The sequence below is a fragment of the Anser cygnoides genome, chromosome 3 (genome assembly GCF_040182565.1).
Source record: "Anser cygnoides isolate HZ-2024a breed goose chromosome 3, Taihu_goose_T2T_genome, whole genome shotgun sequence".
NCBI lineage: Eukaryota > Metazoa > Chordata > Aves > Anseriformes > Anatidae > Anser > Anser cygnoides.
Genome location: NC_089875.1, coordinates 109,433,218 through 109,721,575, shown reverse-complemented (window position 1 = coordinate 109,721,575; position 288,358 = coordinate 109,433,218). Strand labels below are relative to the sequence as shown.

General features: G+C 37.2%; 2 protein-coding genes and 1 long non-coding RNA gene across 7 annotated transcripts; 1 reads left to right on the top strand and 2 right to left on the bottom strand.

Annotated features, from left to right (window-relative positions):
• Positions 1-63,270: 63,270 nt before the first annotated feature.
• Positions 63,271-82,758, bottom strand: DDX1 (DEAD-box helicase 1). 2 transcript variants are annotated; one of them, XM_013172653.3, is made up of 26 exons: positions 82,655-82,758; positions 81,343-81,394; positions 80,294-80,357; positions 79,615-79,644; positions 79,269-79,365; positions 78,404-78,451; positions 78,173-78,256; positions 77,160-77,243; positions 76,641-76,717; positions 75,282-75,354; positions 75,095-75,171; positions 74,178-74,292; positions 73,583-73,721; positions 72,697-72,757; positions 71,498-71,596; positions 70,722-70,811; positions 69,995-70,183; positions 67,532-67,583; positions 66,979-67,125; positions 66,231-66,322; positions 65,569-65,641; positions 65,145-65,217; positions 64,992-65,034; positions 64,671-64,766; positions 63,893-64,013; positions 63,271-63,602 (listed from the first exon to the last, which is right to left on the bottom strand). In XM_013172653.3, the coding sequence occupies exons 1-26, from the start codon at positions 82,668-82,670 to the stop codon at positions 63,472-63,474; spliced, it is 2,223 nt and encodes a 740-aa protein (XP_013028107.1). In that variant the 5' UTR covers positions 82,671-82,758; the 3' UTR covers positions 63,271-63,471. The 2 variants fall into 2 exon arrangements, with proteins under 2 accessions (XP_013028107.1, XP_066851052.1); XM_066994951.1 differs by lacking the exon at positions 82,655-82,758 and adding an exon at positions 82,440-82,636 and having other exon boundaries at positions 81,343-81,395.
• A 2,300-nt stretch (positions 82,759-85,058) lies between these two features.
• Positions 85,059-273,405, top strand: NBAS (NBAS subunit of NRZ tethering complex). 4 transcript variants are annotated; one of them, XM_048071263.2, is made up of 52 exons: positions 85,060-85,247; positions 89,686-89,740; positions 90,356-90,392; positions 91,913-91,990; positions 93,493-93,540; positions 94,666-94,709; positions 95,374-95,507; positions 96,298-96,431; positions 96,547-96,645; positions 108,201-108,339; positions 109,410-109,475; positions 112,809-112,937; positions 114,333-114,396; positions 115,884-116,077; positions 117,187-117,444; positions 118,206-118,331; positions 119,658-119,809; positions 120,600-120,734; positions 121,004-121,082; positions 121,998-122,102; positions 122,348-122,484; positions 135,264-135,347; positions 135,834-135,987; positions 138,017-138,202; positions 139,131-139,304; positions 140,261-140,394; positions 141,105-141,167; positions 141,693-141,815; positions 143,275-143,377; positions 145,707-145,930; positions 148,553-148,665; positions 148,999-149,112; positions 157,070-157,183; positions 158,773-158,930; positions 161,217-161,315; positions 168,953-169,120; positions 169,643-169,756; positions 170,010-170,133; positions 175,086-175,162; positions 175,701-175,838; positions 192,521-192,750; positions 195,715-195,825; positions 199,227-199,477; positions 200,485-200,819; positions 206,544-206,762; positions 207,014-207,216; positions 216,365-216,454; positions 219,515-219,710; positions 240,273-240,412; positions 248,895-249,039; positions 255,485-255,613; positions 269,406-273,405. In XM_048071263.2, the coding sequence occupies exons 1-52, from the start codon at positions 85,089-85,091 to the stop codon at positions 269,679-269,681; spliced, it is 7,161 nt and encodes a 2,386-aa protein (XP_047927220.2). In that variant the 5' UTR covers positions 85,060-85,088; the 3' UTR covers positions 269,682-273,405. The 4 variants fall into 4 exon arrangements, with proteins under 4 accessions (XP_047927221.2, XP_047927220.2, XP_066851051.1 ...); XM_013172651.3 differs by lacking the exon at positions 85,060-85,247 and adding an exon at positions 86,943-87,842; XM_066994950.1 differs by lacking the exon at positions 168,953-169,120.
• Positions 213,079-219,095, bottom strand: LOC125183625 (uncharacterized). Its single transcript, XR_007165946.2, has 4 exons — positions 218,298-219,095; positions 216,850-216,980; positions 214,948-215,087; positions 213,079-213,218 (listed from the first exon to the last, which is right to left on the bottom strand). It is a non-coding gene; the product is annotated as an uncharacterized lncRNA (long non-coding RNA).
• Positions 273,406-288,358: the final 14,953 nt, after the last annotated feature.

Genomic DNA, 288,358 nt, shown 5'->3' with positions numbered 1-288,358 from the left:
GAAAAAAAAAAAGGAAAAGAAAATTTATTCCAGAACAGCTTTGCTGGCAAACTGAATTTGCTTGAATACAAATCTTCGTTAAAGTAGAGATCTAATTTTTGAAAGACAGACTTAAATACATCTTGGAGAAAAAGACAATTCCACCACCTCTAATAAATAACAGTAGCACATGGCAGAAAGAATTTAGTCTATCATTATTTAGTTTCTACATTCATAGATTATACAAAATGTTTTGTAACATGTAAAATCATAACTTCTGTGGTCCAAGAAGGCTACACAAAAATGTCTTTAGCAAGTACAAGCATAACCAAGGAGGGTCCTAATGTGACATCCTTTATAGATTTTTGATACTTCATTATGGAAAATGAAATATAAGGTGTATCTACATATGGCATTGAATTTTGGACTTATGAAACAAGAAAAACCCTTGAGAATGTGCTAACTGCATAATAAATAGGGGAAAAAAAAAAAAAAGCAAATCTCTCAATATAGTGTAATTCTTCTACTCTATAGAAGAAACAGGGCATATGTAGTTGCACACCACAGTCTTTTTCTGCCTTCTAATTTAAACAGAGACTGCATTTTTTATTGGAGTTGAAAAAATTTTAGTGTTTCTGGTGTTTCCTGAGTAAGCTCTTGTGGAGCAATAAACACTAAAGAAGCCCAGAGGTCATTATATCTCTGATCATGTCTAAGTTTTCCATGCTTATTCTGATGTAGCTATCAAGATAAAATTTCAAGATAAATTATTTAATTTCCTTCCTTAAATCTGTTTTCCATGCAAGATACAGTAGCTGCTTTGATTTTCTTTTTTTTCCCAGAGAGTTTTCACTTCAACAGACCAGCCAGACATCTCAGGTTAAGATATCTCAACATAATCATTGATACTACAGGGTCTGCAGGAAGTGAAATGAATACTGTGAAGGTTTCAGGTCAAATATTAATCTGCCTGACAGTAGTATGTCTGGAAAGTTTCATCTTCAGCATTCCAGTGATACCTAGATCCTTCCCACCTGCAGGAACAGCACCTATTCCCAAGTTCAAAGATAATTTAAAATGTAATATTTGCATTTCAAAAATGACAAGCAAGAAATTTTATTTGATTCTGTAACATAGTATATTTAGTATTGAGCAAGGACTAGAATGTGTTTTATTTTTGTTTTAACTGTTTCCTTGTTTGGTTTTCCAGTTTCAAAGAAAAGTCAGGTCTTTGACTCAAATTTCTAAAGTCAGTAAAAGATATTATCTCTATGTAGATAACATATAGATATATATATAGATATATATAGAATAGATAACACTCATTTACTCTATGTACATTGCAGTTTTCTATGCTGGTGTAAAAGAATGCAACAGTAATTAAGTAATTACACTGTTCCAAAAAACACTTCATGTTTTATAGAACAAACAACAAAATAAACAAACAAACAACAACAGGCAGAAAGAAGGATAATAATACTGTGTTGCATACAATATGCACTGTGTCAATAAAGTAAAATATTTCTGCCATGAAAAGCTTCCCATACAAAGAATGCAGCGTGTAACAAGTTTACCCACTTCACTTCTGGAAAATTCAAGGTAAGCTGAATACAAAGTAAAAAACTTTAAAATAAAATAAAAATAAAAATAAAATAAAATAAATAAAATAAATAAAATAAAATAAAATAAAATAAAATAAATAAAATAAAAAAAATAAAATAAAATAAAATAAAATAAAATAAAATAAAATAAAATAAAATAAAATAAAATAAAATAAAATAAAATATAAAATAAAAAATGGTATTCACCACTTCTGTGCAAAAGATTGGGTATGATCAACTCACAGGGCTGAGAAGTGGAGAAGATTGTCTTAGAAAATGTAATTCTAGAACAAATGGAACATTGGGGAATAAAATATCAGCTATTTCAAAACTGTCTGAAAACCGTATCAGCTACCATCTTGTTCCTATGAACATAATACAGCATATTTTATAAGATTCTCATGCCCTGCACTCACAGGTGTATGAGCAGCCCCATGGATATCTCTTTCAGTTTGTTTTCTTTATTTTCTTGTCCTCTTATAAAAATATACCTCCAAAATATCAAACAGGTTAAGTTCTAAAAGCTATGAAATCAATATTAAAGAAGGTCTTACCTTAATTTTATATATTTACAAAGATCAATTTACAAGTATTTATTATTGAATTCTTTCTACAAGCTTTGAAAAACCTCAGCTTTTATTGTATAAAAATCCTTAATTGTTCTTTATAATTCCCAAACTTTCTCTCATTTACCTCTAACTACCCAGTAAAACTTAATGAAAAATTATTTGGTAAACATCACATAATGTGTTGTTATTGACAGAAGAGCTAATCATTCATCTACTATACCCATCTTCTGTTAATGTAAACCTGTCAATTTCAACAGTTACAAAATTTAATTAAGAGTGAGGGTCTATCTTCATCTCTTTCGTTGTCATTGATTTGGAGATATCAACTAATCCTCTCTTGTTGTACATAATTACACATATAAACCTATATATTATTAGTATGTGAGTTGAGTATAAAGGGAGAGTTATGTGTAAGGGTGGTCTGTTCTGCCCATAAAACAAGGATGGAATCAACTGTGGACATAATTTTGTAATTATTCCCTGGTTGACAGTAGGCTCAATATGAGTCAGCAGTGTGCCCTAGCAGCCAAAACAGAAAACTACATTTTGAGGTACATTAAATCAGTGCTTCAACACCCAGTCAAAAGAGGGGATTACAATGCTACATTTAGTACTCTTGTTGAGTATTTTGTGCAGTTCTGGGCTCCACAATATAAAAAGGATGTTAAGATCCTTGAATGCATACAGAAGACGGCAACTAAGCTGGTAAGAGGGCTGGAAGGCATGTCCTATGTGGAGAGGTTGAGGACACTTGGGTTGTCTGGTTGGGTTGGTGTAATTTAGGATACAATTCAGAAGAGCAGAAGAACAATGCAGGAAAACTCATCCTATTTAGATGACTGAGAGATCCTAAATATCCTGTAAGTCACCACTACTAACTTTAAACAAATGGAGATACCTACACCTTAGCTAGTCATTCTCTCTTTATAGCCAATGGAGGGATGTAAGGGTATAAGTCATCTGGTCTATTTTAAAGTTAGTTTACACAGAGATTAAACATCGTAAGTGTGTCAGTTTCTCTCAGTGACTATAAAGGGAGTAAATCTGATCAGCCGAAACATACATGTTTACATCCTAGCTAATTAAATTAGCTGATAATCTCAAACCAGAGATCTCAAACAGCAACTACTAAGGGCACCTGAACATGTCTGTAAACAAAACATTTGGGATGATATTGGTGATGTATGCATGTATCCTTCCTCAACACATTTAAAAGATGTAGATAGCATACAGCTTTGTACTTAAGACCCAAAATGAATCCAGTTTTCAGGGTATGTTTAAGATGAGGAAACAAACCTTTTGTATGGCACGGTATGTGAAATTATCATGGAATAGTATGGACATTATTGGAAGAACTGAAGATGAACAAAACTAGAACGGCTGAAAGACACAGAAATATTGCTTATAATAACTTCTGGGATGGAATGAGCTTTGTGACAAATTTTCTCAAAGTTCCACTCTGTGGCTAATTTTATTTATTCTATATAAAAGAGTTTGTGCACATGGCTAATAAACTAACTGGGCCTACCTATGAAAAACACAGATATTTGTGCTAGGTGGTTCTTCAAAACACAGCGAGAGGTCAATTTGTGTTGCACAGGTCATCTCGGTTATCTGAGGCACCTCCATCACTGACATCACATTGGTTACTTTGATTACCTCATACATCTGAGTAAGGGCCATTACTTAAGGCCTATCACTCATGACTGTCACTTCTGTCAGTAACCACAGTAGTCCCAGAGAAGAACAAGAGATGGGTTGTAATTTTAACATCAAAAGCTAGGATCTAAAATAAATTCCTCTATAAAGTAAGGTTTCATCTACTTGAAATAACAAAAGGCAAAAAAGACCTGAATATCCTTATTCAATCAAGTAATGTCACATGACTATAAGCAGGCAAAAATAATCCTAGTGTGCTTCAGGCAAAGTGATAGAAATAGAGAAGTGTTGATGCCATTATATAAGGTGCTAGAAAATTCTCCCCTGTAATACTGGATCCAGTTCAAAAATTGTGAATTTAAACTAGAATGAACTTGGAAAATAACCTTTATGCATATCTGCAAAACAAATGTGGAGATAATATGTATGAAAAATCACAAATATCTGTAAGCACATATGGTGAAAACCATCAGGGAGAAATAAGAGCTATTAAGCTAAAAGATACTGTTGGCACAGTAATAAAAATGTGTAAAATGGTCACAAATACTTTTAAAATGGAAATTAGAAGATTTCTAATCACAGGAAGAATGAGTTCTGGAACAGCCTTCAAACAGAAACAGGAGATGAGAAATTTTAACCTGTTCTATAATGAGCCTTGCAACATTTATAAACAGGTTTTAGTTGCTTATAACAACAGGGAACATGGCATTATGACCCACTAATTTTCCAACCTTATATCCAAACAACACAGGAGGTATTGGCAAAAGAATCATGGAGTCATAAAGTATCTGAGTTGGAAGGGACCTGCAAGGATCATCGAGTCCAACTCCTTGGTCCCTAAAGGACCACCAAAAAATCAAGAAATTCTACTTGTTCTTGTAGGTGGGGAGTTTTTAGAAAACTTTCATTATTATGAACACTGTCAACATTTACTTGCATTATATTAAATGCATGTATTCATTGGCCACTGTTATTCTGAAAAGCTGTTAATATACTTCAGTGTTATTTTTCACTGTAACAGAAAAAGTGCAGTTTTTTCATTCATAGTTACAATTTTACCAGGCTTGGATGTTGGATGCAGTCTATTCATATAAAGATTTCATCATAATGTAAAAGAGAAGGGAGATTTACATTTTTTTTTTTTTTGGCTTTTCCATACCTCTATTTACTGGAACATAGTTTTATTCACAGAATCACAGAAAGGCTGAAGTTCAAAGGGACCTCTGAAGATCATCTAGTTCAGTGCCCCTGCTGAGCAGGATCACCTAGAGCACATTGCGTAGGATGGCATCCAGGCAGGTTTTGAATATTTCCAGAAGAAGACTCCACAACCTCTCTGGGCAACCTGTTCCAGTGCTCTGTCACCCTCACAGTAAAGAAATGCCCTCTCATATTCAGGTGAAACCTCCTGTGCTTCAGTTTGTGCCCGTTGCCTCTTGTTCTGTCGCTGGGTACAACTGAAAAGAGATCAGCCCAATCCTCTTGGCAACCTCCCCTCAGATATTTATACACTTTGATAAGGTTTCCCCTCAGTCTTCTCTTTTCCAGGCTAAACAAACCCAGCTCTCTCAGCCTGTCACAGAATCACAGAATGAATCACCTAGGTTGGAAGAGACCTCCAAGATCATCTAGTCCAACCTCTGTCCTAACACTAACAAGCCCTACACTAAACCATATCACTAAGCTCTACATCTAAATGTCTTTTAAAGACCTCCAGGGATGGTGACTCAGTCATTTCCCTGGGCAGCCTATTCCAATGCCTAACAACCCTTTCCTAGTACAACACGTGTTCCAGTCCTCTCATCGTCTTTGTAGCCCTCCTCTGGACTCGCTCCAGTACTTCCATGTCCCTCTTGTACTGGGGAGCCCAGAACTGGACACAATACTCCATGTCTGGCCTCACCAGGGCTGAGTAGAGGGGCAGGATCACCTCCCTCGACCTGCTGGCAACACTCTTCCAAATGCAGCCCAGGATACCGTTGGCCTTCTTGGCCACAAGGCCACAATGCTGACTTGTGGCTAGCCTGCTGCCCACCAAGACTCCCACGTCCCTCTCTGCAGAGCTGCTCTCCAGCAGATCAGCCCCCAGCCTGTACTGGTGCCTGGGGTTATTCCTCCCTAGGTGCAGGACCCAGCACTTGCCTTTGTTGAACTTCATGAGGTTCCTCTCTGCCCAACCCTCCAGCCTGTCCAGGTCCCTCTGAAAGGCAGCACAGCCCTCTGGGGTACCAGCCATTCCTCACAGCTTTGTGTCATCAGCAAACTTGCTGAGGTTACACTCTGTTCCATTGTCTAGGTCACTGATGAATAAGTTGAACAACACTGGACCCAGTAAAATGTTCCACCTTTGTTCCTGAGAAAAATAGTCCTTAACCTCAATAAAGTTGAATAGACCATTCTGTAAATATAAAACATCTGCAGTATGTCATGTAATTGATTCTATGTGTCTTGTTTAAGATAATTTTTGTCAACATAATTTTGCTTATTTATGTTTAATGGGGATTAGAGTTACATTTTATAAAATGAATAAACTCAGGAAACTAAAGTCAGTTATTTATTACTGTAGAAACAATTTTAAGACAATCTTTTAACAAACAAAGTCACATCAATAAAATATAAGTAAAGGTTCTTATATTGCTACTGTCACATAGTATGTTTTCTAGGTCTGGTTATAGGTGTTAAGAGTAATGGTATTGAAGTGTTATTAATAATTTCAATAACAACTTTGATCATAATAAAAGCAGTAAAAATGTATGTATTATCGTGGTCTCAGTTGTATCACTGCTTCCTACATTGATTTTCTCTCTCTTATTTTCAGTTATCCTTTGTTTTTCCAAGTTCAGACAGGTAGTTTGAGGTCACAGAAACCAAAAGGTGAACCAGATAAAATCAGTGTAAGGAATTTTATTCATGTTCATCTAATTGAGGACAAGGTCCTAAAAAATAACAAACATGCATTAGTGGTGATCTAGGAGACTAGGGTAGCAGCATAGCTGGAGATGGTGGATGGCACTGGTGAACTGAAATTAAGATTTCAGTAAGGAGTGGTGCTTACTGCTGTGTTTGAGAAGGAAAATAGTACAAGCAGCATCTGCTTTCTCAGATAAGTCCTATCATCTTCTCTCTGAATGAATAAAGTGTATTGAAGATTTTAAAGCTGTGGAACAGGCAAAGAAATATTAGGTCACTTGGCCCAAATCCCAGACTAGGTCAACTACTGCATCTAGAATTGAACCCTGAATTCCCAATTCTCAAAGGACTATGCCAGCTGCTGGGAAATATAATTTCTTCACACGAACTTTAAAAGAATATAAGCAAGAAAAAAGAAGACTACGCTTCTAAATTTTGGAAAGAAATGTTTCACTTTGTCATGCAAACCCAAAGAAATGTGTTCTGCATTTTTTTTATATATCAGTTCTAATTCTAGTTCTTATGCATTAAATGTTGTAATACTTTACTGCTGTTTGATTTTAAATGAAGCAAATTTTAACCACTATTGGAAAAGAGTAAGTACATTTTTCATTATGGAACACCAAATTACTTTGTACCAATGTGCTGAAGTGTACATAAGAGTTGGAAGCCATCATTAACAGTGTATACAGATGTGGACTATTCAAACAGATATGTCCATAAAGAAGGTTGCCATATATTAGCCATCCAGCTGATCATCAGTGCCCCTTTCTCAAATGTTATTACCTCCACTTTAACATGCTAGCAGAAATGCTCATTTGAGCACTTTCAATCTTCTAAAGTAAGGGGACATGGGGGTGAGCTGAAATATTTTGGCAAATCCAGCTCATTGGGACTTAAGCAGAATAGGCAGGATTCACATATGAACAGCAACTGCATCTGGAGCAGAGAGAAATAACATGGTTTTCATCTCCAAGGCATACAGCTAAGCAATGCAGTCTCATAGACTTTGATTCTTCACTAAATTTGGATGACCAGTTTAGAAATTATAGATAAGAGGCCTGGAGAAGATCTTAAGACACCATCTCTTCCCCTTTTATTCCCACAGAAAAAGTCTGATATTTCAATGTCAATCCTGACAGGTTCTTGTCTAACTTCTATTTCAATAGCTTCCAGTGAAGGAAACTCATCTTGCCCAGGCAATGCATTCCATTGCTTCACTGATCTTTCACTTAGAAGTTTTTTCCTGTCCTCTGATGTAATCTTCCTTGTGCTAATTAGAAATCCTTGTTCTAATCACAATGCATTATTCAGCTGGTCTACATCCCTCTTGAACTGTACGCAAAATCAGACACTAGTACTCCAGCTGACACCTTACTAATGCCAAATACAGCAAATATTTCAGCTGAATTAGAGATAATGCTCCTATTTACTTTTTTTTTCAGAAATGCATAACATTCTTGATTTATGTCCAGCTTGTGAGCCACAGTAACTCCCAGATCTTTTTTGTTTAGCCAGACATTTTTCAATTTGTACTTGCATAGAAGAATTTTGTATGTGTCCTTGTGGAATTGCATCTTTTCTCTCTAGCTTTTGCAAGGCCCTCATCAGCTTGATCTAATGTTAAAGTTAGCCCTACAATGAGCCAGAGATTGGACAGGTGAATTCCTCAAACCTTTTTCAATTTAAATCATTCTATGTTTCTGAGAAAATGTTGAATTTGAATTCTTTTCTCTAGTGTACTTAAAAGTTCCTCAGACTGTGTCATTTGCAACATTAATTAGTTTACTCTATACTTTCGTTCTGGTTATTACAAAAGTCTTTGCATGGCTTCTAATTCATCACAGACCCCTGAGTCCCGTTCTTCTAGATAAACGATGAACCACTGATAAAACACACATCAAGCAAGGTAACTCCCATGTAATAGGACTTGCAGTACCCCACCCATTCATCACAAGTTAGACAAAACTGTAATGAGTCTGAAACCTTCCCAATGACACTGTATGTTCAGCACTGGCTTCATCTTCAGGATATGTGTGAGCTTTCCCCAGACTTTTACACTTGAATGGAAGGTCTGACCAAAACACTGCCTGAGTCCTACTCTTTCACCCTCAGTCCCAGAGGTAGATAATGACTTCCCATCTTTTTGGCATTATTCCTGACACAGCTGTTGGTTCCTACATAGATGAGCAGCATGAAGTAGTAGCCACTGGGTCATATGAGTCTCAGCAACATACCGCCTTGGATTTAGAGTGCTGGCAAGGCATATATCTCGAGACATCAAGTCCAGTAGCTTCATGGAACACTTCAACTCTCTCAAGAATCAGCTATTAATTAATTCCATCTTCTTTGGAGTTTTACACTGCATTTCATGACCTGTTGCTTTTTCACCACTGGGATTATTCTTGACTCACTCTCAGAGCAAACTCTGGTATCAGATTGCAACAAGATATTTCATGGAGGTAGACACTTTGCCTTAAATAGAGACCATCAGACTCTAAAGAGTATTTAATCATTTTTCGGCTGCTGACGCCACTGTGGTTTTCTCTCTCCGATCACCTTGTGCTTAGCAATCTCTACACACATACCAAAGTCGTGGCATTTTCTCATCCAGCTGTTCCTTGCAGCACTTCTATTTGTCTCTTAAAGATTCCATAATCTAGATTCTACCATGCCAGGTGGCTTCTCTTTTCTGACTGTTTGTGGCAGACAGCTGCAGACCAAAGTTCCTGAAAATCCAGCTGAAGAACACCATGGAGATTTTTAAAGATCAGCCTGAATACAGTTGATACTAATCAGAAAATGAAGAAAGCAACCAGCTGTAGTCAGCTTCCAGAATTCCTTTCTTTTGTTCCTTTCCATTCCCCCTTTCTTCCTTATTTCTTCTAATGAGATCTGACACTCAGCGATTGCATTATATCCGTACAGACTGGCATAACGCACCTCAGGGTCTCTAAATCTCATTACAGAAAAAATGAATGGAGCCGTGAAGCTTTAAACAGTGGTCTGTGTTTTCATGACTCAGCTACTGTGGATACATCCAATCTCTCCACTTGCTAGGTTTCATGTCAAATGATGGCCTTGGTCCTTGAAGTGGATCAGTTCTTCACTCTATGTAACACAACAACAGCTGTACTGCTGATGAATTCTAGGAGGAAGGAAGTGATTTCTGAGAATAGACATCCCTTGTTTGACTGAGAGATGAGGAGCTTAGGAAATGTCACAAAACTTCACTTCTTAACAGCTTTTACTTGACACTCATAAGTCATAAAAATTCCTCATTCATAATTTTTCCCTCAACCAAAAGTCCATTTCTGCAGTTTGAACACAGTCTCTTAAAACTTCAGTAATTATTTCACTGTTGATATTTGTTTAAATGGCGTAGTAATGGAAAGCAACTCAGCTGTATGAATGCATGGATATACAATTAATTATTTAGACCAGCACAAAGACAGCAATAAAGAACATAATGGGAAGACAAAGCATGAAGAGGGAAAAGATTAAAAGCTTTGTTACTGTGACTAAGTCCAGTCCAAATCTCTCAGGGACAAAATGTGAGAAGAGATAATGACCATTCATTGTGCCAATGTGGCCCTGTAGCCATTGCTGAAGTGATGTCCTAGGTGTGTGTGGTACTGGACTAAAAGAAGACATATCTGAGACATCACTCACAGAATGAAAATAGCAGAAATAATCACCTACTTGTACATGTAGTTTCTTCTTTAGAGAGACCAATATCTGTTCAGGCAGCATCTGACACTCAGAAAATACTGTCAATTTCTGTTTTTGCCATCAAAAAAAGCCAAAACACCTTTAAAAGATCTCTAAAATACTGAAAAGGAAAAGCTACTTCCATCTTCACAGCACTCATTAGCTATCTTAATCTGGAGAAGGACGTGTGATGGTACAGTTAGTACTATCTTCTCTCCATCGGCTGAAGTGGCTTTACATATGATATGAGACTGTCTTCATTAAGGTTTACTTAAGAAATCAAATGCAGGAAGCAGAATTCAAAGATTCCGACCTTCAAAATTTGAAGAACTTCGAACATTGTGGAGTGATATAAGGGGACTGCTATTCCCTCACAGTATAATTCGTGACGTTTGAGAAAAATAGTCCTAGGAAGATTTGCAAAAGCCACACTAAAACTTGATGATATTCAACTATGTGTGCAAGGAGAAGAACAATGTGTTTACTTGCTGTGGGTTGAAGGGGGTGGGGATGGAGGTAAAACGGCTGGCATTAGAAGGTCTTTAATTCTTGTTTTTTTCTCCCTCTTTTCCTAAATCCCAGGATCAGCCAAACCTGTGTGTGCTTTTATCTAAGCTGAGTGACCACATTGTAAACCTAACCTCGTCAACATGCTGTAAATGGTTTGAATTAATTAATTTCCTCTGGAAATCTGTTGTATCCTGTATCCTGCTTTAACCCCCTATGAAGAAGGCCCAATGTGGAAGTATCAGTTAGCACCATAAGCACAGCTCAGTGACAACTCACTTTGTTGTTAATGAAAAATGGTTACTGTTCCATGCGGAAGCCTATTGATGTTAATATGTCCAATGCTCTTGTGGGCTAACATCTGGTCTGTGTTAGATGTTAATTCTAATTCTCAGTCAATATTTTTGGACACTGCTACTGTTGGCAATTTATTGATATTACCTGTGTGTTCTGCAAAGCTTTGTTTTGATGTATGTAAAGTACATTTATTTTGTAATAATTCATTAATTCTACTTATTTCATCATGTTGGTAAGGCTTGTAAAGATCCACATCATTAATATCTACTTTCTTGTTTAAGCCCTGTTTGATTCTCTTAAATGTTCCCATTTGAAACACACCACCACTATTAGACCTGTGTTTGGTGCTCAAATCTTCCAAGATGTGGTAACAGGAGTACATAAAGAGAAGACTTCCTCAACATCCCCAGAAAAAAAATAAAATAAAAAAAAATGTTAAACTAAGTCTTGGTGGTCCAAATCACAGATATAAAGGGAGTAGAGCAAAAAGAAATATCCACACTTTTGAAGGTTCAGTGCTTGCTTACAAAGCCTTTATTTGGAAGGCAGTTCCACTAATGCCTCGTTCTTGCTGATTTTTCTGCCCTTTGCTGCTAGAATTTGAGTATAAAATGATTATTTCTTATTTATTAGATAGTAAGGAAGGAGTTGAAATTTACCAGATTTTTGTAAATAAAACTGTATTGGAATCCATGCAAGTGATGCTAAAAATGATAAAATGTTAGTAAGAATATTTTGATATTTCAAGCAATAGTAAACATAATTGATAAAACAAATTAACGGAACAGTTTAAGTAAAAAAAGGCCAGACTGAAGAGCCTGATAGAGGAAATGGCTAATCCGATAGAGAGAACAATCATGGAAGACAAAAAACAAGTTAGGAACAGTTAGTCTGGAATAATTTTCTATCTGGACAACTGGAATTGACTGGACAAAGAAAAAGAGACAGAAAATGAAAAGATTAAGACTGGGGATAGCTCATGAACTTGGACGAGAGAAGACAGAGAAAGGGAGCAGGAGTCAAGGGAGACAGAAAATTGAGGATGAACAAGGAGTTAAAAGAGGAGTTTGATAAGGGGCAAGTTAAGAGATTGGGAGTGGAGGAAGTGGTGTATTCTTGGCTTAAGTCCCAGATGGGGCTGGGAACCAGGTGAGAGAAAACTTGGATGAGTTGAGGTTAAGTGGAGCATTTGTGAGTAGAAAGTGAGAATGGATGTATGCTTACCCCGTGGGAATGGCTGGACCAAAAGGATTCAGAAGAAACACAATAGGGAGAAGAAAATCATACTGACTGATCAGATATGAAGATGGGACTGGTACTAGGAACCTGGTACCACTAGAAGTGGGTGAATGTGGGGGAAAACAAATAGACTTGCTTTAGTAAAAAGTCTTATTTATTTATTTATTGTGCATTACTTCGCATCTTTAGCATTTTTATGTGGGATTGATGGCAGCGAGAGGCACACTGTAATTCATTAGAATGGGTGCTGTGGTTTGCAACATATTGTTAAGCATTGAGATTTTAAACATCCTTTTTTATAAAGAATCCATGGTTGCTATGGAGGCAGTTTCAAAAGTCCTTTGTTAGAATATGTGTTTTCTGCTATTAATAATAATAATAAAAAGAAAAAAGTCACACAGTTTTGGCTCAAAGATGATAACCCAGAGGAAAAAAAATCACTGAAGGGGTGGAGAATTAGAAAGTCAGGGAAAAGCACATTGCCCATAGGGAAAAAACAGTCTGTAACGAAGGAAAGAAGAGACAGGTAGGAAAAAAGAGTCCACATTTTTCAAATAGTTTCCACTTTTTCCTGGTTATCTATTTACAGAATCAGAACAAACTGCATAGGGAGGGGAAGGACATTACTGTTCAAAAGCTCTTGCAGTTAGGAAATTAGATCTATGCAAACTAAACACAAACTGAATGCTTCAGTATAATCAATCTGTCTGTTTTAACAGGCATCTTTCTTATACTGCTCAGAAGGGTGTCTGAGCAACTCTCAAGGAAAGAGAAAAGGGCATTTCATCCCAAAGTGTTACTCTTTTCTAATCCCCAGCAGCAAGAGATTGATTTTAGCATCAGCCTTCAGTTTGGGAATTTGTGGCTTAAGGGAAAGGAGAGAGCAAGGTGTAGGATTTTTTTTTTCCAATTATTATTATCATTTTCCATGATTGAGTTACACACTCCTGTGAGTTCCAAGTCATGGCATGACCAGTGAAATATCTTGTCTCAACCATTTCATGCTGGATAAACTGCATTGCTTCTGGGGTATGCCGTTATCACGGAAGGCCCTGCATAGTCAGGGTGAGCTGGAAAGCCCATGGCTGAAGACCAAGTCTGCAAGCTTTGTACTGGAACATGTAGAGAGTCTAGGCACACTCTTAAAGCCTGGCAAGGCTGATTTGAACCCATCATGCTCCTGTTAGTGCTACAGCCCTGTTGTGTGTGAGCATCTGAGGCTCGGGAGAGGCACATACTGCTGTGAATGGGGCCCATGTGGGTGGACTGGGGCTGGAGAGCATATGTGAAAAGCAGATGTGGTGTGTGTTCCTGAGCAGAGCAGAGTGTGACAGCAGGGGCTTGGGAAAGAAGTCTCTGTAAAGACTGTGTTAAGATATTTTAATAAAGAAGTTACCTAGTGTAAATAAATCCATATGTTTTGTAATCCATAGTCCCATTCTGCTTCAGCATCTGGCAATGTGGGAATTTAGCAGTGATAGAATTAATGGTATAACTTCCTATTATATTTAATGGGGGGTGGAAAACAATTAATGACTTATGTTAAATGACAGTTTCTAGAATAGTCTTCATTAAGGAAGGCTCACAATTAAAGGAGATTATGTTTGTTAAAGGCCAGAAAGAATTACACTAACCAACTAGAGCAACTTGGAAGAGAGATCCATATGCACAAGCATTTTGTCTTTGTGTATTTGTTATTACTAGGGAGGTTTAAAACTTGTCACAGAAGTGATTCTGGGGGAGGGAAAACATATTTTGAGAAAATCTTGTTTTCTGTGTGAAAAGCATCCATTTTACCTAAGCTTTATTTACCTTTTGCCAATCTTTTCCTACCCTCTTAATTTCCTCTCCCAGAACCAAGAAGTGACATTATCATAAAAAGTAAGGGTCTTCTGGAAGGACATGGAATATATGAGTATATATACTTATTAGAAAAAAAAATATGATAAAAACTGTTTCTAATTTGCTTGCTTTAGCAGTGAACTTTCTCAGGAAAAAATAACTAACTATATCTTCAGTCTTTATGGATGTACTGGGTCAAGTAGCTTGTATACAGATTTCCTGTTTGCCCGTAGTTCTTACCCCATAAAATACTCACTGAACTTTCATTTCATGAAAACAAGGCACAGTTTCTAGGTGAACATTGTCAAGCTAATGTTTCATTTTTAAAAGCATATCATTCTTTAAAACACAAGCTGAAAGTGCCACTACAGAGAAAATGGGAAATTACCCCTTTTAATCATTAGGAACCTGATCACGAATATTCAAATATACTGGTTTTCCCCTGACATTTTTCTTGCTTTAGGATTGTGTTCACCACATTGTTTCTGAAACACTATTTTCCTAAGGTTGACTATATCTTTGACTGTATAGGATATACTTTAAATATCACTAAAAATGTTTTGAAATCATGCAAGTTCATAACAACAGTGATAGCTGTAATAATACTTTAGGACACTCAAGGAATCCTGTGTTCCTTTCTCAAAAGGGATCATACACTGCTGAAGGGATTTAAATAATGTTATCCAGAAAGCTGTCTGTCATTTACATAGCTGTCTGAATGTCCTGGCTGATTAAATTGTTCTGCAATTTTCAGTCAGTTTGTTCCCAATTTCACACATCTGCCACTTTACTAGAGGGAAAAATCCACAAATTTAATAAAAAATAAAGAAAGAAATGAAATGTGGACATTCATAGTTTGTTGATCATCACTACAATAGCTGCATATATTCTGGAGAATTGTAGTCACCAAAGAAGTACAAAGTTGCACAGCTATTTCCTATGCCTGTTTTTGTCCCTCCAGGAAAAGGAGTGTTAGGACTTTCCTCTCCCAACTGGATGGTTAGCAGAAGGGTGGGGTTAAGGAAATGATAAAAGGGAGTGAAATGTTACCTTATTTTTATAGTTTTGCTGCCAGTAGCTAGCCCTAGGGGAGACAGGCATATTGGTAGTTAGAGCTTTGGTCATGTAAGAGATCCCTGGATTTAAAAAGTGTTTTTGCCTCACTCAGTGAGGTACCCCAGAGGCTTCAGTGGATGCAAAACAAATGTGCTACATGCTGCTACAAATCTTTACATTCATGCTAGATTGAAATTCCCCAGCCAAAAAAATGCAGCCCAACGAGATTTCTACCGACAGATTTCTGTTCTGCCGTGCACGATGAGGGCTGTAGGGCTGGGGCTTCCCCTGTGCCCCTGCTGGAAGGCTCACTGCAGCTCTTCCACGCTCGCTGTTGGCTGGCGTGTACCAGAGTGCCCAGGGCACCCAGGCCCAGCTGCCAGATGGACCCATGTGGTGTAGGCTCTTTAATGGCTGCTGCCCCGTTGGGAGATTAGTGTGTCAGAATACCATCATATGCCTCCCTGCCCTCGACAAATCCTCTTCGTTCCCCTGACACATTTATGCAAACCCTTTTCCCAAACAACCCATAGGGCAGCAGAGCAACTGCCTTTAGATTGACTCCCCTTATGAAACCTAGCTAGTTAATATTTTGCTGCATGCACAGGAGCTGGAAAAGAGATTGGCTGGCTGTCATTTATACACTCCCATTTCCATGTTTCTGGCTCTGAATTTTGCTTCAAAGACATTGATAAGGGACGTGAAGACAGATTCACCTTCTTCCAAGATGCAGATTGGCCAGGGCTGGGCAGATTTTTCAGGTGTCCCTGGGGTGTTACATTCTCCAGTGGTTCAGTCATATAGAGAAATGTATGTAGCTTGCTTCCACACTTAATGCTCAGAGATTACCAGGTTTGAGTGCATATTTGTTTCCCTGGGTCATACGAGCAAGGACTTGTGGTTGTACTTTACCTCTCTGCAGTATGGGTCACTATGTTCTATCCAGAATCATCTACAAGGTTTAATGAGTTCCAGCACTTTCCCAGGCAGTGGCAGTCTCCACTCAATCTCCACTTTCTATTCCACTTCATCATTGCAGCTTTGCTCTCTTACCACAGATCTTCACCATCTGCTGTAAGGTGCTGGAGAATGGTTTGCAGACGTACCCTGAGCAAGGTCTTCCTAACTAAGCCATCTCATGCATGGTTTCCTATAGCTGTTAATGTCAGGACTTGTTGACATAGACAGTTCCTTCCAGTCCCAGTGCAATGAAATTAGAAGAAAAGGCCCAAACTTGAAATATTAATGATGAAATTTACATGTTGTGGTGCAGTAGCAGAATTATGTTATATATAGAAGAGAAAAAAAAAAACCAACAACTTAAACTTGTTAGCTTTTAAGATGTTATATATAAAAGCAAAAAAAAAAAAAAAACAAACACTTTAAGATACGCACACACACCACCCACCCCACAGCCAGGATTCATCTCACCTGTGTTCTCAATCACCCCAAAGTCATGATTATCTCATTCACCACTGGTGAGAAATGAAGCAAAAAGTGGCCATGTGGTACTTGCATCCATATCTCTGTGCATGTTAGCTCTGCCACATTTTAATGAAGAGCATTTCCCTCCTTCCAAGAAGCTAACAAATGTAACACAGTTATGTCTACCCCTGCTAGGCAGAACTAAGCCATCCTCCTCAAACACAATTGCTGGAGAAATACTAAAATGTCTATTTCTTTTTATCTGAACAGAACTAAGAAGAACTGGTTCTTTATCTCACTGGGGTGGGAAAAAGGAGACATCAACTTTGCTCTTTCTGTTCTTCTAGTGTTACTGCACAAATATATTTTCCTATAACATTTTTACTGTTATGCCCTAGGGAGAAGTGCTAGCAGAATCCAAATATTTAGATGTTTATTATCCCTTGCACGTGTATTTTCCATTAGCATCAATGGAATTTAAACATGTACATAGGGAAAGGAAAACAAACAGTTAATGACCTAACTGAGAGAAGGGGAAACACAGGGCCCCCAGACAACAAGCTAGCTGTAGAGGGGAGGAAAATTATTTTCCTGAATTAATTATACATAACAGCAATGGAAAAGACCTGATGGACTTGGATCATCTCTCTCTGCCCTCTGCAGGACAGAGGTATTGTATCTATGTTTGTCTCAGGCTCCGTGCATTAGTTACCCTTTGAGATCTTCAGTGACAGTGAACCAAATGCCTTCAGAGCCTTATCACTGGCAGCTAATTACCATGACTGTCAAGAAATGTTTTCCTGATGTGCAACTTTGCCAGAAGGAGAACTGCTTCCTCTGCTCAGAAAATGCATGGGCAGTTACTTGTGCACTTAACTGTGGCAGAGGGAAGGCAAGCAGTAAATGATGCTCCAAGAAGGAAAAAGATTTCCTAGCAGGTCAGACTACTTTAGAGTGGTCACAGTGAGGAACATTAGAGCATTACAAAAGCCACAACTTTGCTTTAATTTTTGTGCCTGTGAAAAAAGATAAAAAAATAAGTCAGTCTCGTAACAAAAGAATGTGTATTGTAAAGTGTGTTTTCTCCAAAAGTCACAAATAAATAAAGAATTACCATGGCTGAGTACTGAGTCAAAGTTTGTCAATCCCCTGTTTTGATGAAGGCAGTGGAACAGCCATGTGTGACTTACCAAAATTTCAGAGAGGTGTTTTGGCAATTTCCATAGGCAGAACGTTAGATGAAAGAACAACACAGCAGTATTTTTTCCTCCCAAACTGGTCCTTCTTACATTTCACGTGGTGATTCCTGATGTCTCATTTTAACCAGTGACAGAAGCAGACACTTTGGATTTGCCAGAGCATAGCAACTGCTGGTGCCCATCAGGGTAGCCAAGCAGCTAATGGGCATCAGCATACAGCTGTGGGAAACTGAATGCTCTGATGAAGACTATAATGCGTCAAATGACTATTGAAGACACTGCTTAGCACAGAATAACATCTGAAAATATTTATGCTCATCTATTCATTGTGAACACCTTTCAGAGGAATAAACTATTCTGCCTAGTGACAGACATTTCTACAAAAACGGAGCAGAAAGAGTTGGATATATCACTACATCCTTTGCTGAGAAAACACATCTCTTCTAGACACATTTCTTTCCTTGCTTGGGAAGTGGATAGTCAGGAACATATTCTGAGATGTGGTAAAATCCGAGATAAGTTTTCCATATTGTAAATTTAGCTAAGCTCATAATACTCTGAAATTTACTGCAGTGCCTAACCAAAGTTTTCTCTCTTTTGTTTCATTAAACAAACACTAAAAACATTAGTGAAACTTAAATGAAATGGATAACTGACTCACTTCTGAAATAGTCACTGACCTGTATACACAGAGGAATAAGAGACCTTAGGTGTCAGGTTAGGAATAGAGCAATACATTTGACTCTAAAATCAGGACAGATGAAGCCAGAGGAGAGCGTTGGTGCATTAATACTATTAAGCATATTCATGATGTGATGGTGACACTTTTATTAATGGGTGAAAAGTAATGCTTTATTTTGGAAATATAATTTTCCCTGATATTTTAACAGCTATGTCTTTGGGATTATCATAATCTTTTATTCACTTTTAAAATTCATTATTGTTTTTCCACAATGGAACCTACTGAGGTTTCCATATTATATTTCTAAATTGTTCTTGGAGGAATGAAGCAGATGTACTCATTCAGAACAAATGAGAACAGATAATTAAAAATAAATACTTCAGTAATTGCAAGGTAGTTCAATTAAAGTAACAAATAGAACCAATTGTGATTGATCCATTCAAAGCCATAGTTGTTACAAATTGGATTTGAATTTTGTTTAGTCAGGGACAGGCATATGATCTCAAGGTTGCAAGTGCCAGACAAAGAATCTGAATGGTAAATTACCTGCACTCAACCTTCTCTTATTTTCAAGGGAGACTTAATCCTAACCAATTTTGCACCAATAATTTCACTAGGATTTTAACATTTTTCTGGGATTTGGGATTTATATTTCCTGCGGATAATTTTATTGCCTATCAGTCAGACTCTGTGCATAAGTATGTGCAATGAAGCGAGGAAAAATCTTACAGAGATGGAAGCGCAAGGCAAAGTTAAAAAAACAAACAAACAAACAAAAAAAAAAAACAGTCCCTGTTTGTTTTGTACTTACAAGTACAGTTACAAGGAAGACTGATGGATATAGACAGACTGCTGTCAGAATTAAAAAGCTAGGAGTATTACAGAATTTTTGTTCACAGATGATTTCATGTACTTCTTTCCACAGCTAAAGGGTAATTCAAATAAAACAAACTTAGAATGATACAAGTTAGGCATTGCACCATCCAATTTGTTGAAATAAGGACACAGGATTAGATTCCTTTCCCTCTTTATGTGTGACTGAGAAGGGTCACACACCTCAGAAGGACAATGAGAAATCCTACATGCCAGTAGCCAGAAGCTACTTAGAAATCCCACTTTCTGAAACTCCAGCCCATTTCAAGCTCTAGGCCACCTCCAAGAGATCCCTCTATATATCTGAAACCAGAGACAAGGATTGTCTCTGGAGAAATACCAGGTACCATCCAAAGTAACTGATCACAGCCCTTTAACACATGATGAGGTGTTGCTACTGAGGTTTTCTGTAACAAAAAAAGTGATTATAGTATTCAGACAAGGGGAAGTGCAAGAGCCAGATTCTGTTCTTCTCAGTCTGAAAAGTTCTAAATTTATAGCTTCCACCTCAGTAGGCAGTTTCCTCCTGGAAAGAAACAGTTATTCTAACACTTCGCTGGTTAGAATTGACATTGGGCAACTGGTGAAGTTAGGTCATTGCCTAGAAAAGAAGATAAGTTTAGCAGGACTTTTTCCCTTTGCAAGGAAAAAAAATCTGGAACATACATATTTAAATGCATATTTAGCATGAATGACTTGATTCAACAACATTACTATGACATAATGTCAGAAAAAAATGTAATGAAGAAATCCCAGTTGTGAGGTATTAATTTCTCTCCTGCAGGAATATTCATTGTCGTCTGTATATTAACACTAAATAACCTCACTATATATTAATGCAGGAAGATAAAGTTCAGTGTGTTTTCCTGCTTCCACATTTTAATGAGACCATTACTACAAAGCCTTCCAAAAATTATTACTGAAAATCAATTGCCCATAACTGAACTAAGAGAGTGCATATATAAAAGTATTTTGGGAAGCGTAATCTTTTGTGAGTTGTAACATTTACACTTGTCCAGTCAATAACTGTTGATTTTATTCTGTATCTTTACTCTCTAGTCTTTCTTTTTAAAGTCTATTTCTTCTTTCATTGTAAGGGAACCATGAGATACAGTGATCAAACACAATCTTCAGAAGCAGTTTTTGCAGGATGATTTGTCAGACACAGTGAAAGGAATATTTCATTCTATTAAGTGAAAGGAATCTTCTTTGATACTTGAGAGCAATTCATTGACAAGAAGAGGTTTTTACAAAGTTCTCATACCCTATCTTGAATATTATTCATTTTAGTGATGCTAAATACCAGAATATAAACTAAACTGTATTTTCAGCTGAATCTGAAGGAGTAATAATTTGTTTATGAATTAAGCACCTTGTTAGATGTCTTTCAAAACAGAAACACAAAGGAAGCAACAGCTAATAGCAGAATGTAGAAAAAATGTCAAACAGACTGCTGGACCTCTCTGCCTCCACCCTCCCAGCAGGCTTCAAAGTCCACCTGAATGACTTAAAATATACCATTATCTTGTCTTTGCTACTTACAGCACGATAACTCATATTTTGTATCATCTGCTTTTCAGATTTTTCCCCCTAATGGAGTTGTTTTGTATAGTCATCTTATCAGAATGAAGAAAAATTTAATTTAATTTTATATTCCTTTTCTTCTAACAGTAGAGCTGATATTGCCAATTTATTTTAAATCAGAGAAATTAAAAATGCAGAAGTTCAGAAGATGCCAGGAGATCACCTAGTCCATCTCACTTTCTAGGAAGCATAAGAATATGTACACAACATGAATGAAAATTATTGAAAAATTTTGCTGCTTATCCCAAAATATTCCTCATAGCACAAGTCAACTTTATGGGCATGTTACTTCTATTAATTTCTTAGTGTCAGGAATTGAATTAGCCATCTGTTCCTTTCTCTGGGGTCACTGCCGTCTTTGGCAAGATTTCAAAACTCTTGCCAAGGTTTTTCCTATTTCTTCTCTTACCACTTCCTCTTCAGAGTTGAGGATGTAATTCATGTGGTCCTGGAGGAGCTCTGTCCAGTTAAAACAACTGTAACTGCTTTTCAGTATTTTGCTACATCTGCCTTCAGGAAATTTCCTGTAGTCCTATTTAGAATATGAAAACTCCTGAAGCAAGTCGACCTGCTGTTGACAGTTGTCATCCTCCATCTTGCCCTCCGATCCTTTGTTTTCACACATTTCACCCTATTTTAAGCAGGTTTTCAGCAAAGGTCTCTTCCTAGCATTCATCCTTATTTGTCTCCCTCTTTCATCTGTCTTTGTCTACCATAAAAGTGTTTCAGGTGTTAGTGGGAATACATCTTTTTGTTGTTGTTGTTGACAGCTTCTTTTGTCCCTTTTTGCTGAGGCGTCACAATAACACAACATGAAGATGGGGGGTGGCAGTAGAGTTGCTCAGCTTGCTGAGCACTGTATGATTTCCTTGTGCTGTTAAGACAATTATCTAATTTCTTACTCATACAGAAAACAGGAAAACAAATATTTTCAAAAATATAAATGTGTATCTGTATACCTAAATCCTGTTTCTTCTTTTTCTTTTTCCCACAGTATCTTTAGTTTCTGCTTTTAACATTAGATTGAGCTAGACAGAACTGTTTCGAATCATTTTCGTTTTTATGTAAAAGGTAATCTGTAGCCTTTTTACGTTACAAAATCAGGCAAATGTATAGCTAAAGCAAACTTCTATGATATATGAAATTAATGCTACTGCTCTATATTAGGAGACATTTTAAAGATCATTAGGTACTCAGACCTGTGTTACTGTTTCCATTTCTCATTCACAGCTACAGTGTAGAAATTCCTGATGAATCAATGCATAAGTACAGCATAATTTCCTCTTTTCTATCTCTTTCTTTTTTTCAAGCATTCTTCACATACAAGAATCTTATCAAAACACAGTGGAACATGAAACTCCAAAAGCCTTGAGTCACCAGGAATTCTGACTCACCTGAGAATCCAGTTCAGTATGAAGAAGTTCATCAGTCACTGAAATGCTGCCACCACCTGCAGCACCCTGTGCTGCAGCTATTTAAAATTATGTGTTATTACAGGGCAGGGTGGGAAGAACAACATTTTTACCAACTGCACTTAGAGGGATTTTAAAGAGCTAGGACATATTTACTCCATCTGAAACTTTATAAGGTTATTACAGACAAAATGCTTGGGGCTAATTAATGACAGGATCTCAGGGTTTTCTTCTTGTTGTTTTCATCAACAGCTGTCCATTAGCCCTATATAAATTCTTTTTTTCATCAAAAACTTACACTAAGTTACTTACACTAAGTGAAAATTCAAAAGATCTATCCCCCTCGGATGCTTTCTGCATATCTACACAAGCCTTGACACCTTTATGTTCAAATTCTTCCTATATGATATATAATGATCCCTGTTTTACTAAGGGAGAAGAGAAATCCAGAGATGCCCAAGTCACACAGAGAGTCAGTCAAAATCTAAAAGTTTAGCTAAAGTTTCTGAGATTTTGCAAGGTTCGTAATCTTACTTATCATAACATCTTTTGTAGCTACAGATACAAAAGCACAAAGCAGCTATCAGCAGATACTTCTTTCTGTGCAGGTAGAAAGTGAGTTTTTGATTAATAAGTTAAACCAATGAAGCACTTCATGGAAGGTGTTATTCTAGTTCACTCACCCTGCCCCAGAAATCTCAGGTTTTAATCCAGTAGGCTGTATAGCTCAAGTTTTCTGGCTATGAAGTTTGTGTGAGCCTACATTTGCTAATACTGGATCTGAGCGCTTACAAATTCAGCTCAAATGATGCATCATCACAGAATGATGAATTATCGAGAAAATATGATATAATGGTTATATTGGTTTTGTCTTGGGTATATAAAAACAGTTTATACTTGATGTGACTGAAGTAAGAGGCTTATGTAGGTTATGGGTGATGTGTGATGCTCCCACCTCCTCAAAAAATAAAAATAAAAATAAAAATCCCTGGCAGTCTGCTTTTTGGAACTCATAGCACATTTGGAGTGGTTTGGGGCACTTTCTTTCTTGGTTTCAAGGCTTTCTGACAGTGTACTCAAAATTGACATTTTGGCTGCAGAAATGGGGATGAGGTATTTTGAAGGGAAGGAGCAGGACAAGGCCAAAAATCTGGGAAGATTCCAGGCAAGTTAAGCTTTCCACTCCCACTGCTTCACTCTCGTTGCTGCAAAAACACGATCCTTTGCTCAGTGACAGCACAGAAAGAGCAGAAGGCTGTGCAGATAGGAGGCAGAGACTGCTTATTCAAGCAGTGCACTACATGTCCTCATCTGCCATCTCAGGCAGTCTGCCACTGTAGGCTACTGTTTATTTTGCCTGTGACTAAATAAGCACTGTTGGTTGGGTTCAAATTATTATTCTTTTCCAGTGGAAGGGCTTTGTGAAGATTACCAACCCTCTCACAAAGCTGCAGGTTTCACCACTGAATGTTTCCTGTAAGTACTTCCAAATCACTAATAAACATTTAAAGATCTGTAGCATTACATGAATATCTGTCTGGATGCAGAGGATTCAGACTAACAGCTATGTGACTGAGAATTGCTGAATCTGAAGTAGAGGAAGGGCTTCCTCTATTAAAGAATGTTAAAATCTTAGGAAAAAATCTTAGGAAATATTAGAAAGTGCCTATGCAGCCTGATGGTATTAGACTTCTATTGTCTTTTCTACACTAATACCCTGGTTTGGATGGTAAGTTAATTGTTACTGCTCTAGTTCAGGAAAACTGCCACTTCAGGATGAAAAAAAAATGTATTTGCAGCTCCTCTCTGAACACAGTGATGTTCCACAGCATGCTAATACATGTACAAGAATTACACTGATGCTATAAGCCCTGTTGCCAGGATACTTTTGCAAGACATTTTTCTTTGACTGTCAGTTGAAAATGGTGTGAAATAGCTGTTATTTGAAGTATTTCAAACTCCTGTTCACCCATAATGCTTTAAGTAGCACAATAGTTAGAAAGCATGAAGTGGAACATCAAAATCTATATGAACAATGCTTACTATTAATATTATACTTACAGGATGATTTCGAATCCCTCAGTGAGCTGACAGAGAAGTATGACCCCCCGAAGTACAATCCCTTTCAAAATTCCCATGCACTAATTCTGTCTTCCACCACCTGCTTTATAGGACTGCACTTTCATATAAAATGAAGTTTGGGTTTTGTAGACTGCAGAAAAGAGAGAAGACTCAGCGACAAGACCCATTATGTAAGGCAGGAGTAGATCTTTCAAACTAGCTTTCGCAGAAAATCCATTTTTGAATAGAATTTCAAAATTTCTCAAACATGCTCTGCACTAAGCCCTCCAGTGAGCTGCCTGGAGTGAGTGTTCAAGATCTCAGAACATGATCTTATCATCATGAATCTCAGACGAATTCTCAGAGAATCAGAATCTCTGATATTAGAAGCTAAAACACTGACAGATATGACACCTCTATCACACACAGCGCAGCGTGCTCTGTGCAAGGAAGTTCTGTGGGGAATGGGAGGAAATCATCCTCGTACTGAACATGGCTCTCCGGTGAATTGTAAAGCGATACGCAAATCCTGGGGTAACCTGGCTGACAACAGTAATGAAGTCTGAGATCAGACAATGACAAAACCCAAGGGGATATAATTCCTCTGGCTAATTTATCTACACCATGTAAGAGATCAATCCTTTTTGTATCAGTCCTAGTTACAGTCTCTTAGCTGTACTCATACTGTCTGTAACTGCAAGGACCTGAAGATCTCAGATTATGATGGGAGAAACTGTGGGTTAGGGAGAGCATTTGGCTTTGTGTAGCAGCTCAAACTGCTTTCCATAGCTCTTATACATACAAATGTGCCATGTGAGCTGTTACTGTCATTACCTGTAAAATCACCTATGAGCAGACAGTCTGGCTAACTGAAAAGGTGCATGGATTCCTTCACATCCTCTTTGGTGGCCCCAAAAGTAAAGAGATATAAAATCACTGCACCTTTACCTTTTACCTGATAATTAAATTCCAATTCTGCTGGCAGGAGCCAAGAGACGAGAATTCAGTCTGCTGACATAGTGTAAAAGTGGATTAGAAAACACTGTGTAAATAAGTTATCTTTGTGTATAATAGAAAATCTACGGAGCTTGTGCACGCAAGACAACTGTGTGAGCATTAATCCACAGAATTATGACAAAAGAAAAAAGGTAAAGCAAAAGGTAAACATGGGATTAAATAGATTTTTTGTATGTATTTATAATAGGATACAGAGTATAAGGACATGAATTATTGAGATAATCCTGATACTACAGACATTGCAATGATACAGTTTTTAATGTGCATTCTCATCCAGGCTGTCGTCCCTAAAGGCTTTAAGGTTTGATGGATTTTTAGTAGCTATCAGCAGTTTATTCTTAAAGTTGTAAAATACACAATGAGAGGCAGATCCTGCCTGCCTTTGTGCTCTGGTCCAATTCTGAGCACACAGACTGAACCTATTTTCCTTTGAGACTTGTTGATTTTCGGCCAGCAGTGAGTGACCCTTACTCATGCCAAAAGCTAAAGATTGCCCAGACAGGAGGAGGAAAAATCCAGTAAGATTATGTAAAGTATCCCTGTATTACTGGAAAAATGATTCCATCCTTCCTTTCTGGCCAGGCATGGCTCTTTTCAGTGCAAGCAACTGGTAAAATTGCCAAAGACGTTGAGCAAAAATTGTTTGTAAAAAAAAATAGACCATTCCTGTTCCCTGAATACAACAGGAGCAAATAACACTATTCAATTTCCTTATTCAAAAATCCATACTTGCTTTCTTGATAGTCATACTCCCTTCTACCTGCTTTTCCCAAAGGAAAATAAATAAATAAATAAATAAGTAAGTAAGTAAGTAAATAAATAAATAAATAATAATAATAATAAACTCTTTCACTCTTGGATTCCTTATAGTTCCAGATGCACTGTTCTTTTCTCCTTTGGCTTTCCACATTTTCTTGTGATGTGTGACTCCAGTCGCATCCTTCTGTCACATACAGTTGTGCACGGCTCTACCAGTGTGTATTCAGGCCAGTGAACTCAGCCATCCAATCAGCCCTCCTGTCCTTTCTTAGTTTGATCTGAATCACAGCTTCCTTTACAGTCCAACGCATATTTACTTGTTCCATGATTTGTTCCCACCTAATGTGCTAAGCACACCCATTAACTCCAAAGATGTCTGTGATTGCCTGTAGATCATGAACACACTTTCAGGATGCTGTCAAAATATTTCAGCATCAGATTGTCATTGCAGGTAGGATGGCTGGTATTTTAAAGTCATATTTCTACCTTTCTTTGTCTGTGCCCATTGTACAAGGATTCTTTCTTTCAAATTTGGCATCTGCAGTGTGCTTCCAATGCTGTTTAAGGTTGTGATCAAGGGCACAACATCCAACTTGTGGCCAGTCACCAGTGGTGTGTCCCAGAGGTAGATACCAGGGCCGGTGCTGTTTAACATGATCATTAATGGCCTGGAGCATCAAATAGAGTTTGCAAATGATACAGAACTGGGACAAGTGGCTGATACACCATATTTATCTCAGCAGGGTGGAAAAATATGCAAAAAGGAATATCATGAGATTCAGCAAAGGGAAGTGCAGAGTAGTGCACCAAGGGAGGAAAACCCACAAGCACCAGGCTGCAGGCTGACTGGACAGAAGGCAGATTTAAAGAAAAGGACCTTGGGGTGCACAACAAGATGACCATGAGACTGCAGTGTGTCCTTGCAACAAAGAAAGCCAAAAGGATCTTGGACTGCATGAGGAAAAGCATTGCCAGCACGTTGAGGGAGGTGAAACACATCGAGAGTGCTTGGTCCAGTTCTGGGCTTCCCAGTGCAAGACAGACATGGACATACTGGAGCAAGTACGAGAACGGGCCACAAAGATGATTAAGAGACTGAAACATCTGTTGTCTGCTCCCAGCCAGTGTTGGGAGCACTGGTATTCTTCAGCCTGGAGAAGAGAAGGCCTTGGGGTATATCTTGTTGCTGTGTCTGAATATGTTGTGGGAGGAGTAAGAGGACACAGCCAAAGTCTTCTCAGAGGTGCCCAGTGACAGGACAAGCAGCAAGGGGCCCAAACTGCATTATTCATGCTTAAACATTACAAAAAATATTTTTAGCGTGGGGATGATAAGAAACAGGTACAGATTGTTCAGAGAGGTTGTGATGCCTTGATTCTTTGACATATTCAGAAAGCAAAGAGATATGGCCCTTAGCAAACTGCTCTATTGACTCTGCTCTGAGCAGGCAGCTTGGACTAGACTATCTCCAGAGGTTCCTTCTAACTTCAAATTTTCTCAGTCTCTTCCTACACTATCAGCTTATGCTGCATATCACAGACCAACTATTTTCCATTTTTTTACTTTAACATTCACTATCACAGTTGCCACTCAGTGCACTATGGTGGTACTCCGCAGTACAGTGCAAAGGTGAGTCATTCTGTTCAGGATTATATTTACAAAGTGATTCACTACAGTTCTAAAATCTCACCAGACACCAACGTCACATATAAAGTTGTGGCACTTTTAATGTTTTGTTTTAATAAAATCATGGAAGAAGAAATTTTTAAGTAAGAAATTTCCAAATACATGAAAATAGCTTTGGTGAACCACAATGGTATCTAAGTTCTGTCTCACTTTTATCCATCTTTTCAGCTTGAGATTCCTTACACAGAAATAGCATCCTGAAAATAAAAATAATAATAAAAAAAAATTATTAATCATTCATTAGTCTCCAGAGTTACCATCCATGCAGCAGTAACACACTTTCCAGGCAAATTATTTACTATGTCACTGTTCATCACTGAAACGACTTGAATAAGTTCAGAGAGCTATAACAAACTGTGGAGATATGGCCACTCCTACAAACACAAGTAAGTCAAAATTTGGGAAGATCTAAGTTTTGTTAAAGTGTGCTTAATCCATAAATTCATGAGCCTGATTCGTTGGATGATAATATCCACATCTTACTCACATCGGCTATTAGAAAGTAACTAATTTTTTTTTCACTCTCAAAAATAGCAATTTGTTGATCACTGTATGACCTTCTTTGCATGCACATACAAGCACTTTTACCTGCATGTCCATAGCTAAAATAAACTGTATAGTGGCACTTCAATGCATGTTTCTGTTCCCTTATGTAGGGGTAAGAACAGCATACATTTCTGTCTTTTTTCCTTGCAAAACAAAACCACCAATTTCTAATTGCAAAGATGTGACTTGAAAAGCAAAATCAACAATTCTACTTTTTGACTGAAGTTCACTGAAAATCACAGTATTCTGGGAAATCTCAGAATTCCTCATTCAGTAATAAAACATCTCTATTTTTAATATATCATAAATTGAAGGACATTAAGTGATGCCTCAGAAAGATAGTATGATTACAAGAAAATATCTGATGTCGTCTCCATAAAAATATTAACAAAACAAATTGTGTTTGACTTAAAATCTAACTGATACCAGTGTATTTAATTAATGAGTGAGTTAATTAGCAAATGGTGCAGAGAATGTTACAGAGATTTTATGTCCCTTTGAGGTCAATCAGAGGAGATAAAACAATTCTGCCTGTGTAAGCATACTGTATGCAACATAGGCAGAGCTCATATGGGTTCTTAACCAAGTTCCAGTCAAAATCACATTTTGTGCACATACAGGTAATTTTTCAGGAAATGACAGTGTTGTGTTCTCTGCTTTATTTATATACATTTCTGTTTTATAAGGGTTTCTGCTACTAATAACACCAAATTGTTTGCTTTCTACATATTTGTTTTCCATGATTATCTAAACTGTCCAGGTGTTTATAATAACTGTAGGAATTTCTGTCCTAGGTGAAGACAAATTGGTCAGGGAAATTGTTCATTTTATATTTTTTAAGTCTTATCCTGCCTGACTCTCAGGTTTCTCAGTTTTTACCTTTACTTCTGCAGCCCTCCCTTCAACCTGTACGTGCTTCTCTCATGACTCATCTTCATCCCTTCAGCCTGTACGTGCTTCTCTCATGACTCATCTTCATAACTTTCAATGTACATTTACTGTAATTATCCATTGAACAGAGAACTTCAATTTTAAATCACAAATTATCACATAGCAGGTTTTTTTAAATATATATATTTTAAGATGCTGTGTATTTTTCTTTCAGAAAGTAAAAAACAAACACAAAAAAACACAACTTTTTTTTCAAAAATTTATCCTTTTTCTTAACTGTGATTTTTTTCTTTCTTTTTGCCTTTGCAACGGAAACAAAAAGTTTGATTAACAGGGAATAAAATTCTGACCATGTGGCTTTCATTATTTTTTTAAAATTAAAACATTTCATAAATATTTAGAAAACTTGAAATAATATTTATTTTTAAATTAAGAAATTAAAATTATTTCGATGCATTTATTGAAAAAAAATCTTTACATATCTCAACCAATTCTAGTCAGTCCCCTGTATGGTGACCTGATCAAAATTGCTCATAACTACTTGCAAGATTTTAAAGAGAAAATTAAAATTACATTTGGAAAATGAAATTTACTCCTTTAGAAGGCTATTCTGGAGAGAGAGAACTGGACTGACAAACTCTCTAAGCAATGACAGTGAGTTGTTAATATACAAATATAAGAAGAAAAAAAAAAGAGAGAGAGAAAGCTACAAATGTCCTTTTGTAATCCTTTGTTTTTCATTTCAATTTGATTCAACTCTGTTATTTCACGCATGCCACCTGGTAATTTGCAAAATTGAGCATCAGTTCTCCACCCACCGTGTCAGAAGCTGGCATGTGGAAAATACTTTCCTTCCTAATTTTTAAGAGCAAGAAATAGAAGCTTCCATTTTAACTAATTTTGTTACTTATTTATTTATTTTAAAGAGTTAATTTGGTCATTACTTAAAGGAGACAATTTGCAGTCAGTTTTAGTAATCCCATCAGTCATCATGTCCCATTAACTTGAAAATTCATTAGGTATTCTCAGAGAAGACCCTGATTAAATGTTCTGGACATCCTCACTGTTTCCCAGATATTTTGATTGTTTTTGTACACTTTGAGTGATATTTTCAGAAGCTATGACATGGCCGCAATTTTGCTTCTCTTAAGACTTCACCTACTCAAGCTATCACTTCAGATTTTTGTGTTCAGTCCTAAAGAAAATGGTAAATTGACTGTTATGGCACAATGGGTGCAGAAAACTTGACAGAAAATAAAAGGAACTTCAATTTGCACCTCCAACAGACTCTGAATTTTCTCATGAAGACTTTCCAAGCATTTCATACTGAAGTCAAGAGAATACTTTTTGTCTGTACTTTTGGGATGCATGTGGGCAAACTTACAGTTGGCCCCTTGATATTCATTTTCCCCATTCTGTCAGTCATTTCACCCCTGCATACATGTTTTGTGAATAACCTTACATGTCTAGTTTCAAAAATATCTGACAATCTTTTAATTCACAAAATTCTCAAATGCTGGAAAATGAAAACAATTGGATATAAGCTCTGGTATGCTTTGAGTATGCAATCAAGGAAACAACAAATAAAAATTAAATCAATCAGCTCCATAAATCTCAAGAAAAATAATATTTCTATAAATAGCCTTCATGGAAAATATGTGACTCAGCTTCAATATCATGCTAATTTTATTCAGGAAAAGATTAATGTCAGATAAGTGCCCCTAAAATCATCTTCAGAATATTACTTATACATTTTATTTTATAAATTAAATATAAATAAATTTCTATGGAGAACACATCTGGCTATAACATGAAATTTGAACAAATTCCAGTAGCACTGCTACCAAAATAATTCACTCTAGTGATGGGAGGAAATGGTTTATAATCAAAGAGGGAACTGCAAGTAAAAATTCTTCAGATCCTCCTTCTGATACTGATATTTTGTGTCATCTTCTGGAAAGTCACTGAACTAGTTTTGTTAATGATAAAGCAGAGATTCTGATACTTGCTTCACAGGGGAGTTGTGAGGATGCTTATGAAGTTCTTTGTATCTGCAGGAAGAAAGTCACTGCATAAGTACAAAGTATCAACAACTTATTATCATTTCTATTATAAATAACTGATCTATTTGCTCATTTCCATAACACAGATAATTCCTCATTCTTCTTTTATGGAATATAATCTAATCGCTCTGTTAAACAACAGTAAAATTTAAATCTTACATATATTTTTAAGTGTATCAATATGGAAAAGGAAAAAAAAATGAGAAAAGAGAGAGGGAGAGAAGTAGACTGCCCCCACCATCAAAGTATATCCTTTGCACATTCCTGGCACTACATCAAGGTTAAGTTAAAAGCAGCACTTGAAGGCAGTTGCATGTGGTAGATTGTACAACAAGGCTCATTAGCCAATGGTGAGTCTTATGTAAAGGCCTTTAATGTGGTACAATGGCATTTTTCAGCCTCTTTTAAAAGGGAAAAAGTTAATAATGTGAAAGTTTTATTACTTTTCTCCTTTTAAAGAAGTGCATTTTTGTAGTGAAACATTGTGGCTAGTTAGAGCAAAAGCTCAGGGAATTTCCTTCACTCTGGGAATGACTGTAATTATACAAGGGGAAAGGACCACAGCAGTAAACTGGCAGCATACCAAGGTCTTAACCCCTGAGACAGGAGGTGGAGAAATAGGTGTTAGCAGTCTTACACAAGTCCTTAAAGCATAAACATATGGTAAATCCATTACCTAAACTACAAAGAATGGAACCTTGCTAATAAACCTATTTACTAGGTTAAATAAATACTGAAAGTGTTTAAAAAAGGCTAGCTGTGTGACTTTTAAAAATCAAACATTTTTCACTTGTCAGGATTTGTTGTTTGGAATCTGTGAAACACAATGGCCCTTCCAACCCCATGAACACACACAGTCATGTCCAACCCCCTCACCCTCAGCTCAGTGCTCACCACTACCAGATGAAACCTACAGCATTTATATGTGAATTCCTTGTGCCAGTGTCTGCACTGACACACTTCTCCATCAACCAACTTAACTGTTGGCACTCACGATGACAAATAAAGTGTAGGTGGGATTCAAGCACCTTTTCGCCTTGATGTCCAGTCCTGTGCTGTATGGCATGTTTGTTTTTATCCAGCGTAAATAAAGACTAATTTCAGAAGCAATAATATCCAGTAGGAAAAAAATACAAATCTTCAAGTGTCCTCAGAAGTGACCTACTGCCAGTAGCAGTAGTAGCAGTTCCATTGAACATCTTTGAATCACCCTTTTACAAAAACACTATAAGACAGACCGTAGAGGACACTGAAGCTATGGAGAGCTGTTTTACAGAAGTAATACTAAACTGGCAATTGCTTTGCCAAATAATTGCCCTTCTGCACAATGTGGAAATGGGATATCCAGCAAGACATTTTAAAACTTCTTGTGATGTTTTTGTGGATTTGTAGCAAGGAGGTGGAACTGATCTAAAGCCAGCTGAAGTCACTGGACTGATTCCCTGTCCTTTGAAATTTGGTTATGCTGATAGATACTTATGACGGCAGCATTGTGGTCATTCTTGCTGGGCTGCCCACACTCTTTCCTGCAGAATTCACATGAATATGCCCTTTCAGTTACCAGTCTGTGAGAAATACTCTTTTCTTGCTGTCTGTCACAAGCACGACATGTGATCCAATTTGTGCTGCATCAGGTTCAAAGGAAACATTATTCAGGAAAGAAAAGAAAAAAAAATGTCTTGTGTTTGTGGAAATTAAGTGATATTTGGTGATTATCTTGACCGAAATCCATCTAAATAAGTGCATAACCAAACACAAGCCACTTGGGAGATGTATTACGTTTGCCCATACTCCCCACCAAACCGCCCTCTGTAAATACACAGTCAAACATTAACGATGAACCCTGTCTGCCTCAGGTTCATCAATAAAGATTCCTGTGCCTATGTGGAATGCCACTGACACCTAGCATAGAGACCTTGTGGTAGCAGAGCAGAGAGTATCAGATTTAAAAGCACTGAATCACTATAATTTAAAATCATGTTATTGTGGAAGATAGGTAACAAGCAGCAATTTAAAGAAAGTGCTTCAAATTATGTAATTATGATGGTTTCATTTAGGAAAAAAAAAAAAAAAGGTCAGTATAAACCTGCAGATGTAAATGTTAATTATGTGATTTTAAAGAGTGGCAATATATAAATATTTGCCTTTTGGTAATTTTACATTATGAGTAGCCTATTGTTTAACAAATGCTGAGGGAAAATTATCTGGTTTTGCAATAAAAATATATCAAAGCAGAAAACAATCTATGTAGATTACAAGGGTCACTCTTTGAAATAGTGCCATTATTTGTGAAGAACTCTTATCCAGTTGCTTATGTGACTTGCTGTATTAAGTGACAGCATCAATATTGAACCGCACTCAAAAAGAGACAGATAGAGAAAGCAAACAGCTGTTTTAACTAATGCCATTCCAGAACCATTTAACTATTTCCTTTACTCTCAAAATGCATACATATGAGTACACCAGGAGCAACGCACAGCCCAGGTGGTGTTGGATAAGAGATTTATTTAGGATTTAAACTGATTTCAACACTGCAGAACAGAACAACACATTTAGAAAAAAACTTTGGATATGTTTGGAGAAGGTGACCCAGAGAGCTCTTTTTTGTTTGATTTTCCTTCACCACTGCCCCCCACCCCCCTTTTTTTTGCAAAATTTGCCACCTCTTTAGGTGCCACAAGCAGACTTTTGATACAGACAAAAAGCTGGAACTGTATACAGATAACCCAGAGCTGTGAAGGCTGACGACCAAGTTATAAAGATGCAGATGGTATCGAAACATCTCAAAAGAACAGTATTCTGCATATTTTTCATATGACATAATAGTTGCCAGTATAATGTTGTGGATTTGGATGATAACTGGCTGGGAGGGCAGCACAGTCTTTACTGTTTTCAGATGATCCTGAGCATTCATATAGCATCTCAGGATGTTGACAGAGAGGAAAAGGCCCACAGCCCCTTCTCCTTACCACCTCTCCCTCCAAATGTACATGGGGTGATAGCAGTCATTTGCTCAGCAGTCATTTGAAGCTGTCACTTCAGCTAGGCACAAAAGGGTGGGAACCCACTGGCCAAACATGGACATTTACACCTGAGCCAGTCAGATAATAAAAAATCTTAGGATTCACCTAAAGGTTAGAAAGCCATGAAACGCTTGCTCAAATGTAAGTGCTAACAAAGTGCTAACAGCCCAGGAAAGTCCTGCTGGGACAGACAGCAGAGAAAAAAAGGAAAAAGAAAGAAGAAGAAAGGAAAAAAAGAAAAGAAAAAAGAAAAAAAAAAAAAAAAGAAAAAGAAAAAAGAAAAAAAGAAAAAAGAAAAAAAAAAAAAGAAAAAGAAAAAGAAAAAGAAAAAGAAAAAGAAAAAGAAAAAGAAAAAGAAAAAGAAAAAGAAAAAGAAAAAGAAAAAGAAAAAGAAAAAGAAAAAGAAAAAGAAAAAGAAAAAGAAAAAGAAAAAGAAAAAGAAAAAGAAAAAGAAAAAGAAAAAGAAAAAGAAAAAGAAAAAGAAAAAGAAAAAGAAAAAGAAAAAGAAAAAGAAAAAGAAAAAGAAAAAGAAAAAGAAAAAGAAAAAGAAAAAGAAAGAAAAAAAAAGAAAAAAAAGAAAAAGAAAAAAAAGAAAAAGAAAAAGAAAAAAAGAAACATATTCTCGTGCATTTAACTCTATGGTTGCTTGGTGGTAGATTATTAAAACCATACCTCACCATGGTTGTACCTCTGCCGTGTACCATTACGACCATGGTTGCACCCCTACAAACTAGATAGCCCATACAGAAGTGCAGTTAAGGCTTTGTTATTATGCACAGTAAGTCAGGTGCACACTAAAAGAGATCTCTTGCAGGCACAAAGTGTAAACCATGGGAACTGCAGTTTAGGGGAGTGAACCACAAAATCCACATTTGGCCACTCAACCAGATAAGAACTTGCAAGTTCCTTAGCTGTTTACATTAAACATGCATAGGATAAAAACAAATACCGAGGGAATTAATAGAACCTCAAAACTGTCCATCAACAGAGTAACCTAATCGCTTGCAGACCTAAGCTGCCTCTTACATCCATCTCAGATGCTCAGCAGCTCTACTTCTTCTGTCCGTGCCTAATATATATAAGAAAAAAAAAAACTGCCGTTTTTTCTAAGATGTATCATCTAAGTCAAGGCTCCAAGTAGCCATCTAAACCCAAGATGAAACACCAAACTTCACAGGCATCTCTCTTTTCCACATCTCTTGGATGTCTCACATTGTCAAAAATTCCACTGCCAGCAGAACAACTATTTCACAGGACTCTGGTCAGCTGGGTGTGTTGAGCATTGAAACCTATTTCCTCCCATTCACTGTACTTTGAATTATGATGTCTAAGTTGGGTTGTTGAAAGCAAACTAGGCAATAACAATACGCTTAGTGCCTTTATGAACAGGACTTTGGCGAACCTGAGTGGGTTGAGCAAATTCCTTTTCTTTTTCTTAATTGTAGATTTTATGCACAGCACTTCTGATGCACTGAGCTACTTAGATGTCCAAATGAAGAGATGAAGAGATGAAACCACCTACTCCTGGTGTCTCAACAACAGGGTGGCTGGAGGCAAACATCACATACAACAGTCTAAATGATTTTAAGGTTAACCTTAAAATATACACTGCAGTAGGTATTCATTTATTTTCTTTTCAGATTGTTTTCACAAGCACTTTCTAATTGGGTACGAGAGCCTTTTATTTTTTCTTTCTAGTTTCTATACGGAAAAACCTAAATTCTCATATCTTTGAATACCATGCTTGACAAATCACTAGTGATGTCAGTCATTACTGCATGCAATTTTCTGCGGAAAAGAGTATTTTTTTGTAGAATAAATACTTAAAAATAGATTTTTTTTTTAACAATTCACATTTTTTTTCAGAAGGAATTATGATTTTTATAAATTCAAATATAGTTGTTTGTATGTTCTGAACAGTATATTCTCCTTTCCTCAAGGCACCTGTGCTGCTACAGGCAATTATTTGCAGCGATACACAGGAGGTGCTAGTGAAGCAGAAATGTTACTTTATTGTGAACTCAAGCAAAATAACACAAATAGAAGATCAAATTTTATGTTAGGTATTTCTAGTAGCTTACATTAGGTTTGCTTTTGTTTTCTACAGTTTTATAATTATAAAATCTGATTACAAAGAAAATTTATACTTGATTTTCTTCTTCGTTTAACTCTATTAAAAACAGTGAAGTTAATGCAGCCAATGTATTTATCTGGGCATTTTTGTTATTTTGATACAGATGCCTTCAGTGGAAAAGAATACATACAAATCATAAAGTCAACTGATTGTAGAGCAACCCTACTAACACACATTTTATGTATGAAAAAAAGAACAACAATAACAAAGTCCGGGTACCTGCATTCCTTGCAAATATAAAGCTCTTGATATTTTCCCTAGGTCTTTCAGATGTGTGAAGAATGTAGGATCAGATCTTTAATATCATAATCGTACCTGTGAATGCCATTTTAAAACAAGGAAACATGGTTCATTAGTTACAGAACAGTTAGATGCATAGTCAGTCTAACAACATAAAATTTTTCTAGTGGAGATGCTGTTTTTAAATGGACAAACTTTTCTGCTCAATTACATTGTTACATAAAATGGCAAAGCAGATTTAGCCATTACGTTTTCAAAACAAACAGGTCCATATTCAACACCTCAATCTGTTTGTGTGCTTGATTAAGTATGTCATAAATAGCTTCCCCTCATCTTTCTTACAGATCTTTTTGATTCAGAGACAGTGTCTGGTTCACAGTATGTTCTACTGGAATGAAATAGAGATGTAAAATTCAACTAAAGATTCTGTAACATAGAAACATCAGAGGATTTTAGGTCAGTAGTTTGGTTTTTAGGTTCATCATTCCATTTTCTTACTCAGTGTACTAGATTGCTTAGCAATTCAGATAGAATTGCGTCTTAAGATTGATTTTGATTTTCTCTTATTTTATAACCTTTCTGGTTATCTCACTGAAAACCAAATTATGCTCCTAGGAAGAAATGAGCAGGTGCTGCAGCAAAAATAAGCCTCAAGATTTTAATTGGTGTGAAAGAGATAGTAATAGTATATAGTACTCAAAATAATTTTTCTGACAACATGAAGAAAATCCATTGCATTTTTGTTACCTTTCTGCTAATGGCCATCAATTAAAACAGCAGCAATCGATCTTCCAGAGATATCGCTGACTCTCAGACAAGAAGTTTTGTGTTGCAACTTTACCTGTTTCAGCTCTCCAGTGATGGAAGAATCCACGCAGGATCCAAACTGCTCCCAAAGGCCTAAAGTACCAGATGTGGAAGCCAATATTTTTGTGCCTCTAGCCTGAATTCATAACTGGATGTCTGAAGAATCAATTTTCAGAGGTGCTGAACAGCCCTTGTTCCTACTGATATTAGCCTATTCAAGAAAGTTTTGTTGGATTCAATCAAAAATAAGGTTCTTGCTCACTTTCCCCAGGTGCAATTCAGGAGAGTGTCCACCTTCCACTGAAGGCTTGAACAAGGAAAGAATTCTCCCTGCCAAATAACCCTGATTCCCCTTGACTTTTAGCATGAATGCTTCTCTTCCTGTTTCAGTCTGCTAAAACTGAGTTCAACAACAGAATGTAATAAGATTAAGACTGTATAATAAATAATATGCTGCAGTTTTATGACACAACACATTATTGCAAATACCATTTCCACCAAGACATGAAATTTGATATTGGGAATGAATGTACAGTAAGTTCTTTGTGCAAATTAAGACCTGTGTGCATTCCTTATAAAATGCCAGAAATTAAAATGAAAAAGCAACATGTATAGCAGCTTGATTATGATTTTTTTTCTATCAAGTGGAATTAAAAGAAGTTGAGTATAATTGGCAAAGAAAATATAACCAGCTTCAGAAGACTGTGTAATCCAATTGCTAATAGATAACTTGGGGTTGTTTTCTTGGCATTCCATACAAATATATAAACTGCTTCCAATGTAGTCTAAGGGTAAAAAAGGAAAGGAATGTGTATTACAGCAATAAGAGAAAACTACAAATTACTTCACAAAAGGGCAAACCTCAGACCTGCTCTGTTATTACTGAAGCTAAATTTCCACTCTAGAAAGAGATGATGTGATTATGATTTGCTGTTATGTGGAATAAAAAATATATTCAGCTACATGAGGAAAAGCACTATTTAAATGTAACGAATCAAGTGAACTTTGAAGGGAATGTGGTCTTCAGGAAAGCATCGATGTTAATCCAGTGGAAGGTGTTTTTTGTTTGTTTGTTTGTTTTGTTGAAAATGTGTTGTACTGCAAAATTCATGTGTCTAAGTCCTTTTCCTGTAAATGCTCCAAAGAAATTTTTCTGCCCTTGTAGTAAGCAGCACTAAATTCACCGATAAGAGAAATCTACACCTACAAAAGAGTGTGAGGGAGGGAATCTGGGATGTCTGATGAACAGAAGGTGGGTGGACACAGCCCATGTGCAGTGTCCCGTTGCCACTGTCAGAGGCATTGTATGAGGCTCTATGAGCCATTAGTCTGAACAGTAAGGGATTTCTAATATTCCTATGGAATCTTTCAGTTGTGATTGGTACATAGCACATGGCTTAACATAGTTAGGGACCATGCCAAAGAGTAATGTGTAACGTATAATATGCTATCTATGTTACAAAGAAAATTTGTTATTTCATGTTTTATATGGAGCAAACTATGCCTACAAAAAGATGCAGACTATGCATGAACAAAGATTTACACAGATTCACAGATTTCTCTAGGTTGGAAGAGACCTCAAGATCATCGAGTCCAACCTCCGACCTAACACTAAGTACTCCACTAAACCATATCCCTAAGCTCTACATCTAAACGTCTTTTAAAGACCTCCAGGGATGGTGACTCCACCACCTCCCTGGGCAGCCCGTTCCAATGCTTAATAACCCTTTCGGTAAAGAAGTACTTCCTAACATCCAACCTAAACCTCCCCTGTCGCAACTTTAGCCCATTCCCCCTCGTCCTGTCACTAGGCACGTGGGAGAATAGACCAACCCCCACCTCTCTACAGCCTCCTTTCAGGTAACTGTAGAGAGCGATGAGGTCGCCCCTGAGCCTCCTCTTCTCCAGGCTGAACAAGCCCAGCTCCCTCAGCCGCTCCTCGTAAGACTTGTTCTCCAGACCCCTCACCAGCTTGGTCGCCCTTCTCTGGACTCGCTCGAGCACGTCCATGTCCTTCCTGTAGCGAGGGGCCCAAAACTGAACACAGTACTCGAGGTGCGGCCTCACCAGAGCCGAGTACAGGGGCACAATCACTTCCCTCGACCTGCTGGCCACACTGCTTCTTATACAGGCCAGGATGCCGTTGGCCTTCTTGGCCACCTGAGCACACTGCTGGCTCATATTCAGCCGACTATCCACCAATACTCCCAGGTCCTTCTCGGCCAGGCAGCTTTCCAGCCACTCATCTCCCAGCCTGTAGCTCTGCTTGGGGTTGTTGCAGCCCAGGTGCAGGACCCGGCACTTGGCCTTGTTGAACTTCATGCAGTTGACCTCAGCCCATCGCTCCAGCCTATCCAGATCCTCCTGCAGAGCCTTCCTGCCCTCGAGCAGATCGACACACGTACTTAGCTTGGTGTCATCTGCAAACTTACTGAGGGTGCACTGGACGCCCTCATCCAGATCATCAATAAAGATATTAAAGAGGACCGGCCCCAGTACCGAGCCCTGGGGGACTCCACTAGTGACCGGCCTCCAACCAGATTTGACTCCATTCACCACAACTCTCTGGGCCCGGCCATCCAGCCAGTTTCTAACCCAGCGAAGCGTACGCCAGTCCAAGCCCCGAGCAGCCAGTTTCTTGAGGAGAATGTTGTGGGGAACGGTGTCAAAAGCCTTACTGAGGTCAAGGTAGACCACGTCCACAGCCTTTCCCTCATCCACCAAGCGCGTCACTTGGTCATAGAAGGAGATCAGGTTCGTCAAGCAGGACCTGCCTTTCATAAACCCATGCTGACTGGGCCTGATCGCCTGCTTGCCCTGCAAGTGCCGCGTGATGACCCTCAAGATAATCTGCTCCATGAGCTTCCCCGGCACTGAGGTCAAACTGACAGGCCTATAGTTTCCCGGGTCTGCCCTCCGGCCCTTCTTATAGATGGGCGTCACATTGGCTAGCCGCCAGTCAACCGGGACCTCCCCCGATAGCCAGGACTGCCGATAAATGATGGAAAGCGGCTCGGCCAGCTCCTCTGCCAGTTCTCGCAGTACCCTCGGGTGGATCCCATCCGGCCCCATCGACTTGCGCACATCCAAGCTCCGTAGCAGGTCGCCAACCATTTCCTCATGGATAGCGAAGGCCACATCCTGCTCCCCATCCCCTTCCACCAGCTCAGGGCACTGGGTGTCCGGAGAACAACCGGTATTGCCGCTAAAGACTGAGGCAAAGGCGGCATTAAGCACCTCAGCCTTTTCCTCATCCTTAGTAACTAGGTTTCCCCTCGCATCCAGTAGAGGATGGAGATTCTCCCTAGTCCTCCGTTTCGCGTTGATGTATTTGTAAAAGGATTTTTTGTTGTCTTTAACGGCAGTAGCCAGATTGAGCTCCAGATGAGCTTTGGCCTTTCTAATTTTCTCCCTGCACAGCCTCGCTACATCCTTGTAGTCCTCCTCAGTGGCCCGCCCTTTTTTCCAAAGATTATAAACCCTCTTTTTTCTGCTAAGCTCCAGCCGCAACTCTCTGTTGAGCCAGGCCGGTCTTCTTCCACGCCGGCTCATCTTTGGGCACGTGGGGACGGACCGCTCCTGTGCCATCACGATTTCCTTCTTGAGGAGCGCCGAGCCTTCCTGGACTCCTCTGCCCTTCAGAACCGCCTCCCAAGGGACTCGGCCAACCAGCGTCCTGAGCAGCTCAAAGTCAGCCCTCCGGAAGTCCAAGACAGCAGTTTTACTGGTCCCCTTCCTGGCCTCGCCAAGAATAGAGAACTCTACCATTTCGTGGTCACTCTGCCCCAGACAGCTTCCGACCACCACATCTCCCACCAGTCCTTCTCTGTTTGTGAAGAGAAGGTCTAGCGGGGCACCACCCCTGGTAGGTTCACTGACCAGCTGCGTCAGGAAGCTATCTCCCACGCTCTCCAGAAACCTCCTAGACTGCTTTCTCTGTGCCGTGTTGTGTTTCCAGGATATGTCCGGGAAGTTGAAGTCCCCCACGAGGACAAGCGCCGACGATTTTGCAACTTCTGTCAGTTGCCTATAAAACTCCTCATCCGTCTCCGCATCCTGGTTCGGCGGTCTATAGCAGACCCCCACCAGGATGCTAGCCTTGCCGGCCTTCCCACGGATCCTAACCCACAGGGACTCGACCTTATCATTCCCAGCCTGGAGTTCCACAACATCGAAAGATTCTCTAATGTAGAGAGCCACGCCACCACCCCTTTTGTGCTGCCTGTCCCTCCTGAAGAGCCGATAGCCAGGCATTGCAGCACTCCAGTCGTGGGAGCGGTCCCACCACGTCTCCGTGATGGCAACCAAGTCGTAGCCTGCCTGCTGCACAATGGCTTCCAGCTCCTCCTGTTTGTTACCCATGCTGCGTGCATTAGTGTAGATGCACTTCAGCTGGGCCATCGCCTTCTTCCCCGGCCTAGCCATTGTTTCCCCCGGCACAGCTCCAACAGGCCTTGTTTGAGCCCCGTCCCCCTTCTTACCTAGTTTAAAGCTCTCTCTATGAGCCCCGCCAGCTCCTGGCCTAGGATCCGTTTTCCCCTTGGAGATAGAGACCCGTCTGGAGCCATCAGGCCGGGTGCCGAGTAAAGCTCCCCATGGTGAAAAAACCCAAAATTTCTATGCTGGCACCAGCCTCTGAGCCACCTATTAACCACATGAGCTTTCCGCGTCCTCTCCGTGCCTCTCCCTTCCCCCGTAGGGATAGACGAAAACACCACCTGCACTCCCGCTCCCTCCACCAATCGTCCCAGCCCCCTATAGTCCTGTTTGATGGCCCTGAGGCTTCTCTTTTCAACATCATCGCTGCCAGCCTGGACTATCAAAAGCGGGTAATAGTCAGAGGGGCGAACCAGGTTGGGAAGCTTCCTGGTAACGTCTCTGACCCTGGCCCCAGGGAGGCAGCAGACTTCCCTATGTGTGGGGTCAGGCCGACAAATAGGGCCCTCCGTTCCCCTGAGGAGGGAGCCGCCCACAACAATCACCCTTCTTTCTTTCTTGGTGGAGGCAGTCCTGAGGCGTGGAGTCAACTTCCTCACCTCAGGCATCCTCCTGGGTAGGCTTCCTACCTCATCCTCACCCACGGGTCTCTCGAGCCCCAGGGCCTCAAACCTATTGTTCAAGGGCACCTGGGAAGGCGGTGCCGGCAGGGGAGGGCATCTCCTGCGAGGTCGAGCAGGGACCTGTCTCCATTCCTCCTCAACTCGCAGGTCCCCTCCCTCTGCCCGATGGCAACAGGGCAGGGGGTCCACCCCCCTTTGGGGCGTCTCACCCTGGTCCCTCTCCCTCCGCTCCTGCAGGGAGTTGCTCCACCAGTCTATCTCCCGCAAATACAAATACAGCAAAGATGCTGTATTTGAGACTTTGAGATGTGGAAGATTACTCTGCTGGACTACCACTTATTTAAATGAGAGAGACATTTTCACTGTTTCACTCAGTTGACAATCCCCTATCAGAATCAGAAGTCCACGATTTCCAAAAATCCCAAGAATCTGGGAAAGAGGTGACCAGTCTGGAGAGATCGGGGAAAAAAAAAAAAAAAAAAAGTAAAAAAAAAAAAGTTGACTTTCTGGAATGTTCATCAAAAGTTTTATTTACCATTTAGATTTAGTTGTGCTTTCTTGCAGCAGTGTTCATCATTGCTATCCAGTCAGTTACATCAAACACAAACAAAAGATAGAAGTCTTTTATTTGTCACATAAAACCCTGGACTGCCCTAATCCACATGATCTGTTTTAGCCCTACATACAGAAATAACAAAGGAAGGTAGAACCTTTCGCACCAGTCCCAGTTCTTTAGTTAAACCCTGAAAACTCTGTAACAGGCTCATAATTAACTCATAGTGCTCATATATTATCTGAAACTTAAGCTACATCTTCTGGAAAGGACTGAGTTTTCCTCTCAGCCAATACCAATTAACATAATTGAAAAACTTTCTCCTAAGGAATAATTCAGTGCCATGAGATGACTATTTCAGTGATCTAGACGAGATTAGTTCCTTGATGGAGCTTGAGCAGACTGAACAGAAATCTTAAGTGCTCCTAAACCCTCTGAAATGAGACCTCACCATATCTGTTTTCAAAACAACTAACTCCACAGTTCCTGAGGTCCCAGCAACTTTTTTCAAATTAATGTAGCATCTGGCTCTGAAGAATCCTACACTTGTCTGCCAAAAAACAGCAGCAGATATATTCTTGTTTCCACCTTCCCTTTTTTTGGCATGGTCATCGAGAAGAGAGCAACATTCAAGTTCCGCCTCTGACAAATAGCCTTCTGCTGACCTGGGTCACGGGTGAGCAGCAGGGATCTCTCTTACAAGCTCAGTACCACATTTCAACATCTTCATGTATTTTGTCCTAATGGCAGTGCAGAAATAAATGAAGTCCCACTGCAATGGATGCAATGAAATACTGAGAAAGCACTGAGGCATGGATTTCAGGGGCAGTGGTGCTCATGTTCTTTGCTAACAGTGTTTGAGAAAACGCAGAACACTGGGACAGAAGCAGTTTATATCTACGGGTTATATAGATTCCTTTGTCATCTGTCTATAGCTTATCTTAATTTTCTCATTGCAGATATCTCAACACCTGAAATTAATTAATTGATAGCAGCAACTGATATTTTCCTTACTTTTTTATTCTGTTTGATCTGGTCACAGGTTAAAAATGGACAAAAGAAGGACATTTTTTAAAAAAAGTATTATGTGCAAAGGGAAAGATGGTCTTTATTTTTTTTCACGTGACATGCATTCCCACTACTAGATTTAGATCAGAGAGGATAGAAAATATATCTACATCCTTCACCTTCATATATATTGGAGCCATATACACCCAGTCATAACCATACCTATAAACAAAGTACATTTTGTAATTGTACAACTATTCTTTTTATATTTATAGATTCCAAGAAATATATTGGAATTATATATTTCTATATGCATAATACTTATATATTTCCAAATGCTTTCCTGTTAAGGTAAGTATGCTATTGCACTGGAAAACCAGTAGGATGTTTGGGTATTTCTAAATGAGTGTAAAAATTAAGCAGTAACAGAGGTTAATTTCTGAGCATTTACACTCAGCTAAGCCAACATAATGAAATGTTCCTATTCTGGTATCTAGACAAACCATGAATAATATGTTTTAACTAGTCCTCATCAGCTTTAGCCAGTGCTAAAAATTTAACCAGATTTTTTTTTCCACAGTAAATAGCTGTCAGATAATTTTCTGTGATGCCACATTTTAGTTGTATTTATAAATTATTTAGATAATTACAATTGTAAATGGAATACTTGACTGATTCTGTAATTAGGGAGTCTGAATTTGAAATAATTTATTAGGTCTTAATTTATGTGCTGTGAAATCTGTTAGATCATTTGCTAGTCAGTATGTTGTCTAGAATAAAGGCATTTCTACAAAGGGATTTTAGGGTGAGGGTCACTAGCATAATCAGAAACATACTCAGTCTGGCCTCCAGCTAAAGATTATATGCTTTTAAGTGTATTTCTGTTTTGCAAAATGGCCTTTTGAAGACTTAGCTGTTTCAACAAAATTCTTTTTTCATATATAAAAAGAGAAAGAGCAATTATTTTACACTGTTGTTTGACTTCCCAGCACCACCACCCTTTCCTCTAGATATAGATGACCCGGCTGGTGGAGTGCACTCTTCACTGACTTGTCTGAACCTCTGGAATAAAATCTTCAAAGTTAGGAGCAAAAGTTGGCATTAGGACTAAGCAGGGATTTGATTAAAGATTTGAATTTACCCACACAATAAATTGAGCCAAACAAATTCTTGTCTCAGGCACAAAGGCACACTTATGTTTTCCACAATGTAGAGAAGGAAATGACATTGGTTGGCTTTCAATTGTAATTTATCATATTCATCCACTTATTCATACACTTATTAAAACACAGAGGATTTGTCAGTATGTCCATTATAAAATCAAGACTGGGGCTCTTTGTTGCTAAGCTCAGCTGTTACAAATGATATTTGAGTGAAGTCTCAAAGCTTGTCAGCTAGTACAGGCTGCTCTGAAATTGAAACCTTATACTTCGAATGTACTTAGAAATTTGCACATGGGTAGCTTCAGGGAAAGGGTGGGACTGATGAATATACTGCTTTCGGCAAGTTTTATTTGAACATATATATCTATATGTCAATATGTATGTATATGCCTTTTGTAGACATATGTAGACACCAGTATGTAGATGTCAATATTTCAGTTAATCACATGCCCTACATAGTCAAGGAAGAAAAGAGGCATGATTCATTTTAACCCAAAGACATAAGATATCTAAAGTGATAAACGATGTCATAGCCACTCATCAGAGTACCTTTAAGAAGGGAATTAAAACTGACCAAGTTGTACTCATCTAAAGTGAAATGAGATGAATTTCAGCCAGTATGGTAGACTGGAATGACCTGAATCTTAATGCTCTGAAGGTATTTCTTTTATCCTAATAATTATGTGTTTAGGATTTTTTTCCATTGTTAATGACATTTATTTTAATAGTCAAGGAATTTAATCTCCACCAATCTTTCCTACACATATTCTGTCTCTATACAAAGATGGAATTTACCACATTTGGATGATCTTGAAGTGTGCATATTGACCTTAATTGTCTTCACTGGGAATAATAAGCATAAAATACCAAAGAAGGGTATGTGTATGAGCCTTTCACTCTGCTACTCTTTTTTTTCAAAATACTTTTACAAAATAAGCTCTCCACATACTTACATTCCTGATCCACTCAACCTTGCTTTACTTTATAACGTGCACTCATGTAAACTCCTAATGGAGACCAGCTAAGAAACAAATATATATAATACCAGTGTACTCATAAGTAAAAGTGATAAAAGTGATTGTTTTTTGTCAGGAGTCTCTTCCTTTAGCATGAAGAAAGCCAAAAATATTTGGAATATGAGGAAAAACAAACCAGAAAAACTATGAATTATTGGCAGTAGTTTACAGAAATGTCCTTTTAGATCTTGTGATTCACAGATGAATTTTATTCCATGATTTTACAGGTAATTCCTTAAATAATCATGACTTTTGCCATTATGCCTCTTTTAATATTACCTTCTTTAAGAAATCTAAGCAAACCTATCTGCACAACACCACAAGCTGAAGCAACAGGAATTCCCTTGGTGCCAACAAAATGCTTATAGGAAGACAAAAATCATGATTATTTCTTTTACATGCTTGCTGTTTTCTGCCCTGCTCCTATATTACCTGGATTCCCAGGAGTTTTCTAACACTCAGCCAATAATCCTCACTGAGGAGGAGGAGGAGGGAGTGTTACATGTCTGTGAGAACCTTTGCAGTTTGTTGCCAGTGAGTGAATTGGAACAATTTAGCTTTGAGGAAGTGATTTATACACACACATCCATCACATATAACCTGCTCTGCTCTGTTAACTCTCTGTTTGATCTCTGGAGGGTTGAGTAGATTAGGGAGGGTCTTCACACGGAGGTTTCATTAACAGCCAATTGGTTAACCTGGCATGACTCCTGTTTGTGCATTTGGATACTTTAAATAAGGAAGAAAAAGAAGAAGAAGAAAAGTTAATTGGCATCATTATTTCCCAGCTCAGGAAACACCAATCACGCTGTAAGAGAGAATTTGTTTCCTATTTCCTTGATTTTTTTTTTCTCAGTCCAGTGTAGAAAACAGAATTCAGGGTTATAATTTAAGCCATTCAAAAATGCTGATCACAACACGTGAATTCTGGTAGTGTGAAGTACATCAGTAATCAAAGAGCACATTAAGCATCCAACAATAAGCCATGAAAATTTGGCTATTATGATCCGGTTAACTGAGATATGGAATTCATGCCAAATGGCTGCATTTTTTAAATATACCAGAAGATTAATGACTCTCTGCTTACTATCACCTAATTGTTTGGAAGGTGAGGAGGGAATCTGATCAAGTCAAATGGTTTGATAGTATTATAAAACAAAGTTAAAGAACAAAGATGAAGTCATAGAATTATATGGCTATTACTGTTATCAGTGGGAAATTTTGAGATACTAGCAGTGTATGGTTTTGGAACAAAATAACCAGAGTTCCAGTGGTGACTCCCTGTGCATGTGCAGAGTCTATGTGGTTTACAGAACGAGGATATGTTATTAATGAAAGGGTTAAATTTAGTACTTCATGAAATCCTTGGAAAGCAAAAGGCTGGTTTCAAACCAGTGACGTGCTAACCATAGTTTTACAGTTTATAAACTTACAGAAGCATGTGAAAATTGCTAGTTTCTCATTGGACTTAAAAACTTGGAAAGAAATAAATAAGTATCAGTTGCTTTGAGGAAGTATGCAGAAAAAAATGACAGAGGAACAGTGTGGGCTTATTAGCTCTAACTACAACAAGGTGGAAAAAATTGCTAATGTTTATTAATATTGTATTTCAATAATAAAACAAAAAGATCTGATGCCACCTTCTATACAAGCTGTCACAAACTTTTAATTTTAAAATATTTATTGGTTATTAAGGAATACCAATAGTCCACTGTATATCAGACTCTATCTATCCCATACTTTCTCACCCTCTACCTCCCAGATATACAGAAAAACAGATGTGCTCCGCAACATGCCCTGACATTTAACCGATAACAGACTATTTAGTACAAAGATTTGTAAATTTACTCTCTTTCATATTAAGGTTACAATTCAAGCTTCACTGGCATTTGCAAATGTGGTGATAACGCACAAGAGAGAGACTATTTGAGAGAAGACTAGATTTAGGGCTTCGTGGATAAAAGGCAGCAACCCTTACTGTATACAGAATTTTATTGGTGGTCAGATGCCTTTCCTGCTGAATTGTTTCCTGTGTTTCCTTTACCTTTCATTACCTTTCTTTTTTAAGCCTTTGCAAGAAACATACAACAGCCCTATCAGCTCAGTTCTGTTTTTTTCATGAGCTTCCCCAAATGAGCAGTCTGTTTTCCACAATGGCACAGATACGAGTACTGTCACTGCTTTGTATGATCAAACTAGCAAACCCTTGTAGTTCAAAATAAAGCAGAAATATTGGTATCTATCAGAATGCTTTTGTTATTAACAATCACATCCCTGAATGTGTGTTTATTATGTGTGTTATACAGATATGCTATATATCTCTATATCCTCTTTACGATATCTTGCATTATACTCTATTTTCTATGGTGATGAATTATATTACCTAATATCAACAGCAACAGCTAGAATGCCCCTCCAGCATTATCACTGCTAACACTTTGCTACTGTTCCTCTGATTTTTATTTGTCTTACATTGTCTGTTATCTACAGATAAATTACCTGTAATTATCTACATTACTGTGATCAAATCAAAACTCTCCATACATGGGGTTGACTCTGTTCGGGACCTGTACACCACCTAGGACAACAGGATTTATACATTAGTAGGACACAGAATGGCAGGATGCAAGTTCATTTTCAGTTGAAGTCATTTTATTCCTGTGTTAGAAGACAAGGAAGAAAAACTTTGTGATCTGTTATTTCTACATTTAATTTATACATCCTTTAAAAATTAGTGTGAGATTGAAAGTTGTGTAAACATGGAAAGTTTAATATCTTAAAAATGATTTTTATAGTTTTGTAAAGGAAGTGGATTTTCTCTTATAAGGTCTTTCCCTGATAACATTAATTTCTCTGTGGTTTATAATGCACTTTTACTTTACGAAAAGCACTGCATAAGCAGTGTTTGGGTTTTTGTTTGTTTGTTTCTTGTATTGGAATTGAGCTTTCCACGTTGACTTAGGTGAACAGAAAGTAAGTATTGCGGTCTTTGGAGGTTTTACTGCCAGAATAAGAAATGTCTCCTTTGTCATCTCCTGGCCATAGCAAGATTTGGATCTAGCCCCTTATGGAAGGGGAATTATGGAATAATGGGGATTAATTTCATTATGAAGTTACAGATGCTAGATACCAAATATCATGTATTTTTGGTGAAATCTGAACCTCTTGTGACTTTATTTCAACCCAACTTTTTATAGTGTTTTTTACAGGGATTACTACTGGAAGTTGAGCAATAGGATGCACTGGCTTCTTAGGTTCATCTTTAACTGAATGGGACTCCACAGTTGCAACAAAAGGAGACTCGGGAAAAGACTGAAAAAAAGAGCTGTTAATCCAGCTGCGTAGATGTAGCCGACAGAGAAAGTCACTGCCAGGGAGTGATAAAAGGTGCAAGTAATATCTTGTTTGAAGCTAGGTGCATTCAACCTGTGCTTTCACTTTGGAAAATAAATTTTAAAAAATAAATCAGAGTTTGTTCTGTATGAAAGATGGCATAAGGTTTTCTTTTCATTGTTTTTTAAACTGACACCCACCTTCACCCAGAGCTTGCTCACACTGTGTTGAAACGTGGATTGATGCCGTGATGGAAACAATCAAGTGGAGCAGCTCATGCAGCCGATTTCAAAGGCATTCCTTTTCCAGGCCATCAGCCTCTGAAGCAGCGCAGGAAGCGTTTCCTGATTTTACCACTACTGAGCAGCAGCTTGATGGTGTTTATGCATTGCTGGACCCCACCGGCGAGGAGGCCCGCCGCCCTGGAACACCAGAAGCGATGTTAAGAGGAATTGGTACAACTGACAATGGAGCTTGTTCACAGCACCCAGGCTGCGACTCCATCAAACATCCTCTCTATCATGTTTATTGCTCATTACTCAGTTTTAAAGAGGTCTTTTTTTATCCCTGAGAATTTAACTGCAAGACTGGCTTTTCTGATATTTTTCTTGCTCAGCAAAAACAACATCAGGTTCAACTGACATCAGTGGGTCCAAGAGTTCACTGGTTATGTTTGTGTTAAAACTGGGTTACAAGGCTTACAAAATGCTATACCACAGACTGACAAACATGTTTGTCCTCCTTGTTACACAGACAAAAAAAACAGCTATTGTGTCACTTTGTGTTGCATTTTTAGCTCTATTAGGAGTGCCTTATCTTATACTTTGCCTGTTATCTGAAGCTGAACCCATACAGAGACATTCTTGTTTGTGGCTTCCAGGTGAGATTATAGCACCATAAATATGCTTACCTCAAAACTTCATCCTCCTCCGCTCTTCTCCTCTGACACTGCAGCTTAGTGCTAAGCCAGGGATGTTACAACCTTTTCCATGGCAGATGGGTGTCAAACACAGGAATGGGATTTTTCTTCTTGATCCTGAGAGGAAATGAGACCAGGAATCAGAAAAATGTTATAAGAATATAAGAATATATATATATATATATTACAGCATGAAAAACAACCTGTCAAAGCTGTGTGGTGTGAAAAGACCAATCAACAGACTGGCTTATGAAGTCATTTTTACAGGCAAAATACTGTAAATATTTAGAGGTCATTTTAGCCTGATATAAATAAACGTCAACTAAAGGTTGACAGCTAAAGGAAAGACTCATTTCTGAAACAACCTTATAGACACTTGGGCCAAAGAACATGCTATTGAGTGGGTGTATCACATCCCCTATCATGCACCAGCCTCCAGGAAAATCGAGCAATACAATGGATTGTTAAAGACTACACTGAAGGCAATGGGTTTTGGGATATTCAAACATTGGGATACGCATTTAGCAAAGGCCACCTGGTTAGTCATCACTAGGGGATCTGCCAATTTTTCCCAATCAAAACTCTTATGTACTGTAGAAGGGGATAAAATACCTGTAGTACACATAAAGAACCTGCTGGGGAAGACAGTTTTATAGACAAAGGCAAACCCCCCCATGGGACTGCTTTTGCTCAAGGACCTGGGTACACTCAGTGGGTAATGTGGAGGAACGGGGAAATCTGATGTGTACCTCAAGGGGATTTGATGTTGGGTGAGAATAGCCCATGATTTGAACTGTACGTTAATCGCTACAGAATGCTGTATGTCATCACTGCCATGGTTACTATATGCCATAGCAATGGTTTTAAAATAAGAATCACCCAGATTAATGAAAAATGAACTTTGACAGAAACCAAGACAGATACTTTTCAATAGTAATTCAAGAAGATACTAAAAGGTAGCTACTAAAATTAGACAGTTTAAAAACAGGTGTGTTCAAATAACTTACATTCAAAGGTTTCAAAGACAACTTGCAAAGGGAGTCTTTGATACATTAATGTTTATGTTCAATATTTTCCCTGCAACACAAGGGACATTGTAGAGAGCTGAAAGACAGCTAATGTTGTGCCAATATTTTAAAAGGGCAAATACGATGACCTGGGTAATTATAGGCCTGTCACACTGACATTGATCCTAAGCAAAATAGCTAGCTGATACAGGACTTGATTAATAAATTAAGGAAGTTTAGTATAATTAATGCCAATCAACATGGGTTTGTGTCAAGCTAAACTGGTATCTTTTATGATGAAATTATAAGTTTAGTTAAAAAGGGAACAATAGAAAATTCATATATTTAGACCTCTTAATGGCATTAATTTGGTGCTCTGATTTAGTTATGTATTCATTAGCTAAGAAATAATGGTGATATAAATACAGCATTGTAGACATCAATAAAACTATCCTATGAGTCTCCAGACTTAATTGCAAATAGACAGGAATCATCCAGAATGTGGGGTGTTTTTTTATTTGTTGTTGTTAGTTGTTGTTGTTGTTGTTGTTTTTTCTCTGAATCCCACCAGTAATTTGTATCACTAATCTAAAATGTATGTACTAAGTATATACCCATACTCATATATGTATATGAATCCATCAGCATTAGTAACTAATAAGAGAACTACAAAGTGGTACAAGCCACTTCATAACCTAACTATAAACAAGCACTTCAATCTTAAATATGGCCACATGTGTACTAGTACCTTGAAGAATAATCTCCTGTTCTAGGATACAACCTCAAACAGTATTTGGAATAAAAAAAAAAAAAAAAAAGAGAGAGAGAGAAGGAAAGAGAAGTATCAGTGAATTAACAGCTGAGCTCAATTTTCCATTATGATTCTCTGCTCCAAAGGGCAAATACAGTCATACCTTGCAATCAGTTCAGAAGTGCACCTGGAAGCAAGGAAATTCAAGAAAATAAAAGTATGTATTATGCATATGAATTTGAATATTGGCTTCTCTGATGTGCATATGATCCCCCCTGCTCCTCTCCCTCTTCCCCCCAAATGTATATAATAAAATAACCGTACAATATTATGTAAAAATATGTAATTTTGCCTCATTACATAAATATACTTGTATCTGGTAGGTAGCTTCCTGCAAACCTCAAAATACAAGTTTTAAATCTAGATTTCCATTTTGCTCTTAAAAAAAAAAATAATCATAAATGGAACTTACATTTTGTTCTTCCTAGGCCAGTGTGAGATTAGGCAAAGCAGACTAATCAGTAGTGCTCAGAGGATGTCTTGAAAATTTGAAGAATATAACAGACCAAAATTTCCAACCTGAGCTTTAAATTTCTTTGTGTTTACATTTTAGTCAGACACTTAACTTTATTTAAATACATTTTTGATTGCATCTATAAAATATTTAAGTTTTAATATATACAGTACCATTATCCTACGCTGTTAGAAGCATAAAAGCATATGGAAGTAATAGCTCTCTTGACATACAGGAGGACATATGTACAAATTGAATTTTTTGGTATTCTATGAACTCACATTTCATGGACAGTCCAAATTTACAGATAGGGAAAATCCCTCATCCAGTTTCAACTTCATATGAGCTTAACATAGGAACATGAGGTATGTGTGGTCCTAGTATCACCTTTTCAAATTAGATTTCAAGATTGAGATCATTGGAAAGTATTACCTGCAGGATTTATATATATATATATATATATATAATGTTAGCATTTAATTTTTGCAGTTGAGAGGTTGAGAGTCTGGTCTTTTCTGTGCTGGCTCAGAAAGTTGCAGTGCATGCTACAGAACTAAGCATTTAAGATAGCTGTTTAGCAAAACAGAAAGCTTCAGACAGAAACAGAAAACAGAAAAGTTCAAGAATGAAGATTTTTGGTCAACAGCATATTATGTTCTAGACTTCTGTGAGTTAAACCTTCCATTAAAAACTGCACTGCTAAAGATATATATGTATAAAATTGATTGGCATAACTATCTCTAAAAAGTCCCCTATATTTGTAGAGACACGAACAATACAATCCAATAGGATTACACCGCCCTTTTAGGGTACCTCCCATGGTCCTAATATATTAGCAAGAGTAGGATTTTATGCTGCTACAATTCCTTAACTATGGAATAATTTAGCTCAAATAAAATGACAGCAATTTAATGTTGAGGCCAATTAAATTGTTTACTTCCGAAGGCAACATTTGAAATTTACCATTTTGAAAATAGTTGCAAATATGTATGGCTATAATTAAAAGTTTAATCCTATACAACAGCAGAAAGTGGTGCCTAAAGAAGAGTGCTGGCTATAATTCTTCATGAGGGTCCCTCTCCCAGAAATGCTGTAATGTCATTCCCAGCTAACATATGGTAGCAGTCAAGCATGTAATCTATCTGGGAGTCTCACTGGCAATACAAACACGCTACATCCTCCCACTCTTCTTTAAGGACATATCAGTGGGCACTTAGTTAATAAAAATCAGCATTCCTTCAGTTCCACCCCAGCTGTCGAGGAGAATTTTTATTTGGCATGAAGCATGATCGGTCCGGTTCGGTCCAATGCAGGCTGATCCCTCCCTAGTTTCTAAGCTATCAGTGTGGATAAGAAATAAAGCACCTCTGCTTGCCCTGGCCTCAGCTGTTGCTTTTGAACCACAGACCAAAGGAAAGTGTGGAAAATTGTCAGTAAGTGAGAGAGATAATATTTCCTAGACTGCTAACACCATCAAGAGCAGAAGTCAAAGCCATCAGGTTCTGAATGCAGTTGCCTGCAGCTTCTTGTTTTGATTTCTGCTTCAGCACTTGAATAGCAATAAGCTTCAGTCCATGGCTAGAACATCTTATTAATCAAAATTGGTCTGGAAAATTTTATTTTGAGTTTGAAAACATTATTTTCCTTTGTTCTTACGCATGTATTTCTTTCATGACACCTGCATACATATTCTAATTAAGCCATGGTCCAAGAAGAAAGGAACAGAAAACAAATTTTTACCAGCACCATTGTCATTGATTAAAAAAGCAAGTTTTAAGGTCTCTAAAATAGACATACACACTTCAGAACACAAGATCTTTTGGAGAAGAAAATAAATAAGTAAAGGAACAGATCAACCTTGCAACTTTTTTTTTTTTTTTCCTAGATCCTTAGATCCTTGCACAAAGTACTGGCTGTGCGAATCTGACCTGTGCTGTAAGACAGAAAACAAAGCACAGTCCTCAGGTTAGTCCTTCACTGTTGGCAGATCCGTCCTTAGCACAAGGAGGAATACAGTGTGCCTTTCAAACACAGTGCAACCTCCGTTGGCTGAGACTGCACACACAACCAGCCCCCTTGCCCTGCAATTTCGGTATTCACATAAGTCCTCGATAGCGTACACATGTAGTGCTATCACCCATAATTGACTGCAGGACTTCAATCATGTTGGTAAATTTAGGAGTAATTACACATCCTTGCTACCATTAAGGAATTACCTCTCAGGGCACAAAATCTGTTTATACTCACTCCCAGCAAATTCTAGGCTAGGAAAGTTTGTTCTTCTACACAGGTAAACTGTAAAACCACTAATTCTTTAAGTTAAGGACTCCATTAAAAAGTGATTACATTCGGCATCTTGAACCACTACTTGGTTTCTCAAAACAAAACAAAGCAAACAAACGAAACTAAAAGAACAAAAACAAAACAAAACAAAACAAAAAACGACATCGTATCTAAAGGACAGTTTGTTTGGCACAGACAGAAATACATCTCTCTCCTGCCTAAAACAAGAATAATTTCCACTGGCATTTCTGGTCTATTCCTGTGGTGTATAGAGTGATTGCTGAAATCTGTCTGGGATCACCTTAAATTCATGGCTTCTTTCCTTAAATTCACTACTTGTGTATCTTAGCCTGCCTGCTTATTCATTTAAAAAGAATGCTTTTGAGCATAAGAGCACGTATAATTCCCTCCTTGGAGAGGCCGTGAGGATCATTAGCCATTCCAGACAGGTATGAGAAGGCATCAGTTTGCTTTGGGAAAGCACTTGCACACCTCAACGACAACACAAGGATTTTGCAAGGAAGTGACAGACTCTGCCATGTGGTTCCGATTTTTCTGCCCATGTCAAGTCCAGAACGGCTTTCAGCAGCCTGCTGCTGCTCCTGATTTCACTCCCTTATTAGATCTCACATTTCCACACTGCCTCAGAGGAGCACTGCCCTACTGTACCTCCGCTGCGTTAATCCACAGTTTCTCCTTCCTTGCACACTAAAGCCAATTTGTGATATTGGTTCCCTAAAATGACTCATGGATTATACATTTTGCTATAAAAATTTTGCATTAAAAATACCTTTTAAAGTCTGTCTGGCAAACTTAACATGAGTGCTTGCTGCTGATAGAACAAGAAGCATTCCTCTATAAAGCGGAGATAAGCAAGGAGCACTTGTAACACTGGAAATTGTTTCTCATATCAGCAGCACCTTTGGAAATTAACTCACTCTTAAAAAACTTTCTCTGCATCAATTGCTGGGAGTGCTGCAGCTGCTCTCTTAGGAAACATAGCCACCTTTGCAAGACCTAGTTTCAGTATGAAGGTTAATTGGTTTAACGCAGGAAATAACCTTGTGGACTTTGGGATTTCTTCTTCAAATAAACGAGTGAGACTTGAGTTTGGTAAATATTCTCTGAGAAGGTGTGGCTGGTGGAGGCAACGCTCTGCACACCAGAGCATCTCTATCACAGCAGAGTACACACCAAAGCTTCTACCTGAGCTGGCAACTTGTTAAGTATCTTATTAAATATTAACAACTATTTGGAGCCCGACTGGCTCCATTTATTGGGAGGGAGGTGGAATTATTCCCTGGGACATTTATTACTATTTTGTTCACTACAAACCTAACGTGAATCAGAATATATCTGAAGTTGGGATTTCTGAATGAGCTACAGCCTGACACCTCACTGAGATACAGATGCTTCAGTGAGAGGATTTTATAATGGCACATCAAGCCACAGCACTTTAATTTGCTCTAGATGATAGCAGTATGCAAATCAGTAAAGAGAATTTTTATTTGGTGCACACCAATTTGCATAGTCAAGAATATCACACACGTTTAAGATTTTAAGACACCAACCAGAAAACACAAAAGCAGAGCTTCTCTGCCTCTCCTCATCACTCCCTACTCCCCCAAAGACAGTGCCTGACACAGCCCTGAAGGTCTCGTAACCTTGAATCCATTGCTTCGGTGGGCATTGAGGACTTCAGTCATGTCACTTACAGAGACACTCTTGTTTAGAAGATGATTTTCAAACTGGTAATTTAAACCTCAGTCAAGATTTTTTATTGGAGAGGCAGGTGACCTATTCACTGTAAGCACCAGTGACAGGACCCGCAGGAATGGTGTTAAGCTGAGGCAGGGGAAGTTTAGGCTGGACATCAGGAAGAGGTTCTTCACCGAGAGGGTGGTCGCACACTGGAACAGGCTCCCCAGGGACGTAGTCACTGCACCAACCCTGTCTGAATTTAAAAAACAATTGGACTGTACACTTAGTCACATAGTCTAAACTTTGGGTAGACCTGTGCGGTGCCAAGAGTTGGACTAGATGATCCTTATTGGTCCCTTCCAACTCGGGATGATCTATGATATATATATATATATATTTATAATATATATGTATATATGTGTGTATACATATATATATATATTGATTTTAGGAAACTTTCATTTCTTCCCCATCCTATCCCAGTACTTTTACTCCCTTGGCCTGCTTGATTTTCAATAGCTGCAAACTGAAGGGAGCCATGAAGTCATGCCAGAGATAGGGAGGTGAAAGTTAACTCAGCAGCAGAGTAACAGGATAGGCAGCTGAATACACACACGGCTGACAAGTAGCAGTTACTTTATTGGATCTCTTTTCAGAAAAGAAAAAGAAGACTTTTAAGGGGGTATTATATGGGCTTGATGAAAACATTTCATACACAAACTCATATTTCTGATTGTTTCAGTAGCCTGTGCAGTGTTTATTTAGACAGTTTCCAAGGGATTTCCTGCTTTACTAAAGAGACCGCATCCTGAACATAGGATTTACATAACTCATTTAAGTCAAGTAAAACATGGGGAAGAAGCTTCTAATAGAACAGGCATTACATTGAAAAAGATAAGTTTAATGGGGAATAGATTAACAACAACCTTTTCCCACTTTTAGCTATAAAGACTGTTTTTAAGTCACTAGGAAAAGTTGTTTGTACATACATAACAGAAGAGTTAAAGCTTAGTTAGAGATCACTGAAAATTGAGTGTACTTTCCACGTACTGAGAAATAATGCGTTTTATAACCATTGACTAAATGAAGACACTAGCGTAGAAGAGCTGTAAAACTCTTAATCACAATTTGTGATACTGATAGAAAACTTACAAAACCTTTACTAAACTTGATCTTAAAATGTCACCTTTTCATTGTTTTAGGACATTACAAATACTACCAGAGATCTCTGCTTCCACATTCTTTCTGTAAATCTTGGTTCCTACTTCCAAACACTGCATAAACTTATAAGAGAATGAAGAGCCATCTGAGTGTTTTTCCAAAAAGGTTAAAACTCAATATGAATACATTAGTATTCCATTTGGCACAGGTCTGCTTGAAGCACAGCTGTATGCTACTATTATATGGCAAAATTTTTGCTCCCTATTTTGAAACACTTAAAAATAGAGTTGTTTAGAAAAATTAAATTTCATAGCCAAAAGTTCACAAAAACAATATTACAATAGAACTAAATTACTTAAAATCTACATAACAGACATAAATCACCATAATGCTGATAACACGCTAGATACAAATACCAACAAAACAATTTTGATTTTTTTTTCCTTCAAATTGTTTTTTGTAACCCATACAATACATTGAACTAACACAATTACTGCTTTGATTAAAATGATGCTGGTTCCCAAATTCGTCTGACCAATACCTTCCAAATCATTCCTTTTAACCTTCATATATTGCAAAAAGCATCAGCAGAGGAAAGTTGATACTTGAAGATTCTGCAATACTTCAGTACATTTCACTCCGTTAGAGGATAACAAATGAAGTGTTACTGCAATAGTAAGACAGTTTATGAAGTTTTATGAAGTATGCATAGTATGGTATTTCTGCATATGTTAGAATTTTTCAATTAAACTGTTAAATAGATAGGTTTAGGCAACTGGAACTATCCTAAGGTTGTGATGCTGTTTACTTGAATCACCTGTACAGCACAAGCAAGTACAACACAGCACCTATAGGAGGGAAATTCGTAGCAATGTATCCTGAGCTATCTACAATGTCTTCAACTTAGCATTAACTAGAATCAACTGAATTCCAACAATCTGATAGCCATTTGCCCTTTCAATTTTTCTGCCAAATCTTAGACCAACCAAGTTTTCAGGACAAGAAATATTCTGCTACATACCTTAACAGTCTGGTAAGCAACTGTGCTCAACAGACAAAAGGTACATTCATGAAGAATATGCTGAGTTTTCCAGTACCAACAATCATTATGAAAAACTGTGTAGTAGTTTCATGATATTCAGTGCATTAGTCTTTAATATATCACTGCTGCAAAGAAGTTATGCAAATTCTTGCCAACCTCCGCTGACATGTAGCAGATTACTGCATCCTTTTACTTCATTTTCTCCATCTGTGGATCTCAACACATTTGCAAGAAACCAGGAAATATGGATAAAGAGCATGAAAAGTTGTAAAGTTAAAAATTATTTTAATAAAAACTGATTAAGAGCTCTCCCATCATTCACTAAATGGATTGGTAGCAGCTTTGCTTCCAAGCAAGTTGTCAAAGAAGTTTGACTGTTAAGAGAAGCTCTTATAAAAGCCATAGGTTTTCTTCTCCACACCCCTTGAATATCTTCATTTTGTCCACTAGCAAGTGCTGGTGTTAATAGTAGTTACAAAAAGTTTATTTAAATGTCCCTAGCTTTTACACTTTTCCCTATCTACAAACAGAAGGGTATGCACTCCTCAATGAAGAGTTCACCCTTTGAACTCACCACCCCATTTTCCCCCTTTCTTATATTTATCTAATCTACTTGAGATGCAGTTGTTTTGCTAACTGGCTTAAGTAGGAGCCCAGCTTATTGCATTATACAGATATTCACATATGGAAGTGACCACAGGCCAATTACCTCTTCAAATAGACTAGGCACATTTATTTGTATGTGTGATTCCATAAACATGAGACCACTGGAGTATAAGTTTGTATTGCCAGAAGCAATTTTGCCTGCTTTCACAGTAGCAAAATAGAACCATACTTAAAGTGTAAGAGACCAGTGAACTCCTGCCTTTGGAGTATACTAAAAGGGGGCCCCAGCTCAGCAATTTGGACGCTGAGTGGCAAACACCATCTGTATCCTTTTCCCTTCCATAAAAGGAACCTTTATAGGAGTGTAAAGGAAAACAAAGAAAGATTACTACCAGTAGTTATAAATACTCAGATAGTTAATCATCCTATAAGAATGTGAACTCTCAAGACATTGTGCTGAAGCAAATCAGTCAAAAATACAAAGCTATTGAACAAGGGTGCTCCAATAAGTAAATAATAAACTAAAAAAGACAAAGAAAAAACTCACACTATCCCAATTTTCAGATGTTATTAAAATATACCTCAGGGAAAAACAAACCCCCACAAACAAAAAGATAGACCTTAAAAAGAATAGCTTCTTATTTTTCTTAGACTAATATTTAATTTCACATATTTCCCCCTTTTGGTCAGAAATGCCAGAGCACAGCAAGCATACCTACATGGGATTATTTTAGAGCTCCAGAGCCAGTAAATTGTGACAAATACTTCCATGGAGCACTTATGAAAGCCTATCTTTCCATGCTGTTTTCAGTTAGACAGCCCTAGAAATCAACACTGAGAAGAAAAATAAACATAGCTCTAGCATGTACAGTAGCAAGAATTAGTGTTGTATCCAGACAAGGAATGAGCTATTTAAACCAGAAGTTAGTGGATTAACCATGCTAGCAGCTTAAAATGCATGTTTATTCAAGCTGAAACAAGAAGTCAGTCAGTGAAGCAAGAGCCCTTCATTGCCAGTTTGTACTCCATACAAGCAGCTCTAATAGCTTTAAGTTCTTTTTTGTTTAGGAGTTTGTTTGTTTCTACGGAAAACAGAAAAGGGGGAATATAATTGACCCAATTGGAAGCAGTAGGCTGCTATACTTGCGGCTTCTCTAGCCATACATGAAACACCAGCACCACCAAGAGGTAGTCAATGGTTAGTTAACAAAAAAGTTAGCAAAAAAAACATTGAAACCCCTCCCCCCCCCCCCCGAACTTCCACAAATCTAAAGCAGCCTACATTTATATATATACACAGATATGCCAGTACAAAGACACACAATAAGGCACTCAGCTTCAATAGGCGAGTACCTACATTTTAGCTACTCTAGCTACAAATGGCTTATTGCTTACTGTTACTAGGTGGTAAGGCGTATGTATTCTGAAATAAAATTAAAAGACAAACATGCCAGTATTTCATGACAGGGACCATTGTCTCAAATTATTTTAGTAGAATTCCATTTGGCTGTCTAAATGTTTCATTTAAAAAAAATCTGAGGAAGTTATGCTTTCCCAAAAACTCGTTATTTCCCCTGTAGTGTTTTATGATAGCAGTAACTGAAAATAACAGAACAAGCTATATCCCTCAAAATTTAGACATCTCATCTAAATACTTTTCTTAGGGCAGACTGGATTTTCTGTTGAGCACAAGTTACATTCTCGATCTCAATTTGAAGTTTCTCAACCAGAAACTCTTTCCCTCTCTTCTTCCTTCTTGTGCTACAGCCCTTGAAAGAACATCAGCAAAACCCTCCTGGAGAAGGGCAAAAAAAAAAAAAAAAGTATGGATTAGGGTAGGGTACTTTAGTTATTTCAGCTTCTACACCAACGAAATACAAGTTTTAAATAGACACTGGCATACACCTAAAGCCACTTTCAATTTTGAGTGAAAAAGATAAAACTAAATAAAGCAGTCCTAAATAATCAGTGACATCATATGCTTAAGTCTGAATACTCAATAGCCAGCTTGAAGCATATCAGCACTGAACATTTTGCATGTTTGTTATAAATATTACTCCCTAATAAAAAGATCAATGCTGGTAAGATTTTGACTCCATGTACCTCCCCCCCCAACCCCATCCTCTTCCCAAATTTGAAAGTTATCTCAATTAAAGTGCACTTTAATTGAACTAGGTAAATTAGGCAAAACTCATTTTCACACCATTTCAATCTGCAAGCATGCATCACCTGTTTTCTCCTGTATTTGAAATTATTTAACACTGCAATAAATTGTGGTTCACATATGATCAATAGATTTAACTACATTGGCCTGATGAGAAAGGACTAATATAACAAAAGTTAGTCCCAAATTCAAATGCTAAGTTCGCCACCACCACCCCCTTTTTTAAAAATATATTAAAGGCGCTAAAGGAAGGACTTCACCATTACCAATTTATGATCAGGTGACACCAGTCACAGCACATTCCATATTGAAATTTACTCAACTTAGTGAGAAATCTGTGTATTCTATTAAGCTAGCTAGGACTCTCAGTCTATCTTCTCCAAATAACACTAGGGGGATGGGGGCATTTCTTTACTCAACGGGAACTTAATCTGTTTTTTTTACAGTTTCCTGAAAGCAGATTGTAGGTTTTTTGACTTTTGCAACTAGAACTCTTCACGAAGAATGCAAAAGGTTAATTCTCTTCCTGGTTATCAGGCATTCCCAATGACCTTTGATGTTTTAAGTGACAGAATTTGCAGGTAAAGTCACTGAAGTTTTCTTAGCTATGATCTGGGGAAAATCACTCGAGAAAAACAGAAGTTAAAAAAAATCAAATTAGACAACAACTTCATCTGAACAAATAAAAGCTACGTGAAAACAGTGTAAGAGGCATAGAGTACTTTAACCTATAGTACTTCATGACAGATTTTCATGCAGACTTATAAACTGCTTTGATACTAGTGCGTTCCTTCTGTATAAACTCAAAATAACGTAGAGTTCTTTGTACAAGATCAGCCGTACAAATTTAAGACATCAACTCAGAGAAATCCAATCTTAGAGAATCAAAACTCTCAGCCAATATTTTGGCTTTGGGATAACTCAGTTTCAAATGTATACTTCAGGAAGTTGTTTTTGTTTTTATTTTTATTTTTTTTACTTCAATATCTTAAATATAAGCAGCAATCTACAATTGAATGCACTTTTAAATAGCACAGCATTAAAAATGACAGTACAGAATTAATGAAATTATTTTTTACATATCCTCCGTAAAGAATTAAACTGTCTTAAAGATTCACTTAACTATACTTGTATTATCAATAAATCAAAAAGCTATGGAAAGAATGATTCTGCAAACTAACTCTTGAGGAAAGACAAAAGAAAATCAACAGAAACCATTCTGTCTTTGATTTCTTTTATTTTATCAAGACAACAGCTAATACAGAGTTAACAACGCTGAACAAGCTGTTTTATCATGCAAGAAGTGTATTGAATTTTAATCCTTTTCTTACTACTGCTACTCAAGAGACAGTACAAGATTTTTGTATTTGTAGGGTAGAACATTTATTAACTCAAGCCTTGTCTCAAGTGTGACACAATCAGAATGTTCTGAACAGCTGGTTAGGAAGATAGCCAAGATGCAAGAAAGATGTCTGAGCCTCCTTTTCAAGGGCAGCCAACTCTTGTACTGTAGGTGCCAGAATATCCACATGGCCTTTATAGAGTCCACCTGCCAAAAAAAGACCCAGTCTAAGTGATGTGTTCAAAGCCATTTGTCAGCAGAACTAGTAATATTCACCAACAGTCATTCAGAAAATTAAAAAAAAAAGTTTATGCCTGTTTTTATATTGTTTTTAAACACACTTTGCCTGCTTGCAACCCATAGGCTGTATGTAACAAATGCACAAGACAGCAAAGAATTAACTTTTTTTTTAATCTATCAATTTGTCATTATGAAGCAGAAAACCAAAAACCTAAATACTGTATAGCAGCGTAACTCAGAAGTTTTTCATTGCTTACCACCAAGGGCTCTTTTCTGCCCATATGTAACCTTCCCGTCAAAGTCATCTACTGGCACTTTTATGTCTGGTTCAATTTGGGCAATAGTGCAGTTTAAGTGTTCTTCAATCTCCCCCAGCAACTAAAAGAAAAAATAAATTAAATTAAACTTATGCTCTAAGACTCCAGTTATAAGAGTCTTTTTTTTTTTTTTGAATGCTATTCAAATAGCTTCAACAAAAACAGTATATAGGAAACAAAGTGGGCGTGGAGACTGAAGACTAATTTTTTTTTCCAAATTCAATAAATTACTGAAAGTATAATTTGCAAAGTTTTCTAATTTCTCCTTCAAATTGAACTAAAGTTATAAACACTCCGAAGATAGATTTGTACTTCAACTAAACAGTTAAGACAGGGACTATAATCCACAGTCTTTTAGAGGAAATCAGAGTCAATCACAGAAAGGTTTGGACTGGGAGGGTTCTTAGAGATCATTTAATTCCAACTGCGCTGCCATGGACAGGGACACCTCTCTCTATACCAGGCTGCTCAAACCCCATCCAACTTAGCCTTGAACACTGTCAGGAATAGGGCATCCACAGCTTCTCTGGGCAACCTGTTCCAGTGCCTCACCATCCTCATACTAAAGCACTTCTTCCCAATATCTAAATCTACCCTTTGAGTGTAAAACCATTACACCTTGTCCCATCAATACAATCCCTGATAAAGAGTTCCTCCCCAGTTTTTGGAAGCCCCCTTAAGGTACTGGAGGAACATTATGGTCAAGCAGAAGTTTTACCTGCATCTCATTGTACCATATAGTACAACCTCCTTCTTCCTTCAGTCTAGTATTGTAGCATCCTTTTCCACGACTACTGCATACATGATACCAAACCTAGAAACAAGGGAAAACAAACTTTTAAGCTTTGAGAAATAGTTTAGTATATTCATTTTTATAGTTCTAGCATGGAAAATAATCCAGATATCTTTCCAGAGTCCCTTTCAGTTAAAAAGGAAAGAAGCAGAAATTTTCCAATGCAGGCTGTTAGAGTCAGGCATCAGCTATGGATGGAACTTCAGTAAATAGCATCTGTTCAATTTTGCTTTGGAGTATAATTACCTTTTCTTTTTCTTTTGCCACAAGGGAGATTGCCAGACCCATCCTGAAATAATGGGGGGAAGAAAGAGAAAAATGTGTTTCAACAACTATTGCCAACTTATTAAAAGCAAAAAGCACAAAAATGTACTGCGTCTACTCTGAACACATACATACCTTTCAGCTCTGCCTACTCTCCCAATTCGGTGAACATAGTTCTGTTTTTCATCAGGGAGTGTGACATTGATAACTGTAGAAGACATGATCCACGTAATGTGTGTGCATGTGTATGCACACACATACACACATTTTAAATACATGAGCTAATGTCACAGACCACATAACTACAGTAAATATGCTTTTGATCACTGCACTTCTTATCCTTAGCCCATATACACACTATCAAATGCGAACTTAACATTGTTACAGAAGTTACAGGTGTCATTACCCACCTGTACCACCTACATTTAAGGCTTCCACCATAAAATTTCTTCCCCATAATTACTTACCAGCCATGTACCCGTTTTAATTAGTTGAAAGCCTGAAAATATATTAAAGCCACATGGGAATTCAATAGCTTAGTTTAAAAGTTATGTCTTACCATAGGGAACACCATGAATATCAATTCCTCTAGCTGCAACGTCTGTGCAGATCAAGAAACGGACATCTCCCCTCTGAAAACAGTTATAACAAGCAGTGAACTAAAACCAAAATCAAAATCCAAGCGCTAAAACAGCAGCTCTTCCTGTTTACTGCACCTTGAAGGTTGAAGGCACATTATACATTTACAGAATACTCCAAATAAAGCTCTTCTGTAGTACAATAGTTCTTTTTGAACATGAATGGCTTGGTCAGTTTACATCTTCATTTTTCCCAGCAAGATAAGGCAAATATAAATCAATAAATGGCTTAAAAAAAAAAATCAAACCCAGTTTAATATTTAAACTATCATTTGATTTGGTTTTTAATATTCAAGATCCATTAATTTTAGAAAATAATAATCTGTTACAGAGCTTAAATTTAAGTCTATTTATAAGTAAACCTACCTCTACCCTATCAATGAAAATATCAATGAAAACTCAGAGGTTATGTTAACTGAATATAGATTTTCACCTAAAGAAACTGCATCTTATAATTTTAGGAAGTGAGTTATAAAACATCCAAACCCAATTTAATTTAAACTGAGGGGACATATTAATGTACAAGGTATGACTTGAGATATTAGGAAATGAGGGAAAAGCCTGCTAGAGTCTGCTGCATCACCTTAAATCTTTCCAGGTTCTGTTTTCTTTCTTGAGGTTTTCTGTCACCATGCAGACACACACATGAGAACTGATGTCCCTTCCTATCAGGGCCTGAAAGAGTTACTGTGCATTAATAACATCATATATAAGGTATGGCACAACACGATATAGCAGGGAAAGAAGTACACATGGGGAAAAGTCTCAGCTTGGGGGAATTTCGCTTGATTTATCATCATAAAACAAACTTTTAGTTACTGATACAGGCATTGGTAAAAACAAAATAATTAAACACCTTTCCTCCCCCCTCACCAGAAGGGTTTTGTGCAGACATTTCCTCACCCCTTTCTAGTCTGTCTTTTTTCCCCAGATACATCTCTTTACCTTTCTCCTTGTTTGTCCTATTTCCATCCTCCTGTGTGCTCTCTCATATTTCTCCTTCTATGTCTCCTCATGTTTGTACTTCTGTGCGTCCTCACATTTCCTCCTGTGTCTAGAGCAACTACCTCTCATTCTTACATTTCAGTAGAGGCCCCATACAGCTCTCTTATTGGTTCAAATTTTGGTGCACCATGGGTTGTTTCTGTCCATTTCAAAGCTGCCTAGAACTGGTATTCATGGCCTCCTCCCACATTGGGCTAAGCCATATGTTAAAAAACTTGGGCGCAGTCTTACTGGTGTGGTATCTGAATATCAGTGACCTTATCATAAAAGGTGTCTTTAAAATAAGCAGGAAAGGGAATAGAATAGAGTTTTGGTGAAAATACTACCTCCGCCCTGTTGGATGAAGTATTGCTCCATATTATCACAATCTATTTTTGTCCTGCAGAAAATAATGGCTTGGTCCATCTTGTGTTCTTTGATTGCCCGAACAGTGTACTCTCCTTTTAGAATTTTGATAGCTTCAGACCACATTTCTAAGTTAAAGTAAAGAAGATATTTCAATTCAATTATTTAAAAATACAAAGAGCCATTGAACAGCATGCATTTAAAGATCCTCTAGCCTTTGAGTAGACAGGTAAACATTTACTAGCAGAGCAGGTGAGCTACACCTTCAGTTTTTTCCCCTCCCTTGTCCACGTACCGCTGCTCCAAGGTAATATAATACAGAAAGAACAAAACCACTCCATTTAAGGTGATTTATAAACAAACGTTTCTAGTTTACCCATCTGAAAAACATGTATTTAAGTCTACTACATAAACCTAGAAATGAAGATGGAGGAGCATGCCTCAAGACAATTATCTAATATAATTTAGCTTTATTTCACAACAACTACAAAGGATCATTTCACAAGCCATTATTTAACACGCGTTGCAGGTTACCTGGAGTGTTAGCACCAGGACGTGTGTTATCTTTTGCATGTACTTCATCAGTCTAGGAAAAAAACAAACAACCTTCAGCCGCTTGATTGTAGCGGTAGCTAAACCACATTCGATCACAAGATCGGGGGGAAGAAAACCTACCACCAACTACTTAGAATTTACTCAATGTTTTTATAAAAACCTGCATCAGCCTCTCAGCTCTGCAAAAGACTTTCCTCGATCAACCCATTAGTCACTAAAAATCCTCCTTCTGTTCATCTGCAGGACTTAAGAACCAAATTCCAGACCCAAGACCAGCTGCAATTCATTTATCCTTTTGAATGGAATCAATTGTTTACACTCAGTCCTGAAATTTCAGGTATTGTGACTGCTTCTAGCTAAGAAATAATTTTAAGTGAAATTTAATATCCTAGATTTCTTTTTAAATAAAATAATCAAATTGATGTTGTTGTTAATCATCTAAAATGCTTAAGACAGCAGGACTGGCTCCATCACACAGAGATAACTCAGATTCCAAAGTTCACACTAAACTTCCACTATAAGTTAAGAACAATATTCAAGCATTAAATATGCTGTTCACAATACTATAACCTGAGAACATAAACATTAAATTCAAGGCTCTTTAAAATAAATAAAATACTAGCTGTTTTGTGGATAAGACAGCAGAAACAAACCAATAAACATGGCAAAGATACTTCACCCTTTTTTAGTTAAAAAACTAAGAGCTAAAAGATTAATTTGAAATGTAGGCATGTGTTACCTAAATAAATTTTAATTAAAAAAACAGAAACAAGTAGTAGCGCTATCCTGGATTTTTGTACATGCCTATGAAGTTCTTCAATTTATGAATAAATTCATGCATGGAATGGAAAAATCCCTACCTCTTTAGAATGAGTTCAGGTGAGATCATTAGACTAATTGGTTTTCTGCTGTTACATGCAAAATTTTTAAGTCACATGAAAATTTCAGTTACTTGAAATCCTTCCAGTATTTACAAGACATATTTAAGAAAATTATTTTAGGTAATATTTGTTTTCACTTCAAACTCCAATTAATTCATCAAGACAAACAGATTTAAATCCACAAAGAGTACCTTGAAGAACCAAAACCTCACAAAACAGAATCACAGAATGGGTGACGTTGGAAGGGACCTCCAGAGATCACCTAGTCCAACCCCCCTGCTCAAACAGGGTCACCTAATGCACGTTACACAGGATCACATCTAGGCAGATTTTGACTATCTCCAGAGAAGGAGACTTCACAACCCTCTCTGGTAGAGTTCTGTCTCACCTTAAAATAATAACCTCAGAAGAGGGGGGCAAGGCACAAAATGTGTATGTACCTCCCATGGCAGACAAGACTGATTTTTTCTTTTAAGATCAACTGCCTTTGAGAACCTCAGACAATGAAAATCATTCTAGCTTTATGGGACAAGAAATCCTCACTTGGATAAGGTCCAACAACATACTAAGCAAAACCAAGTCATTAGACTACACTTCATGGAGGAAATACTGAACTCCATTTAAGTTAAAAAATTACTTTTCAACCTTACATAATTTCATGCTAATCTAAGCATTCTGTTCTACCACCAGACAAGTTAATCTACCTTGAACTAAAGAAAAGTTTTGAATATAAACACAAAGCTTGTTCATATAATAAAAAGTAGTAAAATTCTTCATGTAGATCTAGATCTGAAAGCAATGGAATAATCATTGCTAAATCATAAGAAAATGGTTGTTCCTATGTTTTTCCCTATATTAGAATCAGATATAAACCTAAAATCCAAGTGAAGTAAACTCATGTTAAGACTTTACCAAAACACTCTAATAGACCTGACAAAGGAAAGTTCCAGAGACAGCAAGGTGTTAAGAAAGCCTATGGATCCTAAGCACATATGAGTTGCTAAAAATGAAATACAACTCCAGGTTATTAAGAACTTGAAAACCAAAGGCTTCAACAACAAGCTTCCCATCTGAACAGGTATCAGTTGAATGCAGAATTTAAACCCAAGATTCAAATGTAGTTTGAGATTAAATCCATTCCTCTAAAAATTGCTCATTTCACATACATCTTTCTGTAAAGTGCTTTTTTTTTTTCTTCCTCTCAAACCTATGTTGGGAAGTTTACCTGTCTCTTGTGCATGATGAGAAGAACTAGTGAAGCTACAGACCATTAGCTGTGAAATGACTGAATAAGCAGTGTGGTGCCATTGCTCTCTACCTCAAAAAGGTAACGCTACTCCATCAGGATTTTCCCCAATCATGTTCATAAGACTGTACCATTAAAAAACAGCGTTGTGACATTACAAACATCAGGCTGCTAACTAACATGGAACAAACATTTCAGAAACACTGAACTTTCAATAGCTGGCAAAGATCCTGCAACACTGGGCCTCAACTCTGCACATTAAATAAGTAAACACTCGCAAACAAGTAATCTAAGTTCCACTTATAAACCACTTACTCTGATATGATTCTTGCCAAGTCTTTCCCAGAGTTTATCAGCTTTTGGATTAACAGGCACAACTACATGGTGTACTGTTTCAGGGACAGAATCTTCTCCTTTTAGATCAACCCAGGTGGGAAAATGCATGATCTTTTCAGACAGCTTTTTCACATCAAAAGAATGCAGTGTTGCAGAACACACGATCACCTGAGAAGAAAAAAAGCCACATGAATACCAATGAAGATCAGATTCTCCTAGAACAACAACAAAAAAAAAAAAAAAAAAAATGAGTAGAACTGGAAGAATGTTATGTGGTAGCTGAACAGCATACTGCAGCACAACAGTGTCTCCCAAACTGGCTTTCCTCATCACAGCATCTACTCTGCTGATGAGTCAAGACAAAGTTACTCAACTATTCTCTTAAAGAAACACAATCATTTAAGAGGAAGAAAGCAAAATTACTAAGAGATGATTATTAGAGCATTAGAAGGAGTGTAAGTAGCCACTCATTTTTCAGATACATTTGTATCATGTAACCCAAATACTGATAGACACTGGACTTCTGATCTAGGATCCTAAAAACGTGCGCTTGCAAGCAATTACTGAACCCAGTGAACAAGTGCTACTTGTGGACAAGAAGTGTAACAAAGAATAAACTACTTCAAAGAAGAAATGTTCCATACCATGCAACAGTCAACAACTGAAAGCAGCGCAGACCACAAGAAAACAAGAACAAACTCTATACCTGAAGTCGCTTTCCATCTGAAGTTATCTGAGGAATCTGACTATGGATCCTGTTTATGAAGTCTGAATAACCTTGGAGAAGAAGGCCATCCTACACAGAAATAAAATGAGAGAAAAAACTGCAGTTCTTATTTGCCAGCCTACATACCTCAGTCAAATAACCAACACACTTGTAGTCTCAGAGTTCTACTCATTTAATTAGCTGAACAGGTCAATGTCTATCCATGACATTACTACTACTAAGGAGGAAAAAAAAGGAGTATTTACAGGCACAGCTGCTATGCTTCAGAAGAAATTAAACATCTGCTTCAGCTGCTTCTCCTAGCTAATACTCCCGGGCACTTTATCTATGTGAACACTCAGTTATACTACAAAGGATCAAAGCAAGAAAGAGGCACTCATTCCACAGCATATTGAGCAGGACATATACTGGCTTCAAGACCTGCTGGGTAATCAAAAACGCTTATCTAGTCTTTGTCCTTTCAAGTTTCCTGAACGCTGTTGCTGGACAGAGACAGGGACTGACTTCACTAATCTTATAAATACAGCCTGAAATATATTTCTCTATTGTATAAAATTCAAGCAGCTTTACAGAGAGGCAACAAGAGAAAGGTGTGTGGGTTACTACACTTAGCAAGGAGATTAACCTGGACTACTCTAGAAGTAGCTAACTTAAGCACCAAATGCTACAGAGGAATGTTGTTTCATTATATCTTTTAATGTATGTTATGCTGCATTTGAGAGCAGAACTTGAGTATCATTTAGTTCTCTACATACAGCTTCATCCAGAACGAGGAATCTAACTTGAGATAAGTTAAGTTTTCCTGTTGAGACCAGGTCATCCAGTCTTCCAGGAGTTCCAACGACAATATCCACCTATGAAATACAGAAGAAAATTAACTGATCCCATAGCTAACTTGGAGGCACCACCAGCTTTGCTTAAACTTCAGTATGCGAGACAATCAGCAGGGTGATGTCCTATTTTCCATGAATTATAACCACAGATTGCTAGAATAATTTGTACTAGAGGGACATCTTGTGGTCATCTGGTCCCCATATGACATGTATCACAAGCAAAGGACAACTTCCAATTCGCTTTAGAACTCTTAGGACCCTGCCCAGTAAAATTTTGACATCTTCAAGGGCAGAGATTCCACAAGCTCTCCAGGCAACAGATCTGATTTTAAATAGGAATAAAATAAATTCAAGTATATTTCCATAGTAAGAGAGTTAAAGTCTACCAACCATCGAAATAGACTTAAGATTTTGCAAGATGGAAGGGTTCACCATCACAAATTTATCATATAATCATTTAGGTTGGAAGAGACCTTCAAGATCACCTAGTTCAACCCATGACCTAACACTAACAAGTCCTCCACTAAGCCGTATCACTATGATTCATATCGAAGTCTAGCAATCTTCTAGTTCAAGCCTGCTTAGGAGATAAACTTCTGATTTTGGCAGCTAGAGACATTGAAAAAAATTCATAACAGTGATGCAGTCTCACTTTTGTGCCTTGAATAAAGGCACAGCTGTCCCTAAGGGACAAATGAATGGACTGTACATTCCATGCTGCAGAAACTAAGCTGGTTCCTCCTGTGTAGGATTGTTTTTTGGTGTAGCTTGAACTGGACAATTGCAGACCAGTTTTATTTGCATACATGTGAAGACGTTAGTAAGAAATCTGTCTCTATCCTGATAATTTACAACAAATATTAAGTTACACTTCTATTTTAAAATTTTCAGCAGTACTCAAGACCTAACAGAACTTGATCAAATACCATAAGCATTTGTAGTGAGAGTTGCCATGGAAATGAAGTGAAAAAAGCTAGAACAGCACAATATGAGTTTGCTATCAGCTGCACAGTCTCTTTTTAGCAGGTTTACAGAAGTTGCAGGAAGCATTATTACTGTTCACCATGAGTTATTTAGAACCTAAACTATTAAGTCATATGAACAAAAATAATACAACTTACTCCTTGTTCCAGCACAGAGAGTTGATCTCTTGCAGCAACCCCACCAATAATCAGCAGTTCTCTGAAACAAACATTACATCAACTTATTTTGACATTTGGTAATTTTTTGTTATATTCAGGAGAGAAAGTATCAGGCTGAAAATTGATTCCACTATTAATAGACAGTGATTAACATTTCTGAACAGTAATTAGGAGCAAAACAGTAAAAAACCAAAAATTATTCCTCTTATATAGCATATGGTACTTCAATTTGAGAAGAGAAAGTTTTAAGTTGTATTTTAATTCAGCTATTTCATTGTTGTTGTATTAAACACTCAACTAATTTCACCGTTCGAAAAAGGATCTGTTCCTTAAAATCTTAAGCAAAAATTCACTTAGTAAGTTCCTTGTATTCTTGAAAGCTAGCAATGCAAATACCCAAGCTAAATTAATCTTACATCATAACTTGTCTCTCCCTCTCTCCCTATTACTACTAACACGCAATACCATTAATCGCACTCTTGTAAACTGACTGTACTTCAATACGTAGACACTTCTTAATTTTTTTTTTTTAATAAGCACAGTTTAAACAGGAACAACTTTAGACTAAAGCATCCTGTAGACAAACTTTTTTTTTGTTTGGATTGCAACCCCATGCTAGTAAGTGCAACATTTGTCCTGTGAACAGTGTAATGTGAGCAGAGCAGACCTTGTATATAGCCATCTGCTGGAGTCAGACTACAGCATAAGAATTAGAAGGTTGACTGGTAGCAGGTATTGCTGAGACTATTATCAGTAGCACTGCAGATTAAGGTCCACGTAGCAATGAAGTGGAACACCACCCACCACCAAGTCATGTCCATGGACAATGTCATGAACACAACCTAAGTATCAGATGCACTGTTACCTTAATTTGGGATTATCAACATATTTTTTGAACTGCTTCACATTGTTCAAAGTTTGTTCTGCTAGCTCTCTCGATGGTTCAACAATCAACGCTTTTGGAGCGTTTGGAAGGTTCTGTGTTTGAACCACTTGTGCATTTCCTAAGATTAAAAAAAAGCAATTAGAGACATTTATTATTGTAATAGAGAATTTATTATTGCAAACAAACTTGTAATTCTAAATATTCCATAAAAGGGAAATGTTATTGTTTTAGATTAATATTCAGAAATTACAAATAGGTCTTGCCATTACAATGGTATACTGGTCATACAACGTGATTTTTATCTCAGAGCTTAAAAACCAAACACTTCTTTTTTTTTTCCCTCAAGTAACTCATTTAAGAGAAGTTTACCTATCTGATGCATTTCTAAATTCCAAGCTTAAGACTACTTGCAATTTAAATTGAAGACAACTGAAAAAGCTCTAGTTTTGCTACCACTACGGTGTTAGTATTCTAAGACCCTGAGTACAGCAGAAATTAAGAAATTAAAGTGATCAAAATGCATATTCAGACAACCTGAATACACAATGGAAAAATTTAAAAGGTCAAACCTTACCTGCATGTTGTGATTTAACAACACTACCATCGGGAGCCTTGCAGAGACCAATATAGCCATCTTTTGGTGGAAACTTGAAGTCTTCTTCACCAAAATTGAACTTTAACTCAGCATTCTAGATTTCAACAAAATCGTGTCATACAGATTCAAGAGACTACGTAAAACGAAAAACAATTTCACAAGTATCTTCCCCCATGAGAAACCAGCTAGACGAAGAGGTGTGCATGGAGATAGGGAAAGTGGTGTGTTTTCCCCTCCCTTCACATTCCCCTTCCCCAAGAAGTCCAAAGCCTGCCAGACAGTTTGTGCTTTGTTCTAGTTCTTAAAACTCTTTTATTCTACATCAAAATATTCTAACACTTACAGATATGCTGAAACATTTTTATGATTTTTGTTTTATTCATATTTGATGACTAAGCATAACTAAAAAACAAGCCAAAATAATTTTTAGGTTTGTACATTTCTCTGACCACCAAAAACATGTGGTGAGCCCTTTGCTCATCATTCCAGAGAGACTGAAAAAAACAAAGACGCTACTAGATTTACAGAATATTAAGAGCAAATGAAACAGGAAACTTAAGGGTTTAGGCAGACCACTTATAACTTTAGCACTTTTAAGTTACTTTCTTATCTCTGTGGAATCACACTATACTGAAGTTTAATAAAGGTAAGATAATTCTTGCTCCAAGCTATTCTACCCTTATGTTCAAGTTTTGGTATTTCATTTAATTAAGATATTCAGTATTTAGCTTGAGCAGTCCTCAAAACTAACACACTGATGATCACTACAGTAGTTGAGTACTAGTGCACAGAAGGAAACAGAGTAAAAGTGTAACTACGGTAATTGTACAGTAACTGCTCTACCAGAAATAGAGCAGTTTTCTGGAACTTGCACATCTGTGATATTCTTAAGTTACCTTCAGTACACAAGCTGCAAAGAGTGCCTGGTTCCTTATGTGTGGTGGGATTTCAAACGCAAGGCCAAGGTCTTTCCCTGAAAGTAGGGGGGTTGTTCAGTCAGACTCTGCACATATGCACATCCTCCCTCCCCAGCCATGTGAGCATTCAAGTTAAATTCCAAAGAATAAAGTGAAGAAAACTTACCATTTTTGGAAAATTTTATTTGTCCTTTATCTATATCTAGATAACATCCAATTGTATCATGCATAGTGAATTCCTATAATGAAAAGAAGTTTGTGAAACTAACAAATTTTGGGGGTTATTTAGTGTATTAAGAAAACAGTGCTTGCATTCTGCCAGCTTTTACAGTCTTCATATTTCTCTCTACTAAACACTTACTTTCAGGAGAAGCAAGTTCTATTTTTATCCCAATACTACTATCATAAACAACATTCACATTTTTGATTACACATCTTCAGTAAAGTGCCCAATTTATCTTAGATATTAAAACTTTTATTGCAGCTTTAGATTTGCTCAAATGCCTTGACAATGATAAATTCAAGTCATTTACCTGGAAGAATTCTGTATTATGAAGACGTGCATTAATCATGAGTTTAGTAGCCAATGTAAAACCAAGTTTAGAGCATCAAACACTAGTAGAAATCTATCTTCTGACTACTGAAAAGATTAACTCACGTAGGAGGTACTAAATGTATGTTACATATTTAAATACTTCATTTAAATTGTTTAAAATTTTTTCATTGTAATGGTATTTAATGAAAGTTTATATACTGTGAAGTGCTTTTCAAGTTCAGCAGATCATAAGTCACTTATAAAAAACTGCAATAGCTGTAAAAGCAGCAAGTTTTACAGTATTGACAATTTGCTAATACCATAAAAAGACATTTCTACTGCGTTCTTCATATTTATGTAAGCCACGCTTAAACATTCATTAACAAAGAATGCACAGCACACAAAAAACACTCCAGATATTTGTGGTAGACATTTTCAGAATATTACATCAAGATCACAATTTTCATGATATATCCAACTAACTGGCAGAAATAGAGCCTGACTAACTACACCTTACTGGCACTGAAGTATGTATTTTGAGGTTTTTAGAGACTTCAATTGCCAGTATACAGGCTTCAACGCCCTTACTTTGACATTCACCAACGCATATAGATGGGATGTTGTTATTCAAGTTAACACTAAAATAAGTCAAGAAATAAATCCAAGAGATCAGTTAACCACTAACCTGTAACACACAGAAGAGATTTATCTTCTAAATAAATCTACATCGTTGTGGTCTAGCCACTATCATAAATCCAACATACTAACTGCTTTTGTTAGATCTGGTTAATGTGCTTTTGTCCAAAAATGCTTTGAGGTTTTATGGTATTTTTGCTTAGCAACTTTACCTTAAAAAGTTAGCACTGCTAGGAAAGACAATTGATTGCTATAGCACGTAACCAAGACAAAAAAACTCTTATAAAAAAAACAACATGAAGAAATTTGAGAAATGAATTGCAATGTTTTTATCAGTAAGTAATTCAACCTTACCTCACCATAGCTGTCAAATTGCTTGTTGTGAGATTTCTTACCAGTGCCACCAAATCCAAAGCCAAATTTATCAGTGCCTGAAAACAAGGCACAGTATGACCTTTTATTGTTTGGCTGACAGTTTACATTCCCTCCCCCCACCTCCCTCCAGCTCTTCTTTGTCCATTATCATTTATATTGCCAACTGAAACATTTACGATGTAAATAATACTCAGTGCTAACTGAAGACTCCTAGTTTTGATGTATTCTAAAGTAATCTTTGTACCAGAATACTGATTGATTTTACTGGTCTCTAGTCATCTTCATAAAAAGACTGAAATAAAAGCAAGAAAGTCACAATAACCATAATCACCATCTATACAGACTTCTTACAAGCAGAAGAAAATTTGTACAAGTTTTGAATTCACTGATATCGCTGATCTTCCCAAGGAGTCCCTTCTCTGCAAGAAGAGAGCAGGATTCCAGCCATTCCATAGTGTCTATAGGATTCCAGTAGATCCACCTTATGAGGAAACTCACCCAAATCTAGTGATGCCTGCATAGTTGACCAACCAACTCTGCACAAGCCTTGATCATGACAAGACACTTCATAGTAGTATTTTCCTTTAAGAGAAAAGAGATCAAAAAACACCTTAATTTCAATTTCATTGAGGTGGTTCAGTTTGGCAGTCCAGAATCACCAAATGTCTAACATATCTAACCTCTGCTGTAAGTCATAAAAGTTCCTACTGTGTTAGGGTGAAAGGGTTCTGTAGGTACCTATGTATCTGGATGGAGAAACAGGCATTGGAAAACAGCAGGCCTAAGAGAGGAAAAAAGTATGTGCTCAGAGGTAGCGTGTGAAAGAATTCACAGAACTGGTAAGCTAGTGAGATACCTGTGGTTCTCCAGAATCCACAGCATTTGATTAAACTCAAAACCCCAGAGGTCTGCCAAATCAGTGAAAGACCACCAGCATGCACTAGCACTGACAACTTGCTGTGTAACTTGAACCGTGTTCAGTTGGTTGCCACGTATAGACAGACTACAGGACTGTGTGTACACCTGATAAAATCCGACCACTCAAGGGTCTTTCTGAACACCCACCTAGAATTACTGGAGTCAGTATGACTCTCTGCTTCCAACTAAACAATTAGGATTGGCCTCCCAACTGTTACTCCAACCAGATATGCATGAAATCTGTGCATGCACGTTCCTATGGGGGAAATAATCGGAAGTACTGTGTGGATAGCTATTTCCTATTTATAGCATCTTAATAAAATATGTTCTAATGAACGCCAGTTACGAATGCACCACCTCTGACTCAATCCCCTATCAGGAAAATGCAATTTACAAGATAAGGAGAGAAAAATAAACTAAAATATTTTATTTGCCTTTCCAAAGTCTTCAGCTAGCAGTAAATTGAGTAACGGCACATTTGCTTAGATAGACTGTAAATTTTAAACGCAACTGTCTACTTTAACAATAGGAGATAAGTGGGTGTTTCAGCTGAGATTTTTAGGAGCCTCTGAAATACATTGTTTTATAGCTACCTTTAGTCACGCCTCTAGTTGCTCTGCATCCATGCCATTCTTTCACTTCTCTGCTTTGACAACACAGACCATCTGATCCAATTGCTGAAAATGACAAGACAGTTTGAGTTAAAGAAAATGCTTTTTTAACAGCTTTTTAAAGAAAGCTTTGTACATTTTATTTTATTTTTTGTTTCACAATGTGAACATCTCAAATACAAGAACAATTAAATCAGCATTAAGACAACTCACCAAAGGCTGATCCTCTATCATATGGGTTCATCTGCCATTTATTGAGCACTAAGTTTGAAAGACAGAAACAGAAAATTCTTTAGAGCAACAAGGTAAGCCTGGGGAACTCAAATTCAAATTTCACATTGTCTCTGCTATCTAGCTTAATATTTTGGGAAGACAGCCTTATTCCAAATCAATTCAAACCCTCTAGGTCAGCAAAGGCCTAAAAACTTAGGTAGAGAAGCCTAATGCAAAGCTACTCTATGCAAGTTTGAATTATTCCATTAAATACAGCACAGATTAAATTGCTTAAAAATACAACTGAAAACAATAAAGACACTTATAAGGTAAGCCAGAGTGTAAATCAACTGCACTGTCAACACTGCAGCAGTCATTATAACTAAGATGAAAGACTAGAACTTCCATTAACATTTTCAGAATTTCGTTATTACAGTTATTGTTGGTGACAAGTCTCAATCTATAACTATTATGGACTGAACACATTTACCAGCTTTCAAGTCGCAAATCTGTTTAAAAGGACATATGTATTAGACACTTGCATACTGTGAGAATAACACCATGATTACAATCCATACTGTATCAGCAGGTTCTGGCCCTGCATATTGCCATCTCAGCTCAACATTTCCGAATTCAAATCTGTGTAGTCCAATGCATCCCAGTTCTTTCCATGAACATCATTAAATTTATATTTGTAATTTTATATTATCTGAAGTAATTGTATTCTATTCATATTACCCCAAATTAAAAAAAAAAAAAGTATCTGTTTAATGGCAAGGCAGGCTACCTTTACTTTGTGGTGTTATGGAATTGACATGAATTAACAGCAGTCTAAACTTTAGAAGTGGGATAGATGAAAGCTTACCTGCTCCGCCAGTTTTAATAGTTGCTTTCCCTTTCTTCCCTTCCATCTGGTCCTTCAGTGTTTCATACACAATCTGGATAACTGGAATGCTAAAAGCCTAAAATATAATGTTATTTTCCTTCCACAATCTATATAGGTATTTCCATATAAGCAGACAGTCTAGTTTTCAGTTGCAACATACACGGGTTAGAAACACTTTAAGACATACCTAAGCATATGCTTAAAAACATATTCAAATGTATACATATTCTCTCTGTATGCATACACAAATATATACTATGTCTCTCACCACATAAATACTTTTACTATCTACTACTTTCTATTAGAATTAAATTTGATTACTTACACCAGTTTTTCCACTGCCTGTTTCTGCAGCCTACAGGAAGAAAAAATTAACAGCTTAATCAGTTACAACTTTCACAGTAAGGATTGTTCTACAGTTCTATTTAATGAAACTATAAATTAAGGTTACTTTTACCTTTTACTTTTCTTTTTTTTTTAAACACAAAACCTTTCCAATGGACTTGGAACATAAAAGCTCCCAGAATTCACCAGGAGAGCTATCTATATATGTCTGAGTTCTCAAGGTGCTACAGAAGATTATAGGAGGCATTACTCTGATTATGGAATTGAGAACAGATCTGCAGAAGGCATGATAAAATCAGATATCTTTAAGGCTATTGAGACTGAAGCACTTGTTGAGATGGTTCTTGTCATGTTCCATGCAGTTCTGTGTCAAGTGAAGAGTAGAGTAGATGGTATCAGTTAGCTTTCACTATCATGTAGCAGTGCCTGTCAAACTGTCAAGTTGTCAAAAACTAAAGCCTAAGAAGAATGAATTCCATCTGCAAGAACAGGTGGAAACAGACCAGAAACTCAATGTTTTTTAGTTCAAGGATGTATTTTTCCACTTAAGAAGGACAAAAGAGCTAGCATAACTACAGAGCCCTCTGGAAACAATGCACAAAGAACATTCAGGCAAAAGACACAGGCTTCCTTGGAACAGGGCTGTCCTGCATACATACCATCAGCACATCACCACCTCCCAGGATCAATGGGATAGATTCTGCTTGAATATCTGTAGGAAGACTACAGGAAAGAACACATTAATACAAATAGAAGTTATCAGAATAAAAAAAAATATTTTTGCTTACACAAGAACTTAATAGACATCACTTCAATGTATCAGTCACACAAGGTGAAAGTTATTCTTCCTGGTTTGCTGCTAAGGAAGTGAAGAGGTACAAATTTACATGGAGGGTTTGGAGTAGGTGATGCACTTTGACAGGAAGTGACAAGTGCATGCAGTGAATTCAATTGCACCCTGACAAGAGGTCTGTATCTTACCTCACTATGCTAATGACAAAAGGAAAAGATTAATTATTGATTCCCAGATTTCCTCCCTTCCAGTATGGTTCACTTTTAAAGCCATTTACATAGCCCTCATTTAGAGAATTCCTACTTAACACTGGAAAATAAATTAAAGAAATAAACGTAACTAGCATTTTGAAACCATCTCAGCAAATTAATGCCATGTATACAGGAAAAGAATTACATAAATTTAGACTGTCCATACAGATAACATTCATTCCAAATGACAACTGAAAACAAGCTTTAAAATACTGAACTTCAACCAAATAAGCAAGTAACACCAGGAAGGTGTTACTCTGGTAAAATAACACACTCAGTCATCAACCCTGAAAAAACACAAATTCAGCCCACAGTTTGGAGAACACTTACTGAAAACGCATCATTTAAGTGACAGTAATTTCATATAGCAATCCCACAATATATAGTAAATAAACCAGAAGCACAGGGACTTTTATCAAAGAAATGACACTGAAGGATAAGCTGTCATACTTTGCTCGTCCAAGCTTATGTGTTACCACCGCAGTTACAGTTTGTGATCTTCAGCCACTCACACTATGAGGAAATACAAGAGATGCAGCAATGCTAAAAGGAAACATATATCTCTGCTGTCACATTACAAAAAAAGTGGGTATTTTAAGAAGCATGTGATACATTACTGAAAAGCAAATTAGATTTTGCCAGGCCCAAAGGTAAGCCTACTTACAGCCAATCCATCTCCTCCACTGCTTGAGCTATCTCAGGCATAACACCCATTTCTGTAAGACGAAAATAATTAAAAAAAAAAAAATAACAAGCAGTGTTAGTTACATCAACATAGCCCAGAAGAAAGTGTTTACACTCGGAAATTTTCAACTACAAACAAAAAAATATATATATATATATAATGTTCTTTAAGCAAATTTTTACATACTAGTCTTCACACTGTCACATGCTAGCTTTCCACACCCGTTGTACACACATGCAGAAAGCCAGCACATGACAGTGTGTATACATACACACCAAGAACTTGGTTGACATACACAGATGTATGCAGCCAAAAATCATTCTTACATTTGCTATAGTAATAGGAATATCATTAAGAAGTGGGGGATTGTTTTATTTGTATTATTTTCAGAAAGCTTCAGTTTTCAAGTATTAGTTTTTACTCCTAAAGCCTCAGACAACCCACATAATCAAAAAGCTTTTTCTTAACAACAAAAATTACTATTAATTGCAAATTAAAGATAAATCCCTTGAAATTCTTTCCACTTTTAATACACTTCCCATTTATGCTGATTAAGTTTTTCTACGGTGTACTGAAATAAAACAACTAGCAATGATGCTATGTAAGTTTTCCTCCACTATACAATAAAAATAAACCTATCCACCACCCAAACTCATCTCCAGGTCTAAAGAAGGAACTTCAGCATTTTCTTTGATCATGATGTACAGTGATTGGTTGTCTGAGTGTGTATATGGGGGGGGAGCGAATAGACAGCACCAATAGTGATGTGTACTACTTCAGGAATAACTTCTTACATTATGGTTTAAACAGATATTTTAATCATGACAAGACACTGTGATTGTTTAGTCTGGGGAAGAGGAGGCTCAGGGGAGATCTTATTGCTTTCCACAACTACCTAACACAGGATGGGGTTGTTCCTAAAACGTTTGGAATCACTGCAATGCACAGAACACTTGTCATAAGCCTCCTATCACAGAAACGACCCAGATTAAGGAACCAGCCTTAACTTCCAAACAGCCCCATTTACCAGGTGCACCCATGCCACAGACCCACAAAACCCAGCAAACCCATTAGGGCGAGAACGCCTGCGGGCCTGCCAAAGCCCAGGCAGCCAGAAGAGCACCTGCGCCTCCACAGGCCTGCTGCGTAGCAAGGCACGTACTGCAGCGAGCCCCAATCGCCCACGGGGAACCACCTCCTCTCCTCCACCCCCACAAGGCCCCGTCAGACCCAGACCCCTGAGTTGCGTCCCAGCGCTTGGCCGCCCCCGGCCCTACCCCTCACCACGTACCCGAGAACGCCGCCATCTTGGCACCGTCAGTGTCCCCGTCCGCAGAGCGCAGGCGCAGCACAGGGCTGCCGCTTTATGGCGCCGGGGGGCAGCACGGAGCGCCGCGCCGCGCGTTCCGGCCCCGGCCGCTTGTGTGTGCATCGCGCATATGGGTCCGGGCTGCTACGTGGGGAAGGAAGGAAGGGAGAATTATATTCGTTGTCTGTGGATTTTAAGTTTTTAAGGCATACTCAGGTCGCCTGCTCACGGCTTTCTCACCTTTCTGAAAGCCTGCCTTTTTTTTTTTTTTCCCCCTTCACATAAAATCTCAGCTATGTTTGTGATACCAGGCCTGGTATCTAGAGGTGTACACATATTAAACCATAAAGTGCCCGTTTACAATAAGAATCTGTTTTACATTTACATACAGCGTTGTAATCTTCAGTGACTTTTGTTGTAATTCACATTTGCACAGTTTTCTGTAATAAACATAGATGGTACAAAGCATTCTGAGTTTTATGTGTACAGAAGTATCTTCACACATACATAACGTGTATCTTCACACAGATAACACATGGGTTTATTTTATAGACTTACAAGGATACATTCTTCTACAGTTTTTACAAAAGTTTCCACACATTCTTCACAGTCTTTTGCCGGGATAACTTCTAGAGAAGTTAAAGGCAAGAATCTCTGGGTTGTTACTGTCAAAATAAAATTAGATTCCAAATTAAAAACTGTAGCTTGTACCATTGCAACGCAAAACAATAGTGCATTTGTCTACTACAAAACAATAGTGTATTTATCTACTTTGTACGTGCTAAGTGGAAGGCAAAGAATAAAATATTACCTACCATTTTCAATTGTGAGCAGTCTTCTAAGGCAGTCCTCTGAAAAATACATTTGGTTTAAAGAACAAATAAATGAGAGCATCTCTGACAATGTAGTTCTCTTGACTACGTGTTGCAATCTGATTACTCTTTTTGTGTGAAGTTTTATTTCAGAACCTTTTTAAAAAAATGTTCACCGAGCCCTGTTTATTGTTAATTTATAATGTAGAAAATGTGTTGCAGAGAAAAACACAACAGGTATTTTATATCATCTGTATCATGACAGCTTTTTCATTTAACAATAATTCCTTTGGGAATATCTTAATTTGATATGTTTCCTTTCTTTCACTATTCCCTGTATGTTGATCATAATTTTGCCTGGTTTTGGATACATGACAAATCCAATCATTTTTAAACACAAAGATATGAAAAATCTACAAAGAGGTTACTAAACGCCAGTTAAAACTAGAGTATGGGAGCAAAAGCGGCAGCTTGTGATTTTATTTTAGTATTAAGAAAGCTTTATGAAACAGACTGAAGCCTTAGTTCTTTCACAGTAATTTATAAACATGTTCATCTTTATTTGCCTGAAATAGTAGAACTCTGTGAGTGCAAAAGAAGTTTCCGGGGCTAAAGTATTTAAGATAAGCTCTGTGTAACAGATTTCTGCATTTATCATTAAAGCCAGAGGAAATTTGCAAGAAATATATAGTTTTTGCTATTTTTTAATTTGCTCATTTTTTGTTTGTTTATTTTTCATGTTCAGCAAGGGTTTAATTAACCCATTTTGCCCTTGACTACGTTCTTTGTTTCTTCATAGAATCATAGAATGGGTGGGGTTGGAAGGGACCTTAAAGACTACTATGTTAAATCTCACTATCGGATTTTGGACAAGCAGCATCAGGCTGCAGTCCCAGGTATTTTCCCTGGGGTTCCCTCTCTCTCCCTCAGCAAGAGGCACCTCTCCAGAGCCCCCCTTGCAGCAAAGGCCACAGCAAGCCTGTTCTGCTGAGACTGCACCTGGAGTACTGTGTTCAGTTTTGGGCCCTTCAGTACAGGAAGGATGTTGAGGCCCTGGAGCATGTCCAGAGAAGGGCTACGAGGCTGGTGAAGGGCCTGGAACACAAGTCCTATCAGGAGCGTCTGAGGAAACTGGGGTTGTTTAGTCTGGAGAAGAGGAGGCTCAGGGGAGACCTTATTGTGCTCTACAGGTACCTGAAAGGAAGGTGTGGGGAGCTGGGGGTTGGACTCTTCTCACAGGTAACTAGTGATAGGACTAGAGGGAATGGCCTCAAGTTGTGCCGGGGAAGGTTTAGGTTGGAAATGAGGAGACATTCCTTCTCAGAAAGAGCAGTCAGGCATTGGGACAGGTTGCCCATGGAGGTGGTGGCGACACCGTCCCTGGAGGTGTTTAAGCAAGGGTTGGACGTGGTGCTTAGGGACATGGTTTATTGGGGAACATTGGTGGTAGGGGGATGGTTGGACCAGGTGAACTTGGAGGTCTTTTCCAACCCTAACAATTCTATGAAGGAGTTAAAGTCCGTCCGCGGAGCCGCCGGACGCCAGCACTTTGGGTTCCGCCAGCCACCGTCGTCGTTCTGGCTGTGGGTGGGGCCTGGGCGAACATGGCCGCCACCGCCGCTGCCGGCAGGGAAGGGGCGCGGAGGGCGGCGGGCATGGCGGCCGGGAGCGGGGCGGAGGAGGGTGGCGGCGGGGAGGAGGAGGAGAACGTGCTGTACGACCTGCTGCTCAACGCCGAGTGGCCTCCCGAAACGGAGGTGCAGGTGAGGTGGCCGCCGCGGGGCTGGGGGAGGGGACCGGCCACGTCAGCGGGTGCGAGGAGGAGGAGGAGGAAGGCGGGCGCTGCATGGACGGGCGCAGTAACGGGCCGAGCCCCCAGCTCCTGGCCCGTGCCCCCGTCACGGTGCCCTGCCCGGTTTTCCGTGGCGCTTCGTTCCTGCTCTGCCTCTGTCATCCCCAGAAGCAGCTGTGCTGGCAGCTATGGAAGCAGTGCGGGTGGAAGTGGGACCGTTGTTAAGGTTACCTGGCACGAGGCAAATCGGCTCCCTGTCCCGATTTGCAGGACAGAAGGGTTACGTCGGGATTTCCCCTCATGAGTGAAAAGGAAAGTTTGCATCATTTTGTGTCTGCAAGGTGCACAAATAGATGTCAGAGCTCAAAAGATGGCAAGCCGTTGTTTTATAAGTTTTTACTGACGTTCTACCGTTTTTTTCACTATGGGTCAGTGGAAAAGCTGAGATGTTCATTTATCTGTATTATTTCTTTTTGTGGCGGTTTGATCTGAGCTGGCTGCCAGGTGCCCACCACACCGCTCCCTCTCCTCAGCAAGACATGGGGGAGACAATCTGATGACAAATTCATGAGTTGAGATAAGAACAGGGAGATCGCTGACCAATTACCCTCACAGACAAAACAGACTTGGCTTGGGTAAAGCCAGTTTAATTTGTGTGCGACTGATAACAGAGTAGGGTGGTGAGAACTAAAAACATCGTACTTCCGTCCCCCGTCTTCCATGGGTGAGCTTTGGTGTCGGCTTTTCTCTTGTTTCTCTGTCCCATGCGGGGCAGGGGAATGGGGACTGCAGTCAGTTTGTAACGCTTTGTCTGCAGCTCTGCCGCTCCTTCCTTCTCACACTCTTCCCTGATGCAATGTGGCATTCCTCCCATGGGATACAGTCCTTCATGAACTGCTCCAGCATGCGTCTTTTCCATAGGGTGCAGTCCTTCAGGATCAAACTGCTCTGGTGTGGCTCCTTTCCACAGGCAGCAGTTCCTGCCAGGAACCCGTGTGGGCTCTCCATGGGCCGCAGCCTCCTCCAGGCCACATCCACCTGCTCCACCGGGGGCTCCTCCACGGGCTGCAGCGTGGAGATCTGCTCCGTGTGGGACCCATGGGCTGCAGGGGGACAGCCTGCTCCACCAGGGGCCTCTCCACAGGCCGCAGGGGAGCTTGTGCTGCGTGCCTGGAGCACCTCCTGCCCTCCGTCTGCACTGACCTTGGCATCTGCAGGGCTGCTTCTCTCACACTTTCTCACTTGTCATTCTCCCAGCTGCAGCTGCACAGCAGTTTTTTTAATTTTTTTTTTCCGCTTTCTTCAGTCTGCTCTCCCAGAGGCCCAACCAGCATTGCTCACTGGCTCAACTCTGGCCAGTGGCAGGTCCCTTTTGGAGCTGGCTGCAGCTGGCTCTGATCTGACATGGGGCAGCTGCTGGGCTCTGCCCACAGAGGCCACCCCTGCAGCCTCCCCCCCATCACCAAAACCTTGCCACGTAAACCCAATATAAACTTGCTGAGCTAGCCTATCTCTAGCTCAACTGTTGTCTGATTTGGTCATAGAAGTTGCAAGCCATGTGGTTTTATATGTTTCTTGTATTAGACTTTCAAGTCCAGTGCAGATGTTAATGCATTTACCACAAAATACCACAGTATTTTAACAAGGTTTTATGTTTAATGGGAACCTCTGAACAGAGGAGATATAAAAATATTGCAGGTGGAAGACTGTATTTGTTCATAACAAGTTACGTTCTTCCACATACATACTTAAATGAGGGAACAAACTTTTTTTTATGGTGTTATGGTCTTATGGAGTAAAACCTCATTCTTTAGGTGATTGTGACTTGGACTTTTTAATGTTTGTTTCTTTAATCATGGCTTATTCATGCTGTTCAGAAAAAAAGTCACAAAAGGATCCCTGCTGTATTTCTTGTAAAACTGTTTGGTTAGGAATGAGTGAGTGAAAGTAGAAAGGGAAAGGAAGTTGAAAGCTGCATTGGGAAATCAAATTAGATTTCTTTCTATGCAGTCATCTGGGATCCAAAGCAAGGCCCCAAACCAAACTTTTCTCTATTGATTTTGCTTTATTTTTCTGTTATCTCCTTTGGGGTGATTCATTTTTGATTGCAGAAATTCTGAGCTCTTGTAACTGTAATTACACCCACTGGAAGATGGAAGATAGATCCTGTGATGAAAGTGTAAGGTTCTGTGCAATACAGCAATAGATCTTGCATGGATTTTTTTTTTTTTGTAAGTTGGAACCCCAAATTAGTTTTAATTTTAGTTCTTGTTGGTATTCTCATTTGTCTGTATTGCGTTTTCTGGGGGAAATTAACAGACATTTGTAAAGAATGAGTGCAAGAAACTGACAGTGCCCACAAAGAGACTGGTATGGAAATTGAGCAACCTGTATTCAGTGCAGTGATATGGTCATGTATAACATCTTTCCTGGGAATCCAGAAATACCTAACAAGGATGAAAGGAATTATTGAGTAATTCATCATTGAAAACTGAATGAGACAGTGGTTCTGTGGGGGAGTTTGCAGCAGAGGACTCAAAGAATCATTTGAACCATGGAAGTACAGGTAGACAACTTTTCTACAGTAAACATGTTCTGTCTGTCTTCTTGGCTATATCACTTGATTCTGTGGTGTTTTTTTCTCATTATCACCAAATGTTTTGACGTTCTTTAAAATTCTTTATTTTTTTCCTTAAACTCAGCATGCTTACAACAAAATCTGAACTGAATTAGGTATCTAGTCAATGAGGAAGTTACTTGGATTTTATTTCTGGAATTCTCTGGCAAACTTGTTCTTACAGGCAGGAATGAATTAAAAAATAAATACATTTGACAGGGAAATGCTTTTACAGATCTGGTAGCCATTACTGTATCTGGGGCGATAGGGCTGTTACTGCAAAATATAAAATTCCAGTCTTCAGAGAGTAGGAGTAAATCAGCTTTGTGAAGGGTTAAGATGCGTGGAATAATAATGCAGTTTAGTCTCAGGAGTGAGCATTAAGAATACTTGGGGAAAAACGTCTGGAGAGTATAGTAATATACATAGCAATATGTATAAGCAATATTTGGAAATGTTTTTCAAAAAAGCTTTTCTTAATCCAAAAAAATCTTATTAGGTTCTGGTTTTCAAATTCCTTAGGAACAATTGCAGTATCCCAAGGTACTATGATAGCTGTGACAAATAATTTGTAGTCTCACTTCTTTTACTTTAATGTCTTGTTATTTACTGATTGATCAACCTGAATTTTGGCCATTATCTGTTAGTACATGTGTTGACTTCTCATATGCTGTGAGAAAGTAGCCTGATTATTTCAAACACTGTTTCTGGATTGCAAGCTTTACATAGAAAACTGCTAATATTTACTTCAGTATTTTAAATTTGGGAGCCCAAATATATTTTTAAACATGCAAGTACTCCTGAATTTTCATGTTAGTGTGTCCTTTGGTGCTTGCTGCCATATAGCTTGGAATAAGAGGTCTGACTATCTTAGATAACAAGTAATGATATGCCCTATGCATTATATACTGAAGGGAAGAGGTAATTCATTTATTAGCTACTTTAGTGCTCAGTTTGTGATGTTCTCATATTTTGAGTAGGAAAGTATAAGTTCATTTTGTGTGTGATGTCTTCCTTATTTATTATCTTCTTTGTATAATCTGTTTTTCCTAACTTCTTGCTGCCTTCTGAAAACTTTACCTTTTTTATAGCTAGGAATATAAATCCTATGTTTTGCTTCATTTTTCTGTGTTTGAAGAGTGCTTTTATTTATGCAGTAGTTTGGTCCTCCCACGTATGAAAGTAGAGCAAGAGTGCTGGAAAGGCTGTACAAGGCTGTTGAGTAGATGCAGTGAATTGGATGGCTGTGGTAACCAGTACAGATTAACATAAGTTTTACTTCAGTGGTCTTTTTTTCTAAAAATGTTTTTCTGGAACTTTCATAAGCAGTCGTTATGTAGCTTAGCAGTTATATATTGGGATAGTATGTTGAACACCAATTGCTTTGACCTTTTTCTGGGGATTACAGTTCAATTTGGCATTCATTTGGCATAGAAAGAATGATTTGTAACACCTTACAGGAGAACCTAGTCAGAAGGCAATGTCTTTTCTTCTTTTTTTTTTTTTTACTACCCATAGACCAAGGCAAAGTTGAATCGATACGTAATTTGTAGTAAATTTTGTTTGTTATAGGTTGACACTTACTGAATTAATTTGGTTCTATAGCCTGCTTTAACTTATGTGGCTAAATTACTCACTAAATAAAGTAGTGAGTGATTAAAAATAAGTAAGGAACTTCTGGCCAGCAGGCAGCTTACATTCAATCAGTGAATGCTGATTGGATATAGTATGGATGCAATATTTAAGTTAAAATGTATGCCATAGTGTTTGACCATTATTGTTGTAATTGCAGCCAAGAGGCAACAGAAAACATGGTGCATCGTTTATCATCACTAGAGCAATTACAGGTAAATATGACTTGTTTTTATGTTCCTGACTCATAAGAATCATGTGTAGATTGCCTGTAAAATTTACAGTTTCTCCTCTTTAGGGTGGCTAGTATAATGGAAATAGAGCAGAAGATGTATTTTTAGAAAGATACTTTCTGATTATCACTATTACTGTGTTACTGTATTTCATTTTTGTGAGCTCTCTTGCCTCTGTTAGGTTATTGGGACAAAATAATAAAACATCTAAAAAGTTTGGAAGTCCTGTTGTACTTTGCAAGATGTTGTTTTTCTGTTTCTCAGTTCTTACAATTGGGCTACTTGCTATTTAGACAACTCTGTGAGGAAGCTTTATGATATTATGATCGTTGCAAATTCAGCTCTTGGTTTATGCATTAACTGAGTTGTGCTTTCCTTAGGCATTTCTCTTAGAAAAAATCAATACTCATTTCTGATTTTTTTTAATTTGACATTTGCATTTACTTTAATATAAGGATTCACTGACCAAGAGTAGAGGCTTTTTCCCTGTACAACTTCTTGTTTTGTGAGAACTTTTGAAATTCTATGTACAGTAAGCTGAAGAGTGTTTTAAAACAGCTAGGGATTTAATTTTTGCTTGCTTATTCATTTTTGTAGGTCCTGCATTGTTTCTGCTTCGATATATCTGGTACAGGTAGGTTTGAAAATAATGTTTAATCTTTTTATTTGGTAATATTTTGATACCTTTCTAATATAAAGTTATTGTTAATGACAATAAAACTGAACACTGCTTAGAATATTATCTTTTCATCAACTGAGGCTGAAACCACTTGAGTTGCAGCCGAAACCTATCTAGAAAAAAAGTAGTGTATGCTACTTTGACTTTTTGGTTTTATAAGAAGTCTAAGTAAACTTGCAGTTGGAACATCCTCTTTCTCAAAACATTTGTTTTTCCTCTTCACTCCTAGTTGAGATACTTCCAGTGAATCTGTTTTCTTTTAAGCCTCAATGACAGGTATGGTGGCATGGCAGGGTTTGTTTCTATCGAGGCTATAATTTGTACTATTATTATTTTTTTTAACAATTCAAACTGTTGTATAAAATGCTTTGTAAGTAATTCTGATTCAGAAAACACTAAAATGATCACTGAAACATACTGGAATAAATACAGTGTTCCTGGAGAATTTCAACTCTGATTATACCACTCTGTTGAAGCTCTTCGTGTGTTTGAAGATATCAGTTCTCCCTCTTTAGAGGTATTCTGTTATTTTTGAGGTATGAAAATGGGCTATGGTGTTGCTCACTGTGAAATAGTACTATAGCAGTAAGTCAGCAGTCATTGCTGTTTTCCCTATTTTTGGTGGTCTACTTTATTTTCTGCCTTTTTTGTTTGTGTTTGCGGGATCCATGCCATCATATAAGCCAGGTTGTAAGGATTCAGCTGCAAACAGAATGAACTCATTTAATTTTCTTTATATCAGTAGTCATACTGATGGTCTGTTTTCTAGCTTTTAAAATTGATTCTAGCTGCCATTTTCATGTATTTATAACATACGGTTAGAGACAAAGGAGGAAGGAAACCAGATGAGTATCAATCTCAGACCAGGTTCATTAGGATCCAGCTAGGTATTGAAAATGTTTAAGGATGGAGATCCCAGAGCTTCTGGACAGCCTTTTCCAGGGCATGACTGTATTTATGGTGAAGAATTCTTTTCCTTATGTCAGCTTGGAATCTCCTCTGTTTTAAACTGATCAGCATTCCTGCCATGCACCTCAGTGACTCTTCTTGGAACCTTGTAGGTTCCAGAGGGCTTTGGTTAGCTCTGTCTGAAGCTTTCGCTTCTCCAGGCTCCAACTCCCTCACCTTGTCCTTGTAGGGCAAGTACTCCAGTCCCCGGACCATCTTGGTAGCACACCGGTTTACTGGTGTCCTTGTGGTAGGGTACCTCAAACTGACTGCTGACCAGAGTCTGAAGAATGATGAGTAAATAATTAGATCTCTTAAAATGTAGCTATGATTCTATTAATACAAATGAGGATGTTGTTAGCCTGTGCTGTTGGCAGGGTGCATTGTTGATTCACGTTTAGTTGTAGTTGCTAAAACTTCCCAGGTGATTGGCTATCTTAAAGCTAAGTCACCTGACGTGTATATCTCATGTATTGCTAGGCGTATGTTCTGATTTGGGCTAATATTTATTTATTTATCTTTTTCAGCCCTGCGAAGTTTTGTCTGCCAAATGGACTGGTTCGTCTAGTTAATAAGCAGATAAACTGGCAGCTAGTACTTGCAAGGTAACCAGCTATGTATTTATGTTTTCAGTATTTGGTAATAGTGAATGTATTAATACTTCCCGCCCTGCCCACATTGATAGCAATGTTGAATTGATAACATGCTAAAGTAATGTTACTCTTCTTGGTCAAGAGAACTACAGGGGGCATTCAGAGGTAGCCTTGGGAAAGAAAGGTCAGTCTGCTATCTAGGGGCTTCCACAGCATTTCCATTTTAAGGCATCTTTCATGCATGTCTGTGTATACTTTTAGCATTTTAGCAAAAGTAGCTTGTAGTGTAATACTTCTGCTGGGATTGTATTCAGAACTTGAGTTTGATCAGCTAAAGACCTATAACTTACAGGATATGTAATATAAATTGTTTATTTTTAAATTTGTGGAAAGTGAATGTGTACCCTCAAGCCGTCTGCTGTTTCCTTTGTTGAAGGAAGAAACAAGAATTCCAAGGCTAGAAACAGCTGTTCTATAGTAATTTTAGAAGCATCATTGAAATCATTGGCTTTTAAAAGTAAGCATAAACATATGTAAAGAAACATGAAAGTAGTATGGAATATTTTAGCTTATTATCACTAAGTACGATCAGTGGTTTAGCAAGAGTTTTGTATTGAAAGAGGTGGTGATTCTTCGAGGGAAGTGGTGATCCTTTTGATGTGTGACATGCCAGCTGCGATGTTGTATGTTAAGTACAAAGACGGGAGTCTTTGTCTTACAAGTCTTACGAGGAGCGGCTAAGGGAGCTGGGATTGTTCAGCCTGGAGAACAGGAGGCTCAGGGGCAACCTTACCGCTCTCTACAGGTACCTTAAAGGAGGCTGTAGCAAGGTAGGGGTTGGTCTATTCTCCCACGTGCCTGGTGACAGGACGAGGGGGAATGGGCTAAAGTTGCGCCAGGGGAGGTTTAGGTTGGATATTAGGAAGAACTTCTTTACTGAAAGGGTTGTTAGGCATTGGAATGGACTGCCCAGAGATGTGGTTGAGTCACCATCCCTGGAGGTCTTTAAGAGACGTTTAGATGTTGAGCTTAGTGATATGGTTTAGTGGAGAACTTGTTAGTGTTAGGTCAGAGGTTGGACTAGGTGATCTTGGAGGTCTCTTCCAACGTAGACAATTCTGTGATTCTGTGGGAGGCCTGCTGCTAAGGAGATGGCCTGACTTCCTGAAGTATGGTAGCTATGTGGTTCAGATAAAGCAATACAAAGTCTTCAAGTATTGCTGGTATAAACTTATCCATAAAAAACGTCTGATTTTTGACTTGCCCAGCAGTAACATTTCTAGGCACTGCTTCTGTTTTCTTAGTGCTGCTGTTAGAGACTGTGACAGATATGTTTCAGTGACATAAGGGGAATTCTATTAAAACACTTTTTTTGTTTAAGAAGTGATATTTTCTCTTTCATAACAAATTGGGACGTTATGTTTAACCATGCAGAAAAGTGCACAGAGCTCTCTTCCACACTCTGAAAGGACTGGACTTCAACTAACTTTCATTCCTTTATTTTCCTCTTTCAGCAATGGTAAATTGTTGGCAGTTGTGCAAGACCAATGTGTAGAAATCAGGTAACTTATGATTATGTGTTGTTTCATAACCACAGTTGTAGAGTTACGAGAGAGTGTTTCTAGTGACTTGCTAACCATGGTTTTAAATGCTTTTTTTATTCTTTTAGAATGCTACATATATCCTGAAATTAGTCTATGGGATAATCTTAAAATATGTTATCACTTAGAAAGCAAAAGCCTTCTATTTCTTTTTAGGTCTCGCCCACTCACCATTTTAAAAACAACTCACACCCAAAAAACAATTTATAAATGCTATGGATTTATATATAAACACTTATCTGTATTTCCCTCCATGTTGGGATGTGTTTGTGTGTGTCTTATTTTTTTAATTTTTTTAAGATGTGAAAGAAAAGCAAGTGCTAAACTCCAATTCATGGTCTTTCTAACCTTTGCCTTTCCATTCCCCCTTAAAGTGAGAAGAAGTGAGACAAGGAGCTAGTATTACACTTCTCTGTATAATAGGTGGCATGTATAATACTTCACTTTATTTTACAAGTGATACGAATTGCCATAAAGACTCACATTTTCCTTTTTCTTCTGTTCTCTAACAACAAGTTTTCCTTTGCCAGTTCAAGAACACATTTAGCAGTAGAACAGATCTTGATTGAGTATGTTTACTTGTTTCACAAAAATCCATTTGCTAGAAGGTCAGACCTTCCATTTGTATGTAAAAGAAGCAAGTGTATGAAAATTTTCAATCACAAGTGATGTGAACACCATAAATGTCAGCTTATAAACTATAGAATAAATCTTGTGTTTCAACTGTATTAATGTAACTATATTCTTGCATTGTTTCTAAATTGTAACTTAGAGAATACTGGCTAGTTTAAGGAAAAAAAGACTTACACAGCATTTCAGAACTTCAGGAAGAATTTTGAACAACATTACTGCTAAATCTGGGGTATTATTTTTTTATGGGTTATATGGAGGGTTTCTAAAATTCTATTGTTACCAAGACTAGCTGCCTGAGGGTGAAGGCTGCTATCTGTCTTTCTGAACAAGTAGTCAAATACATTCAGGCCTTTGGATTGTGCACTTAAAGTATTTTTATAGCTCTGAGTTTATTCTGGAAAATTGAATAAGTGAATGTGTGTGTAGTCTAAATCCATGAATCTTAATCTGCAGGTCTGCAAAAGATGACTTTGGATCCATAGTTGGAAAATGCCAAGGTAATGTGGCAACCTCTATATAGTTACTTGATGTGGCTGTTGTTATTTATTCATGTGTTGCTAAGTGGTGGTATTGGTTTACTAACTTCTTAAAAGTATCGTGAGGAGTCTCTTAATATTTTTGCTCTGTGATTAGCTCCATTTTTCCCCCCGCTGATTCTTTTCGCATTGATTAACATACAGTACCTGAAATGAAGTGATAGTGAAATGAATGGATTTTGAAGGCATAGTGGATGTTGGAGTTTTTTTATTTTTCATGTTTGTTTTTGTTTTGGAAGGTAAGTTTATAATGATGACAGGAATCATGCAATTTTTGATGCAGATGTCTTTTTTTTTAAAAAATTTTGTTTAAGGGATTATAGTTCTCTTTTTCTTGTCCTTATCTCTACCTCCTGACACGGCAAATATTATTTTCAGAAGTAAGTAGATGAACGATTGTCTGTCGGGCAGTGACCATCTATAGAACTAGAGGTTCCAAACCATGAAAGTTACTCTGTACAAATCAGTTTAAAGCTCACTTAAATTCTTATGTGCTGTTTTTCCAACACTGGATGAGTTGGAGGTTGTCAGATGGTCCAACACAGTTCACTTTGTTGTGACTCAGACTGTGGCCATTGACTGGTGAAAGAAACTTTTATTTTAAGAATGTTTTCCTTTTCTGTAGTGCCAAAAGATCCTAACCCGCAGTGGAGACGAGTGGCTTGGAGCCATGACTGTACGTTACTTGCTTATGCTGAGAGTACTGGAACTGTGAGAGTTTTTGACCTAGTGGGTAGCGAGCTTTTGGTCATTTCACCGGTAAGTGCTGTCTCTGATTAAATTTGTACAAATTTAACTTCTTGTAAGGATAAAGGGTAATTTTTTTTTTTTTTGTAAATCGTGGCATACTTTGGTATTAAGGCTTACAATATGAATACCATGCATGGATATGCTATGAAGTATTTATCATATAACAGTTACATTAAAGTTAACTAAGTTTAAGTCATGTGTAGCATATGCAAAACATATCCTTTGTGCTGTTTTATCTAGGCAGAGTTTTCATCTTATCTTGGTCAGAACTGTGGTAGATCAGCAGGTACATCAGATTGTGGAAATACAGAATCTTCTACTTGGTGTGTGTGTGCAAATGGTTATGGTTTGTAATAGCAGATGAGAAATCTGCAGTTCATGGGCAGATTGTGTTATAAATTGAGGAAATATTGCTAATAAAGCAATATGAGAATTTTTTCATTGGTAGGTATGAGAACATGTTGTGCTAGGCAAACTATTACATGTTTTGTTTACAATTACATGTTTTGTTTTCTGTATTCAAAGGTTGCACTAAGCTAATTTGGGAGTGGTTTTAAAGTCTATTTCCTTAGCATGTTGTTTTTGTGGACTTTTTATTAATAAGCTTTCTTTAAGATCAAGATCAAAGAAGTGTATTTTGTTACTATTAGAAACTATGAAACATTAGTTTTTTAAAAACACTTTCATAAAAGTAATAAATTCTGAATTTCTTAAAAGTAACCAAGATACTTTTTTTTTTTCCTTCTTCTTTCTTTCCCCGCCTTTCTCTCTCAATATTTTTCTGCATTTTTGAGTAAAGGCAGCAAGTTTTCCGGGAGATCTGAGTTATGCTGTTGCTGGATTAATCTTCCTAGAATATAAAGCAAGTGCCCAGTGGTCAGCTGAATTGCTTGTCGTTAATTATCGTGGAGAGCTGAGAAGTTATCTTGTAAGGTAAGCACAAGTTTTGTCTTAGTTGGAGAAGATACCATGAACTTCAAAGGAATTCTTTCCCACTATTTAAAGAAAATAAATCTAATTTAAATTTTTTTTTTACACCCATACTTAGTGTTGGAACAAATCAAAGCTTTCAAGAAAGTCACAGTTTCAGCTTTAGTAGCCATTATGCACATGGAATAACAACTGTCATTTACCATCCTGGTCACAGGTAAGCATTTTGTTTGCTATCTGCCAGTAATATCGAAATGATGAACAAAAGTGGCAAAATAAAACAAAGCGTGTTGAACATGTTTAAAAAGGAGGGAAGGAGGTATCTAATTTAATCTTGGTATTTAATAAGTCAGCAATAACAAGTCACATATTGCTGTACGTATGAAACAAGGCCTAGTTGGTGGTCTCACTTTACTAATAATGAGTAAAGATATTGAGGGAAGTTCAGCTTCTTGAGTGAGACAGTTGGTACACTCAAACACCAGAACAAATGACAACTAGCACACTTGTGAACTCCAGAAGAGTTCCTTATAGACATGTATATCCTGTGAATAGGGTATCATGTCTTTAGTATTAAAGAGCCCTCGCTAGGGTTAAGATCTAAGTAGATTTTATTGCCTCTAGAAATGTAAATTAAAGAAAGCTTTTCTTTTTGCATAACTTTTTGAGTTTCTGTTTTTCTGAAGTTGGATTTTTTTTAGCCTCAAGCTATGGTACTTGTTGGCTATTTGACTAATTTTTCTTTAAGAGTTGTTTAAGTTTCCTTAAGTTCTTTAAGAGAAATGCTTTTTTTTCTTGACCTATCAAGTGCCTTAACTTGAGAAGACTAACTTTTCTTTGTAACAAACACAGGACTTGATCTCAGTTTCTTTGAAATAAACGTTTATTTTCTGTTTATTTGCAGTTAATACTGATGCTGGTGAGAGGGAGATGTGGTGGTCACGGGCTGTTTAGTCATGTAGTATGCCTTAATTTCAGTAATTTCTGGTTTTTGGAAGATGTATTCTTAGCATGTGTACTGGAGAGTACCTTAAGCACTCTTTCAGAAAGGCTTGTTGTATGCTTCTTCAATGAAACTGTAGCTTAGGTATAGAGAAAACAGCAGTGAGAACACGTCTGAGGTATTTGCCTTGGCAGCCTGGGTCAGTTTATCTGTATGTTTTTGATTCTTCAAGAACACATGATTTTTATTTATCAAATGCAACACTTAGCTTTAAGTGCTGTATTTGATAAATACAGAAAATTGTTTACTTCTTGCATCATTTACTGTCTGAGTATGTTGCATTAGCAGCATTTTTAGAATGTCAGAAATAGCTTCAAAAGATATTTCTGAATTTGATGGGTTTAAGGGCTGGTTATAGTTTGCTTGTTTTTTTTTTTTTTCTTTTTTCCTTCCCGCTCTGGATTTGTTTCCTGGACTTTTCCCTACTGTTCTGGCTGGAACGGCCAGGCTTTGGTATTTGGAGTTGTCTTGTGATGCTTTTTCCTTAATTAGTAAAATGTTGGGCACAGATACCAGATTTGAAAGGGGGACTGATTGGCTACCTGGTCTTGCAGCAGATGTGGTTGGAATAGGTCCTGGTTAGGCGATTCCTTCTGTTGAAAATGTTATCTGCCATTTTTATATCTACTGGTCATATGGCAAGATAAACTTGGCAACTTACTCCTTGATTTCTTTTAAATTGTGAGAACTCCCTTTCTAGATATTTTTATTCTATTATAGCTACTAGGATTAAATTTGTCAACACAATTTACTGCATTGTTTTAAACTGAAATTCAGTTTGGATATAGAATACTAGAATAAACTCTGTTAGAAACTTGTTCTCATCCTTCAATATTGAGATAGCTATCTTAAGGAAAAACTGGTTGTTGATGAGAACTAATGTTCTCCTAGCTTATACTGAAAATTAACCTCTTAAAGTAATGGTTTTCTCTTTCTAACTGCTTAATATTTAATTAGTAATTCCGCATATTTCATACTTAATATACTAAATCTAGAGTTTTGAAATAGTAAGTCTGGATGATGGAGCTTTGGTAGCACTCTGACCAGGCAGCAGAAACAATTCATTCTTTCCTTTAATCAGACAAGGGTTCTTGACACTTGCTTCCAAATCTGCCTTTTCTGCTCCTAATATGAGGAATGAAGTAGATTGAATATTAACCCATATTCTTTGCAACTGCGCTGTTAGAATCAAACTATGGTCAAATAATTATTCTGATTGTATTAATATATAGATATGCTTGTGTTTGATTTTCTGTGCATTTCTGGGCAAATGATATCAGAACAGTTAAACTGTTAAAATAGATGAATCCATCAATAAGTAAATAAATGAAATAGAAAATCAGCTGATGTAGTCTGGACATCGCTTTGTGTGTGCCAGTGACAGCTTCTTGCCACAGAAGTATATAATAGGGAGGAGAAAAAAGAATTCAAGTTTTGTGTTTTCTTTCATCTCACCTCCAACTAATAGTTTTTGTTTTCCCACTGTTCTTTTATGATTGTGGGTTTACGTTTTAAAATCTTATTATTAGTATGAAGTAAAAGCAGCATTGTCTCCTGTTCTTTTGTTCTTAGAACAGTTTATTCAGAATATTAGTAAATAAAATTAATTTCAGTGGAAGCTTATGGTCAGCATATTCTTTTGCCAATATTCTAAAATTTTCTATCTTGGGAAATGCCCTTTCCTGACATGAAAATATGTGGTTATATCTGCTGCTAAAGCAATAAGTTTCTGTAATGTGTGTGTATTGCACATTCAGCAATTACTTGTTTTTAGCAGGAAATATGACCCATGGAAAAAAAAAATCATATAGAGTCCTCCATGATTGTAGTATCTCCTGGTATATGTAATTAGTTGACTTGCTTAATAAAGTTGAAAATTGATACTTTAAAGAACTGACATTAGAGACCTGTAAATTCATGAGCAGAATCACTTGTTGAAATTAAGTTGTTTTATCTGAAAAACAGGAGCTTGAGGGAGGCAGTTGTCTTAAATTGTGTGTTGAAGAAAATTTTAGATAAATATGAATCCTTCAAAGTTTCCATTTTCATTAACGTGAACTTTGATCACTTAAGTTCAACTTTGTTTTTTTTTTTTTGCATTTCATTTAGTTTTAGATGGTGCAGTTTTACAGATCTGTCTCTATAGCTTGTAGGCCTTGACTTACCACACTGTATTGCTATGTATTTGCCAGTTACCTATTAAACTGCAATAAAATGGCAATCAAGAACTTAATATATCTAATTGAAAAAAACGAAAGTAAGCATATGATAATTGCAAAGAAAATCTTTCAGTAGGGAATGTATCTGAATCTGTAGGAAAACATGAAATGGTAGCTTTGGGGAAAAAGTATAATCTTGAGTTTTACTGCTGTTGGAAAAAATCTTAATTTAGATGCTTAAATGCTTGCGTTTCCATGCATTCCAGCTTTCATCTGTGATGGAATTTATCAACTTCAGTTGATAAAACTTAAATGTTTGCTTCAGTGTGAGCTCTCTGTAGGCTCTAATGGAAGTTTCAACACCTCACTTATTTTGTGTACTTTAATCTGGAGCTGAATGCCTTATTTCAGGGTTATCTGCAGTTGCTTCAGAAGGAGTCTGATGTTAGAGCCTAAAATGTGTGATGGCTTTGGGAGATGAAGGTTTTAGGTTCACTTGAAATCTTGCTTGTTATCGTACCCGAATTGATGTGTGAAAAATTGTGTAGAAGTCTCAAGATTTATTTTTGGATACCTTAATTGAACTTGCTGTCCTTGAGACCAGTAGTATACTAATTATCTTTAGCCCAACTTTATAGAACCCTTGAAAGCAGAATATAATTGAGATACTGCAGGGGCAGCCAGCTTTTTGAGGCTGAAAGGAACCTCTAGAAATCATCTAGCCCATTCCCCTTCCAGCAGGGTCAACCAGAGCAGTTTGCTTGGAGCCATGCTTCCCACTCTCCTTCTCCTCAAGATAACTACACATGTTCATAGAATCTACCCTCAGACTTTTCATCATCAGGCTGAGCAGTCCTAGCTCTCTTTGCTTTTCCTGGTATGGCAGATGCTCCAAGACCTTCACCTTCATTGCCCTTTGATGGATTTGCTCCACTATTACGTTCACGGCCCCTATACTGGAGGGCCCAGAGCTGGATGCAGCAACTCAGATGTTTCACCTGCGCTGAGTAGACTGTAAGGATGACATCCAGTTCATACTGGTGTATGTGGTTATTCCTTCCCAAGCATAGGACTCTGTGCTTCCTGTTGTTGAACTTCGTGAGGTTCCTACTGGCCCGTCTCTCCAGCCTGCTGTGGTCCCTCTGAATGATAGCACAGTCTAGCATTTCATCAACCGCTTACCCAGTTTTGTATTATCTGCAAACTTTGCCTCATAGTTCATCTTGTTAATGAAGCTGTTAAACAGTATGGGCCCTGGTATGAACCTCTGGGGTACACCACTAGTGACTGGCCTCCAGCTGGGCTTGGAGCTCTGAGGTACTCCCAGTCCCTAATCTGCTGCAAGGATGCTGAACCTAATCTGTAGCTGCAGATCTTCAGGTGAAGCAGGAGCCTCTGTTGGTGCCAGAAGTTGCTAGCTTTCCAGCCTCTTCCATTAGGGGAAGTCTCCGTTTCCCAGTCTGATATACACGGGGGATGCGTGCCCCCCACTTCAGTACGTCTGTGAGTTTAGGATACTCCTGTATCCTCAGAGCAGAGTGTCAGAGGATCCAGCCAGTCTCCTTTTCTGGTCATCTCTGATGCTGCAACAACCTGCTGCCTTCTTTCTGAAGCACCTGTTGCCTGCTGAGACAGACCATCACCAAACACACACTTCCAGAGGCAAGGAGCACCTGCTGTCCATGCCCCAACCTCTGGAAGAGGCCTTGGTCCGAGACCCAAAGGCCTGTCTGCATCCCCCTAAGGGAGCAAGTTCTGAGGCAAGGTGGGTGCTAGGCCTGTGCCCCGGGCTTCATCACCACAGTTGCTAAAAACGTGTACAAATAGTTTCTGGCCCCCCTTTTCCACAAACTGCTGCACAAGTCACTGCAGCATCTGTTGGCTGTTTGCTAGGTGTGGTGCTTACACGGGCCTTTTTCTAGCACTTAGCAAAAAGGTTCCTGACCCTCCCTAGTCAGGAGACAGCTGGAACAAAAGCTCAAAGCACCCTTTGGTCAGGAGCAGATGTTAGAACTTGTTGAAAGCTGCCAGAGCTTGCTAGAAGTGAGGCCGCTTATAAGTAGCTCTTTCCAGTGATGTCAGGCACCATGAAGTTCTTTAAAGATTTCCCAGGAGTTGTCTGCTGATCCCAGAAGTATGTAGAAGATTAGGGGGGGGTTTAGAAATGGAGCCCAGAAACTGCTGCACGCTTGCTATGCTGTATGCAGAAAGCATCTGCAAGAATAAAAATTAACACAGATCTTACAGTATTAAGTACTAAAGGATTTTGCATTGATCCTTATGTCAATATCAGCATGGCAGATAAAACTTTCCCTTCCAGAGAGTTACTGGTAAGTGTCATTTATTAAATTGTTACTTTGTGGCCCATATGGAGTCACACAAACCTACAGCTGGTATGGTGTGATTTAAGAACCCAAATATTTGTCTAGGAAAAAATATCTTAACATTTTGGGGAGGGTGGATGTTGGGGGAATTGTCAGCACAGTATTTTCTTTACACCGAGACTAACTTTAAAAAAAACCAACAAACCTCTCTTGTTGCTATTCCCAGGCTACCTGTCAACTTGTGTTATTTTGGAGTCATCTCCTGTCTAGTGCTGAAAAAATAATTGGTAAACAAGGCTGGATCTTTGCTGAGGCTCTCAGGAGTACCTTTCATTTTCTTTTGATACCAGTTGTGTTATTCATCATAATAGTTTCTGCCCCCGCTGTTGCATTTTGCTTTCTGAAAAGCTTTTTAAAATTTTAAGTACGTGCTGCCATGATGAATTTCTCTGCAGTCCTGGGAGAAGGCTTTTTGTCTTGAGGCTTTGTGTTTTGTGTATGTCTAAACTCATATGACATCTTCATTCCAGCTGTCATTGAGTTTCATTTATCCTAAAAGATACTTCTGAATTATAAATATGTTGCACTGCATATGACAGTTCTTTCCAAAATTTCTTTGAAAAGATTTATCTTGATGGAGTTTTTGAGAGCTAGTTCAGGCAGTTTTGGCGCTACTGTTGTCACTACTATTGACAACTCTTCTCTTGGTCTTTGTGCTACTGTTTGTCTCCGAGTCAACTCTGGCACAGTGCCGTCAATTGTAATTGAATTTTAGTCACTATTGCTGTTGAAATTTTTAACTCAGTGGCATGTTGCAATGGAAGTTGGAGCTCACAGAAGAATGTAAATGCCTGTGGATGGACAAGACTATAGAAAAATTCATTTTCCAGAGGATTATGCCTGCTGTCTTTTGGTTATTAGGTGTAGACAACTGTGCTGTGGTGAGCTCATGAAGTTTGTGTTTACTGATTGAATTGTTTTTTTAAAAAAATAAATCATAATAGTCAAGTTGTGAAAGAGATGGATACGAGACTTGCTTCCAGTGATTTTTTTATCACTTCATGCATAATCTATGTAACACTGATTTTTGCCAACATCTTTCAGAGATGTCAGATGTAATTTTGTGTTCACTGATGCTAGACTGTGTGCTCAGATGTGAGTATCCAGACATGTTTATTTGTGGTCAGCTAGAATGGGCATGACATCATGCACAATAGGGTATATCGAGTCTCTTGTCCTAAAACTTAAAGCTGTTAGGAGGAGTTTCATGTGATGTGCCATGTCTCAGTGTCTTAGTCAAAAGATTGATTTATTTGTATAGATTTTGTATTTATGTGCTGTAAGGTATTTGGAAACTTGTTTCTTCCTTATTTTTTAACTGCTGTTCTTCAGAAGAGCTACGTATTGTGACTAAAAGATGGCTTTTGTACAAGTTGGGGACAGTTCTTACGTTCCTTGATCAGTGGCAGTGTGTCAAACTTCAGTGATAAAGTGGTGGGAAGCACAGGAAAGTTGCACTAGGGAAACACAGGGGAGAAGGGAAACAAAATACGTGCAGAAGAAAAATGAATGGATTATTAAGTGTATGACATTTAATCTGTGATTTCTTTCTCTTTTCTAAGGGCACTTTTCCCCAGTAATCAGTTTTAGTCCACTAGAACTACTCAGTTCATATTGTACGTATCCATTAAATCAATACCTATTCTGAGGAGTATGTTATGAAGAGACTTATTTAAATTGCGTGTCTAGTCATAAAAAAATACAGAGGGCTTCTTCACTTCTATACAAGCTATTACTCGGCTGTCTGGGTAGCTAAAACTGGTTAAGATGTTTTTATACAGTAATGTTAAATAAATTACTGTTTGTTATGTAGTTACAGCAGAGGTTTTTGTTAGTGAGATGCAGCAATGAATTTTTTTGGAAATACGCTCAAATGGCAGATGACTGCTATATGAGCTTCAGCCGCTAGGTGGTAGAATATTTCAATATTAACACGAACTTTGAAGACGGATAAATGTTCTGCAGGCTCAACTTATGACTTCGATCTATGCCTTTGTTTGCAGATATTTTACATTTTGATGGGTTTTTCAATAAAATGATGCTCCCAAACAAACATAGACCTCTGTTCTCAAAGTTTTCATCAAAGTGATCATAAGATAATGCTAAAACTGCCTGTTAATAAGGTCAAAGGGCTCCAAGGGAAAATGTTTTGATACATTTTAGTGGTAATCAACAATAGTATCGAGTGTGCCTCAATTTTTTTTTTGTAAGTAGAATCTAATGTGTGTAATGAAATTACTGTGTGCATATTATAACTGATAGTGTGGCTTTAGAAAAGAAAATTGAAAAGTCTGTTTCTGCTTTGATCTTCAGTTAAAGGAGAAATATCTTCTGTACCACTTACTAGGCTTCCATTTTTTCATGCTTCAGCAGAATGACCAGAACTGTTCACAGAATCATCTAGGTTGGAAGAGACCCCTAAGATCACTTGGTCCAACCTCTGACCTAACACTAACAAGTCCTCCACTAAACCATATCACTAAGCTCTACATCTAAACATCTCTTAAAGACCTCCAGGGATGGTGACTCAACCACTTCCCTGGGCAGCCCATTCCAATGCTTAACAACCCTTTCAGTAAAGAAGTTCCTCCTAATATCCAACCTAAACCTCCCCTGGCACAACTTTAGCCCATTCCCCCTCGTCCTGTCGCCAGGCACGTGGGAGAATAGACCAACCCCCACCTCTCTACAGCCTCCTTTAAGGTACCTATAGAGAGTGATAAGGTTACTCTTAGCCTCCTCTTCTCCAGGCTGAACAATCCCAGCTCCCTCAACTGCTCCTCGTAAGCCTTGTTCTCCCAACCCCTCACCAGCCTCGTTGCCCTTCTCTGGACTCTCTTGAGCACCTCCATGTCCTTCTTGTAGCGAGGGGCCTAAAACTGAACACGGTACTCAAGGTGCGGCCTCACCAGAGCCCAGTACAGGGGGCCAATCACGTCCCTAGACCTGCTGGCCACACTGCTTCTTGTACAGGCCAGGATGCTCTTGGCCTTCTTGGCCACCTGGGCACACTGCTGGCTCATATTCAGCTGCCTATCAACCAGTACTCCCAGGTCCTTCTCTGCCAGGCAGCTTTCCAGCCACTCATCTCCCAGCCTGTAGCTCTGCTTGGGGTTGTTGCACCCCAGGTGCACGACCTGGCACTTGGCCTTGTTGAACTTCATACAGTTGGCCTCAGCCCATCGCTCCAGCCCATCCAGATCCTCCTGCAGAGCCTTCCTACCCTCGAGCAGATCGACACATGCACCTAACTTGGTGTCATCTGCAAATTTACCGAGGGTGCACTCAATTCCCTCATCCAGATCATCGATAAAGATATTAAAGAGGACCGGCCCCAGTACTGAGCCCTGGGGGACTTCACTAGTAACCGGCCTCCGACTGGATTTGGCTCCGTTCACCACAACTCTTTGGGCCCGGCCATCCAGCCAGTTTTTAACCCAACAAAGCGTACGCCAGTCCAAGCCACAAGCAGCCAGTTTCTTGAGGAGAATGCTGTGGGAAACGGTGTCAAAAGCCTTACTGAAGTCAAGGTAGACCACATCCACAGCCTTCCCCTCATCCACTAAGCATGTCACTTTGTCATAGAAGGAGATCAGGTTCGTCAAGCAGGACCTGCCTTTCATAAACCCATGCTGGCTGGGCCTGATCGCCTGCTTGCCCTGCAAGTGCCGCGTGATGACACTCAAGACAATCTGCTCCATGAGCTTCCCTGGCACTGAGGTCAGGCTAACAGGCCTATAGTTCCCCGGGTCTACCCTCGGGCCCTTCTTGTAGATGTGAGTCACATTGGCTAGCCGCCAGCCAACTGGGACCTCCCCTGATAGCCAGGACTGCTGATAAATGATGGAAAGTGGCTTGGCCAGCTCCTCTGCCAGTTCTCTCAGTACCCTCGGGTGGATCCCATCCGGCCCCATCGACTTGCCTACATCGAAGTGTCGTAGCAGGTCGCCAACCATTTCCTCATGGATAGCGAGGGCCACATCCTGCTCCCCATCCCCTTCCACCAGCTCAGGGTACTGGGTATCCAGAGAACAACTGGTTTTGCCACTAAAGACTGAGGCAAAGAAGGCATTGAGCACCTCAGCCTTTTCCTCATATCTTGTAACTAAGTTTCTCCCCGCATCCAGTAAAGGATGGAGATTCTCCTTAGTCCTCCTTTTGGTGTTGATGTATTTGTAAAAACACTTTTTGTTATCTTTAACGGCAGTAGCCAGATTGAGCTCCAGATGAGCTTTGGCCTTTCTAATTTTGTCCCTGCGCAGCCTCGCAACAGCCTTATAGTAGTCCTGAGTGGCCTGCCTCTTTTCCAAAGATTATAAACCCTCTTTTTTCTCCTAAGCTTGAGCCACAACTCTCTTCAGCCAGGCCGGTCTTCTTCTGTGCCGGCTCGTCTTTGGGCACATGGGGACATACCACTCCTGAGCCATTAGGATTTCCTTCTTGAAGAGTGCCCAGCCTTCCTGGACTCCTCTGCCCTTCAGAACCACCTCCCAAGGGACTCTGCCAACCAGTGTCCTGAACAGCTCAAAGTCAGCCTTCCGGCCTCCGGAAGTCCAAGACAGCAGTTTTACTGGTCCCTTTCCTGACTTCGCCAAGAATAGAGAACTGAACCATTTCCTGGTCACTCTGCCCCAGACAGCTCCCGACCACCACATCTCCCACCAGTCCTTCTCTGTTTGTGAACAGAAGGTCTAGCGGGGCACCTTCTCTGGTAGGCTCTCTAACCAGCTGCGTCAGGAAGCTATCTTCCACGCTCTCCAGAAACCTCCTAGACTGCTTTCTCTGGGCTGTGTTGTGCTTCCAGGATATGTCTGGGAAGTTGAAGTCCCCCACGAGAACAAGCACTGACGATTCCGCAACTTCTGCCAGCTGCCTGTAGAACTCCTCATCCGTCTCCTCATCCTGATTTGGCGGTCTATAACAGACCCCCACCAGGATGTTTGCCTTGTTGGCCTTCCCACTGATCCTAACCCATAGGGACTCAACCTTATCATTCCCAGCCTCAAGTTCCACAACATCAAAACAATCTCTAATACAGAGAGCCACACCACCACCCCTTCTGTGCTGCCTGTCCCTTCTGAAGAGCCTGTAGCCAGTCATTGCAGCACTCCAGTCATGAGAGTGGTCCCACCACGTTTCCGTGATTGCAACCAAGTCATAGCCTGCCTGCTGCACGATGGCTTCCAGCTCCTCTTGTTTGTTATCCATGCTGCGTGCATTAGTGTAGATGCACTTCAGTTGGGCCATTGCCTTTTCCCCAGGCCTTGCCATTGTTCCCCCTGGCACAGCTCCAACAAGCCTTATTTCAGCCTTTTCCCCATTCTTACCCAGTTTAAAGCCCTCTCAATGAGCTCTGCCAGCTCCTGGGCTAGGATCCATTTTCCCCTTAGAGATAGGGACCCGTCTGCGGCCATCAGGCCAGGTGCCGAGTAAAGCGCCCCATGGCCAAAAAAAAACAAATTTCTGTGTTGGCACCAGCCTCTGAGCCACGTGTTAATCAGGTGGGCTTTCCGTGTCGTCTCGGTACCCCTCCCTGCCACTGTAGGGATAGACGAAAACACCACCTGTACTCCCGCTCCATCCACTAACCGTCCCAGTCCCCTAAAGTCCCGTTTGATAGACTTCAGGCTTTCTCTCTTCAATATTATCACTGCCAGCCTGGACTATCAATAGAGGATAGTAATCAGAGAGGCGAACCAGGTTGGGAAGATTTCTGGCAACATCCCTGACCCTGGCCCCAGGGAGGCAGCAGACTTCTCTATGGGTAGGGTCAGGCCGACAAATAGGGCCCTCTGTTCCCCTGAGAAGGGAGTTGCCTACAACGATTACCCTTCTATCTTTCTTGGTGGAGGCAGTCTTGAGGCGTTCATAAGCTTAAGTTGTAATTTTTATTGTTCTTTGAGAGTAGGGGAGAATCTCAGGTTTGTAGCCAGATGTATTTTATTTTAAATGTTGGGAGTTGTGCCTTATTTGGAAAGCCGAAGATGATAGGGATAAATGCCGCAAATAAGTGTTAATCAAAAAATATTTAGATCTTTTTGTCTGTGAATGAACAGCCTGATGTTTAAAGTTTACTGGGACTGTAAGTTGTTATAATGTACTGAAAGTTTTTTTCATTACTACAGGCAAACTGCTGTACTTCTGACTTAAAATTAAAAAGCAATGAGAACAACATATTTTTGTGTCAATATATGAAACTAATAATGTGTCTTTTTATATTTTATAGACTTTTGCTTGTAGGAGGCTGTGAAACAGATGAAGATGGAGTATCTAAAGCAACCGGTTGTGGGATATCTGCTTGGAGAGTTCTATCAGGATCTCCCCATTATAAACAAGTCACTAGTTATGAAGATGACATTAGAACAGTAAGTATATTTTCTCATTTTGTTGGATGATTATTGTAATTAGCAGAATTATCTAATGGGAAGTTCTGTATGTATCTCTTCTTGAACTGTAAAACCGTAATGCAATGTTCTACTATTTTATAAGTAAGTTATGGTGTGAATTTTTAAAAGTTTCTCTTCCCTTCAAGCATCTGTTTGCTTTTTTCTGTAGTATGATCTGAACTTTTAAGTTTTTGATTATGACTTGTGGATTTCTTTTTTTTTAATGGGGAGGGTGGGACAAACAAAAAAAAAAAACACGAACCAAATGCTCCTCCTTCTCCCCAGTTTGTACCATGTAAATATGTGAAATACGTTTTGTACTGGGATACGTCACCTTTTTTTACTGGAAAAAAATATTTTTGTCTGTTTTATTACTTAATAAGAAAAAGCAGCAGAACTGTAATATTTCTGTTTTCTGACTCTTGACTTCATTGGCTTCTAGTAGAAATAAATGTTTGATTTGGTAACAGCTACCACGTGGTAGTTTGTGAGGGAATGGCAAGGAACTGCACCAGGGAAGGTTCAGACTGAACATGAGGAAAAATATCTTTACTGTGAGGGTGGTCAAACAGGCTTCCTGGGGAGGTTGTTGATGCCCTGTGCCTGTCAATATTCAAGCAGCATTTGAATAATGTCCTCAAGAATATGCTAACTTCTGGTTAGCCCTGGAGAGGTCAGACGGTTGGACTAGATGATCTTTGTAAGTCCATTCCAACTGGACTATTGTATAAATAAAAGGATACACTGAAATCAGCTTACAGTGCTATGAAAAATTCCAATATTTATTCTTCTATAGTGATCGCTTTATACAAAAGCGAGGTCTTCATGGTCTTCATTTCATTGCAGCGAGCAATGCTTTTCCGTCATACGATACATACATACCCAACAAAATAGGCAAAGTTATCCTTGCATTATTTTAAGATAGGTAGCCTTAGGGAAGCTTAAGAATTTTGAAAAGTTGTTTTGCTACTTTAAATTTGACTTAGCTTTTGGTGCATAAAATGATGTATGGGATTCTTTCATTTCATGGTATATTTCTGTTCTTACAGGCACAGAGAAGAGGATTATTAAGGATTATGAATTTAAGATTTTACAGCAGACGAGGAACAGAACAGGTATTAAGGTGTAGGTCTACCTCAGAAATGTATTCTACTAGCATAATTGTCCATTAATGATTGCCTGGGAGACTGATTTGAAAGGAGTTTTTAGTTTAAGCAACTAAAGAATTTACATTTCTATAAAGCTTATCAAAATAGTAAGCTTTTAATTTTAAATGGAGTAGCTTCTGTGGCTTTTTTGAAAATCCTATTAGTTCATCTCCTGAAGCTTGAATGTTGGTGTTTCCAGCATAATGACAGGAACAGTTTTAGTGAAGTAGAGTTCAATCTCAAATAGAATGTAAACCTTCATTCAAAAAGGGAGATGCAAAAAGCTACTTAGTTATTTGTTAATGAATATAATGAACGTAGCATGTGTACGCTCTAAAAGAGACTTGGTTGTTGTGCTGGTATTCCTCAAATATATGCCTTGAGGGGGAGAGAAGGAATATCCCAAACCAGCCTCTTGCACTACCTTACTCCTACCTGAAAACAAACAAAAACCCTCTTCCCTTAGAGCCCTAAATTTTCATACATTAAGTTCAAATCAATCATTCATGTCTTGGATAGGGAAAATGGAGACTTAATTGTTGCTGTCTGTTATGAGATACTATGGAAATGTTTTCCTAAATAGCTGCAAAAGTTTATGATGAGTCAAACTTCTACAAGCAGGATGCATGTGAAACTAGCAAAACTGCTGATCAGAAGCAATTTGTTCTTAAACAAACCCTGGGTATATGTCTTGTATTCTTTTCACCCTTGACAGAGTGAGTGGTAAGTCTCATCGGATTGAAGTGCTGGTGTATGCTTTCTGTGTTTCTAAGGTTTTATGCATAGCAGTTTCAGCTTTCTTCTGCATGCATTTGGGGCTACCCATGTGGTATCTGCACCACATTCTCCTGTCTCCTTTTTTGTACATGTCTATAGCCTTTGTTTGATTCCTTCCCCTTTCCCTCCTTGTATTTTTTTTTTTTAAAGTTTTCCCCTTGTGGTTTACAAGGAAGGAGCAGTGAAGAATTTACCTCCCACCCTTCACTGTGTCCTGTGGAGAGAAAAACGGCTTGTATGAAGTTATATGGACTTGGGAAATAACCTTAATAGATTTTTGGGATGTTTAGGTGACTGGTTAAAAGAAGAAATTGGATGCTTGGTTGGAGGGGGAAAACAGATCTTTTTGAAACTCTCTCAAGGGTAGAATGGGAAGAGATTTTATTTCCTTCACTGAAAATATGAAAGAGAAGACTGAACTAAAGTGGAAGTCTACTGGAAGGCTAGTACTGAATATAATTGTGCTATACTTCATCATCAGTGCACTTGCCAGTACCAAATTCACAAAGGAAAACAGAAATTGTTGTTATTGAATGTTTTAATCCAATTTCTGAGCTTATAGTTTAAATCTGTGAGCTATATTTTACATTCTTAGTAGGAAATTGACAACAGTATTACAATGTGACAGGCACAGCAGCTAGGGGACTTGGTTATAAGAACTACCTGTATTTGGATTAGATTGTTAGAGTTGGTAACTTAAATGTCAGTTTTAAAATGGGAAGTGCCAACCTACTGAAACTCTCACTGTCTTATTCTGCAGTTCCCTGAAGTTGACAAGTTGTTTTCCAAGGCAGCATTGACTACTTTGCCAAAGGACTGATTAATCTCTATAGATAACAATAACTGGGTTGTAAATTTGAACATATTAGCAGCCACATGGCTGTTTTTTAAACAGCAAAAGGGTGGTTACCAATACTAAGTAGTTATTTAACCTGTGTTTAAAATCTATGTTATGTACCACTGACCGTTCATCTGAATGGGTTAAATATTTTAGGTATATCTTTCTAAGTCCTTTAACAGTCTCTTGTTCTTAGCACTCTGTGCATGCAACTTGATTTGTAAAAAGAGAATTACCTTTAGTAGGCATGCACTATCCTTGAGAAACTAGAATACAAATTGCACAAATTACAAATACAAATTTACACTCTAGGTACTTAAGAACATAATTGGAGAACACTTAAGAGTTATGAATATTAGAAAAAAATCATAATTTGCTTAAAAAAAATCTTAATATGCCTTCCATTTTGTGTAAAAGCACATTGAAAGCTTGAATTTAAGCAGTGCTCTCAATAAGTTGCAAACCAGTCAACAGTGTGAGAACAATGAGCAGATTGCTTGATCATAATTGTTTCTATGGCATAGCTAGAACTTAAAACAGCCAAAGAAATGAAATAATTAAAAGCCAAAATAACTAACCCAAATAAAACTACAAAAAGGAGTCATCTTCAAATGATATCTGTTCTTAATTTGCTGTAGATTTTGTATTAAAACTTCATAATCATATTGAAGTCTAGTAACTCATCTATAGTTCACTTATGTTGAGATATTTTCCAAGAGGGGAGGGTGTTGCTTAAAAATTGATTAGTGTCAGACTTGGATAGTTCTAAATCCTAGATACTAAGTATTTAGTGTTATATAGGATGAATGTTTATTAGAAAGCTTTTAAAAGTGAGCTACACTAACAAAATGAGATTCCATGATCAATATCAAGCTTTGGAAATCTACATACTTCTGTTTTTCAGTGAAGACTAGACTCTGAGAACCTGATGATGGATGGCATGCACAAACGAATCTAAATCCTGTTTTCAGAGACAGTTATGCATTGCCAGGGCACTAAGTTTGGCTTAAAAACTCAAGTGTATATTTTGTCTCATGGGAATAATGTAGAGACACAGCTGTAATTGTAGAGGAGTTCATGAATCCTTAATATTAAGGAAATATTTTGTTTGTAGGAGCAAGGCCACTACATTTTGCCTGTAAGAAAAACTTCATCCAGGAGAAGTAATGTAATGTTTTGTAGCTTTGATAAGGTTTACTTACAATTGTTGAATTATTTCTTCATTATGGCCTTAATCTGATGTTTGGCCTATTGCTGCTTCCTCTGTTGTTACCCAACCAAAAGTCTGCTACCAGAGGGAGAGAGCTGCGTGCTAAGCTGCATTTGGGTAGCCATCTTTCTTGGAAGGTGACTATGGAGGCAGGACAATAGAAAACTGAGGCTGCTAAATGATTTCTCTAAACAGATAGTTTAAGAACAGCCTGCAGATGTTCTCCTGTATTCTCAGGTTTTATTTATTGTATAGAATGTGATAAAAAAGTTCATCGTCTCAGAGTTTTGTTAGTAGTTGCAGTATTCTTCATTTATTATATAGGTTGTTTTTACTTTTCCATACCACAATTGTTGTTTTGCCTTCATTTTAACTCTATTTTTTAAACTTTTAAAGCATGTTAAGTTTTCAGGTTGACATTTTTTTTTTTCTGAAAAGATAAGAGATTTTTGGTTTTGCTGACAATGTTTGGCAGGATGGAATTTTCAAGATGAATCTTTCCCCTGATGGAGCTCTTCTGGCAGCTATTCATTTCTCAGGAAAACTGACAATCTGGTCTATTCCATCTCTCAGACAACAAGGAGAATGGGACCAAGCTGACCAGGTAAGAGGGACATACGTGTTTACAAACTTGGAGTGTATGTTTTAATCCTCTGGAGATGTGTTTCCCTAGGAGATGAGAGAAGTTCAGATGACTGTGCTTTAACTGCATACTGTCATTCCAGTAAACTCAGGAGCCTTGTATTCTGATCTCCAAGATCATCTGGTCCAACCATACCACTGATATCACCCACTAAACCATATCCCTAGAGCACCCCATCCAACATTTCCTTTAACACCGCCAGGGACAGTGACACCACCGCTTCCCTAGGCAACCCGTTCCAATGCCTGACTACTCTCTGGGAAGAAATGTCTCCTAATTTCTAACCTAAACCTCCTGTGGCGCAACTTGAGGCCATTCCCTCTAGTCCTATCACTAGTTACTTGTGAGAAGAGGCTGACCCCCAGCTCCCCACACCTTCTTTTCAGGTAGCTGTAGAGAGCAATAAGGTCTCCCCTGAGCCTCCTCTTCTCCAGACTAAACAACCCCAGTTTCCTCAGACGTTCCTCGTAGGGCTTGTGTTCCAGGCCCTTTACCAGCTTCATAGCCCTTCTCTGGACACCCTTGAGCACCTCTATGTCCTTCCCGTAGTGAGGGGCCCAAAGCTGAACACAGTACTCGAGGTGCGACCTCACCAGAGCAGAGAACGGGGATGATCACCTCCCTGGTCCTGCTGGCTACACTATTCCTGATACAAGCCAGGATCCTGTTGGCTTTCTTGGCCACCTGGGCACACTGCTGGCTCATGTTCAGGTGAGCATCAATCAGCACCCCCAGATCCTTTTCCTCTGCACAGCTTTTGAGCCAGTCTGCCCTGAGCCTGTAGCACTGTTTGGGGTTGTTGTGGCCGAAGTGCATGCAGGACCTGGCACTTAGCCATGTTGAACCTCATCCCATTGGCCTCTGTCCATTGACCAATCTTGTCCAGGTCCCACTGCAGGGCTTTCCTACCGTCCAGCATATTGACACTTTCCCCCAGCTTGGTGTCATCTGCAAACTTACTGAGAGTGCACTCAATTCCCTCATCCAAATCATCGATAAAGATATTAAAGAGGATGGGCCCCAACACTGACCCCTGGGGAACAGGGTGGGTAACTGTAGCTTAACTGTAGTTAAGCAGTTAATACAGTTAAACTGTATAGTTTGTATTAAGGAAACCAGTAGTGTACTTTTTTTTCCTTTTTACTTCTCCTCTCTCCCCTTCTTTAATTTAACTGTTTGGAAAAAAGTTTAACTTCAGCATGTGTATGTTTTATGATCAGGAAAGGTTTGAACTTATCTGTGAGTATTTTCACTGAAAAATGAGTGGGTCGGCAGTGAAGTAAATAAGCAGATTGTCTGTGTTATAAAGATTTGCTTGCATATTAATCCTTCTTGTTTCCTCTCACGTTTATGTAGCCAGGTTATGATGAAATCAACCCAGACTGGAGTCTCTCTAGTGAAAAAAGAAAGAAAATAAAAGGTATGTGTTGCAGTTGAATTGTTGTTTCAAGTTATGGTGTGGTTAAAAGTATTTATACAAATGTACAAAGATAATGAAATAGCTTAATTAAATCATAATTAGGGTGGTTGACAAGATTGTATGTACAATTTGAATTTGTAGCATGACATAGCTAAACAAGTGTCATAGTATAGTTTTTAAAAATCCTCTCCTAGGAATATTCTTGTAGCCATAATCATAAATAAGAGGGTATTTCATCTAGTACAGGACTTCATTTATTATTAATCATGTAATTTTGACTAGAATGCTGAACAGTCAAGCAGTTGTCTTAGGTTGTATCAGAAGCTACTACATCATAATATAATGATGAAATTATAATCATTATAATACATTTTTAGAGTCCACAGTCTAAAATCTGAACTTACCTTTACCTCTTCTGTCTATGTATGTCTAATAAATCTTGAATGCTAATGTAATATAGAGAGATTACTTCAAAACTCTGAAATAAAAGGGCTTTCTGTCCTGTGGCTTGTTTTACCTTATGTCAGTATTCTATTCTTTTCCCAAAATTCAAGCCATCGCATGCAGCCATCTATCCCCGAGATACTGCATGGCTCTTACAAGAGTGCAGACATCAATAGCTGTTTCTGATCCATTTGCTGGTGCTTCTATATGTCTATACTACTAAAAGCTCTCTGCTTTTTTGCGCTGTTTCTCTTGGTGATCCTTTTTTTTCGGTTAATTCTTCTGATCTTTATGGGTAGCCTGCTAACTAAGCACTGAAGTAGCAGAAAAGTAATAAGCTGATCTATTTCTCTGTCCTTTTTGGATAATGGTTGGCTTTTATTAGAGAGGTGGGTAATGATAATGTATTAAATTGAGCTAACTCTTTGAGATGAACATTTTTGTTCCAATACCCAGTTATTATAATACAAATAATCTTAGAAGTGACATGGCTTCCATCCTCATCTGTGGTGATTTTTTTTTTCTTGTTGGTGCTTAAATTTTCTTAACAACCACATCTTGTAGGCTGTCTCAGGAGCCTTGTTCACAGTTGTCACTTGTCCTCAAAAGCAATGTAACCTTTTCTGAGTTTCATCAATGTAACATTCCTTGCCAGGGAGACTTACTTGATCAAGGATGGACTGGGAGGTAAAGTATAAAGGAGTTCTTTATCAAATATCTAAATTCTGTCATGTTTTTTGCAAGTAAATCAGTTTACTGTGAACTTTTTTCTAAATAATATTAAAGAAAAATACTTAGGTTAAGTCAAAAATTGATTTATTTTTTTCCCCCCCATAACGACTTTAGTTAATGCAGAAGTGATTTCAGTAAACTGCAGTTGGCCCAGAATGCAAACTTAATGAAGTAAGGATGCATATAAAATAATAAAATGTTAGTTAAATTAGGCCATCAGATGAAATCTTTTAATTGAAGCCACTTCAGTTCTTATCTGGTGTTTAAAATTATCTTTCCTTATGAGATGCTTTCTTATTTCTTTATTTTAGATAAAGAATCCTATTACCCACTGATAGATGTAAATTGGTGGGCAGATAATTCTGTGATTTTGGCTCGTTGCTCTGGTGCGTTAACTGTGTCATCAGTCAAGACATTAAGAAACTTGCTGGGAAAGTCATGTGAATGGTTTGAGAGTTCTCCTCAGGTCACTTCAGCTCATGATGGAGGATTTCTAAGCCTGGAGGTGAGGAATACACATCATTCTGGAAAGCAATAGAAATAATTTGCTTTTGTACATGTAATCCTAAGGATGTTGCGTGCATATGTATGTTTATTATCATTAATAGGAAAAGTGATTCTGCCTCCTTTATCTCTAGGCAGGCGATTCTGAACATCCTGCACTTCAACTGTCTTTAAGTTACTTGGCAATTCAGTTGTTATGTAGACAGCAGATAAAAAAAAACTTGTAGAAGCCTGAGTCTGAATGAAAGGAAAGGAAATTCTGCAGGAAGCAGTTTGTGTCAACAGTCAGTTTTCACTGCTTCGTTTGTTAATGCATTTGAAGAATACCACAAGAATGCTGCACCCCTCTCCCATTTTGAAAAAGGTGCCTCTTGAGTATATTTAAAAGAAATAAGGAACAAATTGAAATTAAGACCAAGTTGTGCAAGGGATCTATTTTTTTGTTAATCCTTAGTAGGATTCCAGACAGGAGTAGGACATTACTTTGGTAGTGAAGTTAACCAGAAGTTTTCTCTGAAACAAAGAAACCGATTGTTTCCTAAGACTTGCATTGAAATAGGTCTTAAAACATCTTAAACGAAAAAAAAAAAGTCAGAATATCTCACTGTGTACCAAAGCTTGCATGTATGTTTTTTGAAAGGTTTGTTATTCTAGAAATCAGATACAGCCAGTGACTTGCATGTTGTAGGAAGAAGAACATGGGGAAGAATAGTTGGAGATTACATTTGTATTGAAAAGAAATAGATACCTGTGCTTACCTAAGAGTTGAAAACATTCTCATACACGGAAGTAAGCAATGTAACAGTGTGCTGAGATTTAAATATGTCTCCATAGTTCTGTACTGTCTGGGGTGGTGTAGGATAGTGTATCTAGTGCAATAGCGGGTTACTATTAACAAACCTTTGCCCTTGCTTTAGTAGGTAAAGGATGAAGTCTCAAATCAAGGAGAATATTAATCAAGCTGAGAAGTAAAGGGTTTAAAGGAGGAATAACGTTGATCCAGAAATCTGAAGTTCTGGAAGTGGAGGTGTACTCTATTGTCACCAAGCTAGATGAGATATGCTAGGTGGAAGCTTTGTATTCTACCCCTAAGAATTGTTTTCTGTGCAGTGTGAGATAAAACTTGTTCCAAAAAGATTACGCTTGGAGAGCAGACCTGGTGATGAAGATGAGGGAGAAGATGACTCTGACTCTGATGATGAAAATTCTGCTAAGGACAGATACTTCAGCTACCTGAAGCAAGGCCTGTACTTTGTGACAGAAATGGAACGATTTGCTCCACCACGAAAACGTCCGCGTACTATTACAAAGAATTTCCGCCTTGTTAGCTTGAGGTCCACAACTCCAGAGGAGCTTTACCAGAGAAAAGTGAGTACTGAAGGGAAGGTTGTATCTGATAATGAGCTTTATTTAGACATACTTAAAAAAATACTTTTAAAAATAGTTGTTATTATTAACAGTAGAACTTAGGCACATATTTATAGGGGGTTTCATAGCTGAAAGTGGGCTATGTTATCTGATGTAGGTGACCATTGTTTATAAACGATGATAATTCAAATAAGATGTTTGCAGGTAACTATGCTTCATTAGTGTTGGAATTGTGCTCATGTGAGTGTTTACAAATAATGGGGAGGCTAAGCAGATATGTTGAAAGAAATTAGTTCGGTTTGTTATTGTCTAGAGAATGGGTTAACTTATACTCTGATATTAATGTAATTGACGTGCATATTTTTTTCACATATAATGTACATAGAAAGTAGTCCTATGACACATTTTTATCATGGAAGAGATGCTTCTTTTTCTTGAAGACTTCTCTAGGCAGTACTTTGTTTAGGACATTTCGGTTGTTCTGATGGCAAAGCAGTCAAGCCTAATAGCTATTAGAGTTTCCAGGGGGTGCTAATGTCATACTGGTTGCCTGAACTTCTTCCTTTTTATTGAGGAAAAGTCTCTGTTTTTCTAAAGGCTTCTGTCAGATCTGGGTCTTATTCATTCTTATCTTATAAGCCATTCACTTTCCTACCTGCTTAAGCATACCCATAGTAATTATCCCTCTACCTGTTTCAACACAGAGACTTAATAATTGATCGTTTAATGTGGACTTTCATTTTCATGTGTTTACTTTTCAGATTGATAATGAAGAATATGGGGAAGCTCTGTCTTTGGCTCAAGCATATGGCCTTGATTCTGATCTTGTCTATCAAAGACAGTGGAGGAAATCGGCTGTTAACGTTGCTTCAATTCAAGACTATTTGGTGAGTTTGTTTTTGTGACTTTTAGGCTTTCTTTTCAGAATGTCTGTGTTATCTTCACAGAAGTTGAATTGCGTTCTCATTTATGCAACATAAATCGGTGGCAGTTTGGAGAGCTGTCCTGCAAATTCCATGTGAGAGAGAGTGATCTTGTTAATTTTAACTGAAGGCTTGATTCAGAGACCTTAAAAGTTAATGGAAATCTTTCCTTTGGAATATCTTCTAATTTCAGTTAATAGCTCTCTCTAATGTAATCTCTTTCCCACATGTAGCGGTAGATTGTTTCACGGCAAATGAATAATAATTAGAAATGGAATACATTTAAATAACTTCCAGGTATTTTAGAAAATCATGCCGGAAGGTTAGGTTGGTATCCATAGGTATTGCAAAGGTTGAATAACAAAATTGATATTAAATCCAACCTGTGACTGGACTGTTTCAGTAGAATCCAACATGGGTTTTGTTTGTTTTAAAGAGAGTTACCTAACTCAGCAGACAGGCGTCATCAAAGATGCACAACCTAATCGTGCAATGATGTAAAATCTTCTATGAGATCAAGAGAAATGTCATGTAGTTTTATTTATTTCAAGTCATATATTAATTAAATGTCAAAATAAGATTTTCTAAGTAACCATTCTCCATATACTATGTAATCTCAACTAAAGATTGGCATATAGAGCCAATAATACTTTGTGACCTCTCTGTGTCTATGGTCTTCTGTGACAGAAGAGACAGATACTGAGAATAACTCAAGCCCCGTTGGGGAATACGCGAAATCTATAACAGCTGTATCTTTGGCCCCAAAACATCACATTTGATACAGTATAATCAGGAGTGATAATAATGAGGGAGCAGAAATAACAATTTCTGTTCCTGTTGTTGTGAATGGTCTGATATGATCATTTGGCATTTGTGCCCTCTTCCTCCATGTAAACTCGGAGGGAATTATGTATTTTGCATTCTTAGCTTCTTTTTCTATTGGTGGGCTATATTCAGTGACCATTGATTTCCTTCAGGATGCAGTTTCTTGTGCTGGAGGCTTTTCTTTAGCTAGTAAACAAAGTCGTGTGGAGAGCCCTGCAAAGAGAATTAACTTCATTGCATTAACTGAACAAAACGAAGACCACATACTGATTGAACAGAACTGTAGATTATCGTTTGTGGGGTATTTTCCTCATCTCACTTTCTTTTTTGTTCATATTGCCAGTTACCAGATTAACTTGATGTTTTTTTAAAGTCTTCTAATGTGTTTCTTCTACTTAACATTTCTGTTTTCATTGCTCTGGATTGAAACATATAACACTAGGCCTATGCTTTTGTCTTGGACAGAGCAAAATTAAGAAGCGTGCATGGGTTCTTCACGAGTGCTTGGAAAGAGTTCCAGAGAATGTGGATGCTGCGAAGAAGTTACTACAGTATGGCTTGAAAGGCACAGACTTGGAGGCTCTTGTGGCCATAGGAAAAGGAGAAGATGGCGGCAGGTTTGGGAAGAGTGTTTTTTTCTTTTTCCTCCTAAATGAACTAATAGTGAAAATATTAAGATGCTTTTGCAGGGCATTGAAAAATTCAGTGCTCTGAATCAAACTATTCTATAGATGTCTACAAGGTGTTTATTGGTGTTTATTCCCATTTTACCTTTGATAAAGTACTTCTATAATGAATTTTCTCTTATGTCTGGATGCCCGTTATCTTTTCCATTACAAAGAACTTCTGATGTCTTGATTTTTCTGAGAGACTGTTTCTGCTGTCTCTTCTGGTAGCTGCAGCTACTCCTAATGAAGATGTTTTATTGTATGTCTTGATTGTTGTGATAATATTTTGTTGTTTAAGTGGGGAGGGGAGCAAAGCAAAATGCAGTGGCAGGATTGGGTCAGTAGATAAATGTATGCAGAGACAATTCTCTTTGGCATTCAGTTCATGATGGAGGAATAGGATGTTCTCTCTTCATCCAGTCATCTATTACAATTGTAAGTTGTAGAAACATTGCCAATTTCAGTGTTACCTGTAGACTTTAGAAGCTTTTACCATCATAGTTGTGGGTATTTTTTTTGGAGGTGGGGGAGTAGAAGAGTTGCTTTTCGATGCCTTTTGTTTGATTGTGCTGAGTGTCTGCTTACAATAGCAAAATTCAGTGTTATAATTTTCTATGAAAGTTTAGATTTTTAGTCAAGACATAAATAGAAAACTGTGTCAATATGCTTTTTCAGCAATATGTTCTTCATATCTTTTTTTTGTTTGTATCACTGTTGATTTGGTTGTTATGTCCTCCAGATTTATCTTACCAGGGGAGGTGGACATCGAAATTCCCTATGAAGACTTCTTGTCAGCAGATGAAGAAACAGATGCTAGAAAGGAAAAAGAGGCCAGGAAGCATCGAGAACTGCTGTTATCAGTAAACTTCTCAAAGTAAATGCAGTGTTAAGCCATGTTCTATTCAGACTTGTAGACTTATAACTACAGAGTTGCAAGAACATAGTTACTCTTATGTACGTTATTCGTGATAGAAAAGTGGTGCAGAGTTTTATTTGGTGTTATATTTTATCAAAGTTCTCAATTTACTTCACTTCTCAATATTCTCCAGTGCACCAAATCATTCGAATATATGGCTGTTGTCTTCATATGTATATGATATACAGTATCAATTATAAATGTGAAAATTCTTGCTTTGGTAACAGGCTAACACTGGAACAAAAAGAACTCTGCCGTAGCAGGCTGAAGCTGTTAATTTATCTTGATCGCCTTGAAACCTATGAGGTAAGGGAACTTGGTAACTGACTTAAGTTCTTTTGAATTCTCATTACCCAGGTACTCCTGTAACATTTTTGTCACATCATTGTATTTTTTTGTATGTTATAGTGTTAACATTCATAGTCTTGTTGAAATGTAGGTCTCTCACTTGAGAAATGTAAGCTGTTTTCTGTTCAGGCTACCTCATTTCTTGTGCTTCAAGGTTGCAGATGGCTAGCTTTTAGCTTTGAGAAGCATAGCTGGGCAGAAGCCTGTTTTGAACATACTGTGGTTGTCTGCCAGCAAAACACAGACTGTTTTCCCTTTTTTCAGGAATAGTCATGTACAGCATAAAGTGCATGTTAGCTGGTATTAAGTGCACTTGGCATTTACACATGAATATGACATTAAAGTAAAATGTCAGAGGGGAAATCTGATGTGTCTTGAATAATTGAACAGTTTTGAGTGTAGGAAATAACTTACACAACAACATGGAAGGTGGAATTGATGCAGGATTATTAATGCTTTGAAGCTCCCTCAATCAGTCTAATTAGGAAGTTCTATTCACATTCTCTAGTAAATCTTATTTTTCTTTCATGAGTTACAGAAGTGAAACTTTTTGGAATTGAAAACTGTGTTTTGCTTAGTTTTTTTAAACTGAACTTTGTAGTTGGTACGATTTAAGTTGTGATTTTTACCAAATCCCTTTGTAACTGATGTTGTCTACACCCTAATTCAAATAATGCAGAGAATTGAAAAAAAAAAAAAGTTTTTCATTTAGAGATAAATTAAAAAAAAAAAAGGAAAGAAAAACAAAAACTAACCCCCTCCCATGTTTTCCAGGTATAACGGATGCTTCATCATTGTATGATAAAGAAACACACTTTTCATGCTTTTGTAAATCTTGTATAAAAAAACAGTCTTCTCTAATATTTCTTAAAGGAAATCCTTGGAGGACCTCATGCAGCTAAACAGCACTATGATGGTGAATTCTTCAAGAAGTTCAGAAATCAGAATATTGTGCTTTCAGCAAGAACTTATGCTCGGGTATTAATATTTTACTATAATATACTTTTTTTGCCTCTTTGACTTATGTGCATGGAAACTGAAGAATTGGAGGGTGTATTTATTTGCGTTTATTTATTTACAATCAGTGACCCTGATCTAATTCTCCTTATTGCTGAGGAAAATCTTAGAATTAAGTGTTGTGTGATCTAAACTTACATTACTTGCTCAGTTTCAGTCTGTATCAGTCCTAAATTAGTTTCACGACATATTGTTTTTCTCTTTAGGAAAGCAATGTCAGAGCCCTGGAAATCTTGTTCACTTTCCATGGATCAGCTTTGCTTCCACACAGACAAGCAATTCTCTCCAATTTCCCAGAGACTACTTCACCACATGAATATGCTTTCTTGTTGCCTGAAGCTTGGTAAGAATACATCAGTGGATATTAACTTTAAAAAAAAAAAAATTAGCTCTATACATAAATTGGTTTCCATTTGTGGTGATCTGCTGTTAGTTATTTCCTGGAATCAAGAGAGCAGTTTTGTCTTTGTTTTCTGTTTTATTTTGTGCCATTTATGGAAGCTTTTTTTTTATCTCTTCTGGTTATTTATGAGAAAGCAGGGAAACTAGATTTACTTTTCTCCATTACCCAAAAGAGGAAGCATGTCCTTTTCTGACCTGGAACTACCTGTATTTACACCTGTAAAAATCTAAGTCTGTAAGTGGTTTGTAGTAACAGCCAGCATTAAGAGGCTAAAAATACAAGTGTTTAGCTCCCTGGAAGGAACTTAAATATTATACTCTTCTGGATTTGTTTCTAAATGCAATTTAACCTTTAAGGAGGCAATAACTTAAAATCATTAATCTTCTTGTCACTGATTGTTACTCTCCTTACAAAGGTAGAATTAGGAGAAGTCTTATATCCAGACTTTTCTATTCATTCACTTGAGTTATAAATGTTAGTTTACTGTCAATTTCATGTTAATTATTCATATAAATCTTCGTAAGTATCTTTCTTGAACATTGTAATAATGTTCTGTGTATTAATTAAAATTTTGCTTCTAGGGTGTTTCTTTCAAACACTTCAGTTACAAAATTAGTTTTGAAATACATTGCTCAGTGCTTATAAGGAATTGGGGAGATTTCATTATTTAATATTTTGCAATAGGACTTTGAAGACTTTTTTTTTTGAAAGATACTTTTTTTGGAGTAGCTAATAGATACTTATTTTTTATTTGTAGTCTTCCAACATTATAGTTAGAATTTTCACTTTGAAGTTTTAACTGTGCCATTTGAGTAATTCTTCATGCAGAAGAGTTTTTATTCATATATTTATTCCCCTGACATTTTTCCTGGTTTATAGTACTTATCACTTCTACCTTTTCTGAGTAGAAATTAGCCTTTATTTCTTGATATCAAGTACTTTTTTAGTGCCCTTTTTATCATTTTGGTAATATTGAGAATGCATTATTTATGGTGTGAAAACACTTGTTTTATCTTTTTCTGTAAGGTGACAAAATCGCAAGAAGAAATTACTGCAATGTTTATAAAATTGGGATGATAGATTCTAAATTTTCTCTTTTGTTTTAACAAGATTTATCGTCTGAGAGGGAGGGAGGAAGGCTTTTCTGAAATGTTGTGATTTTTTTGTTGATATTTGCAAACAGGCTTTCCTTTTCTCTGAAAGGTTCTCTTTTTTGTTTTGTTGCTGTGGTTGCTTGGTTGGTTTGCTTAAGAAACTGACTTATGTGCTAGCGGGTAAAATGTTAAGGTTTAAATATTAAAATATTTCACCATTGCTCTAGTAGTGAAGATGTGAAGTTATGAGTTAAAAACTTAGTTTTGTCTACTGCTGAAGAATGGAAGTATGTAGTTTGAATCTTTATACCACTGACAGATTGGAGAGAACTTGGCAGTGCTAGGATCAGCAGATATGTTCAGGTTTGTGCTTTTCTGCAAGTTGCAGAGTAGATAACACTGTACAAGTGCAAAATGTAAATGAGAGCAAATAGCATGTACACAGGAAATACTCATTACATTTTTATGTATCTGATCTAACCTTGTTTCTAAAATTGTTAACCCTGTTGCAAAGCTGATTACTAACAGTATTGCTAGACACACAAAAGCTCTATTATATTAATGTCATAGTATGAAATATTTACTAATGAAAGTATCTGTGATTGAGAATAATCTACTAATGAAATAGACCTAAGTTTGCTTAAGTCTAGACTTGATTTCATATTAATTTTAATTTTTTCTTAAATGGAGTAAGTTTATTTTTTTTTCTTCCAGTCAGCTTCTGAGAATTCACATGAATCAAAATGCATCCATGTGAATCAAACATAACTTAAGTTCTTGGTGATTGTAAATGAGTTTATTAGGTCTTTTATTTCGTGCATTTTTTTTAAAGTGGGAAACTAGTATGAACAGAATTGCTGGCGGTCTGTAGATATGCAGTTTTTGCTGTGAATTCTGGTTTAGAAGAATGTGCTGTGTAGCTTTACTTCTCTGTAGAACAGAGCATGCAGATAAAATTTGTCTTAAATGAACTGATTGAACAAGGTTGTGATTCAATTTATGAAATTATTTCATTCCCACATAATATTAAAAACTTTCAAGTATAATAAGCATGTGAACAAAACGAAAATATTGCAAAAGGGAAGCAGGAGGAATGAAGTACTGCTGGGAGTTTTTCCTATATCCTGTGTTTATGGAGCACGATAAAAGATAAGAGGGTTGGTTACGAGTTAGTCTTCTGAGGTAGCTCCTCCTTTCGGAAATTCACCACTTTGTTCTGTGTTCCTACAGTTAGTTCCTTCATCTCTAGGGGAATCCAGATGAGGAAAAACTTGAGAATGCTAGTAGGTGCTGCCTTATCTGAGCATGAGACAAGTGAGATGGGGCAAGTAAGCACCTCTAGCTTTTGACAACAGAAAGGCATTCGTGTATAATTGTTTGCTGCACGACACTGCCAACGTGAATGCACATAGAAGTGCTGCATCTGAAGAACGCATTACCTATGAGAAATATTTTTGTAAAGATTGCATTATGACTGTCATTTCATTTTTGTCTGGTGCCTCGAGTTAAGCTGTAGGTAGTAAACTCAGTACTCAGGGAAAGAAATGCTTGTTTTGCTAGCGCATCCTATAGAGCATAAAGCAGGTTTTTGTCTTGTTACTGGCACATTATCTACGTTAGGGTGGCGTTAGAGTCTGGTGTCCCAAAAAACTTTAAGGCTCAATCAGTCAAAAAGAAGTTGGCATAACAAAGCTAAAAAGATGTAGAAGATTTTTTTTTTTGTCTTCTGGGCTAGGTTGTTAGGAAATGTGTATTTTTTTTCCTTGTCTGCTTGTAAAACATCTCAGGTTATAGATGTCTTTTTTTTCCTAATTTTTGCTGCATGTTTTGTAGCTTAGCACCTTTTGGTGATCACTCTCGGAACTGTTCAGGTTTATAGTGACTGATTTATGCATTCATGAGAATGTTTAAAAGGACTGGGAGTTATGTAACCGCAACAGCTCCCTGAAGCTGAGAAGGAATCTGAAATAGTAAGATGCACCCATGGCTCTACATGCCTGTCAACTTCAAACTGACATTGTGATGGACTGAAGTTACCTAGTAATGTGTTTTTGCAGGATAATGATTCTAATGTTTTTCTACTTCTTTCACTTTTCATGTTATTTCTCAGCTTCTTGTATAATGATGACTCTTGTATCTGTAATAGGTCTGGGTCATTGGGATTCATGCTCCTTCACAAAGATCCATCAGGTGCAGAGTCTTTATCAGTTAAGACAACTAGTGTGAAGGTTATAAAAGTTTAGGTATTCAGAGCAGTTGATAACTCTTTCTAATCTCTATTTAATAACTGTAGCTAGCATTCTCAGTTTATGGTTAAGGCTATTGCCCTCAGGTTTTTAAAGGTGATCTCGTAGGAATACAATGCTTTACTGCCATTGTAAATACATAACCTGAGTTTTTTCCTTTTCTTTTAATTTTCTTATCCTTATTACATTTAACTGTTATACTGTAACATTACAGTTCACACTTTAAACTCACAGAAGTTGGGAAATTCAAATGTATGGTTCCCTCAGTAGCCATAACTCTTGTATATTGCACATTTCACCAGTAGTAAAAACCTTCACTTTAAGATAGGAGAAACATATAGAAGTCACTTTTTTACTCTGAGCTTCTACAAATATTGTTTTTCAGTCATGGCTTACAGTGAATTTTTAATGGAGAGTTGTGAATGAGCTCCATTTGGCTGATGCTCTGGGATAGGAATGGAAATATCTTTTAAAAACTTGAAGTGAAGCTTTTAAACGCTGAAAAATTCCATGCAGTAGACTCTCATCTGTGAACAGTAAAATACTATATAATTAAACTGGGAGGTTTGTAAGCAGTTAACTTTGCCTTTGCAGAATGGTATCCTCTCCTGAATGAGGTCTTTAGTTATTGCCTGTGGCTCTGCAGTTTCAACAAAGTGATTCTATCTTCATGTCTTCTTTTCTTAGTACGTAATCAGTTTGATGACTGAACATCTACAGAACTGTTGAACATATACTACTAGTTATCTCATATTAGTTTTTCTTCTCTTCTGATGAACTGCTTTTGTTTTTAAAGTAGTTCAGAAGTGTTCATCTTTAAAAAATTCATCCCATGGTCAGTTTTCTTCTTTTTGTTTGTATTCATCTGTATAGCACTACCATGAGATAAAACTTCTGCCCTTCTTATTTATATGCACTCCTTTATACTGAGGGAAAGAGGGGAAAAGAAAACACAAAGTGGTTCAGAAGTAGAGGGTCAATGTAGTTAATATTAATTTCAAGGATATACTTAAAAAAAAAACACAACACAACAACAAAAAAAAAACACAAATCTCACCTTCTACTGAGAATTAGAAAAATCAGGTTTTGAGGGGAAGATTAAATTTACATGACAGCATTCAGTCTCCTCTTTGGACTGACTTCTGGTAGGAGTGCAGAAAGTTCTTGGGGTCTGTGTAAAAATTAAAGCAGTGGTTTGGAGGAAGAGAAGCTCTTCTGAAAACTGGCCTATGTGGGGATCTGTGGATCTTCAAGTACAGCTCGCTTTGGCTAAAAGGATGCTACAGAAAGTAAGCTGGTGAATTATTGTAGGTATTAGTCTTTCAGATTTTTTTTAAAGATGAGAAAGAACTTGAGGCTATGAAGGGGCTGTGGACAACATGAGCTGTTGACAAGGGAGATGGGAAGTTTTATAAGAACTGCTATGCTTAGGCAGAGCTGCCATTCAGAGGGACCTAGGCAAACTGGAGGAATGGACCAGCAAGAGCTCTGGGGAATTCAACAAAGGCAAAAGGAAAGCCCTGCTTTTCCAAGTGAAGAAACCATTGCAACAATGAAGGCTGGAGACTGACTGGCTGGGCAGCAGCTCTGCTGAAAAGGACCTTGAGGTTCTGGTGGACACAAGCAGTTTATGAGCCAGCAGCACGTCGTGGCAGCAGAGAAGGCCAGAAGTGTCCTGGTCTGCATGAACAGAAGCACAGCCAGGAGATGGAGCAGTCAGACTACAGCACTCGTTCAGCTGCATCTAGGATACTGGGCACCCAGTACAGGAAAGATATCAGTGAACTGGAGCAAGTTCAGAAGAGGGACATCAAGATGTTTGGGGATCTTAAAGGCTGGGTACGTTCAGCTGGGAGAGGGTCTCAGGGTTGCCCAGCAGCAATTTTCTAATGCTTTACTCTACAGGATGTGGGCTGAACTGTGGCTGTTTGTTTCTAGACTTTCTTGTTTCTAGACGATTTTCTTTTTCGTTCTGGTGTGTTTGTGCCTAACTTGTCCTACTTTCATCTGCCATGATGCATGCTGTTTTGCATTCATACTCCTGAACTGTACCTCAACTTGGCTTCTGTGTTATTCTCTGAAATTATATTGCTGTTATTGTCTTGTTTGTAGCCGTTTTTTTACAAAGTTTAGGATCAAATTTCTTCCACAAACATTTATTATGCGCTTTATAAATTTACAGTTCTAAAGAAGTATTTTCACTATGAGGTGGCAGACTGGGACTTCAGCTGTGTCTGTAAAGTAGCCCATTTTGATTTTGTGAAAGCTGTTGCCTCACAATTTCAGTTGTATATATCAAGGAAAAACACCACCACTGCCACCACCACCACCAAAAAACCAAACACAGCAAGCTTCTAAAGTGTGGTTGAATAGTGTTGATTGACATTTCTGATTTTTAGATTATTCAGTCCAGGTTGCTTTAGGGGGAAAAAGTTTCTTCTCTTTCCAGATTGTATAAGAGGATAACCAAATCATTAAAAAATAAATTGATTTGTTTATGCAAAATCAGATGGCACGTTTTTCTCTGGTGGCAGAATTGCTTCAAAAGACCTGTCACTGAAACGTGCACGGTAGGAATTCTGAAGTGTAGCTAACCGTGGCAGCCAAAAGCTGCTGGGATACCTTTTCCACTATTTAATGTGGATCAGTTTTCCCAAAATGTTTGATGCTTTTGGCACTTTGTTTTAGGCACTAGCTGTGCTTCACTGCTGCTTAATTTTTCACATCATATGGATACTCTGAAAATGAAATGCCTCTCTCTCTGCCTACTGCTTTTGTGTCACGTAATATGTTGAGTAATGGGAAACCTAAAAATACCCGTGATCGATTCTGTAGTTGCATCTGCTAATTCATTACTAAACTACCCCATGTCTTCATGCAGTATGAAAAACACAAATGCATACATATCATAGCTGTTTCAGACAATGTATCTGGGATGCATTTCTTACTGTATTTCATCTGCAGTTCTAGAATAATTATAATATCATAAAATTTTCAGAGCCATAAGAATTGCAGAGCAACAGAAACTGGAATTGATTTTCCCATTGAAAACAGGGAATGTATGAAATTTAACGAGCAAATACTAGATTCTGCACCTGGATTTATGGACAGACTAGGGAATGAGAGACTGGAGAGCAGCCCTACAAAAAGATCTGAGGGCTTTGGTCAATGGCAAGATGAATCAGAGTCAACAGTGAGCCATGGCTGCTAAAAGGTGCCAACCGTGCCCTGGGGTTCATCAGGCACAGCACTGCCAGCTGGTTGAGGGAAGGGATTGTCCTGCTCCTCTCTGTGCTGGTGCAGTCTCACTTCCAGTACTGTGTGCAGTTTAGGCCATCACAATATAAGAAAGACATAAAACTATTGGAGTGTCCAAAGGAGAGCTGTGAAGGTGGCAAAGGGTCTGGAGAGGAAGATGTAAGAGGAGAAGCAGAGGTCCCTTGGTTTGTTCAGCCCAGAGGACAGCAGGCTGAGGGAAGGCCTCATGGCAGCCTGCAGCTCCCTCACAAGGGGAGCAGAGAGGCAGGCGCTGAGCTCTGCTCTCTGGGGACAGCGACAGGACCCGAGGGAACGGCATGGAGCTGGGACAGGGGAGGGTCAGGATGGTTGTTAGAAGGATCTTCACAGAGAGTGGTTGGGCACTGGGACAGGCTCCCCAGGGCAGTGATCACGGCACTGAGCCTGATGAAGTTCAAGAAGTGTTTGGACAACATTCTCGGAAACATGGTCTGATTTTTGTGTGGTCCTGTGTGGAGCCAGGAGTTGGACTCGATGATCCTTGTGGGTCCCTTCCAACATGGGATATTCTGTGATTCCATGATTGCTTTCTGAGAAGACAGGCTTTGGCCAAATGAGTTTCTGAGTTAAACTGAAAAAGAGTACTTTATAAAATTTCCCTTGCAGATCCTGTATTATTTAGCCTACTTTTGATGCCTTCATATCTGTAAATAGTGGGATTATAGAAATAATTTTAATATGAAGTCTAAACTGCTTTACAGTGTACATACAGTAAAATACGAAAGCTGTTAATTCTGGTAAGCGTACAAGTGTCACCAGGGGTAAAAGAATATTTGAAGGTTCAGTGTTTTATATTGCTTATCACAAAACATATTGGAGATTATTTAAAAATAAAATTTAATAAAATCAGAATCAAGTACATTCTTCAAACAATTTTTGAGTGGATAACAAAACCATTTGACGGAAATACTACCTTATTTTGCTGTTCAGCATCTTTCCTATATAGCTTTTCTCTTAACGTATCAGTCAGTACTTGTTAAATGCATTATGTTCTATTCAGTATGTAACATGTAAGCTTTCAAATACAAAATTAGTATTTTCTCTTTTTTTTCAGGCAATGAGAGATAAATTTAAAAAAGGCAAAGATTCATCTGCTCCCCAAATATTTTGAAGAAAAAAATCCACTCTTTTAAAAATGTACATGTCTTTCAGCAAAAATATACTGTTTCATAAGTGTGTTGGGGTGAACTGATGTTTGTTTTCCAGTCTGGATCAATTTGCCCAGTTTTACAAAGGAAAACTAAAATAAATGAAATCCTTGGCTGAAAGAATCTCAGACAGTTCCCCTGAATGAAATGCTTGAAAGAAAGAAGAAGGGAAAAAAAAAACAACTAACCAAACAAACACAAAGTTGCCATTGGCAATAGAAAGAATTGTCCTTGGAGAGAAAAATAATCTGCAGGTTTGAATGAATGCAGTTGGTAAGGCACAGAAGCTACAATAGCATGGGCCTCTTTTATCAAAGCAAAGAATGCGAAGAGTTGGCAACCCAATGCAAACAATAGAGTGGAAAGAGCAATAAAGGAAAAATCAGCTCTTTTTGCAGAAATAGAGTTGAATACCTCCCTCGTTTGTCAATTTCCTGAGCACTAATCATATTTACTCTAATGTTAAAAAGAAACACAACCAAAAATAGACGGGGGAGGCGAGGATGGGAGAAACAGTTGCTGAGAGAAGAAGAAAAAAGGCTCTACAAAAAGAAACTCCTAGGTAATCTTTGTGTGGAGTTGGGTATGTTGCACCTGATAAATTTCTTTTAATTGGAAAAGGACACCTGCCTTAGTGACTATAGAGATCTGTTCCAGCATCTGGAATTTCAGGTGCCCACTCTGTTTTTAAGTACAGTCTTTGACCTCTGTGGAATTTCAGTTTCTAGATCAAAGCTGTAAAATTGCGTAGCATAGGCGGAGAGCCTGATGAATGCTGGATGCAGTAGCATAGACTGTGTGTTCCCCATACAGCAAGCTACTTGTGCATGCTGAATTTCCTTCCAGACCAGGCAGGCTTATGTATTCTGTGCGGTAGTTCTGATGTGTTCCAGTGGTGCTAGGTTTGCTGCATCTGTATTGTAAACAAAATAACGGTAGAAAAATGGAAACCCTGCCTCTTAGCATATACTTACTTACGTTCCTATCTCTTCCTCTTCTCAGTCTCATTTGCATTCAGTGCTTTTGGGTTTGCAGAATGCTGTGGTGTTTTAATGCCTGAAATCTTTCTAAACTTACTGTTTCTCAACTGATAGCAGTTACTATTCCAGAGTTACTCATATCTGCATGTGTTGTTGTAGTTACTGATACAGGTTTTTTTTTTTCTGGGGGGGGGAAGAGGGGAATCTATGCTAAAACATAACAATCAGTTAAGAAAAAGAAAAAGCCTTGTGATAAGTGTTGAGATTAAAAAAAAAACACAAAAAAACACAATTAAAGAACTGTATTTTTTTTGAGTTTGTGAAATGCTTAGGTACCTTGATCTATCCTTTGCTAGTGGCAAGACTGCTTTATTTCAGTCCTTGTGTTACAATGAGATTTTCTAAACTCTTCAGAATGAGGAGAGAAAGCAAGGAAGGGAGAATGCAGTCAAATAGGGGGCAGGAGGGTGTTGAGAATTTTTCAGAATTGTTGAGGAGGTGACTGAAATAAGCAGTTAGCCCCGTGTGTGTGCGCTTTGTGAATTTAGCTTGGAAAGAAACATGTCTGTTAAAACTGTTTTTTTTATAATTGCTTAATTCTACTAGGATAAGATAATTTACAGTTACGTATTTTTTTTAATGTTGTTTTCTTTAAGCATTTAGAGAACATAGGTGCTGATTGCTGTTTGCTTCTTGGTGAGAATGCTAAAAATCTGAAATTACTTTCTCAATGTATTCCTATGATGAACCTGAATACTTTTAAAATGGCAAATCAAGCCAGAACAGAAAATAGTTTTGAAAGAATTTTTGGTCGCTTTTACATACACCTGACTCAAAGTATTTAACTTTTTCTGCTGTGAGAAGGGGAAAAAGATGGAATAAAAGTTTCCACTCAAGATTGCACTGCATGATGATTTTTTCATATAAATCAAAAAGTCTACTCTTCAGTATTTTGTGGTGAAGTCTCCGAATAAGCTTTTATGAAAAACTTTTGAAGTAAGCTTATAGAACTTCTTGAATTGATGTGTATGGGCAACTGTAGGTTTCAGTCCTGCAAAAACCCTTTGGCGAAACATGAGATTGGTCTTGCTAGATTGGGCTAGAAGGCAAATGGCCAATAGGCAATGTGAAAGGGGAGGGAAAAAAAAAAGTGGTATGGGCAAGCACATTGCCACATTTACCAGAAGTTTCTGAAGAAACTTTAATATATGGCTCAAATATTCCTGAACTAGGTATTTTCTAGACATATAACAGACTTTATGATACTTTATTCTAAGACTTTATATTTGTGAAACCAAGTACTCATTTTTTTATCCTCTACTGGGCAGTAGGTAGTTAAGAGCTTACATGTACATGGTATAGAGTAGTATCTACTCTTTTTCATTTTGAATGAGGCCCTGCTAGTCTTGTCGATACTTGCGATGTTGTAGGAAGTAAAAACAGTGAAATGCCATCTTCTATTTAAGTGACATGGAAAAAGTAAGCAACTTCGTTAAAAAAAAATTAAATTAGCACATTGGTTGTTTTCTTTCCTCCAGCACTTCTCAATCTGCTCAGGCTTTCATAAAAGGAATGATCACGCATTTCTTACCCGTGGTCATTCAAATAGTTTGTCTCTGCACTTTACCACTTTTTCTGTATCACATCCTTTTCAGTAGGGAGGCCGAATTGTACATTGCTTCCTCACTTGATGGATTTTGGAGGTAAGGCGAAGGGAAACAGGAATTGTCAAAGGGAAAAGTCTGGGAATAGTAATAGAGTGAGATCTTCCTCAGCAAGTTGCTATTTTATTTCTTCACATCTCATATTGAGGGATAGCAGCAGCATACTTAGCCCTCAAAAAGTCAGAATTTTGAGAAGCCTTTGCACTACAATTCTTGGAGGCAGAACAACAGTTACAGTATTAGTACATGTAGCAAAGTTTGGGAGAAAAGGTTGTCTATAACATGAAATCAGAGCTGCTGTCCAGAAATCTCCTCTTGTTGTTTTGCAAGGGTAGTTGTAATACTTGGGGTTAGAGTTGTCTATGGCTGAAGGATAGCTGGTATTAGACCTTAGGTGACAATTTTGCAGGGAAAGCTGCAAAACAGCTTCTCAATGGCTTCTAAAATGCAAATCTTGTGTGTTTTCTGCTGTCTTTCCCCCCGCCTTAATAAGCTGTGTTAAGACAGAAAACACAACCCAGCCTGAAACATCTTCCCAAACCTACTGGGAAGTGGACAGAAAAATGTTACTAGAGAGCTTATGAAAAGTAGTAGTCTTGGACAGTGAAATTTTGTACAATTTCCTTATCTGTTTAATGGGACATAGGAAAGGAGAGCATTATTGGTTACAATAGAAAGACCTGCTCATACAGTCTTGCTTTTATATTTTGGAAGGGAATGTTATCACACTTTGGCTTTTCTTTTCTTTGATGTTTCAGCTTAGGTGACCTTGTTCTCTACAAACTGTGCCTTCCATAATAACGTTCTCATGTGTGCCTTATTCATTTAGTTTATGAACCCTGTTTTAAATATTAATATTTAATTAAAGCAAAATTTGTTATTGAAGACATTAAAAAACACCTGAAGTATGTGCATGTTTTCTGATACGATGCATTTTTCTGATTTAAAACATAATTGTGGAGGCCTTTGTCCAAGTTCACATGGCTGAGCTAGAGTTGAAATGGAGATGTTACTAAGTCTAAGACAGAAGAATTAGCTGTTTTCCATCTTTTTACCTCTTCTCTTTTCACTTTAGCAGCCTGCAGGCCAATTTATTGCTCTACTTCTACTGCATGTATCACGTGGAAGGTTGGAATCACAACGGATAAAACACAGAATATTATTGTGCATAAAGTAGAGAAAGGAAGGATGGGCGACCTTGGAAAAATGCTTGTGTATGCAGGGAAGGGCAGTTAGATGCTTTGTTAAACATCTATATATGCATTTAGTGACTTGCTAACTGAGATGGAGTTAGTGGTTTATATTTTTTTGTTTTGATTCTTACGTTGTGAAATTGATTTGTGTATTGGAAAATTTTCTTTTTAAGCTACTGTATTACTACACTGCTCTGCAGTGGCGGAGAAGGCTATCAGTTAACTTGTAAATAAGGATTGTCCATGCAGTTTTACTATTTCTTTCTATTATCAGGGTCAGGAGAAAATGAATGAGATTTAAAATAGCTCATTACTCCAGTGTGCTGAGACTTTAATGCCTTTGCTTTGTATGTATTTTGTTTCTTATTTCTACAAGTGCCGGAGCCTATAAGGTTCTTCCCTTTCTCCTTAGTTTATGTTCCGCATGTCTCAGCATGGTTTTCTCAGGTTTCATGCTGCTTAAACAACTAGCCTACAATAGCAAGCCATAACTAATCGTTCTAGTAATAACTTGTGTTGTTCTTAATCTCTGTCTCAAATGGACTTTTTTCTTCAACCTCAGTATGTAGAAAATGTTTGTCTGCGGGTGTTAGTAGTCAGAAAACCATGTTAAACTTAATTGAGAAGATCAGTACAGCAGGGCATATCTTGTTTTGGTTCAATACGAGGATTTGTGTTAAAATTTGGAAAATTACTTTTTTTTTAAACTGTGAAGATTGTAGGTTTTCACACATTCAGTCTTCCGTGGTAGTGTATGAAGTCAGGATACTAACCATGAAGTGGTAAAGATTCTATTGTAGTGACTTTCTTCTTTTAAAGACATGATCAGTCAGAAGATGATACTGAATTTTTTAGTGTACCTTAAATGGTATAGGTAGAATATATTTGTACAGATAATATCCTACAGGTGAAATAGTACTTGTATAGCTGCATTAAGAAGTGATAAATTTAGGGAACGGGCACTGTAATCGAATGACATGCTTATCATGAATTCACTGAAATACTTGCATGTGCTTTGTATTCCATTAATTGAATGTCATCACTTTTTTTCATTCTTTTTTTTTAATAAATTTGCATTCCATTTTCTGTTATACCAGTTACAAGCAGGGAGCATTGAAAATTGTTCCTTGGAATGAACAGAAACATCGTGAAGAAGACTGGTGCGAAAAAACAGAATGCAGGTAAGTTAGAATGCAGTAAATAGTAAGACTAATTTCTCACTTTCGTGCACACTAGTTGTTTTGAGGTTTCTTAATGAGATTGGAAGACCAAGCAGTCTTTCACGTTACACTGTTAAGTTCACTGTGATTTTGTGAAGAGTATCTTACTGGAAGTTGTAAACTGTAACATTATCATAGCAGTATTAATGTAACTGCCTTTTTGTGGAAATAACAGATGGAAAGCACGAATTAGGCATACCTGTGTCTTTAGTAGAGAGGAATCTATCTTTTGTGATCCGTCTTACGTTTGGTATGTCCAGTTAGTTACTTTGCTGATAAAAATAAATACTGGGATTGGCATTTTGAGTCCCCTCAAATTACAGGTACAATGATGGGTTGATTTGTACTGTTCTTCAGAATGACCTAAAGTTTTACGAAGAAGACTAATGTGAAAAAATATGAGTAAATGTATGCTTATACTTAAACATACTTTTTTTTTTTTTTAAGGATGATTGTTGAACCAACTTTACAAGATGAAGGCGAATTTCTCTATGAAACACAACCAGAGTTACTGAAGTACAGGACTACTGAACTTTCAGTAGAGCTTGTGACTGATTGGTATTTGAGCAGAGCACAGGAAATTGAAAAATATTCCATGCAGGTGAGAATAGCAGCGAGGATATGATGATGGCTGTTTCAGGCTGATCAGTATTCTTCAGTAGAAGCCTATCTTAATGGGTATTAATGGGATGCTTTTTCCCAAGTACTTTAGGGTACTCGTGATTGCTCTGAAGTTCAGTCAGGTAAATAATTAATCCATAGGAATGAACAGGAAGCCTGTAGATTCCTTTTCACTTGACTTACCATAGCAGACAACCCTTGTAGTCAAAGCAATCTGCTTACCATTGCGTCTTGTGTTTGTAATTAAGTAAAGGGAGGAAATGTTGTGAATGTGTATCAGGAAACATGGTTTATGGTGTCACATAGTATTAGGTCGTATACCAATATGTGGCATTCAGAAATGTCACTGTCAAATGCTAATTACTGAGAGCAGCCCTGAGAAGGACCTGGGGGTGTTGGTTGACAAGACGCTCAACATGAGCCAGCAGTGCAGGGTTCCAGCCCAGAAAGACAACTGCATCCTGAGCTGCATCAAAAGCAGCATGGCCAGCAGGTCGAGGGACGTGATTCTCCCCTTCTACTCTGCTTTCGTGAGACTCTACCTAGAGTGTTTGGCTTTGAGGCGCCCAGCACAAGAAGGATGTGGACATACTAGAACGAGTCCATAGGAGGGCCACGAGGATGATCAAGGGTCTGGAGCATCTCTCCTATGAAGACAGGCTGAGGAGAATTGGGGTGGTTCAGCCTGGAGAAGAGAAGGCTCCAGGGAGACCTTACAGCAGCCTTCCAGTACCTAAAGGGGGCTACAGGAAACCTGGGGAGGGACTCTATTGGGGGTATAGTAATAGGACAAGGGATAATCATTTTAAACTGAAAAAACTGTAGATTTAGGTTAGACGTTAGGAAGAAATTCTTCACTATGAGGGTGGTGAGGCACTGGCACAGGTTGCCCAGAGAAGCTGTGGATGCCCCATCCCTGGAGGTGTTCAAGGCCAGGTTGGATGGGGCTTTGAGCAACCTGGTCTAGTGGGAAGTGTCCCTGCCTATGCTAGGGTGATTGGAACTAGGGGATGTTTAAGGTCCCTTCCAACCCAAACCATTCTACGATTCTATGTAGTACTGTCACAATTGCTTCTTGGCAGGTGTATTGTATGGTTGTGGAACTATCAGGCAGCTTATTTCTGCATTATTATTTTCTTCATTTTTAAAAATGTGTGAAGTTCTGTGTGGTAAAGATAAGCAGTGCAAATAGAGCTCGTGCTCTGTTATTTTATTGCTTCTCAAGCCCATCTAGCTGCATGAAAAGAAGGTTGGATGGAAGTATCAATATAGGTTAGTTCTGGTCTAGTTCTTTCATTTTTCAAATTTGCAGTTTTTCAGGCATCTTTAATCTTAATTCCCTGTGATTAACAGCCTATCAGTAGCTATGGAAATAAAAGCAACTTCCAAGGATCAATTAAATTAATAACATAAATGAGATTGTGCTCTACTGTTCCAGACTTATGTCTGCCTCGCTGGATATGTACAGTCAATATTGCGTTCTTAGAAATCAAAGCAGAATCTTTCACATAAAGGTATCTTAAGTCACTGACTGATTATATTCTGTGGAATGAAATGCACTAATTAAAGTCAGTAATTCGTGGACAGCTAGAAAAGTCACATTACACACAGATATACGCATAACTTCAGTCAGTTAACTGATAAATTTAGTTTCAAGCAATCCTTTATAATGCATGGAGAGAGATGAGGTGCCCTATTTCTGTATGACCTACAGAAGGAATCAAAAAAGGTATTTTTCTAGTTTATGTGCATCTGTAGGGCACACCTGGGCCAAAAGGCTTATAATAGCATCATCCACCAAGGGTAAGCATTTTATTTGGTCTTTATAAAGCTGAGAACAGCAATCCATATAGAAATAGGCAACAAAAACTTCTAGGAATATAGAATCCCCTATTGAGCAAGGGGAACAAGGAAAGGAGATAGTTACACAAACAGGACACAGACTGGACTTTTGAAGCTGTTTTTTGGCAAACAATTGCACAACAGGGTTTTTTTTAATTATTTTTCAGGTGGACTGTGCTCTGTCCCTTGTTCGTCTTGGCATGGAGAGGAATATCCCTGGTCTGCAGGTGCTTTGTGACAATCTGATCACTCTTGAGACAGTAGTTTATGAGACTGATGGTGATCGAACTTTAACTTTAAAGGAACTAGTAGAGATGAAGGACATTGAAAAGCTGAGACTGTTGATGAAAAACGTAAGTATTTTGTACAGATCACTCAGTATACCTTGATTTCCAGTAGTTCAAGTTACACTAGAATCCCATGTGTTTAAAGAGAGTGCTAAGGGCTGACATTTTTCTAATGAACCTCCACCTTTAATTCAACACGAATCTAACACTTAGTGGTTTTTTTGTTCATTTTCTTTAAAAAAAAAGTGTCAATGGTTTAGTTTTCTTAAAAACTTGTTCCTCTATCCTAGGCACAGGATCAAACATTAATAAATCTATTAAAAGTTAAAGCTTGTTAAAGCTGTGAATTGCTTTTTCATTGTCCCTTTCTATAGGATCTTCAATGTAGCTGTCAGTGATGCTGGAGATAGGCATTAAATGTTTTCTTTGGATGTTTTTTGATATCTGTAAATGTTGGCAAAAAATTCTTAATATTTGCCTCTGCAGCACGTGTGGTTTTCATCTGTGTATTCAGCCTGTGCATGGCATTTCAGAATAGGTGAAGTCGCATCTTTTTGGAAAGGCTGGAAAATACCTACAAATAGAACAGGGGTCTGAAATAGTTAAAGAATGTGTAAGCTCTAGAGGAGCTCATGTAGCTATTCTTAAATACTGACAGTAATACTAGTTTGATGGGGATGCAAGCCAGTCTTCCATTCGTCCTGAAACTGTAGGAAAAGGAGGAGAGCTTGGCATTTGTCAGCTAATGGGCTTTACTCATGTACAGCTTGGTCTTCTCACACCATTGTTATCAGTAAGATGATGAATTGTTTCAGTACTTCATGACGCAGTACCCTGTGCAGCAGTGGCTTCAGCTGTATTTTGTGATAGGTGGAGATACTGTTTCAGTTTTGTTGACCAAAATGTTCTGTGTTTTTTTTTTGTTCATTTGTTTTGGGAAACAAAACTGACTTTGTTCTTTTTTCCAATCCATGTAACTCATTGTGCTTTACAGTCCTCTGATGAAAAATATGTGAAGAATGTTTATCAGTGGATGATCCCTTTTCTCCACCGCTGTGAAAATCAGTCCCCTGGTCTGGCAAATTCACTCTTTAAAGAATATTTAGTAACATTAGCAAAGGAAGACCTGACTCTGCCTCTGAAGATTTTTCAGAGTTCAAAACCTGCTGTAAGTATAGAATCCTGATGACTTTACTGGTTTCTTGGGAAATTCTTGTACTGAAGAGGTGAACTCAAAACTAGGATTAGTACATTTTCTAGAGGAGATAGATCATCTCTATGCTCTTTCTCTTCTTTTTGGACTCAACATTTGTTGCGTTTTAGAAAGCATTAATCAAAAGTGTCCTTGATGAAACTGTCAAGCTAATGTAATTACTCTTTTGACCTACTAGAGCTAAAAGTTATTGTAAAGGCTCTTGAAGTAATTTCCTGGTGATGTTTAAAATAATTTTTTGGCATAAGCGTTTCTTAAAAATTGGGTATGAGAGAGTTTTATGTTTTCACTAAGATTTTTTTCCTAATGAATTTTACTAGCAGTAGATTTCAGATGATTTCCCCCTGCAACCCTTTTTCTCTTTCCCCAGCAAATGGAAAGAATACAGTGGGAGCCACAGAGAACAGTTGAGTGAGCAAGGGTGGAAGTTACGTTGTCATCATTTCAAGCTGCTTGTACAATTTAAAAAATTATTTTAGTGCATATACCATATATTTTTGCATACTTTTGAACATTCTAAGTGTCTGGGCAGAAATCAACCAGTGAAGGAAAAACACATCTTTTATATGTTGCTGCTGTTGTACATGTTAAACAGATCTGACAAATGTTTGCAGCAGTTCCCTTCTTCTGACCTGTACCCTCTCTACCTCTTAGATTCAAGCAGCGTATAATGAAATAATGAAGGACCAGCGTTATTTCAGATATCTGCACTGTGGGAGACTAGCTGGGTTATGTTTTAGATCTTGTAACTTCAAAAGGAACTTCACTAAGTTGTTGTCTAGGACTTACTGATTACAACCAGGAGACGATTTATTTACTTAGAGTAGGTATTTTCTATATTCAGAAGAAACTTAACTGCTTAATTAGAAACAAAAAATTACATACAGTGGAATGCTTTCTTTTCCTGTTAGTGTCAGCAAAAAATTATACCTGAGCAAGACCAGCTTATGATTACAGCATTGGAATGTATTTATAGTTGTGAACGAGATGACCAGCTTGCTCTCTGTTACGATATTTTGGAATGCCTTCCACAAAGAGGATATGGGTAAGCATTTTCAGCTAGTTATTTGTAAATATTTTAGATATTAAATGTTGTTGTGAAGTAATACTTTAATAATAATTGCTACATCCTTAGAGGGTATGTAATTTTACTGGAATATTCTGTTCCTATCTGGATTGTATTGGCCGTATGTATATACCTATGTGTGTGTGCTCTGTATGTCTACTAGTAAATAATGTAACAATACATGATTTAAAGCAGTGCAGACCAAAGCTCCTTCTGTATTAGTTCTTTAGGCTTTTATATTTTGGTGAATTGAGACCAAATGATAATGTTATCTTACTAGTCTTGCTGGTCTTGTTACAATTAGTGATGTCTTGCACTTACAGTCATATTGCTACTTATCAGCATGTGAGAAAGGTTGTCATATGGAAGACCTGTATGAAAGACAGGTAATTGTCGAGGAAATGAAGGTATGAGGAGATACAGGGTATTCTCCCAGTTTCTTTGACATGTAGGAAGTGGAGATCCGGTGAAAAGTCTAAGGATGTTATTTCTGGAGACTGAGGGACTCTTTCAATTTTAGTTATCCTTCTAGTAAGAAGCCGGCAGTTTTAATCTTTTCAAGCAAAGATGTGTATTTGATTCTCATCAAGGAATGTTTCAAACTTTGTACTGCTTATCTTGGTATATTCTTTTTACATAGACATGAAGATATTAAAATCTTTTTTTTTTTTTCTTGTATATCTTTGCAGGCCTGAAACAGATATAACTAACACTCTTCATGATGCGGTAGATGAACTGGAACAAATTCTGAGGTATTTGATTTTGCCAACGTAATGTATTCTGAAATATGTCACTGGGTATAGCCAAAAACCTTATTACGGCAAAAAAAAAAAAAAAAGAAGGCAGCAAGAATATTTATTTTGTTTTTAGAGATGTCAACATGGTCATCTGTAAGATGTTTATATACAGAACTTTAAACTTTTGAGTGGTTTTTGATGTTTGAATATTATAAAAATACACAAACAGTTTGCTTGGAATAAGTTTTTCTGGAGGGGTAGGAAGGTTATTTCTAAAATATCTGGGGATTTTTTTTTTTTTATTGTAACGTACTGTAATACTTTGGTGAAAAAATGAAAGCTGTGAAGATATTTCATCACATTGTGTTGTGCATTAGCCCTGCAGTTTTTTTTAAGTAAATAGTGTTACTGTGGCTGATCAGACTTTACGCTGTTTGTTTGCATTTGCAATGCATTGTTTGATAACAGCTATAAGACTGCAGCAGCAGAGGTAGTTGTGCAGCTGTACAGAAATGAAAAATATTTACCATTTATTTGCAGTGTGTCAGAGCTGTTGGAGAAGCATGGACTTCAGAAACCTGTTTCCTTTGTGAAAGACACAAAAGACAATGCCGAGGAGGCACGGAAACTGATGATTAGGCTGACAAGGCACACAGGTCGCAAGTTAGTATTCAGAGGGGAACTGGAGATAAAGGGGGTTGTGACAGTAAGGGGAACAGTGCTTAATTTCAGGGAGTGTACCTAACTGTTTTTTTTTATGATAGGGAACTGTGCTGTTTAAATTGAACACAGAGTACATAAAACACATTTGTTAAACTGGTGATTAACATGATTAGTGTTTTTGCTGCATTCTCCACATATGAAAATGTCTGTCTTGCTTCAGACTTGTTTCAGTGTGTTTGTGTTCAAGTAAACAAGCCTAAAAGGTTTGCTGGCTGCTGCAAAACACAGCAAAATGATGGACAGTAAAGTTAACGTGTTGTAAATGATGTTCTTAAAGACCTATTTAATTGTATGGAAAGTGTAGGATTTGTAATTTTTTTTTGTTTTGCTTTCTCAGGAGCTGTTGTAACAGGGTAATTTATTGCTTTTATGTATTGATTATACCTCTTATTTTCAGTATAATTTTTACATTTTTCTGTATAAGAACTACCCTATTTAACTGGTCTTCTAAGTGTGCATAAATTATTACACAGCTCTTGGCATAAACAGACAAAAAGAATGAATCCTGGTTAAAACAGCCATCACTGTTTTTTTTCCTGCTTGAACATGCACAATGTTTCATTGGTGGTGATAGGGTAGTACTTAGCTTGGGCATGCTGAAAGCTTTTTAAGACTTTTAGAAATCTTTTTTTAGAAAGATCAAGTCATTGCCTCTGTAGGAAAAATGTTGATATTTCTACTTCCTTGTAGAGACACTTTGCTTTGTAAAAGTGAAAGCTAATATCACTTGAGAAAATCACTACTAGCTGAAATAGTTTGTGTAGCTGAAAGCACTGATTTTTCAATCTTAAGGTAATGTCCAAAAACCTTCACAGTGTTTTTATTAGTAAAAGTTTTGATGGTACACAGGAAATTTTGTAGGAAATATTGTGTTTAACAAAGACCCATGATTCCAGAGGGTCAAGAAGCTCAATACTATTCTAATTTTAGGAAAAACAACTGCAGTGCTGTTGTCCTACAATTGCACAAAGTCGGTTAGTCCTTTGAGTTGGCCTACAGTAAACAGCACTTCAGTGATCCTCAGCTGATGTTTCAAACTTCTTTTTACCCTGTTGCGGTTGAGTCAGCGGGAAGATAGCACTTCGAGCTTTCTGATGTTTGTTGGAAGTTACCAAAACTAACTGGGGGATTTTGATAAAGATTTCTAAAGATCCCTATCTTACTCCACAGAACAGCAAAAACAGTTTGGTTACTAGATTATTGTCAAACAATTTTAACCCACATACATTGTTTAAATTAATATTAAAAGTCTTCAGTCTTCATAAATCAATTCAGTCCAATTAAGGATTGAAATAGCTTTTGAGAAAGCATATATTTTGTGATGAAATTGTAGTATTATCTACTGCTTTTCTTTACGTTTATTGAGAAGCAGAATATTTAATTTTGAAAATGTTTGTAGGCAACCATCAGTCAGTGAGACACAATGGAAGGAATTGCTCCAGGATATGTTAGAAATGCAGCAGAAAGTATACACATGCTTACAATCAGATACTTGCTATGAGGTGAGTTTTATATTTTCTCATTGATTTATGTCCCAAGTAAGCTACAAATTCTCATTTCATATTGTTGCTTACAAATGTAAATACATTTTCATGTGTTATTACTTGTTCGTCTACTGTTTTTTTTATGGTATTTTTAGTCTGTGCAAACTTCCTGTGTTAATACATTTAATCAAAAGCCCCTCTAATAAATATCCTGTTAAATATCTTTTACTAGAATTGTTTCTGTTTTCTAAATTGTGTCAACTTTTTGAACCTTCGTAATGTTATTTACAGATGCGTTTACAAATACTTTAATGGAAAGTAAGCAGTCTTTAGCTAAAAGTTATTTTCAAGTAATCATTTCTTAAACACAAAGTTCTAGTTTGTTAATATCACCCAAGACCCATGTATAATTTGGGGCTTTTTACTCTATGCAATTGAAGTAAAATACCATGAGAAGGGAAATCTAATTTCTTTAAGGGGAAAGAAAAAAAAACCACAACAAAACACAAACCCACAAACCTGCCATGTACATAAACCCCAAAACTATGTCATTGTTATTTGCAAAGAACGAGAGCTATTAGACTGATGTAGAATTTTCTATGGAATGTACCGTTTATTTCCATTTTTGCTTCACTGTACTGGTTTATTACAGAAACAGTTCCATACCCACTAAAATCTGTTTAAATCTTGGCATCTTTTAAGTTTAATACAAGTTTTTTTTATTACAGTTTTCAGATTTAATTGCTTATGGCTGCCAATCTGATTAGCCCTTGGGAAGAGTTTTTGAAGCAAATTAGAAAGAAATAATGAAGGAAAAAAGCAAACGGGGTTTAACCTATACATAAAATTTGACTCTTTCTCTGCAGTTTGAACTTTGAAGTTGTACCAAGATCTGCGATGTATTTGACGTTCATGGTTTCGTGATAGGCTAAGGCTTAGTGTACTTAGAATTTTGAAGTGCATTAAAAAATAGAGTAATACAGCACACTGAAAGTGAAAATATTAGCTTTTCCTTTGCCATGATCTTAATGTAATTTTTTAATAATTTTTTTAACCTCTGGACCATATGATTAAAAAAAGGACAACGAAAGTTTTCTCAAAAATGATCTAGGATATTGAAAATGCTTTGAAATGTAGTGTTATATGCTATTATACTTTGATAACTTCAAAACGGAGAAATTGATTGGGCAGTAAGGGTTTGCTATCACATTGAAGTTTGTATTGGCATCTGTTAGCATGATGATTATTATATTTTACTTGTATGCAGAATGAGCCCTGTCCTCTTGAAGAAGAATTTAATATCTAAAAATCTTGAGGTAAATTGTTGTATGTATGTGAATGTTAAGGAAGAAGGAGGATCAACTCTCGATGACTTGCATTTAGATCATTCATCTGCATGTTGAATTGCTAGGGAAATAACTTGTAAAAAGTGTTGGGGAATCTAACACTAGATTAAGTAAGCCATTTCTATCTCTGGCAATTTTAATTTCCAAGATTGAAATTTTAATAATTACTTTGCATCTTTCGATGTTCCTTGAGGATTAAATGGAAGCTGATCCAAATTGTATAATATTTATAAAGCACTGAACTATGTTCCTTTGGTGTTCAAATGTAGAGCATGAGATGGCTTGGTGATGTTCATCATAGCGAAGAAATACTTTAATTTGTTAGGAATTTAAAAACCTTTGGCAAAGGCCATATTGTTGCAGCTGCAGTATTTTCTGAAATGACTAAGTACATATGTTGCTATTCATTAGAACTATATTGAGCACTTTTTAAAAAAAAATAAAAATCATAAGGAACTGAGATTGAGCCTCTTACAGTGGGCAAAACTTTGACATAAAATTAAATGTTTTGTGGCAGATATAGCAGCGTATTAATATATATGTTATTTGAAGATAGTCTTGATTCAAAATTAAAGACAAGTTATATACTCAGTTCTAAATACTTTGAGTTTCTTCTGGAGTATAGTTCTTGTATGTTTTCAGTGTCCTAATACTGAACTGCCTTTTCAGCTACTTGCATCCCATTAACACCTCAGAACATAGGTGTAAATTTCTGATCTCATATTTTCTGAACTCATACTGTAAATAGGCAGTTAATGAGCTTTTTTTTTTTTTTATCTTGCAGGAAGTAGAACTAACTAGATAATAGTTATTTTTAGCTTTATTTAAAAAACATAACTTCTACCAAGGAGAATATTCACACAATTTATTTTCTGCTTGGACTGAATGTATTCTTTGGGCTTCAAAGATGCTTTTATTCAAAGGGGTTGGTTCCATACAATGAAAATATGCTTACTTGAAGTTGTTGCTACAGATTATTAAATTACCATTCTTCCTTTTAGATATTCACAGAAAGTCTTTTATGCTCAAGCAGTATAGACAATATCCATCTGGCTGGGCAAATGATGCATTGCAGTATTTGGTCAGTGGATCAACCAGTTTCATCAAAAGGGAAGCCACAGTACAGAGTCAGCTACATGAGAAGTATCGAACTAGTTCTGGCTGCTGGCAGAGAATATTTCAATTCTTCAACCAGTCTGACTGATAGCTGTATGGATTTGGCCAGGTATATTTACAATTATCATATATGTAAATACATACTTCTCTTTCAGTTGAAACTTGACACTTGTTTTCTCTGTTCTCTTTGTGTAAAGTTATGTGGTAAATGGAAACAGTATCTTTGGCTTCTGTAAGATTCCCCCCCACACATACACACCTTGCTTTGTGTGTGTACACCGTTTCTGTCCCTTGGTTGCTGGAATGATCTGTTACAGAATTCAGGTTGAAGAAGAAACATGCAGGTCTCACCAAGGATAAAAATTTTGTGTGTCACTGGAACCTTTTCCATGTTACAGCATTGAACTGCAGTTGTGGCCGCCAGTTACTACTGCAATGGAAAATTGCATTTTGTGGATTCTTTAATTTCTTTTATATTGGTCTTCCCCTATTCTGAGACTTCCTCTGAGGCTATGTGTATTTCTGTGTTACATTGGTATCGGTTGGTAGCCAGATGAATATGAGCCAGCAGTGTGCTCAGGGGGCCAAGAAGTCTAACAGCTTGTATCAGAAATAGCATGGCCAGCGGGGCTAGGGAAGTGATTGTCCCTCTGTACTTGGCTCTGGTGAGGCTGCACCTTGAATACTTTAAGTTTTGGGCCCCGCACTACGAGAAGGACATTGAGGTGTTGGACTGTGCCCAGAGAAGGGCATATGAAGTTGGTGAAGGTTCTAGAAAACAAGTTTTATGAGAAGTGGCAGAAGGAGCTGGGGTTGTTTAGCTTGGAGAAGAGAAGGCTCTGGGGAGACCTTACTGTACTTTACAATTACCCGAAAGGAAGTTATAACAAGGTAGGGATAGGGCTGTTCTCCAAAGCACCAAGCGATAAGACAAGGTGAAATGGCTTCAAGTTGCACCAGGGGAGGTGTAGGTTGGATATTAGGAGAAATTTCTTTACTGAAAGGGTTGTGCGGCATTGGAATAGGCTAAAAGTTGGACTAGGTGATCTTTTAGATCTTCTTAGATGGTCTTTTCCAACCTGAAAGATTTTATGATTCTGTGATCAAGAAATAATCCAAACAGTTCTTTAGAAAGGAATTCAGGCACAGAGCTTTCTATGAAGAGACTGCAGCGCTTATAGTTTTACATGTAGAGGTTGCAGTGTGGGTGTTCGTTCTTGTGTTAATTTAGGTATGGAAGTATTTAGCAATGTGAATGCAAATAGGTAAAATGGTCAAATATTACCTGTGTCAAAGCTTGATGCCTTGGCTTATCCTAAATATTTTAAATAAAGGTATGTCTTAATATTGATAGCCTTTCCCTTTTATTCTAGAAATTTGCTTTTTCATTGTTCTTGTTGTTTCACGTTAATCCAAATGAGTTTCACTTTTTCCTTGAGGCACTTATTTAAAACATACAAACACATAACCAAAGAAAAATATTTATATTTTATTTACTAAGGTAGATGTGTCTTTTAAATACTACTTTCCCTTTGACATAAGTACATTTAACCTAGTAATTGCAAGAGAGATTAAAGTATTTTTCTTCCCCTCAAGATATAAATTCATCTTCTTGACCTTCAATGATATTTATGTATGCGTGTTAGCACATTTTGGGGAGATCTTCAGCAAACCAGCCTTTAACCAAGTAAGGCAGTCAAATAGTTTGTAACTAGTTATCCTTTTCCATATTAGGAAGTTTTCCTCAGTAGAACATTGCTTTATAGATTGACCAATCACGTATTTTCCATTAAGATTTAAAAGAATGTTTTTGCTGTTTACCTTGAGTTAGAGGGTTATGTTCTATATAACTTAATCAGAAAGTGACAGAAAATGCATTTTTTCCTATTCATTCACAGCGTGTGCTCCCTCCCATCCCAAATGGACACACGTGAGCACATGCACACACATAAGTAAAGGCATTATTGCCTTAGGTCAAAGTTGGAAGGCATTCACTTTCACAGTATCAATTATATAATGCTAGCTCTATTTATACATTTTTGTTGAAAACCATTTTTACTTAAACATGTATTACTAAAAACTACATATGAACATAGTATACCAGTGAAAGTTTTAAATAAAAGATGATTATGTCCATATAATATTCATAAAATACATGCATATTTTATTTAAAGTTTTATTTAAAGTTACATAGTAATAATAATTGCATAAAGTCATTCATCTTCAGAATAATGTTGTATGTTTATTTGTATCAGCTTTGTTCTCATTATCTGAATCTAGCTGAGGAAGCTGAATTTGTGACAAAGGACCTTAAATTTCGTTTCCAATCAACATTTTACTTTTATCTTCTGGGATATGACAAAGCTGAAACCCAGTAATGGTTATGAAATATTTCCCTAAGTAATTATGTATGTAAATACATATGTCTCAAATGTCTTTCATTCATTAAATCAGTTACAACTCTAAATTCAAGACGATTTAGGCATTGTTCTTATTAAAAATAGGTGAAAGAGTATCGCTATCCAAGAGTAGAATTTGTTTAAAATGTTTAATTGGCCATAACATAGTGCCAAATATTTATAATGTGCAGGACCAGCAAGTATTTTGACATTTCATAAGCACAGCAAGTTACTCTTTTTTACTCAAGAATGCAGGGGTTGTCTCTTCCCAGAAATTTAGAATTTGAATTTATTCAACTGCTTTTACAAAAATTTGTTTCCTTCCTACCTAGGTCCTGTCTGCAACTTATTGTAGACTGTCCAAGTGCTATTCAGGAGGAGCTAGATCTCATTCGTGCTCTTGGCTACCTTGAAGAATTTGGTGTGAAAATTTTACCATTGCAAGGTACTGCGTATTTTTATTCTTTATTTGATTGCTTGAATCACGTGCAAAAATGTGAATGGGAAATAATTTGTTATTTTGTGAGTGTTGCATGAGTAAAATAAAGGGTCCCTCCAAACAGCTTCCAGACACATACCTTAAAATAATTAAAATAAATAAATACAGGTGATGTGTGGTAAGATGTCTGTGATTGTGGCTGGATATGTTCTACTGTTATTTAACTTTCTGTTTATAGATATACTTCCAAGCTCTCTTTCTTTGTCTACACTGTTGAACAAGAAATACGGCCGTGAGATTCATTTATACAGTCTTTAACACTGGTTCTTCTTCCAACAGTGCGTTTGTGTTCAGATCGACTCAGTCTCATCAAGGACTGTCTTTCTCAGTTGTCAACAAACTATAAGCAGTCTGCTAAGCTCCTGGGACTTGCAAATTTGCTGAGGGTTGCAGGTAAGCTGTTAGAAGGCACTGAGCTGCAATAAAACATAGATTTGTGTTATGCTCTAGGACGTTTGAGCTGATCATTAGAATGTGTTTTCAAGGATACCACTAGAAAGTAATCTCGAAAAGCAGTCATTGGGTCAGAATGGAATATTTTACATTAATGAAATATTTTACCTTCAAGCTGTTCTTGAAGACAGCTTTTCTGACCTTCTGTTAATACCTAAGAAAAGCCTTGTCTCATATAGATTTTGAGTAAAAGCTCGTTTCAGACTAGAGGAGTTGCAGGTGAGAATATTTTGTTCTATAGACAACTGGCAGTACTAAAATTCCAGTAAACCTTCTTGAGTCTGTCAAATAAAGTAGTTTGATTTAATAATAGTCCCATTTAAGTTGGAGGAAAAAAGTCATCTCTGTCTGTCTAACAATTGAAATTTATACATTTGTTTATGCTGTGTGTATATTCTTTGTGCACTAAAGCTAATGTGTTAGCTTAATATTCATTTGAGAAGCTGAACATCTTGAAGGATTAAATCTTTAGTATACTATCTTTTTTTTTAATGACTTACTGTTCCATTTGTTCATTTTTCTAAGGTTTTTTATTTCCTGTATTTTGGGAATCTTAGCAGTGACAATCATTGCATAGTATTATATATAGGGAGGGTTGGGTGTGATATTATTAGAGATATAGAAGTTAGGACTTTGATCTCCTCTGATAACTGGGTCCTAAAGAAAGAAATCAGTGGAAACATAATTGTTCCTCTATGGTAAGCTCCTGCAGTGGAGCCCTACTACTTGAAGGATGGTACAGGGGAGGGCATAGTACCGTATTAAGTAGTTGGATCCAATTTATGTAATTGTTCATTTTACATGCAGATCTCTTGTTCTGTGGAAAAATTAGAAAGACAATCAGAACTTTTCTTTGTTTGTTACTTGTAAGACTTTTAGAAAAAAAAAATCTCCATAGTGATTCATAAGACAAGATTACTGTACAACTCTTCCCTTCTCGTGTCTTCTTCTACCCATGTCAGGTTAGAGTCTGTTAATTTATCCTCTAAATATGTTGGGTTCTTTAGACTAATGCAGCTGTTTTCTGTTTTACCTTCTTTTTGAATCTAAATGATTCTCTCCTGTATGAGAGAAAGAAAGCAAAATCCAGTGTGATTCTATGAAGCTTAAAAGCACAAGTTATTTTGTCCAGTAGTGTTAGTGTTTTAGTCACGGATTAGCACCTCCTGTGCCCTGGTATGCATCTTTGAATATGGAATAAACTTGTAGCTCCCATCTCCAGAGGCCGAAGGATGAGGGACAACATAAATTAAGTAGAGAACTTTAGGGAGTACATGTAGTGCTTGTTGAGATGGCAATGCCTGTGTGCCAGCTTTCCTTTTCATTGTTGTCTCAGTAAGTTTCTAAATGATTATAAAGTTTTATAAAAGATTTAAAGCCAGATGACAAAATAGACCCTGATTATCTCTGGACTGGAAAAAAATAGAAGCTGAATGTGTGAGGTGGTTAATTTTGACTCAGGTAAATGGTTTAAAAACTACTACTGATGTTACAGATTACGTATTTATTCTACAAGTATTGGGTTATCTGACTTTAATGCTGATGGTTTTTCTTGTACTAAGTATGGAATTGTACTGGTAAGTGTATATTTCAGGAATTCATCTTGGTAAGGAAAAAGCTGCTTTGACAACTTGATTTTCTTGAGTCCATGAGTTGATTTTCTTGAGTTCCATGCTTTTATTTTTTTTTTATAGAGTAGCATTTCTTTGAAAGCAAAAATAGCAAGAAAACGTTTCTTGTAGTGACTTTCTGTGATGGTAGGTGTGGGTGTATTTTTTTGTGTAGTGTTGGTTTAGTTTTGTTTTAAATAAGTAGTTTTATGCTTCTGTGATTAGAAAACATTTCACTGTTTCTGAGGAGTGACTAGTCATACTACTTATCTAGAAATATTCTTTTCTATACAGGATATTAATTTATAAGCAAGACAAGGATTCAGCATGAGACTGGCAAAGTTGTGATTGTTATCTGAACTTATTTCTTCTATGACATAGGCTGTGGAAAACATTGGTTTCTTTCATTTTAAGAAATTCAATATTTCTTTAATCTTTTTTTAGTTTTCCTGAGATGTGAAAGCCATAAACTGCATACCACTGTTATTGCAGAGATGTTGTGCTTGGTATTCCATCCCATTGACTGGTATCCAGAAGAGGGTCAAAAGCTTTCAATAAGCATACAGAGGATACGTGACTGTCATCGTTATATAAAAACTCTTGCATACAAATGCAGTATTTTTCCATCATATTAAAGAAAGAGGTAGAGCTTCGCTCTACAGTCCTCTATTGCTGCCGTACGTATCTTCAGTGAGCACTGGAACAGATAACTTGACATAGGGTTGAAGGCTGCATATGATTTTAATGGCTAGGCTAATAATCTCCTTAAAAACTGATATTAAGTAGAATGCTGACATAGCCTTACTCATAATCCGCAAATGAAGATACTCTTAAAATTTAATAGGCAGTATAAAAATTAAATAAAGCAAGACATTTAAAAAGGGCATTTCTGTATCTTTCAATTCATAATTTCAGTTTTACTGAGTTGAAGACTTACTTTACGACTTTAGCTGTAAGAATGATAACACCCATTAATATTATTCTATAAATCAGTTTGTTGCCAAAAAAGCAGTTTGCACGCACACAGATTTTAAGATTTGTGAACAAAATCCTAAGCCTTTGTTGCAGTTTTAAGACACCAGGTTTAGAATTGCTGGGAAAGGGCAACATGATTTTTAACAGGTTCTGATGAAAGGGAATGGTTTAATGGAGAGATACAAGGATAAGTCTGGATACTGGAAAAAGAATCTAGAGATTGAACTTTATGGACCTGCTTACTGAAGAATTACATAAAGCGCTGCTGGAAGAAAGAATTGTAAAAATAGTGAAAACCAATTAGGGACAAAAAAAATTGCCCTGATTTATGAGCCAACTTTGCTGTGAAAAATGTAATTTTATCTTGTGGAACATACCTGTATCAGTTATGCTTTCTCAAATCTGTCATCCCTTCCATTCCCAACCCACCATTGTAGAGTACTTTCTCTTGCTTTGTCAGATTTTTTCCCCTTTGCCCCCATCCTATCTGATTATGTATTTGGAAAGACCTGCTTGATACAGCCATTCATAGCTATATAAATTATAAACGTGTGTACATAGAGAGTATATAGTGTATGGTATATTGCACTACATATATCACATAGCCTAAAAAATACAAGTTTCTAATTTCAACTCAAAGCTCAATATTCAACTCAATATTTTAATTTCAACTCAAAAAGAATGCATCTGCTATGCAGACAAGAGAGTGCATGTAGTCATCTGAAGGAGCTTCAGGAGCTATGTACGGTTTATTTTAGAGAATAGCATTGAAAGCAAGTAATGCATTGAGAAGTACAAAAATAAATTCTAAAATATTGCTTAGGTAGTGATATATCAACAAGTTTCTTAATTGCTTTAAGGTATTTGATCAATGAGAGTAAACTATTTAAGCCTCACATCACTATCTCCTCTAAATTAGGCACACAAGTGTTATCTTAATTTTGCAGGTGGGCAAAGTGAGAGAATGAGAATGTGCTCAGCATGACAACCAGCAAACCTGCACCTGGTTAGGGAACTGGAGGTGCCCTAAGTCTCATGCTCCTTTCCTAATCCACACACTTAAGAAAGAGCATGAGAGAATTCATGTTATGTAATTACTTGCTTACAAAATAGAGGAGTGAAAAAAGGGGTAAAAAAACATAGCTTATGCATCAGAAATTAGCATCTTCTCTACTGTTACTGCATATCAAGAAGAGCTAGGGAGCATTGCTATTTATTGTGACTATTTTTGATTCAAGATCCCTGGAAATATCTTCTATTCATCGTGCTCTTTTCTCACAATTTCCTTGTGGTAATGTAGTTCCTTTTAATATCTGTAATATCTAGTAATTTTAAGCTTTGCTCAGATCCCTAAGTCGGCTAACACTGTATTTTTGAAATCTATCTTCTTAACACTGACCTTCTTGCCTGATGTATGTAGAAGTAACCATACAGATGATCTGTGGTCTTGTAAATGTATCTCACGTGGAGTTTCTGGAGTATATGTATACCATTTTGATTTCATTTTACTTTTAAGTTTTCTGATGTGGTTAATGTTTTTTGTTTTATCCATTCACAAATACAACATGCATCTTACGCAAAATGTCTCAATTGGCTTTTTTAATTAGACCCAAATTAGATTTAAATGTTAAAAAAAAAAATATTTGAACATGCTTTATTCCCTGCCCCCCCCAATGATTTTCTGTCATTTCTGAGCTTCCATATTTTTCCTCTCATTTGTAATGCTATTTCTACTTTTATCAACTTCTGTCTGAAATTTAAATGCTGTAACAAAAGGATGTAGAAAAAACTTTGTACCTAGAAGAGACCTAAATCTTACTGAGCAAAGTAACCTTTAGAATATAAGTGCGTATTTCTTATGACATAAGGAAGCATTAGTCCTAAGCAGCAGAACACGCACACGCAGTTTTGCAAATAATAAAGGGGAAATAAAAACTAACATGTCCTTTCTAGTTTCTGAACTTGATTAGTTTGAGTCTGGATGTCAGACATGAACGTTAAGGCTTAATGCAGAATTACTCTGTATTAAAATAATGTTATCACTTTAATGGTCTCCCTTATGGAAGGGACCTTTTTTACATCTTGGATGTCTATCAGAGTGGCAAGGGCAACAATTTAGATTCAAAACCTTTCACTTTTATAAGGCTTTATTATTAAAAATCTCTTCAAATGAGGAGTCGTGAAGCTGAAGCAGTGAATTTTTTCATGTCTGAATAGATGACTGAGAACATGCTGCTAATCTGCAGTGGGTCGTATTTTAAGTGACTGCACTGTTGAGGCAGTGAAAGCCACATGAAAAAGGATTCGAGCTGTGCGTTGTGGGGTATTCACTGGTCGTGGCGGAGCTGACAGTTAATCCCCAGCACAACAGTGTGCATCAAGATAATGGAACTTTAAATGAGAGAAAAATGGAGATGAGATGAAAAAGTATAGCCATGGACTAGCAGGAAAACAATCCTTATGTTTTATGCTTTTGCTTTTGCAAAAGCACGCAGAGATGTATCTGCTGTATCAAAATTAATTAGCTAAAATGGTGGGGGGGGACTTGGCAATGTATGGCTGCTCAAGCACATCTAGGAAGAAAGCAGTTCCTTGCTCCAAGTGTTCCTTCACTCTTTCCTACAATCCCACTGATTTTTAAGTAATAATAAATAGCAGTAATTATTTGGTTTAGCAGAAATCTGACTAACAATAGTTTCATTATTTCTATTGCCTTTTGCTTTTGTCTGCTACTTAGACAAATCTCTCCATAAGTAGTAATGCTGTCAGGGTGAAGTGGTGGGCATCAGAAGGTGAGTGGCAATTACAAATCTTTTGCTTACAAAATGACAGTTCACGTCTAGCTTTTGTAGACAGAAACACCTCTTTGTCATCTGTAATTGCTTTTGCCTGGATAAGAAGTTCCCAGGTTCCAGAGGGCAAAATTTGCAGCACAAGAGTCTTGGATGTGATTAATTTGCAACACCATGTGTTGGCAGTATATAGGGCGAGAGGCCAAGAGATGGGAATGATGGGAAGCCAAAGTGCTCTCCCAGCTGAGTTAGTTGTGATGTGCTGGGATTAAGGGAATCTTAATTGAGCTAAATAATTAGAGTTACTTCACTTCCTTGAATGTCATTCTAGCACAACTGCTACGTCTTATCTTTCGAGAAGGCTTTAAAAACAAATTTGGGTTGCCGATGTTGATGATTCTGCAAAATAAAAATAACAAATATGTAATTTAAGAACGTGTACTCTTTAAGTAGTTTTTGAAACTGGCTCTGTTTAACCTTCTGAAATATTTGCATTTCATAAGTTGTAGTAATACAGTTTCATAAACCAGTGCCCTTTTCAAATGACTGTCAGCAGTGACTCCATAAAATCACTTCTAGTAATAGGAGAGAAACATGACCAAGAAGTTTGCATTGAAAAATCCACTCACTTTTATTAGTTTCTTGCCACCCTTCCTTCCTAAATTAAAATCAATAGTGTGGAATTATTTTTCCTGTGTATGTTCATTCTGTATGAAGTTCAACAAGGCCAAGTGCCGGGTCCTGCACCTGGGGCGCAACAACCCCAAGCAGAGCTACAGGCTGGGAGATGAGTGGCTGGAAAGCTGCCTGGCCGAGAGGGACCTGGGAGTATTGGTTGATAGTCGGCTGAATATGAGCCAGCAGTGTGCCCAGGTGGCCAAGAAGGCCAACAGCATCCTGGCCTGTATAAGAAGCAGTGTGGCCAGCAGGGCTAGGGAAGTGATTGTCCCCCTGTACTCAGCTCTGGTGAGGCCGCACCTCGAGTACTGTGTTCAGTTTTGGGCCCCTCGCTACAGAAAGGACATGGAGGTGCTCGAGCGAGTCCAGAGAAGGGCGACCAAGCTGGTGAGGGGTCTGGAGAACAAGTCTTACGAGGAGCAGCTGAGGGAGCTGGGCTTGTTCAGCCTGGAGAAGAGGAGGCTCAGGGGCGACCTTATCGCTCTCTATAGGTACCTTAAAGGAGGCTGTAAAGAGGTGGGGGTTGGTCTATTCTCCCACGTTCCTGGTGACAGGACGAGGGGGAATGGGCGAAAGTTGCGACGGGGGAGTTTTAGGTTGGATGTTAGGAAGTACTTCTTTACCGAAAGGGTTATTAAGCATTGGAACGGGCTGCCCAGGGAGGTGGTGGAGTCACCATCCCTGGAGGTCTTTAAAAGACGTTTAGATGTAGAGCTTAGCGATATGGTTTAGTGGAGTACTTAGTGTTAGGTCGGAGGTTGGACTCGATGATCTTGAGGTCTCTTCCAACCTAGAAATCTGTGATACTGTGATACTGTGATCTGTTCATATAGTACACGGATATGTGGACTCTGTTTTAGCATGAGACTGGACCAACTGGTTTCAGTAAAGTAAATAATTCCTAATTTCTCATGTTCATTCTAAATTGGAAAAAGCTTTTAAAAAATAATAAATATAGATAGCTGATAAAGGGTGACAGGAATAAATGTTATTTGTATTGATTGTAACTGACTTTGAAAAAGAGATGAGTTGTCTGATTAGATTTTCATTTGCGAATGCTGATTTCTTAAAATTAAGGTCAAGACATTTGTCCACACAGGTTGTTACTGAAACTTCAGTCAGAACACATCAGTAGTATCTGATGTGTTACTTTTGACTCATACTTTGGGGAGTAGACATTGTCCAGGGGATCTGGTGATCAAGATCCATGTATGATGTGAGAAAGTAGTTTCAGTTCTACTCTCTAAATTTAGCAGGGAAGGGATTTTAAATGCTAATGTCTTTCACATCTTAGGAATCTTTGTCCACATGAAGTGGCAGTTTAAGTTAGGGGCTTTGCTTACTGTAGCAGTATAATTATAAATATAATTTTCTTTTATATTAAATATAATAGAAATATATTTAGATTTAATAGAAATATATTTATATTAAATATAAATATAATATAAAAGAATATTAAATATAATATTCTTTTTCTATTGCAATTCACACACAAAAAAGTCAGTATTTGGTTCTATACATCCCTCGTTTTAATATCAGTTTTCATCTGTTTAGTCTGTTGGCTGTCACATAAATAAGACTGCATTTTCTTTTCTTTTAAACTCCTTTTTAACCTAGACTTAACATGTTATGTAATTTCTTTAGCCACCTATAATGCCACTTTTCTTTTCCTATTTTTAAATATTTATCTGTTGTTTCATTTTTAGGAAAAATAAAATGATAATTTTATTTCCAGAAGGTGACGTTTTCATGTTGTGGCATATAATTTTCTTAAGAAATAAAGTAAGAAGCTTATGTTGATTATTTGTTCCAACTAATAAAAATGTTCAATTTTTTGTACAGGAGATGACCAGACGGAGAGAAAAGGTCAAGTTTTAATCCTTTTAGTGGAACAAGCTCTCAGTTTCCAGGACTACAAAGCAGCTAGTATGCATTGCCAAGAGCTCATGACTGCAGGTGAAGTAAATAAATGGGGACTACATGGGGTGATGGTGGTTGGAAATCTGAGTTCTGACTCTCAGCTCATTCTGAAGTATGTCACTTCAAACTGGTCCATTTCATTCAAAAATCAACTTCATTGTGCAAATCAGCAGTATGTCAGGTGTAGAAGGCATGTGGTATGTAATACGGTAACTCCCATGTATGTCATGGACCTACAAAATCAGCCGCAGTATCTTCTGGAACAGCACTGTCTTTTAAAATTTGTTTTACTGAGATCTCTCAAGCAATATAACATAATGTGATTCAGATAATCCCTTATTTTTTGTGCCAGAAGCTCAAAAATATATCCCATCAGGGATTCCATTTTTAATTGTCTTTTCAGTGCTTTTTTTTCTTGTAAGAAAACAGAGTTACAAGTTTTATACATGAAGTTGATAAGTTTTTTTATGTAAGTCATATGGGAAAAATTATAATTTGTCTTGTTGTTTAAGTCCCTTACTTGCTATGTTCTGGTATTATGTTTTTGTGAACGGTCACATGAAACGCCATTGAAATTAAACATGTATATTGGTATGTATGCATTCAGTATCATTTATACACAGTCATGCCTTTCTGTAAACTTCTGTATGGAAATGTATTTCAATATCCTTGTGTTTCAGCTTGCAAAAGTTCATTCATATACTATAAAATCTTACTGTGCAGTTACTATCCCACTTCATTATCTCTTGAAATAATGACAAGAAATAAAAGTTTGTTAGGCAGCTGGGTAGGAATATGGCTCTTAGTGTTCCATCCAAAATAGGCTTATAGTATAATTGGCTGTAGTGGTAAGTGCTGACTTATGTTTCTTACTAAATATCACAGAAACCCGATTGCCTGTTACCTGCGGTCACTGTGGTAGACCCAGACAGTACCACTGAAAGTCGGTAGGGCAAGCATTCAAATGGCTCATTGCTGCCACAGGGGCGTGCGATTGGTTGGAGGTTGTCAGGAGTCACCAAAACTTGCCCTCCAATGAATCTTCATTAAAGTATTCAAAGTAGGCTAATGTGCAGGTCTTTTAGATAGACTTCTATCAAAGCTCTTAAAATATTTGTGCTATTTATGTAAGTCTTATATGTGAGGTTATGAATGAAATTAAATGACACTTTTATGTCAAGATGCTAAGGAGCATGGGTTTTGCTTCTCTGGCTCTTTTTTCTGCCTCAGGATTGAGATTATGTGTGGAAACAGATGAATTGAGGTTCTTTTAATGTATCAAGTAATTGTATGTATATTAAAGCCACTCCTGTAATGTATTTAATATTATGCACTGAAGTACATTCTGATTTTTTTATTGTAGTATGTAAAAATATAGCATGTAGGCTTACAGATTCCTATTATAGTGATATCTACAATATGGTGGCAATGAATCTTCTACATATTTCAGTCTAAAGTTGAGTTACATCTATTTTATGGAGCTTTTATGGCCCCTTTCTCAGGGGTTGTGTTGGCAGTAATGCCACATGCCACGCTCTTGTCTCATCCAGTAAGAATTATGTGGGTTCCTCCTGTCACTTGTGAGGCTCGCTTAACTGAGAAGTAAGTTTTGTGTTCTCTTGTAGGTTATTCTAAAAGCTGGGAAGTATGCAGTCAGCTTGGGCAATCAGAAGGCTTCCATGACTTGCGTATGCGTCAGGAACTCATGGCTTTTGCTCTGACACACTGTCCCCCAAATGCCATAGAGGCATTGCTGGGAGTTAGCAGCTCATTGCAAACCCAGGTAGGTATTTCTGAAACTTCTTTCATGCAGTTCAATGCTTACCAACACTTTAAAGGGGAATTCTTCTAATTTTTGTTTCCTTAAATTTGTCTGCCTGACACCTCCAGCCCCAGCAAGTTTATACTTTTACTACTCATTTTTCTACTTTTGCTGTTGTAATTCAGCACAAGGTCTTTTTTAACCGTTTTTATATGATGGCTGCTCAAGTAGAAGTGCAATTATATCCATCTTTAGTACTTTTAATGTCTTAATTTATTGCCTTGTTAAACGTTCTATTTGCAAATAGATTTAAATCTTTTTTCTGAAGTTTTCCAGGTTCTGTCACCTGTTTATACCGTATAATCTAACTTAATTAAATGTCCAATTAAAAGTTCATTAAACATCTATTCTTATTTTTTATGATCACTACCAAATATGTGATGAAATTCTTTTCTCACTGATTTCAATCATTTGATAATTCTAACAAATATAACACCGTTTTTGTCTGAGCCATCTTTATGAACCTTGCAATGAATGACTCTTAGCAGAATCAGCTCTTAAATGCTCATCAGATCATATTATGTCCATGAGAATGATTACTGTGACGTTTAAGTGCAAGTTATGGCAAGGTGACATAGCAAACCTATTTAAAGGTCTTATTTTGAAACTGCAGTGCAGTAATTCAGGTTATCAAAAAGTTACATTTCTGTTCAGTTTAGTTGTAGTTTGGCCTACATGCTATGTCTAAGTCCGAATTTTTCTTAAATCACTTTGAACTCTTAGACAGCTTTCTCTGTACAATATAAAAATCTTAAAGGGCTCGTGTTCTGTATCTCCAGACATGGAGGAGAGGGTAGTAATAGATACAGCACTTATGCAGTCTAATAAAGGTAACTCCAAGTGCATATCCTTTTTCTTTACAAAATTTCTGGTGTAGCAGAGCACATGAGAAATATGGGAAACATAAAGGCAGTCTTTGCAGCCTCAGTAACAGGATAATGTCAGAATTAAATGCTACAAACAGTTTGAAATGAAGTCTAGCTCCTGTGAACTATTTAATTTTATCTACTTGTTTTTTACTATTTTTTTTTTCATCATGTAAGCACTCCAGTTTGAAGCAGGTAGGTATAATTACTCGTTTCAATACAAGTGGACTCTTTCCAGAATTGATACCTGTACAATATAGAAATAAAAGCTTGTTTCCCTCTCTTATGTACCTATACGCAGAATTAGAATTTGAAGTTACATAAACTTCTGGTGCTGTATAAAGTAAAAATGTGTTAAACTTTCTCTCAGTTCATTGCCCCTGTATTGCTGTCTTGTTCCTTCTAAAAGCCTCTTTTCCTGTTAGTTGTAATGCAGTACAGCTGCTCAACCACTGATTATTACCCTCTTGCATCGTACTTTTCCAAGGGAAAAGATTTTCTCTTCTTTATTCACAAAACTTGATACTGAATTGCTTGCTGAGGTTTCTCTGTTAGTGCAATAGGATTTGTCACAAACATTCAGTGATAATTTATTTGGTACTCGCCCAAGGAAGCCAAGCCCAAGTCATGATTTCCATCAAAGAATGCATAATCAGTTTATTCTGCAATTACTTTCTCCAAAAGCAAATTACAATTTTTTCAGCACTCGTCATTAATGACCTTGTGTTCTGTCCAATGTACGTGTCTTACTGAGCAACTTGATCCAGTGGGAGGTGTCCCTGCCCATGGCAGGAAGGTTGGAATAAGATGATCTTTCAGGTCCCTTGCAATCCAAACCATTCCATGTATGTAGGTAGATAAATGCAAAAAATCTTTATCAGAAGTTCATGGTAAACAGGTGATACTAAAAGACTGTAACTGTCTTTTGTGGAACTTCATTAGTCTGTGACCTGCAGAAATTCTGTTCATGTGACACTTTTCTCTCCACTTGCCCATCACCTTAGAGGCATAGTTCCAATAATGAGTATTTTTCATGGAAATTCTTAGCTGACATTGTACAGAAACTTATAGGTAGTTTAAAACAAACAAACAAAACAACTATAACAATCAATCAAACAAAAAAATACAATTCTTACATTGTGCGGAAAAATGTTGCACAAAAAACACAGAAGGGAAGGTCATTTTGCCTAAGGACTACAAGAGTGAGAGGATGTTAAATAAATGTTTTCTTCTTCTCCCTGCCTCCTCTATCCCCTCACTTCTTGTTTTTCTGTCGTGGAAGTTTTTGCATCAGAATTTCTTGACTTTCCTATGACATTGGAATTATAATTCTTAATGATTATTTGTCTGGTAAGGGATTATATTTATTCTGTCTCTGTAGATTCTTTATCAAGCTGTGAATTACCAGTTGCTTCCTTCAGAAGCAGATGAGAATGTAAATACCTCCATACCTTCTTCGCTGATCAGTAAGGATACAGAGGTAAGCTTTAAAGAGTTTTTAAAGTAATAACAATTGTGTTTTGTATTATGTTGAAGAGCTGAATCTGAGTGTGAGCATCATCTACCTGTTTAATACAAAAAATATGCAGCATTAAAGGCTACTAATTAAAGGCTACTAATTTCCAGTCTTAGATTATTTTAGGTTTACCTTTGCTTATATATTTTTGCATAGTCTGTTCTGATTTTTGTTGCTTCTTCTCAGGCAATCTTCGCAGTAACATGGGGGGGGGGGGGGGGGGGGAAGCAAAACATTTGAAAATTATCCTGGGCTATGCATTTAATTCAAAAACATCTTGAGTTAAACTTTTTTTTACTGTGCATCATGGTGTATATGGTGTCTTCACCATTTTTTGACTTTCAGGTATTGCAGGTGAAATAATTATTATGTGCAAGATTAGAAGGTACATCAACACTTAGAGCTTTGTGGAGAATAGAGGCGCAGGGGGAAGGAAAAGGTTTACTATTCTTTTTTTACCTTTCATGTTTATAATTTTAAGAAATCTAATTTTGTACATGTACGATTGGGGCTAAATTTTTCTCTTCAAAGATGACGCTATTTACTGTTTCTGAAAGAAACGAACGTCTCTTTCAGTCTCTACAGAGTTGGAAATTCTAAGTTTAATTAAAAAGTTATTTTGAAAAAATAGGTATTTAATGTAGTTTAGACCCTTTATTTTTCCCTTTAATCTTTTCTGTTCAAGTTTTCCTGTAGATGATAAACAAATCTCAGGGTGGGAGGGGAGAAATGTTAACCTTAAAGTAGGAAGAAGAGTAGAGAAGAGTAGGAAGAAGGTAGGAAGAGTAGGAAGTAGGTTCATGTTGTATAGCTTGGCTTTTTGAGCAGATATTTAAATTGCAGCCCATTTATTGTCATTGTTCCATTAAAGGAGTTTTTACCAATGATAGCTGTAGATGGAACATGTTAGTCTTTTCATTTTGTGTATTGAACACCGTGTAGCTAAATAATAAATAAGTCCCTGCCATGTTATTGGAATGGGAACATAAGTTCTGTGTATGTATGTATTTTGTGTTTGCATATTTTTGTGTATACATACATGCATGTTTCATATAAATGTATATGTAAACGCATACATATACATATTTCCATATATATATAAAAGTAACAAAACAGGCAGGAAAGTGAAACAGCACTGAAAACAGCATTCAGAGTAAGTGAGGTAAACCTTTACCTTATGTATCTAGATATCTAGAATCATTGCCATGAAGAAGAGGTCTGTTTATTAGCATGAACACATTTTATTTTCTGGGAATTGGTAAATACATTTATCTGAGAGCAAGATTGTCAAATAAATGTTAATAAAATTGTGGAGCCTTTTGATTAGGGCATGGACGCATATTTTAACAAATTGTAACATGATAAGTCTGTCACACATCATCTTTAATATGCTCTAGTACTATCAAATGTTTGTTGTGACAGAACAATTGTATGTGCATATAAATGAGTTCAGAAATACACTTAAGGTTTTATCAGTCTTGAGTAAACTCACTAATTAGCTTCATTATCAGTTCAATTTATATATCTGAAGCAATTTTAACTATAGTGAGGAATTTGCATTTAGAAAATTATTCACTCTTATTTCATCCAATATACATTCTTCTGTTTTTTTTCCTCTTTGTTGTGGTTAGTTGTCTACAGTTGGAAGTCTGCACACAGACTGGGCAAATGTGTATGGTGCAGCATTGAGAGTTTTTGTTGTTTTTTGTAATACAGCTTTGTTTTCTAGTCAAAATGTTACACTATGAAATGAGTTCTGTGTATTTGCTAATTTTAACTTATTGTCTTCTCCCAGTTGATTTATATGGGAATTATAGCTTCTTTCATTTCTTACAGTAGTTTGCAATGACACAAGAGGAAACATAGCCAATAATATTTAGGCACTGTATAAACTTACCTTTTTTATAGACATATGAAATGTTAGAAGTGCAGTATGTTCAAAAACTCTGTCTCTGACGTAACTGAATCCCATAACTGCAATCGCTGTAGTTGCACGTCAGGTAATTCTTCCTTCTTCTTACCTTCATTGTCTCGCACACAATTTCAAACTATAACATCTTTTTGCCCTTTCTTTTTACTCCTTTCTTTACTTACGTTTTGACTTAAAACATCCTTTTCTCAAGGACTTCACAAATGTTCTTTCTTACTTACCGATAACTTTTCAAATTAGTGCTCAAAACATAATTTTCCTTTTAACTAAGGTTAATTAAGGTATATGTTTTTGGACATCCCTTTCTCTGTTACTTTGAAAATACCTACCTGTTAATCGATCAACCTTTTTTATAATAGCTTTAGAGATCTTTTTTCTGCCTCTTCTCATACTGATCGTTAGTTGCCACTGCCATTTTCCTGGGATACCAGCCCACATCACCTGCTGGTTATACTTTTCAATTATTCTTTTTTTTTTTTTTTTTTTTTGGATGTAGAGGAAGAACTCCCTATTAATGTCTAAACTCATTTATCTTTGTTGTTTTAAGGTTCTTTCTTTTTTTTCCAAACCTTTTTTTTCCTCATGAAACTTGCAGGAATCTTGATAGCAGCTGGCTACGTATCTTCACAAGTTATGTGCAAATGTGTCACGTGACATAGCTGTCATATTGATTTAAGTAAGTCTTTGTAGGAAATTCCTGACTGCTACAGTAAAGATGCATGTAATTATTCTGTAGGAACTAATGCGTTTACACTAGTATGTACTTCGTGACCAAAGCACCCAGCTTGTCACTTGTGATGGAACTCAGTGGAACCACTGGAGAAATTATCCTTTTGAAGCTACTATGACTCCAACGTAGCAGAATATTTTGCTTATTAAGTTTCCTTCATGCTTACCATTTGTTCTCTTTGTAGTGTGCTTCAAGTGCCTCAACAATTCATCTTGTGCTGCTCAAACTATCTCAGTGAGAAAAAATAAGGTCTTGACTCATTAAAAGCATTTCAAAATATTATTGCTAACATTATTAGATTAAAATATAGTTCTTAGTTGTGAGATGCTGTGTTTTATATAAGCAGTAAAAACAATAACCACTGTAAATCTTGCCTTCTAAATGAGCTCTGACTTTGTGCTTGATCTGCTTAATACTTAAAACACACGTTATGTCCATTATAAATAAAATCATTATCTTTTACATATCTGAATGTGAAAGTTTAATTACTGTATACTGTCACAGTAGCACAAGATAAATTAATAGTTTCAAATTTCCTTGGAAAGGAAGTTTTGATAGGAGAGCAGAAATGATTTGAAGATACTCTTCTCTAGAAATTATAGGAATTTTTTTCTTAAATGCTGCTTAAAAGAAAAAAAAAGTTCCTACTAACTGAGAATTAGCATCTTTTCTTTTTGGACCCATGCAATGGATCTGGAATCTTTTTAAATACTCGCGTACGTTAAATTGGTGTGTCATGCATCCTTATCATTGCTGTTATCATTGCTGATTAGCAATGATAAGGGAATGTTTTACTTCTGTAGTGTACTCAGGGAAATGTTCCACCTGGAATCTGTGGAACTTCAGGGCAAAAATAGTTGCAGTTTCAAATAGTTATGATACATAAATCTTTATATATACACACATTTATATGCATGAGATTAACTGGAGCTCTGTTTTGTGGCTTAGTAAATATACTGGTTTTAATTCTGTATCAACTAAATTAGAATGCTCATAGAAAGAGGTAGCTGTAATTCTTGAAGGTATTTTATTCATTAAGTTCATTTAGTGTCACTGAAGTCTTGTGCTGAGGAAGAGAAGATCTCAAGGTGGAACTCCATACTTGTACTGTGTAAACTGCTGCTGGCAATTTAATCAATGAGGCACAGAGAATAATGCAACTAACCAGCCATTAGGTGCTTGATTCACTTACTTAATTACAGATACCAACAATTTGAGATGTCCTAAGGCATCTTTCCTGTCCTTTAGCTACTGACCCAAAAAGTCTAGGTCCTCTTGTCAGATCTATGAGTGTTAGGCAGGTATCTTAATTACTGCCATGTATCGCAGACAGTCATCAAAGCCTGTGTTTAAGTAGCTGAATGTAATCCATTGTCTCTGCTTAAGGCTGAATTACTTTCTAGTTTGCAATGACAGTAATAGACTTAGTGAGACCGTAGACATCCAGTGACACCAGAAGGTTATAATCTTGAGCTGAATCCTTTCTGTAGTTTCTCATCTATGTTTTAATTTATCTGAACTGGACAGGAGTTTTGATGTAGACAGGTTCATGATAGAGGTGTTGTACAAAAATGGAAAAAAAACACAAAAAACACATTTCAAGACACAAAACAGGAATGTACAGTATACATGGATGCATATGTAAAAATATTTAAATTCCTGCTTTCTGATGGGAGTACTAGAAAGTGAAAGATGAAAAGGAAAGCTAAGACTTGATGTTTTGTCTAATAAGTAGAGTTTGTTCCACCTCGTTTTGTGTAAGTACAAAACCTTTAGGTAACCTTTTATGTAGTCAGCCTGTGCAGGTTTTCTTTAACAATAACAGATTTTAATGTTAACATCTGTTTCCTTTTAGCGAGGTGGGGATTGGGCTCTTCCCCCAAGCACCAAGTGATAAGACGAGGCGAAGTGGCCTCAAGTTGCACCAGGGAGGTTTAGGTTGTATATTAGGAAAAATTTCTTTACTGAAAGGGTTGTGCAGCGTTGGCATAGGCTGCCCAGGGAAGTGGCTGAGTCACCATCCCTGGAGGTCTTCAAGAAATGTGTAGATGTAGAACTTGGTAGCATGGTTTAGTGGTGGGCTTTAGTCCTAGGTTAAAGATTGGGCTAGATGATCTTAGAGGTCTTTTCCAACCTGAACAGTTCTATGATTCTGTGATTCTTCACAAGACTATTAACTCATAAGGTGTGTTAAGAGTATGGTTTCTGCATGTTTTGACCCTTGCACCTTGGCTAACTGTCATTAAAAACAAAACAGACAAAAACTATGTTGCAGGTGTTTTAATTTATCACTGTTCTGTGTCTTATTTAAAAACAAAAACAGTTAGCTTTGCTTTCTTGTCCCTCGGTTAGACTGTTTGGAGCTATATTTTAGTATTTTAGCTGTTTTTTTTACATTATCTTGATAATTTACCATTTGTTGGCGGAGTCTTTTTTACATAAAGTTAAATTCCTTCCTTTTTTTTTAGCTGCTATAAGAAAATAATTTCCCTCAAAATCCCCAAGCTATAATACCATACTGAAGTCATAATTAAAGGATACAATTAAAGTTATCCTATTAAATGAGATCTTCAATAATCTTTAAGAAACTTAGTTTATCAGAGGTTTATTCAGGATAGCAGAGAGTTATGGTAAATGTTGCTGTTCTAGGTACACGAAGGAATGGCTTTTCAGATGACACAATTCTTTATTTGTGCAGAAAATATTGTAATGATGGTTAAAGTTCCATTTAGTAAAATCAATAAATCACTACCAGAGTTTTTCTGATAATGGTTGAACTATACCAGCACACACTCTACTGAAGGAGGTTTATTTTTAAAAATGATTTTCTCAAATGCAATTGAAAACTTGGAAGGGAAAAAATTGTTTTGAGTTGTTTGTTTGTTTTTCCTCAGTTAATCCTCAGAATAAGTTAAGAGTCCTGAAGCAACCAGAGAGAGAAACTAGTGTTCTCTATATAACATTTAAAATATGAAGCAAAAACCTTTAGTTAGTGCAAGTAACAAAAATGATTTGTTAAAAACAATTAAACCAACTAAACAAAAAAACACAATGTTGATTAACAAGAACTGTTAATTGTTTCCCCCTCCCCACCCCTCAAAAAAAGTCACCAGACCTAGGCTATTATATTGCTGTTTACTTTTCAGAGGAGTAAAAATTCTGGTGTATTGGGCTTAGTTCATTTGGTTCAGAGCATCATATATAGACGCTCATATATATATATATATATAAGCATATATATGTATAAGCATCTATATATGATGCTCTGAACCAAATGAACTAAGCCCAATACACCAGAAAATATATATATATATATGCTCATATATAGAGAGCATCAGAGTTCAGAGCATTATATTGCTCTTTGTTCATTTGGTGAAGAGCTGAAATTTCCCGTCTAGTTGGCTAGTGGTGTTCCTGTGAAATTTAGAAAATAATTTCAGAGAAAATTGAAAAATAAATAAATAAAATGCTGAAGTCTTAGAGGAAAGAAAGACGTAAAATGGGCCTGCTACTTTAATGACCAGGTTAAGGCAGTGAATAATACAATTACAATCAGTGAATAATACAATTATGGGTACTAAAAATAAGGGTGTCTTCAGTGAAATTTTACTTTGAAGCTAACAGATGTTTTGTCAATTAAGTTCCTGTGGGGCATCGCTCACTTGAGCATAACTTGGTATCCTTTTGCTTTGATGTCTGAAATTTTGTCACAAGTTAGTAAGCTGTGAATTAATATTTCCCACTCACTTATTAGTTATGCAGGTAGAATTCTCCTATTTCTGTAAACTTTGGTGTATGGGGAAATGAATAATTGAACTGTTATGAAGAAGCATTGGAGGTAAAGCTATTGAAATTTACTGTATGTAGGGGAATATTTATATTTTATATTGCTGAAGGCAGTATTTACATTAGCATGCTAATGCTATGGTTCTATTCTAATGTGCAGGTTTTGTAAAGCATGCCATGGACATGAACCTTTCATGGCTGGAATAGTTAGCACAGATCAACCAAAATGGGTATTTTGAGTATTAATTAAATGCTTTACAAGAGGAAGAGCTGGTGCGGAAACCTCCATTTGCAGAACGTCCTCTACTTTAACTGATTTTAATGTGAGTCTGCTGAGGCTGAGTGAACACATTTTGCAGGACAACGTGCATATGCTGCAGAAGCAGCTCAGGCTTGAGAATAGGCTAGGCTAGGATCTTGGATTCTTTTTTGCAGTCTGTTAGGCTTGCTAGATTTGTACCTTGGAAGTGCTCACTGCAGAATTTCAAATCTTAATACTTAGTCTCTTGGTCTGGAGATGAATGTTTACATCTCTTCGTCTTTTCCCCACTGAACTGTGAGGATTTTTTGTTGTGATATGAAGGGACAAGGGGTGGAGTGTGTCTACATTGTCCACCTTTGTCTTGTGAGGATGCTATTTTGACTTAAGTGTGTTGAGCTTTGTTTGCTGTTGTAAGTGAAGTTTGTGAAGGCTGTGTGATGAAAGCATATTATACTGAGAACTCATCTCAATAAACACTACCTCTATTAATACAAGATTGTCTCTTCTGTCAGCTTTCTTGAATTAGTGATGATTCATTTTAGCATGCTCAGTCTCCTCATGTATTATAGATAGGTTTGCTATTTTAATAGAAGTACTCAACAATTATGTATAACATTACCATTATAAACTTTGGAATTATACACAGCTGGTATCTGTGGACACATGAGATTATACAAGGGGCACAATGTTCTACTGATCATGCTATTCACTGCAGATTGAGACTTAAGTCACTTTAACTTTTTTTTTTTACAACATCTGTTGCCTAAATTAATGAACATTAAAATAAGTTATTAACATAGTGTGTGTATACTAATGTGTTTTGGCTTTTAGGTCTTTAATCTAATTAAAGCATGAGTCTAACGCCTGCCATTGTGTGTTGGATATGCTCACAGGATGAAACTGCCGTCTCCTCTAGCCAGTCTGCCGATTTGTTGTACTGGACAACAACAAAAACCATGAAGGTGTTGTCTAACACAACTATGACTACAAAAGCCATGCTGCATGCTGTCAGTGATGGACAGTGGTGGAAAAGATCACTAACTTATCTTCGACCGTTACATGTAAGGGATTGCTGCTATGTCTCGAGATGCTTACACATTCACTGCTATGTTAGAATAAAAACAAGGCTCCTTTGTAGACACACCTGACAAATGAAGACCTCAAATTGATGTTAGCTAGAGATGACAAGGGACTGTTTTCAAGCAAATCACAATGAAAGAATCCATCTAAAGGTGTTTCCTGTTTCTGTTTTCTAATCTGTTTTTTTTTTTTATATTTTTTAGCGTAGTGTGAAGGCATAGTTTAAATTTCGCAGAACTTCAGAACTTTGGGGAATAAAGCACAGTGAAGTCAACTCTTTACATACTGTCTATTTGTATTCAAAGCTCTAATACTGCTTTTGAGCGTGATTCTCTCTCAATACTGAGCTTGATTCAACGTTGCTTTATTTAGGATGACTCTTGTCTTGATCCCAGTTGAATTCAGGGATCTTTCCATTTACAGGTGCTTCCCTTCTGAATTGCAGTTAAAGACTTTGTAATGAGCTTTTTTTGTTACAGCACACCTATACTTGTTTTTCCCAGGGCCAAGAATTTGGAGATGTGTTAAAAAGTGGGCCTGGAGAAAATGCCACTGTGGAAAAGCAAGGCTGTCATCCATTTTATGAGTCTCTAATTGCTGATCCATATGTTGCAGAAGTAAGTTTCTGTTACAGAATTGTGTTTTTTTTTTTTTTCTGTTGAGATATTCTAGCTAAGTAAAAATATGGGTTTCATATTGTTTGTTTGACTTGCAAGGACTTGAAATTTTGTGCAATAGTAGGAAAAAATAATTAAACAGAAATGAAAGCAAATGCAGGAACACAGGTTAATAAGTGTATCTGATGTAAGTGAACTAAACATAACTGTAGACTGTAATGCTCATGCATCAGTTACCTTATTTTACTTCTAGTCTGAAAGCAGCTATGGCACATACCAGAACAATTCTGTGGAAAGCTTTGCAGAAGTGTTGTTGAGAACAGAGAAACTGACAGAGACCAAGAGTGAAGGAAAAAACCTACTTCCAACTACAGAAGGTATGGGTATATGTGTATTTATTTCTGGATTTACTTTATATAGTAACTTTAGAAGAAGCTATAGTTAGGTTTAAAAGTGGAGAATAGTACATAATGCTTTAAGTATTCCTATGTAGGTAAGTAGCCTTGATAGAAGTAGCTGCAGTTTTCAAGAAAAGTGGTATTTCTAAAAGGAGCTGCTCAGTAGAGAATAGAAATCTAAAATCTGAAAGTTGGCTGTAAATAACCAGAAATTGTTATTTGAGGGCCGACAGGGATATGAACATTGTAAAGGAAAAAATATTGCAGGTTTCTTGTATATTATCAAATAACATATTTAAAAGGACATTTGCAACCCAGTGTTAATATCCCTATATATTCATTTGTTCAGATCCTGTGCCATTATTTATACAGCAGTTAGTATTACAGGATCATGAGAGTTTTTTGATATGTAACTGTTCACCTTCAGTTTCTGGGATTGGTAGAACTCTGTTTTCTTTCGAAATTTCTAGATTTTATAGATTATACTTGGTAATTTGTTAACTGAAACAGTTTCACTTTTTAGAAGCAAAACAAAACAACTCCAGTTGTTTGTTTTTTCTTTTTGCTGTCTCCTGCTGGTGTAAGAAATGAACTATTTAAATATTTACATGCTGTTACTGTCTTTTGAAGCGATCTGTGTTATATTTTACTCTATGGGAAGTTCTGCCATGAAAAATGAGTTTATTAAATCACTTGCAAAGTTTCAAGTGAGGCTTGCTTTGTAATCCATACCGTTTCATTTCAACTGTTTAGTGAAAAACAGCGTATCTGTTTTACAGGTATACAGTTCTCTATTTTTAGGTATGTGATGTTTCTACAGGTAAATGGTACTGTTTTAATATAATGACATTGTGAATCAGAGAAGGTCGGTATCAGCAAGTTTAAATGAGGATGCATTTATTTATATTTTGTACCTTTCAAACTTTCTCAATGCAAAAATAATTTTAAGTCTGTACAGATGATCTCTTATCTTACATTCTGAAAGCCTGTGATGCCTGTGTCTTAAAGGGGAGAGGGAGGCAAAGAGTAAAACACATTCATTACTTTCTTACGGCAAATGATGTTAATTGACAAATCTTTGGTAATGCTTCCTGCTCCAACTTGAGTAATTGGAACTGTTTGATTACAGTTCAGTGGGTGCCTCTGAGATCAAAATTTCAGGTTTGGGGACTTGAAGAAAAGAAATTTTAGATTCCAGGTTTAGTTTTTGAACTGCTACCTTCCTACCGGAAACTGGGCTATTAAACATCAGTTCTATCTCCAAAGATTTATATGGGAATTTGTGTCAAGGGGAGCGAAGGAAAAAACTGTTTTAGAAAAGGCATAGAAAAGATTAAATGAATTTGTTCTCTGATTCTCTGAAATACATTTTATTTAGAGGAATGGTTGTCTATCAGCTCATATCAATAAGAGAACTTCTAAAGAAAAGGTACATTGTGTATTTTGCCAAATATGCATGATTTCAGTTTTAAGTAGATGAACAAAATATGTAACTTACAGAAAACTGAAGTAGACTTCTTTTCTTTCCAGCTGGTGATAGCAACTAGGAATGGCTCAGTAGTAACAAAATGCGTTCTGATCTGGTACTGCTCTTTGTGGTGGTTTCTAGAGTTTTAGAATGTAGTAGTTAAGCCTTCGGCGATATAAGCTGTGCTACAACTCACTATAGTGAAGGAGGCAGTGGTCACTTGGAGAACTTGAATGATTGCTGTAATACACTAAATACATGTATTAGTGTAAAACTTTGTCTTGAATAGGTGAGCAGATTTTATGAATTATTACTAGTACTCATTTTGTGATGATAAGAAAAGTGACTGATCTCTTTTTGTAATCTTGTGAGGTGTGCTGTGTGCTTTGAGAGATGTTACTACTAGCCTAACTACCCCATGAGGTTCTGACCTCATCCTTAAAATGTGTGTAGTTGTATACTATCATCCATTTTTTTTCTGATTTCAGGTTTTCAGTCTTTCTTCTAATCTCTCTCTCTATATATATATGTTTCGCAAGCCCTGTAATGTCTAATCACTTTGGCAAGCTTCAAATTTGGCAGTGGTTTAAGTCCCTGCAAGTTTTGTTAAGATGTGCGTTGGGACAGAGTGGCATCCTGCTAATACCCCTAGTCTGTGATTTAAACTCAGCTGTATCATACATCAGAGAATTCCTGTAGGGCTTTGCTCAGAGATGTAAAACTGTATGAATTTAGTCTTTGTCTACACATAGGTGTGTATATGTGTAAGTAGGAGGATATATATATATATATATATATATATGGATACATGAACACATACCGGCACATAAGCACAAAGAAAGCATGTGTGTGTATTTATATATATATATAAATAAAACACACATATTTATTGAATACAGAGGATTCTTTTTCTCAGAAGGGATGACAACGGAAGCAGTTCCAACTCTCAGGTACATTTTGCCAATTGGGGTACCTTTGGGATAAGCTTCATACAAATACAAGAGCGTGTATGAAGTCATGTTCTGGCCTTGTATTGGTGCTATGTTGTTGGTCATGATTGCTGTGTGAAGGGTGAAGATAAATGTTTGTTAGCTGGGCAGTTGTCTTGTTGGAGATGTTAAGTTCAAAGAAAACGTGGAGTTTGTGTTATTCCTGAGGTTTTGTTGTCATGAATTTTCCAGAGAAAGGGAAAAGATGGCGGAGCCCTGGTTCTTCTTTTCTCCTCCCATCTTTTTCTGTTCGACTAGCGATGGTTGTAAGAAAGTTTAAAATAGTTTAGCTTGTGCTCACAATACAGTATACCAGTTTTTGCAAACTAACTCATAAAGATTTTAATATTAGATATTTCCAGAGTTCTATTATTTTTGCTTGGACAGCATCCAGGTTATTTTGAATGCAGCAGAAACAAGCTGTCAGCAGCAAGAAACTATTGGTAGAAGCTATTTGAAGCATAGTTCCTGATGGACAGGCTTGTATTCACAGTAACTTTAATGCTGCCATCCATGCAACCTCTGCGATGCCTTGTCACGTAGGAATTTGCTTGTTGTGTGTGGCAGAGGGCCAGCATGTAAATCCACTAAATCGGTCTGGTGGCAAATTAATGATAATCTGAAAATTGTAAGTGATCATTCAAGCCTTTTATAACTTATTCTTTGGAACAAAGAATTCACTGGGGGGTCATTGTGTGTAAAATAAAAATGTTTCTTGCCAGCATGTCTTTAAGAGTAGTTTATGCAATGTGAAAATAAAGGCATTTGAGACTTTCTTAAAATATGCAAAGAGCTAAGCTGTGGAAAGAGGGGTTCTGCTGCTTGGAATAGAAAAAAATCTATGAAAAATGAAAACAATATTTGGTTTTTTTCCTTGTATATTTAAAATTCCTTAAGCAATTTCTGATCCAGTTTTCCTAAGATTTTTGAAGTTGCTTCTGGAATTAATAATTTGTATTCTGTACACCTAAAACTAAATGTTGAGTGTATCATCAGAATCATTATTTTGTAATTGTTTGTTGAAGCTTCCATAATAACCATGGTGACACTTTAATTTAGTACAGAAAAATATATAAATGAGAGTTCCTGTTATTAATCAACAAATCTTGGGCACTCACATTGTGTCTGTGCCATGTTGATTCGCCTATTTGTGTAAAGTAAAACATAGTGGTTTCTATTTTTAAACAAAAATAGCCCTCAGTATCTCAAACTTAGGAAAAGCAGATAATTTTTTGTCAGTTGTACTGGAAGTATATATTTTTTAGAATCATTATTCTTTGTATTCATTTCTACTACATTCTTGTGCTGAAATTTCTGTTTGCAATATGTGGCAGGAGATGGGAGGTTATTGTTTGGAGGTGGTTTTGTGTGTGTGTGCACTTACTTTTATTTTTCCTTTAACTTTTTGTTGAGTTTCAATTGAAATGTAAATATCCTAGAAGAATGCTAGCTAATCTGATTTGAATCACTGTATTCAAGGTTGTTGTTGTTTTTCTTCTCTTTTCCTAAAACCAGAAGTGAAAAGCAGATATAAGAATTACGGTGTCTGCTTCAGTAAAAAGATCTGAATTTTCCCATCTTTCAAAGTTTCTTAACTTCGTTCATAATAACTGTTCATTTTCCTCAGCTGCTTTCTTTCTGAGCTTAGCTTTAGAATTTATTAAAATTAACATGAACATTCAATTAAGGGAACTTCTCTCTTCATTATCTGTGTGCTGTTTACTAAATGAACTCATTTTAATTAGTAATACCTTTCCATTGACACAGTTATCCAAACCTTAGATCAACTTAACTGTACCAAGTTACTATTTGTAACTTGTCCCTTGGATAATGTATTTTAGGTATAACTGTCAGTGATAGAGTTAGATGATTTCTTAGTGACATTTTACAATATGCATGATCCAGATCAGCTTGTTTCTTTCTCTGAAGTTTCTGGGAATTCCCTTGCTTATTCTTTTTGCTTAGTTTCAATAATCTTACTTAAAAATGTATGCTACTTGCTGCTCTTTATTTTTTAAGACATAAGTTTTTAATATAGATTTTTGTGTTCAGTGATAAGTGAATTAGAGCTCAGGCTTGAAGAAAAGACATTTTGTGACACTCCTCTGGCTGGTATTTTGTAATGTTCACAGCATACCACTGCCTTGACTTTACAAGCAGCGTGTCTACTTGTTTTGAATCACTTCAGATGATATTTCAGTGGCTTTGTTTAGCATCTGTTACTGCACTGTCTCAATCTTGTTTGGTTAATGCATGGAACACTTTGCCTGGAAGTCAAGGTAAAGCTGCGCTGCAGTTTAATTACATATTATCTGCTTCTGGATTGCACTGATTAGTGTTTAATTAAGTATGTATAGGGTGCTTCAAGCTAGTGTCTAATAAAATAAAGTTAAACTGAAAACATTTCATTTGATAACTGTCAAGGCTGGATGGGTCAGTAATCAAAGCTTTATTTCCGTTCCCTATTGTTGCAGTTCTGCTACAACTGGCAAGTGATGCTTTACCAAATGATACGGCCTTGTCTCTTGCCTATCTACTTGCACTGCCACAGGTATGTTGGTAGTGATTTTATATATATGTGCTTTTGCCAGAAAAGATTATTCTGGATTTCAGAATTCCATAAGAAAACGGAATTTCTGTAGGGCTTTAAAATTTGTCTTTGAGATCAATTAAATATAAATAGAAAGGTTTGGGCTGATGCATTTAAAGGTAGCTCTAAACAAATGCTGTTGGACTGCTTTATGAGCACGGTACTGGTGAAATGACACATTTGATAGAAGTTAGACTGCCTGACTGACAATTCCAGTGTAGCTCAGAAATGCAGGTAATAACTTTATTGTGTAGAAGAAGGAAAGACATAGTTTGGAAATCATTTTGGTTAAGTGTTTGTGCAAGGGGAGAAAAACATCACAATACAGAATTATCTTTGGGGCGGCAGGGGGGGAGGAGGTTAGTGACTTATTTCTGTGCCAAAAAAGCATAGTCAGAGTTATTTCTAAATCACAGCAAGGAGCTTTTAGAAAGTTTGTGCACTTAACATTGTATGCTTGCTAATTCTTTCATCTAAATTAATGCTCTCTTTCTTCTAGGTGGTAGATGCCAACAAATGCTTTGAAAAGCAATTGCATTCTGCGTTATCTCTCCAGCTGGCAAGTTATTACTACAGCCTGCAGATCTATGCTCGTTTGGCACCATGTTTCAAGGACAAGTGCCACCCTCTCTACAGGGTTAGTACTTTTTCTTTTTAAAACCGTATTCATTAATGTGCAGCATTAAAGCTATTCTAAATAGCCAGTACATGAGTTTAAGCCTGTTAAGGAGCTGATCTGACTTACACTGTGAACAGCCCGCTGAGTTATGCATAATTATTCTTGCACAGTGCTGTAAACAGGCAAGTACTTGAAATTTTCTGGAAGAGTATATTGTGTGTTCTTGAAGTGCAATATAAAGTGTCATTTGTAGTAGCACTAGCCATCTTCAAAGTAGCTTATAAACACTGAGCAATAATGTGTATAGCCTATTCTGTCATCTTGCAGTACTGATAAAGGACTTCCTAGGATGAGTCAAGTGTCCATTTAAGCAAGAACAGGACTGTTCAGAAGTTTTCCATAGCCTTTCTTGACGTTTATTGTTCTGTATTTTAGTTCATGTATGATGTTTTTAAAGTTCATCCTCGTTCATTGATGAAATTGTTCATTTCCTGTGACAACTGTCTCTCTTCCTTGTTTTTGAAATGGCACAGCTCTGCTTCTTACTCATCGCCTGTGATTAAGGGAGTTTAATGATAAACTTGAACTAAATATGTGAGGTGACATACACGTTTGGTAAAAACCCAGCTTTCTTAGTAGGAATTAGAATTGGTGCAAAAGTCAGGCTAATGTAAACTCTTTTTTGCCACTCCAAGAGTGTATTCACAGAATTCAGAAAGTTCTTTCCTCCTGTCCTGAAGCTCTCTGGACTGTTTTCAGGTTGTCTCTGCTTTACAGCTAAAAGACCACTCCAAATTTTCTGAAGAGAGAGATCACTAAGCACCATCATAGCTGGAAAAGAGGAGGTATTTTCTCTATTCAGAACAGCTCCTTTTTCCTCTATGTTCAGAAAAAGTCTGTTTTGATACTAGCCCAGTTCTTCAGTTTGGCAACCTGTCATGCTCCTGCAGACATTAGCATCCTGATATCCTGTTTAGAAACTAAAGGAAAAACTTAGCCCAAAGCTGAAATTTGTGGCCCTAGCAAAATATGTTGGTTAGAGGAATTCGTTCATGTTTAAATAGCTTTCTTTTGAGCCTGCTGTTAGGCCCCTCTGATAGAAAAAAAAAATATATATATATATATTTATCTTAGCTTCTGTCTTACAAGCAAAGATGGACAGTTTGATTTTATGAAAGAAGCTATGAAGCCTTTTGAAAAAAATACGTCAAATGTCCTCATTTTGAAAGAATGAGGACAGATGTTAAAGCTTAAGCTATTTTCTACTCCAGTTGTCATTTAATAAATAAAATCATATCAATAACACCATGTAGTTTATCTCTTACCAATATGATCTTCAGCTAAATCTATTATTCCGTCTTGCTGAAATAATGTATGTGATTGGATTCTAAGTGTGGATAAACAGTAGCTTCTAAGTTGTTTGCTAAAAATAAAAAAAAAAAAAAAAAAAAAGATTGTCCTTGAGTACTCAGTAAGAAAAGAACATTTATTGTTGAAGACATTTATTGTTACCAATGGTAAAGTATCCAGTGTGGGACAGTTTCTGAAGTTGAAAAGAAATAGTAACTGACGTTTTTGAGCAAAGAAATCTTTTTTCCAGCCGCACACATGCAAAGGAAAAAAAAAAAGACAATTTCCACAGCATAACAGACATTTGTTTAAATGAGCTGGTAATAAAGAATGGCTCAGCTTGCAAGTTGTTTTCCTCAATGTCACCGATGCTATCCATGGGAATAGATATGCTCTTGCCTTTTATATTTGTCTTTCCTTTAAAACTAAGGACACAGCAGGAGAAGGATTGTTCTTAAGCTTTGTGGTACAAACTTTTATGAAGATGATAAACTCAATTATTTATGTCATTCCATAGTAGATTGTCTCCCAGCACATGCAGCTGGTATCTTGCATCACCTTTATTTTCTGTTTCTCAAAACAGAAATGGGTCCCTAAGTCCTTTAACTATGTAATTCTGAGCGATGGGCTATTCTTGCAAGGTAACTGAGTAGGCTTTGTGGATGAAGAAGTATAACCAGTTTCTCTCTTCCCCCCATTGTAAGCCTTTATACACAGTAAAGATCCGAATGAATCTGGCACTTGAGCCACATGCTGGGAAGGTGGATCTTCAAGATCACAGAGTGCATACTTCTGTGTAACAGCGTCTGAATGATTCCTCTAGTCCACTGAATCTAATATCCTAACAACTCTTCCTAATTTTTAGGAAGCTATATAGAAGCATGGAGAAATCTATACTTCCTATGTCTGCTTTAAAGTGACATTGTATAAGTCTTTCAAAACAGTACATGGGTATCTCCAGAATAATAGCAGAAATGTTCTCAGAATGAAAATTGCAATTTTGTGGCAAGAATTGCTAGTTAATCAAGAAAACACATTTTGAAGGAATCTGTAGTTCTGCTGGAGGAGGGCTTGACTTCTTCCTGACACCTGAAATACTGTTAATACCTGCACATCAAAACAGAATCATAGGTTGCCAGAAATTCTCATTATCTTCTTTATACTGTTGATGTCCAAAAGAAAATCAGATGGAGAGTATCTATTTCTGATGAAGTTATTACTTTTTAATAAGGAGAAACAAAGGAATTTGGGGTAAAGTACTACTGTATTTTTGTACCCAAGACAATTAGATTTTGAAGGTTAGTTGTTATAATTTAGACATAATAGTGAGAGTTTAGGGCATCTGAGCTATATTAATTTCTTACCCTGAGGGAGACATTAATAGAGTTCTAGAACTAAATAAAACCACTGATCAAGATCTGTAAGAATCATGCCAGCCAGAGAATAAAATTTTGAAAAACAGACTGGGTGTGAAAAACATTCTGCTGCTGGGGTAACTGTAGAAACCCTTCTCAATATTCTTTATAAAGGTTTTCAGCTCTGGCTTCAGCAGAGTCTACTTAATTCCAACTCTTCGTCTCTAGGCAAGATTTCTATATTCTTCTTCTATCTTAATGACATTATGTTTGAATGAAATTCATCCTCATCTTCCTTTTTTGTATGTTCTCTTCTGCTTTTTTGAACTTAGCAGTTGGCAACGTGTCACCATTGCTGAGTAAAGCTGCTCTTGCACCTGCTTTTTGCATGTGCTTTGTGGAAGTTGTCTCCGAGTTATTCTGTGATTCTAACTTCAATCAGCTCACCTTGGCCAGTTTGGCTTTTCAGAAAACGGACAGGTGAAAATCTCATGGGAGGCTACCTTAAAGGCAAAGTCCAACCTCATAAAGTCCAGCATCTTTATCTTGCTGTTTGCCTTCCCTTAAAATCTGAAACTACCGTGTTTTGGTCCCAGCAGTGAAATCTGATACTGAGTATCACATTCTCCAACTTTTTTTCCTCCACATGTACCTGACATTCCAGAAATCTCCTGGACTGTTGTATTCTTCCTTGTTTCCTTTCCAGCAGGTTTTGTTTTCCAGAGTAATATTTTCCATGGGAACCAGGACCCTTGATGTTACAGTTCTTCGGATTTTATTAATTTCTTCTCAATCAAGTCGTCTGTAGCCCTTAATTGACTACAGTGTTGCTCTTCCTCTAATCACGACCCACATGTTTTTCTCTATCGCCTCTTTCACAGAAAGGCTCGATGCATTCAAGCAGCTTTGTCCTTACACCACATTCAGTGTCATCTTTTCTCCTGTTTGTCCTGTAGTAGGCCAGCTTTCCTCCAGCCGTTGTTCCTTGACTTCTCGTTGGGGTTTGGTCTCCATTCCCTTTGAGATTAATTTCAAACCTTCCTAACTAGGTTAGGTTGGATCTAGCTCACTCCAGTGTCTTGCTTGGCAGAATTCACTACTCCCTGTAGCCAGCTACTTGTTAGCCAGCAGTGCTTCTGAGTCTTGCTAACCAAAATCAGTTTGTTTGGAAAATGCTGCTTGGTTTTGCATCTTTCTTGCATTATATGTCAAAAGTTTAGTCTTGTATAGACTAAGATATATCATCTAAGAATATAAAGTTTTATTGAGCATTCCTCCCAACCGCCACTCTGATTTGCCACTCACAAATTCTTGCTCATGATGAGAGGAGAAGCTGTAGAACTGAGCAAGAAATTTCCTGGATAATTTTATTTCTGTTAACAGCTTATCTCCTCGTTTGTCCTTTTCTGGTGATCTGATAAGTGACCAGCATATATACAGGCATGTGTTTTCTCTAAAAAGGAGTGAAAAGTTTAATTACCCTAAGGTTAATTGTTTTATTATGTTCCTGTCTCCATGCTAACAATTTAATATTGAAGTGTTTCTATGGTTTGGGAGAAGCGTATTTTCCTGACCTTAGCTGGGAGGCTGTGCTTTTTCTTGGAGCATCAAGCAACAATTCTGACAAATACTGCTAAACTGCAGAGGAATTCTGCAATTAATGTGAGATGAGGAAAAATTCTTTTAGCATATTCTTAGATATTCTTTTAGCAATTCTTAGATATTTGTTTTACTAACTTACCTGTTATTTTCATTCAAGAAAATACCAGTTGAAATGCACAAAAGGACAGGAGTGAAATTCGGCATGTTGAAGGGGTAACCTCAGTGATGCTTTTGATGTAGCCTAGAGCTGGCTAAGAAGTTGGGACTTCTGTTCCACAGTAGCTTGATTTAACTGGTTTGTGAGTTACTATGTGAAAGTGTGCATGTATACAATGACAAATGGCCTGTATACACTTAACCTGATCCCTTTTCTGTTGCTTACCGCTTAGGTAAGCCTCTATCCAACTCTCCATAAGAGGCAGAATTAAGTCTGTTTTCACCTCGAATAAATACCTTGCCTACAAAACAGTTTTTCTCTAGTTTTGTCTTTCTATTTTCTCTCCTTGTTTGTATAACAACCTTTGTGTACTTTAGTTCCTCTGCTTTTTCATTTTTTTTCTTTTTTTTTTTTTCTGCTGTCATTGTCAGACTGTTGTTTCTGTCTGCTCACATCTTTCTTTGTAGATCTGTGCTCAGGCTCACCATACTGCCCTCATCACCGTGACATCTGTAGTCTTTAAATGCATTGAGTGGCTGTGACAAATATGTCGCGTGGCTTATTCTCTCTCATCTCCTTTCCCATAGGGAAAAAAACAGCATGTGGAGCACTTTTTACATTGTTGCATGCTGATATGTGTTTACATACACATTTTTTTCATTAATGAAAGCAAGGTCAAAAGGAGCGTGCTTTGAACGTGGCACTGAATACACAGAAGTTTGTACAGATTTCATGGGAGTTCATACTCCAGGCTTGACCTAGGCCCCAAGATGATTTTGTCATTTTTTTGTATTAGAGTGACCCTAATTATAGATACACTTGTGTTAAGTTAGAGAGGCAGAATTCCCATTCATGGTCCTTACACTACAATTTTAGGTATTATTCTCAGTCTAGGATATTGAAAATACAGACTTACTTTGAACTCTAATAAATATCATGTAAGAAAGCTATATAGAGGAGGCAGAGAGGCAGATGTTATGAGCTATGAAATGTACTGCTTGTGTTCTATTGGTTCTAATGGCTTAAAACTGTATTACATGGCACTGTAGTGCAGCTAGAAGGTAAGTCTGTACAGATGAGGTAACCTTTAATTGGAAATCAATGATAATGAATGATTTCATGTTTGTGTTTAACGATAATAATAATAATAATATCCTATCACATTCCTAAATTATGAACGTAACTCAGTAGACATAATGTATGCTTTTTTAGTCTCGAAGTGGATTACTGTGCATGAAGTTTTACTGGAGCCTATTAACATTGCATGCAGAACCAACAAACTGAGTCAGTCTTGTTTCATTCCTTCTTAACACAGCTTTTTTTCCACAAGCTAGCATGAAGCAGATGGTTAAATGGTGGTGCCCTTTATTATTGGCTTAAAACATGCCTTCTTCTATTGCTGTTTTGAGTCCTGATTCAAGACCTTGCCTCCTCTTTGCCCTTCTTTCTGTTCAGTTAGTGATGCTGAAAACTAGAAAATTTCCTTTGGCAATATATCATCTCCTGTTTACTTCGCTGCTTGAATTTTCTGTTTTATGTTGTGCATCAATTTCAAGTTTCTATGCACTTCCTTCTCTTGCTGCTGTTTTTGGCCACTTATCATTTTTATATGCTGTGCTGCTTGCATGTACATTGTAAGGTACTATTATCCATTAATATGTGGGAAGAAAAAATAACTAAGTATCTGTGCATCTATCTATCTCATTTGGCATATGCTTCTGTTTCTAAGTCCAGTGTATATCTGATGGTTCTGAAGACAAAATTGGGAGAGACAAGAGTGTAACTCCTTGAATCTGTGCCGCTCTATTCTTTCTCCCATTGACCTTCCTACATATGTGTAGAGTCTGTGACTGGGAGGAGAGCCAAGGAGGAGGGAGATCATTGAGGGAAGGCACCATAAATGAGACTTCAACTGGCAGTTTAAGAACTGAACTTGTGTGAGAGTTGTGCTGCTGTTTTTCAGTTTTGTTTTTAATTCTAAAGTAAGCAAAGCACCATATTGACTTACTGTATAGCATTCGAATAATTCAAAGAATGTAGCATTATTAGAAAACTTAAATGTTTATTGTTCATCCTTTCTCCAGATCGTTGATAAGAAATTCTGGATAAAAATGCTGTCAGAATCTGCCCTTGGAGGATTTGCTGCTAGCTCTTCCCTATCCTGAAAAGCGATCACTAAGCTTTCACCTTTCTTTTCACCAGGTTTCAGTTCTTAAAAAGACCTTTGTTCAAATCTCATGACAACTTTTTCTTGCCTGGACTTTGGTGGGAAAACCTACCAAGGAATTTTGGAAGGTCTTTATGCTTGTTGTCTACAGGATGTCCTTTACCAGTGTGCTCGTTGACATCCTCATAGCACTCCAGCAAGTTAATGAGGCAGATTTCTCTTTACAGAGGCCATGCTGACTCCCACCAAATAATTTATGCATGTGTTCAGTGGCCTTATTCTTTATTATGGAGCCTGTGATCTTACCAGGGATGGAAATCAGACTCACTGGTCTGTCATCCCTTTGATGATCCTCTTGAAGTCCATTTTTTAAATGGGTCTTGTACTCTGGCACGGTGGTTATAACGTGTTGATGCACCTAAGCCTGTCATTTAATGTAATTTCACGTTTGTGTTTCTCGAACTCAAGGTGAATGCCATCTGGTCATAGTGTCATGCTAGCTCATTGACTTCCTCTGCTATAGGGTTATCCATCCCTGCTCCTTTCAGACCTTGTCACCAAGTGATCCTGCCAATTCTCTAGCCGGTCTCCTGATTTTGAGCTACTTTTCAGAACTTGTTGCTATCAGCTTAACCATTCTTTACAGGATGAATCTCAGTTTTTTTTTTTTTTTTTTTTTTTTTTTTACCTTTTAATTACCTCTTTGACCTGTCACATTTTGTTAGTTTTCCTGGTTTTTTTTTTCTCATTTATTTGTTTATTCCTTAATGATGTATCAACAAAAATGCTTCCTCTTTCCCAGTCTTTCCCCGAGCTCACTAAATGCTACTACATTCAAAGGCTTAAGACTCAAGTAAGCTCTCCTGAACTAGCAGTCCCTTTGGAGGTTTTTTAACGTCTTCTGGTATCATTCCTGAAATAGTAAGCCAGCAATTAGTGACATTGCAGTCACAGCGTGACAACTGTGTTCCTTTGGTTGAAGTGTGTTTGATATAGATAAGCCGGTGTTTTGCATATCCTCATATTTCTTTGTCTGTTAAGCACAAAACACTACAAAGCATCATTTTATTTCTTCAAGGTAAATTATACTTAAAAAAAGAAAAAAGATTATTGCAATGTTGCTCATTTTTATTTTGCGAGGACTGTATAAGCTATGCTGTTAAATCCCACTTCTGAAAGCAGAGCAAATGTTCTTAAGCCAGCTGTTCAGAAATACTCTTTTAGAACAGAAGATCTTCAAACCTTGAATTTTCATGGAAGTTTGAGTTCTAGCTTGCCTGTGTTCCTCTGGAGAGTTACTTATGGATTTTCATGCCAGGGAGTTGGGATAACTTCTGCTTTCTCTCTTGCAAGGGGTTTTGTTCCTTTCTGAGAGTATAAAGGTGACTGCCAGCTTTTTGAAGCAGTCTTTTTGTAGTCAGTTCACTTTATGTTCTCTTTTACTTTCCTCTTCAGATGGTGGTATGGTTTTTCAAGTTTGCTTGAAAAATTAGCACTGAACAAACAAACAAAAAATTACCACCAACAAAAACAGCTAGACAGCTATTTCAATGAACTAAAGGGTTCAGCATTTTCCGCTTTGAACATGATACTGCTTCATAATTTACAGATGAATGTAAAGCTGTCAACAAAATTAATTTTTGCACGCAGCCTGATTGAAATTTTATGTGACATTGTTTTTAGAATATAAAATACTTTAGCAAAGTGTTATTCATCTGGATTGTCAATATAAGTAAGTTTGGAGCTACAGGCAGTCTCCAGTTCCTGAGTAAGAGAGTTGCCTCTTCTGTCTCTCTCTTTTTCTTTCCGCCCCACCTCCCCAATTTGGAGAGTTGAGGACAAATGTTGGTTTGGTCTGGATGAATTTAGCCTAAGAAGCTTTTCAGAAAAATAGCACAGTAAGGGAAGGTGGTCACTGAGACACTCACTGAAAAAAAATAGGTGTTTTATTCTGTTATGTAGCTCATGGAATAGTTTTCAAGCTTGAAATTAGTAAAATATAGAAATATTTGCATGTACCTAGTCAGGCAACTACAGTTAAAAGCATATGGTATTGTACACAGGAAACTAAAACGATATCATGTTATACACAGATTTTATCCTAGGAATGTATGCTTACTTCGAAGTCTGTGTATGACTGAAGCTGCGGCCATGTAGATCAAGAGTAAAGACATATTTTAAAGGAACATCCATAACGTCATTTATTATTAAAATAAATACAATTTTTTTTAGAGAAAAGGGGAATGTTCAGAAGGTTAGGATAATTACCAAAATTGGGACATTATTTAGTGAGAATAATGCTGACTGCAAATGGGAAAAGAACTATGTGCTATGAATTCAGTAGTTGACCCAAAACTGTGTAGTAATTTTCTATTTTCAGAGATGTTCTTTTATTTGACATTTTAACCTTGCATTTATCATGTGTTAGTTCCCCTAAAGCAGCTTTCAGTTGAAATGACAAGATGGGTTTTTCTACTTAAGTCTGACTTGTCAGTATCCTACCCAATATGAGAGAGTCTGCAAGAGAACATGAGAGAAGAGAAACTATCAAAACATTTTCTCTTGGGACAGATTATTCTTCACTCTTGCTGGAAGAGCTGATTGAAAACAAAGCAAAAAAGCATTTAAAACAGCACTAGAGCAATTTGTTCGACTCTTCAGACACAAGTCATTTAACATAACTGTGGAAGCAACTGCCTTAACTTTTAAAATTATTTTTATATGTTATTAGCAACAGCAGCCACTTGCATTTTTTTCCTGCAGCAGTACTGGCTTCTGTATTAGAAACTATGTTGATTTAATTTAGAGGGTTTTGCTTGCACTTTAAAATAACTTTTTTTTGTCATTATTTTGTCTGCTGCTGGCTCTTAAAGGATCATATGTTACTTCTATAGCCAAGTTTTATCTGCTAGGAATTTATCATAAAATATATTCAGTAAAAGTTCAGGGCAATAATTACAATGGCATGCAGGTATTTACATTATTGTCTACAAATACAGCAGTTATCCTTTTTGGCATTCACGACTTCATTTTGCCATGGATAGCTGTTTTACCTTAAAATATGATGTATGCATGAAATAAAATTTGTACCAGCATTTTATTCTTTTTTTTTTTTGTATTCTGATGATTCTAGTCTGTGATTTTGCTACCTCTGCAGAGAGTTGAAAAAAAAATCTTGTAGAACCTGATTCCTTTTAATAGGTGTTGTGCATTCCTTAGCCCAACTCTACCAGCTTTAGTGTCATTTCTGAAACAGAATTAAAATCAACAGGTAATATATTTCCAAGGTTGTGTGCAAGCAAGATCTGATGCATAATTCAAAGCTAACAACTTAACTCAGTTCTTTTTATTCAGTCTCTTCTGGGGGATTTGCCTGCAGAAAAGATTCCTGGGATTCCACTTCCCTGTCATCTTTACGTGTACCAGCATCTTGGGCAACCTTATCTCCTTATAAGATCCCCACATAGTGATCTTGAAGCAACAGTGGAGTATACTGCCTGCCTTCCTATTCCAAGTGTTTCAGCTTTCTAACATGACACTTCAGCATTGCTTATTGAATACACAACACATTCCTTCTATTAAAAAAAAACTAAAAAAAAAAAAAAATTTGCTCTTTTTTTAGTCTAGTTTTGAAGTACTATAATTTCCAAATCTTTTCTAGATTTTGTTTTCACAACTTATTTCTAGTTATAAAATTACAGTGTTTGTGTGAAATTTCATTCCCTACAATATGTTTGCAATTTGAGTTGTTACTGGATGTCCATATTGCCTGGTAATGGAGAGAAGCAGGACTTTGGAAATAAAAATTTCTTCCATTTCCTGTGAAAGTGCAATTGCAAACTGTTTCCTGCAAACTGTTTACCTGTGCTTTCGTGTTGCTCTCACAATTCACCAGCTCCTTTGGTTTTCGCTGTTTTTTTTTCTTCATGAATTAGTTTACAGCAATTTCACTGCAAATGTACGTTTAAAAAAAATATCTGTGGAAATTGAAATAAGTCATTCAAATTAGTGTTAGTCTTAAACCCATCAGGACTTAAGCACATCAGGACTGTGGAATCCTCAGTCACCTGTGTACTTCAAGTGTGTGATCTACATTTTGTATGATGTTATATGAGTTGTAGGCAAGATGTTTGGGAGTTGTTTAAACTTGGCCATTTTAAAATGAGAGCTTCAAAAAGCACTGGCTTTTAAATTGTGACCTGGGAGCATTTGTTTTATACAGACATTGATCTTCAGTAAAATTTTAAAATGTTCTATTTCAGTATATGGGAGGAAAAAAGAAATTTGGATACAATCTGTGGCAAATGCAAGGAGGGAAGTTAGGGAATTTGAGTCCACAGCTCCACTCCCATATGTATAATAACAACCAGATCCACATTTTTGAGTACAGTATGAAATAGCAGGGTTGTATTACACATGTGAAGTACTGTGCTGACAAGCATTTTTTTTTTTTAAGAGCATGAACAGGTTTCAAAATCTTTGTAAGTAAATACAGCTGAGACGTTCAAGTATGCTACAGAAGTGTCTGATGGATCATTTAAGATTCTAAAAACCTGAAATTGAAATTTAATATTGTCTGTATGTATAAGTAGACACACCTATGGCTTTGATAATTGAGGATTAATGGCTCATTTCATCTCTACTTTGTTTTATGTTAGTTTGTACAGTAAACACATTATTCTGATGCATCTTGTAGCTTATAAAAGGTATTCTAGTAGGTATCCTTGTGTGTTGACTTGATGTGGTTTCACTGGTGGACAATGAGATTTGCTGCCTCCTGATCCTGATGCATGAGTGTTCTGTTGTGTTACCCAACAGTATATGTAGCTAGAGGACAAAGAAACATGAGGCATCCTTGCATCTGAATCCTGATAATACAGCTTTTAGTTCTGAGGTGTTCTGGGCTCCCAGTCATGAACTTTAGCTTTTGCTTTGAGCATATCAAATGTGAGACAGCCATGATCTGAAAGACGGGCCACCCCAAATTAATATGATGCTGTGTCATCGTGGTAATATATTTTTGATTCACAGCACAGCAGGCTTCGTTAAAGACAAGTGTTAATGATGTAATTAGTAAAAAGGGATCCTATGGAGGGATGGATTTTACTTCTTGAGTAAACATGCATGTATAAACTATTTCTTTCCCATAAACCTTTTTTTTTCTTTCCCAGCTTCAGTACTTGAAAAAAAAAATATATATCTTTTGCTTGTGACTCTTTTTTTCTTTTATATTTGCTTGGATCAGATTTGTAGCACATTGAATCTCTTGCTACAGGGATTGTGGCTTTTGCCGCAAGCAAGGATTAAGGAAGAACTCTCCTCTCCTCCCTGAAATGTATCAGTGCTTTCCAGAGGTGTGGTTTGCTTAGAAGCATTGCACATTGACAGAAACTAGAGGCAGGATGATGATCGGTGTGCATCAGTGTCTGTAGCAGGAATTTTACACCCTGCACTCTGGTATCTCTTGTTTTTCTCATGTGCCGCCATCTCCTAGTTGTGTTAACCATTAGGGTTTTGGGTGGTGTATGTAGCTTCCTCTGTAGCATGTTCTTTTTCTTCAGATCACTTAAAATGTTTTAAAACAAATCTGGTATTACAAGGATCCGCCACAACTAAGACATTCTCGGTCTTTCTATTCAGATTCCTATGGCTCGGTATGTTTGCAGCTTTTGATCGTTACCTTGTAATCATTATATTACTACAGAAAGGTCTGTAAAATCAGTTGTGTGTTCATGGTGATTATGAGCAGATTAGCCTAGATGATCTTGGCAGCTTTTCTCATCAATGTTCCTAGTCATTTCTGTATTGCAATCTGAAGATCATTTACATTAAAAACAAACAAACAATACTCCTTTTTAGAACATTTTGAAAGATTATTGGTCTTAAAATAAGTAAACAGACTACATAGCTTATCATGATCTAATGTCATCAATAACGTACTTACATTAAAGCTATCTTTTTTATTATCATTATCATTATTTTTTCTGTAGCTGTAAAATTGTTGCCACTTCAGGAGAAGAACAGCAGAAAGACTGACTCATATTCCCCTTTTTTTTTTCTTAATGTGTATGGCTGAATGAAGCATTTTAAAGGGATTTGAAAGAAAAAGGTGATCAGTGACAGCCAATATGGCTTCACTAAGGGCAGATCGTGCCTGACAAATCTGGTGGCCTTCTACAATAGGGTTACAGCGTTGGTGGAGAGGGGAAGAGCAACTGACGTCTTCTACCTGGACTTGTGCAAGGCACTTGACCCTGTCCCCCATGATATCCTTGTCTCTAAATTGGAGAGACATGGATTTGATGGATGGACCACTTGGTGGCTGAGGAATTGGCTGGATGGTCACATTCAGGGAGCGTATGTTACAGGAAAGCTGGGGAGGGACTCTGTCAGGGAGTGTAGTGATAGGACAAGGGGGAATGATTTTAAACTAAAAAGGGGAGATTTAGGTTAGAGGTTAAGAGGGAATTCTTCAGTCAAGAGGGTGGTGAGGCACTGGAATAGGCTGCCCGGAGAAGCTGTGGATGCCCCATCCGTGGCAGTGTTCAAGACCAGGTTGGACGGGGCTTTGGGCACCCTGATCTCTAGTGGGTGGCAGGGAGATTGGAGTTAGATATCTTTAAGGTTCCTTTGCCACCCAAGCCGTGCTATGATCCTGTGATTCTGTAACACGGGGCAGCTGCTGGGCTCTGCTCACAGAAGCCACCCCTGCAGCTCACTACTACCAAAGCCTTACCACGTAAGCCCAATACTGCCTTATGTCTATTTGAACTAGGTATCTAATGGATGCAGAAGTATTTGTGCTTGCCTTTTCATGAAGTTATATTATTAAAATGTGGAGATGTTAACGATTATTTAAAATTATGAAATGCAAGTTCTGAACAGGTCAATACTGAACGCTTCAGCTGTGTTTTCTCTGTGAGCTTGTCTTGGATGCCTAATAACTGCTGCACAAGCAACTTTGTTATTTAAGAAAGCATTTTAAAACTGTGACAAAGATGACAAATCGGAGAGAAGAAAATCTGTATGATTCACTTAAACTGTGTGTGAGTTTTGCAAACAACTGCAACTCAGGAAAAAAGTTATAATGGATTAAAAAAAAAAGAAAACCTCACACTGATATCAGTATAGGCTGTTGCATGAAGCAGGCTGTGGGATTTCTCTAATTTTTGATTTCACATATTTAGATAGTCAGGGTCTAAGTCTTGTAAGGGATGGAAGGGGGCAACACTTGATTGAAAGATTTCTGGTGGTAGAGAGAGTTCAACACAATCCTTAGCAAAGGATCTTAATTAATAAAGAAAACAATGAAAACAATTGTTTTCTTCGGCTTTAATGTGTATCTCCTAACTTACCAGCTATTAGATTTCATACGTTGCTTAGCTAGAGGAGTGTGATGAACTTTTTTCTATTACACATGTAAAGATACACATACATGGGTATTCGTACAGGGAACAATCATATCGATCTTTAATTACGTCATTAGGAAGCTCAGTCCTTGTAATAGTCAGTGTTGTTTTGTGTTGTAGTAGCAGTATGCCACAAAGTGCTCCTTGATCCGGGTTTCTTATTTTACTTTTATTACAACTTGATATTGAAACAAGGTAGAAGAGTTTCAGATAAGAAAAACCGTGAAAAAGTATTTACTAGTTTGATATACAGCAGTCTTGGCAGAACTGCAGGCTTATTTGTAGGTATTATTTGGCAAAAGTACTAGCAGGAGAATGATAAGCTGATTAGATAGCCTTAAGGTGCTCCTTTGAAGCATAAACAGGCAATGTGGAGGATAGCACAAAGATGCCTTTAGGGAGATGTGACACATGAAGAATGAAGGTTGGCATCAGTGACAGATGTCAGATGAGAGGCTGCAACTTGGTCAGAATAATATGTTTGGAAGTCAGGTGGCAGAATTTGCTTTTAAAAAAGGAATTTCAAATTTATAGCCTGTGTTTGGCCAGTGTGTTGAAGATAAAGGTGGAACAAAAGTAAACTGTTTTGAACCTGCCTTAATATTATTTATAAGTTACTGTTGTAAATATTCGAGTTATATTCAGCCTCACTGTGAAAAACTTGGTGCTGTGCAGGAAACTTAATAAAAAGTGTTGTCTTCTCATCTTCAGAAGCAATTTCTCAAGGAATTGTTCTGACAGATGTGTTTGAAAATATTTTCAAGATTGTCTTTGCGTACTTCATGAATAATCCCATGTGCTGTGCAAAGGAAGAAGACTGCTGACATTGGACTCTGTTTTTCTTCATGGAGAGAAGGGGAACCTAGCTAAAGAGACCAAACTTACCCACAGAGGTTGTCAGAGGCACCTGCCTTTCTTAGTGGATTGTACAGAGGATTGAGGCAATTATGTTAAACAGTTTTCCTCATCTTGCTCTGATTTTCCTTGTCTCCAGTGCTCTGTTTTCTAGTGTATCACCTAAAATTAGATACCAGGGTATATAATAAGCAGCAGTGTATTGGTTTCCAGCCAGTGTAATTGCATTGTAGAGGCACTGCTCTGCCGGCCTATCTCTTTTCTGAGGTTTTATTATTCTGTTACCAATCTCTTAAACAACCTTGAAAGAACTACTGATGTTGTTTATAAAATCAATGAGTTTGCAATGTTTAGAGGGCTTCACAAAAATATCATGTGGAGAGGAAAAAGGATGCCCTGTAGCATTTAATATGACTTTGTGAGCAGCGTGTCAGCTAAGACTTGAAAAGGGGGGAAAAAATAAATCAATTTAGAATGACCATCAAGCCACAGAGAAGTTCAAGCATGTCTCAAGGTTCAGATGTTTTATACATTTTTAATTTGCTGTATACTGTAGTTAATGTTTGTAAGTTTTAGCTTCTAATTTAACAGAGCTGTTCTGTAATAATAAAAACAAAGTATATTTGTCCAATATATTCAAAATATTTAAGATCACAGCAGTTAAATCAGTTATTTTAGAAAATTTTGTAGCTACCGTTGGCATCCCAAGCTATTTCTTGGTGGCTGTTCACTGTAAAGTAGTGCAGTTCAGTATTAGGTGCTGGGACACTGTAGGCAGCACTCCATCCTCAGTGGGTTTGACACAAGTCATGGTGCTGCCTTGTGGGCATCGCGGCGTCGTGGAAGAGAGAAGGCTTTGATCATGCTGAGTGATGTATCAGACACAGCTTTGTTCTAGTGAAGGGGCTTAGACATAGCCACTGCCCAGATTTTGAGGTAATTGGAAACTCGCATGTATTCCTTTTCTGTTTCAAACATTTTTACTGTATTTGCGTCATGTTCTAATTCTCTGTGTGGGCTTTTGACTACAGAAGTTAAGTGATGGATTAAATATGCACTTGATGCAGAAAAGTAAGTTTTCCTTGTGATGAAAGTTATTCTGTAAACAAAGGTTATCCTAACCAGTAGGTGATCAATATTTAATTACTTGAAGATTTCAGTGTTTAATGTACAAAATGAACGTGTGTAGGCAATATGTCTTGTGTGTAATTTGCAGATCTTGCAACACTTCTTGGTCTTTGAAAGTACCAGTGCTTGATATTTAAAATGCTGCCTTTTGTCAATTCTGCAAAATAAAAGTATATCAGAAAATCAGCAATTTAAACCAAACCAAACCAAAAAAATAATCCTATTTTAGAGTGTCACTTACATTTTTTTCGAGGTAGTCTGTATTTATGAATAAACCTATTTGTAGTTTTGTGACTGAGAGATTTTCAAAGTTTTCTTTATAAATTTTACAAATAAAAATATTTATAAGTTTTATAAATCAGTTGCCTAGCTTAATAGTAATAAAAATGAGTGTTTTAAAAACAAATTCAGTCACAATGACATACTTTTAATCTTAGTATGTTTAGGTAAGTTTGTGTGAGTTCTTGTAGCATATGGCATAACTGTAAAACGTTCCAAAAGGACAGGTTTTAAAGTCATAGTGCATACTCTCTACATATTGCAATGTTTGCGTACTTAAGATTTCTGAAAAATGGAAAAATATTTCAATTTTGAACACCGGAATCGATTATAAAATGGTAGTTTTTTTAAGGAACATGTAGGATGTTTTCAAATTTGTTTTCCAATTATTTTTACAGGCTGATCCAAAAGAGCTGATTAAGATGGTCACGCAGCATGTTACTCAGTATGGCTATAAAGAGTGGCCTGAAGAAATTGCAACTTTGATAAATCAGTTGCATTACTACAATGAACGACTGCTGGATTTCACTCAAGCTCAGGTTCTGCAAGGACTTGGCAAAGGAGTAGATGTGCAGAGGTTTACAGCAGATGGACAGTACAAGAGAGAAACAATACTAGGACTGGCAGAGTAAGTAAGATCTACTAAGTTTTTATTATTTTTAAATGGAATTAGTTTAAGCTTCAAGGCAGGAAAGCAAATTGAAAGTAGTGCTGACCTTTAGAAGCAATGATAAGTTGCAAGTTCCTTCAGATATTTACACAGTAACACTGCTACAACTGGGGCCTTTGCAATTCGACTATTCAACTTAAATGAAACATTACTCAAACATTTGGGTTGATAACTTTTAATGGAAGATAGAACTCTAAATTCAATATTAGCAGTTAATAAACATAAAGTAAAATCAGGGATGTATGAAATCAGGGCACAGGTGGAGGTGTGTTCTCTTCCTTTCATCTTCTGTATGCCTGCCCTTGAAATCTATTAGGGTATGCACAAGAGTCAGTTTATAATGAACTATAGCAAAACAAATTAACAAATCTCAAAACCCCAGCTTCTTGTTACTGATTTTAAACTGTAAATAAAACTATTTTATTTGTTAATAATTAAGTTAAAACTACTCTATATTACAATATATTTTTTGTAATCACTTGGAATGACTGAAGCCTCCACTGCACATATTGTGATATTTAGAATGTTTTCTCTCACCTTTAAGTTCTCCAGAATAGGAAAAAAAAAAAAAAAAAAGGTAAGCTGTAGGATAGTAATGTCTCTTCATTTTAAAAATACATTTTATTAACATTTGCATGCAACCACTCTACGGTGTGAACAAATATATTGAACTCTATATGTTTTGAAGGTAATCCCAGTTGAATTGTCACTAGACTGTCAAAGGGATAGTAAAAATGAGACTTCATAGCATGTAGTTGAGTGGTAGTGCTGTATTAGACAGTTGCAAAGATCCAATTAATTGCTTGTTCAGCTCACAGCTTCCTTGTTTTAATCTTCTCAGTTGACTCCTAATCTGCATTTTCTGATGAAAACAATGTGCAAATTTAATATAATTATGTAGCATATTTTTTTCTTGCTTGCATTTGAATTATCATTAAATGGCTCATGTTTTGAATCTTTTATGAAGTGCCGTTTGCAGGAACAAAACCTGGAAGAGATGGTATCTTATTTACGAAAAAAAGCTTTGTACTAGAATGAAGAATTTGTTTGCTAAAACTACTTAACAATTTATGTCAATATTATCTTCCATATTTTGGTGTATTCTCATTAGAGCTTATTACACATTATTTATCAAACATTTAAAGATTGAGGTGCCTCACAGACTTAATCAAGGCTAGTTCTTAAGCAGTTTTCAGTTTGGGCAAAATAAAGCAAGAATATATCTGGGCAGTAATAAAGGAAACTAGAGCAAGACTGAATTGGAATTCCTGAGTAATCAGCTGAAGTTCCACACAGCTTTAGGCCAACCATAGTGTATAAACTTTCCAAATTACTTTTCACTTGTGACAAGTTCCTCCCCCCTGCTCCCAACTCAACTGCTCTGAGGTTTTCAACCTATCACTGCTTCTGCTTAAATATTTTAATTGGAAGCTGATTTTAATGAATATCTGTTTTTTCCTTGTCTTATGTAACTGAGCTGAAATACTTTAGTTAGTTTTTTTTTTTTTTTGTGCCTGAGTGATCTGGATTAGAAAATTTGTGCAATTGTGGTGCAATTGGAATTTCCATAATTTAGTTGGTGATTATTGGGTTCTCAGAATGATTTTGATGCATATGAAATAGGTCCCTTTCCAGAAGACTAAACCAGAATATCCTGTATAAAACCTCTTACAATGTACTGTAGCTCTTAATAGTGGCATTAGTTTCTGAAACACTTTGTATGCTTTTGGTATGCTGCTCTGGTCTTTTTTCTGGTGCAGACATCTCTCTTTCTTCCCGATGCTTTGCAGAACACAAACAGCTGTAGCCTTCCATTTTGTTTTCCTCTTTCAAACATGAGACTTAAAGACTCTTAGCTTAAATCTTCATTTCACTTCTCCTTTGTTTGTTTTTTGTTTTAAGTCTTCTGAGGATGGATGACTGGAAACGTCAATCTCATTTCTTTTCATTATAATTGAACTCAGTCCTGGTTGTAGTGCTTTGTAGCTGACTGATGTGTACGATTGTGAGTGCACACGTGCATTTGTATAATACAAAAGAGGTTTAACATAATAACACTGGGGGAAAAAAAAAACACCCTGATTTTCCAAATGCCTTTTTCTGGGAGCTTGGAGATGATCATCAAAATTCCAGCTGAGCAGCGCTGCACAGGCATATTTTCAGGTACTTCAGCAGTGCATGCTAGCACACAGACGAGACATGGCTAAGAACCATTCAGAAGAACTGCTCCTTTCTTTGCTTTCTTTTGCACCAATCTTTGAGCTGTACTAGCTTCAGTGGGTTAATAGAAAATAATATGAGGTTAACTTCAGGCTTTCATCGCTTAACAGCTTGTTCTGTTAAAGGGCAGTAACACAAACAGTTTTTACTATTTGTAGTGCACTTACAAAGTGTAGCTGGACACCTTCACAGTTTTTTCAGCCTGCAAAGACTAGGAATGTTTCTGGTTGTGAACTTCTAGGAAAAGCTTTGAGTATCTACATACCAATCTACTTACCAAAGGCTTCAGAAGTGCTGCATCAAGTAAGTGCTGTGATGCATTGGTTCACATTGGTTATCATTTTGTAACTTTAAGGAAAAATGATTTTTTTCTGTAGCAAAAAGGTTAAGCAGAAACCCAACTGTTACTGAGAACCAAGGTGTATGTGGAACAGGTATTTGTCTTTGAAATATCTCTGTATTTTGATTTTATTTCAAAATTTTCCCCTAATGGACCACTGAATATAGAAAATGCAAGAAGGCACACTTCGTGTATTTTTATTTAACTGTGGTTTAAAACTAGTGAATTAAATCTAGTTTCTTGGTTTAAAAGAATAAGATTAACAAGAAATCATTGCTCTTCTAGTTGTAATACGTACTGTCCTGACTCTAGGGGCTTAGTGTAACTTTTCCTTGTTCTATTTCATGGCTCTTTTCTACAAGAACACTTGAAGAAAATGTATACAAGATTTCTGTTTCTTTGGCTCAGCGATACAACGTCCCCCTTTGGGAAGTTTATATGACCCATCTGGAATTTTTATTCACTGACAGTGGGTAAGTTTTGCAAATTCACTTCCGATTCTATTACACAGAAATATGTTCTAATCTGAGAGAGAATGGCATTATACTTGGGGCAGATTTAGGTTTGTGTTTTCATATTTCTTGCATGTGGTGTTTTTGTAACCAGCCATGAAAATGTGTTACAAGCAAACATAAAAGTCCATGTGCATCTTACTGTTCTTGTAAATATCCTGGGACTTTGTTTCAGTGTTTAGGTTTCCAAAGCTTTGAATGTCCTTTCCACAGCTATTGAGTCCTTGATAGCAAAATATCTTTTATTTACTTTTACAGTCCTTTGGAATAGGTTGCGAATTGTGATAATGTTTGTTTATTTTAAAATACACTTTGGTATTAATTGACCTCTCCTCTAAATAGTAGCAAAGGAAATAACTGTATTAGAGCTTCTTAGTTGTGTTAATCATCTGTGTGTGTGTTGTTTTTTTTTTTTTTTAAGGAAGCACTTTTCTACAAGAGTTCTTTGGAACTTTTCTAGACTACAGGATTGTGGCAGATCAGACTTGGCATTGATGGCAAGGGGGATTCTTTTCTTTTGCATTCCAGAGTTGGTTCAAGAGCCTTTTTTTTCTTTTTTCTTTTCAGACTTTGACATCTTGTCAGTCAGACGAGTACTTTTAGCAAATTGAAAGAGAAATAAACCCTTTCAATGAAAGCCTAAGCTACTAGCCTGAATAGTGCATTCAGGTGACAGTGATGTAGAGCCCCATGTGTAATATAGCAGCTCTTATCTACTGTTCTGACAGACATGATGAAATTAGTTGGTTTCAAATTTTAAATTGCGAAAGCAGCTGTAGCTTGCAGCAGTACTTCTACCTCTCTTAACATTAACTATTAATTAAAAAGCATTAAAATGTTTTATAGAACATGAGGCATAAAAAACAAAGCCTGATAGATTTTGGTACATGGTCTGAGAAGGTGAAATAGCATTCTGGGATTCCCTTTGCTTCCTTCAGAAAACAGAAAAGTTGTATCTTTGAAGTTTTGATGCTACTGAATGAATTAGTTCTTTAAACAAAATAGACAGTTGGGGTGTAAACCTGGCAATACTGGGGTGAATATGAAAGAACCAGATCACTTCTCTGGGACTAAAATTCTACCGAAGGTGTTTTGCACCAGTTTTCTGTCACTTTTTGTTCTGTCCTCTGTGAGTTAGTATTCATAGAATTCTGAAATCACCGAAGTACGAAGTAACGACCTTTTCCCTAATGAAATTCAAAAAAGTCTTGAAAATTGATATATAATAGCATAATATGCTGCTGAGTATGTTTTTGTTGTATCATAATCTCATTTTAAAGTTGATTGACAGCATATGGCCATTACAATATATTTTACTCTTGGGATTATGGCATTAATAATGCATGCCTCGTTATGCACTCATTCTGAAATGAAAAGAAGTTTATTCTAAGACTTACTGCACATTTGGTTAAAGAGATTATTTCTATAAGCCACTTTATGTACAGAGAAGCTCAAAAAAAGCACTTACAAGGTTTTATTAACTATTTCCTTGATTAGTTGGTAACAAATAAACATGTTTTTCTGTTGTGCTGTGAATTTGAACTTGATTAAAATTGCATATAATTACTGTTTTTTAATTAATTGAAAACTTAATTGTTTCTTTTGGAGGATCTGGTCAAATTTGATTGCCAAAGTGTATAAAATGCTTTTTATAATTTCAGCAACAAGAAATTTTATGTTCGTCCTCCATGGATTCTATTCCACAATCTTTCTGAACAGCATAATGAACCTTTCTTGTTCTCTCCTGCATCCATCCCACTCCCTCAACAAAACAAAAGAGAAACAAAAAGCACACAGCAAAATCTGTCAATTTAAAATTTAATATCTCAAAGTTCAAACTATAGGCTGGATGGTATGGAAAGAAAAGTCTATTCAGAGCTTTCAAATCTCTTTCTTGATATAAATCAGTTTCAAGTGTCAGTTTTGTCTTACATTAAGAGTATTAAGAGTGAATGACATTTTGTTTCTATTAGTAGCAGACATTTTTTCCTTAATATGGTAGAACCATTACACTTAGCAAACAGCTAGAATCTAGAAACCTAAATTAAAGCTTACAAGGTTAGGTTTCTAGCCTGTGGGCTAAGTTCTAGCCATAAAAAATAACTCAAAAATAACTTCTCCCTTAGAAATCGAAGATTAATTTTAAACTAAGAGACGGTTGTCTGTAGTATTTGCTGTATGAAATTCATCTTTAAGAATGAAACTTAGACTTACTTTACTTGGATATCAAAAAGAAACAGTACCTTACTTGTGGCATATATGCTGAGGGAAGAATGATGTCAAAATTCTAATTTAATCAATTGTAAAGGTACAAGAAAGTCAAATGTGATTAGAAGACATCAAATCTCAAATTGAAACATACCTACCTAAGGTGGCCTATGACTGGATGCTGGGAAGAGTCAGTTTGATGCTCATCCATAGATGACTTCTTTCCTTAGATTTTAGGTAAAATTTTCTGTTGAGAAATGTATAAACTCAAGATGAGACTTCATTGATATACATCCATTTTTATCCCTGTTGAGGGGGAAAAAAGGAGTGATTGCGTTCAGCTGTCTTTTATGTAGTCTGTTGGAAGTGTCTGAATTCATGCTGTGAATGAACTAATGTGTTCATTTCAAAGGGGTCAAGAAAAAAATTTCCAGCAGTGAGACTGGCTGAGGTCAACCTGAGATTTGTTGGTATTTTCTTAAGTTTTCATGGATGACAATTTGAAAGGTAGCGTAGTAAAACTGTCAAATTAAATATGCTAAGTATGAGTGATAGTGTCAAATAGATAAACTACTGGGCAAGAGCCAATTTTCAGTGATTCTGTAAAAGAATGCACAGGTGCTCATTTACTACAGAAAATAAAATGTAATAGAATGAGAGAACGGATTGGGCTGTAAGATTTTTCTTACATCTCAGCCACAAGTGCTGTGTGGATATATATTTTCTAATTAATTTATTTATTTATTTATTTATATTGGTGATGGCTTTTATTTTGTTTGGTTGCTTTTTGTTTTAAGCAGAAGCTTAAAATTCCTATACACATGCAGTGGACATGTCTACTTTTACATATTTCTGTAATTAGGGATTTGAAATGCTGCTTTGAATCACACTTCAGTATGTGTCACCCTTAATCTGCACGTCCAAGTAAACAAATAATATGATCAGGAAATGAAGGAACTCCTTAGTTTCAATTCTCCATAAAGAGAAGCTATCTAAACATTTATGAATGAGTGTTTACTCTTTCAGAATCTCTTACAAAGTTGAACCTTACTACTCAAACTGAGAAAAGTATCGTTCTGTCTCCAGAAGTGTTGAACTGAAAAGGCATTAATGGCATGTTCATGCCTTTAAAGCAAAACTCTTTCTAAATGCAGATTATCTACGCTGGAAATAGAAGAAAGAGCACAAAGTCTTGGTCTTTTTGAGACTTTGAAAACAAGTCCTGAAACCTTACATGAACACATGGTTAAATATGTTTACCCAAGTATTGAAGGTAGAGATCATCAGCGGTTGCTTTATTATTTCACACTCCTTGAAAATTGTGGTTGCTCAGAATTTGTGAAGCATGCTGTGAAACCTGAAACTCACATTCGACTCCTGAAAAAATTCAAAGCTGTTGCACCAGGTAGGAGAGTTAATGCTTTTTTTCCTAGGTGTATTTATTATTCTGTTATGAGTGTTGACATGGTTATGTTTATCTAATTTATACTTGCCAGGCAATTATTTTTTTTTTTCAATGAGCGTATCAGATGCCTGCAAGCAATTTGGTGGGTTAGTCGTGCATTATAGGAAGAGAGAAGTTCCTTCTCTTTGTATTACCGGAAATTTAACTGAAATTTTTTTTGCCTACTGTGATAGATTAAAAACAGATTTCTGCTGGTAATGCAAGTCAGAATTACTAGCAATGATGTATAATGAATTTTTAAAGAAAAAATACAGACATCCTGGAGCATAATTTTTAAGCCTGCAAGTTCAACATTAACTGTCTAAGTCATTTGAGAATATTAATTTATCTTTCAAAAGTCTAAGTTACATAATATATCAAGAACTTTAAGGATTTTTGTAAAGAGGGTAATTTTATTTTGTATTTTTTCTTTGATGTTACTTTTTGCCTTTGCAGAAATACATTATTTATTCCTCTTACATTATTAGACAATACATATGAAAGAGAACTGCTGGAAAGTATTTTGAAACTTTGAATACCATTTTCAATTTGCTTATAAAGTAAAGTATTGATAAGATACTGTTAAGATGAGCTTTTATAGGATTTATTTTTTTTTAAAATGGTCTCATGATTCTACATACTAAAAATATCCTTGCACATTTGAAAAACTGTGTGTTTTGTGTGTGTGTGTGTATCAGTATATGAAGTCAAAATATGTTCCAGGGACTGAGGGACCTCATATGTGAGGTCAGCATAAAATCCTGGTGTTATCTGCGTGCAAACCTGTCTTCCTCCCCAGTCTGTCAATATGCATGATTGAAAATGGAAGTGGAACAAGAGTTTTTCTAGTTCTGACTGGATTGCACAGAAATGTGAAGAGTTTGAGTAGATTTATTTAAATAACTAAATAACTTTGAAAATAATGAATAACTTTTATTTCATTTGTCTTTTTCTCCTTCTGTCAATAGGTCTTAATTACAAAAAGCTAATAGATGAAAACGAAAACCCTCTGGGAACGCTAGAGCCCATACTTACAAGTCAAAATATCTTATCTATTTCCAAACTGGCTCCCAAAATTCCTAAAAAAGATGGCAGTATGCTGTCACCAAGCTCTCTTTATGCTGTCTGGTTACAAAAACTTTTTTGGAATGGTGATAACCATCTTATTAAAAAAATACCAGAAACTATGGATGAGTGGCTACATGCATATGATGTGTGTTCAAAGTACTTTGATAGACTTGATCCAGATGATATCATCACTTTTATTGATGAAATTACCTTTTCTTCAAAAGCTGTCACAAAGGTAAGCAGATACATTTGAAAAATTTCAAACTTCAGGTGAAGCACGGTTGATGTACTGTCAGGGAGAAATTCTCAGCAAATCTTTGCATTTTTCATTTTACAGTTTTTAAAGATAAATTCATAAAGCTACCTTCCTATAAACCTCTCTCTTCTTTTTATAACCATCACTGTATAAAATATACATACATATGTACATATACGTATACATATCTATATCTATATCTATATCTATATCTATATCTATATCTATATCTATATATCTATATATATATATAAAGGAGTTAGCTCTGAGGATCAGAAGGATTTTCATGGAACCCCAAAGTCCCAGTATTGTGGTTGAGCAGAGAATAAGATGCTTTTCTTATGTGTTTGTTTATTTCACTTGTGCTGATCCTAAAATTCACTGTGCTGCAGGCTTCTGTTTACTACAAGGCTTTTGCATTCTGAATAGGATACTCCACAGAGAGGTGTTCTGGGCCACTGCATATGGTTTCTAGGCACTGTAATAATGTAAATTATAAACTCTGTTGTAATTTCCATCTGGCTGAAAGCCTGTTATTGAAAGGATGTACTTCTGTGTCGGTAGCATATACTACCAGATCTACAGTTTCTTTTTGCCCAGCGAAACCTGTTTGTAAAGGTACTTCTAACATAAAGTTACGTTAGAAATAAAGTACTGTCAGCTGTCTCTTACACCTCTTCAGTGGAACCATCATTGTGATTAGGTTTTTGATCCTTTGTATCAAGTAAACAAGGACATAAAACTATCAGAGTGTGTTCAAAGGAAGGCAACAAAGAGGGTGAAAGGTCTAGAGGGGAAGGTATATGAAGAGCAGCTAAGTCCCTTGGTTTGCTCAGCCCAGAGCAGAGCAGGCCGAGGGGAGGCCTCATGGCGGCCTGCAGCTCCCTCACGAGGGGAGCGGAGGGGCAGGCGCTGAGCTCTGCTCTCTGGGGACAGCGACAGGACCCGAGGGAACGGCATGGAGCTGGGACAGGGGAGGGTCAGGATGGGTGTTAGGGAAAGGTTCTTCACCAAGAGAAGAACATCTTACCTGTGCAACCTGCTCTTACCTGTGCAACCTGCTCTAGTGAACCTGCTTTTGCAGGGGGGGTGGGACCCAGTGATCTCTGGAGGTCCCTTCCAACCCCTACAATTCTGTGAAGAGAGTGGTTGGACAGTGCAACAGGCTCCCCAGGGCAGTGGTCATAGCACTGAGCCTGCCAGCATTCAATAAGCATTTGCTCTCGAAAATACGGTTTGATTTTGGGGTCGTCCTGTGTGGACCTAGGAGTTGGACTTGATGATCCTTGTGGGTCCCTTCCAAACAGGGATATTCTTTGATTCTAAATATTCAGATTTGCATGCCTATCTGGAAAAACTGACAGTCATGCTGAGGTTTCAGTTGCCAGACATGAACCCTGAACTGAGGTAGCCAGGGGATGACTGTGCTCTAACGAGAAGATAATAGCGTCTTCATGTATGATTGCTGCTAGTGACTACTTAAAACTCTTTCTGTTAACGTACCTTTCAGGAAAATTTCTCATTAACTGTGGATGAATGATTCAGGGAAAGGTTGGATAGCCTCCCCTGTGCATGTGTTTTAAAATGTGTTGTTTATTTCTGTTTAGGATTCTAATACAGTTTCTCTAGTCTCTTAAGATGAGTAGGAGTAAAGGGAAGGAGCTGTTGATGACTCCTTCAAGGTTATTGCGGTTGCTGTCCAAGTAGACCTTTTTAGCAGAAACCTGCCAGCTTTTTGGATGAAACTCAAAGTCATGAAACAAACTCAGTAAGTGTTTGAAGCAGTTGGTCAAATCAGCTGATTTAGTATCTACCATGCACTGGGTTTGGGAATGAAACAACTATTTGACCAGCTTGCAACTAGCCTTCCCTTAGAATACAGTTAACGATTTTCAAGTGCAAGTGTACGATGAAAAATTATTGTAGTAGTTCTTGAAAAAGTATTTTTCAGAGATCTCTTTTCTCTAACTTTCACCTGAAAAGTGCTTCATACATAAAAGCTGTATTTTGGTTTGCAGTTGTTACTTAAAATTTCATCATATTTTGAAGCAGTGCTGGTCATGCAACCGCTATTTTAACTCTCTAAATCAGCACTTTCTTCCCAGCCCCTTGTGGCGAAGGACATACTATATTGGTTTCTTATTCCCCTAACACTTCTGTACATTTCCATATTTCATGGAGGTATTGATACTTAATATAGGTAAAGGACTGAAAAAAAAAAAAAAAGCATAATGATTACCATGAAGTAATCTCTATTCTCACTGAGACAGCAAAGTTTTTCTTTTTTTTTTTTTTTTTTAAGTGGACCTTGAGGAGAAGCTTAAAGCGAGATAGTGGAAGTAGGATTTTTAGGAACTGGTCCTGGGTGTCCCTGCTTGGGAAGGGGTTGGACCAGATTACCTCCACAGGTCTCTTCCTACCTCAGCCATTCTGTGATTATGTCGCTGGAATCCCAGGTTTCTGTGGAATTAAAAGGGAAGCTGTTTCTGTCATCTCAGAGTTGAATGTTCATCACTGGCACTAAGAGTGGCAGGGTCAGGATCTTCATACATGACTAAATGTTACTTGTACAATACTTTATTGAGAAATACTTAGATATTCTTAAGGAAATGGGCTTCTGTGATGAGTTTTCACCCTAAAGAGTGAAATCTGTTGAGCTGAAATAGTGTGTGATATTCCTTTACTTGAAAATGAAAACAGCTTTTTAGGACTTTTTATCACACGTGGCCTATAAAATTAAACTGTAAAAACTTTTTAAAAGGAAAATTCAACTTCACATTCAAACAAAAATTGAACTAGCCCCTAAGCTGTTCTTTGTCACATGGTATGACACCAAATCTCATTACTGAACTGACTAGAAATATGAAGGGATAGCCATTCATGTTTGAGAATAAAATAATCAGAGAAATGAAATGTTAGTAGTGCTACAGTTCAGCTCTATGCAAATATGAAAGCAAAATTAAAATGGTCTCGGGAAGAACCTGTATTCTTTTTTTTTTAATGCTTTGTTCTGTATACGCTGATAGCATCATGACTTATAAGCATGCAGTATATTCACACTGTTCTCTAGGATATAACAGTTAGATGGAGTACTTGAATTGTTTGCCTTTTGCATCTCTCTTAACTGCATTTTGAACATCAGAATATACAGTAGAAGAGGAAAAATGAAAAAGGTAAATGTTTCGATCTTTTATGAGGTTTACAAAAAGGATACATAAATCCATCCGTGGTAATTAAATTTTAATGTGATCTGAAGAGTATCACCTTTTCCCTGCTTATAGTAAAACCTGATGTTGAGATCTTGTTCAAAGTAACAAAATCATACCTAATTTCTGTTAATGGGAATGGAAATGATTCATTTTTGAACCGTATCCTGGGCTGCGTAAATAGAAGTGTGGCCAGCAGGTTGAAGGAGTTAGTTCTCCTTCTCTGTCCTGATCTCATGAGATCCCACATGTAGGAATGCATCCAGTTATGGGGTCTCCAGTACGAAAGACATGGACCTATTGGAGAAGGTCCAGAGAAGGGCCACAAAAACAATCGGAGGGCTGGAGCACCTCTGCTGTGAAGAACAGTTGAGAGAATTGGGGTTGTTCAGCCTGGATGAGAGAATGTTCCAGTTAAAACTTTTTCCAACTTTTCAATATACAAAGGAGCTTAATTAGATAGACAGAGAAGGACTTTTTACAAGGATATGTAGAAACAGGACAAGGGGTAATGGTTTTAATCTGAAAGAGGGACGTTTTAGGTAACATCTTCAGAAGAAATTCTTCATTATGTGGGTGGTGAAACACTGGAGCAGGTTGCCACAGAACTTATGGATGCCTCATCGTTGCAAATGTCATCATTGCAAATGTTTAATGTCAGGTTTGATGGGGTTTTGAGCAACCTGGTCTAGTGGAAGGTATCCCTGCCCATGGCAGGGGGGTTGGAACTAGATGATCCTTAAGGTGTCTTCCAACCCAAACCATATGATTTTATGATATCCTTTGTATTTACTCTGTTAATACTGGCAAGATTTCCTTAGTTCTTCCCAAAATGTCCTCCCATTTTGCTTTTAGTATTAAATAGCAGTAGATAATTGCTGTGGTTTACAGCAACAGCACTAAAACATGAGAGCAACCCCTACATTTTTCACCATGTATTTTTAGCGAAAAGTAATATGCATGCATATATAAAAGCTGTAAAACATTCCACTCACTATTCTTTGTAAAGCTTTCTATGGCTTTACAAGTAGATAAGTCTAATTCATGATGTAAATATCAAATTGACTTTCTTAAAAAGAATGTTTATAGCAGCTTAATTTTCCTCTTTTTATGGTAAATCAGCCTCTTTCTTATTCAATACCATACAGATTCAAGCTTTGTTTTCTATTTATTGTGTAATTTGACTTGAAAATTGAAGTTGTTTGTATGTCTTTGTCCAGTATACCAGTAATTAAAACAGCTGATGTTAAAGTATCTAATGCTGTGGGTATGGGCAGAGGAAAGAAAGTATATTGCAAGCATCTTTAAAATGGTACTTGAAATTAAAAATTGGCAAAGTATACATGAATTTTAAAAATGATATTTCAGACTTTGTTTTGGACTTCCAGCTGAGGCTCCTGGGTTAAGAACACAGCAGTCTGCTGCATGTGTTGTCTGTATGAAGAGTATTTCTATCTGTATCTGTTCTCAAAGTACTCTTGGTTTCTGGAAGCTTAGAAAACTATAATCATTGCCTGGCTTCTGTTCTAAAATACTCAGTTCCATTCTGACACACAGGAATGACCCCTTCATGCCTGATGGAGGCATAGTGGGAGACTTCATTCAGTGTGTGTATAACTCTGTATCCAGAAATTCATCTCCATGAGAAGTTTAATGGAAAAAAAAACACTTTCTTGTTTTGGTTTAATGGCTAGATACATGTAGTTGTAAAGGTCTTTCAAAATAGTAACTTGCTGTTCTGTATAACTTGTGCTTTAAATAAGTCGATTTGAAAGGAGTTTGTGTCTCCCTCACATCCAATCTGTTGTAGCCTGCACTTTTTAAAAATTGTGAAACTGTAATACGATTCTTTGAGAGATTGAAAAAGACTTGATAGCTGCAAAATCTTCATTGCAGTAGTAGCATGGTGTAGGTTGTATGTACTGGCAGCGCACCGGTGAAGTAGCTGTGGTAAATGTGCAAGCAGATAAAAGTATACATGGCCTAAGTTGTAGACCTCCAAGCGGTCTTTACTTATGATCATAGTCTTAGAAATACATTTCAATCCATAATCTAAACCTAACAAAACTAACCTTAAGTTAATTTTCAGTGTTTGCGTTTTTCAGTTCATGTTGTAGAATGATCCCCAGACATCTCTTAATACAAAATTAAAAGAAAAAAAAACAACAACACACCAACAACAAAAACCACCACCCCCAAAAAGTGACAGTCTGCAAAAATCACAAATGTTATTTGTTAAGGAAAGTTTGGTATGTTCTATTGTGAGTCAAATTCAATGTCAATGAACGAAAGGACAACAGAAGAAAGTACATGGAATACTGATTTTTTTTTTGAATAAATGACTAATAAGAAATATGGTTGTTTCTCCTAAAATATCTCATGTAGTTTTGTACAATAATGTAGGAAAGTGGAGCTACCTGAACTCTAAGCACTGCTGTAATACAAATAGTAGCATACAGGTAATAATAATGATTAAATATTGAGCAATCTTTTTCAGCTGACAGTTGAAGCCAGGATAGAAGTGACTAAGAAGGCTATTAAGGCAGTCAAACATCTTTCTGAGAAACCAAGAAAAAAACCTTCCGAGAATGACATGGAAGATGCTGAAAATCCATCTGTTGCTTATGAAAAAACTCTGAATCACTTGCAGCAATCTCTTGCTCATCTGGAAACACTCACTCATAGTTTTATCACTTACTTGAAAAACAGCGAACAGGTAACAGTTACTGATCACATGCTTGTTTTGAGTGTAGCCGTAACTAGCAGTGATGCACATCAAGCTGCTGTCATATTTTATTAGTGTTTTATAGCTTTGTTTTTGTTGACCTGGTCTTTTAAAATTCTATTCCATCAGTCTTTTCTGTTTTGTAGTATATATATTATCTTGGTAGAAATAAAGACCCTGAATGAAATGTACCTGTAAATACAGAGTACACTGTTTCATGTTCAAAAATTATCTGTTCACAGGATGTACTACAGAAGTATGGCTATTTATATGATTTGTCAAGATCAGAGAGAGAAAAAATCCATGACCAAGCAGTAACTATGTGTATAGATGGTCAGCCCCTGGACATGATACAACAGTTGATACAAGTTGCTGTTGGAGATCTAGGTCTTTCTCCTAAGGACATTGTTCAATGTGCTATTAAAAAAATTATATGCACTCTAAGGTAAGTCTACTACATCTGCTACAACCATTGAATCCCCCCCCCCCCCCCCCCTTTTTTTTTTTAAATATATATATGTTGAGCACTTGCTTGCTTTGATTGTCTGGATTTTACAGAAGATTGGGCAGTGAGAAGAACTGAGTTCTTATGCTCTTGCTGACCTATAATTTTATATTCAGATAAGACAGTTATATTTCTCTGAGTTTGGGAAGCCTGGGCAATCTGAACAAAACAAGCAACATAGCTCATCCTGTTCACTGAAAAGTGCTTTTAAATTTTAAATCTTGGCTTTACAATATTGTTCCATTATGTGTGTGTTTGTACATTTATGATTTTTTGGCAAATGTATGATTGGACATAATTCTTGTTTTAAGAACAACAGAATTAAAAGCATGTTTGTTGGAGATAGTGTGTACATGCTTCTGCAGGTAATTGGGCAGCGGAGGTCTAGCAACAGCTGTTGCCACAACAGCTAATTCTACAGGAAGAAGTACAATTTCCATCTTTTGAATAACTTGCCAGGGTATTTTGGGGAACATTCTATTTTTTCTTTTTTTTATAATTTTCAAGCTTTTGAGATGTGTTACTTTAAAATCATGAATATATAGGCCATAAATCTTTGTTCTTTGTTCTCTTAAAGAACACTTCTTTAAGTTTTTGCTCTTCTTCTTCCACCTCCCTCTGTATCACATCCAACCCCCAAATTAAACAGCAAGTCTAATTGTTCTATGCTTCCTGCAGCACTTAAAAGCAGCAATGATTAAAAAGCAAACAAAACACACAATTAGCTGACTTCCTGGACAGAAACAGATTTCTGATGTGAGGAAGGACATTTATTTGATCAACTTTTTCAGTGTTGACACTTACTGTTTATTGCTGCTGATAGTGCCATCACAGAGGCATTCCCTGCCAGAAGTAAGGCTTTATTTCTGTCTTTTTCTAGAATTCACAGTTCCAAAACCTCAGCAATTGTCCTTTCCACTGTATTACATAAACCAAACCAATATGTTCATACAACTCCAGCAAGCTGAGTCATCTCTTATTTTAAATATATAGAGAAAATGCAAAATAACTAATTTCCATACAGTTTATAGTTACGCATCCTTGAATAATTCTGTTGAGATGTTGGTGAGACCTGAATGATACAAAGGAAGATGAAATAAGTTGATGGTGGCCATCTTAATCTCATTATCAGAGAGTTCAGAGTTTATGTTAACTTCTCTACAATGATCTTTTAGTTGCATGATTCTTTGTAGTGTGGCTTCTGAATTCTAACGCTTATGAGAAAGAATCTGTAGAACTACTGTAATCATGGTATGTTTCTTCAGTACTTGTCACATCTTAAGGAAGGAAGGAAGATTCCTGCATTGAAGAGTATACTGCCTGTTGGGTTAGCAGCAGCCTCTATTTAATGTATGTAATGTCTTTTAGCCCAGAAGGGATGTTGCTTTCATTGACGAGTCTGAGGCTGAAACCATTTTAATGTAACTGGCATTTGGGAGAATGTAATGTCTCTGGGAATATAGGGCTGTTAAAAATACATGTGTGTGAGCATAGTAAGAATATGGACACAAGTGAGGGAAAGAAAAGCATGTTTATTGAAAAGCTGTTCAGTGAAATAAGGTGCTTTTTGTTCATCGTGTTTAATGCTCAGTCCTAGCTGAGCTTGCCATTTGTAATACCTCCTGTGGTTTGGTAAGAGATTTGGCAGCTTTCATAGCCATGGTGACTACAAAATTCTTTTGGCACATAACGTGAGACTTAAGTTAGTATGTCTTTTGATGTTCAACCTTTGTCCTACCACAGTGTAAGGCACTATCCTAAGGATAGGTTATTTGTTAGGACAGTGAAGTAATAGGGAATGTGGTTTGCGGGCTCAAACGACAATCTACAAGGTGAGTGTACATTGATAACAGTTTGTTAGGATTGAATAAGCCTGTGAAGATGCCCTTATTCTTTAGCAAGGTTTAGGGTATTTGAAAGTCCCTGAATTTTTGTAGCCACTTAGGAACAACCTGTCGTTTTTCCTGTCAAGGAGTTAGCAGCGTTCAGCCCTATGACTTAACGTGACTGAATCAGAGTGTCTTTCTGGATGTTTTCTGACATAATTTAACCAAAGAGTATGTTCAGTCTCCATTGCTGTTGGACTAGAGCTGAGATGTGAAATTCTGAAGGAAGCAAACAGAGAATGAAGTTCTAGGGTTTTACATCTATATCATTATTCATGTTGCCAGGAAAAAAATAGAGCACAAGTGTTTTTTTTTTTTTTTTGTGTGTGTGTGTGAGGTGGTGTTTTTTGTTTTTTCATCATTGTTGACAGAATACCAATCAGCTCTTAAAAATCTTTTTTTTGGTTATGTTCTTTCTCCTTCAGAGCAACATAAAAATACTCACTCTCTGTGTGTTTTTTTTTTTTGTTCTTCTGTAGTCCAGTGACAGTAATTCATCAGGGATTTTTATTTGTAGGCGCTGTCTTGGATTTGATGTTGCAGAGTGCTACCTCTGCCTGGCTGTGTCTTTGATGTACTGAATATTCTAAGTGAAAGACCACTGTATTGATGACCTAATGTAATCAGTGGAAAACTTTTTTTTTTTTTTTGAGGGGGAGTAGGGGTGGGGGATAGGGGAGAAGGTAATTTTATATCATAAGTGACCAGTTATTTCTCACTTTACTATTTATCTAGAACTCTCTTCTGAAATATTTCTGTTCCAAAGAGATGTATGCAACACAGACTAAAGAGCATTCAACTGTTAGATGGCTGTTAAACTCTATCGCTTTTAAGACCAGCTTTTGCAATTTGATTTTTTTTTGCATGTGGAAAAATGCATGTGGAAAAATTACACGTGGGTAGGATGATCTGAATGCACATACCAGAAACAAATATAGCATGGGAAATAATCTATAGCTCTACCTATTTTTTTCCTTAGTGATTATGTGTATAATCAGATTGAAGAGCCACAGATAAAAAGAAGGCAGCCCGTCAAAGCATTTGCAGCCCTCTTTGACAGAAAATGAATGTCTCCTCTCACCCAGTTTGAGTGTTCATAGCATCCTCAGTGATGGTAGAGTTTTCTACATAGCAACATCAGTAGCGTTGTCTTTCTTGTCTGGACATGTCCATTTGGTGAGGAATAATTTGGCTTTAGATAATCAAGGTCCTGATGTTCCTGTCTGGAATAATACATCTGGACTGTGTGATACATCTGGATATAAAGTCTATTTAATTCAACTGTAGTGATTCTCATTGATATGCAGACTAGGATGGACCTCTTGAATTTCTCCTTTTTACTCTTCTCAGTACTAACGTATTTGCTTTTTATATGCATTGCAAAGCTGGAATGTCTGAAAATTTATTTAGTAAAGTTTTTGCATATAGACCACAACCGATAACTCCTAATCAGTACTTAAAGAATGGAAAACCATTAAACCATTAAAGAATGGAAAACGTATCCCTCCAGTGGAAAAAAATGGAAAGGCAGAGGAATTACTTGGAGGCCTCAGAAGAACTCAAAAATTCACAACTTTCCTCTGGTGTGTGATGTGCATTCTTTTGACAAGTATTCTTCTTTATAAATACAAACTGATGTTAAAAAAAAAAAAATGTTATAAAACAAGATGCCCCAGTTAATTTACTTTTCTCTGTGCAACAGGATGAGAGGAAAGTCATGTGGTAGGTAGTAATCATATAATGAAGTATGGAAAGTTTGCCTACTGCAGTGGTAAAAAGCATAAGGTAAAATCCAATGTAGAATAAAAATACTTGAAATAATATCATCCCTCTTATGAAATTCAGCAAGGTGATAATATTATAAGGTAGAGTCTCTTTAAATATAGCGAGCATTTAAAAGAAAGGTTGTGACTTATCTCTTAAGGCTGCTGGCTTTGATGCCGTTGCTGTGAATGAAATTGGATGCATCTCTATCCTATGCTCAGATATTAGCTTTCTAGCTAGACCATAACACAAATCAAAACGCATTAACCACAACATTTTTGTGCAACACTTTAACTTCAGGGTTCATGGGCAAAAAGATATGTTTAAAGAAAAAGTCTTGCCTGTGAACCTGGAAAGCTGAATTATTCTTCAGTAATTGTAACATTTCAAGGGAAAACTCTTCTTTTTTTTTTTTTTCCTGAGCTTTGATATGTTATACAGTGCAGTTATTTTATGTAGTAGTTTTACAAGAAATTCCTTCGACAATTAACATTCAGAGTGGTGCTTGTAGGGTTATAACACTGAACTGGAGTTTCCCTGGATTTTCCGTAGCTATGGTGACAGGGAATGTAATTAAAGTACTGTGACCATAAATGAAGTAGGCCTGTGTGGATGTGAAAAAATGTGGTAGTGCCTGTAATTTACCTGAAACTTAAGCAGAGACACACCACTTCTCTGACTGAAAATATGCATCCTTCCTTCCAGTTTCATAACTACAACCCCCCTTCAAACACAGTGAAATATCTTCTGTTATTAAAGTATTGACTGACTACTGCAGAAGATTCTTCAAGAAAATGTTGCCTTTGTGAAAGATTAAATTACTTTTTGTCTTCGTGCTGGGTTCTGCACCTGGGATGGAGTAATGCCAGACATGGGTACAGACTGGAGGAGAGCTCAGCAGAAGGGGATCTGGGGGTGCTGGTCAGCAGGAGGCTCAACAGGAGCCAGTGGTGTGCCCTGGCAGCCAAGAGGGCAAGCTGCATTTTGGGCTGCATCAAACACCATCACAGCCAGCCGGTCAAAAGAGGTGATTCTCCTCCTGTGTTTAGCGTTGGTGCAGCCTCACCTCATTGCTGTCTGCAGCTTCCTGAGGTGGGGAGGCAGAGAGGGAGGTGCCGGTCACCTCTCCCTGGTAACCAATGATAGGACGTAAGGGAATGGCATAAAGCTGTGCCAGGGGAGGCTTGGGCTGGACATTAGGAGAATTTCTTTACCATGAGGGTGGTCAAACACTGGAACAGGCTTTCTGGAGAGGTGGCTGATGTCCCATGCCTGTTGGTATTCCAGTGTCATTTGGACAGTGCCCTCAATAGCACACTTAAATTTATGGTTGGCCCTGAAGAGGTCAGGCAGTTGGACTAGATGATACTTGAAGGTCCCTTCCAACTGAACTATTCTATTCTATTCATTTTTCAATAGTGTACAATATTACAGGCTTAACATCTCTCATACCTTCTCAGAAACAGTAACTCTTGTTAAATATAACATAGTTATTTGTCTAACCATGTAATTTCAGACACAGTATTGTCCAGTTCTGTTAACTGCTTTTATCTTCCTTGATTCTGTAATTTTAGTGCACAAAATTTCAAGTAGAAAATCTTGCATTGGTATGTATAAAATCTCTCTAACAAAGCATATCTGAAAACTTTGTATGAGGACTGTATTTTGCACTTTCTTGTTTGCCTATGGAAAAAGCTACTGTCAACAGAAATGAGTTCTTCAAAAGAAATCATGGGATTTGAAGAAGGTTTTGGTAATGCTGGTAGTCTAATTAGACTTATCTAAGATTCAGTTTATTCAATGACCAAGATCACTCATGTTGTGTATTGGAAACTTTCCATGATCCATGACTTTAGGAATGTTCATGGATGATGACGAGAAGTTCTGTATCGTGAGTGAGGATCTTCTACTTAAGAGTCTATGTAGTCAGGGAAGACAGTTTATCTATTGAAGACGTTATGGCCTCCTTCGTTTGAAACTCTTAAATGTCTTATCTTAGGTGCTCAGATGGATTTTGTGTTTCGTGAAATATTTCGTGAAGTATTCAGCAGGCAATGAGCAGGACAGGTTTGGTGGAAATTTTGAATTTGTATTTAATAGACTGAGCACCTAACTTAGGAAGAAAGCAGATTTTTCACCATCTCATCCCATTTGAGCAGGGGTTCTTCGGGGAAATCTAGCAACTTGGTATCTTAAAATTTGATAATAATTCTGACAGAAATGACTGACATTATGGCTTCTTTTCCCCAGCTTGGAATGATAACACCAACAATGTATTACTTGCTTATTTTCCTGATATTTAAAGGAAACACAAAATAGAGAAAAATAAGGCTGGAGAAAGAAAAGGATTATCAAGTATTTATGATGAATAGTATAATTAGGTTAAAAGACTTAGATGGATTTAATTTATTCTCCTTTCAAGCATTCTTTGTACTTTGTTGCATTTGAAGAACTTGATTAAATATGCATCACTTTTTCTGAAACTGAACTGAAATCAAAATAAGCCGTTATCAGTGTAATTACACCAGGCTTATACCTAGGAGTTTTGAGGTCAATGCTGAATCGTATGTTGTTTAAAACATGCATCAAGTAGCGTATAATCTGTATAAAAAATAATCCTTCATTAATTATATTTGATTCTGTTAGTAGCTGTTAATTTTAAATCATTAAGAACAAAACAAACTTGACACAATATTTGTCTCGTGGGCTGTAATCTCTCTTTAGTTTCTGTAACAATTCTTGGGAACTTCTTGGGAAGTACAGGCAATACTAAGCTTTAAAAAAGTGCTAGCTTTAATTTCTTTTACATGCATTTTTAGTATAGATAGCTCTAATTTACTGCTTGAGATTTGCCTCTTTTTCTTTTCTTCTCCTTGCCTCCCTCTCGGTAGAATAGTAACTGTCCGTGGATGACAAACTCTAAACTTTGAGTAAATGTTAATGCATCTATCATACCCAGGATATGGCTTCACAGCTGTATTGTCTGAAACAGAGTGGTTTTGTGTTTTCAGAAATGTCCATCAGCTTTTGTGTATATGTTTCTCTTTACCCACGTTTTTCGAAGTGCTCAGAATCTGGTTGCCGTAGGAGCTACAGACTCTCATGTCTAATTAGAGATTAAGGGCTTTTGTAAAGCAAGTGCTAGGACTGTTCAGAATCAGTCTGCAAAATTGAAGAAACACAGAAGCTAAGGTTTGCTGGTCCATTCATATGAAATTTACATGGGTACATTAAATATAATTTTGAGTAAGTACAACTACTAAGATCTCCATGTCCCGTCCCTATCTGCAGCCTTATTTATGTTCTGTTTCAGATAACTATCATTCTCTTCTTAGTATGTAAGGTTTATAAACATTCCTCTAGTTTTCTTTAGATACGCAATATTCACGTGCTTTATTGATGTCCTTTTATTACAAACTTACTAAAAAAAAAGGAACAAAATAATACAGAAAAGTTTAAAGCTGGCCTTTAGAGAGGACATTAATGAAGTGACTTTATCTCTGGTCACTCTGGGAATATATTGTAAATTTTCTTGGCTTTTTTATTTTAAAACAAATTTGAAACCACCTTTTAATGCATGTAGCTACTTGCAATGAATGGTTACTTTAATACTGCTGTTCCTTCTATAATTTCCACATATGCGCAGTGCTGTGCACACTTGTGCATTTAAATGTAGAAGGTTTTGTTTGTTTCATTTTATGGAGCATTCTGATCTGTTGTGTCTCCTCTGTGGAAAAATACAAACTTTTCTGAGACTGAAATATTTGACATTTTCCCTCTTTGGGAATCTGGAATCCTGGATGTTTCTTTACTATAAACTATAATCTGATTACTTCCAAATATTCTGAAGATGTCTTTAAAAATATATGGATTTGAACTTAACATTTCTAAAATTTTCTGAACTACCATGTGACAGTATTGGTATTAACAATAGTACTTCTGTGATAATCCCATCCAAGTAACAATATTTTTTGAGAAAAAGACTGGTGTTAAGAGCTTTGTAGTCTTACTTCATACTTACGAGTGTGTTATAATAACACAAAACGAGTGGTAAGGTAAAATGAGGTTTAGATTTCATCGTGCAACAAATTATCTGGTATCTGTTCTGAATGGAGTCACGTGTTTTTTAATCTAGTGCTGTTCGCTGAAGTGCTTGGTCATCTGTTAAGTTTAAAAACAAGTATTAAATGCAGGAAGACATTAAAGGTTTTAAGAATTAAGTTTGTATGCCATACAGTATAATCATTTCTAGGCAAAATATTTACCTTTCTGAAATAATAAATGAGAAAACTAAAAACTCATAACTCTTGACACAAAATCTGTGAAGTACTGCAGGTTTTTTTACCCATTACAGTCAGCTACAGAGTATATTTTTGCTTTAAACAACAATCAACAGACTTTGGACTTTTTTTTTTAAGAGATATAGTAAGAGGCTGACATTTTTAGTAGCAGGATAGCTTTGATATGCTGATGAACAGTAGAGAAAATACACCTTATCTCTGGGTTTTTGAGTCATCCTTAGTAAACTGACTTTGGAACTATTTGCTTGCCTTTCTCCACTTCAATGCAGCATTGACAAGCTCTTAAAATAGGCAAAACTGTTGTTTTTCTAGTTCAGTACAGTCATCATTGCTACTGAAGTGAAGCATGAAGAGACACTGTAATTTATTGGCATGCCAGTGTAAAATCTCTTCCTCTCTCAGCACTGAGTTGGATCTCAAATTTGTTTCCCTGAAAATGTTAGCAGAAAAAAAATCACTTCCATTGCATTAGTAGTGAAGCTACATTCTCCTATCAGGATGATTTTTTACAATACTTATTTTCACCATGGAAGAACATTATAGAGTAACTGGAACATCTGATGGGCAGTATGATTCACGCTCTTCTATTCCTACCCATGTGCAATAAGCTAGCCATGGAGCAGCATCCTATTCTTCCCCTTTCCCACACACTGTTCTCGACCACGCATTCTCTCCTTTTTCCTTTTGTTGCTTCTGATAAGCATGAATCAGCAGAAAGGATTCTTTTGACATCAGGTTACAATCAAGTTGGTTTGTTTAAACCAATAATGGTACAGTAAGAGGTTATTTGGAAAGAAAAGATTTTGATGCTTGTGTGTAACCTGTCATTTGTTTACTTATTATTGATGAGATCTTTAAGACAGTAAGTGTGTGTTTTGCTAGGCTAATTTGTGTTAGAAATGTTAAATTTTAACTCTGTTTTCTTTCCAGTTTCACTGATGTCTTTTAGTATTTGTCTTTCCCACTTTTCTCTTGTTACTCCCTGCATTGCTTTGGCACAAAAATAAGGGTACTAATCAAGCAGGGAAAGTAGAAAACTTCCATAATTGCTGAACAATTTATATGTATCCTACAGTTGTACAGATTTAGATCCAATGTTAGGGACTTTTTATGGTGAATTTTGTCTTATTTTAACAGAACAAATGGCAGTTCTTCTATGTCAGTGAAAGATCCACTTGGAATCCTAGAAGGCATCGTTTCTGCAGTGCATGCAAGTGTTGAAAAAGGGTAAGAACTTACTGTACGGATTCTTTGGTTAGGCTTTGAAAGATACTTCTCGTGAAAGCCTTGAAGGTACAATACCGAATATGGATCTTTTTTTTTTTTTTCATGAGTGTATATAATGTGTTTGCACTTTATTTCCTAGGGTTTTATTTGGAACAGGCTATCACAAGGTTCAAAACCTGAGGCCTGACAGAAGCTTTTACTTGATCATTTGGAAGAAAGCAACTCTCTGAACATAAAAATTACATAACTATGTATTATGATGATTTGAGGAAAAGATATTTCTGCTCTGACTATACTAGAAGTAGAGTACTTAGTTGTTTTTGTTTCAGTTTATTATATACCTTGCAAATAACATTGACTCACTTTAAATATCTGAATTTAGATATCAAACTTACCAATATTTGTAGCGTATAGTTCAGAAATAATTTCATAAATGCTCATCCTTATTTTTAAATTCTCTTTTATGGATGCCCTTATTTCAGTTCATATAAAGGTCTGTCTTACTGATGTACTTTCCATTGCATTTCTGTAAAAGGCAAGGAAGAAAAAAAAATCAACTTCCTTTCCAGCTGTACAAACTAAGAACTTGTATATAATAATAATAATTAAAAAAATAAATCTCCATGCTCTCTAGTAGCCAACAAAAGCAATTAAATTATAGTGTGGAGGTTCCTTCACTGGCATTATATAGGCATGGGATGCTGAAGTAGATTAATGTCAAAATCTACAATAAATCTCATTTACAGTATTATAAGGTAGAATGGGAGAATCGGTAATATTTTATTCCAAGGTGCACTTGCTGGAGTCTTTAGATGTGTACTTCATCAACACGTAACTGTTAAAACAATAACCTGGAGCGAAAATCAATGTGATCACAAGTTGTTTACATTCTGTTTTAAGTTGTTCTTACTTATCTTAAACTTCAGCTATTCAACTTACAAAATATAAATCTTCCCCTAAGGAAAACATGTATAAGTATCAGGTGTGAGGTCTGCAAAACTCTAGAAATATTCAAACAGTTCCTCTTAATTTACAGTTTGGATTTTAACTTCTAATTTACAGTTTGAATGCCACCTGTTTAGCTGAGGCATGTCTAATTTAGCTGAAGTTCTGCACTGAACAACATAATTCAGACAATATAAAAACTAAATAAAATTGAAATCCTTGCAATCTGAAAATCTAAGCTGTCAATGTTTATTATTTCAGAGCTGCAAGACAGGTTAAATTGGTATTTTCTGTCTGATATTACTTTCCCATCTGTCTTGTTAAGACAAATAAGAGAACATTAGTTATAAATCACACTCCACCTGGAACCACTTTCTTGATTTCAAATAAATAAATAAATAAATAAGCTTTACTTTGAAATACTACTGAAAAAATATCAGAATTGCATTTACTGATTTGTTACATGGTAGTTTAGAGCCAGTAAAGTACAGAACACGTTATTCTGTCTGCAACTAGCTGGTTGGTTGAGTTCATGGTAATCTGTATGCTTTAAATACTCTCACATGGTTAGGATGTGTTCAGTATAATACACTTTTTAAAATTAAAAATTCTATTAATAGCTTTTTTATTTCTCAAAGTCAGGAAAATAACAGAAATTATTATTTTTTCTTTTAACACTTTTTCTTACCTTCTAGGAGTTATGGCATTTTGTAATCATTATCATGTTAGGACATAAAGTAATCCACTTTGCTAAAGATGATGATATAGGAAAATAAACAAGAAATAGCTAGACCCACAGGAGACTCTAATTTGTGTATATGGAAAGTAAAAAAGGGATATGTAAGAAAAGAAAGAATACAGGGCAATTTGAGCATTGGATACAAAAAAAAAGTCATACCTGAAAAGCAAGCAGTCAGGCTGGTTTTACATAAGGTCAGATGGTGTGCAGGTATAGACACTGATCAGGACCAGTCACAATAAAACAGCTTTTATTTTTAAATGCTTGTTGTGGTTTAACCCGGCTGGCAGCTAAACACCACACAGCCGTTTGCTCACCCTCCCCCCTCCCTCTCTGGGATGGGGGAGAGAAACGGGAAAGTGAAGCCGGTGAGTTGAGATAAAGACAGGTTATTAAGACAGGAATATAATAATAACAATAATAATAATAGTGATAATGATAATACTATTAATAATAATAATGTGTAAGAAACAAGTGATGCACAATGCAATTGCTCACCGCCCGTTGACCGATGCCCAGCCTATCCCCGAGCAGCCGGCCCCCCCCACCCCGGCCAGCCACCCCTATATATTGTTCATCATGATGCCATATGCTATGGAATACCCCTTTGGCCAGTTTGGGTCAGCTGTCCTGGGTCTGTCCCCTCCCAGCTCCTGCTGCACCCCCAGCCTGCTCGCTGGCAGGACAGAGTGAGAAGCCGAAAAGTCCTTGGCCTGGTGTAAACACTGCTCTGCAACAATTAAAACATCAGCATGTTATCAGCGCTCTTCTCATCCTAATCCAAACCATAGCACCCTACCAGCTACTAGGAGGAAAATTAACTCTGTCCTAACTGGAACCAGGACAATGCTGAAATTTGGCATTATTGTTATAAAATTGGCAGTCAAGGTAGTGTAGGAGACAATACGTTACTGTTTGGATAGATGGAGTTCTATGGTCTTTACGTAGTTACTTGATTTTTTTTTTTTTTTTTTTTTTTTTTTTAAGATTCCTATACCACTTAGTTTCAGGCACCTGGTTTACGAGGGCTGGTTTCTATTCTGTCTCACGAAGGTGAGCTCTTCGAGAGATAGTGTCCTGCTTCTATGGAGGCATCTGTAGGGCATGATCATACTGCTCATGGTGTTCTCTGTATTTCATATAGAACATATGCCTATTCATAATTCATAAATATATTTCATATTTCATTTTGAGGGATCTCACTTTTGCACAAGTTCATCTGGGTTCTAATTCTGTGTAACACAAGAATGGTTTATGAGTCTTCTGATGAATTCTTTTATATATTGAATGCAGTTGTTAATAACTGTGAAAATACATGTAGGTAATATTTTGATTAGGATTACCAAAGTGTTTAACACAGTATTGTTTAATTACAGGGAGAAAGTAGTTTCTTCAGATGACCTCCTGGAGTGGTTGAGACCTTTCTGTGGTGATGACTCTTTACCAGTGAAACCTCGCATCAGAGTATTGCAAATACTGGAGCAAGCTTTCCATCTCAGTGATGAGGATAGCAAGCTGCTTGTGTACTTCAGGACACAAGCTGTTCTCAGAGCGTGCTGGCTTGAAACAAAGGTATTAAAACTGACTGCTGTAAATAATAGCATGAGACTGTTCTTACACAGGGATTATATGTTGAAATGTGAGTTTGTAGTACGTGGTTGGGATGTCAGTATGAGAACTAATTCTACCTTCCTTTTGAATCAGGTTTCTAATAAATAGCGATTCTTTGAAAAACAGAGTAGTTAATAGAGCCCTCAGCTTTTGTTTGGGATCAGAGGTACATAATACCAAGCTTGATCAAACACTAATGATTTTTCTCTATGGCATGCATTAAATTTTTCAATTTTTAATATTATCATAGAATCTTTTAGGTTGGAAAAGACCTCTAAGATCAAGTCTAACCATTAACCTAGCGCTGCAAAGTCTACCACTAAAACCATGTCCCTAAGCGCCATATTTGCATATTCTTTTTTTTCAGACAATTTTGACACTTTTACTTTCCTTTTTATCTGTTATGACATTATAGTCAGAATTAGAGTGAGAATTACTGGCTGCTGTTTCTTTTTTTCTGGGCTCTTTATGTACTATTCTATGAATGTGTAGTCAGAACATTAGGGACATGCTCAGCTGGAAAGAGTCAATCTTTAGGGAATGCATTTGGTCATAGAGGCTGCTATTGTTTCTTTTAGGAGGTAGAGCACCTAAGGCAGTAGTTTCTTAAAAAAGCTCATACCTTAACCTGTCCAAGTGAGAATTTTAAGTCTTCTTCAGTGTGAAGTCAGGAAAAATAAGGTAAATCATTGTTGAAAAAAGTTGTTCTAATCTGTTTATTATTTGTTCCTCACTCAGAGTGGCAGAGCGCTTCTAGTCCAAACTTCCTATTCTAAGTCAGATTCATTTTCATTCTGAATTAAAAGGCTAGAAAATGCCAAGCTTTGATTTTCTTAAGCATATGTAAAACTTAATCTAAGACTAGGAAGGATCTTACAGTGAAAGTTTTCATAAATGAAACTGCTTGAGTTTATGAAGTAGAACATGGAAATATTAATGAATAACCAAAAAAAAATAAACACTTCTTGTATGCATGAAATTTTTTAAAATGCTACATTTCACGACTCATTTTAGTGAAAGGATTAATATGAAAGCACGTATTACTACAGAGGTTCTACATTTAATCTTCTAGGTACAATGAAAATATACAAAATGCTTATCGGGAAGAAATATTCTTGTCTTTGAAGCTTGTGCTATTTTGAAATAATAAGAGTATCATTTGCTGCACATAGAATTATTACAAATCAGTTAATTTTCATCAGTTTTCTGAATGATTTTTCTATGATTCTATCAATGCCTTTCCCCTTCTATCTCCAATGTTAAAACCTAGTGGAGCTATAATATTTTTAATACTTCCAAAAAATCTTTGCACAAAAGCATTTTATGTTCATTTAAAACAAAAGCACTATCTCAATTTTTACGTGCTATACTAAGACCATCCAAGGGAATAATCACCATAATAATCTTAAAGAAAATGCTTATCCCTTGGCTCCTTTAGAAATTACTTTTTCTCTTGCATTCACAATAATATCAGCACTTAACTCCACAACAGCTCTTTGGATGTCTGTGATTGGTTTCTTCATCCTCAGTTTCTTTTGTTGTTAATATACAGTGTCCTGTGTCAAAATTTCTGTTGCCTGCAACCCCCTTTCCTAGTCAAAAGCCTTTCAAATCCAAAATGTTCAACTAGGATATGTTTTAATAAATAAATAAGCAGATAGATAGATAGCCTTCAGACATATCTGTAGAAGAAAAAAATCACCTGTATGTGATGGAAACCTTGTGAGACTCATTACACTTGTTTGAGAATCATGTAAGATGTAAGATGACTTATTTTTTCCCATAATCTGATAAGTCAAAAATGTGTATAACTGTATAACACAAAGCTTGCATCTGTTTGTTTTTGTTTTGTGATGTTTTAGGAATTACTCAAATGCATTGCATATGCTGACTGACATGTAGCTCACTGCCCTCCAGGACCCCCAAGGCCCTCCCAGCAGTGCTGCTTCCATGCTTGTGCTGCATGGGATGGTGCTGTCCCAAGTGCAAGACTTCACATGTATCTTTGCTAAATAGTGCAATTCTTGTGGACCCAATTTTCCAGCCTGCTTAGGTCTCTCCATATTATACGTCAGTAATTTCTAGTTTTTGAAGTGGTGGATTTTCAGAGTATTTCTACTTTTGAGCAGAAAAACACACCTGGTTTTGGTGAAGGAAGCAGCGTGCTGATAATAAGCAGCACCCTGTTAGCTCACAACAAAGAGCAGTTGATCACTTCAACTTCTTTACCTGATAAGTAAGCAAGTATTGCAAGAAGCCACGTAGTAAAAACTGTAACTACTGTGCTAGGTAAGCTCAAACCTTTCAGAGCTAATTATATAAAAATGTGCCATACAATGCTGTAATATAAAATTCTTTGTATATAGTATTTAGCTAAGTTCAGAAATGTTTTTTATAGTGACAGTTACGCTTATACATACTTATGTAAAAATAATTCTTTTTTCACCCCAGTTCCTGCTACAGAGTGCAATCATAAGAGTCCTGTTGGAACACACCTAAAAATAATTCTCATTTTCTTGTCAGTTCAAGCTAAATTTGATGGATGGGAACCCTTTGTTTTGAGTGAATATCTTGTGCTAGATAACTAATGAGTGATTTAAACAGAACAGTCATATTAGTTTCTCTGTTAGGTACCAGTAATTGAAGTTCAGAGCTCTTCACTAATGTCCAAGTAAAAAAAAAAAAGTGATTAACTAAACTTTTTTTTTTATCTTCTAGTCAGCTGATGTCAAACACTAGTCTAGAAGATGGTGTTAGAAAGGGGAAATGATGACCTTATTTGATTGAATTTGTTCATTCTGTGAATTAACAAACGTGAGACAGAATAATAAGACAGTACATTGCAAGCTGTTTTCTCTGTATTTTTGCTAGATGCATTTCAAAATCCTTCATGATACGAGTAAAACAGTAACACTGCATAATTCAGTAGCTGAATGACTACTGAGAGAGATTTGAATCCCAGGTTTTGGGAAAGCATTAATTAAGTTTCTCATACACAGGTGAGTGCTTCTAGTGTGAGGATATAAAAGCACCCATGTGAAGGGGAAGTTGAAGCATGGTTTAAGAGTTCTGTCAAATTGCTGGGTAAATGCAATTTGACCTGTGGTAAACCAGGGTCAAAAGTAGACATACAGAATTACATCTTTCAGAAATGTGCTCAGAGTCCTATGTCATCTGTCTGTTTTGTCTGTTAGGTATCCATTTCTCTAACATCACTACACCTTTGTTAATGTGGTCATCTTTTCTCATCCAGCAAAGCAGTAAAACCCTTTGTCACATTCTGAAGAAAAAAAAAAAAAAGTAGGTCAGGGGAACAACTGAATGCTATTTTTAGCTAGAGGGATATATTTAAAAGTTTTATTAATGAAGTTTAAGTTGTAAATATTTCAAAAATGGGTTCATGATCTTGCTCTTCCTGACCGTTCTATCTGTGCTCGCTTGGCATTTTTGGCATGCTTCTAGAAGATCCCTCTTTTCCTCTACCATTTCTTCATACAGAAAGGGACACCAAATATTGTGAAGGTTGTATGTGAATTCTTATTGAGTAAAGATAAGTTTAGTGATATTGTGGTGTTCAATTACCAGAAAATGTGTGAAAGCCACCCTCAGAGTGTCTGCTAATCCTCTTAGTCAGGCTTTGCATACATCAAAGGGAGACTTAATATTTAATTATGCTGTAGGTGCTGTAAGTAGTGGTCCAACAAATCAATGTGCTGCTGGGAAACAGGCCAGCTCTTACAAAATTAAAAATGTACTTTATGGAAGCAGCTACCTATCAAACGGTCAGAAACACAGCAATTTCCAGTTCTCTAATGATTAGTTAACAAAATTAAAAATTCAGAGGTCCTCATTTTTCAAAGGCTTGAGAGTCTTTAATTCACATTCCAGTAGCATCCTATCCTACTGGAAGGAGGAGGCATGTGTTGTTTTAATACCCTTGATGAATTTTATCTGAGTTCTTCAGGTTCTGTAATTTTCTAGTTAAGTGGTGCATGAAAAATATGGGTCAAAATACTGACTTTTTTTGTACATTAAAAAAGTCTTGGGTGGGAGGTGAGAAAAATGTGGTTTAGAATGTTCATATCAAAGTTTAGCTTTTATCCATCTAAGATGAGAAATGCATTTGTTTTCATATCACGTGTAAAACTCTAGTCTGTAATGACTTGCATCAGTGTCTGATATGTAAAATAACACCAAGCAGGTTAGGTGTGTGCATGCTCATTCAGTACAGTGACCAGTTACAGTAACGAGAGGTTTTTTTTCCCCAGGAAGTTGCAGTGGCATTAGCAAAGGTTCTGTAGGTAAACCAAGGGTTAGTTTAAGACAAGAAGTTAGCAATTGTGAAGCTTATATAAGACACATCTTGTCTTTAAAGGATTGTTTAATTATTATGCAAATTGAAAATGTAATTACTATTTGCATACTACTTAAATGCAAATAGCTTTGTCATTTAGAGAAGGTAATCTCATTTAGCCTTTCCCCTCCTATTATGTTTTTTTTTTGTGTGTGTGATCTAGAGGGTACAGAGAGCTGCTGAGGGCTAAACGTTTTTTAAAATTCTTAAGGGATATCTAATACAAATTTGAGATTGTAACTTTAGGACCCTTACTTATTTTATCTGTTATTTTTTAAATTTAACTTTGAAAAATTACTCGATTAATGTGTGTTTGATATGCGCAGCCCCCCCCATTTGCAGTTCCTTCATATAGGCCATTTATGTATGTTGCATGCAAACTGTACGTGTCTCAGCAACCTTTGTAATACCTACATTAACATAATGACTTTCTTAGAACTTGTTTATGGTGTTCAAGTCTCCATTGACTTTTTTGTCCCTCTACCCCAGTGTATGAAAAATATGTTTACATTTTTTTCCATGACTTCATAAAGAAAGGTTTCAATGTGTCACATGATTTTCAGCTTTTACCTATTGCTTGTACTTGTGTCAGCTAGATTGGCGCACAAGTACATGGAAAGCAAAGAGGCAAGAATTCCCAAGTCATTTTGCTGGAGGCATTTATCAGCTTTCTGATAGCAATGATCTGCATTTAGCTTGATCTGGCAAAATACAGGTGAAGGAACAGTATCTGTTTAATCCTCAGCCATTTTTAGTTGTGAAACATGCTTACTTAGAAGAAGGATTTATGGTCCCATCAACTTTGAGATAATTTATTAAGATTATGTTTAGAATTCTAGAGACATTGTTTCTCTACCGGTAATGCATAAAAGTTAGGTTTAAGAAATTAAATGTAAGTTTTAATTAATATTTTAAAACACTAATTTCCATTTCTTGGAGATGCAATTTATCCATATGAAAACATGTAAATTGTATTTTTTTTTCTGGAAACATAAACTGCTGTAGTGTGTATGATTGATTAAATACTTTACGATGCAAATGAAAAATTTTCCATTAACTGCACAAGTAAAATGGATAAGACAAAGTGAAGAGAGAAGCAGTATAGCTTGAGTGAACATGACAGTTTCCAATGCAAGCCTTGGGTAGAACGATACTCCATGGCTACTGCAGTTGCTTTAGAGGAAGATAAATGTGCTCTGGAGTGAATTCATGTGGAATATCGCTTTTTGTAATAGGTCTTTTGTAATGAAGGTATAAATGGGGAATGGTTTAAACAATTGCATATTGTGCTTTTATCACAGCTTTAGAAAAATTAAGATCTCACTAGTGAGATATTCAGAGTTATTATGTTGCAAAGAAATGTATGGGTAAACGATAACACAACCTTAGGTTGTGACTTTCTAAATTTGTGGCATTGGTCATACAGCACTGAGGGCAAGACATACTGGCACTGTAGAAAGATTTTTCTCTTTGTGATTTTGTGTATGTTGTTGTTGCATGTTTTAAAGGACAGTAAAATTCAGAAAATCAGTCTCCTCTGTGTACCTTGCCACTTTTTTTTTCCTGTTGCTTACTTAATCCAAGTAAACAATTCCAGTCCTGTTATCTCACCCCAATTTTTTTCTGTCTGTTTTCCATTCTCACCTCCATCTGAGCCTACTGTGATACGCAGTATACCTCCTGAAATGAGATAATTGGAGAAGGAATGTGATGTCCTTGTGGAAATTAACAGTATGTGCATCCAAACACCTCGACTGCTCTTTTGACATCAGCTGTACATTAACCATAGGTCTCTGAATTTCAGTCAGTGAGGCTCAGGTTCCTCTTTTGACTTGACAAAGCAATTCTCTAAAAGCATCCATTAATTTGTGTAAGCAAAGAAGTCAGAAAATCATCAGAAATTCTACTCTTTACCATTTCGTTCTAAACTGTTTTTTCCATCAAACACTGATGCTATTTTAGAGGTCTGTAAACTCTGTATCATCCAAGGATCCCTTCTCAAGTATTCATTGAATAGTTCTTACTTCTTAGGCATTTCTAGTAGTTCATATTCATTGAAAGAGATTTTTTTCCATAAGAAAAGCAAGTGCTTCATATTTAACGTCTTTTACAGTGTGCATAAACACTAGTCCTTTTAGCTTTTCAGAATGTTAATGTCTGATGTTTATGAGGGCTTTTTTTAATAAATCCTAGTTTTGGGTAGGTATCACCCCAAAATTCCACGTGAATGTGGCATTTAGAGGTTCTTTTCCGTTACTTAGAATTGTGAATCTAAATATGTTGTCACTATTATTAGAGACTCATCTGTGACTACTGTTAACTGCTATGACTTTGACTACATCAAATCAAAAAGAAAAGCACCAATTGCTGTGCTTACGTAATGCCATTCCGTATGACCGTTGCATTGTATTGCCTACTTGTTTCTGATTCATTTTATGGCTGTAACAGACTTACTCATTTATTTAAATTCGTACAGCAACAGTAATTTTGTGGTATCCATTCACTTAGCACTTCCAGTGCTCCTGGTCTAGGTCATAAATATGGATAAATAATAGAGAAATCTTACATTAAAAAAAATTAAGTCTGCCATTTATTTTATCTTTATTTTATTTTGATAGATACTGAAATATGACATTGAGTTGGAGTCAGTATCAACAACCTGTTTTTCTAAAGGCAGGTGTTTTGGTTTAATGTGGGTTGTTCTTTTTAAAAATGCCTCTTTGTTTGTCATTTTATCCTATATGTAGAACAACATTTTGGAAGGATCAATTTTGACAAGTTTTCATTTACATTAGAATGTTTTTTTTAACATCATTTTTCCTCTATTAGCAAGAATTGCAGACTTTGATCATCAAGACAGCAGTTACACGTACAGTTGAATACTGGGAACTTGTGCATACACTGCTCTCTTAATGGTAGTGATAATCAGAAAAGGTAAACTGAAGAGCCACTTGCATAATGGGGAAAAATACTGATGCTAATTTAACAGCTTATATTTAAAAGTATTATTTGAGGATTAAAATCTTGTTATTTTCAGGCTGAATCTTCTATCACCTTTTCAGTTTTACATGTAGAGTACCTTTACCATACATAGACTGTGAGGTTTGAAACGATGATTAATAGCTGGCACGTGCAAGTAAAATGGCTTACATGTTTTCAAGTTCCTTGTGTTGCATAGCTGTTATTTTTAGCTATAATTTACATGGATACATTTTTTTTACATATTAACTGACACTTAGTTAATATACATTTTAAATTATATGTATGTTAATCTCGTGTCTTTCAATTCTAGCCAGCTAGCTATATACATCTTTAAAATGCATTTTTTTTCTTTATTCACCCTTATCTATCTATCTCTCAATATCTGTATACGGTCTTCAGAGGTTTTCTCTGTGCAGATTACAACAGAGTCTCCTGTAGAATATAAATGAATGGATTTTATTTTCTGTGCAAGTTATGCATTTTTATGCATTAAGCAACACACTTGTGTTTACTGAATCTATACGCATTTCTTAGAAGTTAGTGAGCTGCATGTCAAGCAGATAAGGAATTAAGCAATATATAAATCAGTTTGGAAGAAAAAGGTTCTTGGGTATTTCTACAAGACAGGGAGCTCAACATGTGGCTAAGCCTTTGTTTAAGCCCTCACTATTAGGCTTTTTGGTAGGCTTATTTTTAGACTTGAATCCCATAACTTGCTTATCCTAATCAGTGACTTTAGTTTGAGCAGGATTTGGCCTGTGACATAGTGCACATCCCTTCAGTATCTGTGTGCAGCAGGCTTCAGCAGGCTTTCAGATGTGCTCACCACTCGTAATCCTATTTTAATATGTGCAGTCTGTGGAGTCCAGCTTTGGGGAAAAGTACAAAATGTCTGACCTCAGAGTTTTCCTACCACTGGGGTAGGAGACTTGGTTTGTGAACACTGAGTCTGTCACACAGAACTCTTGACTGGCTTTAATTTCATGTTGATTGCTCTCGCAAGATTAATGTTTTGATAGGATACGCTTCAGTCTTTCAGATAGTGTCTGTTTATCCAAAGACTAGGTCCTGAGATGTCATTGTTCTTTTTGTGAGTTCAGGACGTGGGTAATGCTGCATCAAGAGCTCTTGTCTACGTGCTGTCTTAAATGAAGGGGAGATCGTGAAGTAGGCCTTTGCTTTGCATTGCTAGCTCAAGTTATATTCTCATTAGTAATGGAAATGAAAAGTACTTTGAATGGGGGAGTGTGAGGTGTTGGTATTTTTTTGTTTGTTCTTTAAGTGGAGAACATGGACCATACAACATAATAACACAGATTTACTGATTTTCCTTAGTAAATACGTTGGTTTTTGTTAAATGGGATAACTCGATAGGCATATCTTCAAAAATGTTTCCTTCAAATAACAGAATTTTATCCACAACATTGTACAGGCTCCAAATGAGATTTTTTTTTTCTACAGTGTTTTCTCATAAAATAGAACTAAATCCTGTCATTACATGGGGGCATCTGTGAGCCCAGTAGAACAGATTTTAAAAAACTACCAATCTCTCAGCTGTGACTCATTACCTTATAATATGTTTCCATTTATCAAAACCCAAAATGGATTGGATGTAGGATTATCTACATATGAACTTGGCAGATGGAAAAATCATATTTAAAACTGGCATGTTCCTTTGCAATGAAGGTAATATATCTGGAATACATTTCTGAGAAGGTAAAGCTCATCTATGCAAAAGGAAAGATGGACTTCTCAAATGACATATATATGAATATTTTTTATATATATTTTTTTCTTCTACAGTGGTATGGATAAACTAAACGTTTTATAATCTAAACCACAGCTTTATGTGGGTATTTTCAAAAAGTAAAAGTCGTCTTTGCCCTTCCAAAAAAATAGGAAGTGACTGTAGTACGAAGTCTGGAAGCTCAGTGAGGAAGCTGACATGGTGTATGTCAGTGACTCACATTAGTCATTTGGCAGTATTCCTTTTTCTAGGAAGTCGTTTGAATTTAATTCTAAAATAGTGTGAATATTTATATTATACAAAGCATGGTGCTGTATAATTTTTCTTTAAACTGTATTTCTTAACTGCCTTTAACTCTGTATGTGGCAGTATTGTGCTAGGACATGGAGCAAAAGGTACTATATCAAATTATTTTTTAAAGTTTTGATAAATACTGGGGAAAGAACTTTATGGATATATGAGGTTTAAGATGAAGTCTATAAAATATATCAACAAGAAAACTTTAACCTCATTATCTGCAAATAATTTGGAATTGTTTATACATATTTTAATACATAATTGTTTATCACCTGTGAGTTTAACTACAAAAGCAAATATTGGCTTAGCAAATGTGATTGAGATTGATCCTCTCTCCCAAGGACAGATTTCTGCTCAGTTTAAGATGGAATTCTGCATTATGAAAATAGTTGGGTTCAACCGCCTTTTTACTGTGAATCTTTTCTACTCTTGAGGTCTCTGAGCATTGCATTTCTGCTGACTTGTCTCCAGTTCTACTGTTAGAGAAGAAAAGTTAAGTAGTTTGGGCCTTATTGTATAAGAAATGAAGGATGTAGAAATACAAAGCTGATGTAGATTAAAAGGTATCTAATTTCAACTCCATTCTGCTTTTGAGTTCAGGTGAAGAGAATTAAAAGATCTTGGTTTTGTTTCATTCAGTTGCCAATAGTTACTAATAAGTGAGGGACCACAGTGTTAGAAATCATGGCCATTTCAATGCTAACTTATTATTTAGAGTTCAATAGCACTGAATTTTGTTATATATGAGAGAAGCCAATAGAACCAGAGCTGGTGAAATGTCTCAAACAGTTTAGAACAAACAAGTATGAAAATTAACAAAAAATAATAGAATAAAAAGAGGAAACCTGAGAGGTTCTTATTTCATGTGAAGAATGAATAGAGAGAAAGGGTAGCAGAAGTGATTATGTTACTAATGGAAATATTAAGACGCTTCCTTTAAGAAGAACTACCCATTGTTTTAGTCACAGAATAAGTTTTTTACACAGTTACAAAATTACTGATGTATGGAAAGGTTGTGCCTTTGCTTTCTTTGTAACATCTCAGGATTTTACCTCTTTTCAGCTACCTTGTGGGAGTACACAGTTCATGTAATGAAAATGGTAGGCTTACTTGAGTCCCTGTTTTCCCTCAATTTCACTTGGAAACTGCAGATAACAAAATATTGTTGGCCCAGTGTGTTTTCATAACAAAAATTTTAATTAATATGTGAGTACATAAAGATGTCAGTGCTGGTTCATATCAAAGTCCAATCTAGCCCAATATTCTGTGTCTAACAGTGTTCAAAAAACGGATGTGGAAGCTAAAATAAGGAAAGTATGAAACTTACCCCATCATTGCCCTTGTCTCTGGGAAGTCATAGAATCACAGAATGGTTTGGGTTGGAAGGGACCTTAAAGATCATCCATTCCCACCCCCTCCTGCCAGAGGCTGGGACACCTCCCACTATACCAAGTTGCTCACAGCCCCGTCCAACCTAGCCTTAAACAAGAGTCACAGGAATTTAATTAGGAGTAGGAAGTGGAAGCAGTTCTATGTGTCAACAGGCTCTAAATTCAAGTATTACCACAGCGAGTGAAAAAGTGAAATTAGGAAGAGCTACCTTTTGAGTGGTAGGTGGGGATAATTTACCAGGAAGATATTATTCTTGTGTTTATATGTTAACTTTAAGTTATAAACAAGTCAGCAGTTTTTAACTTGCTTACTTAGGTCAGAAGAGTAAGTCTATCAGGAAGCATTCTAGTTCAAACAGAAGGTAATATTTTACTGCAAAGTTATTGGATAAAATTGTGCATAGTATTTTGTGCAGAAGTAGGTCCCCACTTCTCCTCATTCTAGGGGTCTCTGTATTCTAGTGTATGTCTTGCAAAACAGATGACTAATTTACTTTTTTTTTAAACTCTTTGTCTGACTGTGGGTTCATAACCTGCCTTTAATCAGGTACCTCAAACTATTAATGCACAGCTCTGATCTACTGGTTGCTCTTGACTTCTGTGTGTGTGCACGTGCACTCTTGCCCGTAGACAGGAAGCTGAATAATTGTGGATTATTCTTTTTCGCATCTTTCTACTTTTTCCAGCCTGACTCAGCTGTGTCTCTGAATATTTCACTCTCAATCACAACCTAAAAGATTTCTTTTTAGAGCCACCCATGTTTAGAAGTAATTGAATGCTGATAGTGTGCTGGCGACAATATTACTTGTGGTTTTGCCCTTGAAAGAATTTAATGTTGCTCTGGTACATGAAGGTTTTGAATAAGATGTTTCAATATGTGCTTTTCTTTTTGCCTTATTTTACAGGTACGTAACTTGTCTAGCATCAAGGTTGATGGGATGTCTAGCATCTTCAAACAGTCTGAAGAGAGTGAAATAAAAAATAGTGTTTAAAAGCCCCTAATCTTATCTGGGCAGGGTCAGTAGCTGAACAGTTTCAGGAAGAGTTGTACATGTCTGCCCTTTTTTATAGCTGATGATTTTTAACATTTGTGTTCATACTCTTATATGAATATATATGAATTATATAAGTTATATCTCTTAAATATCTTAATTTGTAATATTATGTCCTTTGTAACAAGCTTTTAACTTTGCAGCCCTGATGATTTACCTATTTAGATTATATTGTCTTTAAAGTAAGACTTTTATTTTTGTGCTGTCAGCGGTACAGAGATGCCAATTACACAATTCAAGTCGTTATTAATCCTTTCAGTCATTGCTTATAAATCATATTAAGCCCTGCTTAATGACTGGAAGAAGCCTTAGCATCAGCATTCCCTATCTTGAATCCAAGTAAAATCCTTCATCTCAGATCTGCCTATTATTTTAAAATATAATGTAGATAAAATCTCTACCACTGGAGCCTGTGGTGGGGTGAATAAACAAAAACTTTAATGCATTCTACAAGGGAGTGCAAACAAATTGAGAATGTATTGTAGCAGTAAGGGGCTACTCAAATGCCTGTTTATTGTTTCTATTTTTTGATGCCTTAGTAATTCAAACTTACACTGCCGTGATGAACACGAACATGTTTTGAGATACTTACATTTACAATCTGGCATATGTAACAAAATGAATTTTATAATCATGTAAAGCAATAGGCTGTTGGCTGCAGCTCTTGGAAACCACAAATATATACCTTTAATATCAGGAATTGGTTTTAAGCACGAGTGTAGGTTTTCTCAATATACAATCAGTTAAAACAAAGAAAAATATTTTTTTCTGATTTTTATGTCCCATATTCTTTGGTTACAAACACCCTTATCAATTATTTCCTTAGAACATTAGTACTGAATAAAATCTGTTGATGAAAACCATGGCTCTGCCATGCTCATAGAGAGTAAAATATATAATATGCTGAACAGATTTGGTTGGGCACAGGGAGGTAGGGGTGTGTTTGCTTTAGTTTTCCTGCTCACCACTCTCATATGGAAGCAGACAACATTTTGTATTTTATCTCGGGGGAAGGAGGAGATTGGATTGGCTGATTCTTTTTCTGGATCTTTCTATTAGCACTTCTGTTTGCTTAAAACACTCTCTAGGTCATCAGCCAAATTGGTTGGTGTCAGATTCTCAAATAAAATGCTTTATTGCTTAAACTACATTGCAACTCTATCAGATGTCTGTCGTCCTAATGTAGGAAAACATATAGGGGATAGTTATGCCTCTGGGACACAATTTAGATAGAGCAATATATCACTGTTGCTGTAAATACAGATTTAAACCAACTTCAAGAGTGAGATAATGTACTGAACTAAACTGAACACATGGTTCAGTTATTGAGTTATTCACAAACACAAAAATTACCTTTACCAGTCATACATGATGTCCCACAGCTTTATTTAACCTTATTATTCTTCAAGTCTATCATCTTTGTTTGTTTTTACAAAATACCAGATTTTTCAAAAGCTGGTAGAACAAACTTTGAGGGAACTCTTCGTATTTGGACTCTTTCATGTGTGTTGCACTTGAGTCTCTAGAAAGCAGTAACAAATCTATGGAGTAAGATGATGAGTCAAAACTTGGTGCGCTGAAAATGGGTAAAAGTTTCAACATTTTGGACAGCTAATACATTTAATCTATAAGGGAAGAGAACTATATATAAATCTTTGAAAGATTTTATTGTCAGGCAGAGTACTTTGATGTTTTATTAGAGGAGGGATTGTAAGTGCATTAAGGTGGTGGTGGTTGTTTTTTTTTTTTTTTCCATACTGGATATAAAGAATGTGCATTCCAGGATTGTTCAGAATGCCTGAAGTAAGATGAAGGGTATGTTTGTGTCCAGATAATGTACTGTTGAAGGGATTACAAGTACCTCCACCAACTGCCAGACGCCTCTTATTTTTTATACTTCAGCAGTAAAAGCACCCATACCTCTATACTTCATATTTGGTATATAAAACAAAATGTTTTAAAAAGCTTGTAGGAGACTTCTTTGATATAATGCCCTAGTAATAAAGTGATGTGAGAACTAAGGTATTGTGGCCGATTGATAAATAACTGGACTCCAGAAAATAAATAAAATAAATAAATCATAAAGTGTTTTGGTTTTCTTAAGGTTTACAGGTTACAGCAAGTTCAGTATGACTTTCCCCATAGGAAAATGGATGATTGAAGATGCACTATGTTAAATCTCATGAATCTGCTATTAACAAGCAGACTGTAGCTACTTGAGGAAAAAAAAAATAGTGCTTTTGATGGCTAAAGTCATGTAATTCAATAAGGTACATCGTGTGGCTGTACTCAGAGACACCAAAAATATTAGAATCATAGAACAGTTTGGGTTGGAAAGGACCTGATCATCTAGTTCCACCTCCCTACCCACCCCCCCGCCGTGGGCAGGGACACCTTCTACTAGACCAGGTTGCTCAAAGCCCCATCCAACCTGGCCTTGAACACCTCCAGGGATGGGGCATCCTCTGGGCAACCTGTGCCAGTGCCTCACGAACCTCATAGTAAAGAATTTCTTCCTTATATCTAATCTAAATCTACCTTTTTCTTTAAAGCTTTAAAATGTTGCCTCTTGTCATACTGCTATACTTCCTGAGACACAGTCCCTCCTCATCTTTCTTGTAGGCCCCCTTCTTTGGGCACTGGAAGGCTGCTATAAAGTCTCCTCAGAGCCTTCTCTTCTTTAGGCTGAATAACCCCAACTTCCTCAGCCTGTCTTCGTAGGAGAGGTGCTCCAGTCCCTTGATCATCCTCATGGCCCTCCTCTGGACTCATTCTAATAGGTCCATGTCCTTCTTGTGCTGGGGGCGCCAGAGCTGAACTCAGTGCTCCTGGTGGGGTCTCATGAGAGCAGAGCAGAGGGGGAGAGTCACCTCCCTTGCCCTGCTGGCCACCCTGCTTTTGATGCAGCCCAGGATAGAGTTGACTTTCTGGGCTGCAAGCGCCCATTGCTGACTTTAAGTTCAGTTTTCCATCCACCAACATCTGCAGGTATAATGTAGAAGGAGGTTTGTGTGCGTAGATCTACCCTGACACACAGAAAGACACTGAGTCTAAGATGACATTAAATTAGGTTTAGGATCCAGAAGAAAGAATTTTGGAGATCTGCTTTTCTAACAAGCTTTTTCCAGTTACTCCCTGCATTTACATCAGAAACTTGTTTAGTAAAGCAAAGGTTTTACTAAGGGTTTATCATCCATGAAAGAGAAGTCCTATAAAAACACTAAAAGGTTAAACAAATCATTTTCTCTGAATATTTGTTCAAGGTTTTTTTTATATATCTACTGTTAAAAATTTAACCAGTACCCCCAAGTCCTTCTCCGCAAGGTTGCTCACTATCCACTTGTCACCCAGCCTGTGTTTCTCTTTGTGATTGCCCCAAACCATCTGCAGGACCTTGCACTTGGCCTTGTTGAACTTCCTGAGGTTTGCACACCTTTTAAACCTATCTATCTGGATGGCATCCCTTCTCTCCAGCGTGTCAACTGCACCACTCAGCTTGGTGTCATCAGTAAACTTGCAGAGGGTGCAGTCAGTCCCACTGCCCATGTCACCATCAAAGATGTACCTCAGATCGAAAGAAGGCCTGACTTTTGTCTTCTGGCATGCCATAGCTGCTAAAGGCTGTAGCTAAACAATGCGCCCCTGTTTAATAATATAGATATGTTTTAGTAAGTATTTGATCAAGATTGAGTGATTTTTGCTTTTTTTATTAAGCAGGGATGATCTGGGATGAGTCACAATTCCTTCATGGGCCATCATAACCTCTGCCAATTAATTACAAGAGAAACTGAGAAAAGAGGTAAAAGCGAAGAGCTCAGAAGGAGAACATAAAATTGAAAGGATTTGGTTCAGACAGCTTGTGGGATCTAGTGCAGTTTTCAACAATGGCTGCATACGCTGTGTCTTTTGTGTAGTATGTATTTTTCTTTTTTAATATTATTCTTTTAAGAAACATTAGCATTATGCAAATGCTTGTGTTTTCTTGATTTTAAGCGTATGTAGTCTCTTGTTGACCATTAAATAGTGTATTTTAACAATTTAACGTAAGGTCAGATTTTATTTAATTTGTATTTCTTTTTATAATCTATCACAAGTATCATTTCTAAAATTAATTCCCCTAGTTGTCTTTCCCATTGTGCTGTATATTTGTGCAGCATTTTATTTTAATGTAAGACATAAAGCCCTCTGCCTTCTACTGCCAAAGAGAAGGCACAAAACTAGGGGAAGTTGAGACAGAATTGGGCACATCTGTTCTTAAAACTGAAAGTCCTACTTTTCCTTTTCCATTTTTGCTCTTTCATAGGCCTTTCAGATCATCTGAAGTTCAAGTGTACTCCTTGCTAGCTTGCTGTAGGCCTCATTAACCTGGTTAGTGACAGACTCTTCTTTTCAGGCCCTTCTGCTACCAGGGGTCTGAGCAGTTTGTGGCAGGTTATCTGTGCATAGCCTTGAATGTTTTAGAAGGATGTTTTTGTTTTTAATTAAAAAGAAAAAAGAAAAGGGGGGGGGGGGAGGAGAGCAGGAGGGATTTATAGTATGCTATTACCATGGTTTTAAAGATGACCATACTACCAGAAATGCAGTGCCTTGTTGCGTTGCACCCTTTAGAGTCATCTGAATCGATCATTCAGAGTTGCTACAAAGAGTATGTTCAGTTAAAATGGAATTTTTAATGTCTCTGCTCTTTTGCTGTGGTACTACAACAAGGTGATAGGCTTAACTATAACCTTGTTGACTTCATCTCAGCTAGCTTTTGGTTCTTATAAGATGAAATGTCTACCTTTTAACACAGACCATGCCCTATTTCTGTTGCATAAGATGACTGCTTCCTCTCCATGCTCTCTCTTAGCCTTGGAAAGAGAAGAGAATACAGAGGAAAACTAATGCTCCTAGTATAAATGTATACACGTGTGTATTTTTATACATGTATTTTTATTTTAAAGCATATTAAAATTAATATATATTAATACAATTAATTAAGTCAGTTCAATGCCTTGCTTCAGGATCGTGCTTTCTTGTAGTAAGGAGCTATCAGTTCATTTGTGGTTTTTTGGTGGTTTCATGGTAACTTTTATTTTTAGAGAACTGTAAGGAAGGAATTAGAGATAGGATAAGTTATCATATCAAAGTGGAAAGCTGTGTGGAAACTATTTCGAACAACTACCTTGATTTACTACATAGCAGATAGTATACCTTACAGGTCTTTAACTTAAAATGGACTCTACTCTTCTAGAAGAATAACAGTGTATTGAAAATAAGTTTTTAAGTGTTTTATTGTTATCTGTGTTTCTGTTACACAGTGTCAATCTACTTAGGATTTTTCTAGGCATGCTAGTGGGCAAATCATATATAGATTTCAATCATTTTGATTGTAAAGACGTACACACCAGTTAAATACAGCTGCTTCACAGAAGGTACAGTTTTAGACATTGTGCAATCTTGTTGAAACCAGTGGGACTACTTATCAACATGTGATGTGAAGTGTGTACACAACCCTTGCAGAATCAGCATGTATTTGATGATGTTTTCAGCTCAGGAATACTTTTGAAAATATTCCTGGTACAGTTGACTGTGTGACCATTGTCGAAAATGCTCATGCATTCTTGCTGCTAAAATGTAGGTTTACCTTTGAATCTCGGCTTTTCTTTTCCAAAAAGAAGTTTTAATAACTGTGTTGTCAAAGAAATGAAGTAATGCTTAAAACTTCCTTGAAACACAGGTGTTTGTAGAATATAGAGTGGTGCATCTATATTCTCTATAATAAGATCATGTAAAGCAGGGAAAAAAAGATGAGGTATAAAAAGATGAAAGAGTGGGAAGTTTAAGGTAGGATAAAGCTAGTCTTTTTGGGGGTGGGGGAAGAAGGTAAATACACTTGTCATCTGTCCTTCAACACTTACGTATTTTCCATTTTTACTCCTTCATTAATCTTCCATTTCCTTTATCCTCAGTGTTACATTTTAGATCCCCATATTCAGCCTTAAAAGTACACATGCTTGCTGCTGCCTGTGTTGCTACCTTTTAGTCTCACCTAGTTCACAATAAATGGAAGCAATGTGCATTTAAAATGCCATATGAAAAGTGAATTTTGAATAGTTCTTTCTTAAAAACTATAAATAGCACTGTGGAACATTCACTTTATTTTTACTACTTGTAATGTGAAATGCAAGCGATTTTAAAGAGGCCATTGTAGAAAGAAACGTTTCAGAAATACACAGCATGTTTAAGAATAGAAAGTTAATTCTCCTTGATCACATTAATGTGTTTTGTTATAAGCAATTATGTTGCAAGGATCCAGCTGTCCAAAACAGTACCTTATAATGTTAGATTAATTAGCATCATAAAAATGTAAACCAGTCTTTAAAGATACATTATTATGTCATGTTACTGAAATTCAGTTCACGTTGAATAGGATATCTGATCTACTGTCATCTACTCTTTACTGCCAAGAACTCAATTTCTGTGGCAGCTCGTCTCATCTTTTAATACTAATAGTATTAAACACTCATGTGCCATTTCTCGCCCTTCTTATGTCTATCACTAGAAAGAGTTAAACATTCAGTCTGTGTTTTGAAGTAACATGCTGTTCGTGCAAATATCCTAAAATGTACTTAATGGACCATCCGTAATGCTAGCTGTTTGGTCTAAAAACTTAGAACTAGTTGTCTGTGAAAGGAGTTTGGGGACAGATGAAGTCATCTAAATGCTAGATTTGCTAGATTGCTAAATATTTTTGATCCCTAAAGGGACATAAGACATCCTCACCTTTTACCTTTTCCTGTTCTCCCTTCTCCCTTCTCTTTTCAGCTGTGTGATTTAAATAGTGAAGATAATCATATTTCATCTCAGCCAGCGTAGGTGGAATTTAGGGATATTACAAGTGGGTAATTGATATCTGCCGTGTGACATTGCAGTACATGGAAGTATTTTAAATGGAGAGATCTCAGAAAGGTTTCTTCTCTATCTAAAATGATGTAGTATGCGGTATGTTCAGATATACCCTGGAGAAAGAAGTAAACTTCTCAACACTAAATATTTTAAAGTCACAAGTTATGTAGGCAACTCAATAAATGCATCAGTAATCTGTTTTCCACCCTCTTTTGAAAAACTTGCCCTTGATGTATCAGAGTCACTTTGAGAAGATGGGAATACAATCTTTAATCTTTTAAAGTAGCTGTAGAACTAAGGAAAAGTTTGTCCATGTTTGAAGTCTTAGAACTACTTGGGCTTAAACAAAAATGTTAACATTTAATGCTATGTATCTTTAGCTGAATTATAAGATGTAACTGAAGTGTTTGATATCCCAGAAGTTTTCGAAGTTTGGAGGAAAAATTCAGTGTTAGAATGTGTTAATAACAGAAAGGAAGCTGCCTTGTTATTGTAACAAATTATTTTTAAACTACAAGAACTTTTGTGTGTCAGGCAGACAAGGAATAGCTATTTCATTTGTGAAAGCCCTCCTAGCGTGATACCCAAACTTTTAAACAGAAGCTGCTTCTCATTTAGCAGAAAGTTGGTTTTCATTTATAGCAACCTTCCTTCAATAGTCAGACTTCTCACTTTTTTACCATGCAAACTGCAGGCAGTAATTATCTGTAATAGAACCTGTCATCAGCTGAAGTGTATTTGAGTTCTTACAGCAGCTGTGTGTTTTGAACTTAGATGGACACTTTTCGTGAGACAGAGTTGTCTGGAAGCTTGCTGTTGGGGTTTTTCTTTTTCATAAGCTCAAATACCTATACAGAGAAACACTACAATGCTTGTCAGCAAATGTTCTTCATTGAGTAAATGAATTTAAATTAACTTCCAGTACTTTTTCCTCTGGGAGAAAAGATTAGATGGTACAAATTCAGGTAAAACTATTGAATTCTCAGAGGTAAGCTTGAGTAATATATATTACAGAACTAATACATATATAAAGTTGGAGAGCAACTTTTTGCTCAGTCAGATAATAGGATCACATCACAGAATGTCTTGGGTTGGAATGGACCTTAAAGGTCACCTAGTTCCAACCCCCCTGCCTTGGGCAGGGACGTCACCCACTAGATCTGGTTGCTCAGGGCCTCATCTAACTTGGTCTTGAACACCTTCAGGGATATAATGGCAGGACAAGGGGGAATGATTTTAGACTAAAAGAGGAGAGATTTAGATGTTAGGAGGAAATTCTTGACTCGGAGAGTGGTGAGGCGCTGGAATAGGTTGCCTAGAGAAACTGTGGATGCTTCATCCCTGGAGTTGTTCAAGGCCAGTTTGGACGAGGCAATGGGCAACCTGATCTATTGGGTGGCATCCCTGCCTACGGCGGGGGGGTTGGAACTAGGTGATCTTTAAGGTCCCTTCCAACCCAAGCTGTTCTAAGATTGGTACTATACATGCCCATTATTTAAAAGTATATATATATGGAGAAAAGAAAATGTAAAGATTTTTTGGATGTTTGAAGAATATAGATGTAAGACTCAACTAATCAATTAATGTACTTTTGTGGAGCTATATTATTTTGGGAACATACACCTAAGTAATTTCCCATTGTTGTGTGCTTTCCTGTTTTATTTGCATGTAATTGAAAATGAGAGGTAAGAAAATGGTTTCTGGGAAAATAACATTGGCTGTATTCCTGCATTGTTTTACAACGGTGATGTCTTTTAAAGATAGCTTGTTGCTTTTAAATTCGTCATTTTAAAATGTTTGTTTTTCTTTCAGGTAGAGATAACAGATATTGAAAATGAAGAAAAAAGGTACAGTCTCTTCCTGGGACTTCTGGAATCTAGTCACAGCCTGTCTGAGTTTCAGCACTTGGTTTTACTCCTTCAAGCATGGCCACCTATGGAAATGAGCAACAGGTGAGCATTTCTTCAAGCAAAAAAAAGTTTTATTGATTGATCATATCATGTAACTTTCAGTCAGTGGGTTCAAACATGGTTAAGAGGAGTATGACCTTTTGAAAAGATCATTTGGGGAAAATAAATGGCTTATTAAAAGTAGAATTGAATCAGTTTCTGGTAGAAGGTATATATATATATTTATATATAGTATGCATCATGCAGAAGACAGAACAATTTTATTGTCTGAATTATTGCACAGGAGGTTTTTCCAAGTACTTGAATTCAGGGTTACATATTTTACTCTCACTTTTGCCAGTATGTAGAAAATCCAATAGGAAGTTCTGGCTTGCTTTTTTTAAAATTCTACTTCAAGTTATGCTTTACAGAAAAGTCTTTGAAAGCTAATGTTCATATGTGGCAGGCAAGCCGCAGAAGGTCTGTGTAGGTAATGGTACCAAGCAATGGTGCTTTTATTTTCTCGATCCAATACCTATCATTTCTGTTTCTAGATGAAATATCTGAAAGCAAAGAATTTACACTATGGCAGGACATACCCAGAAGATTCTAGCCCAACAATTTAAAATGAAAATAATTGTTTAAAATTTCAGCATGGCACCCATCAGAATGGGTATTTATTGAAACTGTTTATTGAAAATTTTGATTTGGGATATCTTGACTACAATTTTATTTATCGTTTCTTTTGTTTTTGTCTGTGACTTCCTGAACGCGCTTAAAGGTAACAATTTTAGTTGTTCCATTCTGTAACAGACTCTGATTTCTAAGATAAAAGATTCATACAATCTTACGTTAAGGCAAAAGTCACACGTCCTTCAAGGAGAGCAGTAATGTTAGTATACTTTCTGGGTAGCCAGTGCAGTGTAGCATGTTCTGTCTAACCATACGAAGGTTAGAGACATTAAATTATACTTTCTTTGGATTGCTTTGAGGGCATTGATTGCAACCTGTTTGAATCTGGGGACTGCACTCCCCAAAGTGTTTATGTACATTGATTTGTCAGAAAAGTTTGGGCATAGCTTTTTATGAACAATAATTCTTTTTTTGTACTTACAGAGAACGAGTCCATTAGAATCTAATCTGTAAAGGTTATTCACCTTCAAGCCTGCATTTTGTTTGTGATTTCTGGATGAAAATTAATCTAAATCCTATATGACAGTTTTATGAACTAAATATTTTCTTCAGTGCATTGTGAATTACAAGGATTGCTGTATGATCTGTCACAAATTCATATTCCATTTTTCCTTTTTATTTCTTTTAATTGTATCTGAAAAATTTGATGCCTTCCGGTGTGTGGGGAACTGTCAAACTTTGTTCAAGGTAGTGTTTAGATTAAAACAAAAACAAAAACAAAAAACATAGCTTATGGAGCACAGGGTAAAGTGAAATATTGCTGCAAAACGATTAGCAAAATTTTTTCTCCTTGGGCTGAACAGACAGTCTGAAGATTTTGTGAAAGCAGAACACTTATAAATAGACAGTTCTTGTTTACTGTTCTATGACAGGAGAAAAACATAAAAATTATTTAATTTTATCTCCCACTTGGTGTTGTGTTTCTTCAGACTCTTTGTCAAGTGAAAAAGAGAAAACAAAATAATGATTAAATATTATTTGTATTCACAACTAACAGTGGATTAAATTTCAGAGGTAGGATGCATCTTAGTTCCGAGATCTTGGAAGTCTGAAAACTTGTACAAAATACTTTGAACACCCGTATTGTAAGTCACTTAGGATCTAAAGCAATGTAGCTACAAGACATATGCATAATCTCAATTCTGACATAAAGAAATCAACGTAGCTAAGATAAGGGGCAAGAGGACTTCTGTTATTTGCCTCGACTCTGCTCATGTCACTTTTGTACTGTGGAGCCCACAACTAAATGCAGCACTCCAGATTTGTCTCGCTTAATGACGAGTGGAGAGGAAGGAGCACTTTCCTTGACCTGATGGCAATGCTTATGCAGCCCAGGATGCTGGTGGCCTTTTTTGGTATGAGGGTGTGTTTCTGGCTTATTGTCACCTTGTCCATCAGGGCCCTCAAGTCCTTTTCTGCCAAGCTCCCTTCCAGCTGGTTGGCCCAGCCTGTACCGCTGGTTATTCCTCCCCAGGTACTGAACTTGGGATTTCCCTTTGCTGGACAGAGATAAACCACAGAAAGCTCGTTACTCCTCTTAAGGTCCTTCTGAATGGCAGCACAACCAACCTGTGTATCACCCACTATTTTCTAGTTTTGTAACTAGAAAAGTAACTATTTTTTTTTCTGCAAGCTTTCGGAGGGTTCTCTCTGTCTCATCATCATTCCGGTCTTCAATGAAGAAGTTAGAGTATTGGCCCCAGTACCAACCCCAGGGGTGCACCGCAGGTCACCGGTCTCCAACAGGACTTTGTGCCACTGATAACAACCCTTTGATCCTGGATGATCGAAACCAGTTTTGAATCTACTTCTCTGTCCACTTACCTAGCCCACACTTCATCAGTTTGTCAGTCATGGTATTATGAGGGTTGAAAGTATTGTTGAATGAAGGTATGTAACATCAACTATCATCCAGTCATTTTATTGTAGAAGGCTATCAGGTTGGTCAGGCATGATTTACACATTTTAAATCCATGTTGACTAATCTCAGTCACCTGCTTGCCTTCATATTCTTGGAAATGCTTCTAGGAAGATTTGCTTCATCTCTTTACCAGAGATTGAGGAGAGACTGACTGGCTTGTGTCTTAGCATAAAGTCTTAAGGAACAAAATGTAAATTTATCCTGTGATTAGATTTTCATTTTTATTTTTACTTTTTTAAAAATAATTTCTGTTATCAATTGAACTTTGGTGTCTTTCTTCACTGCTTTGTCTTTGCTATGAGGCATCGGAAATCCTTCAGGAGAAATTGCTCCCTTCTCTTTCACTAGTAGTAGCTACCCTTACTGATTTCATGGAGAATCTCTGACTCATGATTCCATAACATGATTTACAGTGCAGGCTCAGGAAGTTTTCCTGAGCTCAGCACTAAATTCGCTTTCACTGTTTACAGGGAAATAAAGAGTAGTTCAGATTTCTAGATTTCTTTGAGTTTGCCTAAAACTCTAGACAACCAAAAATTAAAATAAATTTGATTATGTTAGTAGTAATGAAAACAAATTTTTCATGTTTGGTTGTTGTGGTTTTTGTTGTTGTTTTTTTTAAAGGTGGGGGTCACAGGTTGCAGTTACCACTGTTGCTTTATTCTTCAGCTTTCTCTGCTAGCTAGAGGAGTAGGAAAGACCTTGCAGTCTGTTCTCTTCCCTGCTTTAGCAGTGTTTTTCTTGAGGAGAAGGGAATTGAGGTTGCATCTTGAAAGAAGAGACAGAGATGATGTTTTCCTGCCCACCCCTCCCCTCCTAACCCTCCTTGTTTTTTTCTCATCAGGAATGATGTATCTCTAGTTTCTTTGTGTTTCTTTGTGGTGGTGGTTTTGTTCAATTTTCCCTCTCCTACTAGAAGTTGTCCCAGTAGAAAAATTTATCAAAGGTGGGACAGTTTGCTCTCTCCTGAGGTCTTTGTGTTTATACTCTCATTGCTTTTCTGTTAATATCTGTTTTGTTTCTGTTATTAACAATACTTGCAAGGCTAAGTGCTTTAGAAATCCTGTATCTGCAGGCTTCAAAGTCCTCCTTTCTTACTCATTTCTAGTGCTTTCAAGGAAGATGCCTGGTATTTTAATAGTAGTCAGCATGATCGTAATTATGATTGTTGTAAATTATCTTTCCCCCCACTTAGTTGTTTAGGCTCAGTCATCTATGTTTTGGAGTTTTGTTTTTTAGGGGGGAAGTGTTTTTGTTTATTTGTGTTGTTTTTTAAGAAGTCTAATGGACAAACAGTACAACAAGAACTTAACCTAAATGAAAATCTAGGCTAAAAAATAAATTAGTTTTTAAAAATAAAAGTATAAAATGTGTATCTTTTTGTCTGAAGAAATAATATATTTGGTGTGCAGAAACATAAATAGATTTTTGGCATTCATAGTAAGTGCGCTGTCATCAGAATGAATTTGTGTGAACTCAACACATCAATAGTTAATAATGCTCCAGAAATGAAGTGTCATCCTCATTCCACCCTCAGTCCTCCTACCTCAAGCATGATTGGCTTTAAAAAGTCAGCTACAGCTCTCTTTAGTATCCTTCAATATGAGAGGGCATTCATTTTCTGAATTCTTACCAAGCAACTCCTTGTTATAGTCGGCTGGGAATAGCTTACATTTCATTTTCATTATTTTGAATTTTATTTATTAATTTGAATTATTTTGCTTTTAAATCCTGGGGTAATTCATGCCAGCCAAGAAACAGAGGGTGTTTTGTAAGTATGATGTTCAGCAGCAATCAAAACCAGCAACAACAAAATCTTTACTTTCTGCCTTCTTTATCTGAGCCCTCTCTCCTCTCTTTCACTATTGTCATTGACAGTCATTATCATATGCTTATCTCTGCATTTTTGGCAAGGCTGCTAGCAATCTCTGCTCTGTTCTGGTGTCTTCTCTTCTTGCATTACTCATAAATTCTCTCTTTTATCTCTGTTGCATATTTCATGTCAGTAGTGTTCAGGTACCCTTACAAGATTTTCTTTTTATAAATGTTCCTGAAACTGTGTTGCAGAAAAACCTACCTTGGTAGCTCAGTTGGAATAAAGCAGGAACTCTTTCAACAGTGAGTTATTCAGCAATCCCATTTTTTAAAGCAAATTGTATGAAGAAATTGTTGAGTAAAGGAGAGAACTATAAGCAATTAAGCCAATTGTTTAGCTGTACGTATTAGGGTTTTGTTCAATCTTTACTTACTTGTTCTTGTTCTGCTGCAAAAAAAAAGGCCTTTGATGCTAACTGATTGTTTATTTCGAATGTAATGATATGTGCAGGAACGGGGGAATTTTACTCTTAGTCATCTGAAAACTTAAATTTTTTTTTTTCAGCCTAGCAGTAAATATCTAAAACTTATAATTGAATATAAAACTAGAAAAAAAAAACTTACATTTTTTAAAGGCTCAAAAAGAAGGAGAAGTAAAAGAACTGAAGCTTGGGGTTTTTTTCTTAGTAGCCTTTACTCTTTTTTTTTAAATTCGAATTTAAAAAAAGACTGACAAAGATCAGTCTTTGTTTATTTATTTATTTATTTATTGTATTTCAAAACACTCTGACAGAAGAATAGTCATTATTTACCTGCAGATATGGTTCTCTTCATGTCATAATATGCCATGTTGACTGTGAGGAACCACTGAAGATGACTTGGTTGTTCCAGTCAGTACTCAGAAACATATACATTTTTTAAGAATTGGTGTTTAAACCCATGTTATTCATGCATGCTTTTCTGTCTAGGTGTCTCATATTCAGATGTCATTTTAAGCACTTCATAAAGACAATAAAAAAAGGGAAGAAAAAGATTGACAGTACCTGAAGCTCTGCAGTCCTTTGGAACTTGCTACCTACATTCAAAAGGCATTTTTTATATTCATTTTAAATATTGATAAGGTGTTTTGGAACTCAAAAAGACATGATTTTAGGGGCTCAATAGCTTAGTTCATTTTTTTTTTTCTTAATGCAAAATGTCCCTCTAAAGATATTTTTGGTTTGGTGCAGGAAAACAATGCCCTTATTGCAAGTCTGTGAAAAAGTTCTCAGCATGGAAAAAGTAATTGATGTATTTAACCATAAATAAAAATAAAAATTCATGAAAGAAGAAAACTGAATTCTACTTACAGTTGTCAGATTTTTTGGTGACTGAATCTTGTTTTTATGTAGAGGTGGCAGATGATGTCTATTTGTTAGCAGACCACAGAAGGTCAAATAATCATAAGGAAAATTATAATTATCAGAAATCACAATTATATGTCAGAAGAGATTTATATATGTAAAGTATATATCTGATGCTTAACTTCGTCGTGCCATTTGCAGGTTTATTTATTGGATGGCCTTGCGTCTTTGTGGTTATTTCTAACTTTTCTAACTGTTCTGTTTCTTCGTAACTACTTCTAAATGTGCTTTGAAGTGTGATTTTTGTTTTCTTCTTCTAATGGAAAATTCTTCTAGGTTTTCGTAATGTACTCTGGAGGCAGCAGCTATAAAAATGGAAATTCATGATGACTCTCCATGCCTCTAAGCAAAAGATGGATCACATAGCAGGAGCTATTAATTTAGCCAGTGGCAAAGATGGAGTTGCATATTGTTTTTTTTTTTTCCTTCCTCTGACCTTACTGGGGATTCGTAGATCAAGTGCATCATGCTTTGCCTGTCAGATAAGTTGGCTTCTTTGGGTCCAACCCATCAGGTTGGAAGGCGAGGAGGAGGAGCTGTGCTGCTCCCAGCTAGACTCCTGGCAGCAGTTTGTTCAGTGACTGTGACTGATGGAAAGGCTCAATTAAGTTGTCAGAAAGAATGAAAATCACAACTTCTATTTAGTTTGCATTCAAACTTACCTGCTCTTAGCATCTCTGTCTGGTGTTCGTGTTAGAATATAATGTCAGCTTCCAGTGGAGCTGGTTTTATTTGTTTACAGTATGTACTTTCGAAAGTGGAAGCTGAACAGGAGAGAGCTTATATATGTATGAAATAGTAGGTATTAGCAGTTGTCCTGTACCAAATTGTCAGACCTACTCTTTGTTATGTGTCAGCCCAACTGATTTTTTTTAACAGACTCCATTTGCTGCTGTAGTTATTATGTTACTTTCAACAATTGGTGCTAAATAATACCATTGAAAAGCAGCACTTTCAAAGCACTTTACTGCTCCTTTCCACTTGTGCTGGACAAGTATCTTAATTTACAGTGAACTGTAAGACCAACCTGCCAGATTTTCTCTTCCAGTGATTTTTTTGTTCACCTCTTCAAACAAAATACAATAAAAATATATCCTGCTTTTTTTGGGATGTTGATTAATGACCAGAAATTGATGGAGGCTTTTTTTTAAACCACCTTTTGTGCCTTCCTTTGCGTATGCACAGATGAATATAATGGTTGTGTTACTGTGGCTTTATGTGGTCTTGATCTACACTGTTAAGTGTGATTTTAGCCCATTGTAGAAGTGTATTGAAATGCATTAACTAAACTCAAATTAGCAAAATGGCAGTGTGGATGCGTTCCAGTGTTACACTTCACGCTCTCATTTAAAAGCTCCAATCTGCTGCCCATTTCTATCAGTATGTCCAGTCCTAGCAAGTACACCTATCACTAGCAAAAGTAGCCAGGCATCTCCATGATGTAGCAAATAGCAGCTGTAGGCCAAGAAATGTTCCAGCAATTAAATTTTATAGTAAATGTCGCCTTTGCCAGCATGCATGATATAATTTACGTATGCCTACTGTCTGCCTTCTTTTTAAGGCTGACCATGTAATGGTGATAGCAGATGAAGTTGTATTCATTTTTGGGTCCCTTGCTACAAGGATATTACGTTGATCGAGCATGTGCATTGATGAGAAACGAAGCTGAGGGAACTGGGACTGTTTAGTCTGGAGAAGAGGAGGCTGAGGGGAGAGCTCATTTCTCTCTACAACTACCTGAAAGGAGGTTGCAGCAAGGATGGTGTTGTTCTCTTTTCTCACATGATGAGTGATAGGATGTGAGGAAGTGATCTCAAGTTGTGCCAGGAGAGGTTTAGATTGGATTTAGGAAGGATTTCTTCATGGAGAGAGTGACCAAGCATTAGAATAGGATTCCCAGAGTATGTAGTGGAGTCCTCATCCCTGGAGGTATTTATGATGTGTAGACATGACACTAAGGGACATGGTTTAGTGATGGGGCTCAGTAGGTCATGGTGGCTGAACTTCGTGGTCTTGAAGGCCTTTTCCAACCCAGGTGATTCTAGGATTCTAATTTTATATGAAATAGAAAGGACACTTTAAATATAATAATAATCATAATAAAAAGTATCTACATCCGTATCTACTAATGGAGAAGTACAGTTGCATATAATTTCTCTCTACAGCACTGTTTGTATGGGCTATAAAATGGGTTTTATAGAAAAAGATAGATGTATTTTTTAGATGTTTATTTTTGTTTGTGCTTGTTGGACCTGAAAATTAAAATTTGAGTCTTGTAAGTTTTTTCTCCACAGAGAAACTAGAAGGGTACTTGAGAGACAGATGGTGTTAGAATATGATCAAAGCTAAGAAAATCAGGAATTCTGGTTTCATGTCACCACTCCCTCAATACCATTTTGCTTGGGAAATTAGCTTGTACAAAGGAAGGAGATGTTTTTCCTGTGGTGTTCCACTTTAATCAGTCTTTATCTGGTGTGTGATTCCTCAGATAACAGTATGTCATAATTCAAAATACTTTTAATAACTTTGTTGCATTGAAAGAAGGATGGCATCAGGATAGTAACTTGTCTCAAAACTTTTTCCTCTCTGTTTCATGAGATCATACTTTAATTCTCATACATGTGCACAAACTTCAGAAAATTTTGTGTGTATATTCATATATGTACACACACATATATACATATAAACAATTTTTTTTTTTTTCTGTGAGCAGATTGTGCACAGATGGTAATCCTTGGGTGAAACTGGGGACTGCTATGCTACAGAGATGCCCAGCTGAGGAAAAGGAGAGCACAGGAAATGAAATTTTGAAAATCTGCCGTTCTTTGTATGACACTAAGCACATGCTCCCTGTTGAGGTAAGTTTTAATGTTGACTGTCATGGATATGAGTCCTGTTTTAGGGTCAAGATAATGTTGCCATACTGGATCAAGTCCAGTGGAGAGCCAGTAGGATGATTAGGGTGCTGATACACAATACATACAGAGAGGCTGAGAGAATTCCATCTTAAGAAGAGATGGCAGCGGGAGATCATATTGCTGTTTTTAAGTATGTGGAAGAGAAAACATGTAGAGGAGACAGAGCCAATTTCTTTTTAGTGATTAAACAAAAGGCAAGAGAGACAACTTGCAACATCAAAATTGTTTATCTACAAGGAAAAATTTTTCTCTGCTAAAGTGGTGAAACACTGGAATACGCGATTGCCTAGAGAAGACATGGATTCTTCATCCTTGGAAATATTCAGAACTTGGCTGGATCACGTCATGGGCAATTTGATCTTGTCAGGCTGGCTTTGAATTAGGAGCTAGTTAGATTATATGACCTTTAGAGGCCTGTTCCAGTGTAAATTCTTTGAAGTATTTGTAGAAAGGGTTTAATAATGCATTGCCACTGAAATCAGTATGGCAAAAGCTGTTCATTAAATAGTGAGTAATTTTCTCTCTTATAAATATATAGAGGTTTAGTGAGGAATCCTTGAAAATGTGTTGGCGATAAAAATTTATATATAAGCAATTACTTTGTAATAACTGTGTGATATTCTGCCTTGCTCTACTGTGTAAGTGTACTTCCATACAAGCATCTCTACAATTATTGAAGCGTTTTGTACATAAATATTGTATACTAATCAAGACAGGCTTGAAAAATGCTTAATAAACTTCACACAACTTTAGAGTAGTCCTGTGCATATTTTAGTAGGCTCGTTAATCGCTTACAATCTTCTTCACACAATCACAGTCTTTGCTATAGAAAACAGCTGATGTTAAGACCAGAAGCAGAGCAGAAAAGACACATTCTGTTTAAAATAGGTGGATGGGTGTGGGCTGTGCTTTTTTTTCAATAGTTAGACTGATTTCGGTTCAAAATCTGTGTAAAACACAACTCCAGGTGTCAGTAATCTGAAAGGGTGCATGCATTTATTAATTCACTCACTTCACCAAAACTTTTGGTTGAAGACAGGTTTCTATAACTTTGGAACTGGCATTAAGCGTACATAGCTTTTCGTTACAGGATTGAATGCTGCATCGTAGCATGATCTTACACGTGCATAGGAGTAGTCAACCCTTGCCAAAGTAGACTAACTGACATTAGTGAACAAGGAGGACAAATCTCACTGAAGGTCATCATCTTATAGCAGTCAGTTTACCAAGAGTTCTGCTCAAGAATGGGTTCTGATTTTCTCACCTTTCTTAATTAAGTGAACTTTTTCCTGAATTCCATAACAAGACCATTATTTACTCACTGTTTTGATGTTGATTGGCAGCTTTAGTTGGAGGTGCCTTGTTTTTTAAAGGTACAGAGTGCTGGAAGAATTCTACCTATGGGTGTGAATATACAGATGCAGTATAAAGATTTATTACTAGTAAAAGTTGTTTAATGTTTGAGGACCAGACTAGCTTTACCAATTTAACATGCTTTTTTTGGCTAGAACGTTGTACAGCAACAGAAGTTGCACCATGATGTTTGATTGTACTGTTACCTATACATACAGGCTGCACTGGTTTAAGTCTCTTCTTGGGAAGATGGGGAATGACATGGGTAAATTAAGTAACTTATTTATACACACAGCTACAGTGCTTAAGTACTGTATACTTAAGTGTACAAATTAGAGGGTTGACCTTGCGTGGCTAAATAAGATGAAAACCTGATTGCTGACAAATAACCTATTTAGATGACTTCATATTTCAATAAATTGATTATTGATTGAAATCGATTAAGAGAGACCTAGAATAATGGAATTCTAAAAACATTTTATTACCATGGATAACATTAGCCATTCTGAAATGCAAAAGTTGTGATGGAAAAATAACATTTATCTTCAAGTCATGATGGCCTAGAAAAACTTTCCTTAGATGTAGATTTCATCAGAAAGCACTCTTTTTTTCTTTATTTTTCCTCCTGCTGGTCCTTCTAGTTTTGTTTACAGCCAAGATCTTTTTTAATGTCTTCTGGGGAGTTGCATAGATTTAATCTTTGTATCTATATATGTGGATTTTTGGTTTGGTTGGTTTTATTTGCATTATTCAGTGGATGGACTTTTTCATTCCTCTTTGTTGAAATAAGCATTGTTTTACTTGCTTGGAATGCACATCTGTTTGGACTATCTGACATCTCCTGCACTGACTGATAAATCTCTTTAGAAAGGGGCAAATTCTTCTTCCCCCTAGTAAGTGTTAAAGTGCAACTCCTCTGAATATCTCGTGTTTTTCTGTCAACCTATAGGTCAAGTGTCAGTTAACATAAACACTTAAATAGGAGAATCTAGTCTCTGCATCTGGTCTCTTATTTGTAATCTCTGAGGTCCTGGTGGCCATAAGATGCTTATCTTGTAGAATAATGCAGCAGTCAGTTGATTTTCTTTTTTTTTTTCTATTTTTGCAGCTAGTTATTCATGCTTTTTATATGTGAATTTACTTTGTATGTTTTTCTTCATTCACAGTTGTCTCTGATCAGTTTGTTCAGGTAATTTTGAATTTAAATGCTGCCCTTTGAGTCTCTTGACACAATACTGTTTGTACTCATTATCCAGCCATTCAAGCCATCCATGAAAACACTGAATAATAGTGGACCCAAAGCAGACTCCTATGAAATTCATTTGATATGCCTCACTTGTGTTACAGTGAACCATCAATAGCTGCATAACTAGTTAAGAAGCAAATGTTTCTTTACAGAAGTTTCAACTACATCATGGTAATACGGATTTTGATTTAGGACTTTCCTTGTCCCTCTCACAGGTAACATCACATCACCTCGAAGCACAGCCTCTCATGGCAGGCAGACAGATACTAGAGCGCTTTCCAGTGCTATTGCAGAGATAAAAGTTGCTTGTGTTGCTCTTCAGAAGTGCTCAGAGTGTTGGCTTGCTGCATAGGTTGGATTTCCAATTCCTGCCCAAAGCAGCAGTGCAGTCATTTGTGTGAGACATAGGAGGAGATGGTTTTACTATTTGGACAGTTTTCTGTGTTTGGCACATTGTCCTGTCACTTCAGTTGGAGTAAGGGGTGAAGGCCACTGCAAGGGTTTGCAAGTTGGACCACACTGTCCTGCACCTTATTTCCCTAGGTTCTCTGACAGTGTTTCATGTGACATTTTTGAAATCTTGCTGAGTTCAAAGTATACCACAGTGATTGCTTTATTCCTAAGTATGATACCTGTTGCTAGGACCTGTAGGAAGATTTTCGTGTACATTATTTTTTCTTTGATTTTTCATTGTATGTTTTGATGGTTTTCATGGACTTGATGTCTGAGAGGTCTACAATTCATTTCCCTCTTGTACATCTTCTTTATGTCACGTCTAAAGGACAGGCTGCATTTCTCTTTATCAGTCTTCTGAAATTAGTCTTTTTCTCAAGAGTGATATCTCTTAACTTGATTTCTGTAGGTCCTTTGGGATGAATTCTTCAGTCCCAGAAAAAATAATATTTATTATTAATTCTAGACTGAATTTTCAATGCTGAAGTTTCACCCTTCGTAATTGTCAACTATTTTTGTTCATTTGGTTGAGATCTTTTAATAAGAATTAAAGCAAGAAAGATGCTTCGTTTTTTTGACTTTTCATTACTGGCTTTTGCATAGCAGTATGTCATTAATCATGATGTCATGTCGTAAGAGTACCAGGAAAACAGAGGCAGTGCAGTCTTACCAGAAGGTTAGAGAGATCAAGTGCAGATTAGTGGATAAAAAGGGCGTCTCCGTAAACAACCAGTGGTCTAGTGAGTATATAATGCCCTGTTAGCATAGCTGCATTTTGAGAGGATGCTGCAAAAAGAGGGGCAAAAGAGAGAGCCTTACAATAGTTAGTGTACAGATGAACCTGAAAGGGGAAGACTGAAAGAGTGCAGTATATTACCTTATCAGAGATGGAGAGGCTGATTTGATTGTGTTCTATGGGTATTCTTAGAGGGAACAGAAGCTAATAAAATGCTCTTTTGATTTACAAAGAAATGCATAAAAAGAAACATAACAATTGTTGGAATATACTTCTCCTTAGAGAGAAATGATGGATTATCTATATTTGAACATGTTTTGTAGGTAAGACTGGATATCTTCTGTCTCCTATGAGGCACAGAGTTACTCAAGTCATATGACTGGTAACTACCTGAAATCTAATGACCTTTGGCTTAAAAATCTGCTAGTGTAAGGTAAACCTAAGTTAATTGAATAGCTAAGCATTTTCTTTTGTTGAGGCCTTTATGCCTCTGTTACAAACAAAGCAGATTGCTTTAGAAAATATCCCATTAGAATGTATAACCAGTACTAAGGCATAATCTTGGAGCATCTAAGAAGCAAACAAAACAGTGGCATGTCATCTGAGTTAAATGTTATTGCTTTGAAAATAAGAAAGTTAATATCTGTATTATTGCATTTGCTTGCTGAGTGGTAGAATTTTCTTTATTTTAAAGAAGTGCAATGAGATAGCAAATAGATTCAACATCTGCACCATTGGTCTCCTCGACCTGTTGCTTTAAACTTGTACTGTACCTAGTTTCCTTTCCTTCCTCACACAACCAAAAAATATGATTTGGGGTTCTTTTAGAGCCTTTTTATAGTTACGGCTTATTTCTTATGGCAGTGCTTCTCCACTTAGTTTTGAGGGGCTTTCAGGCAGAAAATGTTACCAAGTATGGTAAAATTGCTGTTTTGTTCAGGTTGTGTATCTTATGACTCAGAAATTATTTTTCTGAACATAAGCTGCATTTATTGCCATGGATACACCTTTTCAAGAAAAGGAGACTTGTAGAGCGAGTGAATCTCTAACTTTGTATTCAGTAGGTTTGCTGGTATGTCAAGCATACTGCTCAAAAGAAATACAGTACAATATGAAATTATCAAAAGTTTAATGAGCATGTGACTGATCAGACAAAGTTTTAGTGTATTTATTTAATCTTCTTATTCCTTGATCCTATATTCTTATTCCTTGATCCCTTACTGAAAACATTAATCATCAGTAGCAGCAGAATATAGGTTTAAAGGAACAAATCTGGGTAAGAGAACAAGCATTGCATGAGTGATGCAGAGCTCAGTGCAGTATAATTTATCCTTGAAATGTATACCTTCTTGAAGGTATACATTTAGAAGAGGCTGAGCAAAGTGCAGCTAGGTAGCTTCCTATACCAAGTGAGGCCAGGTGATTGTGCAGTACATGACTGTCGAAACCTTTAACGTCTTTGAATAGTAGCTGTGACTCTAAAAGCCTGGAAATTAAAACCACGCTGCTAAAAGTGTGGTTGTATTTCAGTCTTCAAATTGTTATACTTACCATTAGATTTCAAAAGATCTCTAAAAGTGGTTTGCGTTCCCTCAAAGTAATATTTAGCTGATGAGATCCTTTGGCAATTGATGTTTTTCTAAGTGTTGCAGTGAAACAAAGAGCCCCTGGAAGATTTGGATGCCATTTGCAAGGTGACAGTGCTACATAATACCCAAAGCACTTGGTGTAAGTTGTCCCGAACACAGGACATGTCTGCTGGATCTCAGTGGAAAGTGGCTGTTAGAACAAAATCCTTGGAAAAAAAAAAAGATAGGGGAAGTCATCATCTGATGTATAACAGTTTGTTAGTCTAAATGCTTTTTGATGTATAAATAAATCATTGCCATGTTAAGGAAAAACAAAACCACAGGTTACTTGTAGGGTTTTTTTTGAGTTTTTTTTTTAAACTAAAATTCAAGTTAAAGATTTGGCAACACATTGTTTTTTTTTTTTTTTAAAGATGTCCTTTTTTACTGCATCAGCTTTATGATGCTAAATTTGTGCTCTATTATAAAAATGAGAAGTTATATGAAAGAGGGAAAGGTAAATTACTATGCTTTCATCACGTGTAAAAATTTGTATAAAGTTTGAAATGGTTTTGAAACACAGCTTTATGGTGTTGCACTTCGGTATGTACTGTTATTTCCTCTTTGTTTTGTTCCACATTTATGATTGTATAACTGAGTTACAGAAGTATCACAGGTGTCTGTTAAACTTCTTTCCGTGTTTTGCAGTATTTCACTAAGCACAAATATATGAGTCCCAGAGAGGGCTGTGATTGCTTTGTTTCTCTTTCAGTGAAACTCTGGGTTGTAATGGTGATTCAGTGCCTCATCTTAATGTAACAAAGACTCGACTTATAACCCTGTATTCCACATTTTTTTTTAAATTTATCTGTTCAAGTTTCCAAAGACTTATTTCCATCAGGGACTTCATTTGTTTTAGAAGTTAGGTTTTCATTCTTCATTTGACACAGAATTTTCATAAATTTTAGTTTGAGTGATGATGCTAATATCTCCAGAGATCTTGCTGAATGAGTTTACTTTTATTTTCAGTGTATAAAAGAATTATGTCTGTTGCTGCTTAACCAGTCCCTCTTGCTGCCATCCCTGAAACTGCTGGTGGAAAGCAAAGATCAAGATCTTCATGCTGTGGCACTGGAGCAGATAACAACTGTTGCTAAGGTATGAGCAGTTGAATTAATCAGCTTTCAGAGTTTAAGGTGATAAATTAGCTCTTTTATCTTCATATTAGTAAGCAGAGACTATCAAGACCCTTATCATTATTAAGATTTTCCACAGCTATTGTGTACAGTGAGCAGTAACACAGGGCTTGTAAGATCTTTTCTATATACTTGCGGTGATTAAAATTGACAGCATTTTCTTTAAATTACCTAGTGTGCTATTGTAAGTCAATGTGATGGAAAAGAAACGACTGTGTTATATGAAGTCGATTGTTATCTCGGTGTGTCTATTCTTGCACTTTATTATTTTTTTGTAAGTGATAAAAGTACAAATGAGCGTGTTTCTGACAAACTTGGCATTGTTCATATACACATTGTAAGCTGCTAACAAATTTTTTGTTTTGTAGAAGGGATGAAATACATGTATGTTTGGGGATTTTAGGTGATTCTAAACATGTTTTTACTTGACACTGCAACAGAGTTTCTGGAGGAAAAAAAGCTAAATACTATCTCTTATTTGGACAAGAACTGCTATACATTACTATGTATTTTCAATTGTTGTAGAAAGTTACTGTTTTTTATGCAGTAAAAAAAAACAGTGCAACTGTTTTTTTCCCCCCCCCATATATTTACTTGTCAGTTAAGAAGTAAGGCCTAAAATCACGAAAGCTAGTCTCCTAGAAAGAAAAATCACTTGTTCGTTTGTTTGTTTGCATGTTTTGTGTGTGTTTTTGTTTTTGGTCTCCTGAAAACTGAGATGGGTTTAAAACTTCTAACTTCAAATTAACTTTTGTGCATGTAAACCAGGCACGCCGGTGATGAGCTAAGGGATGGTGCGCTAGAATCATAGGGACTGTGTGCTAGTGAGACCCTTCGGTCAGCTACACAAGGTGCTGCATGTAGGGAGGTGTATTTGAAGTGCTTCTACACAAACGCACACAGTATGAGGAATAAAATGGATGAGCTAGAAGTCTTGGCCCAGTCCCGCAGCTACGACATCATCGGCATAAGCGAAACCTGGTGGGATGAGTCCTGTGGCTGGTGTGTTGCAATAGATGGTTACAGGCTCTTCAAGAGGGACAGGCAGGGTAGGCGAGGTGGTGGGGTGGCAATGTATGTGAAGCATGGGCTGGACTGTGTGGAACTTCAAGTTGGTGACGGCAAAATTGAGAGCCTCTGGGTAAGGATTAAGGGACGAACAAATAAAGGGGATGTTGTTGTGGGAGTCCATTATAGACCACCTGGCCAGGACAACAACACCAATGAATTTTTCTTTGCAGAACTAAGAGATGCCTCAAGATCAACTCCCCTTGTCCTAATGGGGGATTTCAACTTGCCAGATGTCAACTGGGATCACCACATGGCTGACACGAGCAAGTCCAGGAGGTTCATAAAGCACCTAGATGATAACTTCTTGGTGCAGGTGCTAAGAGAGACAGCTAGGAAAGGTGCCCTCCTAGATCTGTTGCTGGAGAACAGAGAGGGTCTTGTGGGAGACGTGGCAATTGGCGGCTGTCTCGGTCATAGTGACCATGAAGTGGTTGAGTTTAGAATTTACGGTGACAGAAGGAAAACTGCCACCAAAACTTCAGCCCTGGATACGGGGAAAGCAGACTTCAGACTGGTCCCCTGGGAAACTGCTTTTGAAGACATTGGCATCCACCAGTGCTGGTCAGTCTTTAAGCACTGCCTCCTAAAAGCACAAGATCAGGTGATTCCAAAGTATTGGAAGTTAGGCAAGCGGGGCAGAAGGCCGATCTGGCTGACCAGGGAAGTTCTACTGGAGCTTAGGCGAAAAAAGAAAGTGTACGGCTGCTGGAAGGAGGGTCAGGCGACGAGGAAGGAATACAGGGATGCTGTTTGTGTTTGTAGGGAGAAAATTCTTGTGGCCAAAGCCCAGCTAGAGTTGAAGCTGGCCGTGTCTGTGAGAGACAGTAAACAAGGTTTTTTTAGATATGTGAACAGAAAAAGGAGAACCAAAGAAAACATAGGTCCGCTACTAGATGGGGAAGGTCTCCTCACAGACAATGACATAGGCAAAGCAGAGACGTTTAACGCCTTCTTTGCCTCTGTCTTCAACACTGATGATGGGCTTCGGGACCCAGGGTATCCTGAGCTGGAGGATCATGACGGTGGGAAGGACAAACTCCCAACCAACCCTGAACGTGTGCGGGATTTGCTGCTCTACCTGGATCCATACAAGTCCGTGGGTCCGGATGGGATTCATCCCAGGGTGCTTAAAGAGCTGGCTGGTGTCATCGCGGGACCTCTCTCAATTCTTTTTCAATGATCTTGGGAATCTGGAGAGGTCCCAGTGGACTGGAAGCTGGCAAATGTGCCAATTTTCAAGAAGGGTAAGAAAGAAGACCCTAGCAATTACAGGCCTGTCAGTCTCACATCAGTGCCTGGTAAAATTATGGAGAAGATGATCCTTGAAGTTATTGAAGTACACCTGGGGGACAATGCAGTCATTGGTCCCAGCCAACAGGGGATCATGAGGGGTAGGTCCTGCCTAACAAATTTGATTTCCTTTTATGATAAGATCACCCATCTAGTTGATCAAGGGAAACCAGCTGATGTGATCTTTTTGGACTTCAGCAAAGCTTTTGACACGGTTTCCCATAGGATCCTACTGGACGAAATGTCCAGCATACAGATAAACAAAAACATCATGCCATGGGTGAGCAATTGGCTGACGGGCAGGGCTCAAAGGGTTGTGGTAAATGGGGCCACATCTGGCTGGTGGATGGTCACTAGTGGGGTCCCTCAAGGCTCCATTTTAGGGCCAGTCCTCTTCAATGTTTTTATAAATTATTTGGATGTAGGACTAGAAGGTGTTTTGAGCAAATTTGCCGACGACACCAAACTTGGAGGAGTTGTGGACTCAGATGAGGGTGGAAAGGCCTTGCAGAGAGATCTGGAGAGATTGGAGAGCTGGGCGATCACCAACCACATGAAGTTTAACAAAAGCAAGTGCCGGGTCCTGCACGTGGGATGGGGCAACCCTGGCTATACGTACAGACTGGGTGACGAGATGCTGGAGAGCAGCCCCGCAGAGAGGGATCTGGGGGTTGTGGTTGACAGCAAGTTGAATATGAGCCAGCAGTGTGCCCTGGCAGCCAGGAGGGCCAACCGTATCCTGGGATGCATCAAGCACGGCATTGCTAGTCGGTCGAGGGAAGTGATTGTCCTGCTCTACTCTGCGCTGGTGCGGCCTCACCTCGAGTACTGTGTGCAGTTCTGGGCACCACAGTACAAAAAGGACATTAAACTGTTGGGGAGTGTCCAGAGGAGGGCGATGAAGATGGTGAAGGGCCTAGAGGGGAAGACATATGAGGAGCGGCTGGGGTCACTTGGCCTGTTCAGCCTAGAGAAGAGGAGGCTGAGGGGGGACCTCATCGCAGTCTGCAACTTCCTCGCAAGGGAGAGTGGAGAGGCAGATGACCTATTCTCCGTTATCACCAGTGACAGGACCTGCGGGAACAGTGTTAAGCTGAGGCGGGGGAAGTTTAAGCTGGACATCAGGAAGAGGTTCTTCACCGAAACGGTGGTTGCACACTGGAACAGGCTCCCCAGTGAAGCAGTCACTGCACCAAGCCTGTCTGAATTTAAGAAGCGATTGGACTCTGCACTTAGTCACATGGTCTAAACTTTTGGGTAGACCTGTGTGGTGCCAGGAGTTGGACTTGATGATCCTTCTAGGTCCCTTCCAACTTGGGATATTCTATGATTCTATGTACAACCTGAAAGACTTCCTTAGATTTTGTTAGCCATGGTTGTGCAGTATAGCTGTCTACTTACTGCAAAAGAGAATAAATGGTTTTTCTTTCTTGCTGGATAACTGTATCGAAGGTCCCCATATAATATTTATTTATTTAGGAAAACCACTTCTCTAATATTTTTGAATTCCGTACTGTCTCTTAGGGAGCTCTTAGTTGCGTATTGCAATATAAACGAATAATTGAGGTTAAATTTCCAGTATGCTACTTCAAAATAAAACTGCCTTTACAGAAACAGAAATGAAAACTTGTACATGTTTTAAAAATAAGCATCCTCAAAATGCAAAAGCTTTAAAAATGCAGTATGTTGGAATGCAGATTGAAAATGTAACTTTTTTCTGAGATTAAAAGTATGCAAACTTTCCTCCGTTTCTGAAGGAGCCTTCTCCATCAGGCTCTCTGTTCCAGTTATATGTGTTGCAACAAGTTTTTCAGATTCTCTGGTTACAACAAACAGTGCAGTCCAACCACGTAGTTTGACACTATCCCCTGTTTTCCTAGGAAAGATATGGAAAGAAAAGTGATCCTGATTTTCCCGGGATTCTGCTGTAAGTCTCTCATCCTCTCTTGGTTTTATCTGCTTCCCCTTCAGGGGGCCTTCAGAACCTGTCAGAGAAACAATGAATCTGGAAGTATTGGCTTCATCTCAGATGTTGCTAATTTACCTTCAAAAGTACTGTTATTGAAACGGATGGAGCACTAGCTTTGTGGAACATAAATGGACATTCAAAGTATTTGCAAGGAAGGTAGCAGGGCATGTTACGTGTAATACACGTCTTCTTGTTTCAAAATCTGAATATCATAATTAACATCCAGTACAAATTGTAAGTATTTCCTAGTTGAGGCTGTTGTTCTAAGGAAATAACCACAGGTTTTTATGAAGGTGTTCCTATTCCCAGTTTTTTATACAAATGAAACACAACATTTCTGACTTTTCCACAAAAGATACCTTTCTAAATATTAACCACCAAAACAGTGGATTATTGTTAGCATGTCAATAGTTTTATTTTTACACCTACAGTTGTAGATTTTTGTCTGCAAAACAATTTTTGTAACTGTTTTTAAACAAGATGATCTTATAGAAAAGGAGCTGGAGATCTGATATATGCATGCACTTTCTCATCTATATGTTCTGTTAACCTTTTAAAATTGACTTTTTTGTTAACAGATGAAAGCTGCTGAGTTAGTGATTAGCTCTCAAGCTTCCCAGCAGGAATTTATGTCCAAGTACATTTTATTTAACTACTTTTAAAGCCCAGTGCTGTGCAGTAGCACTTTCTGAATGGCTGCTAATTGTATTGCTATCTTAACTGGCCTTTTCTTTCCAGTGTGTTGTGGCTTTTAATTTTCTACAGTCTAGGTTGATTATATTATATTGAAGTTTTAGGGCCAGGAACCATATTAACTTCTTACTAATATAAAACACTTACTACACCTGTGCATTCCTAAAATAATGTTCTTTTTGGCCTTCTTATGTGAGAGGCAGTTTGAAAAACTGTTCCTACTTTTTCTTCCAAAATCAGTATTAATTTGAGCATATACTTCTACACCAGTGCTCCGTAACCTAGAATTTTCAGTGCATTTAGCTTTGGTCTAGTATTTCATCTTAAGTCAATGAAAATGTAACTTGATTTCATTCCGTCAGGCATAGTGTTTAGCCAGTACCTTGAATGTGAGATTCACCACCAGTGTTAGAAAAGCAACTAGCACAGAAGAGTGCCATGCTACATTTGAGAGCATGGTGGTTTCTTGGATGGTTTAGAAATTATCTCTTACTCCTTGATTTATATGCATCTCTTATGATTACGCTAGTTGGTAGTTTACCAACTAAAAGTGCGTATACTGCTTAGCTATGTCAATGTTTATTCAGTATAATTTTGTATGCATACTTTTTGCTTTTTAGCAACAGTAATAGCAGTGTTAATGCTTCTTGTAGAATTTTTAATAAATTTTTCATAGGAAGCCCATTTCTGGTTACATTAAACAGGGAAAGGACAAATAACATCTGGCAAAGGGAAATCATAGCTATTGATTCCCCGACATAGTGTTAAAACAACTCACAGATATGGCTGTGAGAAAAATACAGCACTTGCTTGCTGATACGATGTATTAGTTAGCCATTTGTTGTATGTTGCTGACAGCTTTATGGATGTTTACAGTTAAAAGGATGATGCTGAAGTGCTGATACTAAGAATTGTATAGCTTTTGCCTGTAATAAAACAACCAGGATTTTGTGTAAGCTTTTTTGAAATTGCAGACATCTCTTTATTGTGCATCTTCTTATAAACTGCCATTTACCTCTTTTGGATTACAGAAGTATCTGTTTTTTCTCTGTGGTGTGTGAAAATTAAAAAAAAATGTAAAAAGTTTACTTAAATAAGCTTATTATTGCCAGTGGGATTTAGACTTTGCCCTTAAGAGTCAGATTATTTTTTATTTTTGAGAAGGGTTGGCGATTCACTTGATTATCTTTCATAGATCAAGACTGATATTTTTACTTCTGACGGAGAAACTAAGTGTTCTGCTACCTGTTGGTAGGTAAAATGGAAGTTGACGTAGGAGTAGAAAATATTTTTAGTTAATCTAAAATAATATTTTATTTCAGTTTATATCCTGTATTTTCAATGTTGACGTGCTAAGACTACCTTTACAAAATGGTTTATTGAAAAATGCAATATGAAAAATCATGAAGAATGTGTGAAATTAATTTCCAGTTATTTCTCCACAGTCTTGTTCCATGTATGGCTGCTCACTGTGTGTGGCTTACCTTTTAAAAGAAACCTTGTAAAATTATGCATTTATAACCTAACAGTAATCTGTCTGTCCTTTACTTGTCTAGTTGTTTTTAGGTCTCTTCATTTTCTTACCCCCTTACTTATTTGTCCTGTAGCCATACAGACTCCATCCAGGAACAAAATGAAAAGCATTTTTACCTCCACTAGTAGTGTAGAGCTAATACTCAAGCAAATGGCCAGTTCAGTTCTTTTTAGCTGTTATGTTATCAACAGCTCTTATTTTTCCATTAGTATCCATATTTCATAGTGCATGGGTTTGGTAATGCGTAAGTTATGGATGACACATTTCCTGTTGCTAGTACCAGACCCTCTAGACTCTTTTTATGTCTCTAGACATAAAAAATATGAACAGGGAATTGCCCAGACTCTGACTTGTCCTTTACTGAAGCAGGCAAAGGGAACCTTCTGACCTGCTCTTGCTTATCTGAAGTCATCACTACAGAGAGATTTCTTTCAAATATGCTACGTACTATCAAATATAGGTACAATATCCATGTACGCTGTAATAGCAACCAGTAGAAATACTGGATACTTACATGAGATGTAGTATTGGTCCTGGAGAGTGGAGCCACATTATTGTTTTTCATTTATGGTCACTCAAATTTTTAGAATCCTCCCTGATTTACCAGTAAAGCTTCTTTAGATGCCTCAAGTTGCTATTCCTAGTATGTCAAAAGAGCTGTCACCTTTGGTAAAGCTGATTTTCACCTACCTATTTAGCACAAAAGGTTGTTTAAAACTTGCAGACTCCCTGCCTCTGCTTGCCCAGGGGAGCTGCTGTCTTGGTGGAGCTGAGGGCCTCGAGCCTGAGCGCATTTGCAGTTGGTAACATCATTTGTGCTGTTGGCAAAGCCCCAGGCAGGCACGCTTAAACCTTCCTAATTATACACTGACAACACCAAGTTCAGCGTAAGACACAAACTGACATTGTGATTCAGAAATACTGCAGTCAGCGTAGGGGGTAAATACAGGTTGTACGACTGCTTCTTTTTCAGATCATTTGCCAAGGGTGTTTCAGAAACAGCTTGAATGTGTCCTCCCTAAGAGTCTGGGATGAGGCTCCTCCCGCTCCTGCTGAGGATATGCAGAAAGAAATTAAGACTTGTGGAGGAAGGAGCGCACGTGGTCCTCACTTCTGTGCTTGTTGAGGGCAGCCCTGCTGGGATGTGATTTTTCATCAGCAGATGCAGACTCTTTTATAAATTTTGCATTAAAGAGACATTTGATAAAATGTACAAACCCTGTTCGAAGCAGATTGCTGTAGCACTGCAGTGGCAGAAATGATGAGTGCATCTGTTGCAATCCTCTTTCTATGTGGTCTCTGGCTTCTTAGATGAATATGCACCTCTGTAGCTGGGAACTGCATTGATCGTCAGTCTGAAGTGAGCTAGTCATCAGAGGTAGCACTTGAATGCCTACATCTTTAATGTAGATATCAGCCAATACCTAAATAGGTACCCGTGTCAAGGAAAAAAGTCAGGATTTCCTCTCCTTAGCATAAGTATCCCCATTAGTTCTTTTCCTTGTACATACGCACAGTGTGTGTGTGGGCATCACACTAAATCGGCACCATCAAATCCTGCTGAAGGAGAAATGGATATGAAAAAGTAAAACATCTCCAATTTAAGCCTTCCAAAAGTAAAAGATTTTACGTTACTGAAAAATTTAGCACCCTCAGCATGGAAGTCTAGATAGATGCAGTGATTTTTCTCCATCGTATATACTGTGAGTTTGTCATCGTTGTTGTTTATGGTTTATTCACATGCTCACACAAGATGGAAAGTGGCTGTGAATTCATTTTGCAGAAGATGCTTGCACCTGTGAGACTTAAACTGCAGTCAGCTGCATTCCACATCACTGGAATAGCATTTATGGGGAATTGGCTATAACCTGCTGGAACCAGTGTTTTAAGATTAATTTAGGTTGTTGGGATGGTAAGGGCATGCATATGCCTTTCTGCAGATCAGAAGCAATTCATTAATAAGACCCTCCTTTGCTCACTGTCCAGAAAACAAACAAACAAACAAACAAACAAACAAAAAACAGATTTTTAACACTAGGATTAGGATGGTAAGGTTACTTTTTAGTAATTGCCTTAACTGGGTTTACTCTCTTGTTTACAAGTCTTGTCAAAAGGGTTAGTTTGAAAAAGAAAAGACAGTAAAAAACTTAAGACTCTGTGTTTACCACAGACAAATATTTGGTGTGTATTCTAGGTGTATTTTCTTGCAGCCAATGTGTGCCAATTCATAGAACATTTCAAATACAGTCAAAATGGTTAGCAAACAAAAATAGCCTCTAAGGTTGTTATGAATTTATGTGTAAAAATTTAAAATTTTGAGAGTCAGAAGTCCATAGGGACTAGTGTCCTGGCTCCAACAGGGGGAATAATCACAAGTCTAGTGAAGAGTAAGAATAGGGGAAACATACATCTTCTTGTTCTGGGTTGCTCTCGCAGCTTCCAGTTATTTTTGGCTGTATGTATTTGTGTGCTAAGTAACTGCTAGTGGTTTTCTTTCTCAGTTTTGCCCAGTTTCCCCTTTAAACATGGATGAGCTTTTACATTGTGCAGTATCATTTGCCAAAGAATTCAACAGTGTAATAAAAAGCTATTTTCTTTTATTTACTCTGAATCCGATTCTGTTAGCTTCACTTGATGCTTCATAATTCTTGTTTTATGAGGGAATGTTTAATCAGTCCCCATATACTCTAATGATGTTGATAATCTGCTTATACCATCTAAGCTGCTGCTTTTTTAGGTGGAAGAGTCCTAGATTTTGAATTCTTGAGCAAACACCATATTATAAACTCTATAGAGGAAATGGCCTCAAATTGTGCCAGGGGAGGTTTAGGTTGGAAATTAGTATACATTTCTTCTCAGAAAGAGCAGTCAGGCATTGGGACGGGTTGCCCAGGGAGGTGGTGGCATCACTGTCCCTGGGGGTGTTTAAGGAAAGGTTGGACGTGGTGCTTAGGGACATGGTTTAGTGGGTGATATTGGTGGTAATGGGATGGTTGGATCAGATGATCTTGAAGGTCTTTTCAACCTTAATGATTCTATGATTCTATAATATATTTTTACTTTTAAATATATGTTGTGTCTATATTTTAAAGCAATGTTTGCATTAGTGTTTGTTCTGATTTAAAATAATTTTAAATATAGATAGTGTATATAAATTGATTTTTTTAAATCATATTTTTATAGCTATATCAAAGTATGGTTGCTCAGTATACAAGCTGTATTAATTGAGATTTTAAAATACACATTAATTCACTGACAGTCTTTGCATAGGTTTGGTAAGTAATTTCCATGAGCGCATTTTTTTTTATTTAAATACTGGCATGATCTGGAGTTGTAAAAGTGATAAAAACATATAGTCAAGTTTTTGCCGCCTATTTTTATACACATTTCTCATTAAACCTTGGCTTCTCTGCATTCCTCCCACTCCTGTCAGGCACCGCTTAGATTTACCAAAGCAGTGCAGAACAGGCAGTGGCCTTGGCCCCAGGAAATGTGTTCAAAGGATCTGATTTCATAGGATCATAAAATCATAGAATGGTGTGGGTTGAAAGGGACCTTAAAGTTCATCTAATTCCAGCCCCCTGCCGTGGCAGGGACACCTCCCACCAGACCAGGTTGCCCAAAGCCCCATCCAGCCTGGCCTTGAACACCTCCAGGGATGGGGCATCCACAGCTTCTCTGGGCAACCTGTGCCAGTGCCTCACCACCCTCTGAATGAAGAATTTCTTCCTAATACCTAATCTGAATCTCCACTCTTTTAGTTTATAGTTATTACCCTTGTCCTATCACCACATTCCCCGACAGAGTCCCTCCTCATCTTTCTTGTAGGCCCCCTTTAGGTATTGGAAGGTCTCCCTGGAGCCTTCTCTTCTCCAGGCTGAACAACCCCAAATCCCTCAACCTGTCTTCATAGGAGAGAGGCTCCAGTCCTCTGACCATCCTCATGGCTCTCCTCTGGACTTGTTCTAGTATGTCCACGTTCTTCTTGTGCTGGGGACTCCGGAGCCAAACACGCCAGGTGGGGTCTCACGAGAGCAGAGTAGAGGAGGAGAATCACCTCCCTTGCCCTGCTGGCCACGCTGCTTTTGATGCAGCCCGGGTTATGGCTGGCTTTCTGTGCTGTTGCCTTCTTGTGTTTACAGTCACCTGGAGACAAATACATTGCAAAGGCTTCCCCTTTCAGACCAGATTTTCAGACAGCCTTGAAGAGTCAGACGATTGTAAATGTTAATCAGTTTAAACTTACTGGACTATTCAATCTTAAGTGTGGACTGCCAGACACAACGGAGAGTGTTTTGTATGCTCTTTTGTTGTGTATAAAGACACAATGATCTTGTTCATGTGTGAGTACAGATGCATTGCTCTGCCTCTGCATTGCACGTGGACATCTTTATATCCATAGTGTAGCTCAGACGATTAATGGTTTTATGCTGAAAAAGGTATATTAGGTTCAGACTTGCCTCTCTCTGATTTGTAGGTTTTTGGCATATGAAATTGCACTAATCTATAGGACTTTTCATTAACTGAATAATAGCCTAAAAAAAAGTAATTTAAATCAGACCTCCCATCTGCTGTTAATCTCATTACTGTAATTATTGTTTGTGCTTTATGTCCATAAAATTAAATACTAAAGCGCTGGGTAAAGTTGCATCCTGTGTGCTGGTCAAGAATAGAGCATATGGAGCTCAGAAGTGGGGCAGAATACCCCTCCAGCCTCCCATTTCAGAAGAGATGAGAGTTGTTTCGATAATGGCCTATTGCACTTACTGCAACTGCTTATTGCTACATGATGCCAACGCCAGGAATTTTATTGTCTTCAGAAGGAAAGCATCTCAGTAATTAACATGAAACAATTCAGAGGAACTTTTAAATAATGGAAGACTTAGAGTGGACAACCTGAAGCGTGCACAACCCTACAGTTGTTAGAACCATTCTGAGTACTGGGTCTAGAACTGCTGTGCGCCATTGCATTTTAGCTTTGTAAACTGTAAGGAGTTATGTAACTAATCGTGAGAATGCTGAAGACTTGGAGGAAATTGTTTAAGATTTGAGCCATGACAAAGCCATTCTGTTTTTCTGGAAAACTTCTGAAGTTTGAAAGGAAGTGAAAATTGTAAACTATAAGGAATAATCATGTATTAATTAATTACATTAATTAAAGATGATAAACAGGTTTTGGGAGAATAGCCTCACCTGGCATCTTTTATCTGAGGCTTTGTGCTTGATAAAGTATAGTATTTTTTCATGCTATGGTATTTCATCTGTTGTCTTTTTCCTTTTTTAATTATATTTGATGTTGTGTGGAATGTTGTCTTTTCCAAAACTGAGCAACACATAATTTTGTTTCTTATCACATGTATGCTTTCAGTCATCATGCTTTCGCAGAATAGAAACATATATTCATTAGTCTAAAATTATTTAGATACAATAAAGGCCTTTCTTCTAAAAGAATTTGTCATTACTTCAAAGGAAGCTCTTTCTTCTGAAGTTAGGGGCAGATTTCTCATTCTCAGATTCAGATCTACTTTCATACAAAGAACTACCTGATAGTTCCTTATAAATGCTGTTCCTCCATATGTAAATGTAATATTGATTCCTCTAAATAAGTGCCAAAACTTGGGATTGCCAATCATTCAAGGGGAAGTTACCTATCTGTTCTGACTTATGCCTTAAGGATCCTGTTTCTTTGACTACGTGTATAGGGAAACTGGAGAGAGTAGTTTCCCACATTAGACGGTCCATGTTAACCGGTGTGCATGATCTCACAGTGTATGCGTCTGAGTAAGAAAGATATTTAACAGGAATTTTGGTTTTCTGAACTGGTAGATCACAGTGATGTTTAATCTTTCTAATAAATAAATACTGCAAAATGTATTGCAAATTGATAGTTACATCTCACTGAGCAATGGTAGTGAAAACTTCATGGAAGCGAGAACTGGGTTATAAGTAAGAAGTGCCTGTTACAATGTGCTCGTGGTAAAGGTGGGGGCAAGTGGTGGGTGCTGCCTGTTACACGTGAACAAGAGGAAGCAAAGCTCTGTGCTGTTTTAGCTTGGACTGAAACAGAGGCAAGGAAATTTTACATGTCCTGAAAGGTATCGTGATTAAGTGCTTTGTGATAATAATTAGATCGAAAATTGCTTAAATTCAACTGTCAAGTGTCAGTGTTGTGCCCTGTGGTTAGTCAACAGCTCTAGCTGAATTGGTCTTTGAGTAGTACCGAATCACAGGATTTTTATTACTTGCTGGTATGTGAGTATGTAAGACAATGCATCGTTGTTATAGAAAATGAAACTAAAGCTAGACAGACAGACTTTTTTAAAACAGAAGAGTTGCTTTGTAAAATAGGGATTTAATTACTTTATTTGTTAGGTGATAGGATGCAGTCATATTGACTACTGTCCACCACTTCTTTGGCCCTTTTTGTGTTACATGCATTGTTTTATTGTACTTCTTGAAGTGATATGACACCTAAACTGATCAAAGCACTGCATTTCAAGGAACCTAGAAAAGATTTATATAAGACTTCCAAAATGAACTGAAGTAGAATTTAATGTGTTCTGCAATGTTATTTGTAAAGCCATAGACCAGATTTTCAAGAGAATATGTGCTCTCATGTATCAGATAGCCTCCTTTTCTTCTGAGGCATCTGGGGTGTCTCACAGAAATAGCAACTGTGTGCACCAAATCTTCTTTAAAATAGATTGTATTCTGAAAATCTAGTCCTTGTGAGTGCTGAAACTCTGGAAAATCTGTTTGAGTCTGGGAATGTTGTCAGTATAGAATATAATATAGCGTATTAATGAAAATGACCAAAACGTGTTCTGCTCTGACCTTCCTCAGGGTGTCCTTTTTGATATGGAGGTAAGTGGTGTGGTCCATTCAGCACTGGGGACTGAGAACCTGTGAAAACTGGATAAAGCTTTTCATATAATTCTAGCTCCGTTATTAAACATTCTTATTCCTTAACTTCATGCAGGTCAAATATTTACACTAAAGCAAGAGACTGCTAAAGATGCATCTTTACATATTCTGAAATATAGCAAGTATGTATCATTGTTATTAATCCATTCAAAGTACTATATCATCTTGCTTTCAAGGTCACACTGTGCAGACAGACCAGTCATGGCATGTTCTGGTTGATGGATGTATCAGGTAATTCATTTTTAATTACTATGGATTTTTCATTCTTCGTAGGTTGATGATTCCAGTTGTGATGCTGAACTACTTTCCTTGCTCCTCAATGCCAAGTTAGTGGTAAAGTGCATATCTACTGCCTTCTACCCTCACCTTATTGACCACTTGCTGGCTAACCAGGAAGAAGGAGGCTGGGATGTAGAGGAAATAGCAAAACAACTTAAAGAAGCAGGGTTCAGTGCAGAGGCGGGGTCTCTCTTGATGTCTCATCGCGGAACTCATCCTGCACTCAGGACTTTTACTACTGCTCTCCAGGCTATTCAGCATTGGATCTAAAAATGTTGGATTTATAGATTTCTCTGTCTTTCTTCTGGAGATCATCTACAAAAGGGAGAATTTGTTGTTCCAGTGAAGTAACAAAGTTAGCTATCATTACCTACATTTTGCAGAAAATTCAAACAGCACACTAACAGTGAATTCCTATATACTTGTAATGTTTAAAAAAATATATATTGGTGTGGACAGTGTAATTCTGTTACATACTAGCAAAACATTGAATATGATTAAAGTTTTCATAAAGGAGAAGAACATTAAATGATTACATTGACATGTAAATAAAACATTAATAATCTGACAGGTTATATACAATTTGTCTTAATTTCTGTAAGTAATTTACTTTTTGTCATAATGTAAAACTAATGTAAAAATACAAAGATATATGGAACAAAAAATCAGAATGAAAATTAATTTCTGAGAATTTCAAAACCTTAAAATTTAGTATTGTGCAATGTTGTTGCCACAGCTTTTGTTTGCAATCAGTAAAATATTTTGCATTTATTGTCTCTCTTTTTCTCCTTCTTATAGATAGCTAAATATTTTCTTTAGCCACTTTTTTTCTGAAATTCCTTTCTCTTCTTAGTGATGTTTATTCATAGGGACAAGCAGAAATTTTCTATGCTTGTGGACTGTTTTAGACTCAGAGGTATTTTTCTCTACAATTGGGAAGCCCTATCTCAAATTTTCAACGTTTATTTATACCTATTATGAATGCACTTTTCAAATATTTCCAAGACATGACAATTTCCAAATGCCTTTCTGTCTTAGTAAGTCAAAAGATTTCTGATTTGTTTTCTGTTTTTTTTTTTTTTTTTAATCAAGGGCATTGTCTGTTTATTACATTGTCTGTACTATCAGAAGGTTTTGAAGTTCCATGTGTTAATAGAAATTTCTTGTTAAAATGAATCTGTAAATCTTTTCCCTAATTTTGTGTTCAGATCTAATTTTGATGTAATAATGCACAGAAACTTTAAACACTGTAGGATCATAGTATAACACACGTTGGAAGTGCATTCTAGGGGTTCGACCTCCTCATTGAAAGAGTGTTAGTTTAATGTCAGAGCAGGTCACTCAGGGCTTTATTCAATCAAGTCTGAAAACCTCTAAGGATGGAAACTGTGCAACTCTACCCCAGGCAGGCTGTGTCCCCATGTTGAAAAGCCTTTTACATAATACCTTCTTGGTTAAACCTGTCTTGTTTCAGCACCTGGCAGTTGTCTCTCCTCCCACCATGCACGTTGTGATGAGCCTGGCACCATTGGCTGGATAGCCTTCTTGTAGGTATTGGAATGCCACTATGGGGTCCTCCATAGCCTGCTCCCCTAAAAACAAACAAAATTCAAAAGAAGAACTGGAAAAAAAACAACAAGCCACCTCTTAGTGCAGTGAGATTGCAGTTCATAGGTGACTTAAATGGATGTACCACGCCTGCACTACAGACACTAGTGATGAATTCAGTTAATACTTGTAATAGTCCAAATTCAGTGTAGATGCAAAGTGCCAGTATATTTTACTGTTTCCAAGCCTAGCTCAGGTCCAAGCCTTCACAGGACATGGAGATAAGTGCTGAGAGATCAAGCCAGCAGAGGGATCTCAGAACTAAAATTGAGCGTTACGGCCAATGCCCACCTGCCTGGCACTGCCTGGGTCTCGGGCAGGACTGAGTTAATCTCCTCCAGTGCTGGCCAGGGCTGACATTCAGCTAATGACCTGAGTGTCTCCATACTCAGTGCTGTGGAAAGATTTAAATCCTGGCAAATAGGACTGTAGTAATCTGCAAAGGGAGCCCAGGGTCAGGTTGCCACCCTGCTAATAAATAATCTCTCTTGGGTTCCAGAACACTCTACAGGAGTTAAAGCAAATCCTAATGGTAATAGAAGGAGCCAGTTCAGATGTGGTTGCTCTGTGTTTCAGCAATAACATCTGATTCTGAACTTTCTTATTTTTAGAGTAGCCAGGCCCTTCATTGTGCAATGTAGTAATGAGCTGACTATACTGAGTAGTTTCTAAATCTCTTTTTCCTAAATGTCAGCTTGAATCATTAAAGAAAGGAAAGGAGTGGGTTAAGAGCTTAAAGTAACTGTTTTGTAACAAATTTATATTACTGAGTTCTCTCCTAGGCTTGAGGATTTAGTAATGGATGATGATATATTTGTGGAACCACAACCGACACTTATTACCATCATCTTTGACTTGGGATCTGTTTTGTTGTATCAGCGTGAACAGACTGTGAAAATTGCTCAGATGTTTGCCTTGCCACCTTACTTTAGCATTCCTAATGAGATATTTAATAGTGCTTTAACTCTTGAGATTGTTAACTTTTTTGAACTTGCTGGTCACAGCTGTCCTTCGGTGTTTTAAGGAAGGTTATCTCATCCATGTACCTAATATATATATATTAAATTCAAATGTATATAATTCAGGTATATTGCTTTAATTTTGTTCTCTTACACGAACAGTCTCAAGAGCCTCAAAATAGCACAGCAAAGTATATTGGAATTGCAGAGAAAAGAAAGGAAAAACTTAGAAAATGAATGTAACCGGAAATCAGCAGATGCAGACAAACTGCAAGACATATCTCCAGCAAGAAAACCTTGAATTATTCCACAGAAGATATTTCTATATTTAATGATGTTTTCTTTTTTGGTCTGTTTTGTTTTCAGGTTAGTCAGTAAGTTTGTAGCTGGATTTTCTGACTATTCTCTTTCAGGATCATGAAAAGTTAGTGTTTAGTGTCACTTCAGAGCTGAGCTGTAGATAAAGCTCTAATGAGTGTTATTGATCTTCTGTCTGTGTTCTGTTTTGCTGGTGTTAAAAATCCATGATAAATGTTTTCCTTCTAGCCAGAGCTACTCCTGACTTATTCTGTATTCAAAACTTGCATCAGTAATGAACAGTTTTAGTATATACATCCAAAACTGATTAGCCTATATTCGTATATCTTCCAAAATAAAATAGAAATTAAAAAATAGATGAAAGAAGAGGCACGTAACAAGGATACATGTATCCCAGTGCTAGCTTTTTTATATCTTTTGTATGATAGAGCAAATTTTTTACATTTGAGGCTCTGGGAGTGACCAAGATACACTAGCAAATACTGTTTTGTTTTGGGGATTATTTTTTCATTTAGTTAAGAAAATCACCTTGGTATTAACTGTATTTAACACAAAGTAAAACCAACACAACACAAAAGAGTTGAACTGGCACTTGAGAGTCAGTTTTATTTTGTAATTTTTATTTTTGTGCAAATCTAAACTTGGAGATGCTTATGCTGACAAAAATACGTGAATAAAGAGTTCAGTTGTATTTCTAGGAGCAATGCTTTCGAACGCAATTAATCCTTTTTTCCCTGAAAAGCACTGATAGTGTTTGCATCTTCAAGGAGCTTTTTGCTGCTGGTTTGTTGCACCAAAGCAGCAAAATCTATCACCTTCCTTGGGTGTAAGGAGAACTAGATTCAAGAAAGATGACTGTTCACAATTTCTTTCTCTGCTGAAAGTCATAAGTGGAGCCATTATGTCACTGCAACCAGGTACAGAGGGGTCACTTCTGTATTTATAAACAATAGCACAATTCAGTGGCTGGGTTGGCCACATTTGATTCATTTAGTTTAGTGATCCTTCTGTGATTTATTGTTTTTGGCGTTCTGCACTGTGAAAAGACATTGTGAGGATGGCCATAGAATATGGATACCTTCATCACAAGGGTAAAACTCGTACACTTACTTAAAAACATGATCATTTTTCAAGCTTGCTTTATTTATCTCTACTTTCCCTTCAAAACACAGCAATCTGGGCAAGTACGCTGTGCAAGGTCAAGTTTCACAAAGGGGCATGCAGTTAACTCTTACAACAAAACAGGGCTCTAGGTGACACCTTGGGCCATTTGTTTCTGGGAATGAAGGCAGATTTCTGGCCTGCCAGGTCTCCCAAAGAATGTGTGAATGTGTTGCTTTTGCAGAAGCACAGGATGATGGTAAACCACATAGGAAATGAAGATTTTGCCTGCTTTCACCTGTCAGTGGGTAGGACCTGAGCAAAAAAACTAGCTGGAGAACACATCAGGAGCAGGGCAACATCAATGGGGCCACAACAATTGAAGGAAGTAGAAATGGGAGCCAAGGCAAGGATTTTGCTAGGGTTACATTTCGCTGCAAAACACAGCAAGTAACATCTACCAGCTTACTGGTTTATCATACTGACTGATGATAGATTCTGAAGGAAGGGAATGAACACAAAACTAGAAGTTTTGTCTTTAAAAACAGATTTATTATTGCATCATTGCCCACCATGTGTGTCACACTTGCTGCTTAAAAATTTGCAGGTTTCTACGTTCTCGCATTTTAAAGAACGTACACAGTTTTAGTAAAGCCCTGAGGCTTGTCTCATTTCCGTGGTGTTATGGCTTTTTTTTTTCCCCAAAACTGTCTCATGATCTCTATACTCAGCTTGTCATAAACCTCTCTAGTGGAAGAGCCACCTCCTTTTATACACTTTCATTTGTTCCAAATGATGCCTCTAGTTCAAAAAAGAAAAAAAAAAAAAAAGTGAAAAACCAAATGGCTCTTCACCCTGTTTTTATAGACTTCTAACATACTCAGTTGTGTCTTTTCCAATGTACTGAGTCCTAGTGTACTTAACTCATTTCTACATGCCCTTTGGTCCTCCTCTTTATTTCTGTATAATTTTTATATTCAGTTTGTATATATATTTTTATTGAATGTTACAGACACTCCGAAGTTTCATGTAGTGGCATGAAAATGTTTTTCAATCTGATTGACTGTTACTGAACATCTGAGGTAGAGTTTGCATAGGATCGTTCATTGTGGCCCTGAGCTCTCATTCTACAGTCATCTGAGATTATATGTATGTTTTTACAGCTTATTTTAAGATTATTTTTTACTTGTGTACATTATCCTGCAGTTACAAACTGGGGACCATTTACCACTGTATCACCCAACCAGCAGGTTTCATAAAGACTTTCGACAGGTTTTCATCCAGCTGTCATTCTTCCTCAAAAAGCATGTCTCCATCAGCACGCTTTGACACCTTTACTATTAGCCCCCTTTTGTAGACACAAAATAGTAAACCTGATTCTCTTCAACATCTGCCTGTATTTGAAAGCAGCTGGCTCATTTTGCTGAAGATGAGGCACGTGTATAAAAGCAGGAGAGGAGATGAAGGTCCTACTGATGGCCAGAGGCAGGCTCTTTTAGCTTGGTTAAATGGCTCCATTCTCCACAAGAGCTCGCTTCCCTAAACTTTCATCTGCCCGTCCTCAGTGGTTCTGTTGCCCTTGGTGGAGATGCAGTGCAGAGTTTCCAGTCAATGAGCTGGCAGAGCAGGAAGCCTTTAGCAATGCAGCTGCTGGGCCTCATCTTTCCTTAGAGCTCAGTAGAGTTGTTTTTCTTATCTACAACTAGTATCTTCAGTAGGTAATTAAAACAGCAAAGAACTCATAGGAAAAAATCCTTCTCTAAATCTCTCTGACTACTGTGACCTTCAGAAACATGAAAATCTTATTTACTTTGATTTCTTCTTATAGTGATAAATTTTATCTGTCTTTTTTCTTCACTAGCTTTGCGATCAGCTAACAAAGAGGATGGCTTGGTCCTCATGCTAATGACTGTGCTATTTTTCCTTATTGACTGAACCTTCGTAGAATACACTAAGCTGTGCAAACAGAAGATAAACTCTGAGGTATGCCCAACTCAGTCATAGCTAGATCCGACAAGCTGGTCAGCATTTCTACCTAAAAAGAGTCTGTATGTACTTTCTGAAGCTGCTAACAGAAGCAGCTGTCAGAGACCCTAACAGCTTCCGTGTTGCACAGCCACTTCACCACCAAACACCTCTTCCTTTACCACTTATCAATAGCAGATACATGGCAGTGATATATATATATATATATATTTAATGTACAATCAATTTATATGTGGTTGTTACTGAAATAGCCTTAGAAGCAGAAATATCTGTTTCAGTCACTGGTCAGCATGCCTAGCTCCAGCAAAGCTGAGTATTGAGCAGATTGATTCTTCTGAAGACACAAGATGCCGAAATGTTCCTTGGCAGTAGTTGGTGCTAGCCAGGCTCTTTTCTCAAAACAGAGATAATAAAAGAAATTAGTCCTGGTGCACTATTTATGAGGAAAAAGAAGGAAATGATTAGTGGCAATACCTGAGGAAATAAGGCTTAGCAGTGAAAGTCAGTATATATAAACCTTAGCATAAAAAATGTGATTACATTAAAACTGCATTGTCCACTTCCCTTATATTCCTCTCCCTCTAAAATCAGCATCTTCTGCCAGGCTGTGCTGATACCGTGGCACTGGATGTTCTCCTGGCCTACCCTCACTTACGAGGCACAGGAGCGGTGCAACCAGCCTTACACAAGCTCTGATTTATAGCCCAACATCATTTGCAATCCAGATACAGAAAACTGCTTGGCAGTCTCTTCCTGCAAGAGTCTTTATCTGCATAATGTGCGTGTAAAATATTTATTCTAATGAGCAAAGCAGATGTATGCTGTTTAAAAATAAAAAGTAATGCTTGAAAACAAATAAGCAGAAGGAGTTTAGTCTAAATGGGAGAACAATACAGAACGCAAACTGCGCATGAAACCGGGGGGTGATTTTAATTAATCTGGTAGTACCATCTGCGCTGGTTCTGGCAGCAGAGGAAACAAGGCACAACAGTATCTGAACGCAGCTTTCAACAGTATGCCTGTGATATATAGGCAGTATCCCGTGTAATTGTCAAAGGGGACTGGGACTGCAGTTTAAGGCACAATTCTGCAAGTGATGATGTGACTGGTTCCATTCATTTAAGTGCTTAATGAATGTTTGTCACAGTGCTGTTTTAAACGTTATTCCTAATAAAGACATTGTAGAGAAAAGTGAAGCAAAACCTAACCTAGGCCAATTTGGACTTTGGAGCTATAATTGCTGCAGCTGTTCCTTAGCAAAAACATTCCTCTTTAAGATGCATTTTGTCAGTTTTTGGCAATTTATTACACTGTTGGATGTAAGTGCCAAAAAAAAACAAACACCAAGTGATTGTGAGAGATGACACACATGAAGTAAGGTCCAGTTTGAGATGGTTCATTATTCAAGATGGTTGACGATTTAAGTATTAGGTTGTTGTTAACTTCATATCTCCAGGTGTAACCTGCATCTCTTCAATGACTTGGTAGATCTCCAGAGGAAGGAAACTCCCAGGTAAATATTTAAATTTTTCTTTTTTTTTTCTCGTTCATAATGACAGAAGAACAACAGGTACGAGCACACCAAACAGATCACACTCTAGCTGTGGGATTTTCTAAAATACTATATTTAACACACACAATTCAGGAATTTGAAGAGTTTGGTCTGGAGAGGAATGAGAATAGTATCCTGCTTATGGAGAAGAGCAATTCAGGTAAATGAATTAAAGGGGCTGTAAGTCACCAACTGTTTGTAATTACAGCTCTACAAATAAGCTGTTGATTCCTTCAGATAATTTGATATGTAGAGGGCAGTATTTTTTATGGTGGTAGTCTTTGGAGGCCCAGTAAAGACTCAAACTGGGAAGCACTGTACCCTGCAACATAATTTTAACACTATGTGTTAAAGACAATATGATTAGAGAAAGTAAGTAATGAGCACATCACAGTAACATATGCATCACATTTGCATAAATTCTGCCCAACATTTGCCTGGCCTTACCAACATGTACCATACCAAGCTGAAGATGTCCTTTTAATTTTGTTTGTCAAATTGGGTTTCTTTCTTTCACCACTTTTAGCTAATGATTCTTTGCTCAAACAAAAGATTGGTCTTAAGTGCCAATTAGCAGGGGAAAATACTACAAGCTAGGGAGGACAGACCACATCTGATTAAATGTCAGTGCTCTCCTTATGTCCTGGATCTGAGCAATCTGACTCTTTCATCCAAAGGAAATGGAGGCTTATCACTGTTAGCTTTAAGCATATAAAGCATTTACCCATATAAACGGGTATTTAGCTTTGGCTTTTTCAATGTCTTTCTGGAGGGGATGTGGAAAACAGGGTATTTCCTAAGATTTTGGTAAATGTCAATCAATTTGGCACTGATTTTTACTTTTGGTATTTTGGTATTTCACTCTGCTCTCCTATCTGGCCAAAAGATTAGGGAAAAAAAAAAAAAAGGAAAAAAAAAAGGAGAGAGACTTATCTCTGAATCATGAGAGTATTTTGCAGAGGTCCATTAAAGTCCATTAAAGCATCAGTCCTGTCTGAAGCTAGAAAGAGTAGTTCCATTTTTATTTTTTTCTTCTTCTTAATATTCTGTAATCATATTTATACATAAAATTGGTAGCATTGAATAAAAGAAGGGTGAAGAAACATAACTTTTGCATTTAGCACTTTTCTAACTGCAGGAACTTTTTAACACAACATGTTTACATCTAATTCCATGAAAGGCTAATAAAATACAATTTAGTTGCCCACACAAGGCCTCTAAAAATAGTTGGTGTTTGTGATAACTTCTTCGTACTGCAAGATCCTGCTTTAAATGTGACGAGCATTATTCACTTAGAAAGTTTTTTTTTTTTTCTTCTTTGCTCTTAAGTAAAAATGTCAGAGATATAAGGAAAGAGATTACAGGTCTTGCTTGTGCCAATGTTTCAGTTTTGGCTTTACTGTAGAGTAATGCCTCTGAAGACTGAAAGGCTCTGATATACCCAGAGCTGCAGCTCAACCTGTTAAATTTCAGACCTGAAATACAGGAATCACTTTCCAAAGTGTTTCCTTGTTCATTCAGGTGCTCGCTGATCTCAGTGTACCCAACACCTTTTGGAAAAGGCGCAAGGTCCGGAGGTTTATTAATAGTGGAACGGAACAGAGAGCAGAATCAACTCCCAGTGTTAAATTCTCTGCTATTGCTGTAGCCTAAAACACTGGCAATGTTCTGCATCCTTCTTGTCACTTTTTCATGCCATTTTGTGGCATATGATTTTTAGCAAGGGTTTAAATACTGTTCTATGCAGTTGGGAGAGGCCTTTGACAGCATGGAGTAAATATTCTTCCTGTCTTGTAATAACACTGATCTATTGTCCTATAGATCACAGAGAGTACCAATTGGTACCAACATCTAATTTATTTGAGAAGGCTTCCTTTCATTACTATGTTAGTTATTACAGCTACTATTTTCAGCTTCTGGTTTTAATCACAATTCAATAATTAAGGACTAGATCTGCAGAAGAATAAAAATCAGCAAGCTGGATTTTGTAATCCTAAACACCTCTCTGCTATTTCTCTAACTCCACAAAATTTCAAATCTACAAAGGCTTAACCAGAGGAGCACACCTTGATAAAACAGCACCATAACTGCAGGGAAAAGAGTAGTATAATTCCTGGCATTCTTAGGGTAAGTCTGAATAACACATCCTCTGGCGCTTACAGAGCTGCCACTGAGGATTACTGAGAAGAGTTGCCCAACCTTGCATGGGAGGTGGTGGTGGGCAGCCAACATCTCAAAGCTCTACTTTGCTGTTGAGATTGGTTTAACCTGAGAGCTCTCCCTTCTACCAGAGACTAGTGTTGGTATGGGAAATAACACTTTGGGGGTGTTTGATGCCAAGAGTCTTAGCTTTCAGTTCTTGGAGCCGGCAGCTTTTCTAGCTCTTAAAAGCTGCAAATCAGTTTGCATTGCTCAATACATTTGTAACTTTGAGATGTTGACCTTATGGGATGAAATTTCACTTGCCTGTTCTTTGCAGTTAGTGGATTGTGTGGTGAACTTTAAAAAACAAACTGTGGGGCAAATGAAGGAGGACATTATGGTTGCTTGTTCTCTTTCAGTCTAATTTTTCCTTACTGGGTTGAAAAATGTTAACACTTGTTACCACTCCTTTATCCAAAGAGATGGACAGTCACAATTTCTGACATTTCAGATTGCTTAATTTTTGGTAGTAAACTAGAGTCACTCTCTCAAAACTGTAACCGGAAATTTATCTTTGTTAGTCACTTTTTGAAATATCATCTGAGAAAGGACTTAATCCTACACTTCAGTGAAGGGGATATGTAGCTTTAACAAAAACAGCAGAACTAACCAAGATATGAATTATATTCTTTTTCTCCAAGGACTCTGGAAGATGCAGTATCTTTTTTTTTTTTTTTTTTTTTTAAGACTATATTTATGCATGCATCTTCCTATTTGTGGAGTTTATAAGTAAAAAGAAGGTGGCTGTCCAGAGATATTCAGGGACTTTGATGCAGGGCCAGCCTGCTGCTCTCTTTTAGAGCAGAGCCACTAGGAAATGTGCCTTCAGCCAGGATGTGGCTGCTCCCTTGAGAGATGTGCTAGAAGAGAACAGCCCCTTTGGCTGGTCTTTCTACCTCTTTTAAAGAATTTAGTGCATAAAGCATAGAGAAGACGGATTGGAGAAAATTAAGTTGTTTTTGTGTAAAAATTGCCTTTAATTTCAGAGCAGTTGTATGGTTACTTTTTTTTTTTGGCTGCCTACCCTAGTTCTGCTTTGTCTTCTAACCGTAGCATCCATGTAAACTGGCTGAGGGCTTCAAATGTTTTGTGACTGAAAAAAATGAAATAAAGTGCTCTTTTTAGAGCTATTCCAGCCATTTGTAATGAAAAATTAAATGGATGAATGTTTCCTGTTTGAGATATTGCCATGTATCAGACATGTTCAGATTTTTACTGATTTTGCTTATTTGGAATATTTCAGTGTAGTGGGTTTACGTGGCAAGGTTTTGGTAGCAGGGGGCCATAGGGGTGGCTTCTGTGAGAAGGATCTAGAAGCTGCCCCATTTCTGGTAAGGGCCCCACTGCTGACCAGAGCTGAGCCAATAAGTGATGTTGTTTTGCGCCTCTGTGAGAGCATATTTAACACAGGAAAAAAAAAAAAAAAAAAAACACGCTGCTACACAAACAGCTGGGAGAGTGAGAGGGGTGAGGAACAGCCTTGCAGGCACCAAGGTCAGTGAAGAAGGAGGGGGAGAAGTGCTCCAGGTGCCAGAGCAGAAGTCCCCTGTGGCCTGTGGTGAGGACCATGGTGAAGCAGGCTGTCCCCCTGCAGCCCATGGAGTACCACGGTGGAGCAGGGTTCCACGCTGCAGCCCGTGGAGGAGACCGCGGTGGAGCAGGTGGACCTGCACCGACGGAGGCTGCGGCCTGTGGAAGACCCCTGCCGGAGCAGATTCCGGGCCGGACCTGTAGCCTGTGGAGAGGAGACCACGCAGGAGCAGGTGACCTGGCAGGAGCTGCTGCCCGTGGGGGACCCAGGTTGGAGCAGTTTGCTCCTGAGGGATGGACCCCGTGGTACGGAGCCGTGTGGGAGCAGTTCTTGAAGAGCTACTGCCTGTGGACAGCCCACATCAGATCAGTTCAGCAAGGACTGCATCCCGTGGGAGGGACCCCACAGCACAGGGAACAAGAGTGACTGAGAAGGAGCGACAGAGAAGAAGCGCTATAGACTGACCATAACCCCCATTCCCCCCTTCCCCACGCCACTCAGGGGGGAGGAGGTGGAAGAGTGTGGATGGGGGGAAGGCATTTTTGGTTTCTTTCCTTTGTTTCTTACTTCTCTAACTTGTTACTAATAGGCAGTAAATCTTACTATCTCCTTGTGCTGAGTCTGGTTTGCCCATCACGATAATTACTGTGCGATCTCCCCATCGTTATCTCAACCCTTGACCCCTTTTCATCGTATTTTCTCCCCGTTCCTCTTTGAGGAGGGAGAGTGAGAGAGCGGTTGTGGTGGAGCTCGGCCGCCCACCTGAGTAAAAACACCACATTCAGTGACTATTTTTACGCATGAGTTTTATTCTCCTCATTCCATTACAGACAGCTTATCAAATCCTGTTACTTTTTTTAGGCTGCCAGATTTTTTGTTGTTGTCGTGTTTTGTTTTTTTAATTAATCTCTTCAGTGCATGTTATTGTTTTGCTCCTGGTCTATCTGACTAAAGCTTTTTTTTTTTTTTTTTTTTTTTTTTAAGTGGAAGACAAAACAGTGATAGAAAAAATCAGAATCTGGGATACATAGGTAGATAACACTGTGAACAGCAGCAAAGAATGCCAAGTACAGTTGTTTAGAATAAAATTACTGAAAAGAGCTTCAAACCCCACTGCCATGAATTCATGGCTTGTATTCTAAGGAGTGTTTGTGACTGCTTTATGAATCAACCTGAGAGAATGCTGTGAAATAATCTGCCAATAATTAGATGATGTTACATGGGTTCATTAGATCTGTGTTTTGATTTGGCAATGATTTCTTTCTGGCCTGGAACTAAATCCTTACAGTGATTTTCCTTGACCTGTTTGAAGTGATGGCGCCTGCTCGGCCCTGTTTACATTGGTTGCCAATGTTAAAAAAGATGAGGTAAAGCTCATTCCCTTAAAAGGGTGGGCATAGTGTTCACTGTTCCTGTGGGTAGGTGGAAGTTTACAAAATGTCCTGACTTGTTCTTTCCCACCAAGATCTGATGTTTTTTTGAGTTTCTCGTTCACAGGTCTGAACGGTCCTATGCAGAGAGTAGGGCCTCAGCAAGGCCTTCTCCATTTGGACCACCTGAGAATCCACAACTGAGGCTCAGCCCAGCCTTGGGTATGCTGGTGGTCAAGAGCGTGGTTAGGAGAGAGACAAAGCCTGGAGCTTGGTAACAGTGAGGCTCCAGGGAGCTTTTGAAGGAACATGTTGACGGCTGGGAGATTTCTCCACTGAGATTTTTCAGCTGGGCCAACAGATTCTTTGGACAGAGAATCAGTCCTTGCCTATGTAGGGGTTAAGGTTTGAGTTCAGGCTGGGAGAGAGAAAAACCTAGATCTGCAGCTAGCGTGTGGCTGGAGGGGTCTTCCAAAGGAAAGGGTGGGCTCCAAAAGTTCTCCTCTGACAATTTTTTCACCTTGGACCTTCCTCTGGATTCCTGGATGAAGGATCAGCCCATGCTTAGGTATAGGATTTTTTGTAGGGCCACTGTTGTGGTTTATTGGTTAAAGTCAGTTCCTGCTTAGCTCTGCAGTATCACGATTAGGCAGCCTCTTACCTGGTTGGTTTTCTAAAAAGTAGGCAGAAAGCATATCCACCGTCAGCTTGTGCCCCATCTTTGACTATCCCATGCCAATTTGCTTCACCACGACTCATGTCCCTGCTTTTCAAGGCCTCTGCTCTCACACCAGGCCTGTATTCCTCCACACTATGTCCTTGTCTTAGTCATAAATGTATCACTTCACACAGAACAACTGCTTGTTTCTACCATCTATTTAAAACTACGGTTATACAGTACAGAGATAAGCAAAGCAAAACAAAACAAAAAAAACCAACAAAATTAGATATGTGTATGCTGCTTGTTACAAAAATGCTGTTACAGCTAAGCAAACTTAAACAAAGCTCCATGCAGGTCAAGGTAAGTTCAAACAAAGGAAGTGAAAAAGTCTCAGTCCTGAAGCCTTGAAAAGTCAGTGCAAAACATGTGGGCTGTTACTAGAAATGGCAATAGTGGGCTAGAGATTATGTTGCTTATGTCCAACTGTTACTCAGCAAAGGAATGCATTAATCTCACTTTAATAACTACTGATATAAAAACAATTTTTATGCGTCTTCCATCTCTTCAATCGTTAATTCCTTCCAAAACAGAAATGTTACAAAGTCCTGTACTCTATGAAAGCCAAAACTGACATGCTTGATTTTAATTTTTATTTTATTTTAAACCAGTTCTCTGTTGTTTTTGTAGACAGCTAAAAGCTTATCCCTAAGAAGGAATTAATTTACATGGGAGAAATGATTAAAAAACCTTGATACTGAATATAAAAGCCCATTCTAGCTCTGTCACGTTTCTGCAATGAAGAAAGTAAAGCCAGACCCTTGGTATGAGGGCAGGGCAGGGAGTTCACTGCATTTTTGTCCTGGTCCAAATGCATATATCTGCATTTTTCTAATCTTATTAGGTATCCTACATTCCCTGCATAATCATTGTCTTGCTAGAAACACTGTAGCCCTATTTCAAGTACAAAGTTTCCTCTGTTTGCCTTGGTTGCTTTTGCAAAATGTGGGGAAAATCTTTTGCTACTTGTTTTAATATCTTTTACAAATTTTAATCAGTACAAGTTTTGTCAAGTATCAGTTTATGCTTATGTATCCTGAACTCTAAGATTCATCTGTCTCTGCTAATTGAGCCTTTTCTTCATAGCTGCTCCTGGACTTTGAGACATTATTTTCTGTGACTTCAAATCCAAGTTTTAAACAATGCTCTTTTTATCTCCAAAAGAAGTGATGCACAGTATCTGTTGCCACCCTTCTGCTGTGCTATTTTCAGAGTTAATGTGGGAAGAACTCAAAGTCTGATGCATTTAGCAAATAGCCAATTCTTGCTCTTAAAGATCATTATTTTAAAAATATCTATCAGCCTCTTGTAAGCAAGCAATTGCAAACATATTGAATAAATAGATTCCCAGCAGAAATTAATCCATGTTTATCACAATAGTTACCTGAAGCAGAAGCCAGGTCAAACATCTTCAATACCAAGAAAGTCAAACCAGTGACAACAGATAGAAAACAGTCTCTGCATTATGGGATATTTACCTTGCCATTCTGTTTCAAGTAGTGATTTGACAATAACAGTGGTGGCCAAATTATAAGCTGTAGCAGGTTCTAAGATGCAGCCATCAGCAAGTTAATACCAAAAGCTATATTTGCTTCAGACTGACAGTCGTATCTTCTTTACTTCAGCCTTTTTCCAGTGACACCAGCACTGGAAAACATGAGTAGCCGGCATGGAATATGAGAAAGTGTTGCAAGGAATATGTTTTTGCATGTGGAGATGCTGCAATGTCATGCTATTGATCACATAATTCCTATTTATTTTGTAGACGATTTCAATGACTGAGCATCCATGGAATCCTGTACATATTTTAAGAATACATAAAGCACAAAATAAAGGCAAATATAATCATTTTGTCTATCCCTAGAGTTGAAGCAGCATTATTTATACCCAGATAGGGATATCTGTCAGAGTTTTTAATCTGTTCTTAGAAGTGTCTTATCTTGACACTCTCCACAGAAAATCAGTCCTACTACTTCACTCTCATTTTATTGAAAAGTTTTGTTTTATGTAATTTTCCTAAAAATGTAATAGAAAAATATCCGTTTCTCAAATTAACTCAGCATCTTGGAGAATATCACAGTTTTGTTTCCTTATGATCTTTTACATTTTGAAAATGATTTAAAAAGATCTCCAGCTTAAGAAAATATTTGTTTTTTCTCAGTTCTTTTGTCTTTTTTTTTTCCTTTTTGGAACACCCTCTTTCGATTTTGTCAATTTTATTTGAAATATTGTACCATAGTTAGGGCCTTGTCAGTACTTTGCAGAATGTTATAGTTTTCATGGCCTTCATTCAGTGTTCCTCTACCTTCATTCCAGAATTACTTTTGCTCTTTTGAAAACCATCTCATGTTCTCAACTCATTTTGTTTGTGGTTTATTGTAGCCCCAGCTACATTTCTACGGTAGTATTGTGTAAACAGTTATTCTCATTTTTGTATTTGCACCTTTTTTTTTTTTTTTCTCAAATGTACCTTTTTTTTTAAACAACAACAACAACAAACAAACAAACAGACAAACAAAAAACATTTCAAGGCACTTCTTCGATAAGAGGCTTTAACAGAATGTCCTTGAAAATCTTGAAGGCATTTGCAGCATTGTAGCATCCACAAATTGTTTCTGGTCTATCAACCATATCACTACTGCAAAGTAAGAATGTAATTCAAGACCTATGACAGATCTTCCATTTCATCTCCTACCTTTCCAGGCTAAAAGTAACTACTGATAACTATTCTCAGAATATGTTCTTTTCTTATTATTTTCAATTGGTTGTGCAAGCACCTATTATTAACTTCACCTAAATGATATTTCCCTAGTTTTTCTATGTAAATGTTAAGTGTCAGAAGCATTCCTAAAGGCAAGGCATATATGTTAAAGTACTTCACACTAGTCCAATAGCCCTGTCAGGGAAGTAAATTTGATTAGTGCAATGCCATGTGTTTTGGACAATCCATTTTTATATTTCTTGCCATGTTAATATCAAGTAGCTTACAAAATAATTTAATATTTTTTCAACTTTCTTTCAGATACCAGAGTTTAATCTTCACTTCCCTGGTGATTGCTGGATTTTTTTTTCTTTTATTTTCTTTTAAAGCTAGTTACTGTGATTACTTTTTCTCTGGAAAATCTCTTATCTTTCTTGGGCTCTTGAATATAGATTTGGAGGTTGCTTTGGCTTGTTTCTTAAATACCTAATATAAATTTTCATGAGGCTTAGCTGTCTTGACTGTATCTCAGTTTCTCACTTATCTTTAATGAAGTCTTTCATTGTTTTGTCCTGTTTTACTATTGTCACTTAGAAATGCTAATTGTGTTGAGTATCTAGTCATGTTTAATCTTAGGAAAATTGGAGCAAAAAGACACCAAATATTTCAGTTCTTTTCATCATCTGTGATTTTCTGTCCTTTGGTAATGAATGTTATCTCTGTTTTCTTTCTTCCCTTTTTTTTAATTTTCTTTTTTCTTTTTTCTTTTTTTTGGTCTCACAAAATTACTTCTCTTGCTTTTTTTGCTCCCCACTTTCCTTTTCACTGATCTTTTTTTTTTTTCTTTTTTTTTCCCTGTGTCACACAAGTAATCCACAGCTCTGCCCTTGGGTTATCTCTGATTGTCTTTTTTTTTCTTTTATTTTTCTTATTTTTTTCTTTTCTTTCTTTTTCCTTTTTTTTTTCTTTCTCATTTTTTCTCTTTTTTCTTTCTCTCTCCCTCTTTTTTTTTTTTTCTTTTTCCTCTTCTTTTCATATTGCCAGTTCTGCTGCTTCCTAATGGAATCTTTTTTCCTGTTTAGTAATATCTAACTTAAATTCCATCACTATGAGTGGACAAATTGCTTTACATTTCTCAAAACTCATTTTATCAGAAATTGCTCAATATAATGATGTTCTTATGCAGCTTTTAACATTCATAATGTTAGTAATCTGAATCTGATTATTTGATTATAATTATCAGAATTATAATTATTATGATCTCGCTTAGATCGTTCAGGGAAAAGTAAACATCCTATCATAAGTTCCTAAACTGCAAAGATGAGCCCTTATGTTGAGAAGCTAATCAATGAGAAAATTAGTTTTTGTATTTTTTTTTTTTTTAAGAACTGTTTACGGATAATCTTGCTAAATGCTTTTAGGGAATCTGAATTGTCCATATAAGCCAGATCTCTCTGTCCATACACTTTTTGAGTCTTGCAAACAACCTTAATCTCTCCCTGCTCTGTGGAGGTCAATTTATTGCAAAGCAGTATGTGGGTATCTGGTAGAGAGGCCATCATCATGCATGGCATTAGAACTCCTTTGCAAATGTCATGATCTTCTGATAATTCTACTCCTCTTTTGCATGAGTATTGTGAGCCTGGAGTGGGGTTGCTCTACATCTCTGGACAGCATTTTTCCTTTTATTTATAAAATCTACAAATAGGAAACTACATGTATAAACACAGTCTTAATAAAAATGGCATTGATATTGCATCCTTTAGAGCCACTTGAGAGACAGAAAACAATTCAAATCTTGGTTGGCTCAGTCTTAGAACTACAAGTCCCCTTCACTAGACTGTAAAGAAAATTTAGGGTGCCAGTAGTCCTCAGACAGGCAAGATGAATATGAGGTGCCTGGTTCCACTGATATGAATGTGAACTAAGCGCTCATCCTGCTCAGAAGCTAAGCAAATTCAAAGAGCTACAGGAGCTGAGCAAATTCAATGAGTTTCAGGAGTTCAAATATCTTTGAAAATTGGATCCATCAACATATGTTGAGATGAATGGATCTCAACACATGTTGAGATGTGGAGTTGAATGAGTGCTAATTCTGGGAAGGATACTCTGTGTGTTATACGAGGGAGAGACTTGATGTTCAAGTGATTTTTGGCTCAAGAGAACTAGAACTAGATTATGAAATCCAAGAGGTCCTGATTCCCACATCAATTTTTGAACTGTTCTTTTCCTTCTGTTGTTTCTTCTAAACTCAGTGACCTGTAATAGATTCTACTTCTGTTTCAGTGACCTCTGGTGTTTGTATTCTTCTTTTGTTTAGTTCTGTTCTCTTCTTCCTTTTTCTGGCATACTTTATACACCAAGGTATCTTTTAGCTAAATCCCTTTGTCTCCTGTAACGTTCTTTCTGACAGATCACATTTAACAATGCTATTCTCTCCTCCTTTCAAAAATGCTTGCAATGCCCTTGGTTTGTGATATTTATTTCAGTCTGTGTCTTCTTTTCCTTTCTTTCTTCCTTTTTTTTTTTTTTTCTAAACTCTAAAAATCTGGGGTTTATTATTCCTTGAACCACACACCTGCAGTGGTTTCCATGGCAACATGATTCTGCAGCCCCCAGCTGTTTCATTCCTGATTCTTATTAGCGGTTTGCTGGATGCTGGTAAAAGTGCTGCTGGTTTGGGGAGGCGACCTTGCAGCTGATATCACAAGCATTTAATTGCTTTGAAAGTGCCTGTGTGCAAGTCCAGTCCCTTTGCCTGGGAAGAAAATAGAAGTCAACTATGACTATTTAGTAATCTCATCTCATTAGTTGTGCTTTGCTGTTATCTTTGCAATTACAGGCTTTAGGTGATAACTCAAACATAATCCAATTATTTCTTATGATCTAAGCACATTCACA

What these genes read in the sequence shown, in the direction of transcription:
- DDX1 (XM_013172653.3), bottom strand. An exon ending in GAGGTGGTGATGTGCTGATG is followed by an intron (nt 79,645 to 80,293) that starts GTATGTATGCAG and finishes TTCTTCCTGTAG; the next exon opens with GCTGCAGAAACAGGCAGTGG. An exon ending in AATTTGACAGCTATGGTGAG is followed by an intron (nt 75,355 to 76,640) that starts GTAAGGTTGAAT and finishes TTTTCATTATAG; the next exon opens with GAATTCACTATGCATGATAC.
- NBAS (XM_048071263.2), top strand. Translation starts at nt 85,089, where the DNA reads ATGGCCGCCACCGCCGCTGCCGGCAGGGAAGGGGCGCGGAGGGCGGCG. An exon ending in AAAAAGAAAGAAAATAAAAG is followed by an intron (nt 114,397 to 115,883) that starts GTATGTGTTGCA and finishes TCTTTATTTTAG; the next exon opens with ATAAAGAATCCTATTACCCA. An exon ending in CTTATCTTCGACCGTTACAT is followed by an intron (nt 169,121 to 169,642) that starts GTAAGGGATTGC and finishes TGTTTTTCCCAG; the next exon opens with GGCCAAGAATTTGGAGATGT.